A 269,220-nucleotide genomic window follows, 5' to 3' on the forward strand; every position below is an offset into this window, starting at 1 on the left:
CTCACAGATCTAAAAATCGGACAAAACATGCAAAGACAACAGCCGTGAGGTACCTCAAAGAATGGAGGTAGATTAGAAAGACAGAATTTTTCTTTTTTTTTCCTTTGCTTTCTTCTATATCTTCTGTTGTTTGGTTTTCTCCATGTTTGGGGGGAAGGGAGGGGGATTACTAGTAAATTGATATTGTATTTTAACCTCAAAAATGAAGTGAACTAAAATAATGTGTAAATATGTTGAAAATGACTGTTCTCTCAAATGTGATACTATGATTTGAAAGACAGAACAATAAAATTTTCAAAAAAAATGAAAGCTTTTGGTATCTTGGCCTTCACAAATCAAAGTATTGGGTATTGGAGTCAGGATGTGATGGAGAGGTTGTACAAGCTATTGGTGAGGTCAAATTTGGCCTATAATGTGCAGTTCTAGTCGCCAAACTACAGGAAGGATATCAGTAGGATTGAGAGAGTGCAGAGAAGATTTACTAGGATGTTGCTGGGTCTTCGGTAATTGAGTTACAGGGAAAGATTAAACAGGTTGGGACTTTATTCCTTGGAGTGTAGAAGAATGAGGGGAGATATGATAGAAATTTTTTAAATGATGAGGGGTGTAGACAGTTAATGCGAGTAGGCTCATTCCAGTTAAATTAGGAGGGATAAATATAAGAGGACACGGCATTAGGTGAAAGGGGAAAGGTTGAGGGGAACATTAGGGGGAGCTGCTTTACTCAGAGAGTGGTGGGAGTGTGGATCGAGTTGCCGCCTGACATGGGAAATGCAGACTCACTTTTAAGTTTTAAGAATAAATTGGATAGATACATGGATGGGAGAGGTCTGGAAGGGTCTGGAATGGGTCCTGGTCAGTGGAACTAGTGGAATGATGTTTTGGCACAGAATAGAAGGGCCAAAAGGACTGTTTTCCATGCTGTAACGTTCTATGGTTCTAGGTCAAATACTTTATACAGAAATGAAAAAGAGCCAACATTTCAGGCTTGAGCCTTAAAGTTTAAGGACCTTAAACTTACCACTGTTATAGGTTTCAAACAAGAAAGTCTGCAGATGCTCTGTCTGTAGTTAAATACTCAAAACTGTTGGAGAAACTCAGCAGATTCTTTACAGCTAAGATGTTTTGGGCCTGAGCTCTTCTTCAAGGTATGTTAAGCTCGTGTCTTTGATTTCAAGCATGACTGGAATGTTTTCTGTCACTCCCAACAATGCATCCAAGTGATAAGACTGGTTAGATTAGAAAAGTTTGCAGCAAACTGATAGTCACAAAGATTCTTTGACTCTTACAGCACAGAAACAGGTCATTCAGCCCATCACATCTGTATCGCCCCAGTTGTGTTGAAAGGTGTAGCGGGGATCTGAATGGACGATATATAATAGCACACTGTCAGATTTATTCAGAGGCTTGGACCCTTATGAACCTTTAGGCACCAAATGCAGATGATGAGTCATTTATACAAAATGTATTTCTTAAAATAGCTGGAGGACAAAATAATGTTTTAATTGGAGGAGACTTCAATATTTCTCTATACCCCATATTAGATAAATCTATGCAGACAGTGGCAAAGTGACAAAAGCTACACTAGTGTGTATGAAAGATCTAAATCTAATAGATAACTGGAGATGGTTACACCCCCAAATGAGAGACTATTCCTTTTACTCAAAACCCCATGATTCTTTCAACAGAATTGACTATTTTCTAATGTCGGCACAGTTGGAAAGCCGAATGGTCGAATCAAATTATTTGACCAGACTACTATTGAATCAAGCAACTTTGGTATTTTCTCTAATGGTGCCCTGGAAAACAGGCTTCAATGCATAGATGGCACCTGAATTCTATGCTGTTGAAAAGAGTGGACTTTTGTACAAGAGAAAAAAATTAACATATTTTGTGATCTTCCCATCTACTAATAACTTTTCCTGATATGGAACATGCTGAAGGCCTATTTCAGGGAGCAACTAATATCTTAGACCAAAAATTTTTTTAAAAAAAAGCATGGCAGAAATCAACAATATGGGAAAAGAAATTATGGCATTGGAGAAAGAATATCAAAAATCTGGTTCAAAAGACAAATACCAAACTTTAATAAATAAAAAAACTTAAATACAATACAAACATACAAAATGGAAAAAAAGCATTATGAGACTGAAGCAAAAATATTATGAATTGGGTGAGAGAGCGCAAAAAGTTTTCTCTTGGCAGTTAAAGGTAGAGGAAACCTCTAGGATGATTAATGCAGTTCAGCTAGGGCCAAACACGCTTCTGAGATGAAGTCAATAGTATTTCCTCTTCTTAAAAAAATCAAATAGAGCAATTAAACAACATGATCCTAATTTGCCTTCAAAATGGTTGATAAAGTTAGAAAATAGAAAAGTTTCCAAACTTTTCTAAACTAGGGCAAGCCCAAAACATATAGATCAATGAAATCTCAAAGCTTTTACATTTTATCACACAAAGGATCAATATCAGAATAGAAATGAGATAGCATTTGAAATATGTGCTCTCTGCATCACCTTGAATTGCAACAAACAATATCACACACAAAATGAGGATTCATTCAACAAATTTAGAGCAATTTAGGGGTAATAATTCACTCTTATGCAGATTTATTTTATAACCTGAGAAATTGTCCATATGGGCAAGTAAAGTTACTATATTTGGTATAGAAACATCTGGGTTTGAAATGAAAAGCAAAAGATCATCTGCATATAAAGAAACTTGGTGTTTAACACCATTCCTAATTAACCCTGAAAAAATCTCTACACTCCCATAAAGCTACACCAAGAGGTTCTAATACCAAGTCAAAAAGCAATGGGTTTAAAGGGCAAACTTGCCAAGTTCCCCAATAAAGCCTTAAAAATGTGACTACTGTAAGAATTGTGGCTGTGGGACATAAATATAGTAATTTAACCCATTTGATAAAATCTGGACAAAAATTAAACTTTTCTAAAATAGCCAACAGATAGTCCCATTCCACTTGATCAAAAACCTTCTCAGCATCTAATGAAAGAAAATATTCAAGAGCAGAATTAGAGGGTAAATATAAAATATTCAATAATCAATGTATATTATAATAAGAATAATGCATTTTGATAAAACTTGTTTAATCCAGATCAATAATTAATGGTAAAATATTCTCCAATCTATGGGCCAAAATTTTAGATAATATCTTCGTATCTACATTAAGTAATGAAATAGTCTGTATGAAATACATTCAACAGGATCTTTCCCTTTTTCAAAACAAGAGAAATACAAAGCTCATTAAAAGAGGATGGAAGCTTCCCATCTTTAAAAGAATCTTCAAACACCAAACTGTGGGATGTAAAATTCAACCTTTCAAAATGCATCACTTCACACTTATCCAGATTGAATTCCATCTGCCACTTCTCTGCCCAACTCTGCATCCTCGAACTTATGACAACCTTTTACACTATCCACACCACCTTCAACCTTCATGTTATTTGCATACTTACTAACTCATCCTTCCACTTCTTTGTCTGCGTCATTTCTAAAAATCACTAAGATCAGGGGTCCTAGAACAGATCCTTGTGGAACTCCACTTATCATTGACCTCCAGGCAGAATATTTTCCATTGACTCTTACCTTCTGCTTTCTGCAGGCGAGCTAATTCTGAATCCACGCAGCCATGTTTCCATGGGTCCATGGGGAACCTAACAAATGCCTCACTAAAATTCATATACTCCACATTTACCGCTCTACTTCATTCAATTTCTTTTGTCATATCCTCAAAACATTTAATCAGGTGCATGGGGCACGTTCTGCTCCTCACAAAGCCATATGCTGACTGTCCCTGAGAAGGGTATGCTTCTCTAAATTCTTGTAAATCCTGTTCCTAAGAGTCCTATCCAATCATTTGTGAGGCTCACTGGTCTATAATTCCCAGGATTCCCCCTATTACCTTTTATAAAACAAGGACATTTGCCATGCTCCAATCCTCTGGTACCTCTCATGAAATATTTCAATATTTTTATGCAACCAAGGAAATGAACAGCAGTGTCTAAAGTATGAACTGCAAGAGGTTCAAGTTCAGCTTCGTTTGGGGCAGATTGCAATGGAAATAACTTCTTGAATGCAGTGGACTTGAATTGGATAGAGCACTTCTGCAAGCACTGACATCCATACAGTGCCCATTTCCCATCATCCTGAGACCTTAATTGTGGAAGCTATTGTGAAATATCCTCAGTGCAATGAGGAGCATGATCGTTAAGTTTGTTGCTTTTAAGGGGATTCTCAGTGGGCACCTGGTGCAGTTTATATCTTCAGATGTGACTTCAGGTTGCTCATACACCTTCCTGAGATGCATTGAGCTTAATACCGGTAACAGGGAGGGATCTACTCCATCAGTGAGCTGGTGAGCTGCTCATCCCCTAGTTCCCTCAGTGGTGACGTGGCTGCCAGACCTCCATTAGTGGCCACAAATGACCACTCAGCATGGGGTGGGCACAACAGGCCAGGGTGCAAGGTCATGCCTATCAGAGAAGATCCTGCTCCCACACAGTTTTGGAGATACTGCATTCTTATCCAAACTTCAACAGATGGTTTCCCAAGGCTGTCATGGACATGATTCCAATGGAAGGACCTTCAAGTCAAGCTCTTATGCCCAACTGTTCTGTGACAGGAGATAAAGCTCTCAACTTCTCTACTTCCCCACCTCAGGATCAGTCCAAGTCATCCCGACAGATCTTCACCATGTCTACCAAATTACCATTACAGCAAATTATTTCTTCTACTTTGATTTCATTGAGGGACAGGTGGCATCTGTGAACTACCAAAACACTTCCCTTAATAGAACAATAGAACTGTAGAACATTGCTACACAGCAGCAGGCCCTTTAGCCCATCTAGTCCATGCCAAGCTACTGCTTTGCCCAGTACATTGACCTGCACCTGGACCAGAGCACTCCATATTCCAAATTTGTCTTAGATGTTGGAAATCAAGCCCACATCATCATTTCCTCTGGCATCCTGTTTCACACACTTGCCACCTTCTGACTGACAAAGTTCCCCTTCAAGTTCCCATTAAATATTTTACTTTTAACTCATTTGCTCTAGTTATTCTCTCACTTAGCCGCTGTAGAAAAAAGCCTGCTTGCATTTACCCTATCCCTTATAATTTTATATACCCCTATCAAATCTCCCTATTATTCTCTGATGCTTTCCCCATAATTCAGCTCCTCCTTGTAAATTTTCTCTGGACTAAATTAAATTTAAATTGAGACATACTGCATGGTTACAGGCCCTTTTGGTCCATGAGCTTGTGCCGCCCAATTTCACCCAATCAACCTACAACTCCCAGTGAAGGGTGGGGAGAAACTGGAGCCCCCCAGAGGAAATCAATTGAGACATGGGGAGAACGTATGTGAGCCCTGGTCCCAATCGCTGGCACTGTAAATGCGCTGTGTCTTTCAATCTTATTAATATCTTTCCTTGCAGGTCGGTGACCAAAACGAGAAACCATGGTTAATAACCCCGTGCAATACACAAACATGCAGGAGAAACCCTAAAGGTCATACAACATCTATAGAAAATAAAAATGGGGGATCTCCCACTGGCAACTCATTGGAATTCCCTACCCCATCGCCATGTTGACACTTCTGTCCATGGCCTCATGCTCTGCCAAACTGAGAACTGCAAATTGGAGAAACAAGACATTATAATCTACCTGGGCTCCCTTCAACTGGATGACATTATCATCGACTTCTCCGGGTTTTGTTAGCCCCCACCTTCATCCCATCTCTCCCTTTCCCTATCCCTTTCCGCCACCTCTGAATTCACAGAGCCACTCCTCCCTTGATCAATTCTCAGGTTTTCTCACCTGATTTACTATCCATATCCACTTATTACCTATTGGCTGTTGGATTGTGCTCCTCCTCCTGTCTCTTCTTCCCTCCTCTCCCTGTCTTTTTATTCAGACACCTTCTGCTTTTGCTCATACTTCGATGACGTGCTCAGGCCTGAAACGCTGGTTATAAATACCTTTGCCTCCTATGGACACTGGAGAACCTGCTGAGTTTCTCCAGCACTTTTGTGTATTTACCTCAATCAAAACATCTGCAGATTTCATTGCCTGCATCGGTCTGTGTGGGCTCTGCAATTCAGGTTAAGCAGATGCATGGCCTAACCAGACCAAGGTAGCATCCGGGGCAGGAGAGAGAGCAATCAGAAGATCCTTTAGCACCCAAGGTTCACAGGACAGAGGCTGAACAATGGCAGGTGCAAGGGCACCACAAGGATGAAGGCGTCCGCCAGGGTGATGTCTATGCTTTACATCCATAGACACGTTTCCCAGCTGAGTAGAGCAGGCAGGAGTTGGCCATATGGAGTAAAAAGATCATCACGACATGGGAAGAGTGAGATGGAGTGAGAGAGAGAGAGAGAGAGAGAGAGAGAGGGGGGAGAGTGAAAGTGAGATAAAGAAATAGGGAATGAGAAAAAGAGAGATACAGAGAGGGAAAGAGGGGAGAGTGAGAGAAGGAAAGAAAGAGAGAAACAGAGATGTTCAGAGTGAGAGAGAGAGAGAGAGATGTTGGGAGAGAGAGCGCAAAACTATAGAGCCAACTGCAAACAAAAAGACCTTCAACTATTGCTAACCATGCAATACATCAATAATTAGGCAGTAGAGCCCAAATGACTTACAAAGGGCCTCACAGCCTGCTCTGTACCTTCATTGACATTGATTGTAATATGGCTTAATTAGCACCTGCTTAATTCCTTGCTTGATTTCCCACAATTCCTCTGCATCGTCTGATGAGCAGCGACTGCGTAAAGAAATCAGACCTCTGCACAAAATATGCTTTCTTGTGAGGGTTGGCTCTCCATAGCTGATGTGCAAGTCATCATGACGTGAGAACATGAAATTCCTTTCCGCATTGCTTCTTTGGGTGGGGATTGCCATTGCTGGAGGACGTTAATGAAGACTCATGCCAGACTCTTCCTGTGGCACCCATAGTGAGTGACCTGGCCTCTCGTATTCACGGGGGCTTTCTCCTTCGCCTAGATTTATTGGATCTGGGCTTGTGTGAATAAAGGAGCTGCCTCCTTCTCCCTTGCATCCTCAGTGTGTGCTGCTGCCATCCAACTGCTGTGGGCACATGACCTTAAGGTGCCATTTTCTGGCGCAACACACAAATTGCTGGAGGAACTCAATGTGTCACACAGCATCCATGAAAGTCAATAGACAGTTAACGTTTCATGCTTAAACACTTCATTAAAATAAAATTAGGCATACAACATGGTAATAGGCCCTTCTGGCTCACGAACCTGAGCTGCACAAATACCCCTATTCACCCTACAACCTCCATATTGTTTTGAAAGGTGGAAAGAAACCAGAGCACCCAAAGAAACCCGGCGAGAAGGTACAACCTCCTTACAGACAGCGCAGTATTCGAACACTGTTCATTGGTGCTGTAACAGCGTTGCGCTAATTGCTATGTTAACAGTGCCGCCCCATTCATTGAGAATGCCATCTTCTGCTTCCTACCCTTTATATGAAATTGCATTGGGAATTACACAGATCATACTTCCGGGTGAACAATACTCCAATGCCATTAGCCTTTTTGCACAACTTTGCCAGAGATCCCACGTGATATTAGGGTTAAACACTGCTGCAAAACAACAAATTTTGCAACATGTTCCCGACAATGAAATCTGATTCTGACAGGCTTTTATCCACCAAAGATAGATCATGGTCAATTTCTAGGAATGTGTAACTGAAATCACCAAGATGGTTTGAAAGGAGGATTCAGGAAAATTTTATGATAAAAGTGTTTTGGCAAAGAACCAGGAATTGTTGACAGAGAGAGATAGAAAAAGAATGACTGCAACAATAACCGACGAATGGTGTACAATGACAAAGCACCTGCATAACTATTTCATCGGTTAGTCATAATAATGAGCTTGTCTCTGGATGCCAAGGACCTATTATGGTGAACCAGCTCTTGCTTGAACTCTTCCTCCTTGGCTGAGCATTGAATTTGGTTCAAGATAAACACCAAAACAACCATCAAGCAGATTAAAAACAGCGAAGACGTTAGACCTGTGCCCAAGATGGTGGCGCCTCTGCAGACAACGTACCATGAGGGGCTGCAGACTTTGGAGGAACAGTGGGCACCAGAAATGGGGAGAACACCCCCTGTTGAGAAGGAGAAGCCTGGGACGTGACCCTACAGGGAAGATGACCACAGCAGAGAGGGCCTCAGCGGCTGAAGGATCCCCTCTTTCCACCTCAATGAAAACTTTGTGACTTCCATTGAAACTAGTGTGTAGAAGCCACAAAATATTTTGAGCCATTTCACTTGACAGCTATTAGGCAAACTATCACACCCAATCACTTCAGGAATGACTTGACAGGAAAAGAAAAACAAAACTTTTGATGTTGAAAACCCAAAATAAAACAGAAAATACTGGAAACACTCAGCCGGTCAGGCAGCATTTGTGGAGAGAGAAAAACAGGATTAATATTCAGGTTGAACGCCCTTCGTCATAACTTAGAATGAGAGAAAGCAAGTTATTTTTAAGTTGCAGAATGGATGAAGGGGGGTGGGGATGGATAGATCAAAGAAAACAGCTCTGATAGGGTGAGACTTGTGTTGTCATGGGGATAAACTGCCAATAAAGTCATCTGATTGACCATTTAAATCGGAAAGTTAGAGAGAGAGAGATAAATTAGGATCATCAAATCTATGAGGTCTTTTCCAGTGTTGGCCGTTATGATTTAATCTGACCTTGATAGATAGTAGCAAGAAGGATAAACATTTTGTGAAAGATATTTGTTTTAAGGAGTATTCTAAAGGAAAGACACAATAGGAAACTGGAGGAGAGAGAAGGGCTTGAATGAATCATTAGATGGAGCGCTGCAAACTTCCTTAAGAACATGCCAGCATTTAACTGACTCAGAAGGTCACAAAAATGAAAACACTCGTTCAAGCAAAATCTCAAAATGTATTTGAAAGGATAAAATGCTTTGTTGCATAGAATAGTGACATGGGCACTTCAACTTGGATCTAGATACAATAATTGATGGCAGCATTCATTAGGAACTTAAGTAACTTTGGGGTGGGAAGAAGTACAGTGTGTAGGCATCACTTTCATATAAGACCCCAGAATCTGTAAAACCCCTGGTATTGGGGACTCAAGCAACCGGCCAAGAATTTGAGGAAAATTAAAAAATAAACAAATAAGAATAAAATAATAGGTATAAAATAGGCAAGTTTAAAATTGTAAAAGTAAATATTCTCTGAGATAACATAAATCTTTGGTGCAGAAGGGAGCAATGAGGTGCCTTGGCCGTGCTTTGCTTGTAGCAGCTGTTTCAATGAAGTTAGAATAAAGTTGTGTTTGAATAAAATGGCATCATCCAGGAGGAAGATCTGGTTGACGCCGCTCACCGCTCGCCATTGGGGTGACTCTCTTAAAATGGCTCCTTATCCCTGCTTAGTAAGAGTGGCCCTGGTCAGAGGCTTTATCTGTAAGTTTGGGGGAGGGGAGGTTAATTTTCTAATGCATAATCTATAATTTATTGGGCGGTTCCGTGGAGGGGAAGGAACTTGCAGATTCAGCGACGGTTAAATGTTTTCAAAGAATGTGACTGAAAATAAAGTAAAATGCTTTAAGGTTTATATATTCATGTAAGTGAGGTTTGTTCAGTGTAAATACAGTGTAGTATTTTTGTATTTTAAATGGTTTATTCTTAACGCAGGTGTATTAGTTAGACATTGTAAGGGTAAATCTCAAGCAACTGGAAAATACACTTATCCAGCATCTACCACAGGTACTGGATACCAGGTGTTTTATTGCACATATATCTCTTAATGCCCAATCTTGCTTTTGGATAGCCTTTACATTAAAAGCCTGAGAGGTCAATCTGGTTGATACATAGACACCACTGTGGCTTGAATATGACTGGAGTGAAGTATGCTTATCATGTATTTTTTTCATTCACTTATGCACCCTGTCCCAACCAGCGGGTCACATTGCAGAACTGTGAAAGATGTGGAACGGTCTGTAAAACCTGCTTTTCACCAAATCAACAGGGAGATCTCTGATTCTAATCAGACAGCTGTGCAGTCCCTGGCTGCTGGGTAGAGGAAAGCACAAGCTCAATCCCCACCCACCCACCGTCTGATCACTGACACACAAAAATCAGACGCTGGCGAAGACGTGGGGAGATGCAGCGGCACCTGTGATAGAGCTGCTGTCTCTCACATTCACCGTATGGGTTCAATCTTACCACCTGGCGCTGCCCAGTTGTTCATTGCACCCTCTCCCTGAGACTGTGTGGGTTTCCTACCATGCTGCAGTCTCCTCTAACATCCTAAACATGCAGTTTGGCAGGTTAGATGACCCCCAAGTGAGTAGGTGAATGGTAGACTTTGGGGGGAGTGTTTGCAAGACTGGGGAGAATAAAATAATATGAGTGATGGGCTAGTGACGATGGGCACTTGATGGTTCACTTGAACTCAGTAGCTGAGTTAGCATCGTAGAGTTTTACAGCAAACAACCAGCTGTTTGGAACAACTTGTCCAATCAACCTGAGATCATCCCATTTGCCTGCATTTAGCCCAAATTCCTCTGAACCTTTCTTACCCAAATTTCTTATCAAGTCAAACAAAAGTTTATTATCCAATTGTACAAATGCAACTTGACAATCAGGACCTTGGTACAAAAACATGAAAATACACATCCAGATGTAACACACATACATACAAACATACATATGTGGTACATATGTTCTATCAAACCAAGACCACCTGTAAATTGGAGGAACAACACCTAATTTTTCGTCCAGACTTCTCCAGCTGGATGGCAGTAACATTGACTTCTTCGGTTTCTGCATAGCTTCTCTCTGTCCCCTTTCCGTTAGCTCTCCACCCCCCCCTTTTCTCTTTCTATTCACCTAGACATCCCCCCTCCCCCTGCTTGCTGGTCTGACCTCCCTCCCTTCTCCAGCTATTACCTCCTATCTTTGTGACCATGCTTCTCCCCCCACTCTTTCCCCCTTACCTTTTTTGTTTGGAAGCCTGCCAACATCTTTATGTTCCTGTTAGGTTAAAAGGAGGGGCAAAAGGTTTGAGAGAGCCGTGGTTTTCAAGGAATATTGGAAACTTGGTTCGAAGAAAAAGGGAGGCATACATTAGATATAAGAAGCATGGAGTTAAGGGGATGTTTGAAAGATACATTGAATGTAAGAGGAATCTTAAGAGAGGAATTAGGAAAGCTAAAAGAAGGTACGAGGAAACTATGGCAAGCAGGGTGAAAACTAATCCAAAAGAGTTCTACAAATATGTTAATGGTAAAAGGAAAGCTAGAGACAAAATTGGTCCCTTAGAGAATCAGAGCGGAAAACTGTGTGTGGAGCCTAGAGAAATGGGGGAGATATTGAACAGTTTCTTTTCTTCGGTATTCACTAAGGAGAAGGATATTGGGAGATGTGAGATAAAAAAAAAAGCAAATTGGGTAAATATGGGGAATATAGAGATTACAAAAGGTGTAGTTTTAGGGCTTTTGAAGAATATAAAGGTGGATAAGTCTCTGGGACCAGACGGGATCTTCCCCAGGACATTGAGAGAAGTGAAGGAGGAAATAGCAGAGGCTCTGGCGGTAATTTTCCAAATGTCATTAGATATGGGGATAGTGCCGGAGGATTGGCGCATTGCGCATGTGGTTCCGTTATTTAAAAAGGGTTCAAGGAGGAAGCCTGGCAACTATCGGCCTGTAAGTTTGACGTCTGTGGTAGGTAAATTAATGGAGAAAATTCTTAGAGATAGTACTTATAAACATCTGGATAGACAAGGTCTGATCGGGAGCACTCAACATGGATTTGTGGGAGGAAGGTCATGTTTGACCAATCTGATTGAATTTTTTGAAGAGGTGACTAGGAATGTGGATGAGGGTAGCGCAGTGGATGTTGTCTATATGGACTTCAGTAAGGCCTTCGATAAGGTACCACATGGAAGGTTAGATAAGAAGGTGCAGTCCTTAGGTATAAATTTTGAGATAGTCAAATGGATTGAACATTGGCTGAAAGGGAGAGGCCAGAGAGTGGTAGTAGATAATTGTCTGTCAGGTTGGAGGCCGGTGACCAGTGGTGTGCCTCAAGGATCTGTATTGGGCCCATTGTTGTTCGTTATATACATTAATGATCTAGATGATGGGGTGGTAAATTGGATTAGTAAATATGCAGACGATACTAAGATAGGTGGAATAGTGGATAATGAAGAAGGTTTTCAAGGATTGCAGAGGGATTTGGGCTGCTTAGAAAAGTGGGCTGAAAAATGGCAGATGGAATTTAATGCTGATAAGTGTGAGGTGCTTCATTTTGGTAAGAAGAATCAGAACAGGACATACGTGGTAAATGGGAGAGCATTGATGAATACAGAAGAGCAGAAAGATTTAGGAGTAACGGTACATCGTTCCCTGAAGGTAGAAACTCACGTGAATAGGGTGGTGAAGAAGGCTTTTAGTATGCTGGCCTTTATCAATCATTGCATGGAATATAGGAGTTGGGAGGTGATGTTGAGACTGTATAAGACATTGGTGCGGCCTAATTTGGAGTTCTGTGTGCAGTTCTGGTCGCCTAATTATAGGAAGGATATAAACAGAGTGGAGAGAGTGCAGAGAAGGTTTACCAGAATGTTACCTGGGTTTAAGCATCTAGAGTATAGGGAGAAATTGGACAGATTAGGTCTTTATTCTTTGGAGCGTAGAAGGTTGAGAGGGGATTTGATAGAAGTATTTAAGATTATGAAAGGGATAGACAGAGTGGATGTGGATAGACTATTTCCGTTAAGAGGAGGAAAGATTAAAACAAGAGGACATGAGTTAAGAATTAAGGGGCAGAGGTTTAGAGGTAACATGAGGGGGAACTTCTTTACTCAGAGAGTGGTAGACGTGTGGAATGAGCTTCCGGGAGAAATAGTGGCGGCGGAGTCAATTGTATTATTTAAGAAAAGGTTGGACAGGTTTATGGATGAGAAGAAGATGGAGGGTTATGGGCATTGTGCAGGGAGGTGGGACTAGAGTGGGGTGTTTGGTTCAGTGCGGACTAGAAGGGCCTAATGGCCTGTTTCCGTGCTGTAAATTGTTATGTTATAAATTGTTATGTTATCTTTCCATACCTTGATGAAGGGCTCAAGCCTGAAACGTTGATCATGTATCTTTATCTTTGCTCTATGAAATACACTGTATGACCTGCTGAGTTTCTTCAGAATTGTGTTTTTACTTCAACCATGGTGCCTGCAGATTTTCGTGTTATACATAAAAAATATATATTAAAAAATACATTAAAAATACATATAAAAATAAATAAATATTGTTTAATGATTAGTAGAGATTCAGAAGGTCATGATGGTATCCACCTCTACCACTTCCTCCGAAATTCATTCCATACGCTCATATATGAAGGAAGTGACCCTCAAACCCCTTTTAAAACTTTCCCCTCTCACCTTAAATTTAGGTCCTTTAGTTTTAGATTTCCTTCCCCTGGGAGGAAGGCTACTTCTCTTATCTATGCCCCTCAGGATTTTATAAACCTTTGAATATTCCTACATACAATTCAAGGAGAAAAGATTGCAGCTCATCCAGTTTCTTCCTTTAATTGCAACCTTCACACCCCCATTCCTTTGTAACTTTTCTACACCCTTTCCAACTTAATGATACCTTTCCCATAGCTGAGTGACCAGAAGTTCCCATCATCAGGGGTGCAGTGTTACAAGATCTCACCGGAGCACCACTCCAGCACCTCAGGGGGCATGTCATGGGGCAGCTCTGGGACCTCCTTGTTGCTATTTTGGTGAGCTCCAGCACCTAAAAAATTAGCACTGCACCCCTGGCCAGCATATTCACCCAACGTCTTATACAGCTGTTACATAATGTCCTTGCTTGTGTCCTCAATACCATAATCAATGAAGACTAGCTTGCGGAAAGGCTTCTTCACCAGAGACACAAGAGACTGCTGATGCTTCCTTCGCCAAATCTGTCTAGCCACGCCACCACTTTCATGGAACGGCACATGTAACCCTGAGTCTGCCTGTTCCACAACACTCTCCAGAGACCTACCATACTCTGTGTAGGTCCTACCCTGGTTTTACCTACCAAAGTGCACTTGTCCAAATAAAATTCCATCTGCCATTCCTTGACCCACTTACCCAGTTCATCCGGATGTTGTCTTAACCTTAGATAACCTCTTCACGGTCCACTGCACCACCATCATGACATCATCAGGAATCAGGAGGAGGTCACTTTGCCCCTCATGCCTTTGCCACCATTCATTAAGATCATGGCTGATCTCCTTACCTCAGTTATTTTCCTGTCCCAAAGCCTGAGAATATAAGTTTTAAAGTAGTAACCAAAATAATATAGCAGAAAGTATTCCATGGCGGTTTGATGATTCAACAATGTTGAAGCTGGTTATGAAGAACAATAACAACTCCGTATTTGATAAAGGCTGTAAAAGACTACTCTCCTTTGGGTAAGGGACACAATCCTGATTAACGGATCACAAGAGAATTCTGTTTGAATATCCTAGAGGGTTGTGCAAATATGCAACCTGTGAGCAACTCTACTGGGATGAGGTAGTGCTTCTTGCTGTAACAGAGTTCTCGTGCTTTGCAAGGCCATAATAAAGTACGGTGCTTTGAACCATAGTGGCATTTGTTTGTTAATTTCAGCTCCACATTAACATATCCCTTCATTCTCTTAATATCCGAAACCCCTCAAGAGTTTCCAAGTGTGCGTGAGGTGTGATGCCTATGGTTTGTTTTGAGAATTGCGAGGACTGTAATCTGCAAATCATCGCAAATTAAAAACGAGCGTGCCCAGTTCGCCCGTCAGCCTGTCAAACACTGGCTGCTATCTCAACCTGGATTGTGTCAAAGCTTAAGATTCCTTTCATTCTGTGAGTGAATTAAATGTTCAGAGGAAGGACAGGGCTTATACTTCCTGTATCTCATTAAAGGTATCAATAATAACATATGTCCTTGCCCTCAGTGCACCCATCTGACCTCAGTACCATTTTCCCCCACTCTTTCCTCGATAACCAGTAATGAGAATGAGCTCAATGTTTGAGACTACACAGCACTCCATAACGTCCTTGTGTGGTGGCTCGCACAATGCTATTACAACACCAGCGACCTGGGTTAAAATCCCGTGCTGTCTGTAAGGAAATTGTACGTTCTCCCCTTGTCTGTGTGGGTTTCCTCCAGGTACTCCAGTTTCCTCCCATCTTTCAAAAACGTACATGGGTTGTAGATTCAGTGGGATATTTGCGCAGCACTGGCTCGTGGGCTTGAAGGGGCTGTTACCATGCTGTATGTCTAAATTTAAAAGAAATTTCATTAAAAAATTCACCACCCTCCGAGTGAAGAAATTTATCATCGTATCATTCCTAAACAGCTTACTGTTGCCTAAACGGAGTAATCTATAGTCACTAATTAACTTAACTTAATAGGCATTGCATCTTTCCCATGTGGGCTTCATTCATTTACAATAAAGTTCTGTTCTTCGTGAAAGGAGCCAAAATGCAAAAATGTCAACTGTCCATTCATCTTCATGCATGCTGCCTGACCCATTGAGTTCTTGCAACTTCTCTTAGTTATCCCAAAAACCTTGGTTCTGTTGTGAATCTGGCAACCATCTGATTACTTATTTGGCATATTTCTTCATTCATATTTTTGGTGGGGCAGGAATGAAACTATCTCTCACCATTGGCCTCCGTTTGCAAAATACCACACATGGTGAAAATCAGAAATTCAAGCAAAACATTGGAAATTTGTCTCTCAGCTGACATACTTGACTTCAGTGAAAGATTTCTCCCACAATAATAAGACTCAAGAATCTGTGGCTGTTTTTGCTTGGAGAAGGTCGAGAGGAGAACTGTGCGGTGTCTCCAGTATACAAAATTCACAGCTGGTATAGGTAGGATAAGTGGAGGAAACATGTTCATGTTCAATTTTAAGTTCATAAGCACGTGCAAGAGCATAAGATAACAGGAATGGAGGGAAATAAGTTCAAGTTTATTATCATATATCTGTACATATACAACTAGACAAAGAGCATTTGTCTGGACCACAGGGCACACATATACACATTACACAGCATATAATAATAACACACATACATAAAAGTTGGTTGTTTTTCCAGACTCTTTTGTGTAGTCTTCCAAAGGCGCGATTTGCCTTGGCGAGTCTGTTGTCTATCTCGTTGTCGATCCTTGCATCTGATGAAATGGTGCAGCCGAGATAGGTAAACTGGTTGACCGTTTTGAGTTTTGTGTGCCTGATGGAAATGTGGGGGGGCTGGTCGTCATGGTGGGGAGCTGGCTGATGGAGGACCTCAGTTTTCTTCAGGCTGACTTCCAGGTCAAACATTTTGGCAGTTTCCGCAAAACAGGACGTCAAGTGCTGAAGAGCTGGCTCTGAATGGGCAACTAGAGCGGCATCATCTGAAAAGAGTAGTTGATGGACAAGTTGCTCTTGTGTCTTGGTGTGAGCTTGCAGGGGCCTCAGACACAAAAGAGTCTGGAAAAACAACCAACTGAAAAACCTCACAAAGATTAGCATATACAGAGCCGTTGTCATACCCACACTCCTGTTTGGCTCCGAATCATGGGTCCTCTACTGGCATCACCTATGGCTCCTAGAACGCTTCCACCAGCGTTGTCTCCGCTCCATCCTCAACATTCATTGGAACGACTTCATCACCAACATCGAAGTACTCGAGGTGGCAGAGGCCGACAGCATCGAATCCACGCTGCTGGAGATCCAACTGCTCTGGGTAGGTCACGTCTCCAGAATGGAGGACCATCGCCTTCCCAAGATCGTGTTCTATGACGAGCTCTCCACTGGCCACCGAGACAGAGGTGCACCAAAGAAGAGGTACAAGGACTGCCTAAAGAAATCTCTTGGTTCCTGGCACATTGACCACCGCCAGTGGGCTGATATCGCCTCAAACCGTGCATCTTGGCACCTCACAGTTCGGCGGGCAGCAACATCCTTTGAAGAAGACCGCAGAGCCCACCTCACTGACAAAAGACAAAGGAGGAAAAACCCAACACCCAACCCCAACCAACCAATTTTCCCTTGCAACCACTGCAACCGTGTCTGCCTGTCCCGCATCGGACTTGTCAGTCATCAACGAGCCTGCAGCTGACGTGGACATTACTCCTCCATTAATCTTCGTCAGCGAAGCCAAGCCAAAGAAGAACATAAAAGTATAATATTAAATAAATATGTATAAATATTTTGAAATAATGTACTCAGTTTCATTTATAAGGCACCCAAGATTACTGGATACTGTGACAGAATATGTTGTGTTTTATAATGTATATAGATATGATTTTGGGAGATAAAGTGTGGCAGGTTTTTTTTCAGTGTAGGTCACATACAAACACTTCAAAACAGACCTCATTTAAAATACTGGAGCTCTTCTCAAGCTAGACTGGCCAGTTCTGAAGGCTTTTGCAAAAGCTTTGGGGAGTGCCCAATGCACTTCACTAATGGATTGTTGGTTTTGAAAAGCAACAGATGAAAGAACTCGGAGGATGAAAGGTTTGGAGCTGCAGGCTGTCTGGAAGTGCTGTTTGCTGTTCTAAGAGGGAGGCAAACAGGCTTTTTCTCTGAGAGAGAGAGAGGGAGATCAGTTCTGCAGTTTTACAGTCAGCAGCAGCTGAGACTGGAACAGGACAAGCTGGCAAGCTTGTGGAAAAACCCATTTGGAAGACGGGTTGGGAGTGCTTACTTCAGCCTGGTCAAAGCCCTTGTGGTTCATACAAGAGGAGAGGACTGGCTGCCTAATGTTTCACTTGAAATAAGAGAAACAAAAAAGGAACTCTGTGGTGACCTTAAAGAAAGAAAACCCTAATGGGGCAAATTTCTTCGGCAAGACACTGAAGTGGCTGATTAAAAAGGAATCAGTTGTGAGTGTCCAGCGAACAACAAATATCTCTCTGAAAACTGATGAGAACCCTCCTGAGCAGTAACCATTTACCTTTCTAGCACCAAAGCAGCTTTGCTGAGCATCAGGCTTTTCTTCTTGTTCTCTGCTTTTTCATCTCCTTGAGTATTGTCATGTGACTGGGTCTTTTTCGAGAAATCCACATGCATAGCTTAAGGTCTTTTTAATGTAAAAATGTGGCGTGTGTTTGCGATGAAAGGCGGAGGTTTAAGGGAGTAAAGCAGTGGGTGGGGGATTTTTTTTTTTGCACAAGGAGTGGTTGGTGCCTGGAATGGGCTCCCAGAGATGGTGCTGGATGCAGATACAATAGTAGCATTTAAGAGTGAAACACAAAAGTCTGCAGACAATGTGATAGAAACATGCCCCATCTTCTTCTCCCTGTCTCCTTCCCTTTAGCTCTGACTCTTTCTTCCTTTCCCCTCTGTCTCCTTTCACAACCTAAAATCAATTCTTCCCTTCTCTTTTATCATATCCAATTAACACTTTTTATCTGTTGGTCTGTGCTCCTGCCCCCTCTCCCATTCTTCCCCGTTTCATTCCCCAGTCTTAGGAACATAATAGGAGCAGGAAAAGGGCTTTGGCCTGTTGAGGCTGCTCCACCATCTTCTCCTATGTGCCTTTTCTCCATATCCCTTATTTCCCCAACTATGTAAAAATCTATCCAACCTTATCTTAAATATATTTACTGAGGAAGACACCACTGTTTCAATGGGCAGCAAATTCACTCTCTAGGGAAAGCAGTTCCTCCTTACCTCTGACCTAAATCTATTACCTGGAATTTAGAAACAACTTACCTACCTCTATCTTATCTATGCTTTTCATAATTTTATGTTTCTATAAGATCCCTCTCATTCTTCTAAATTCCAGGGAGTACAGTCTCAGATGACTCAATCTCTCCTCATAGGCTTACCCCTTCATCTCTGAAATCAACCTGCAGAATCTCCTCTACACCGCCTCTAAAGTCAGTCCATCCTTCCTCAAGTAGGGAGACCAGAACTGACTGCAGATGCAACCTCACCAGTACCTTGTATTGTTGCAGCATATCTTCCCTGCTCTTAAATTCCATCTGTCTAGCAAATGAAGGCCAACATTCCATTTGCCTTCTTGACAGCCTACTGCACCTGAAAACGTCTGTCTTTTTTCACTCATGCCTTGTGGAAGGGCTCAGGCCAGAAATGTTGGTAATATATCTTTATCTCCTATGGATGCTGGGAGACTGGGTGAGTTCCTCCAGCATTTCTGTGTTTTGAGTAGCATTCAGGAAGCTTCTAAATAAACACATGAATATGCAGAGATGGAAGGATGTGGATCATGTGCAAACGTCAACATGTTTAGGTTAATTTGGGTATCATGTTCAGCCTAAACACATCGGCTGAAGGGCTTGTTTCTGTTCCGCATTCCTTCTCAATGTTTCTTTTTTTCTTTTCTGGATTGCGTTGTCACTTCCCACATCAAGTTCATGCTCAAGTTCACATTTATTGTCACCTGTACCAAAATTTGTTTTGCAAACAGTCCAGAGTCGTCTCCCAGTTACTGATGGGGAAATCTAGAGTTACAGGATACCCTCAGCTGTGCTCCGATGGAATTTGCGGACTAACCTGCTGTTTTTAGGACGTGGGAGGAAACCAGATTACCCAAAGGAAACTGTAGAGTCACACAGGACATGGACAGTGTTGCAGGTCAAGATCGAATTCAGGACACTGGAGCTGGGAGTCAGCAGCCCTATTAGTTGTGCCACTCATTCCTTTCTTCAATTCAACATTGGGAACTTAGAATACCCTAACCACTGACTGTCCAATTACCATATAACCATTTACGGAGTGGAAGCAGGCCATGTTGGCCTTTCGAGTCCGCACTGGTTCATTAGAACAGCTCCACTAGCTCAAACCTCTCGCTCTATCTTGCATATGAGAGCAGAGCAGTGCTTAAGAGAGCAAATCAAACTCGATTATCACTAAATATTTCCAAGATATTGTCTATTATACCTTAAATATTTGTAATATGTTCTTAAAATTCATTTTTACACATACTGTTCATACTTTAATATTTCTCTAGCCTGGTTACTATGTCTAATTGTACAAAACTAATAAAGAGAATTGTAACCTAATGAATTGAGCGACTATTTCCATTTCTCATCCTGGTCATTCTTGGATTTGTTTTTTAGTATTTTTAATTTAATTTAGAGATACAGAATGGTAACAGGCCTTGCTGCCCAAATACACTTGTGACCAATGAACTTACTAACCCTGTATGTCTTTGTGGAAGGAAACCGGAGCACCCAGAGGAAACCCATGCAGCCACAGAGGGATTGTATAAACAGCTTGGATTTGAACCCAGGTTTTGGGCACTGTATTAGCATTATGCTAACTGCTACACTAACCATGTTGCTCTCTCATTATATCAGACTGTTCTTCCCTGCACTAAAATCCACACCAATAAAGCTCTACTTTCCAATATTCACATTCAAGGCAAATGATTCTAGAGCTAGTGGGCATATGTTTAAGGTGAGAGAGGAGAGATTTTACACTGGGAGCTTGGTCCGTCTCTGGAGTGAGGTGCCAAAAGAGACTATAGACACGAGATTAATTTTGATATTCAAAAGACATATGGACAGATATATGGAGGGGAAGAGCTTAGAGTGGGACGGTTCGCACAAGGCTATTAGAGCGCCAGTGATTGAGGTTCGAATCCAGCACTGTCTGTAAGGAGCTTGTACGTTTTTCCCGTGTCCTGCACAGATTTTTTTTCCAGGTGCTCCAGTTTCCTCCCATATTCCAAAGGCATAGGGGGTGAGACGGTTGATTGGTGACATGGGTGCTTTTGGGGTGGCCTTGTGAGCTGGAAGGGCCAGTCACCAAGGGCCAGGCTCCATTATTCTGTCACCCAAATGTCTCTGTTGAATGCAAGCTCTATTATTCTAATACCGTCCTCATTTCTTTCAATCCTTCTCTTCGGTGGCACAGGGCGAATTTACAGCGAGCCTAAGTGGTGGTGGTGGCGGGGGGGGGGGGGGGGGTTCGTCTGGTTATTTATTGCTTGGCATAAAAGCCTGACAGCGACTCAGATCAATAGGAACCAGGAAAGAGAAGAGGGCATGAATCAGAGGAGGGTGCAATGGATGGGCGGCTGTGGTGGTGAAACAGTAACAGGACGCAACTGGATGGGCAGCTTCCAAGATACAGGCAGGAATTCGCTCATCCCGAATTGTAAAAGTTTCTCTTCACCCTTCAGTGGGCCGACATAACCCATAACGCGTGAGATGATCTGATTTAATTTGATATGATTTGATTTAATTTTAGACTCGACAGCGATTGACAACAGAGGACACGAATAGTTTTGAATAAAAAGAGTCCTTTTAATGTTCCAAGTTGAATCATACCCAGTCTCACCCACGCACACACTCCAACAGGACACAGACTTCTCTCTCTCTCTCCCTTCAGCCCCTTGCATTGGCTGAGGGTCGGGAATGGGAATTAACATGCTTCGCTCCCACCCTGGTTTGTTGGAACCCAAGCTCTCTCACTCACTCACTGGCATCTCTAATGTTGAATGAATGTGACCCTGGTGGGCAAATTTACAATAAAGGGGTCATGGTTGAGGAGAAACCATTGCCCACGAAAGGCTCAGTAGTCACACGTCTCAGCAGGGGCTCGCCTTCCAAAGAATATTTCCCACCACGTCCTCATGTCCAATCTGGCTCGTGTCTCCCCCACCCCAACCCGCTGCAAATAGTTACATGGCAAAGTCTCCCGCGGTTCCCCCAAGCGTGGGTGCAAGGGAGTGTGTTCCTTACTGAGTGTGTGTATCCGTGGCATCAGTCGCAACCTGAAGACTTCCCCCTCGTCCCCTCCCTGGCCAGCTTCGGCAGTCAGACGTTCTCCGTGGACCCGGACTTACCCTCGCTGAGGGCGTCGGGGCTGGGTTCGAATCCGGTCGCGGCGCGATTTTCCACCACCAAACCTGGCGTGGGCTTCGAGCGGCTGAAGAGCGTTTTCTTCTTCTCTTTCTTCTTCTCGAAGAAGTCGAACGGGAGTCGGTTGATCGCTTTCTGCGTGCTGAAGTTGTCCAGCATCTTGAAGACCACCACGGCCCCGGCGAGCCCGAACACCAGCAAGATGTAGTAGATGGCATCGCCTTCACCCAGTCGAGAAGTCGTGCTGTTCCTCTCTTCGGAGTAAGGCACCGTCAGCTGCGAGCTGACCAGGGCGGGCAGCGTGGAACTTAAAGCAGACTCTTGCACTGCCATGGTCCCAAAAATGATGAGCTTCACTGGAGGGAGATAATATTACTTTTAAGTTCCGATCTCAAGTGAATTTTATTCATAACTAGTTTGAGAATAACAGGAGTTGAACACCAATGTCTGCAGACACTCAGCTGGAGAAACTCAGCAGGTCACACAGTGTCCTTTATATAACTTGGCTACATTTGTCCTGACTTGCCGAGTTTCTCCAACTTGGTGTTTTTAGTTTTAGCAGTAATTAGACGAGGAACACATTCCTAAACTCACTCACGGTACCTGTTAGACCAAAACGATGTCTCAGAGAATCTTTAAGCATTTCTTGAAATGGGATGGATGCAGTCCGTGATGAATAAATAACATTAAATAACACAAGAATACTGTTCCTCAAATGAGACATTCACATTGATGCGATTAGTCTAATTCATAGAAATTGTGTACCTCTGAGTGAGGCAAGAACTAGGAATTTTCCGTCTGGTGAGCAATTGATCAACTGCTTACTGGGTTCTTCTCGTTATAAATCTTTTAAAGTTACACGCAGGGGAAAGGGGAGGAGTTTGGTTTTTTTTTAAAATTACTAGAACAGGTCTTGCGTCCCAGAACCCAGAAACAGGTATCAAGTCCTTTTCCACACCTGCTATCGTATTACAGGCACCATGCAACACGACCAGGAGGGGAGAACGCTGTTCATGCTTTTAACGTGGGAAGTGGTGGATGGATGGGATGGATCTGGGCCACAGATAGTGGAACTCAGCCAGGATTCACTTTACTGACGGAAAGATCTCAAGGAGTTCCGTTGAAGGCAAACAAGAGAAATGGAATGCCCCTGATTTTGTTTTAATCTCGTTGCTTCTTCGAGATCTTCTTCGGTCAGGTGCTATGGGGCAGCTGGTTCCAGGAAATTTTTCTCCCCCCAGCCCCATACCAGAGGGAGTAGTGTACCCATGACTTTCCTCCTCTTCCAGCGCAGTACCTCTCTCAACCTGACAACTTCATCCCCATTGCAGGATAAAGTTCACCTCAAGTTAGAGCGTGGAAAGAACCAAAGACTTGTTGATCCAAACCAAGGCTTTTATTAACTAAAAGACTGGAGCATATCACAAGTAGGTCGACCAGACCAGAATGACCTGGTCTGGCTAGGAGCAATCCTTTAAGACCTGCCACTAGGTGGCAAGGCTTTTATTAACTAAAAGACTGGAGCATATCACAAGTAGGTCGACCAATCCAGAATGACCTGGTCTGGCGAGGAGCAATCCTTTAAGACCTGCCAGTAGGTGTGGCTACACTCTCAGCCAATCACAGTTATCCTACACTACCATCTGTACATCTACACATTGGTGATAGAATCTGTGCTATCACAGTGGGCAAGAAGGATCAGAAAGGATCTCCCATGTCTTAAGATGGGTTCTATGAAATGATGAGAATGAAACCAAATTCTGGTGTCCACCTCATGCCCCAACTTTCAGAATCACCAGCAGTTGGTCCTTCACCATAAGGTGATCCTAGCTGGACTGAGATTCCATCAGTCAGTTTAAGTTTACTTTTGTTTTATTCTCATGATGTGGTTGCAGTTGACAAAAAGCCATTGTCCATTGCCTCAAATGGTGTGTTGGACCATTTCAGAATTTAGTTCAGAATCAAACTGGAAGCACTGAAAGATCTATGCAGGGAGAGAAATCATTAACCTTTCCAGTTGAAGATGCATCGATCTAGTTCTGACAAAGAGTCTTTGATTCGAAACATGAAACTGTCCTCTTTCTGTTGCCACTGCTTGACCTGTTGACAATTTCCACCTTTTTCTGTTTTGGTTATTGATTTCTAACATCGGACAGTTAAGAATCGACCACATTAACAGGCCTGGAATCAGTAACAAAATGCCCAGAAGTAAAATACTAAAGTCTACAGACATCATGATTGAAGTAAAAACACAATGTTGGAGAAACTAAGCAGTGGACTTTATATAGCAAAGATAAAGATACAGAACCAATGTTTCAGGCCTGAGCTCTTCATCATATTTTGATGAATCTTTACCTTTGATGAAGTATCTTTACCTTTACTAATATAAAGTGCACTGTTTGATCAGCTGAATTTGTGCTTTTACAAAATGCCCAGAGTGGGTTGAGGGGGTCTGATTTTCTTTTCTAAGGACATCGGTGAAGCTCATGATATTCTCTGACTTAAATCTACCATGGTCATTGCTTACAATTGCTCAGCCCGTTACTACCTGGAGCAGATTTCCTCAGATAAGCCAGCTCCTTATCGGTCTATCATGTCTAAATGGCAAGCTCCCCCCCCCACCCCACCACCCCTCATATTTGCTTGGGCAGTGACCAAACCTGGTCCCAGGTTAACCGGCTGTAAAAGCTTTCGTATGACTTGAATATTCATGAATGTGTCTTGTTCATAAACCTTTAAAACCTATTAAAATACTAAGGATACATTGGAAAAAAATGTTAAACATTACGAAAAAATGAAACAAAAAACAGGCAGCAGAGCACAAAAACTTTAAATAAGTTAAAATTAACAATTAGCTCAAAATATATAAAATCTCTCTGCTCACTTCTCTCTTACATTAGAATGGTAGAGTTAACGTCATATCACTGCTATTCTGCAGTATGGAAATTTGGAGTTTCAGGATTTGCGAAATTTACCTGGGGGGATTCCCAAATCTTTGTCTAGTTATTGAGGAAAGTCCAAGTTTTTGACCTATTTAATTGTGAGAGTTTAAATTCTCTGGATTGAAACCCATGTCCCCGATCTATAGTTCAGACTTCAAGCTACCAGCCCACTACTGCACTATGGCCATTCAAGTCCATTTGAACTTACCAGTGAGGCAAGCACATTTACTTGCTACTGGCAGGCAGCACTAATAGGAATGTTGATGGCATTGCTTATGTTGTGGATTCATAGAATGCTGGAAGCTGCTCATATCATGCAGGCTCTTTGAAAGAGCGGAGCAATAATTCCACTACCCTGCTCTTTCTTCATGGTGCTGCATGTTTTTTTTTCCCTTCTGATATTTATCCCATTTCCATTGGAAGGAATGCATTTCAGATCATAACTTGGATACAAACTTTACCTTGTCTCACCTTTGATTCTTTTGCTAATTACATTATATCTGCACTCTGTGGTAACTGAACATTCTGCCATTTGAAAGAGTTTATCAAAACATCTTCATTAAATCTTTGCTTAATCTCCCCTGCTGTGACACACTGGCTTTACTGCAGTCTCCTTACAGCTGGTTCACCACCCATTTAGTACATTTAGTACACCTTCGGTAAGGTCCTGTTGTCAGTGGCGGATTAACCATTAGGGTGAGTTGAGTTAAGCCTAGGGACTTGGGTGGGGGGGGGGGGGGAGGGTGGTGCTAAGAGCAAATAAAAAATTAAATGAGTCTTTTGGATGACATTTCAGTACTTCTGTATATTTTTTTAATATCTGGAATATTACAAAATACTATTTTGTTTTCTGAATTAGGCTCCAAATGTATAAACATTTAGAAGTAACGCTTGTAGGACTTCCTACTGCAGCCGCAAGATTGTGTTTACCATGACGATGCTATTGTGTCATTAACATGCACGTATAGTGGTTAAAGACGGGGAAGAAACCCTGTTAGAACTTAAATGCCAGTATGGTGAAATCTCGAAAATATGACGGAAGACAGAAACGTTACTTTGGTAAGTCCACGTTTTACTGCTCTCTTACAAATGGCGGGTAAATCAGAAGTTGGCTGTGCTGTTCTCCAAGCACAGGTAAGGGATTCTGTTTTAACTGCAAACTGTTTTCAAGTGAAGACCATGCTGGATTACTCGACGATATCAATCAAAATGTGATTACATGAAATGGTTCTGGAAAGGGTTGTTGCTACAATTAAATTCCTTGCTTATAAATGTAGTACATTACACATAGTACAACGATATAAGTTATTTAACGCAACTTAACGTCACTTTATTCTATTCAAGGAGGGGTGGGGCAGAGAGGCAAGGTCAAGGAGAGCTCACCCTAGGGGCTTGGGTGGTAGTTAATCTGCCACTGTCTGTTGTAGGTGAGCAGCATATTCAGGATTATAAACGGGGTGTGAGAGAGAATAGGAGTCAACGATAACCTCAGATTCAATGTCACCAAAACCAAAGATTTGATTGTTGAATTCAGGAAGGGAAAGCCAGAAGTGTACAATCCAGTGATCATTGGGGGATCAGAGGTGGAGAGGGTAAGCAAATTTAAGTTCTTGGGAGTCAATATCTCGGAGGATCTTTCCTGGACCCAACACACTAATGGCATCGTGAAGAAAGCACGTCAGCGCCTCTGCTTCCTCAGGAGTTTGTGGAGGTTTGACACAACATTGAAAATCCTGGTAAATTTCTGCAGATGTGTGGTGGAATGTGTGCTGACTGACTGTATCAAGGTCTGGAATGGGGACACCAATATCCCTCAGTGCAAATCCTGGTAAAAGGCAGTGGACTCAACCATGACATCATAGGCAAAGCCTTCCCCACCAACACCTACAGAGAACGCTGCCATCAGAGAGCAGTTGCAATCAACAAGGATCCACACCACCCGGCACATGCTCTGTTCTTGTTGCCACCATCAAGAAAGAGGTACAGATGCCACAAGACTTGCACCACTAAGTTCAGGAAGAGCAACTACCCCTACACCATCAGACTCCTCAACAACAAATTCAATCAGGGGCACATTTAAGGACCCCTACTTTTGCACTTTATTGTTTTAGTTTTCGCTTTGTATTGCACAGTTTGTTTACATTTATTTATTTGTTTACATGTATGTTGTGTATGGTTATTTTTTTGCACTGCCAATAAGTGGTCATTCTGCCTCACCCACAGGAAAAAGAATCTCAGGGTTGTATGTGATGTCATTTTTGTACATGGGAAATAATTGGGGTGGATAGAATTATTCTAAGATTAAGCATGGGCTCAATGGGCAGAACAGTCTCCTTCTATGTCATAAGAAAATATGAAAAAAGAGCTGCCTGCCAATTCTGCCAACAGCAAAAAATGAGACTCTTTCACTCCAGAGTTTGTAAACTTCAGCACTGAAGGTAGGGCATCGATGCAATGAAGACCCAGTGGTACTTGATGGATGGTGAAGTAGTTATATCAATGAACCAAGCAACTTTGTTGTGCTTCTGTCCCTCTTTGGGGAGATGGAAGGAATAAAAGATTCTTCTTTCCAACATTTTTTTTGTTATTAATTTCAGAAGAAATAAATATTGAACTTGAAGAGCAGTTTAAGATGTCCTTTGACATGTCTTAAAATTCCCATAACCCCCCCCCCCCAAAAAAAGCCCAGAATTCTGCACGAAAATGCCAGCATTTACCTGCCAAAGCGTTAAAATATTTGGGTCTGATACATGAAACTCTGGGTAACTCATCACTGCTGTCAACTCCACTATGTTGAGTTTCTGGAATCCAGCAAAAGAATGCAAATATCTGCTCTAAGCTGCTGCAGGTATCATATCTCCGTTCGTTTTATTGGAGAAGAAAGGTCACGAAGGGGAGAAGTATAATCAGAATCGGGTTTGTTCTTATGGACGTGTCAGGAAATGTGTTTTGTGGCAGCAATATTGTGCATTACAGATGCAAAAATTGCTGTAAATTAATTTTCTGTAAATGCACCATTTAAAAATAAATAATTAGTGCAAAAGAAGTGAAAAAAGGTGTGGTTCATTGTCCATTCAGAAGTCTGATGGCAGAGGGGAAGAAGCTGTTTTTGTAACATTGGGTGTTCGTCTTCGGCTCCTGTACCTCCTTCCTGATGATAGCAGTGTAAAGAGGGCATGGCCCGGGCGGTGAGGATCCTTGATGATAGAGGCTGCTTTTTTGAGACACTGCCTCTTAAAGATGCCCTTAATGGAATGAAAACTAATGCCCATGATAAAGCTGGTGAGTACACAACTCTCTGTAGCTTTTTCCTTTCCCGTGGATTGGCACCTCCATACCTGACAGTGATGCAATCAGCTTCTTCATGATTGAATTGACATGGAGGCCCCAGGATAAGTCTTCAGAGATGTTGACACCCAGGAATTTGAAGTTCTTTACACTCTCTACTGCTGACCCCTTGATGTCGACTGGCTCGAGTTCTGATTTTCCCCTCTTTTTAAAAATTTTTTATTTATCACACTATGAACCATATCAAAGCAAAATATGTTCAGATGTTTCTCATTAAATATACACAGTGACATTTCCCCCCTTTTCTCCCCTTCCCTCCCTCCCCCCTTTCCCACCCCCCTCCAAAACCAATAAATATTAAACATATACAATAAAACTATAAAACAATGTCTTCACACAAAGGAAAAACAAACAAGAAAAATGGCATCTACTTTTACACACTAAATCTAATTGGTTTTTTTAATCTTGTCATTTTAGGAGATGGAGGTCTGAGGCAAGCTCTCTCTGTTATGTTCCATGTATGGTTCCCAAATTTGTTCAAACAATGTAACTTTAGTTTTTAAATTAAATGTTATTTTTTCCAATGGAATACACTTATTCAGTTCCATGTACCATTGCTGTATTCTCAGGCTCTCTTCCATTTTCCAAGTTGACATTATACATTTTTTTGCTACTGCTAAGGCTATCATAATGAATCTTTTTTGTGCTTTATCCAATTTGAGACCTAATTCTTTACTTCTTATGTTACTTAAAAGAAAAATTTCTGGATTTTTTGGTATGTTTTTTGTGATTTCATTTAATTTCTGCTGATTTTCCCCTCTTGAAGTCGGCAATTAGTTCATTGGTTTTGCTAACATTGAGTGCAAGGTTGTTTTGTGACACCATTCAACTAGCTGCTCTACCTCATTCCTGTACGCTTCCTCTTTGTCATCGGTGATACTGCCAACACTGCCGTGTCATCGACAAATTTGTAGATGCCATTTGAACAGTGCCTGGGTGTAGAGAGGGTTGAGCAGTGGGTTAAGCACGCATCCTTTGAGGGGCGCCTGTGTTGATTGTCAGTGAGGAGGAGACGTTGTTACCGATCCGCACTGACTGCTGTCTTCCGATGATTAAGTCAAAGATCTGGTTGCAGTGGGACATGCAGAGCCCCAGGTTTTGGAGTTTGCTGACCAGTACTGAGGGGATGATGGTGTTCAAAGCTGAGCTGTAATCGATGAAATGCAGCCTGATGTACGTGTTGCTGTTGACAGGTAATTTATTTCAATAGCGATTATTTAATTGCTTCAAACTTTTTCCAGTTTTTTAACTTTTTACTTTGCTTCTTTAAAGAATATAATTTTTTTCAATAATAATATGCTTAATTTTTAACAGTTTTTGAATATCATTGAAGCTAATTTGACAGAAAGTACAGTCTAAAAAAGAAAATGCATTGGCTGTGTGAGATTTTATTCAACTTTTTCATTACCTGAGAAACTGCATCTTCTTCCATGCAACTCCCGAGAAAGGACCAACAAAAGCAGCTTCAGCAATATTCTCACTGGCTCTGCCTTGTTCGAAGGATGAGACACCAATTAATTGGTGGAATTTATGATCATGTCACTCCATACAACTCAAAGCCATGTTGCTCAGATCATGGATGGTTTAGGAGATAAAGTGGCTCAGAAGTAGGTTCAGTGGGTAGGTAGTTAGCAAATCTCTGAAGAAATTCTGGGTCATCACCTGAATGATGCTCAAAGGATATAAAGTGAGATCACCTGATAATCTTTTATCCGTTGTCTTTCATCGATTCTTCATTGAAAGCATGAGCCTGTTCAATAGAAGGCAATATTTTGAAACAGACTCCACAATGAGACCAAAAGAGCAAAAGGGTCAGTGATGGCTGCACAGTGGGATAAACTAGTGATGTCACACTGCCCCTATTATGTTCCTTCATCTCCAAATCCCTTAAATAGAATTGACGTGCGGTTGAAGCTTTAAGGATAAACCTACAATCTGAAGGCTTCCTGATCCTTGGATTCACAGGAAAATATCCAGTGGGAAAATCAGACTGGCAGTCGTCCACTCGACTCCTCCAGAATCCCCATCATTTAATCTGATCAATCAGAACCACATCTCCTCCTTGGTGCTAGTTTCCCATATTCCTCAAATTACTGATCTCTCAAAAATGGATCTGCTTCCTCTTAGCTCTGATTTAGCTTCCACAATCGTGTGGGACAGAGAATTCCAGATGTACAAGATTCCTTGATTCAAGATTCCTCCTTTATTGTCATGTAATAGAACAAAATGTTTCTTTTTCTTTTTTTCTTTGGCTTGGCTTCGCGGACGAAGATTTATGGAGGGGTATGTCCACGACTGCTGCAGGCTCGTTGGTGACTGACAAGTCCGATGCGGGACAGGCAGACACGGTTGCAGCGGTTGCAAGGGAAAATTGGTGGGTTGGGGTTGGGTGTTGGGTTTTTCCTCCTTTGTCTTTTGTCAGTGAGGGGGGCTCTGCGGTCTTCTTCAAAGGAGGTTGCTGCCCGCCGAACTGTGAGGCACCAAGATGCACGGTTGGAGGCGTTATCAGCCCACTGGCGGTGGTCAATATGGCAGGCACCAAGAGATTTCTTTAAGCAGTCCTTGTACCTCATCTTTGGTGCACCTCTGTCTCGGTGGCCAGTGGAGAGCTCGCCATAGAACATGATCTTGGGAAGGCGATGGTCCTCCATTCTGGAGACGTGACCCACCCAGCGCAGTTGGGTCTCCAGCAGCGTGGATTCGATGCTTGTGGACTCTGCCACCTCGAGTACTTCGATGTTGGTGATGAAGTCATTCCAATGAATGTTGAGGATGGAGTGGAGAAAGTGCTGATGGAAGCGTTCTAGGCCGGTAGAGGACCCATGATTCAGAGCCGAACAAGAGCGTGGGTATGACAACGGCTCTGTACATGCTGATCTTTGTGTGTTTCTTCAGGTGGTTGTTTTTCCAGACTCTTTTGTGTAGTCTTCCAAAGGCGCTATTTGCCTTGGCGAACAAAATGTAATATTACACAAATTGCCTTCTGCCTGCCATAAGGCAGACGCTATTTGCCTTGGCGAACAAAATGCAATATTACACAAATTGCCTTCTGCCTGCCATAAGGCAGATGAAGAGTCGCCATGATTGCTGCTCGGTGCCCCTTACAGTAAGAGAGAAAGAGAAACACAAAAGAGTCCCTTCAGAGTCACTGAGTGTCCTTCGATTCGCCACCAGCTCTTCCACAGTCTCTGCAGCCACGCAGACTCCAGTTTGATCCATCAGCAGCCTGAGCTCCAGATCCAAACCTCTGAAACAATCAGGACATCTTCAGCAACTTCTCAAATCACGGCTCCGATACCTGGTTCCCACGTGGCAGTTTGCAGCACCCCACAGCCCATGCGGGTCCCCTGAGCACAAGTCACCTGCAACCTGTGCAGGTCCCTCAGTTGCTGTGCCCCTTGCTGGTCCACTGTCCTGTAGGATCGTCTTCTCTGCTTCTCCTTCACAATGGAAGGGGGTAGGGGGCACACCATGATTTTGGCAAGCACTTGGTTTAAATGAGAATCCCATAATCTTTCAACTGTCTCTCCTCACTTGAGGCACTTCCACTAATGGAAACATTTCTGTCATGCTCTTGCATGCTTTGATAAGATTCTCCCCTCATTCTTCCAAAACTTCTCTGAACTGATCCAAAATATTAAAAAAATGATCCAAATCTTGACTTGGCTTCGTAAATGAAGATTTAGGAAGGATCGAAGAGGTGAGCATGTCCCTCGAGTCTGCTTAATGGATTTTTAGGTGTAGTGCTATGTGTGCAGTACTGGCCCCCACCCTTTCCACCCGGGACTTAACTGCTATGCCCTAGCACTCTAAGACGGTGACAGCCAGGTCCTCAGGTCATAGGCGTTACGTCAGAGTTTTCCTTCTCTTAGGTTGGCTGCCAACCATGGCTGACGAGCCCAGCCTACCCATTCAGTTCTACGGCCGGACACTCAGTCATGCCATGACCGTAGCAAACTCAGTGAATACAGGGGACACCACTGAGAAGGTGTTACTGCAGATGCAGTAATGGAGGAGAGGCCATTTGGAGTGACCTCCTGTAAGCGATCACTACACTGAGAAAGAAGAGGTGATGTATTATGCATGCACTTTCCCTGTGTGAGTGGGACACACCAAGCCCAGACCTCACATGTGCCCCCCCCCCCCCACCCCCCAACCTGTAGTTTACAGTTTGGTGAAATGGATATGCAATAATTGATTAATTTTACAGAATGCCTTCGTAGTGGTCACTGATAAATTAAAACTTTGGTACTTTTTATGGAATTGCTCTCAAATATAAAACAATTCTCCAAAATAAGTCGAGCCATCTACGCAAACCAAATATGATGGGTTTGACCAGATTTGACACAGAATCTCAGGATGGTTGTAAGGTAGAAGGAAGCCATTCAGTCCATCGGGTATATGCTGATTCTAAGTAAGGACTACAGCCCATGCATTCTCTCTTCGTTATGCCCTAAATCCCCTCCCTCTAGAATTCATCTAGATCCAATTTGAATGTGACAATTGAACCATCCCAGGCCCTAATCCCTGACTGTGCAGAAAAACCCATCATTGTGTCAACTGGATTTTGTGACCAACCATTCTCATTCTGTGTTCCCTAGCTTTGACCAATGAGAACTGTCTTTCTCCATAACTCAATAACTCAAGCTCCTTTAAATTCTTACCTCCCACTCTGGTCCATGAGGAACAACCCCAGCCTCTGCAGTCCACCCACACAAGTATAATTTTCTAACCCTGGTGAACATCTTCTGTGGTTGCTTCCTTCCAACGTTCCCTAAACCGCAGTGAGCAGAACCAGTGCTTGCAATTGAAGTTGTTCTCTTAAGCCCTTTTAAGAATCCACAGGGGGGCCCCCAAACAGTTGATGGGACGAAATCAAAAGCCAAGGCCCACTTTCCATTTCCTGTTTAACGTTTGGGGTTTCAGTACCGGTAATGTGGAACAGCCGCCAGTGTGGGAAATAATGAATTGGTGTCTCATCCTTCGAACAAGGCAGAGCCAGTGAGAATATTGCTGAAGCTGCTTTTGTTGGTCCTTTCTCGGGAGTTGAATGGAAGAAGATGCAGTTTCTCACACAGCCAATGCATTTTCTTTTTTAGACTGTACTTTCTGCACGTCACATAAGCTTTGAGGGGAGGATGCCAAACTTTTAATTATGCGACGAATGACTTGTAATTTTATGAAATGTCTGCTGATTAGCACAGTATAATTATTACAGGATATACTTGTTTTTAACCTCTTAAGAGCCACACGATAATCTGGAAACACGTGGATCACATGGACTTCATTAGGACTGCGGCCAAATAAAGAACAATGCATAATGGAACGTAAATTGTCTAATCTCAGCCTGGAGGTAATGGGGATGAATCATTAAGTCACAGTGATTCGGTATGGAAACAGGCCCTTTGGCCCAACTTATCTGTGCTGATCAAGTTGCTCATCTAAACTAGTCTTACCTGGCCGCGTTTGACATACATCCCCCCAAATCCCTTCCTATCCATGTACTTGTCCAAATGATACGAGTTTAGATGGTCAACTTGATCAGTAAATTGGGCAAAATGGACTGTTTCCGTACTTTGTGTACTCAATTATTCAGCCCCACCGTCTCCAGGCTGAGATTGCCCCCACCTCGACGACTGGCTCTGGTAACTTGTTCCATATACTGTTAGGTCTGCTTTGTTCATGAATGAGTGAGTCAGACACCAGACTGAGTCGAAATCAAGGTTCTTTGTTCTTTATTACCCGATTGTAACACTTGCAACTAACAGTGTTAGTTGGAGAAGGCGCATTCTGCCGTTATCAGCAAGTGGTGTTTTTTTTATACCTCAGGATACGTACTTAGTAAATTATCATACCATTACATTGTCCAATGAATAAACTGTTGCTATCCTTCTCTGCTAGCTTGCTGCACACCAATTTGTCATTACCACTCTTATCTTGAGAGTACAAGGTCACAACTGCATCTTGTTACGGCCCAGCACTGGGTGACTCCTTCTTCATTCCCAGCTCATGATGTTTTTACCTAACAATACTCACATCCTTTTGCGTGAAAAAGTTGTCCTTTCTGAATTTTTCCCATCTCACTGTAAACCTCTGCTCTCTAGTTTTGGATCTTCCTGTGCTCATGAAAAGACTGTAATCAGTTATACTGTGGTCAACAAATTTTTTCAAAAGATTTGCTTCCTGATAAAGAATTGGGGACTATCTAGCTGAACACAAAGATAATTTCAGATTTGCACTACCGTGTAGGAAGTTGGAAAGTCATTAAATTAACTTTTATCGAATTTAGCACATTTAATGGTATTAGTTCAACTGACCTAAAAATGTTTTGCCGGTGATTTTTGCTTGTACTCAGCATCTGATGCCTCTCGTGTCTGTGTCCAACAGTAGTCGGCCAGCGTTGATGGATTCCAGCTGCCCTGATACTGCTTTTCCACGGTTGCAATGTCCTGGTGAATTCTTTTACCAGGTTCGCCACTGGCAGCACCAAGATTGGCAGGGAAGACGTGTAAGTGCGAATGCAGAAAATTAATTTTAAAAGACGTGCTGCACTTTATGGTTTTCATTGCTTGAGGTAGACTGAAAATATGACAGGAAATCACCAAAAAAAGGTTATATCTAAAAAAAATGATACATGATAAGAAAAATTAAAGGTGATTTTTGTGATCAGTAGCTCAAAACCCATAAAATGCACCCAGAAGTGTTCACAAAGTAAAATCTTCATTGTCCAGTGTTATCTGTGCTGCTCTTGATTTTGCACACCTCGATAAGGTCACCGCTCAGCTTCCTATATTGGGAGAGAAAAGTCTCTTCTTATCCAGCCTCTCTGTAATCCAAGCCCTGTAGTCCTGGTGACAACTTCTTGAATCTTTTTATGCACCCTAGAACTGCTCTCAGTATTCCAAATGCAGCCCTAACAACTTCCTGCACGACTGTAAGATGACATCTCAAGTCCAGTAGTCAATGCCCTGATCAATGAAGGAAGAGTCCCAAACTCCTTCACCACCCTGTCCACCCATGTTGCCACTTTCAGCGAATGATGTGCCCCTTGGTCCCTTTGTCCTACCACACTCTCTACGGCCTGTCCATTGACTAGAAGTCCTGCCCTCCTTTGACAGAACAAAATACAGTACTATCTAAGTCACATACCATCTGCCACTTGTTGTACCTTCGTTGTGCCCACATTCCACCAATTTTAATAACATCAACAAGCTAACTAACCATGCTGCTGATGTTCTTATCTAGACTGTTGGTATAGATGACACACAACAGTGGACCCATCCGCAAACCCTGCAGCACATAACAGGTCTCCCACAACCCTCCTCCACCCCCCTATGTCTCCTACTGTCAATTCTGTATCCATTTGGAAAGCTCGCCCTTGGATCCTGAGTGGGCTAACCTTCCAGACAAGCCTACCATGAGGAACCTTGTCAGAGGCCTTGCTGAAGTCCATGTAGAGGGCATGGGTTTGAGTCCGGCACTGATTGTAAGGAGTTTGTATGTTCTCCCCGGGTCTGTGTGGATTTTCTCCAGGACCTCCAGTTTCCTCCCACTGTTCAAAACTTTTGGGGGCTTGCAGGTTCATTGGGGTATTTGGATGCGACAGGCTCGTGAGCCAGAAGGGCCTGTTACTGTGCTGCATGTCTAAATATGTCTAAATTTAAAAAAAATTTAGACAACATCTACATCCTGCTGTAATCAATCTTCTTGATCATTTCTTTTCAAAAAACCAGTCAAATTCATGATACATATAAAATTCATGAGATAATTTCCCATGCATAAAGCAATGCTGATATCAGTCTTTCCTTGCTTTTTCCAATGCATTTACATCCTGTTTCTCAAAATTCCCCTCAATAGACATTAGGCTCACAAGTCTGTCACTTTGCATGTTTTCTCAAATAAAGGCTCAATATTAGCCACCCTCTAATCTTTTGGCAACTCATCGATGTCTAACGATGATTCAAGTATCTCTGCCAGGGCTCCTGCAGTTTTTTTCTCAAGTCAAGGCAACACTTTGAGTAATAAGCCATCTGTTGGAGGGACTCAATGCATTAAAAAGCAGCATTAGTGGGAGAAAAAGGGTCTGAGTTTTCATGGAGGAGCCAGCGGCCATTTTTTTTTCTCCCACTGGTGCCACCTGACACATTGAGCTCCGCTGGCTGAGTGTTTCTTTGCCACTGATTCCTGCATCTGCTGTTTCTTGGGTTTCCGAGGTAAAGCTCGATTTGCCGCTTATCGTGAAGACGTACTTAGACGATAAAGATGAACGGTTGAGGTAGTTTCTACCTCACAGTTACTGGAGACCTGGGTTCAGTCCTGACCTCTGCTGTTGTCTGTGTGGAATTTGTATGTTCTCCCTCCAACGTTAGCAGATTGCACTGGTTGCTCCAGTTTTCTTCCACATCACAAATATCAGTAGGTTGGTGAGTTACTTGGGCTGCTGCAAATGGATCCAAGTGTGAACAGTAGAATCTGAGGGGATTAGATGAGAATGTGGGCTGAACAACCTTGTCCCTACCTACCTGTCTGACTCATCTTTCTCCACTCACTCCTTGGCTTCTCTTTCACTCTCTCTTTCTGGCAATGACTAGTCATCTGCTTCTTTCCGTCATCCTTCACTTGTCCCTGGTCCACCAATCCCCCACTGGTCCTGACCCTACACCTCCCATCCTGACCACCTCTCTCCTCCACACTTTCAGTCCAGATAAAAGGCTCCTTTTCTCCTACTGATGCTGCTTTTCCCGCTGGAAGGATTGTGTTTAGCTTCAGATTTCAGCCTGCTGAAATCTTCCTGTGTGTCTTGGGAAGAGCAGAAAAAGGGATTGATGTAAATGGTTGGTGGGCGGTTATCATGGACTCATTGGTCCGAAGGGTCTGTATCTCCCTTTTACTCTATGACTCTGTGAAATGAACTGCATGGAATTTTGTGCAATTTCCACTGAAGTTTCATTATGGCAGATGTCAATGTCTACAAAATTGGTGTAAATGGGTAGTGGATGGTTGGCATGGACTCAATGGGCTGTTTCTGTGTCATGCAACTATTTGAACAGATATATCTACAAAATTGAATGTAGAGGCAATAAATGGAGTGGAGAGATTGAAACTGGAGACCACACACACTTAATGCCAATGCCATTATCTTTCCTTTCTCTCTTGTTTGGATATTTTAATTTTTTTTAAAATTTAGACATACAGCACGGTGACAGGCCATTTTGGCCCACGAGTCCATGCTATCCGACATGCCCCATTAACCTACACCTCCAGTAAATTTTTCAAGCGGTGGGAGGAAACCAAAGCCTCCAGAGGGTACCCATGCAGACACAGAGAAAACATACCAACTCCTTACAGAGAGCCCAGGACTCGAACCCCATTCCGATCCCAAAAGCTGGTGCTGTAACATGCCTAACCGCTACATCAACTGTGCCGCCCCCTAACCAACTCAGTTCCATGAATCCAAACAAGAGGCAATCATAACCCTTTTCACCCAATGCCCACCAATACCCACTGCTTCCATTTTGATTATCCCTGCAATAGATGGTCATTTTTTTTAACTAGTTTTTTTAACTACATTCAATTTTGTAGATATATCTGTTCAAATAGTTTTAAACACTGTTTTAAAACAATTAAAAAAAATGTTTGAAATATTAGTCTGAAATCTGTGCCATCTTCCCCTATAAGTAGGATTGAGGGCAGGGAATGGGTCAAAATGGATTATGCTTGCACAGTATGGATGGATCAAATGTGGATAGGGTGGCATGGTTAGCGTAGCGGTTAGTTCAACGCTGTTACAGTACCAGCTACCTGGGTTCGAATCCCGCACTGTCTGTAAGGAGCTTATATATTCTCCCTATTTTGCGTGGGTTTTCCTCAAGCACTTCAATTTCTTCTCACTTTTGAAAATGTACCATGGCTATAGAAAGGGAGGATGCTGCAGAGGGAGTGTCCACTGAGTCACTGTGTGTGTAAGTCAGAAATAGGAAGGGAGCAATCACTGTGCTGGATAGGCCCCCCAAATAGCCCACGGGACACTGAGGAGCAGATAAGCAGGCAGATTTTGGAATGGTATGGGAAATACAGGGTTGTAGTTAAGGGTGATTTCAACTTCCCTAATATTGTCTGGCACCTCCTGACTGCAAGAGGGATAGATGGGGCTGAATTTGTCAGGTGTGTTCAAGAAGGGTTCCTGACACAATATGTGGACCGGCCGACTAGAGGAGAACTCATATTGGATCTAGTTCTAGATAATGAACCTGGTCAAGTGGCAGACCTCTTGATGGGGGAGCATTTTGGTGAGAGTGACCACAACTCCCTGAGCTTAAGCATGACTATGGAAAAGGATAAAAACAGAATCTGCTGGGGCTTCTCACTTTGGAACATAGAAGAATGAAAAGAGACTTGTTTAGTACAAAGTTAAAGGAGGGAAGTTTAGAGGAGACATCAGGAGTAAGTTTTTTACAGAGAGTTGTGGCTGCTTGGAATCCCTTGCCAGGGATGGTGATTAGAGGCCGAAACATTGGGTGTATTTAAGAGATTCTTAGACAGGCACAATAGATGAAATAAAAATAGAAGGTTACAGGGCAGGGTTGGTTTAGTACTTTTTTTAAGGAATATATGGGTCAACACAACATTGAGGGCTGAAGGGCCTGTACTGTGCTGTAATGTTCTATGTTTTATGTTCTATGTACTGGGGTGTAGGTTAATTGAGTGTAATTGGGAGGCACAAGCTTGTGGGCCGAAAGGGCCTGTTACCGTGCTGTATGTCTATATTCTTCTTCTTTGGCTTGGCTTCGCGGACGAAGATTTATGGAGGGGGTAAATGTCCACGTCAGCTGCAGGCTCGTTTGTGGCTGACAAGTCCGATGCGGGACAGGCAGACACGGTTGCAGCGATTACAGGGGAAAATTGGTTGGTTGGGGTTGGGTATTGGGTTTTTCCTCATTTGCCTTTTGTCAGTAAGGTGGGCTATATATTATCTATATATTAAAAAATTAAATGGCCTCCTTTCTTGCTCTTATCTTTCTGTGTTTGAATGTTTTGCTGCAGGGTGCAGTGAGGTCTGGAATCAAGATTAAAGACTGGGTTAAAAATGCCGATGAGACCAGTACATCACAATGTCAAGCTGGTAATTAATGAAGGGAAAATATTGATGTTCAAAAACCAACATGGACCAAACTCTTGAAAGATTCCAGTTCCCGAATGGAGAAGCTTGAGGCCCAACTCGTCTTGGGCCAGGCATCATCCACTGAGCTCTGAATACCTTTGAGTGTTTCCAGTCAGCTCACTGAAGAGAGTCACTAACACTGAGTGACTGCTGTCTTGAGTGAGCCCTTGAAGAAGACCAGGCCATGGGCAAGAATGGAACAACAGGGCAGTGGTGCGTTGAGGTGAGGTTGAGAGGCAAGCAGGTGCAAATAAAGGTAGCAATGTATGGAAATAGAAGAGATTGTTCAGAATCATAGAATATAGGACCCATTGGCATCACTGTTCCCTCTGACTCTGGCCTTGGAGAGGTACTTTTAAGAAGCTCATCTTTCAGCTGCAAAGCACAGAGACTGCAGTTTGCTGAACAGAGTTGGCGCTTTCACATATTATCTCACTACAGACATATAGAATATCACAGAGCAGTCTCTAGATAGGTTTTAAGCCCAGGACACGAGGAACTGAATTACAGGGAAAGGTTAAACAGATTTGGACTTTATTCCCAAGAGTGTAAAAGAATGAGGGGAGATTTGATAGAGGTACACAAAAATTATTAGAGTTATAGATAGAGAGACTAAATACAAGCAGCCCTTTCCATCGAGGATAGGTGAAATGCAAACCAGAGGACATGACAGGGTCGACGTCAGAATGCCCTGCGAACGCCCCCCCCCCCCCCCCCGCCTACCCTTGGTGTCGGCCATGGGTTAAGGGTGAAATGGGAAATTTTTAGGGGGTACTTCTTCACACAGAGAGTGGTGGGAGCGTGGAATGAGCTGGCAGCTGGAGTGGCGAATGTGGGCTAAATTTTAACATTTAAGAAACATTTGAAGAGGTACATGGGAGGGATATGGACTGTGGGTCAGTAGGGCTAGGAACAAACAAGAAGAGCCGAAGGGCCTGTTTCTGTGCTGTAGTGTTCTATGGTTCGTAATTGCTAAACCATAAATAAGCCTCATACCTGCTCCAACTGGAGATTTATAGCTTTTTCAATCCACCCAGGGCTGAGGCAGGAAATGGCTACTTTCTTATGCTGCTGGCAAGGTTTGAAGGAATTTTACACTCTTTTCAAATCCAAAAGGAGGGGTGACTTAACTAGGTAAACCTGTCGTGAGCTTGACAAGAAAATAATTGGTTTTATGGAAATTATCTGCTCTGTCAAACGACATGGATGAAAATAAATGAAGTGTTGATCCATCATGGTTCATCTTTTGTCCTCATCTGTTGCCTTTGTACTGGTCCCAAACAGAGAAAGGCTTGTTACTGAAAGAGATATCCATGAACCTTTCGAACAAAGCTGATCCATTTCATCTATTGTTCTTTAACACCTTATCCTTGACAAAGCAATGCGTTGAAGAGAAACTATGTAAATCTCCCCGTGGATTTTATATCTTGTTTTTCTGGTGAAACTAAGATCAGATCAAAGTACATATGAAACTATTGCCCGAACAATCAAACGCTGAGGCTTTTGAAGATGAGAATGGAGGAAATCTGGCACATAGGCCTCTGTCCAAATGTAAAGCTGCTTGAGTTATAGTTATGATTCCATTTATTGTACACAAAATTGACAAAACTCTTTTTCCGTTGTGTGACAGAGGATATAGATATATATGAATATGTTTTTGGGAGATAAATTGGAAAGATTTGTTAGAGTAGGTCACATACTAACACTTTAAAACAGATCTTATTTAAAATGCTGGAGCTCTGCCTCATGGTAGACGTATCAGCTCCAGATCTTTTGCAAGAGCTTTTGAAGCGTGCTCAAGAGACTTCACTAAACCAGGTGACAGCAGCTGGGACTGCAACAGGACAAGCTGGCAAGTTTATGGAAAGCCCAGTTGTAAGACAGCCTGGTCAAAACCCTTGTGGTTCATGCAAGAAGAGAGGACTGGCTGTCCAATGTTTCACTTGGAATAAGTGAAACAAAAAGGAAATCTGTGGTGACTTAAAGAACGAGGTTATCATCTGGAAAATCCTGAAGGGGCAAGTTTCGTCAACAAGACACTGAAGTGGCTGGGGTGTCCAGCGTGCAACAAAGCTCTTTCTGAAAACTGACAAGAACCTTCCTGAGTGGTAACCATTTACCTTTCAAGCACCAAAGACTGGTGAATTTTATAAATGTTAAATTCTGTGCACAGTATAAGAATTGTCTGCAACCAGTGAACTTGGAGGAATGAGAAGTGAGATTGGACTGTGAACCAGAGAACCTTTCTGAACTTACACACACATATTACATACACGTGCACTTAGAATTAGAAGGGGGTTAAGTTAGGTTAAATAAGTCAATAGAGCTAAGTTAAAGTTGGATTCTACTTTCATGGTTAAAAATAATTAAAAACAACTTTTGTTTAAGTAACCATTTGTTGTGGTGAATATCTATTGCTGCTGGGTTTTGGGGTCCTCAGGGCTCGTAACAGTTGTTTGCCTTGTAAAGGTATGCATAGAGCTGTCACCAGTCCAGTATCAAGGCAAGAAAGAGAAAAGTTCATTCAGGGATATCAAGTATCTGCTGAATCAAGTTCAAGTTCATTTATCATCTGATTGCACAAGTACAACACAATGAAATAGTGTTTGCCAGTCCTCAGTGTGACACACTGCAAACCCACATATAGACAAAAAATATATATTCAGAGTACTTATTTCCAAATGTTAAAATAAATACATATTATTTTCTTATATAAATAGTTGAATCACGGAGGGCTTGTATGAGCAGCCGCTTTGATCCACTGAGAATGCACTGATCAGGTGACCAAGATCAACTAGCTTGAGGCATTGACCCCTTCTGTCATCCTAGGCAGGGCCTTTGGGTTGGCATTGACTTTCCTCCACTGCAGTTCCCTGGGTCCTTGATGGGATGACCAATATGAAATCCTCTACTTTTTAAGAAGACAAAGGAAATTCAGCACATCTGCTCTGTCCCTCAGTAGCTTCTCCAGGAGCGCTATCAAAAGCATATTTGCTGGATGTGTTACAGTGTGGTGTGAGAAAAGAAGACACCCAGGGCACCTGCTGGAATCTGAAGCTAAACACCATCTGCTAGAGCAGTGGCTTTCAAACCTTTCCTTTCCACCCACATACCACCTTAAGTAATCCCTCTGCCATAGGAGCTCTGATTTAGTAAGGGATTACTTAAGGTGGTATGTGAGTGGGAAGGGATGGTTGAGAACCATTGCTCTAGGTCCAATTGTTACTGAAATATTTTGCTTTAGAAAATTGTCATTGGCCCATTTCCTTTTGTAGTTATGAAACCGTGCACATAACGAGCCATTTAGGTACGATTGAAACAGTGGTTTTCAAACTTTTCTTTTCACTCACATCCCACCTGAAATCAATGAGTCAAGCAGCATCTCTGTGCTGATCCTGTCTGGTATGGGGACACCAATACCCCTGAGCATAAAGCCCTGCAAAAGGTAGTGGACACTGCCCAGGACATCACAGGCAAAACCCTCCCCATCATGAGAACACCTACAGGGAAAAAATGCCGTCGGAGAGCAGCAGCAATCATCAAGGATCCATTCCATCCAGCACACACTCTGTTCTTCTTGCTACCATCAGGAAAGGGGTCTAGGTGCCACAAGACTTGCACCACCAGGTTCAGGAACAGCTGCTATCCCTCCACCGACAGACTCCTCAACAACAAGCTCAATCAGGGACTCGTTTACGATTTTTACTTTTGCACTTTATTGATTTTTTTCCCTCCCTGTATTGCTGAGTTAATTTACATTTCTTTATTTTACATGTGTACATTGTGTACAGTCGGTTTTTATTTTGCACTACCAATAAATGGTAATTCTGCCTCGCCCCCAGGAAAAAGAATCTCAGGGTTGTATGTGATGTCATGTATGTGCTGTGACAATCAATCTGAACTTTGAACTTTGATCAGTGGAAGACAAAGAATGGTCTGTGTTTTGGGCTGAAATCCTTTATCGAGGTGGATGAGGCTCGGAAGCTACGTTGATCAAGTTTGGATGAGGTGATAGAAGGAGTGCAGCCCAGAACATTATACAAACTTCTCTCCCCTCCATGGACTCCATCTGCATCTCCTGCTGCCTAGCAAAGGCACCTTGTACATTGAAGGATCCATTACATTCCAGACACATTCTCTTCTCCCTCCTCTAGGGGAGAAGGTTTAAGAGTGTAAAAGTGTGCCACAGCAGGTTTAAAGAGAGTTTCTCCACACCCATCAAGTTCCTAAATAAACCCTATATCAGCAAACTCCCTTTGTCTAGTGCAAATTGATCATTCTTTCACTGTATTCCTACACTCTGTCAATTGTGCTCTTTACAAGGCTGTATGAATGTCAGCAATAACCAATTGGCTATTTGTCAAAGAAACCTCTCTACATTAGGTGTGCATGTGGCCTCTGTCAGTCGTGGTCGACCATGGGTACTGTGCCTCTGGTAGTCACTGGTAAAGAGAAGCTGGAGTGGCCTCTCCAGCGTGCAAGCCAAGGTAGAGTTGATATGGACATCCATCTGTTGCCCATGCAGTGGGATCCAATGGAACAATAAAAGTCAATACAGTTTGGTGTCAGCAGTATCTCAGGAGATGCCATGCCAGTGCTAGGCCAACAGTCAGCCGCCTTCGAGGTTTACTCCCAAAGCCTTGCCCATGAGCGGGTAGAGCCACAAGGCAGGGAAGGTTTGAAATTGGAGTTTTCCCTCTCCTAGATGAGTCACCACCTGTGGTAAACAAGCCCCATCTGCCCAGAGAAACTGCTTTCAAGGTGCCAGTGGGCTGCCTTTTCCCCTTCTCCCATCAGTGACAACAGCTCTGCCGGGCATAAGAACTATGTCACACACGTGATGGCCAGGAGTTGGACTTGGTTGTCAAAGGCTGTTAGAGACACATGCCATGAACAGCATTTGTGTAGCAGTGGGAGCTCGTCCCCACTACCACCCTTCGGCTATGACACTGCTTGAGCTCTGTACTAGGTATAATGAGACAAATAAACTTAAGCTGCGGTGGAGTTCAGAGTAGGTGCACTGGAACTGGTTGAATGTGCACCAAGGCTTCGGTGCTGACAATATTGGGATGCAAGAAGATGCTGACATTCCTTCTCATATTTCGTTACGATATAGGAGGTAATTCAGCCCATTGAGTCGATGCTAACCTGTCAATCCCAGTCCTGCTGTAATTTGTCCCATATTCGCTCCTGATTCTCCTGCCACCCACATTAGGGATAATCTTAAGATACCAATGAACTTAGCAACCAGCAAATCTTTGGATGTTGGAGGAAAGCAGAACACCAAAATGAAACCCACAGGGTCACAAGGAGCTCATACAAGCTCCACATGGACAAGGACAGCACGGTTAGCACAACGTCTTTACAGCGCCAGCGATCGGGACCAGGGTTCTAATCCTGCACAGGCTGGAAGGCGTTTGAACCGTTCTCCCTGTGTCTGTGTGGGTTTCCTCTGGGTGCTCCGGTTTCCTCCCACTGTTCAAAACGTACCAGAGTTTGTAGGTTAATTGGGTGTAATTGGGCGACACGGGCTCGTGGGCTGGAATGTCTAATTTTAAAATTTTAATTTATTTAAAATTTAACACTGGAGGGCAGAACCTGGGCTACTCAATCTATGACACAGCAGCACTAACTGCTCTGCCTTTGTGCCTGTAACTTTGGTGGATTTTGTTGAGGTGCAATATTAATACATTAAAATCATGTTTACTCCTTCTACCTGTGCTGAATTCCGTAAAGAAATGCGGTTTGGTGAGAAAAAGCTGCTGTGGACGCAGAGTTTGGCAGTTTCCCAGCTGGTTTCATTAATATGAGACAGTTGAGAGGATTCCATAGAAACTAATGAGGCTGACAGTCAGTGGATAATCACCAGCATAAAGAAGAATGGAGACTAGCCAAGAATTTCAGAAGATTCTTGCACAGATAGAGTGCAGACAGTACCATTGTGACTCCACTGTAAAAGGCTTTCTTCCCTCCACATGGGGGTCATCAGAAAGCATGCAACTATTTGGGAACCTGTTCTTCCATTCACACTTTTAAAGACCAAAGGGAGGGATTAGCATTTGTTGCATGGTTCTACAAAGACAGCAGCTCAAGATTTTGCCTGATAAGAATGCACATATCCTACGCCCAATTAATCCTTAAAAAACTTTGCCTGCTTGTGGGTTTGCAGCCAATTTCCTGCACTGGATTGCCATCCATCGAACAATTGTGGATCTCAGTATCACAACCAGTTCGGTAGGTAGAACCAGGATGAAGTTTATTGTCACAAACATATGCCATGAAAATTGCTGCTTTGAGGCCGCAGTATTGTACAAAATGTTTGGCCTGGAAGTCAGCCTGAAGAAAACTGAGGACCTCCATCAGCCAGCTCCCCACCATGACTACCAGCCCCCCCACATCTCCATCGGGCACACAAAACTCAAAACGGTCAACCAGTTTACCTATCCCGGCTGCACCATTTCATCAGATGCAAGGATCGACAATGAGATAGACAACAGACTCGCCAAGGCAAATAGCGCCTTTGGAAGACTACACAAAAGAGTCTGGAAAAACAACCAACTGAAAAACCTCACAAAGATAAGCGTATACAGAGCTGTTGTCATACCCACACTCCTGTTCGGCTCCGAATCATGGGTCCTCTACCGGCATCACCTACGGCTCCTAGAACGCTTCCACCAGCGTTGTCTCCGCTCCATCCTCAACATCCATTGGAGCGCTTACACCCCTAACGTCGAAGTACTCGAGATGGCAGAGGTCGACAGCATCGAGTCCACGCTGCTGAAGATCCAGCTGCGCTGGATGGGTCACGTCTCCAGAATGGAGGACCATCGCCTTCCCAAGATCGTATTATATGGCGAGCTCTCCACTGGCCACCGTGACAGAGGTGCACCAAAGAAAAGGTACAAGGACTGCCTAAAGAAATCTCTTGGTGCCTGCCACATTGACCACCGCCAGTGGGCTGATAACGCCTCAAACCGTGCATCTTGGCGCCTCACAGTTTGGCGGGCAGCAACCTCCTTTGAAGAAGACCGCAGAGCCCACCTCACTGACAAAAGGCAAAGGAGGAAAAACCCAACACCCAACCCCAACCAACCAATTTTCCCTTGCAACCGCTGCAATCGTGTCTGCCTGTCCCGCATCGGACTTGTCAGCCACAAACGAGCCTGCAGCTGACGTGGACTTTTTACCTCCTCCATAAATCTTCGTCCGCGAAGCCAAGCCAAAGATTGTACAGAACAAGGTGCAAAAGTACTTTTCAGTAAATTACAATTCTGTAAATACAAGATTTCAAAAAAATAATACTGGTGCAAAAAAAAGAGATAAAGTGAGGTAGTGTCTGTTGGCTTATTGTCCGTTCTGAAATCTGATGATGGAGGGGAATAAACTGTTTTGTAACATTGAAATGGGTCTTCAGGCTCCTGTACCTCCTTCCTGATGGTAGCAGTGAGAAAAGGGCGTGGCTTGGGTGGTGAGGGTCCTTGCTGATCGAGCTGCTTTCCTGAGCCACTGCCTCTTAAAGGTGGCCTAATGGAGGGAAGACTAAAGCTCATGATGGTGCTGGCCAAGTTTACAATCCTCTGGAGCCTGATCCTGTCCTGTGCATTGGCTCCTCCATATCAGGCAGTGAAGCAACCAGTAAGAATGTTCTCCACGGGACACGTAGAAATTTGCAAGAGTCTTTAGTGACATACCAAATCTCATCAAACTCCTAGCAAAATATAGCTGCTGGGGAGCCTTCTTCATCATTGCTTCAACATGATGGCCCCAGGATAGATCTTCAGAAATAGTGACAGCCAGGAATTTGAAGTTCCTTACCCTCTCCACTGCTGACCCATTGATTTGTGTTCTCCTGGTTTCCCCCTCCTGAAGTCCACAATGAATACCTTAGTTTTGCTAACGTTGAGGGCAAGGTTGATGTCTTGATACCACTCAACCAGCTGATCTATCTCATTCCTGTACACTTCCTCATTGCCATCTTCAATTCTGCCGACAAACCATGGTGCCATTGGCAAGTTTGTTGACAGCCTTTGAATTGTGCCTACCCACACAGTCATGGGTGTAGAGAGAGTAGAGAAGTGGGCTACGTACCCATCCTTGAGGCTCGCCTTTGTTGATTGTCAGTGAGGGGCGGATGTGGTTACTGATTTGCTCTGTTCTTTTTTTTAAAATTTTTTTATTTTTCACACCATAGTTCAATGCTTTCTTGGAGCTGAACAATTATTCTGCTTTGCAACAATGACAGGAAATTCAGAAGAGCTTCCTTGTTGCTGGACAATTGCATCTTGAAAACGGCAATCATGATTCAGTGTAAAAGTTGAGATGAAGATGAAGTTGGAATTTGCCTCAACACTTGTATTGCTCTTTATGAACGTGCATTCAAAGCAACAGAGTTTGAGGATCAGATGACAAACCAAAGACATCATTACCTGTCCTATTTAGAAGCCAAGGCTGTAGATAAAGGCATATACTCTCAAATATTTCAGAAAACCAATCCAGCTCGAATATAGGCAAAGTTTTCTGTGTCTCTATCAGCTTGCATGTGGTGTAGAGGTTAAATTGTAGGGTCATCAACATACTGGTACTAAAGACAAGTTCAAATCCCACCATAGTGGCTGAAATATTACATTTAAAATGAGGAGAGGGTGAGCAAATTTAAACTCTTGGAAGTCACTATCTTGGAGGATCTTTCCTTGACCCAACACACGAATGGCATCATGAAGAAAATTTGTCAGCACCTCTGCTTCCTCAGGAGTTTGTGGAGGCTTGGTATGACACTGGCAAATCTCTACTGAGGTGTGGTGGAAAGTATGCTGACCGGCTGCATCACAGTCTGGAATGGGGACACCAAATACCCTCAAGCTTAAAGCCCTGCAAATTGCAGTGGAGGCAGCCCAGGACTTCTCAGACCAAACCCTCCCACTATTGAGAACATCTACAGGGAATGCTGCTGACGGAGATCAGCAGCTCTCATCAAAGACCCTCACCACCCAGCACATAATCTGTTCTCGCTGCTGCCATCAGGAAAGAGGTATTGGTGTCACAAGACTCGCACCACCAGGTTCAGGTACAGCTGTTATCCCTCAATCATCACATTCCTTTCTTTTTAAAATATTTTTTAATTGAATTTTAATACAGAACTTATACAGATAATATAATTCAATAAAATGACATGGATAATTATATAAAATTAGTAAAACATTCAGTACAACTAAAACATACATAAGTTGTAAATCATGTCTATAATTTGCATTTGAAGTACTATATATAAAAAAACTAATAACAAAAAAAAGAACAAACAAAAAAAAGAAAAAATATATACTCCTCAACTATAAACTCAATCAGGGACTCTTATTTTTGCACTTTATTGTTTGTTTCCTCTCTGTATTGCACAGCTTGTTTACATTTCTTCATTTGTTTACACGTGTACACATTGTGTACATTTTTTTTGCACAACCAGTAAGTGGTAATTCTGCGTCACCCACAGAAAAAGAATCTCAGTGTTATATGTAATGTCATGTATGTACTCTGACAAGAGATCTGAAATCAGAAATCTGATATCTGATCTGAAATCTGATTAATGTAAACCTTATGAAATAACAGTGACTGTGGAGGTTCTGGATTACCATGAAATCTATCAGGTTCACCTGTTGTCCTTCAGGGGAGGAAATCCTCTGCCCTTATCTGATCTGACGTGTCCCTCCAGACCTACCAATACGTCTCTCGACCAGGAATCATCAAAAACTGCTAAGGATGTCCAAACATCCTGGGAATTAATAAACATGAAAATACTCTCTTCTGGGAACTGAGCAACTGGGCATTGGAGCAGAAGTGGACGATTTTGCTGCCCTGCATTCCGATGCCATTAAGGCTGATCCTCTATCTCAATGCTACATTTACGCATTCTCCGTGCACTCTTTGAAGAAATTTGTTCCCAGAAGTCTTGTTCTTAAACATATTTGGTGACATGGCTTCCACTGCGTCAGTGCTAAGAGAGGTTCATCACTCCAGAGAAGTTCCTCCTTATCTTACTTATGAGTATCCCTCTCCTAACCAGGGTAAACACTCTCCCTCCATTCAGCCCAGCATAGCCCAGGAATTTTGCAGAAAATTGAGAGGAATATTCATAGATGTATATTTTATATATATCGACGAAGACCAAGTTGTCCACCCGAATTGGTTCTTTTTGCCTGCATTCCTCCACTATCCCTCCAAATATTTCATATCCATGTACCTGTCTAAATTAGAACCATATCTATCACTTCCTCTGGGAGCTGGTTCCACATTCCCTCCACCTTCTGTGTGGAAAAGTTGCCCCTCAGGTTCCCTTTAAATCTTTCCCCTTTTACTTTCTATCAATGCCCTTTAGTTTTAGTTTGAGAAAAAGAATGCCAACATTCACTTTATGATTTTATACACCCCTATAAAATAACCCCTCAGTTGCCTACATTCCTATGATAAATGCCTGTCAATCCAGCCTTTCCTTAGAACTCAAGCCCTCCATTCCCAGTAAAATCCTAACGAATCTTTTCGACACCCCTTCCGACTTAACAGCATCCTTCCATCAAAATATGTCTCTTGTGTATATTACAATAAATGAAATCTTGAATCTAAAAGCTACGCAACCTGAACTGCACACGATAATGTATAGCGTCTCAACAACGCCCTGCACACTTGTAACACAGGGAATCTCAATTCCACTGCTCTTGGATTTGTGAAAAGTATGTGATAATGTGATGAAATTGCTTCTGTGACTTATTCCTGCAGACATATAAAGTGAACAAAAAATTGGCGTTGGGTTGACATTGAAACGTTTGTAAACATTTATTGTGTTAGTCAAACAGAAATATTTCTGTTGTTGTTCAGTTCCACAGAGAACGATAGGAGCAGATGGTGATATTGACTTTCAACCCTGATTCCATCTGATCTTTAATGTCTTTAATACTTGCCTGGGCTCTTTCTTTACATCTTCACAAAATTCAGATTTCAGATTTCAGTCAGAGTAAAGCCTAACATTCTTTTTCCTGCAGCCAAGGCAGAATTACCTTTTATAGTAGTTCAGAAAAACTGGCCTCAACAGACACATCCAAAAAAATGTAAGCAAACTGACTGTGCAATGCAGAGAGAGAGAGAAAAACATCAATAAAGAGTAAAAGAGTTCTTAAATGAGTCGTTGATTGAGTTTGTTGTTGAGGAGTCTGATGGGTGGAGGGGTAGTAGCTGTTCCTGAACCTGGTGGTGCGAGTCTTGTAGCACCTAGACCTCTTTCCTGATGGTAGCAGTGAGAACAGAGTGTGTGCTGGGTGGTGTGGATCCTGGTTGATTGCTGCTGCTCTCTGACAGCAGCATTCCATGTAGATGTTCTCGATGATGTGGGGGGGGGGGGGGGGGTGGGGTGCGGGAGGGTTTGCTTGTGATGTTCTGGACTGTGTCCACTATATTTGCAGGGCTTTATGCTCAGGGATATTGGTGTCCTCATACCACACCATGATCCAGCAAGTCAGCACACATTCCACCGCACAACTGTCGAAATTTGCTGGGGTTTCTAATGCCGTACCAAACCTCTGCAAACTCCTGAGAAAGTAGAGACACTGACACGTTTTCTTCACGGTGCCATTAGTGCGTTGGGTCCCGGAAAGTTCTTCCAAGATAGTGACGCATGAATTTGCAGCTGTGCATTAAAGTATATGAAGTGATATACAGGATGTCGGAATCTGGAGCAACAAACAATCATCTGGAGGAGTGAAACATAAAAACCTGATTGTAGTAAAAACATAGAAATGCTGGAGGAACTCAACATGTCTCGCAGCGTCCACAGGGGTAAAGATATATTACTGATGTTGGAACTCAGCATCAGTGAAAGAAAAAAGAGTGGTCAACCTTTTTGGATCGGAACCCTGTTGACACAAAATATTCTTTTTCTCTCACTGATGCTGCTCGACCCGCTGACTGTTGAAGGTAAATACGTATGGAGAGCTATTGTCTTTTTCCTTCCTGTCATCTTCTTAGGCAGTCCTTCAGGATCTTGGACGATTTCGTTCCACTCTGCTTCTGAGGTGACTGATGAGGCCACTGTGGGAACTGAGGACCCTGCCACGTTGTGAAAGGGGTACCTGATGGGAATGGATGGATGGCTACTCTGTCGGAGGTGGTCCTCCTCCGCTGTTCACACCAGGCTTCTGCGTGCTCCTCACTGTTCTCGAAAGCTCTTTCTGCACTTGGCGTAGTCAGGTGGAGGACAGAATCCGAATTTGTCATGAAATTAATTGATTCATGGTAGCATTACAGATGCTAATGTTGCTATAAATTAGACTTTAAAAAAATATTGATAGGCAGGGCCGGAAAACTGCCATATGATTCAGAAAAGGGGTGAAATGATAAAAGCAACATCTACACCAACCAGCTTAATCTTTGTGAGGGGCAAGGGTCTCAAATTCTAAATCAAGGACATAACCTTGGACATATGACATGGATGAGAGAAAACCTAGATTTGCTCCAGATAAATCATCTGATTACATTAATAGATTTTATTTTTCTGAAGGAACAGAGGATGATAAGGCAAATATAGTAGATGAGAGAGGTATGGACTCCAAAACAGCATTTTATAAAGTGCTACATTATGGGCTCCGTCAGACAGTGTTGCGGCACGGAAACAGGTTGTTTGGCCCAACATGTCCATGCTCACTGAGTCGTCTACCCAAGCTAGTCCCATTCACAAGGGTGCCAAACGTCTTCTTCCCCACTCTGTTTAGCTATGTCGCCACTCTCAAGGGAGTATATACTTGTTTTTCTGAAGTCTAAAGTGCAACGCCTCACACTTATCTGAGTTAAATTCCAAGGCTTACATAATCAAGACTTACGTCTGTAAGGAGTTGGTACGTTCTCTCTGTGTCTGCGTGGTTTTTCCCCAGGGGATCCAGTTTCCTCTCACCGTTCAAAATTGGGTGTAATTGGGCGGCACGGGCTTGTGGGCCAGAAGGGCCTGTTAAAGTGTTGATAGGCTAAATTTCAATTTAAATTTTAAAAATTTCTGACTTATACCCACAGCTTGAAAGGAGCTGCAACACATGGATAGAATCAGTGAGAGGAGACAGAGATTTTAGTAGTAGCGCATCATTGTTTCTTAAACTAGAGGGATAATGTACAATAATAGTTCCCTGGATATTGGCACCAGGACCATGTTATTTTGTAAAATGAGACAAACAGGACGGCAACAGGCCCTTTTGACTCACGAGCCTGTGCTACCCAATTACCCAATTTGCCTACAAACTGCGGAACACTTTGAACAGTGGAAGGAAACCGGAACAGCCAGAGGAAACCCCCGCAGACACAAGGAGAATGTGCAAAATCCTCAGAGACAACGCAGGATTCGAACCAAGGTCCTGGTCACTGGCATTGTAGCAGTGTTGCGCCGACCACTACACCAGGGCTTCCCAAACTTTTTAGCTTACGGAGCCTTTTTTAGGGAACATTTGGAAATCGCAGAACCCCAATTGTCTATTACAGTTTAAAAGACCTGGTATATACAGAAACATAGTAAGAAAGTAAATAAACTCACCATTCTGCACTTTGAAATCATTTGTTGCCTCTCATTTACATTCAATGGGATGAATGAAATTGTTTCTTGTCTTGACAGATCTTCTTAATGTTTGTGCACCTAGTGCCTCTTTATTTTCAGCTGAGGTGAATCCAAGTGACAAATTTGTCACATTTGTCATGTAACAACTTCCTCTGGTACATTGTAGTGGAAGATAGGCTTGGAATTAATTTACCAATGAAATTGATCATTCCCAGCACTCTCAATATACCATTTTTGTCAGTGGGTCTGCACATCTCTAGAATTGCTTTCACCTTGCTCTTGTCTGACTGCACACCTGCCTCCAACTGCTAATTCCCCAGAAAGGTGGTTTAGTTCACACCAAACTGGCATTTTGCTCGGTTTAGCTTTAATCCATATTTTGGATGCATTATAGCACTTTGATGAACCTCTCATTGCATTGTTCCTATGTGGATCCCCATGGGATCATGTCATCCTTGCATCCCATTTATGCTGTCTAAGATGTGCTCCGTGGTCCTGTGGAACACTCCAGGAGCTGAGGAAATTCCAAAAGCCATCCTCAGACAGGAGTATTGGTCAAATGTTGCAGTGAATGTGGAATATTTTGTGCTATCTTCATGCAGTTTTAATTGCTAGAAGCCCCAGGATGCATCCAATTTAGTGAACAACTTTGCACCACCCATCTCACTTGTAATTTCCTCCCTGGTTGGAATTTGATAATGCTCCCTCTTTATACAGTATTGGCATTCCAGTCTTTTGGGTCCATGCACACATGTAGGTCACGAATCTTCTTTCTGACGCATTGAAATCACCCATTCTGTGGGCTCCTCCACTTTCTTTATGACCTCTCCCCCCCCCCCCCCCCCCCCAGTGACATCATTCAATTGAGTTCTTGATTGAACTTGTCTTTAGTGGTGCTGGAACCCACTTTGGGTCATGCACTAGTGGCTGTGCATCCTCCTTTAACTGTATCTTCTAGGTGAATGGTAGAACACCAAACCCCATGAAGATGTCTGGAAATTGGTCCAGTATTTCCTCTATACTGTTCTGCACATTGTCACTGTTAATGCAATAAACCCTCTTAACAAGGCTTAAGTTTTCACATGCTTTGTTACCAAGCAGTGATTCATATTCATCTGGAATTAGTGCAAACATTAGGTGGTGCTCTTTACCTTTAACTTTCACCTTCAGTCAACATATGCCTTTTGTGTCCATTGTAGGCCTTGAGCTGAACAGATTTTGGATGGATGTATGGCTTTATCTTCATTGCTCTGATGTCATGCTCATGGATCAAATTGACCTTCCCTCTGTGTCCAGTTGAAAAGGAATATCTGTTCCAATTGCATGCAATGGCACTGTCCACTTGTTCTGCTCAACTCTGTTCACACTTGGCTGCTCAGTGTCTGTTGGTTTGAAACATTCCTGCACCACCACTGAAGAATGCATCACTGAGGACAGATTCTTCTCTAGTGTGCATGGTTTTACTTCTGCTTTGTTTCCCTTTGGAAAAACAATGCTTTGCATAGTGATTCTACCCATTGCACTTGTTACAAAGGTGGGGGATTGTTATGGTGCATGTTAAGTGCCACATCATTTACAATTGAATTTCTCCATCTTTTTGTTGTTTCCTATGTCTCGTTCATTGTTTATGTGTGTGTCCAGGAACTGTGACTACGCCTATGTCTTTATTTTGCATTCTCACTGAACTTTTTCACTTGCTGCAGAGCTAATTCACTGACATTGCATATATTCACAGCTCCAACTAAGGTAAGGTCCATCTCTCGCAGCAACCTCTCTCTCACTTCCTTATCAATAATTCCGAAAATGGTTTGATCACGGATCATTGAATCTTGCAGCATTTTAGTTTCAAGTATGTTAAGAAAGTATCGAAGATCTCTACTTGCAAATGCGTGCGCATGTTGAAATACATACTACTTGAATGTTTTATTTTTCTTTGGTGAGCAGTGTACATCAAACATCTTGATAACCTTTTCGAACTTGCCCTGGTCATCTGCCTCAACAAAAACAAATGTGTTGAAAAACTCTAGTGTGTGAGGTCCCACCACAATAAGTAGCAGTACAATCTTCTGAGCATCCTCTTTGCTATCAAGTCCAATGGCTTGCGAAAGGGCTACAAGTTTGCTTTTCATTATCCTGCAATTTTGAATGTTTTTTATGGAAATTTTCAATCTCAATTCTTTGAGAATGATCATGATGCTTTGGTTTTTGCTAATTCTTTGCCGGAACTGCGAAGCAATGGGCGTTCTCCCCCCGTTGTCTCTAAGAGGAGGGTAAATGGAAATGGGTATGGAAAGAATGGAAAGTATGGAAAAAATGGAAAGAGAGAAGAGTTGACACAAAGTCTTCTTGATGTTGAAGATCCGGAGCAGTCGTTGGGTTTGGAATCATTGGGTTGAATATATGGACTATATTTGATAGTGTTTAATTAAATAATAAATATCTATCTGGCTGGGGGCGGGGGGCGGGGGTGGATGACACTGAAAATTTTGATAGTCGTCTGCTGCTAGTGGGTTTACCACACCCAGATTTTTAGGGTATTACTACCTTTGGGTGGTTTTTTTTTGTGTGTTTTTGTGTTTTTTTTTTAATTGTTTTTTTTTTCCTTTGCCCTTTTTTTTGAAGAATTATAGAGGGGAGCATTATTTTATAGTATGCAAATATATTAGTAGTTAAAAAGATGTCTAAATTGAATTTTGCAACTTTTAATGTTCAGGGATTAAATAATCCAATTAAGAGAAAGCGAATATTGGCATATTAAAAAAAATGAAAATTGACACTTTTTTTTACAAGAAACTCATCTGACTGAAAAAGAACATTTGAAATTGAAAAGAGATTGGGTTGGTCATGCTTTTTCTTCTTTTAATTTTAAGGCAAGAGGAGTAGCAATTTTGATTCATAAAAATTTACCATTTGAACTGGAATCTTCAGAGGGGTATGGTGGCAAAGTATTCAGAGTGAACTGTAAAATTTTTGCTGCATCTTGGACTTTGCTGAATCTTTATGCCCCTAATATAGATGATGAATGGTTTATTTCAGAAGCTTTTTTACTGTTAACTCAAGCTCATGAAAATGTCTTAGTTGGTGGTGATTTTAATTGTGTACTGGACCCTTTATTGGACAGAAATCCAAAAAGTATAAGGAAATCAAAGATGGCAACACAAATTAATGCGTTAATGAAAGATTTAAATTTGGAGAAAAGTTAATCCTACAGAGAAAGATTTTTATTTTTACTCTTCACGACATGATTCGGTTTCTAGAATTGATTTATTTTTGGTATCATCACATTTAAAAGGTGGAGTATTATGAGCTGAATATAAAAGTAGAGTTATATCAGATCATTCATTATTACTTTTTTCTTGTGAAAGTTTGGAGGTAGTACATCTGTCGTTTAGATGGAGGTTTAACGCAATGTTATTGAAAAAAACAGAGTTTGTTACTTTTGTTAAAGAGCATATCTCTTTATTTTTGACTGAGAATGTTAATTCTGTGGATAGTCATTTTGTAATATGGGATGCTTTAAAAGCTTATTTGAGGGGGCAGATTATTAGTTATTCTATGAAAGTTAAGAAACAATATATGGCAGAAAGCTTAGAGTTAGAAAATCAGATTGCTGAGTTAGAGAAAGATTTTCAGAAAGGTGTAACAGAAGATTAAAAAAAAGCCACATTTGAGAGGTTGAAATTATGTTCTAATACTTTACAAACTTATCAGTTTGAGCGCTTAATTAATTGATCTAAACAACATTATTATGAGTTGGGGGAAAGAGCTCATAAGGTACTTGCTTGGCAATTGAAAGCTGAATAGGCATCTCGGACTATTAATGCTGTTAAGAAGAATTCAAAAGTTACTTATAAACCTCAGGAAATTAACAACCAGTTTTATTCATTTTATCTAAAATTATATACTTCTGAGGGGAAACGGGATAATGGTTCTATTGACTCTTACTTATCTAATTTAAAGTTACCGGTATTAGATGGGAATGATGTTCAGGAATGGGAATCTTCATTTATGGATTTTGAAATTAAGGAAGCTATTCAGGAAATGCCTAATGGATCCATTAAAAGTGTCTTCATATAGACCTATTTCTTTATTAAATGTAGATTATAAAATTATAGCAAAATTATTAGCTAATAGACTTGCTAAATATTTACCCAAATTAGTACATATTGATCAAACAGGTTTTATTAAGAATAGAAATGCATCAGACAATATATTTCGATTAATTACTTTGGTCAACGCATACCCAAAGCAACCTAAACACCATTAAATGCAGAAAAAGCTTTTGATAGGGTTGAGTGGGATTTTTTTATTTAAAGTGTTAGAGAAATTTAAATTTGGCCCTTTTTTATTGGTTGGGTTAAGGCTTTATATTTGAACCTGATTGCTCTTCTTTTTTCTTTGGCTTGGCTTCGCGGACGAAGATTTATGGAGGGGGTAAAAAGTCCACGTCAGCTGCAGGCTCGTTTGTGGCTGACCAGTCTGATGCGGGACAGGCAGACACGATTGCAGCGGTTGCAAGGGAAAATTGGTTGGTTGGGGTTGGATGTTGGGTTTTTCCTCCTTTGCCTTTTGTCAGTGAGGTGGGCTCTGCGGTCTTCTTCAAAGGAGGCTGCTGCCCGCCAAACTGTGAGGTGCCAAGATGCACGGTTTGAGGCGTTATCAGCCCACTGGCGGTGGTCAATGTGGCAGGCACCAAGAGATTTCTTTAGGCAGTCCTTGTACCTTTTCTTTGGTGCACCTCTGTCACGGTGGCCAGTGGAGAGCTCGCCATATAATACGATCTTGGGAAGGCGATGGTCCTCCATTCTGGAGACGTGACCCATCCAGCGCAGCTGGATCTTCAGCAGCGTGGACTCGATGCTGTCGACCTCTGCCATCTCGAGTACCTCGACGTTAGGGGTGTGAGCGCTCCAATGGATGTTGAGGATGGAGCGGAGACAACGCTGGTGGAAGCGTTCTAGGAGCCGTAGGTGGTGCCGGTAGAGGACCCATGATTCGGAGCCGAACAGGAGTGTGGGTATGACAACGGCTCTGTATACGCTTATCTTTGTGAGGTTTTTCAGTTGGTTGTTTTTCCAGACTCTTTTGTGTAGTCTTCCAAAGGCGCTATTTGCCTTGGCGAGTCTGTTGTCTATCTCATTGTCGATCCTTGCATCTGATGAAATGGTGCAGCCGAGATAGGTAAACTGGTTGACCGTTTTGAGTTTTGTGTGCCCGATGGAGATGTGGCCTGGTAGTCATGGTGGGGAGCTGGCTGATGGAGGACCTCAGTTTTCTTCAGGCTGACTTCCAGGCCAAACATTTTGGCAGTTTCCGCAAAGCAGGACGTCAAGCGCTGAAGAGCTGGCTCTGAATGGGCAACTAAAGCGGCATCATCTGCAAAGAGTAGTTCACGGACAAGTTTCTCTTGTGTCTTGGTGTGAGCTTGCAGGCGCCTCAGATTGAAGAGACTGCCATCCGTGCGGTACCGGATGTAAACAGCGTCTTCATTGTTGGGGTCTTTCATGGCTTGGTTCAGCATCATGCTGAAGAAGATTGAAAAGAGGGTTGGTGCGAGAACACAGCCTTGCTTCACGCCATTGTTAATGGAGAAGGGTTCAGAGAGCTCATTGCTGTATCTGACCCGACCTTGTTGGTTTTCGTGCAGTTGGATAATCATGTTGAGGAACTTTGGGGGACATCCGATGCGCTCTAGTATTTGCCAAAGCCCTTTCCTGCTCACGGTGTCGAAGGCTTTGGTGAGGTCAACAAAGGTGATGTAGAGTCCTTTGTTTTGTTCTCTGCACTTTTCTTGGAGCTGTCTGAGGGCAAAGACCATGTCAGTGGTTCCTCTGTTTGTGCGAAAGCCGCACTGTGATTCTGGGAGAATATTCTCGGCGACACTAGGTATTATTCTATTTAGTAGAATCCTAGCGAAGATTTTGCCTGCAATGGAGAGCAACGTGATTCCCCTGTAGTTTGAGCAGTCTGATTTCTCGCCTTTGTTTTTGTACAGGGTGATGATGGTGGCATCACGAAGATCCTGAGGCCGTTTACCTTGGTCCCAACAAAGCTTGAAAAACTCATGCAGTTTGGCATGCAGAGTTTTGCCGCCAGCCTTCCAGACTTCTGGGGGGATTCCATCCATACCTGCTGCTTTGCCACTTTTCAGTTGTTCGATTGCCTTATATGTCTCATCCAGGGTGGGAACCTCATCCAGCTCTAGCCTTAGGGGCTGTTGAGGGAGCTGGAGCAGGGCGGAATCTTGGACTGAGCGGTTGGTACTGAAAAGAGATTGGAAGTGTTCTGACCATCAGTTGAGGATGGAGATCTTGTCGCTGAGGAGGACTTTGCCGTCTGAGCTGCGCAGCGGGCTTTGGACTTGGGGTGAGGGGCCGTACACAGCCTTTAGAGCCTCGTAGAAACCCCTGAAGTCGCCAATGTCCGCGCTGAGCTGTGTTCGTTTGGCGAGGCTAGTCCACCACTCATTTTGGATCTCCCGGAGTTTGCGCTGAAGATGGCTGCATGCGCGACGGAAGGCTTGTTTTTTCTCTGGACAGGACGGCTTTGTAAGGTGAGCCTGGTGGGCAGCTCGCTTCTTTGCCAGCAGCTCCTGGATTTCCTGGCTGTTTTCGTCAAACCAGTCCTTGTTTTTCCTGGAGGAGAAGCCCAGTACCTCTTCAGTGGATTGCAGTATGGTAGTCTTCAACTGATCCCAGAGGGTTTCAGGGGACGGGTCCGTGAGGCGGGTTGCAACGTCGAGCTTTGCTTTGAGGTTTGCCTGGAAGTTTCCTCTCGCTTCGTCTGACTGCAGTTTTCCAACATTGAACCTCTTTCTGGGGGCTTTATTGTTCCTGGGCTTTGGCTTGAAGTGAAGGTTGAGCTTGCAGCGAACCAGCCGGTGGTCAGTGTGGCATTCCGCGCTAGGCATGACCCTGGTGTGGAGCACATCTTGTTTGTCACTTTCTCGCACCAGGATGTAGTCCAGGAGGTGCCAGTGTTTGGATCGGGGATGCATCCAGGTGGTCTTAAGGCTGTCCCTCTGCTGAAAAAGGGTGTTTGTAATGACAAGCCGCTGTTCTGCGCAGAGCTCCAACAGGAGGCGCCCATTGTCGTTGCACTTGCCGACGCCATGCTTGCCCAGGATTCCTGGCCAGGTTTCTGAGTCTTTGCCGACACGAGCGTTGAAGTCGCCCAGGATGACAACCTTGTCGGCTGTAGGGGTACGTTGGATGAGGTTGCGCAGGTCGGTGTAGAACTTGTTCTTTTCTGCTGGTTCCGCCTGGAGGGTTGGAGCATAGACACTGATGAGGGTGATGTGACACTTGTTTTGAAGTGGGAGTCGCATGGACATGATTCGGTCCGAGAGGCCTGTCGGAAGGTTTTCGAGTTTGGAGGCAATGAAGCTCTTGACCATGAAGCCTACACCAGATAGGCGTCGTTCATCCGAAGGCTTGCCAGACCAGTAGAGTGTGTAGCCCGCGCCGCGTTCTTGGAGGCTGCCTACATCTGCCAGGCGGACTTCACTGAGAGCGGCTATGTCGATGTCAAGTCTGAGGAGTTCATGTGCAATGAGGGCAGACCGACGTTCAGGTCGGTGGCTGTCAGTCTTGTCTAGCATGGTTCTGATGTTCCAGCATGCTAGCTTGAGTTTGTGAGCATCTTTTGAGGGGGAGGACGTGGAGGGGGAGGACGTTGAGGGGGAGGACGTGGACCTGTCCTCGGGCCTGCGCAAAGGAGCTTTTAGGTGGAGTGCAGTGCGCGCAGTACTGGCCCCACCCTTTACACCCATGGTTCGTGTGCCATGGCCAAGCAAGCTGGGACGTGGCAGCGAGGTCCTTGGGTCGTAGGTTTTATATCGGAGAGGCCTTCTCCTATGCAGGTTTCTTACCCGGGCTGGAGGGGTCTGCCTCCCCTCCTAGGTCGGTCCATACTGCCCGGACCGGGGCCGAGGCCGCCGCAGTTCACCCTGTGCCTGGACTGGGGCCACCGCCTCCCACTCCCTGCCCGGACCGGGGCCTCCGCCTGCCTCACTCGACCGAGGCCGGGGCCGCCGTCTCCCCCTTGCTCCTGCCCGTATCGGGGCCGCCGCCGTCTACCCTTCGCCCGGACCGGGGCCGGGGCCGCTGCTGCTCTCCCTGTGCCTGGACTGGGGCCGCCGCCTCCCACTCCCTGTCCGGACCGGGGCCTCCGCCTGCCTCACTCGACCGAGGCCGGGGCCGCCGTCTCCCCCTTGCTCCTGCCCGTATCGTGGCCGCCGCCGTCTACCATTCGCCCGGACCGGGGCCGGGGCCGCTGCTGCTCTCCCTGTGCCCGGACTGGGGCCGCCGTCTCCCCCTTGCTCCTGCCCGGATCGGGGCCGCCGCCGTCTACCCTTCGCCCGGACCGGGGCCGGGGCCGCTGCTGCTCTCCCTGTGCCTGGACTGGGGCCGCCGCCTCCCACTCCCTGTCCGGACCGGGGCCTCCGCCTGCCTCACTCAACCGAGGCCGGGGCCGCCGTCTCCCCCTTGCTCCTGCCCGTATCGTGGCCGCCGCCGTCTACCCTTCGCCCGGACCGGGGCCGGGGCCGCTGCTGCTCTCCCTGTGCCCGGACTGGGGCCGCCGTCTCCCCCTTGCTCCTGCCCGGATCGGGGCCGCCGCCGTCTACCCTTCGCCCGGACCGGGGCCGGGGCCGCTGCTGCTCTCCCTGTGCCCGGACTGTCCATTGTCACCAGCCTTATTTGCATTGGCTATTGAATCGTTAGCTCAGGCTATTAGACAAAATGAAGAAATTAGAGGGATGAGAGTTAAGAATGAAGAATATAAAATTAACTTATTTGCGGACAATGTGTTGGTATACTTGACGGAACTGGAACGATCGTTGAAACAATTGCAAGAGAGTTTGTTGAAATTTGGAGAATTATCGGGATATAAAGTTAATTGGGATAAAAGTGAAATTTTATCATTTGGAGTGGGAGATTATTCTGAATTTAAAACTATTATAAAATTAAGGTGGACATGTAAAATTAAATATTTAGGTGTGTTTATGGATACTAATTATCAATCATTATATCAATTAAATTATCTGCCTATATTAAGATGGATTAAAGCAGATTTGATTAAGTGAAAAGATCTTCCATTAACTTTGATTGGTCGGGTTAAATGTATTAAAATGAATATTTTTCCTCGAATTTGATATTTATTTCAGTCAATACCTTGTTTACTTCCAAAGGGGTTTTTTCAAGATTTGAATAAAGCAGTGTGAGAGTTTTTATGGAAAGGTAAATTAGCTCAAGTGGCGTTGCAGCGACTAACATGTAAGTACGCATTGGGCAGACTACAGTTACCACATTTTCAAAATTATTATGAAGCGGCCCAGTTGAATTTTGTTAGTAGATTGATGGATTTAGATCAGCATCCTAGCTGGGCAAAAGTGGAGATGGAGTGTATTTTTAGGGTTGAGATACATGAATTTATAATTCATTGGAATTTGATTTTATCACAGCAATATGATATGCCAATATTGAAACATTTGTTAAAGATTTGGATTTAAAAAAACAGGGTGTTAGGGTTGAAAGATAAATTATCAATTCTAACTATTGTATAATAATGAGCTTATTCATTTTTCAATGTTTAATAATCATTTAAAGATTTGGGACTCTAAGGTATAAAGACAATACAAGATTGTTTTGAAGAGCAGCAATTTTTTTTCTTTTAATCAATTGAGAGAAAGATTTGATATACCTGTAAATTCTTTGTTTGTATATTATCAACTTCGTGCTTTGATAAAAGATAATTATGGTAGAGAAATGATTTTACCTACTTTGGCGAGATTTGAATCTTTGATTTCCTCTATATCAAAAAAGCGTTATACTTCAGTTATGTATAATTTGTTACAAGATAGTATGGATAAGTCAGATTGGGAGAAATCTAAACTTAAATGGGAGAGTGATTTAGTATTTATTTTTCCCAAAGATGATTGGGCGACTATGTATCAGGACAATGTAATTATATTGACTAATGTAAGATATGGAATGGTTAATTATAATTTTTTACATCAATTATATTTGACACCGGAAAAACTAAAAAAAATATGGGTTTAGTAATTCGGATTCTTGTTTTAGATGTGGGTCATGTATTGGAACTTTTCTACATGCCGTTTGGACTTGTATTGATGTTCAATCATTTTGGCAAGGAATTAAAGTTTTAGGAAAAATTATATAATTTTATATTACCATTAGATCCAACTATTTTTTTGTTGGGAAATTTATACTCGTTAAGGGGAATGGGATTGGACAAAATTCAAATTGCTTTTGTATGTTTGGTGTTATCAGTAGCGCATAAATGTGTTGCTCGTACTTGGAAAGATGATACTGAGATTAATATATTACGCTGGCTCAATGAGTTGAAACTATGTACTGTCATGGAAAAAAATACTTATATTCTTTTTTGGATTTTTAAAATTATATTTTTGTTATTTGTTTTGTTTTTTATATATATATATCTTTGTAAAATCTTTTTTTAATTATTACTATACTGTAATACTGTCATGCTTTTTAAAAATCTTTTAAATAAAGTTTGAAAAAAATAGTTCAATGGCTTGCAGAGACACAATGAATCATTGTTTGAAAAACCATCACTCATGGTCAACCTTCCCAGTTCAATTCACAGCATCAGGATCGTTTACACTCTCCATGTTTCCTGGTGATGCGAACTGATACCCCACTCCTGGTACCATGTTATGTTATGTTTCCTTTAAGTAATAAGTTATATTAACAACATTTTATTAACAACTCACAACCTCATGGTTCAGCCATTTTTTGAATCTAACCCGAGGTGCAGCATTCAACTCTTCCTCCCTCTAGTGGTCAGCAGTATCACTAGCACACACCCCTTGACACAGTTGATATCTTCCCTTCCCACATTAGTCCCGATAAACGGAGCCGATCTGAAATGCTGGCCGACTACTTCTACCCAAAGATGCTGCTCGATCTGTTGAGCTCCTCCAGCAGCTCTTTGCTTGCTCAAGATTCCAGAATCTGCAGATTTTTGTGTTTCTCAGCCTGTGGAGGGAAAGGAATGGTCAACATTTTGGGGTGATACCCTGCATCAGGATTTAACGGTTTTTAAAGTTTCTTATCAGTGCTCTTCCTCATGTTGTTCCTGGGTTAAATCCAAGTGGGTTTTCATATCTGGGTGGATTTCAGATTTCAGATTTATTGTCAGAGTACACACATGACATCACATACAATCCTGAGATTCTTTTTCCTGTGGCTGAGGGAGAATCACCACTTATTGGTAGTGCAAAACAAACTATACACAAAGTACACATGTAAACAAATAAAGAAATGTAAACAAACTGACTGTGCAATTCCGAGAGAGAAAAAAAAGTCAAAAGTAAAAATCCTTAAATGAGTTCCTGATTGAGTTTGGTGTTGAGGAATCTGATGGTGGAACGAGGTGGTGTGAGTCTTTTGGCACCTAGACCTCTTTCCTGCTGGTAGCAGCAAGAACAGAGCGCGTGGTGGGTGGTGTGTCTCCTCGATGATTGCTGCTGCTCTCCAGTGGTAATATTCCCTATAGATGTTCTCAATGATGGGGACGGTTTTACCTGTGATGTTCTTGGCTGTGTCCACTATGGCTCAGTGTGGATAGTGGTTACAGCACCATTGATTGGGTCTGGGATCCCTCACTGTTTGTAAGGAGCTTGTACATTCTCCCCCTGTCTGCATGGGTTTCCCCCGGGTGTTCCAGTTTCCTCCCACCATTCAAAACGTACTGGGGTATAGGTCAATCGGCTGTAATTGGGCAGCAGCTAAATGATCTGTTACCGTGCTGTATTTATGTCTAAATCTACCTTCTGCAGGACATTACACCCAGTCGTATCAGTGTCCCAATACCATAATGCAATGCAGCTGGTCAGCACACTTTCATGGGACTTAATGGGATTACATGTACATTCTATCAAGCTCATTGAAGAGGGGCCCCTGATTAGTTAGAAGGTGATGTCTCCTCAGTTGGGAAGTCCTCTGTTCCCAGTGAGACATTGCAATTGTAAAAACACAGAAAATCCAGTGCAAGTCAGTTGGTCCCGAAACGTTGGTTACGTATCTTTACCTCCTATGGACGCTGTCAGACCTGCTCTGTTCTTCCAACATCTCTGAGTTTTTGTACTGTCCTCTGTTCATAAACAGACATGGACTTCTAACGATTTCTGTTGGTCTTTGCGGCAAGTAACAAAAAAGGAGGAAGTTTTTTTGCACAGAGATTGGTTGATACCTGGAAATTATCACTGGAGGAGGTAGAGAAATCAGCTCCAATCATTATGCATTTAGACGGGCTCAGAAGGATAGAGGTCTAATGGGGATAGGGTCGATGGGAAAAAAGGTCAGCATTGACATTGAGGTATTTAAAATTATTAAGGGGAGAGTCAGAGTAGATGGAAACAGTTCACATTGGTAGAAGGATCAAAAACGAAGAGACAAAGAATCAAGATTTCTGGCAAAAGAACTCCAGATTTTAGTCATGTAAAAAAGTTGGTTTTATATCAGAGTGAGTTCAGCTTAACTGGTCAATGCTGGTAGCTATGTCTGCATAACTTCCTTCATTCCACTGTGTTAGTGTGTCCTCCTGCCATTTGCCCTAAGTTACTTAACAGAATATTTATCTAGGACTGTCCGGCCCATCTCAGAAACATAGAAAATAGGTATAGGAGTAGGCCATTTGGCCCTTCAAGCCTACACCACCATTCATTTTGATCATGGCTGATCATCTACTCAGTACCCAGTACCTGCCTTCTTCCTATACCCCCGATCCTCTTAGCCACAAGGGCCAAATCTAACTCTCTCTTAAATATAGATAAGGAACCGGCTTCAACCACTTCCTGTGGCAAAGAATTCCACAGATTCACCACTCTCTGAGAGAATTTTTTTTTCTCATCTAAGTCCTTAAACTGTGACCCCTGTTTCTGGTTTCCCCCAACATCGGGAGCAACCTTCCTGCATCTAGCCTGTCCAATCCTTTAAGAATTTTAAATGTTTCTATAAGATCCCCCATCAATCTTCTAAATTCCAGCAAGTATAAACCTAGCCTATCCAGCCTTTCTTCATATGCAAATCCTGCCATCCCTTGTATCAATCTAGTGAACCACTCCCTCTATGGCAAAGAGGCCTTTCCTCAGATAAGGAGACCAAAACTGCACACAATACTCTAGGTGTGGTTTCACCAAGGCCTGTACAGCTGCAGTAGAATCTCTCTGCTCCTGTACTCAAATCTTCTTGCTATGAATGCCACAAGCCATTCATTTTCCTCACTGCCTTTATGCCCACTTTCAATGACTGGTGCACAGCGACCCCCAGCTCTCATTGCATTTCTCCTTTTCATAATCGGACACCATCCTGTTCTTGCCTCCAAAGTGGATAGCCTCACATTTATCCACATTATATTGCATCTGCCATGCCTTGGCCCACACACCCAACTTGTCCAAGTCATCCTGCATCCTCTGAGCATCCTCTACACAGCTAACCCTGCCACCCAGCTTCGTGCCGTCTGCAAATTTGGAGATGCTGCTTTCTATTCCCTTATCCAAGTCATTGATATATATTGTAAACAACTGTGGACCCAGCACAGAATCCTGCAGTACTCCACTAGTCACTGGCTGCCATTCCGAAAGAACTCGTTTATTCCTACTCTTTGCTTCCTGTCTGTCAACCAATTCTCTATCCACCTTAATACCATACCTCCTATACCGTGTGCTTTAAGTTTATACACTAATCACACTGTGTATATTCAAGAGGGAAATGTTTATGTGTATTTTGGTCAATATGGTTCTGTAGAGCTCGTCGAAAGAACCAAAGACTTGTTGATCCAAACCAAGGCTTTTATTAGCAAAAGACTGGAGCTCTTCACAGGTGGCCGACCAGTCCGGAATGATCCGACCTGGCTAGGGACACAACCCTTTAAGGCCCAGACAATAGGTGTGGCTTAGCTCTCAGCCAATCGCTGTAAGCACAGTCTAGATACAGTAACTATATACACTATGTACATTGGTGATAGATCTGTACTATCACATTCACCCCTTCTTGGAGAATTGACCCTGGGAAAAAAAACAAAAACGAGGGAGAGAATGAAAGGAAGGGGTAGGTCAAGGACTGTAGCGGTCAGGGGGTCTGACCATCCAGCGTGACCGCCGTGGTGCCGGGATTGGGGTCGCTGGAGTGGTGTCGCCAGCGGGCTCGTCAGGTGCGACTGCTCCGTCGCTCAATTCCCCAGTCGTGTTGTCGGCAGGGTGGCCCGGGTCATTGGGGTGCTGTTGGTCCTTCTGTTGCGGCACGGGGCCTGGAGAATAAGGAGTTGGGGAAGGTTGGGTTGGGGGGTTTGCACTGAAACAGTGTCCTCCCGCCCGTCTGGGAACTCAACGTAGGCGTAATGTGGGTTCGCGTGGAGTAGAGTCACTCGGTCGACCAAGGGGTCGTTCTTTGAGTGCCGGACGTGGCATCGCAAAAGGACGGGGCCAGGGACGGTGAGCCATGCCGGTACAGTGGTTCCTGATTCGGATTTCCTCGGGAAAAGGAACATCCTTTCGTGGGGGGTGGCATTTGTTGCAGTACATAGGAGGGAGCGGATGGAGTGTAAGGCACTAGTGAGAACCTCCTGCCAGTGAGAGGTGGGGAGACCTTTAGACCGGAGAGCCAGTGTAACCGCTCTCCATATGGTGGCATTCTCCCTCTTGACCTGGCCGTTACCGCGTGGGCCTTTTTAAGGCACTTCTGGCACTTGGTTTTTCTTGCTGGGCACTGGGACCTGCTGTGCTTGTCCCTCCCGCAGAAATAACATTTTGGGTTCGCACGGGGCAGTGTAGCAGCATCCGACAGGCCGTCAGTATCTCGGGGGGTGGTAGGGTAGAAGGGCACTCTACTCACATCAGAACGAGGGGTCCAGTCCCTAGAGAGCTCGGTGGACTTTAAGGCTGCATCCTCCATTGTGATTGCAATCCGGGCCACGTCCTCTAGTTTTTCTACCCCTTGTTCAAGCAAGCGCAGCCTCACTTCATTCGATCTGAGCCTGGCCACATAGGCATCCCGGACGAGATCATTTGTGATCTCGGCAGCAGTTTTGTCCACACAGTTACAGTCCTTGCCCAATGCCTTTAATACTTGTAAATATGCCCTGCTGGAATCGCCGGGCTGTTGCTTCCTTGACGCAAGCACGAGCCGGGCATGAACTCTGTTCACCGGTTGATCATACAGTCCTTTCAGTACCTTTATGGCTGTGGTGTAAGTGGCCTCATCCTGGATGTTCTCGTAGACTCTCAAGGACACCATAGACAGCAATGCTGTTAGACGCTGGTTATCCTCCTCTACCTGAATGAATCTCAGGAAGTTTTCAAAGTTCAGCAGCCAGAAGTTAAAGGCTTTGAAGGCTGTAGCTGACTGTGGGTCGATATCAAGTTTTTCTGGCCAAGTTAAACCCTCCATCCCTTTCAAAAAAAATTATTTTGCTAATAAAATTGTAGAGCTCGTCGAAAGAACCAAAGACTTGTTGATCCAAACCAAAGCTTTTATCAGCAAAAGACCGGAGCTCTTCACAGGTGGCCGACCAGTCTGGAATGATCCGACCTGGCTAGGGACACAACCCTTTAAGGCCCAGACAATAGGTGTGGCTTAGCTCTCAGCCAATCGCTGTAAGCACAGTCTAGATACAGTAACTATATACACTATGTACATTGGTGATAGATCTGTACTATCACAGGCTCATAGTGTGAAAAATAAAAAAAATAAAAAAATAAAAGTTTGTACACTAATCTCCTGTGCGGGACCTTATCAAAAAGCCTTCTGAAAGTTCAGATATACCACATTCACTAGTTCTCCCTTATCCACTCTATTAGCTACATCCTCAAAAAACTCTATTAGATGCGTCAGACATAATTTTCCTTTCACAAAACCATGCTAACTCTGTCCTATGATATCACAACTTTCCAAATGTGCCGCAATCGCTTCTTTAATAACTGACTCAAGCATTTTCCCCACTACCGATGTCAGGCTAACTGGTCTAACCTTCTGAAACAATCTCGGTGGAATAGCAGTTACAAAAGTAAAGAAATGAGTCAGTCATCATTGCCTGCTGAATATCAGTAGAAATGATCAGTGATGGTCCTGTCATTGTGACGACAGGCTGCAGTTCTGTGTCAAACACTACCTTGATTGGTACTAACCCAGTCTGCTTTCCTCTCATCAAATTTATATTGACATTGCTGTCCTTGTCACTCTTGAGATCCAGATTTAGATGTTTATCGAGTGAGCAGATTTCAAAATTTTTCTTTTATCCAATTCATTAATTCAGGAAAAAGTCAAGATTATTAGCAGGCAAACAGAGGTGAAACTTCTATTGGATGGTCTTACGGTATTTGGAGTTTATAAACAATTCTTGCAATAGGTTGTCCGTATTCATCAGCCATTTTCATGAGTTAGTAAAGGTCATCATCTCTTCTCAAGATTTAGTTCAAAATGGTTCAAGTGTAGGGTGTAGTGTCATCGTGATTCAAGACTGTATGGTATTGTGCTACTCAGACAGGGTCTAACTCCCAGTGACAACCCATTTCAATTCGCCACCCCACATCTGTCCATGGTCTCATGCAGTGCCAAACTGAGACCACCTATAAATTGGAAGAATAATGCCTCATATTCTGTCTGGTACCAGATGGCATTACCATCAACTTCTCCAGTTTCTATTAGGCTCCCTTCTCTCTATTCTCATGTCCCCTTCCTTTGCCTCTCTCTCTCTCTCTCTCTCTCTCTCTCTCTCTCCCTCTAACTCCTTTCCTCTAGCTCTGCATTTACAGAGCTACACCTCTGCCCCCAATCACCTCTCCTGCCCTCCTGTCTGTGTCCTACCTATGGCCTCTTGCTTGTTGGCCTGTGTCCTCCCATGGTCCCTCCTTCCTTCCTCCCCCTGCCTTTTTTATTCAGGCACTTTCCTGCTTTGTGCTCATGCTTTGATGAAGGGCTCAGGGCCCAAACGTTAACTATCTATCTTTGCCTCCTATGGACGCAGTGGGACCTGCTAAGTTCCTCCAGCACTCATGTAGATCTAAAGATTTGTGTTTTCAAGTTCATGTATCTCATATGCAATGGAAGGGGGGAGAAGAGAGTGTGACCAGGGAAGGAATGGGTCTTTTAATAATGTAACAATGACTACTTTCCTGAGACAGAGAGAGAGAGAGAGATAGATGCAGTGGATGGAGGGCAGATTGGTCTGGATGATGTCCTGAGCTATGCTCATAACTCTCTCCAGTTTCTTGGGAGCTTGGGAGGAGGAGATCCCATACCAAACCGTAATGAACCAGGACAGGATATTTTCTCCGGTGTATCTGAAGCAATTGGTAAGAGACAGGGGATCTGATGAATTTCCTTTGGTTTCTACCTGCTTTTGATTCATTTGTTTATGACAATATAAATAGGAGTGACCACAACCAATCCTTGTTGAGACAAACGGTCTTCAATCCAAGGCCACACTTGGCCAAATGTGGTCTATAAGACCACCATCTGTAGCAGCAGAGACGAACAATTACAATCTGTAATCTCATGACCTCTAATTCCAGTCATGTTATGGAACCATCCTAGCCTAATGAAGTGTGCTGGGACCAGCACCAAGTGTAGCTGAAAATTAGATCTCAATTTGGAGAAGCGGAGAAACAGGACTGCAGCTTCGCTAAAATGCAAACAGGACATTGGAATAGTTAGAGATGAGCAATCCACAAACTGCTATTGTGCTATATCTTTTATGAATGACTGTGGACAATTGAAAGGCTCATGGTAGAAGGGGGCTCCACGAACTTCTCCATCCTCAATAGTGGCGGGCTTCAGGCCAGAAACTTCCCACAGTAGGAGACCCTGTGTTTAGGAGGCGATGTGCAGGTGACACAGACAAAGGAAATGGATATGATGTGAGAAAACAGAGATAGCACAGCAAAATCCTACCCAAAGAATAGCAAGAAGAAAGGTTTAAATGATAAGCTTGCGGCCTAAGAACACTATGCTTGTGGATGCTGCATTGACACAATACAATATAAAAAAAACATATCTCTGTTGTAACTTTTCCCCATCATGCATGGACACTGGAAACCTTGATCTTGACCATAAGACTGTAAGTCACAGGAGCAGGAATAGGCTCTTCAGCCCGTTGAGCTGGCCCTAAGATTTTCAGTGAGATGTGGATTTGGTATTAGACCTGACAACAAGTTCATTCATTGCTAATCACTGTCCCCTTTTTCAAATTGGAAAATAATTATAGGGTATTGTCAGAATCTCTACAAATGTTTGTTTGAAAGGCAATATGAATGAAAGCTATTGTGTGGAAACAAGTTTAGCTTGGCTTAGTGCATGGTTAGTAATCTAAGTCATCTAAACGGATCAGGGCATTTCTTTCAACAGCTTTCATTTTATCTCATTTCACTCTGCTTTTTTTTATTATTAATCAGTAATGCTTCATCAACTGTGGTATGAATTAATTTTATGTAAGTTTGCGCACTGTATGTACATATGTGACAGGGGAGAGAGAGAGAGAGAGAGAGAGAGAGAGAGAGAGAGAGAGAGAGAGAGCAGACAGGCAACTGGAAACTCCCAGGTTCAAAAAAATACTTTTGCTGATTGTTCTATCTTGTTCTTCTTAAACTTCTATCTGGTTAAAAACAAATAATTTGTCATATTTGTTTGTAAAGGGATTGTACATCAACTCACTGAATAGTGGAATTCAGGAAAGGATGGTGTTACAGTGGAATCTTCCTATTGAAATGAAACTCAACCCATGCAGTTTTATCTAGGTCTTGCAATAAGCTGTTCATTATGGGGAGGTGATATTTCTACTCCTTAGCAAGTAGGAAGGTGAAAGGTTTCCTCAGAGATCTAACTTAACAACCAAATGACAAAACTTTGCATTCTATCTTTTGAATAAAGCATTTTAAAAATCATTATAGTTTATCAAAATACTTGCTTAAACATTACCTTTGTTTATTAATTTGAAATTCCTAAAGTTCTTAGAATTTGATTCATATTTACAATATATACAGATAACCTTGTTTAGAGGGAGGGAGAAGATTAGTAGGGTGCAATTTTTCCTTTTTATTATTAAGACAAATAAGTAAAGGGGGGGGGGGGTTTAACTACAGATCACAGATCAAATCACAGAGCAATCTGAACGTTAGAAGTTTATTCCTTGGAGTGTCGAAGAATGAGGGGAGGCTTGATAAAGGTTTACAAAATTATGAGGGGTATAGACAGAGTAAATGTGATCCTAGGGATCAGTGCTGGGACCATTGTTATTTGTTATCTCTTTCGATGATCTGGATGATAATGTGGTAAATTGGATCAACAAGTTTGCTGATAGCACTAAGATTGGAGGCATTGTGGACCAACTGGTAAAATGGACCAGAAAATGGCAGATAGAGTTTAATGCAGACAAGTGTGAGGTGCTGCATTTTGGAAGGACAAAACAAGATACACAGTAAATGAGAAGTGCAGAGGAACAAAGGGATCTGGGAATATAGATACATAATTCCCTGAAAGTGGCAACACATGTAGACAGGGTTGTAAAGAAAGCTTTTGGATTCTTGGCCTTCGTAAATCAAAGTACAGTAAAACCTCATTAGAACACGGTAGTTGGGGTCCAAGGTTTCATAACGCATTACAGCCGAGTCGCGGAACAGATGCATATATGTCAGAGTGCCCTCGGATTATCAAACCCAAATATTATCAGTTTTCGAAGGATCCGCTATCTAGAACTAACAATTTCAAAGAAAGAAAGCAAGGGCATTGTTTTAATATGGGTATTCTGATTTTTAATCAACTTATTTTACAGAAAAATTGAGTTTTTCCCAAGTAAATCGACTTGTGATAATGGAGGTAATTTATGCAGATTAACACCTTCAAAGAAACTAAATTCAAGCTGTAAATATACAAAATGTCAGTCAAACACATCTATTAAAAATAAGTTAAGTATTTAATTTATAATTTCAGTCGGTTTCCTTTGTCAGCTTGATCAAAGAAACGGATTTTGAGGGCAAAACACATATCAATAATCTGTCAACCCATGCTTTTTTCCATCCATCTTTCAAAATTTGCAAAGTTTGGGGTCCACAGACACCCACGCTATAAGTGATTCCGTGGATTAACCAATCGCATTCTAATGAGGTTTCAGTGTATTGAGTATAGAAGTTGGGATGTTATGGCACAGTTGTATAAGACATTGGTGAAGCCAAATTTGAAGTATTATGTGCAGTTCTGGTCACCAAACTATAGTAAGGATATCAACAAGATTGAAAGAGTGCAGAGAAGGTTTACTAGGATGTTGCCGGGTCTTCAGGAGTTGAGTTACAGGTAAACACGTTAGAAGTTTATTCCTTGGAGTGTAGAAGAATGAGGGGAGGCGTTATAGAGGTTTACAAAATTATGGGGGGTATAGACAGAGGAAATGTGAGCAGGCTCTTTCAACTTAGATTAGGAGAGATAAATATGAGAGGACATGGCTTTAGGGTGAAAGAGGAAAGATTTAGGGGGAACATTAGGAGGAACCTTCACGCAGAGAATGGTGGGAGTGTGGGCTCACTCATAAGTTTTAAGAATAAATTGGATAGATACAGTACATGGATAAGAGAAATCTGGAGGGTTATGGAATGGGTTCTGGTCAGTGGGACTAGTGGAATGATGTTTTGGCACAGACTAGAAGGGCCTAATGGCTTGTTTTCTTTGAGGTAGTGTTTTATGGTTCTGTGATAAGATATTTCTTTCTTTGGCTTGGCTTCGCGGACGAAGATTTATGGAGGGGGTAAAAAGTCCACGTCAGCTGCAGGCTCGTTTGTGGCTGACAAGTCCGATGCGGGACAGGCAGACATGATTGCAGCGGTTGCAAGGGAAAATTGGTTGGTTGGGGTTGGGTGTTGGGTTTTTCCTCCTTTGCCTTTTGTCAGTGAGGTGGGCTCTGCGGTCTTCTTCAAAGGAGGTTGCTGCCCGCCAAACTGTGAGGCGCCAAGATGCACGGTTTGAGGCGTTATCAGCCCACTGGCGGTGGTCAATGTGGCAGGCACCAAGAGATTTCTTTAGGCAGTCCTTGTACCTCTTCTTTGGTGCACCTCTGTCACGGTGGCCAGTGGAGAGCTCGCCATATAACACGATCTTGGGAAGGCGATGGTCCTCCATTCTGGAGACATGACCCATCCAGCGCAGCTGGATCTTCAGCAGCGTGGACTCGATGCTGTCGACCTCTGCCATCTCGAGTACTTCGACGTTAGGGGTGTAAGCGCTCCAATGGATGTTGAGGATGGAGCGGAGACAACGCTGGTGGAAGCGTTCTAGGAGCCGTAGGTGGTGCCGGTAGAGGACCCATGATTCGGAGCCGAACAGGAGTGTGGGTATGACAACGGCTCTGTATACGCTTATCTTTGTGAGGTTTTTCAGTTGGTTGTTTTTCCAGACTCTTTTGTGTAGTCTTCCAAAGGCGCTATTTGCCTTGGCGAGTCTGTTGTCTATCTCATTGTCGATCCTTGCATCTGATGAAATGGTGCAGCCGAGATAGGTAAACTGGTTGACCGTTTTGAGTTTTGTGTGCCCGATGGAGATGTGGGGGGGCTGGTAGTCATGGTGGGGAGCTGGCTGATGGAGGACCTCAGTTTTCTTCAGGCTGACTTCCAGGCCAAACATTTTGGCAGTTTCCGCAAAGCAGGACGTCAAGCGCTGAAGAGCTGGCTCTGAATACCTAAATATAACCTAAAAACAGTAACAGATTTGGAGGCGCTTGAAGGTGGGGTGGTTAGAAACTAGCTGTGAGAAGAGAAAATGGAGCACAATTGTCAGAAAAATTGCGACAGCTGAAACATTGCCATAGAATTTCCCTGAGTTGGTGGGGTCGGGGGTGGAGTGTTGTGGTGTGGGGGGGGGGGGTTAGTAGTAAGTTGAGTGGCAATTCCATTGGCAAAATATAGGAGAGTTTGGTCATGAATGACAATTTAAATTTAAATTTATACATACAGCACAGTAACAGGCCCTTTCAGCCCATGAGCATGTGCCACCCAATTAACCTACAACCCTGGTATGTTTTGATGATGAGTTTATTGTCATAAACTCTACAATGTAAATGTGCACTGAATTTTTTCTTGCTGCAGCTGAACAGGCATGTCATAAATAAGATGCAATGTGAACATTAAATAAAATTGAAACAAAATTATACATTCAAAGTAGGATATGATGCCTAAGATCATCAGGTAATGCTGCTCAATGCTCATTCCATATTCTTCAGACGAGGAGATTGTGGCCCACTTGTAATTGACCAGCATTAAAATAGTGTTGGGGTCAAAAGGTGCTGATCTGGGCAAGTTACTGGATACGTACCAGCATCTGTAGATGGATAACCCATCAGACACCAGCAGCTTGAGGTTCAAAGGCATTCAGTGAAATCAACAGGTACAGAACAAAAAAAAATGATAATAAAAAATACAAAGGCTGGAAATCTGAAATGGAGAACATGAAATGTTGGAAACACTCAGAAGGTCAGGCAGTATCTGTGGGCAGAGAAACGGAAACAAAGAACATGAGGGGGAAAAAAAAAATCTCAATTTCATTCAACTTCATTTAGCAAGGTTAATTTCCGAAAGTAAAACAGCACAACTCTGTGGAATATATAGGTGGGGATCAACAGCACTTTCTTTCACGCGATTGTAGCAGGTGCTTTTTGTTGGTTTTGAAACTTCTCCAAAGGTCAAGTTATCATTGTGGAAAAAAAAATCACACTGAGGTCATACCAGAGCCTGTAATTTACAAACAAAAGTCTTCTTGTTAGATCTTTGCTGCCTCAACATATTGTTTCATTAGCTCAAGTCAAGTTTATTGACATCTAATTGCATGAATACAACTCGATGAAACAGTGCTCTCCAGTTCTCATGCAAAAAGCGCAGACACACAACCAAACAATACATATGCAGTATTCATATATAATAATAAATATTGTTTTTTTTAAATATTTAAGTCTTGGATGCTTAGTGTGAGCAGCTCCTTTGGTTGTTCTCACTGCCTGTGGGAAGAAGCTGTTCCTCAGCCTGGTGGTACTGGCTCTGATACTCCTGAATCTCTTTCCTGACGGGAGCCACTGAAAGATGCCGTGTGCATGGTGGAGGGGGTCCTCAATGATTTTGCACGCCCTCTTCAGACAATGATCCCGGTAGATCACGTCAATGGTGGCCGGGGGGTGGTGGGGAGGGAGACCCCAGTGATCCTCTCTTGTGGTAAAGTTCCATCACGTCTGTATCTCAACGTGGAAGGATTTCCCGTCAACATTCCTCTGCCAATTCCACGTCCATATAATGTTTCAACTCACCTTAATCAGCATGAAGGAAGGTGGGTGAGGCAAAGAGAAAGTAACACTGCTAGAATTTCCACAACTCTTCAGTATTACCAACCCTCAGTTACCAAACAGGCTGCATGGTGTACCATCAAGGTATGGTTTTCATGTGTTCAGTCCTTCCCCAATAATTCCCAATGAATATTTGATGGAGAAAATCTTTGCCAGGTTTCTGTTCTGTTTTCTTGCTACCTGACTGCTCAAGATTTTAAGTTTCACCCAGGGCAAAAGTTGGTCTGTATCCTTGTAGGTTCTGTGGCCATTTTTTCTTATTCACTTTCTGGGCATTGGTAAGACTTGTATGGTTTGCATCTAACAATGGTCATGCCCTTGAGGCAGGCAAAAGCCACTGCCTAGATCCTTTGTGAAGAAAGTACACTTAGACATGCTCTGATTGGGTTCCAGCTATGATCACAGGTAAACAATATATTTTCTTAATACAGCAGAATATAGTGGATGGGACCATGCAGAGAGTTTTGCGGGAGAAGCTGTAAGGTTTATCCAGGTAACGGCGTCTAGGGGAGCAGTCAGGATTGGGGTTCAAATCCAGCGCTGTCTGTAAGGAGTTTGTATGTTCTCTCTGTGATGGTTTTCCTCAGGGGCTCTGGTTTCTTCCCATCGTTCGAAACGTAACAGGGTGTAGGTTAATTGGGCGTAAATTAGGCGGCACGGACTCATGGGCCAAAATGGCCTGCTACCGTGCTGTATGTCTAAATTAAATTAAAATTTAGAATGGGGTAGCTACGGCGGAGATCGAGAGGAGAGGGTTTGGTGGAGGAAGCTGATGCGAATGTGGAGATCCTGGTGACAGGTAAAAAGAGGACCAGATCGGAGACTGGACAGGTGCAGGACTGTGACTGGAGTGAAGGCTGCTGTTATATTTAAGTTTGCCTGTTTTGTAAAGTTAAATACTATCTGGTTACCATTTTCTATGAATAGTAAAACATGAAAGCCTGCAGACACCATGGTTAAAGCAAAAACACAATGGTGGAGAAACTCAGCGGGTTTATACGGTATTCCAAAGATAAAGATACATAACCAATGTTTCAGACTTGAGAGCTTCATCAAGGTAAGGTACTGACAGCAATAGTGACCCCCGGGTTCGAATCCAGCACTGTTCTCCCTGTGTTTGCATGGGTTTCCTCTTGGCACATTAGTTTCCTCCCACCCTAGTTAATTGAGTGTAATTGGGAGGCACGAGCTCCTTGGCCAGAAGGGGCAGTTATCGTGGTGTATGTTTAAATTCAATTCATTAAATTATAAGGGGACCAGCTAATGGCAGGGTTCACAGGGTTTGTGTTGTTAGGTGGCCGAGGTCATGAGTTTCCTTGTTCCTGTTGAAGAAGGTTTAATGGGCTGCAGTGAGGTTTTTAATGATCTTGCAGTGTCCATGGGAATGATGGGAATTAATATTTATCAGGATTCAATGCCAATCAAGAAGGCTGCTTTGCCTGGATGGTGTTGAATTTGCAGGGTGTTGGAACTGCACTCATCCAGGCAGACATACACAGGGGCTTTTGTAGATGATGGAAAGGCTTTGGAATATCACCACTGAATAGGGGCAATATGGTAGCATTGTAATGGCACTGATTTACCACAGCTTACAAAGAAAGAATACACTCACTCGTTTCTTTCAGTAGCACACCATGAAGTCGACTTTCTTTATTTTCTGCAGACACACCATTGCGTTCTTCAATTCCCCAAACACCTCCCAGCCAAGCCCCACTGACCTTATTGGCTCATTGCCACACGGGTGATCCTGACACTCTCATTCTTCTGCTCCTGTATCAGAGATCCATCACCTGCACTCCGACCCTTAACACACCCACACATGCGCATCATTACTCACGCCTGTAACTTCGCTTACATCACCAGCGGTGACTGGCACCGCTCCCGACATAGGAAAGTATACAACCCCAACAGCCCCCACTCAGCCTCTGAGGCAATGCAAAGAGGCGACTGATTGGAACTGTCCTGCTGCTTAACGGAGGGCTGACGGTTCAGTCTGACCTCATACGATACTGCAGGACAGGTGATACACAGTCCGACTGGCAAAAGTGGGACTGGTCTGCTGACTCGGGCCCTGATGTGTTTCGAACATACAGCCTTCTGATCTGCAGTCTGTCCCCAAATCTTGCACGTGGACGAATTGTGATTTTGTGATTTATGATCGAGCAACACTGTTGTAGCACCAGCAACTGGGGTTCAAACCCACCACTGTCTGTAAAGAGTTCACATTCTCCCTGTGACTGCGTGGGTTTCCTCCCACCCTTCAAAAATGTACAGGGGTTGTAGCTTGTTTGATTCCTTCAGGCTGATTAGGCTACATGAGCTCATGGGCCGGAAAGGCCTGTTATCCTAATGAATCGCTATATGAAAAAAAATCTGACCTCTGGCCTGCACATGTGAATGGTCCAATTTTTCATGATTCCATGCTAAAAAATCAAAATATGTCCCAAATACTTGGAAACTAAGAACCCAATAAGCAAAATAAATTATGAACAAAATAAAATAAGAAAAGGTTCCAAAGCGACAGACAACAAATCCCCTGGATTTGATTCTGCACATATAAGAGCTGGTATTAGAGATAATGACTACACTTTCTGGAATTGACTCAGAAGATTGAAAGGGAACAATTGGAATAAAACTATTAAAAAAATGGATGGGGAGAGAAAATTACCAAGCCGACAAGTTATTGGTTGCTGTTAAAATCATGGGAATCTATTATTAAGGATGTGGTACCAGCACACTTAGGCAATCAAATGATTCGACATACTCAATGTGATACTATGAAAAATAAATAGTAGAATAAATCTAATTGTGCCTTTCGAAGATACACCTCTCACATGGTGGGTAAATGAGGGATCAGTGGACATAATAGGATGGTTAGAACACTGTAACAGTGCCAGCGACCCAGGTTCCAATCTGACACAGTCTGAAAGGGGTTTATACATTCTCCCCCATGTCTGCGTGGGTTTCCTCCTGCCCTTCAAAACTTTTGGGAGTTGAAGGTTGATTGGGGTATTTTGGCAGCACGGACTCATGGGCTGGAAGGCTAACTGGCCATGGTAAATCGCTCCTAGTTGTTGATCAGTGGTAGTTTCTGGGGTGAGCTAATGAGACTGCATGCAGAAGAAAATGGGACTAATGCAAGATGAATGTGGATGGTTCCTTGATGCTCAGTGAAGGCCGAGTGGGCTGAAGGGGTTGTCTCCATGGAGTATGACTCCATGATAAAGAGTTGACGAGGAGGTGGCTGAAGAAATTTAATATGGGAAAATGTAATGTGGGCTTATTAACTTCAACAGGAAGAGAATACAGAATAGCTTGAAACGGTCAATGAACAATAAATGCTGGTTCTCAGGTGATATGCTGGCATAGAAATTTTTTAACAGGTTCTTCTGGCACACGATCCTGTGCCACCTAATTATACTCAATGAACCTCCAGCCCCTCTACGTTTTGAAGGATGGGAGGAAAATGGAACTCCCAGCAGAAACCCATACAGACACGGGGAGAACATAAAAATTCCTTATAGGCAGCTCCAGATAAAATTCCACAGACCGACATCATTTTTGCAGTGAATCTCCATTCAGTTTTCAGTCACTTCCTATTGAATTCGCAATCCGTAAACTAGTCTGCCTTTGTCTTTTCTCATTGAGATTTTTCAGCTCCAGGAAATGGATCCATCTTCTAACAGTGCTCTGGACTGAATATCGCATTCAACTACTTCAGACAATCAGTCTCACATCTCGTATTTCCAGCATTCAGGGTTGTTTCTGCTCTTCTGATAATTTCATAATTCATTAACCTCTTTTTAATAAAACTGCTCTCCCAGGCAAACTTACAAGTTATTCAGTTCATTAACCCTTTCACCCACCTCTATCAAACCTGATGTTATTCAGTCTCTCCTTATCTCAACTCAGTCACAGAATCTCCTCGTTTTCTCTGCTCCTCGTCCACTTTGAAATTTCAGTCATACAGGTTTTGCAGCAGGCCCTTCGGCCTAAATCATCTATGCTGTCCAACCTAGCCCCATTTGCCTGCTTTCAGTCCATATCCCTCGAAACTTACCACGTACCTGCCTATATATATATTTTTTCAATCTAACAGTTGTGCCTGGCACTACCACTTCCCCCAAGCAGCTTGTTCCAAACACCTGCCACCCTGAGTAAAGGTGCCCATCAGATCCCTTTTAAATCTCTCCCCTTTCACCATCCAGTTTTAGATTCACATACTATGGGTAAAAGGTTGATAATTTACCTTATCTATACTCCTCTAAGGTTTCCCCTTTGCCTCCTGCACTCCATAAAGTTCCAGCCGATCTAACCTCTGCTTATAATTCAAGCCAGTCCAGAGAACATTCTAATCAATCTTTTCTGTGCCCTTTCCAACTTAATATCTTCCCTTTTGCTAGGTAACCAAAATTGCACACTATACTCCCAAGTGCGGTCTCACCAGTATCTTGTAAAGTAGGAATATGACATCTCTGCTTCTACACTTAATGTCAACCAATGAAGGCAAGCATGCCATACACCTTCACCATCCAGTCTCCTTGTGTCACCACTTTCAAGGAACTATGTAGCTATGCCCCAAAGTCTCTCCATTTCTTGGCCCACTTTCCCATCCAGATATTTTAATCTTAGATAACCTTCAGCATCCATGATATCACTAATTTGTCTCATCCACAAACTTTCTTGGCCCATTTTCCCATCCAGATATTTTAATCTTAGATAACCTTCAGCATCCATGATATCACTAATTTGTCTCATCCACAAACTTTCTTGGCCCACTTTCCCATCCAGATATTTTAATCTTAGATAACCTTCAGCATCCATGATACCCACTAATTTGTCTCATCCACAAACTTACTGACCATGATTATATTATCATCCAATACATTATAGATGACGAACAGCAGTGGACCTAGCTCAGATCCCAGCAGCCAATCTGAGTAACAACCCACCACTATCCTCCCTCGGTCTCCTACCATAAGCCAATTCTGTATCCAATAAGCCAGTTCATCCTGCATCTCATACGATCTGACTTCCAACTTTCCTCTGTTCTGATGGAAAGCCATCAGCCTATTTCTCCCTCCACAGAACTGAGATTTTGTCAACTTGACCCATTCTTGCAAGTCAGGTCATTAGAGGATTAGTACCTTTAGGTTCCTGTGGGTCCATGTATCAAAAGATCTCCCCTGGAGCCAGCGTATCGAGGCAACAATGAAGGCACACCAATGCCTCTCCTTTCTAAGAAGTAGGAGGTCATTTGGTATATTGTCAAATACTCTCCAACACCTCTACAGGTGGAATAAATACTGACTGGCTGCATTACAGCCTGGTCTTGTAATTTGAGTGTCTGGGAATCCAGAAGTCTACAGAAAGTAGCAAACTTGGAATAATTGTGGAAGAGGAATAGCCAAATACAAAGTGTACCTTCAGCAGGTTTCAGCAACTAGTGATGTCAATGTCCACCTTGCGTTCCCTGCCACAACTTCTCTACCTCAATTTCAATAGATACGCTGATAAGAGTCCACTACAAATCCCACAGCTACTCCGGCCATGATTTAATTTTAGTAATACAGCATGGTAGAAGGCCCTTCTGGCCCATGAAACCTACGCTACCCAATTAACCTACTGACCCCACATGATTGGGAAGCTTGGAGGAAACAGGAGCAACCAGAGAAAATCCATACAGATCAAGGGAACAACGTGCCCTCTCAGTGCCAGATTTGAACCAGGTCAGTGGTGGTTTAATAATGTTATGCTAACCCCACTTCCCTGTGCTCCATTCTTCTATTTTCTCAGTGCATCAGTTCTAATACTGACTCTCCAGTGCTTTTGATACATTTCTTTGTGCTCAACTATAATTTTTCCCTCAATAACTGACAGGATTCTCAACTCTGCCTATTCAATTTCCCTCATGCCTGATCTTGTCTTCTCCTCCCACTGGAAAAAGGAAAGGGATTCACTTGTCTTCCCCTTCCACTCCTCCAGTCTCGATACTAAAGTGGGGGGGGGGGGGGGAGAAAGAGGGGGTCAATTGTCATAATTTACAATACCTACACCACATAAATAGCTTGACGAAGGGCCCAAGCCCAAAACGTCAGTTCTGTATCTTTATCTTTGCTATATAGAGGACACTGATCTGCTTAGTTTCTCCAGTATTGTGCTTATACTTCAATCACGGTGTCTGCAGACTTTCATGTTTTACTTTCAGATAAATCCCTTTCAGCTTTTCCTGAGATAGTGGATTGAATGGCTTTGCAGCCAAGTTTGTAGCTGATACAAAGACAGGTAGAGGAGCAGGTAGTGTTGAAGAAGCAGGGAAGCTGCAAGAGGACATGCATTAGGAGAATAGGCAAAAAGTGTTAAATGAAATGCAACGATGCAAAGTACATTATTAATTCGACCAAAGTGTAATGACAAACTGGCAGACTATTTTCTAAAAGGGGAGAAAATTGAAAGTTCCCAGATGTAGAGACTATGGAATTCTTGAGCAGGATATTCTGAAGGAAAACTTGTAGGTTGAGTCAGTGGTGAAGAAAGCAAATGCAATGCTGACATTCATTTCCAGAGGAATATACGAGCAGGGATGTGATGCTGAGGCTTTATAAGGCAAAGGTGAGGTAATTTTAGGCTCCTCTTTTAAAAAAAGGATGAGTTCACATTATAGAGGTTTCAGAGCTTCAAAAAGAATGATAGGTTCGTATGAGGAATGTTTTACTCATATTCATTAGAAATATTTCAAATATTGAAAGCCATGGATGGAGATGTAGATAATTTGTTTCCCAAGGTGGGAAGAGTCCAAGGCAATAGGGCACAACTTCAGAATTGAAGGGAGTCCATTTTTAACAAAGTTCTTTAACCAGAGAGTGGTGAATCTGTGGAACTTGTTGATACCAGCAGTTGTGGAGGCCAGGTCATTGGGTGTATTTAATGCAGAGATTGATAGGCTCTTGATTAGCTAGGACATCAATGGTTATGGGGAGAAGGCCAAGGGAGAATGGATCAGCTCATGATTAAATGGCAGGGCAGACTGGATGGACTGAATAACCAATTTCTACTCCTGTGTCATAAAACCAATTCTTTTGGGATGCACTAGTTTTAGCACCATCAACACCTTTTCTCCCCACAGCGTCATTCAGTGTAACCTGAAAACTAAGTTTGTGTCCAGTGGAATAATTCAATAAAAATTGCAAATGATATCACATTGTAAACATGGTCAGATATTCTACACAGAAATATAGCGATGGATTAATTTCAAGCTACGGAGGGCTATGGTCCTGGTGTAGGTCGAAGGGATACAGTAACTATTTGGCACAGACTAGATGGGCTGAATTACTATGCAGAGCATCTTCATATTTAGTTCCATGACTGAACTTCTCCAACTTCCAGCTTGATGTGCTGCCTGCAGATAAAGCACAACTGCTAAGGCAACTGCGATTTAAAACCATACAAAAAAAATGTAGCAAAAAGGAATTGGGATTTGTATACAGTACAATTCAGTTGTGTCAATACAGTGATTTCAAAACATTTATACAACAGCAGCCTATTGGGCAAGGAACCAAACTTGAAATGGACCCCGATGAAGACTGGCAATGGATTTTATACTGTTCAATCTTTCATTTTGTACAAATAAAATAAAACTATTTAAAGCAAATGTATTTATTTGTAAACATCCCATCTGCCCAATTATTCCAATCTGTACAAATCTGAACAATATGTACAGCACAGATAATAATTTAATATTTTACTGATATTACACTTCAAGGAACAGTTTGAAATATTCTAACATTACACAGGATGAATACACTCCAACAAGACGTCTTAAATCAGTCATTTGGTACTTTCCATACTCAAGGTAATTTAACACAAATAATGATTCATAATGAAGCAAATGATGAGTCAGTTAATTTAGAGAACCAAGAGCACTTGTTCCCATACAATATTGTGTTATACAACATGCAATTAGTTTTAGTGCATGGATATAGGTAGCTATGTTGCAGAAAATAGGCAGAAAGATAAAGTGCAAGCGAAACTCAATTATCTTCATAACCATCAGGATACAGTTTGACAAAAGATACTTACAGAATGTCGCGATACTGATAAAAGATTCAAAGTTAAAAGCTGATCTTGATAAGTGGTTGAATTAATCTATCAAACAGCTACTGTTTGCAATCAAAATTAGCTCCCTGCTCGTCTCGAATGTGTCCCAATTCTATACAAGCTGGCACTGCTAAAAGGGACTAACATAAATATCGTAGCAGGCCACTCTAAACACCACAAATAGCTACAGTTTGCAACAACATGCAAATGAAGTCTCACAGCAAGAAAATGATAGAGACAAAACATTAAGATAGATAACCAAAACATGTTCAGTGCCAAACACAGACTCTATATTATCACACGTGCCATTATAAACTGCTGCTCATTCAGCTGGGCCTTCGTGTCCCCCAATCAACACCTTTGCAGTTTTTAAAAGGACAGGCTTACAGCAGAAAATAACGCAAAAGCATCGATACAGTAAGTTTCCCCACATTCTTTCTGCCTATCAGTACACACACAGTGTTATGCATTTGGGAACTTAATCTTTTGCACTAATTATGCTGCAGTCCAGTATCCCCATTATAACTCAGTAGTGTGGTCATTCTCTGTCTGAAGAATACATCGCAAAGTGGGCAAGTTCACTTTCACTTAGAATGGCTCGCTGCGTAGTCTGGCCGTCTTGTTTGAATTATTTTTGGTTTGGGTCGATTTTTTCCTTCCTCGTCCTCTTGTTCTTGCTCCAGTTCTGGGTCACTTTCACAGACATGAACAACAACACTGGGAGTGGTGTCAGTCCCAGCATGCAATTCATATTTCTCACCTATACAGAATATATAAAGAGGGGATATTAAAAAACAAAAAAGTACCTCTATTTCTGATACAACATGATTTACTTTAGATTACATCCACTAAGTTCAATATCACAAATGCAATGCTCTGGGTGACAGAAGGAAGTGTCAAATGCTAAGAATTGCAAAATTACTTTGTGATTACCTGGTCCCAGCTTGGAAATTGCATACAACAAATCATAATTGATGACAGGAGTGGCGTCTTCTGCTTGTTTCCATCCAACAGGTGGAGACGCTGGTGGGGAAATGAGGAACTGTTTTTCTGGGTGGGGTGGAGCTAGGTGTGGGCTTCCTTTACTGAGAGATTTGCTCTGGATCTGAAAAACATTTAAAATTCTTTTTTTTGGAGAGGAAAAGGTTCTACTCATCTTAAAAATTGTGATAATTTGGAGCTCCAATTGAAGAAGCACAAGCCATTGGAGCAGAATTGGGCCATTCAGCCCATTGAGTCTGCTTCACCAGGCTGATGCATTTTTCTTTACAACCCCCCTTTTCTTGCCTTCTCTCCATAATCTTTGACACCCTTCCCTCGTAAAGAACATATCAAGTCTGCTTTAAATCTATCCAATGGCTTGGCCTCCACAGCTGTGTGGCAAAGTTATTTCACAGATTCACCACCCTCTGGCTGAAGAAAATTCTCCTCATTCAGTTCTAAAGAGACATTCTTTTATTCTAAGGCTGTGCCCTCTGGTTCTAGAAGCACTCGTGCTTAAAACTATATTTCTATGGCAGTTATAGTCCACCAAGATAAAATGGATATTATTAATTGCTTATGTCCAACATGTCATGATGAATTCCCATCGCCATACCATTTACCCGACCAATTTTCAAACACAACCACAATAAGATGCAAATAGCAGTGATAGAACGGTACAGCCTTTCAGCCCAACTAACCAATGCCGACCAATGTTTTTGTTATTGGTCAAAAAAAACACTGAGCACAGCGAAGGGTTCTTCTGAAAATGAACTAACAAGTTATCTCTAACATTCCTACAGTCCTTGTAAAGAACATACATTTCAAAATATAGGGTTACAATGAAAAAGATCAATTACCACCAAAGGCAACAAGGTAGTAACTGTCATGGGGTTCATTTATAAGCCCTGATGACTTGGCAGAAAGAAAACCTGGTTTTAAGTCTGTTGGTGTGCACTTTCACACTCAGGTCTTCTCCCCAAGGGCAGGAGGGAGGAGAGTGTGTCTGGGATGTGATGGGTCCTTCAGTATGTTTACTGCCTTTTCTTGGTAGGAGATGGAGTTCATCATGGAGTGGGGGAAGTTTGTGTGAGCCGCTTTCTCTCCCTTGTCACTTTCCATCTTTTCAAAGAATTAAAAAAGTGTTTCACACTATGAACCACATTAACCAAATTACACACAAACATTTCCCTCTTGAATAAACAGTGTCATTTTATCCCCTTTTTCGCTTCTTTCCATCTTGAGTAAAGCAGCTCCCATACCATGCTGCAATGCACCCAGCATGCTTAACTGAGTGAATCCTGTTTATGTGCACTGGCCAAATTCCTTTTGACTATTCCTATCCACGTAACTGTCCAAGTTACTTTTAAACATTCTAAATGTACCCGCCTCTTGCATAACCTCTGACAGCCTAACCTACATGCCCAGCATGCTTTGAAAAATCTGCTCACCTTAAATATTTGCATTCTAGATTTATACTCCCTTACTCTACAAACACGTCCAACCGTTCCTCTTATGCATGCCTCTCAATTTTATATAGCTCTATAAAGGTAATCTCTATCCTCTTTTCCTCCAATCTCATCTCACAACTCAGAAAATTGCAAAAGGTTCGCTTGCAGGTGGAGCAGGCTATCAAGAAGGCAAATGGAATGTTGGCCTTCATTGCTTGGGGGACTGAATTTTGGAGGAGGGAGGTTATGTTGCAACTGTGCAAGGTACTGGTGAGGCCGCATCTGGAGTACTAGGTGCAGTTCTGGTCTCCTTACTTGAGGAAGGATGCACTGCTTTGGAGGCTGTGCAGAAGAGAATCACCAGGTCGATTCCCGAGGGGGTTAACATATGAGGACAGATTGAGTCACCTAGGACTGTACTTCCTAGAATTTAGTAGTAGAGGGGATCTAATAAAATTATGAAAGGTATACACAAGATAGAGGAAGGCAAGTAGTTTCCATTGATGGGCAGACTGGAACTAGGAGACATAGCCTCAAGACTCAAGGTAGTAGATCTATGGAATTCATTGTCTATTGGAGGCTATCTTAGAGACAAAATTGGATAGATTTTTACATAGTAGGGGAATTAAGAGTTATAGGGAAAAAGGCAGGTTGGTGGAGATGAACCATGATCTCAATGAATGGCAGAGCAGGCTTGACGAGTCAGATGGCTTACCCATGCTCTTATGTTCTAATGGTCAAGTCTTCCAGTGTTTCTTCTATCTGGTTCATTACTTCCAGGAGAAGAGGAATTAATAACTCTTTAAATTTTTATAGAATTCTATTGGGAGTCCATCCTCTCCAGCCGTTTTATTGTTCAGTAGCTTTTTTAATATATCCTGTATTTCCTCTATTTCAAATGGTTTTATCAATTTGTTTTGCTCCTCTTCTTGCAATTTCAGTAGTTCAATTTTAGCTAAAAACTCATCTATTTTGTCCTCTTTCCCTTCGTTCTCAGTTCGGTATAATTGTTCATAGAATTCCTTAAAGTTTTCATTGATCTGTGTTGGGTTATATATAATTTGTTTGTTCTTTTTCCTTGATGCCAATACAGTTCTTTTAGCTTGTTCTGTTTTAAGTTGCCAGGCTCGTATTTTGTGCATTTTTTCCTCCTAGCTCGTAAAACTTCTGCTTTATTTTCATTATGTTCTTCTCCACTTTATACTTTTGTAAAGTTTCTTATTTTATTTTTTGTCCACCAATTCTCTTCTTTTTGTTGTATCTTCCCTTGTTGCTAGTTCTTTTTCTGTACTTAATATTTCCCTTTCCAACTGTTCTATTTCCTGATTGTAGTCCTTATTAGTTACATAACTTATTACCTGCCCTTTAATGAGGCTTTCATTGCATCCCATAATATAAATTTGTCTTTCACTGATTCCATATTTATTTCAAAGTACATTTTAATTTGGCTTTCAATAAATTCTCTAAATTCCTGTCTTTTAAGTAGCATGGAGTTTAATCTCCATCTATATGTTCTTGGTGGGATGTCCTCCAGTTCTATTGCTAATAACAGGGGTGAATGATCAAATAACAATCTATCGGATTACACAGTTTAAAAAAGAATCACCATTTAAATAGCAAACACAAGCAATTCGATACCTAGGTATTAGATTAGATAATAATTTAGGATTACAGGATGACTTAGAACATTGGAAAGAATTGCCACTAACACTGATAGGGAGGGTAAATTACATTAAAATGAACATCTTCCCAAGGATACAATACCTATTTCAATCATTACCAATTCCCTTAACAGAGAAATTTTTCAATGAACTAAATAATAAGGAAATTCTTATGGAAAGGGGGGGAAACCGAGGATAGCGCTAGATAAATCAACAGAATGGTACAAGCAAGGTGGTTTGCAGCTACCAAACTTTAAATATTATTATAGAGCAGCACAATTAACGTATTTATTAGATTTTTATCAAACAAGGGAAAAACCAGATTGGACCAAGATAGAGCTAGATAAAATAGGGGAGAAGGTACCAGAACATATACTTTATAAGTGGGATGAAAAACTGGTGCAATATAGAAGTTCACCAGTACTGCACCATCTACTCAACATATGGAAGATGATTCACATAGAAAGGAAAAAAAACAAATCGCCAACTACCAAAATTATTATTGACGCAAAATCAGCTAATCCCTTTCACAATAGATAACCTTTCCTTTAGAGAATGGGAGAGAAAAGGGATCAAAAGAATAGAAAATTGTTTTTTGGGAAATAATTTATTATCATTTGAACAAATGAAGTACAAATATGGAATAACACATGGTACAATGTTTGCATACCACCAGCTGAAAACCTACCTAAAGGACAAATTGGGAAGCAGACTGAGATTACCAGAAGAAAGCAGCTTTGAATATGTGATTCGAGAAACAATGATAATAAAAAGATTTATAACAAACATGTACATCAAGCTGGAAGAGAAAGAAAATGATGAAATAAGGTATAAACCCAAACAAAAGTGGGAAAAAGATCTAAACAAAGATAAAAAATGAAATATGGGAAAAGTTATGCTCCGGAACTATGAGAAATATAATAAATACGGGGTTACGCATGATACAATATAATTGGTTACACAGGCTATATATCACGCCCCAAAAGTTAAATAAATGGGACCCAACAGCATCAGATAGATGTTTTCACTGTAAGAAGGAAACGGGAACAACAGTACCTGCAATTTGGGCATGTGAGAAAGTGAAAACGTTTTGGGAAGATCTAAATCAGGTATTAAATAAAATCACAAAAAGCAACATACCAAAAAATCCAGAGATCTTTCTTCTAAGTAATACAAGTAGTAAAGAATTAGGCCTCAAACTGGATGAAGCACAAAAAAGATTTATTATGATAGCCTTAGCTGTAGCAAAACAAATGTATAATGTCAACCTGGAAATCAGAAGAGAGCCTGAGAGTACAGCAATGGTACATGGAAATGAATAAATGTATTCCATTGGAAAAAATAACGTATAATTTAAAAAATAAAGTCACATTATTTGAACAAATTTGGGAACCGTACATGGAACACAAGAGAGAGGGCTCTACCGTGGACCTCCACCCCCTAAAATGATAGAATGAGAAGACAAAATGACCTGATCCAGTGTGTAAAAGTAGAGGACACAAGTTTCTTGTTTATTTTCGTTGTGTGATGACATTGTTTAATGGGTTTATTGTATATGTTGAACGTTTAATGGGTTTGGAGGGGGCTAGGAAGGAGGGAGGGGGAAATAAAGGGGAGAAAATGCCACTGTGTATATTCAAGAGGGAAATGTTTATATGTATTTTGATTAATATGGTTCATAGTGTGAAAAATAAAAAATTTAAAAGACTAAAGATACATATGTACCAAAGAATAATGCATTAAATTACCATGATTTACTGTGGGCCTGTTAACTATCCTTGTCTGAAATTCTTGGTTGGCAGGACTCCCAGAAATCTCTCTAAACAATATTAACCTCAAATATTACTGCATCAAAAAACATTCATACCAATCACCACACAGGTGCAATAAATTGCAAATTGTGTTCAAAGGTTCTATCACCAGAATTTAGGACAGGGTTCTCACAAAAGCATTGTTCAATGCATTTCATCAATTATTTTGTTTAAATGTTACACATGCAGAAATAAGTACCTGTGCAAAGTAGAGTTTCATTTTCTTCCCATTAAATTCAGTTTCATGAAGTTGAATTCTGGCCTCAGTTGCTGCAATAGGGTTGCTGAAGTTGATTCGAACTCGCCTGAAGCTCTTAAAAAACTGGAAGGTCACATTCTTGTCGTAAACCCTGAATAAAGTCTCAAAGTCATCCTGCAGAAAGATTTAATAAAAATGAGAACTGTCAGAGTTCAAGCACTTCGTTCCAACTTTTAAAGTGAAATAGAGTAAAAACCCCCAGTAACTGGCACCTATGTGGATTGGTAGATGCCGGATAAGTGAATTTTCCAGTTGCTTGAGAATGTGTGGTGATTGGTGAAGTAACTGCCTGGGGCTGCAAATTTTAAACTTTAGTACTTTTTAAAACCTATTTATTTTCTGCGATTTTTTTTGGCCAGTTGCTCAAGGCTGATGTTTGCTTTCATTCTGGATCATGGAGATTTTACTGTGCAAGCTACACAGTTAGCCACCAAGTTACCCTCTGGGGAAACGTGAAGTCAGTGAAGTACTTTCCAAAGCATCACTCAGGTGTAAGACCAACTGAATTTGTGTTTTTTTTTAAAAAACAGTTTTCATATGACCAAACCTTCCCACTGTCCCTGCTTCCTCCCGAAAATATTCAGTACAACGTTTGCTGGCCTGTTGCTTCCAAAATGACCATGCAGATTTCACAGGTTTCAGAGAAAAAAAGGGACAATGGGCTAACTCTGCTAAAGATATTGGTGTGGCATCGCAGGTAGTTACTCAGAATAGAATAGGATACATCAAGTTCAGCACACTTAGTTTGGAACAAATGCTTGCCAGATTCTGTGCAAATTTAGCTGGGATCCCTCTTTGCTGGGGAGGAGAAGTTGGGCCAAGGCTATATAGACTCTGATGGCATCCAATGTGCATGAACAAAATCAAGGCTCAACTGAGAGGTTATTATTAAGCATGGCATCCAAAATTAAGAAGGGGAAATACAAGAGTGAGGCTGGAGGGCAAAGGCAATGATTGTGGGACTGAAGTGGTTAATTAAAAACAAGTTTGCCCAGTATGTGTCAAAGGTCTCACTATTTCACATCTTAGTACCTTGATAATAGCAAGTTTGGAACCAGGTGATGCACACACCCAATATTAAACTATGTTGCATCTTTATTGAATTATAACAATATGGAAGTCAGAGTTGTACAGCATGGAACAGGCCCTTTGGCCCAACTTGTCCATGTTGATGTCCTGGGCTAGTATCATTTGCCTGCATTTGGTCCAGATACTTCTAAACCAGGAGTGACCAAACTGTTTTTCCTTTGGTTATGGGCCACGTACAGAAAAATATAAGGAGTCACAGTATTAAACAGTATTAAGCCTGGCAGTTTTCAATCAGTTGCAATGCAAGAAAAATGAGATTGCTTCTATTTATTTATGCAGCGGCACCTTGTGGTGAAACTAAGAAGTGCAATTACACAAACAGTACAATTATTTTTAGAGAGGATGTTCAAACAGGCCACTTAAAATGGGCAAAGGGCCTCAGTTTGGTCACCCTGGTTCTAAACTCTTCATACTCGTCTTTTTTTCCCTCTCCCTTAATCAAGATTCAAAAGAAATTTCATCCAAACACATTAAGGACCACATTCAAAAGTTTTATCCAGAAATTTGTTGAAACAAATCTTGACAGCAATAATATTTTAGTACATTAATCATGCAAAGGTTGATGCCAATTCTGTAACAGGGCTGACTCAGCCCAAAATGAAACTACCTTGATAAGATTCATAATGTGCATCTTGATCCAAATTTAACACAAGTATAGGAATGTGCACCCTGCCAAATGGTAGTACAATAAATTCAACAATCCACCACATACATTCCACTACTCGACATCCTGGTATGAAACATTTTTTTTCACCACGAGGCCACAAGAGTGACCCTAGTGCTCAATGCCAACAATTAAAGCAATACTTTTAACCTTGTATCCTACATTACACAACAACGTCATTGACCCAGGTGCTTTCCTGGTGCAAGAGTTGCAGCTTGTGAATCACTTACCAGAAATCCTTCATATATTATTCCTATGAATTTTCCACATTCATTTCCTTCAACCTTCGCATTTAATAAATTAGATCAGAAGTGACGTATGACAAATATCAGGAGAAATTTAAATATTTGGAGAGGGACCAATGGCTTGATGAAAAAGAAACCAATTGTTCATCCAAATTGTAAATCCACTCACAGGCTTTAGTGGAATTTTCCTCTCTGGCTCAGAATCTAAATTTAGGCCACTTCCTTAAGAGTTTATTTCCCATCAAAATCAGCAGCTTGCGAGAAGTTGGGGTGAAACAAACAGCACCATGTCAAAATAATTTAAACCCTCAATTTTCTGAATCTAATCTGGCAACAGAAAATTTTGCATTTGCACTGTAACTCAATTTATTCAGGACAAATTCTTTCCAGTAGAATCTGCAGTAAAAGGCTAATTGCTGGAGGAACTCCGTCCGATCAGGCAGTATCCGTGGAAGGATGATGACAGTTGACATTTCGGGTAAAATCCCTGCTGTCTCAGGACTGAGAAAGGGGAGGGAAGACCAGCAGTATTAAAGAGGGGGGAGCACGGGTTTGTTGATAAGTGAACCAAGGGAGGGAGAGGATGAATGTACAAACTCAGCCAGATGGGGGGACAGGAGTTGGAGGTGGGAGCAGGAGAGGGACCGGTAGAGGCAAAGAAGGAAGAAAGAGGAAAGACAAATGGAGCCACGATAGGGCGGGGAGTATGATAGTAGAGATGTCTGCTGATTGAAGGAGATTGAGGTCAGTGGGCGAATGGGACCACCTTCAAAACGGTAAAGTGTTATCCAGAAATTTTGAAACAAATCTTTCCTCTGCCTCCTCCATTGACAGGGTGAGGCCAAAGACCGATCCTATTCCACCTGGGTAGTTAATAACCCAATGGTGTAATCCACTCCCACTTGGCCCCTTTTCCCTCTCCTTCTCATCCATCTCAGATTTCAGATTCAGATTTCATATTTATTGTCTGACATCACATACTTCCCTGCGATTCCTTTTTCCTGCCGGCACAGCAGAATGATCACTAATTGGTAGTGCAAAAATAAACTGCATGGAGCATAAAGATCTAAACAAATGAAAGAACTGCAAAGAGATAGATGTAAACAAACTGACTGTGCAACACAGAGAGAACAAAAGAAAATCAATAAAGTGCACAAGTGTCCACAGCCATTGAGAGTCCATTTCAAACCACTGGCAATCTGAGCTGCAGATCCGAACCTCAGACATGGTCAAGAACCCTTCAGCACCTTCTCACATCCCAGTTCTGATACCTGGTACTGCCGCCCACCCCCCCCCCCACCCCGCCCGCCCCCAGCAGTCAAAAGCCCAGCGAGCATGCACTGATGCCATCTTCCAACCAGGCAGCCATTTATCGATTACAAATTCAGCAGCTGGCTATACATGGTACGTCTATACAGACGGGCAATCCATCTCCGCTCTGAGGTGGTATGCCTACTCGAAGTTTAAAAAAAATTCTACCCACCAATCGGCCTGTGTACGGGTAGATAACCTGCCAAAATGGCAGGATGAATTCAGGTTACTATCCAATTTGTAAACCCTAACTGATTGTGGTCTGGACGTGAGGAAATCCATGATCCAATTACACAGTGGGGCCTTAACTCCCAAGTCTTGGAGTTTGCTGATCAGTTTTAAGGGGATGATGGTGTTAAGTGCCGAACTGTAGTCAACAAAGAGCATCCTGATATATACATATTTGCTGTCCAGGTGTTCAAGTCAAGGGTTTTGTGTAGAGTCACTGAGATAGCATCTGCCGTGGACCTGTTACTACGATAGGTGAACTGGAATGAATCCATGTTACCACTCAGCCAGGATCTGATACGCTTCATCACCAGCCTTTTAAAACATTTCACTGTTGATGTAAGTGCTACTGGTTGATAGTTATTAAGGCAGGTTACTGCATTCTTTCTGGGCACCAGTATGATTGATGCCTGTTTGAATCGGGTTGGTATCATGCCCTGCTGGAGTGAGATAATGAAGTCATCTGTGAATACCTTGGTAAAATTGGTCAGCACAGATCTTTAATACTCCATCTGGCCGGATGCTTTCCTCGAATCTGATACTAAGCCCTCTCACACATTACCTTCTTCAAGCCTTGATACCCAGGTCTCTCCACCTTTTTGTCCTATACCCTTTCACCTCAGCCCCTCCCTCAGGTTCTTTCCTTTACATTTAGTCTTGATAAAGGATCCAGACCCAAAATACAGACTTCTATTCATGAATGCTATCTGACCTGCTGAGTTCCTCCAGCAATTCTTTGTTTGCTCCTATTTTTCTGAAGTTAAATGGTTGAAAGCACAACTGCCATTTTCAGTACAAGGCTCCACAAAGAGCACAGTGATAAGGGGGCAATTATCAACCATTCACATTCAGGAGATGGTCTTGTCCAAATAACCTTTCTCTAAGGGTACCACTCTATCGCATATTGAAGGAAGCAGATTCAAACAAAAAGCCACAAGGGTTTTGCACTTGTGAACAAAGGTGACTCAGATTATTACAAATCTAGTCTACCACAAACCAGCAGTTTAGGGATGCCTTCAACAGAAAAGGTTGCAATCTGTTTTCCCGATTGTTGACAGCACACTGGGGCTATCGGAATGGCATTAAATCCTAAAAACCCAGGTTATTTCATCTGTTACTCAGTCCCAGTTAATAAAGATGTAAACATTTTGCCAATATAAATGCAAAGTTTCTTTATACTGTCCATGCACACGAGTGGGCAACTTTGTCTATATTAAAAAAAGACACAACCTTGGGATGAATCAACGTCAATGGGAATAACAAAAAGAGCATTATCAAAATAGCAAGGCCAGAATAGCAATTGGTGAACTTTCTACAGCCTAGATATTATAATTCTGTTCTAATGAGCCCGTAAAGACAATATAAAAAAAAAAGGTTATCCACTTTGGTTAGAAATAAGTACTCTATTTGTTTTTAAATAGTGGGAGAACGAAAGTTGTTGTTCAGGGTGAACAGAGCACCCACTTATGCAAATAACCAAAAGTTAATATACAGGTGGAACAAGAAATTAGGGAGGCAAATGGTCTGCTGTCCTTTATTTCAGCAGGGCCTAAAAGCAAAGTTGTCCAACCAAATTTGAATGAGGCACAGGTGAGACTCCAGAAAGAATAGAATGAACAGGTCTATTCTCATAAGAACACAGGATATCAAACAGACCTACAAGGACAATGCCATTCAGTTCCTCTCATCAAGTCCACCATTTAAGATCTCAGTTAATTTATTACCTCAATGCTACTTTGCTCCATTACTATATCCTTAGATTCTGTTTGAATATCCAAAAATCTATCACACCCAGAGCTCACTCCGTAACTGAACTTCCCCAAATCCCAAAGATTCTCTGCCCTGCAAGTAAAAAATTCCTCTTATTTCAGTCCTGAAGGCTGGATCCTTCTTGTGATACCAGGACATTTGTCTTCATATACCTTGGCCAGGAAAAATACCACCTCAAGGAGAAATACCACCCCATTGCCTCAATGAAAATCCACAAGAATATTGTACATTGCAAGGGGGACACCTCTCATTCTTCCAAGCTAGAAAGAATGGGCCTAGTCTGGTTAATATTTGTTCAAAGGACAGGGTGCCAAAGAACAAAATCTTGTAAATGGTGTTTTCATTCTTTAAATGTTACTCATTTATTGTTTGCCCTTGCATTTTTTATTGTAGCTTCTTCATCTACCAAAAGCAACTGGTTTCTCATACCTCCCTAATTTGGTTAGTTTCAATGCAGGAAACTAGTATTTGATGGAATTAAGATGCATAATCTTGATAGAAGAATTTTATATATTTTGATTATCCTATCCAAAAGTTCCATAACCCGATTATTAAATTTTTCTCACTGCAATCCACTAGTTTCCTTGTAGGTTCTGTGCACTGATCTAGAAAAGAAACACCCTTGATGCACTTCATGAATGCTTTCCATAATTATGAATTTGGTTTGCCTACTCTTAAGTAAGGTGCCTTTAGCTAATGCCTGCTAATATTTTCTGCACTTTGCTGTTTCTTACCTCCACCCAAACAATTCAATTTCTTGATTTCGCATTTTGTTATCCCTTCTGAAATACAAGCATACTCGCAATAACACGGAAGTAGCCCGTTTAAATTAATTTTAAAAATTTAGACATACAACATTGTAACAGGATAATTCGGCCCTACAAGTCCATGCCGCCCCAGTTACACATCATTAACCTTACACCCCAGTGTGTTTTTTTTGGAAGGGTTGGGTTCACTGAATTTACACTGACCACCATCCTGTTTTTCCACATAGATTATCCCACCCAACTACACACCAGGGACAATTTAGTGGTCAATCAACCCCCCCCCCCCAACCCATATGGAACATGGAGGAAAAGTAGAGCAAGAGGAAATCCACTCAATCACAGTGAATGTGCAGATTCCACAATCACTTGAGTTCTGAAGCAAAAGCTCTCTGAAATCCACCAACATGTCTTGTTTAACCTTGAACAATAGACCTCCTGACCATGACCTCATACTGCATTGCCATCAGATGTTATCCACTTATTTGTGTTTTTTGCCCATCTATTTTGTTAGAATTGTGCTGTGTCTTCAATTAATACCTTCAGCTGGTGTTTGCACCATTTCCCCCCACCCCCAAACTCAGACTCCAATTGGAGGTATGCTGTAATGTCTGTTCTGACCCCTGACAACCTCTAGTTACTGTTACCCATTTCATTACCATACATTGTCAACTCCTCTTTATCTTTCTAAAATACCCCTCAAGTGAACCTCTCCCTCCCCTCCACATTCAGCTGGATAAAAGTCAAACAATAGTCACCTCTAACCCCAATTTTGGCCCCAAGAACAGAAACTGGTTTCTTCCACACTAATCTTTGAGCTAAGCATACAAATCTGTCATTGTGCTAACTTCCCAGTGGCTTAAAAAGGTGGCACGGTTAGTAGAACACTGTTACAACATTAGTGACTAGGTTGTCTGTAAGGAGTTTGTATGTTCTCCCTTTGTCTCTGTGGGTTTCCTTGGGTGCTCTGGTGGGGCTTGTCGGTTCATTTGGGTGTAATTGGGTGGTGCAGGTTTAAATGGTTGGAATCAGCTTCTACTATGCTGTAAGCAAAAAGTTAAAAAAACAATTTAAAATTGTTAATTGTGGAAAATAGACCTTTCTCGTGACAAAAGCCAGTGATGTCCTGGTACCAGGCAGACAACACAATCCTTTTGATTAGCCTAACTATACAGTTCTCTTATCACTGGATTCATTTGCATTCCTCCAATTTGACTGGTTCCCTGCGCAATGGTGTGATAGCCAATTTGCAACCCCTGCTGTCTATTTAGCCTGCAAGAACTTTGCATCTGCTGGACAAGTGTAATGCTACTTTTCAGATCCCCATTTCATTCATTCGGTCATATTGAATGATGTGGGGATAAACCCAAGCCACAGTGAATCAACTCCTACCATCCTGACTGGCCAATTCTACAGCACTTAATCAAAAGATTACGCCTGGCTCCAGCAAAACATTCTCCTTCCCCACTGCATTAGTGTTTGAATTTCAGACTCTGGCTCATCAACACTGAGGTGATGTAACTGAAGTTGCAGATACTCATTTGAATTACGATTGGATGAACCACAATGGTTTCCATCAGCTCCTTGACACCATAGCTGGAACACCTCACCTGACAGTCTTAAGTCCCTTTCACACTTGCCAGAGATTCCAGGAATCTAATACCAATCGGCCCTTAAAGTGGCAAGTGTGAAACGGGCAGGAACATAGCAGGCACTTCCGATTAAAGGTAGAACAAACTAAATGCCAGGGATAAACCCTTACAAGAGTGAAAGCGTTCAGTGTCTCGGCTAGGAGTGGTCTAGTGTGAAAGGCCAAACTCCCATTCCTATCCTGGGATACTGAGCAGCTGATTTATTGGGATGCAAGTGTGAAAGGGCCTTTAGTCCTTCAAATATCTAGCCAGCCTGTTGTTCCCTTCTCACATAAACTCTTTACCCAACAAATACACATTCTGTATAATTGCATGTTCTGACTCTACTCAAGGATGTATTGTGCTAGAGGGCATGCATAGGTTTAACAGATTGATGCCTAGGAGGTCTGCAATTGAATTGAGGGGAGGGAGTGCTTGCCCGATGAGGAGAGGCTGGGTCAGGACTCAAGTTCATAGGAATGAGGCCATCTTATAGAAACACCAACTTCTCTGGAGACTTGAAAGGGTAACTGCAAAGATGATTTCTTTCCCCTTGTTGGTGGTCCTGAAGTCATAGAGATGGGAAGAAATATCTTCACCCAATTGATAGCAAATCCTTGGAATTTTCTATCCAAAAGTGTTGTGTAGTCTCTGAGTACATAGAAGAGAGTGAGTGATAGATTATTGGATATTGAGAATTAAAGGATATAGGATTAGTGCACCAAAATGACACTGAATAGTCTTTCTTTGGCTTGGCTTCGCGGACGAAGATTTATGGAGGGGGTAAAAAGTCCACGTCAGCTGCAGGCTCGTTTGTGGCTGACAAGTCCGATGCGGGACAGGCAGACACGATTGCAGCGGTTGCAGGGGAAAATTGGTTGGTTGGGGTTGGGTGTTGGGTTTTTCCTCCTTTGCCTTTTGTCAGTGAGGTGGGCTCTGTGGTCTTCTTCAAAGGAGGTTGCTGCCCGCCAAACTGTGAGGCGCCAAGATGCACGGTTTGAGGCGTTATCAGCCCACTGGCGGTGGTCAATGTGGCAGGCACCAAGAGATTTCTTTAGGCAGTCCTTGTACCTTTTCTTTGGTGCACCTCTGTCACGGTGGCCAGTGGAGAGCTCGCCATATAACACGATCTTGGGAAGGCGATGGTCCTCCATTTTGGAGACGTGACCCATCCAGCGCAGCTGGATCTTCAGCAGCGTGGACTCGAAATGACACTGAATAGTAGTTCAAGTGCAAAGACCCAATGGCATAACATTTTTAAGGTTCTAATGTTATATTCCCCACCTTCACTTTACCCTGTACAGGCACAAGAATTTTTTTTTGGCTATTTCCTATCATACATTTTGGCCTTGAGTGCCCAAACGCTAAGCCAAAACATCAAAATTTAGTCATGGGAAATTATTTATTTGCAAATGTAAGATGTTCATTTCATAAATACCAAGATAAAAAAATAACTTCACATTTATGTTATAGGAAAGAACTCTAAATCAACAAAACACACACTTAACACAAAAAATAGGGCATTATGTGTAATTAAAAATCATCAGGCAATAGAAGTGTTCAAATATTAACAAGTTTATGCCAACCCAGGGGTTATTTTCAACTTGTTTATGGCATTGTACTGTAAATCTTCAAGTTACTTTGTTTGAGAAATCCATTTATAAATTTCTACCAGTACACATACTCCTCAGATATTTCGCAACATGTACATTGTGCTGTTTTAATAGTTGTATATAGTTCGATCAGTTAATAAAGGCAAGCTTCTTCCTGGTAAGTGTCTCAAGATGCAGCTACCGTCTTCTGGGATATTCCAATATTCAAAAGTTTAGGAAGATATTCCCGGTTTTCCTTTACCTATTCGCTAATAAAATGTTTGGAAAATAATTATCCTGCACTTGTAGTGTTGGCTCATTCCCCTGAAAATGAGCTGAAGGTTGGAAAATATATTCATTTGTTTACTGCACATGGCCACAAAATACCTTCATTTCAGAAAGCAGAACTTGCTTTCAATAAAGCATCCTCCTCCACCTTCGCAAAAGTCGATAGTTTGTGCATAACTTCTACCAAAATGCAAGCCATGTACTGATTTCACAGGAACACTTGAAAATAACTTTTCGACATCGGATCAAAATGTGCATTCAAGGTTTCGTTCGACAGAGTATCAAGAAATTAATGGAAGATATTCACACAGAAGTACACTAAATTAACACGCGCCGCACAAATGCCAAACAGTCTTCTTCTGTTTTCAGCAGGTCAGTGAAACGTGATCGAGACAACAAATTGAAACTAGACGATGAATCTTTCTGAAAAAAAAAACAAACTAATTCCTTACCCGTAAGATACTGTTGGTGAAGACTTCATTGTCAGGTAAACAAGCTATCAGAATAACATTGCACTCAAGGCTATGCAAATGCATGGTTTCTCAGTGAGATGACTAGTTTGAGTAACTGCAAAATAGTTTTAAGGCTGCCGATCCATAATCGCTGGTTAGGAATTAAAGCTGGCGTGGACTACTTCCACTTATATAGAATCGAGAGATTGTCCTCAGGAGAGTTCCAGCGTGAGACAGTAAACCAGCAAGTTCCAACCAGGACAAAATGAACTTCGAATGGAAAGTAGTGACATCAGCACTCAGTCAAGATATCTCTGCTAATCAGCTGGGCTTTGCACTGGAAGATGGAAAAAACAGCTGAGGTTGTCCAGCAGCTGTGTTATGATTGGTTCTGCACATACTTTCCATCAGCAGTAATTCCATTCAACACCCACAATATGCACCCGATTTGAATGGCTGACTTGAGATGGAAAATTTTACACTGTGAAAAGAACTGTTAAATAGTAACAGGAATGAATCATTAAACTGTGTGTGAAGATATTAGGAGGGAATCGAACAAAGCACTCTTTAACTTCCTCAGCTGTGAAAAGAACTGTTAAATAGTAACAGGAATGAATCATTAAACTGTGTGTGAAGATATTAGGAGGGAATGGAACAAAGCACTCTTTAACTTCCTCAGCCCTCTTTCCTTTCACAGCACCACTTAAATTTAACTACCTCCATTAAAACCAAGAATAAGAAGCTGCCACCAATATTGCAAGTTCCATTTATAAATTTCACAGAGTTTGTTGGAAAGTGTCCAATCGGCTGAAAATCATGTAAAGGCACTATTACTGTTAGAGGATAGCAAAAGGCTATCTGCTGAATATAATGCATGACAGCATATCTCCGCCAATTCCAAGTCACATTTCAGCCAAGGAATACTGAACTCAAGACCAAATTTTAGCACAAGAGAACAACATCAGAGCTTGGAAAAGTTATCAATACAGACAGAAGAGACTGCAGATGCTGCAGTCAGGAGCAAGAAAAAGAAACTGCTGGAGACACTTTGCAGGTCAGACAGCACCTGTGGAGGCAAAGGAACGGGTAATGCTTTGGTTCGACTGAATGTACAGAGGAGAGATTGTCAGTAGTGCATGGGAAGGTTGGTGGGGTGGGGGGATGGGGATAAAGAAACAGGGGCAGGTTGGAGATTGGTGGAACCATGCGAGGAGGGGGGGATGACAGGTAGATGGAACCAGGTAGGGGGTGGGGAAGACGAGACTGGAAGGTGAGAAGTGGAACCAGATGCAGCAGTGACAATCAAAAGATGGAACCGGATGGGGAAAGGAATAGGAAGGCAGGTGAAACAATATGGGAAAGAGTATTGAATATAGGCAATTTTGGTGGGTAGAAGGAGGTGGGAGAAAGAAAGAAAAGGAAAAAGTGATTAAAGGGAGAACCCATGTGTACTTGTAGGAATGGGAAAGGAGCACTGGGTGTTTGATTTACCTCAAATTGGAAAATGCACCATTTATAACAAGGCATGCAAGGTACCCAAACAATATATGCTGTTGTACTCATGTGTTTGGTCTTCCCATGGCAGCAGAAAAGGTATCTGGGAAGGGGAGTTGAAATGAACGCAAACAGAACCATTGATAACCAGTTTTAAGATGACAAAAATGTCGAAGAGGAGGGTGTGTGTCTTTAATAGGTTGGAGGAGAAATCTTAAGTGAGGAAGGTCAAGATGAAAGTGTGGCAACATGACAGGAAGCACTGAACAGAAAAGTACAAGAAATGCTGGGAACATATGACAGAAAACCACTGAGAATACTCCAAACCTGGCAGCAAAAATGGAAAGAGAATTGAGAAATATTAGAAATAAGAGTGGTTGTGCTACAGATGAAACAGTTTGGGGGAGGGAGGAAATGAACAGAAACTTGGACCAATAGGCCATTTCATGTCAGACCTCTGCATGGATGCTGGCTACAGGAACGGATCAAAAACTAACAACTTACCCTACAGACAGCAGCCCTAAAAGGCTGCTCCAGTGTCCCATTCATATAGAGAGGCGCCTTGTAATGCCCTCCAGAACCAATGGAGGCTGGGCGACTGGTGTCCTATATCCAGCCGTCAAATATGCGGCAGAGCAATGTCAGTCTTCACTACCCACAATCCCCCACGCAGCTGGAACCACTCTGTAGTTCCCAGAACAGTTCCAGCTGCATAGGGGATTATTCTAACTAGAGTCCACTCTCCCACCACTGGATCTGATTTCTTTAGTTGTTTGTGATAGGACAAGTCCCTCACCCTAGGAATTGGGATTACCCTTGGATTGCTTTCAATATACCACATGTCTTTCTAGTCACTTGCTGCACTATTTTGCCCTTTATGCACAAGAACACTCCAATCCCTCCATCTTCTCTCATCCTCAATCCTTCTGCTGTGAAATTCAAAAGTGCCATATTGTGAATGTTGAAAATATTAAACAACCAAAAAAGATTGTGTTTAGGTCTGTTACCATGCTGCATCTCGAAATTAAAATTAAACACAAGAACAAGACCAGCTTGGGCCAAGCAAAATTTAAAGCACCGAGACATGATATGTAATTGCAACAGCTTAGAAACTCCAAAGTTAATTATCCAGGATGCAATATCTGGGATAGAAAAATAATTGGACATGCAGGAAACAAGCATGTGCCACTTTAATGAAGGCAATGGTGTCAATAATAATGGTTGGCAAGATTTGAAGGAACTAAATGCACAATTACACTGGTATGCAAAATGTGATTATACACATATTGTACTTGTGTGGGGAAAAACCTGGAAATTTTTGTCACTTTTCACAAAGGAGGAAATAAAAATGCATGAGACACAAAATCCAAAAAATTATGCAAGACCATGCCAAATTTTTTCTCTGATTCAATTCAAAAGAATTGTCTTTTAGTTTTCCCAAATAATACGAGAAGGAAGTTTGAGGACCTTTATCCATTAACATACTGAGGCAGTTCAAGCAACAAATGGCTGTTTCATGGGATTCACTAGCTTTCATGTCAGACTCCACGTTGAAACTACTAGAAATAACCACCCAGTAATGTTTTCCAATTAAATTCTGCAAATTTCTGATCATTAACACATCACTGTGGAAAAATTGGCTGCTCCATTTGTGACAGATTATGTTATATTTTATATTGTATATAGATAGGTTTTAAAGGAGATAAATTGTGTGGGGTTTTAGTTAGGTCACACACAGATACAAATATTTCAAAACAGATCTCATTTGAAATGCTGGAGCTCTGCTCAAGCCAGACAGTCCAGGTTCCGGGTGCCTTTGCAAAAACTTTGAAGAATGCCTATAGAGACTTCACAAGTAGGTGTTAATTGGATGTGCTATGGAGTAATGGATTACTGTCTTGGAAAGCAACAGATGAACAAACTCAGAAGATGGGTCCAGTGCCACAGTTTGCTGTTCTAAGAAGGTCATGTGTTTTTTTTTTAGTTCTACAGTTCAGCAGCAGGGACTGGAACATGTCAAACTGGTAACCCATTTTGAAGACAGGTTGGGAGTTCTTAGTTCAGCCTGGTCAAAGCCCTTGTGGTCCAGACAAGAGGAGATGGCTGGTTGTATAATGTTTCACTTGAAAGAAGGGAAACAAAAAAGTGAACTCTGTGGTGATCTGAAAGAAAGAGGCCATCATTTGAGAAACCTCGATGCGGCAAATTTCTTTGGCAAGACACTGAAGTGGCTGATCAGAAGGAATGAATTGTGGGTGTCCAACGAGCAACAAATCTCTCTGAAAACTGACAAGAACCTTTCTGAGCAGAAACCATTCACCTTTCAAGCACCAAAGCCCAGTGAAATTCATAAATGTTAAATTCTGCGCACAGTATAAGAATTGCCTGATACCAGTTAACTTGGAGAAGTGAGATTGGACTGTGAATCAAAGGACTTTTCTGAACTTGCATATACATTACATAAACGTGCACGGAGAATTAAAAAGGGGAGGTTAAGTGAATAGTAATAAGTTAAAGTTTGATCCTGTTTTCATGTTTAAATATAATTAAAAATAACTTTAGTTTAAGTAACCATTTGCCTTGGTGAATTTCTATTGTTGCTGGGTTTTGAAGTCCTCTGGGTCCATAACAATTTCTAGTATTACATTATACATTCTTAGAAATTCTTGACTGTTAAGCATTTTGGAATGGCTTGAACAGGATATGACAATAAACTTTTACTGCAAAATGGAATTTGACCCAAGCAGAGCATCATCAAATTTAAGTTGTGAAACAAAAGGAATAAAGTTTCCAATGCAGATTGTAATACAAAGCTGAACATTTACAGGAAAGGTGGACATTCAGCAATGTCAATATTTACATGAACTTTTACTGTAATTTGTCTGACTAAAGTACAGTTGATAGTTTAATGATCCACGCCATTTCTCCTCTTTAAATTAAAAATCCTTAAATTGAAATTTCCTCAATTTCAGATCGTAAACATCTTGAAACCAATAAGGCAGAGAATGAATTAAATCAGCGCTTGAAGCAAACTCACCACAAAAAAGGGCAAGGCTCTTTTTGGAAAGCTTCAAAGTATGAATTGATAACATTCATAGAAATATATCCTGAAACATAAATTGACAATTGGTATGCAACGAATGACTAAATCAGAGTGGCTGTGAGTTAGTTTAGCCGACATTCAAGAGCTTACTCAGAAATGATACCAGCATTGCCTGTTAATACACGGATCATAGCAGAGGAAAAGGCTCCTGGCCCATATACCTGCATTAAACCTTATGTCCATGTTAAACTAAAACTCTGCTGCTTGCACATCCATATTCAAGTGTCTACCAAGAAGCCTCTTTAAAGTTCAGATTTATTGTCAGAGTACATAAATGACAGCAGCATGGATTCGATTCTTGTGGACACTGCCAGCTCGAGTACTTCGATGTTGGTGATGAAGTCATTCCAATGAATGTTGAGGATGGAGCGGAGACAGCGCTGATGGAAGCGTTCTAGGAGCCGTAGGTGATGCCAGTAGAGGACCCATGATTCGGAGCTGAACAGGAGCGTGGGTATGACAACGGCTCTGTACACGCTGATCTTTGTGTGTTTCTTCAGGTGGTTGTTTTTCCAGGACTCTTTTGTGTCGTCTTCCAAAGGCGCTATTTCTCTTGGTGAGTCTGTTGTCCATCTCTTTGTCGATCCTTGCATCAGATGAAATGGTGCAGCCGAGGTAGGCAAACTGGTTGACCGTTTTGAGTTTTGTGATGTGGGGGGGCTGGAGATGGTGGGGAGCTGGCTGATGGAGGACCTCAGTTTTCTTCAGGCCGACTTCCAGGCCAAACATTTTGGCAGTTTCTGCAAAACAGGACGTCATGCGCTGGAGAGCTGGCTCTGAATGGGCAACTAAAGCGGTCCATGCTGCTGCTGAAGACCCAACTGCGCTGGGTGGGTCACGTCTCCAGAATGGAGGACCATCGCTTTCCCAAGATCATGTTCTATGGCGAGCTCTCCACTGGCCACCGAGACAGAGGTTCACCAAAGAGGTACAAGGACTGCTTAAAGAAATCTCTTGGTGTCTGCCACATTGACCACCGCCAGTGGGCTGATCTCACCTCCAAACGTGCATCTTGGCGCCTCACAGTTCGGTGGGCAGCAACCTCCTTGGAAGAAGACCACAGAGCCCACCTCACTGACAAAAGACAAAGGAGGAAAAGCCCAACACCCAACCCCAACCAACCAATTTTCCCTTGCAACCGTGCCTGCCTGTCCTGCATCAGACTTGTCAGTCACCAACGAGCCTGCAGCAGACGTGGACATACCCCTCCATAATTCTTCGTCCGCAAAGCCAAGCCAAAGAACATAAATGACATCACATTCAACCCAGAGAATCTTTTGCATGTGGGTCAGACAGTATTTCTAACCACCTGTTGTGCAAAAAAATTTGTACTCATGAAGAAATGTGTATACTACTCAACACCACCATTATATCGACTTCCACCATTACTCCTGGCACCAACCACTTTGTGGCATGATCCTCTGGACAAAATTTTTTAATTGGAGGCTGGGTGGCACAGTAACATTATAGCTTCAGAACGCAAGGGAAGCCTTCAATTCTGACCTGCGCTTTCACTATTCACGTTCTCCCTTTTAACGAATGGGTTTCTCTTGAAATTTAAACATACAGCACATTAACAGGCCATTTTGGCCCATGAGTCCATGCTGCCCAATTTAAACCCCATTAACCTACCTACACCCCCGATATGGTTTTGAACCTTGTGACAAAACCCGACCCCACAGAATAAAAAATCCATGCAGACATGGGAGAACGTACAAACTCCTTACTGACAATGTTGGATTCAAACCCGACTAGTCCTGATCGCCAGTGCTGTAAAGGTGTTGCACTAACTGCTACACCAACCGTGCCACACAGATTTAACCCTCATCCCAAAGATGTGATGCTTAGTAGGTTAACTGGTTGCAGTAGATTGAAGATAAGAGAATCAGATTAACCAGCAAACTCAGGAGGTCAAGCAGCTAGGAATGGTGGATGCTTCAAGTCAAGATTCTGCATCAGAACCGAGTAGAGGGGGAGATTGTCAGTATAAAAAAAGTGTAGAGAGAGGGGTGAGACAACTGGTTGGTAGGTGAAAGGTGGAATCAAATGGGGGGGGTAGGGGAATAAATCAACAGATGGAAGAGGGAAATTGTTGAGACAGATGCTAGTACTTGATGGGTGGAACAAGGGAAGGAAGGTGGCAAATTAAACCAGTTGGGGCGGGGGATGGGGGGGGGTCAGGAAAAATGGATCAAGAATGAAGCCTGGGTCATTCATGGGCAAATGGACCCAGGTGCGAAGTAGAATGCCTGTTATGGGGGTGGGTAGCACATTGGGCAATGATACAGATCGATACGAGAAATGGAAGGGGAGCATTCAACTGTTTAAGATAGCAGTTGCAGGCAGAGCACAGGTGTATACACTTGGTCTTTCCAAGAAGGCTATATCACGAGCAAACACAACAGACCAATGGGAGGAGGTGCACATGAATCTCTGAAAAGGCTGTCTAGGTCCATGAAACTTGCCAAGGGAGGCAAATAGACAAGTGTAACACCTCCTATGACCAGGGCTAAACTCATTGGAGTTTAGGAAAATAAAAGTTGTAGAAAGTGGTGGCAGTGCATCAGTAATGCTGCTGTGAACCTAGGAGAGTGGAGAGTGCAGACACAGCAATCTTCTGCAGGGTTCTTCTGCTTTGCGAAGGGCCCATTGCAGGGTTTAAATGGGCTTGTAGAATAGGGCTGGTGGTTTTAAAAAAAAATCAATAAAAAAGCATCTTTGAACCCATGGAGGCTTGTGCCCAAGAGTAAGGCATTTAATCTGAGCAGGCTCCTGGGGATGAGTGGACCAGTGCAGGGTACCAAAGTGGCACAACAGAACATCATCCCTCCAAGAAGATGCCTTGGAGAGGAACCTATAAGGAAGAAGATCACAGAAGCTGACCAGCAAGGGGTTTGGAGGCCAAATGATTCACAGCAGGCTGCAGGAGACTGCCTTGTATGTAAACAGCTTCCTAATTGCATTGGTGGCTTGTAACCAAGAGGTCAAGTTGAATGCTGGGATGAATAGGAAGCAGTGCAGCTGCAGAGGTCACAGGAACGAGGAGCAGGAGGAGAATCCATGGACATTTGGTGTCTCTGAAGGGACTCTCTTTTGGCATTTCCTTGTGTGCCTTTACGGCAAGCAAAAGTTCCATTTGGTGAACTTTTGCACTATGCAATTATAATGCAAAAAAATAATTATTAAAACAAAAGAAACGAAGTACTGTATATAAAATTCTGACAGGACTGGACAGGTTTGATACAGAATGAATGTTTTTGATGTCGTGGAAGTCCGGAACAAGGGGGTTCAGAGTCTAAGCAGGAAGCCATTTTGGGATGAGATGAGCAGAAGCTTTTTCACTCAGAGATGTGATCTAGTACAACTCCTTACCACAGATGGTGGAGGGTAGTTCCTCAGATATAATTGAGAAAGGAGTCGTATATTGCCCTTGTAGCTGAAAGAATCGAAGGGTATAAAGAGAAAGCAGGAATAGGGTACTGAAGTTGCATGATTAGCCATAACCATATTACATGGTGGTGCAAAATTGAGGGACGAATGCTCTTATGATTAGAAGGATCTGAGTGGGTGGGAATGGATGAGGGAGCCAAAAAGAGCATTTCCTGTGGAAAGTAGGAGTGAGGGATATGACTGGCAGTGGTATGTGACTAAGTATGCATACAAGAAAAGTCATTGGAGAATGTGAAGGAAAGATTGCTCTGATGGGATCAAATAGCTTCCCTTACATTGCGACAAATACACAAAAAAAATATTTCCCAACACCACCAGCTCCCTCTCAAATTAGCCTGGACTTGAATCTAGTTTTGCCAAGACATTACAACCCACAATAAAGAGCATAACATCTGCAATGGATATGTTATCACAGTTCCTTGGAAACCTAGAGCATCTATTCCCATTTCTCCATTAAGTGTTCCAAATCAGTTTTTTTTTTACAATGTGGAAAAGCTTGAGAACAAAAAGACAATTTTTAAAAACAGTCTTCCTGTGAAAAATACAATTAGCTATGAATCATTCAAACCAAATGGTTACAAGAATAGAAAGCACATTTCATACAATTGCTCAACTCACAAAATTAACCAATTGCATGAATTGTTTCGACAAAAAAAGTCATGCTGAGTGGAGGAAATTGAGTCACACACCAAGTTTTTTCTTTTCAAAGATTGCTTCACTAATCAAAGCTGCACCAAGTTAGAATCACAAAGAACAGTCATTCAATTACACAACCACCATTTCTGCATCTGCAGAGGTCATATCTCACAATTTACACTGGATATCTGATAGTATAATCATTGCAGTTATTACAGTATGTGTAAAACTGAGATACTAAGCCTGCAGGATGGAACACAGTGTTCTGCATCAAGACCTCCTCCAACAAATACTCAAGAGATTTTTGACCAGAGTAAAAAAAAATGAGAGGCTGGAGGGATTGGTCATCCATGGAGAGAAATGAACAGTCAACATTCAGATCAGGACTCTAGAAACTGAAGTGGAAAGAGTATATAGCCAGTGCAAAGAGGGGAAGAGAAGCACTGGGAAAGCATGAGGGAGTCCTTGTATTTCTCCTCAACATCAAAGGGCAACATTCAACTAAAATCAAAGGAACAGAGTCCCCATTTGCCCGTTTTCTAGCCATTTCCTCAAAACAATAGAATAGCGCATTAAGACAAGGCTTCTTTTAACAAAAAGAGATGCAGCATGGTAAAAGACCCTTCAGGCCCATGACCCCACACTGCCCAAATATACCTGATAGACCTACCAATCCTGTACGTCTTTAGAACGTGGGTGGAAACTGTAGTACCCACCCGGAGGAAACCCAGTCACAGGGAGAACACAAACCCCTTATAAATTGTGGTGGAATTGAATCCGGGCCACTGGGGCTGCAATACCTTTGTGCTAACTATTCTACCATGCCTTTCTTTGCGGGGGAAAAACCCTTGGACTTTGCCCATCCTTGTTGCTAGGACCACTTTTACTCTCTGGACAACTGATTGATTTATTTATGGCTCAAAACAAATTAATATTTAAATGCTGAAGCCAGATAATTTGCTTCCAGGCTGTAGCAGTGTGACAAATCCTTTCACACATACAGATTGCACCCATGGATGTGTGCTCCAGAGTCTGTCCCTGATCAACATGGTCACACACTAAGCTTCCTTAATTTCCATTTGTAAATTAATTTCATTTGGTAGCCTTCCTGCAGGTTCCATTCAGCTTCCTCAGGCTGAAATTGCCTCTTTTCACCCAATCCACAAACCTACTGCAAGACCTCCCACGTGACAAAACCAGTGGCAGCTGTTACAATGGTCATGATACATTAAAAAACTTAAAGTGACCACAACAATAAAGAACTTGCAATGCCTCCTGGCAGACGGAAATCACCACAAAAATGAATGGGGTAAGGAATCATGAAGTGTTAATGAGCACCTTGATGAGGTAAATTTCTGCTCCATCACTGGACTAGGTATGGTGTCTGCCCAGTGTGTATTAATAGTTTAAAAAAAAGCGGTTAGCAAGTTTGAGATTGCCACATTTGATGGTACATAAACCAACTCCCAGACTTTAATTTACAGCATGGAAGCAGGCCTTTTGCCCCTACCGAGTCCACTGCAAATAAGGACACCCATTTATACCAGTCCTCCCCTAATCTCAGCTCCTTCAGCAGGTCTACATCCTGCAGCAGATGGTGCTCAGTTTCAGTATCTGCAATATCCCGTGCATCTCTGCTAATTGCTTTTTATTCTCCCAAGTTCCATCAAAACCCAGAGAATCTACAATTAGGCCATTTTACATTGTTCATTTATTCCATTAAAAATGCATGTTTTTGGGATGTGAGAGGAAACCAGAGCATTCCAGACTGAGATAGCACCAGGTTTCCTGATTGAACCCAGGTCACTGAGGCAATAGCTCTGCTGTACAACTATTTTGCCAACTTTTACAACAATAATTTTACCACCAAGATTCACTAATATCTGGGCTGGTACTCCTAGAATCAAGGTACAGCCAATTCCAAAATACCTGTCCCTTATGGATTCAGGGTACAAACAGACACCAATTTAAAAAGTAGCACCAACACAAGATAAAAAGGTCTCCCTCCCAAATTAACAATCAGAACTATGCCACTCAAGATAGTTTATCAGCTGTGAAGTACTTCAGAAGATCCAGGGTCATGAAAGATGTTAAACAAATGCAATCTCTCTCTTCCTTCATTATCTTCAAGGAATTAAGGTTTTTTTTAAAATTATGCTCATTGCATCTATAAAACTATTAGCTCAGGTTGACAGAGGAGGAAGAGAGGGAGGAGGCTTGTGCAGACCATGATACCCAGCATAGATGGAATGGCCAAATAGTGCCTCCTGTATTGTAAAAATGTGCAATTTCTATACAACCGCTTCCTGATAATGCTCTCCTTAGATGATGAGCAACTCAGTGAGTTGCAGCTTCATTTAAAAAAAAATGAAAATAGACAAAAAGCCCAGAATATATTAAAATAACAAGACTTCTTAACTGAATCCAGTGGTCATCAGATTCAGGAGCAATTAATTCACTGCATCATTAGTGAAGGAAATTAAATCTGAACGCAAACTAGAAGAGACAACTCTGCTGCCAAGTGTAGATGAAAGTAGGAGAGAAATTATGAGTTTTTTTAAAATAAAGACTTACAACATGGTAACAGAGCCTTCTGGCCGATTAGCCTGTGCCGCTCAATTACACCCCATTAACCTACAACCCAACCATACGTTTTGAAGGATGGGAGGAAACTGGAGCACCCGAAGGAAACCCACACAGATATGGGAGTAATTATAGACAACACCAGATTCATAACCTGGTTCCTGGTGCTCTAATAACTGCTACACTACACCCCTAAGCCATCCATCCCACCCAGAGAAACCAGTTCCCATCATTTACAAACAACAATCATCTTCAGAATCATTATACTATGGGGGGGGGGGGGGGGGAAATCAAATCTGCTCACAATTTCCACTCAAGAACCACACAGCCAAATCTTAGAATGAAATGTTGTATGCACTTGTCCGCTTTCATTAGAATTTTGGAGAGGGTATCAATTGACAAAAGGTAGTTATTTTTTAGACTTTGCTTCCATGGTATGGAAGAGCAGGTAAGAGCTCGGGAGTGGTGATAAAGAACTAAACTGATCTGCGATATGCACCTCAGCACTCGCATTGAATAATACAATCTGTTACGGATGGTACAAAGACCATACTTTTAATGTTTGGCTTTTTACCAGATTAATACAAAATCATGTTTTCCAACTCTTGGCCTGAGTAGCACGAAAAATCCGCACAAAATAATAGCTCATTAAAAAAATCCGATGCCAGTGATGTAATTATGGCACGGAAACTACATGTGGAAAGAGTTGATATTTTTAAAACATAATGAGATCCTCATTTTAAAATTAATTGTTTGGTTTTTAAATATAGTATAATACACAAGTAAATCTTCCTTTATGGTATCAGATATCCATTGAAAAATAATATTTATTACCAAGTGACAATATCTGGGTGATTTATGGAAAGAGTGAAATCATAATTACAGCCTCGAGTGTTAAGATTATATTCCACTGATAGCAATGCACAACTGAGAAAAATGGAAAATTTATTTGAGGCCCATAACAAAGGAGATATGAGGGAGAACTAGCAAAGCTTTCAATTATAAACTTAATTTGGTGACGTTGTGTGCCAGTTGGTTCCAGTTTCCCATATCAAATAGAGACAAGAGCACGAAACATTTTAAACCTCATGATGGTACAATAGTGAAAACATTGATAATAACTCGAGTTCTCCCCCTCCCCCAAATAATTCAGATGAAACACTGCATCTCTCCCTATAGATGCTTCCTGAGTGACCTGTTGAGCATTTCCAGTATTTTATGTTTTCCTTTCTCAAACCATTATGGATTAACACCATAAAAAAGTGACAAGTCTCAGATTGCTCTGGAAAAAAGTGGCAAGAACTGCCGACCACTGTGCACCATGAAGTTACCCCACAGAACCGCAAGCTGGTATTTCAAGATTTGGATTCAGAAAATACATCAGCAATGTACTCCTGCGGAGGATGGAACACAAGAGTGAATATTTTTGGTGACATTGGAAGGCATAGAACCTCCTGAGCGCTGGATACAATTGCTATCACTGAATTATCCAGAAGGCTTAAAATTCCCTCCAGATGTTGAAGAGCACAACTTGGCTAAGGCAGTGCTGCATTGTCAAAGATACAAGTTTTCAATTGATACACCCTCTTGTGTGTCCTGGCAATGTTTATCCATTGGTTTTGCAGCTTGTGAAATCACATCAGGTTCTGTATATTTCAACAGCATGATGTTACAAAGCATGTTCATTAGTTTAAAGTACTCAAGGATACTGTAGTCATAAAGTTATTTAAAATAAGAAAGTGTATGAATACTTGTATAGCCTGTGTTTATTTGTCTCACTTCTATTTGAAGAAGGCATCAAGATGAATGGGCATGTACCATCACTGGACACCCACATATGGCTGCAATGTGCATTGGTGAAAAGAAAAGGTTTGATAGAATGCAGTCATCCTATGTCAGCCTCTCCATGATGTGCATGGTCAGGGCAGGAGTTTGCAATGTGGCACTAGCTGAAGCTCAATGTGCAACTTGATGACCCTTACAAAAAGGTCAAGACATTCCAAGCTCCAGAAGTTTGACGAACTCCAAATATGGAGAAAGTGACATTTTGCAATGACAGTCAAGGAATGAAGCAGAGTCAACAGGAGATGGAACAAATTAGATTGGAGCTAGTATAGGAATGCTGATTCGCACACTTACAACAGTGCTATTTGCACAAGCAATGCCTTGGTGATTTTTGTATTCTACATGTGAAATGATGATCGGAGGGCACAACAAACCTCAGAACATACGAGAAAAAACTTGTCCACTTACGTAAATTAAAAAAAACCTTCCCTGTTAAAAAAATGAATTCAGTAGTATTTGTGGGGTTAAATTCACTTAAAACAAAGTGCATCATATGAAGCCATGTATTCAAATCAACAAATACACCAATTTGTTTCAAGGGCATGGAACAGCAAGTCAACACTGTTTAAATTTGGAGTTCAAAATAACTCATTGATGAGGCTATATTTAGAAATGTGTGCACGCAACCCAGGGCATCTTACATTAAATACATGGTTCACAGAAGGTAGTTCCAGGGAAGAACATTACTCAGGTCAATAAACAGTACATTACTCAGGTCAATAAACACTACAAGGCTTGAATTTCATAGGCCATATGTAGGTTTATAATCGGACTGACAGTATGAAACCTGTGAACAAAAAAATACATCAAGGGCGAGCTACAAACAAGGCTGAAACACTTCTCTATACCTTTTCCTACAAGATCTGTACCACTAATAGCACAGAAATAATATCTGCCTTGGAAACTGTTATTAAAAAGTTTTACTCTATATTAGAGGTACTTGTATACAATTCAAGAGGGTCAGGGTGAATGATTATTTTAATTTTCCCAGGAAAAAATGGTAAAGTGAGAGGTCAAAGATTTTAGAGACCCAAGGAACAACATTTTCCCTAAACAGGTGGTGAGACAAGCTGTATGCACAGATAACGTTTGGAGGGATATGGGCTAAACAGGAAAATGGGGCTAACTCATAGATAGCTTGATCAACATGGATGAGTTGAGTCAAAGAGCCAGTTTTTGAGCTGCGTAACCATGCCTATTAATTATGCCATTCAATTTCAATCTGGTTGCCAATCCAAAATAAATGCAAATACCACATTCAAAAAGGTGGTGTTGAGGAAGCGGAAATGAGATGTAAACAAAGTATGAGATGGCCATGTTGAACTATATGACTATAAATATTAATAGAATACATAACCAAATCAAACGGAAGAGGCTATTAAATTTAATGAAAAAAGAAAAAAGATATAGCATTCTTGCAGGAAATGCATCTAACTGAAGTGGAACACAAGAAATTAAGGAGAGACTGGGTAGGGCACGTAACAGCAGCATCATATAATTCAAAATCCAGAGGTGTAGCTATATTAATCAATAAAAATGTACCAATCCAAATAGAGGAGGAAATAATAGATACAGCAGGAAGATACGTAATGTTAAAATGTCAGATATATTCAGAACTCTGGAATTTGGTCAATATATATGCACCTAATGAAGAGGATCAAAAGTTGATGCAAGATATTTTTCTGAAGATTGTAGATACGCAGGGGAATATATAGATAGGAGGGGACTTTAACCTTAATTTGGATTCAAAGATGGATAAAACTGGACAAAAGACTAGCAGAAAGAACAAAGTAGCCAAATTTATGGTTAAACCAATGCAGGAAATGCAACTTTTGGATATATGGAAGAGACAACACCCAAAGGAGAAGGAATACTCATTTTATTCGAGTAGACATAAAACATACTCAAGGATTGACCTGTTCCTGTTGTCAGCCCATATCCAAGGGAGAATTGGGAAAATGGAATATAAAGCTAGATTGTTATCTGATCACTCACCCATGTTATTAGAAATAGAACTGGAGGACATCCCACCAAGAACATAAATGGCGATTAAACTCCATGCTACTTAAAAGACAGGATATACAGCAATGAGCTCTCTGAACCCTTCTCCATTAACAATGCCGTGAAGCAAGGCTGTGTTCTCGCACCAACCCTCTTTTCAATCTTCTTCAGCATGATGCTGAACCAAGCCATGAAAGACCCCAACAATGAAGACGCTGTTTACATCCGGTACCGCACGGATGGCAGTCTCTTCAATCTGAGGCGCCTGCAAGCTCACACCAAGACACAAGAGAAACTTGTCCGTGAACTACTCTTTGCAGACGATGCCGCTTTAGTTGCCCATTCAGAGCCAGCTCTTCAGCGCTTGACGTCCTGCTTTGCGGAAACTGCCAAAATGTTTGGCCTGGAAGTCAGCCTGAAGAAAACTGAGGTCCTCCATCAGCCAGCTCCCCACCATGACTACCAGCCCCCCCACATCTCCATCGGGCACACAAAACTCAAAACGGTCAACCAGTTTACCTATCTCGGCTGCACCATTTCATCAGATGCAAGGATCGACAATGAGATAGACAACAGACTCGCCAAGGCAAATAGCGCCTTTGGAAGACTACACAAAAGAGTCTGGAAAAACACCCAACCTCATAACCAAGATGAAAAAGGACTACAATCGGGAAATAAAACCGTTGGAAAGAGAAATAGTAAGTACAGAAAAAGAACTAGCAACAAGGGAAGATACAACAAAAAGAAGAGAATTGGTGGACAAAAAAAACCGAAACACTACAAATGTATAAGGCAGAGAAGAACATAATGAAAATAAAGCAGAAGTATTACGAGCTAGGAGAAAAAACCGCACAAAATACCGGCTTGGCGGCTTAAAACAGAACAAGCTAAAAGAACGGTATTGGCATCAAGGAAAAAGGACAAAAAAATTACATATAACCCAACAGAGATCAATGAAAACTTTAAGGAATTCTACGAGCAATTATACCGAACTGAGAACGAAGGGAAAGAAGACAAAACAGATGAGTTTCTAGCTAAAATTGAACTACCAAAATTGCAAGAAGAGGAGCAAAACAAATTGATAAAACCATTTGAAATAGAGGAAATACAGGATATATTAAAAAAGTTACTGAACAATAAAACACCTGGAGAGGACGGACTCCCAATAGAATTCTATAAAGCATTTAAAGAGTTACTAATTCCTCTTCTCCTGGAAGTAATGAACCAGATAGAAGAAACACAAAACATGCCAGATTCAAGAAAAACAGCAATAATTACAGTAATACCAAAGACGGGAAAAGATCCACCAACACCAGCATCGTATGACCAATATCTCTACTTAACTCAGATTATAAGATAATAACAAAACTATTAGCAAACAGATTGGCCGACTGTGTACCAAAAATAGTAAAACTAGATCAAACTGGATTTATTAAGAAAAGACAAACAACGGACAATGTCTAAGTTCATTAACTTAAACCATGCAGTACAAGGAAATAAGACACCAACAGTGGCTGTTGCTTTAGATGCAGAGAAAGCCTTTGACAGGGTAGAATGCAAGACTAGCAAAGTATTACAGAGGTTTAACCTACCAGAAAAATATATTAATTGAATTAAAGCATTATATAAGGGACCATTGGCGAAGGTGACAGTAAATGGATATATATTGAACCAACTTAAATTAAGTAGGTCAACTAGGCAGGGATGTCCACTATCTCCCTCTCTGTTCGCTTTACCTATAGAACCCTTGGCAGAACTGATAAGAACAGAAAAGGGATAAAAATAAGAGAAGGAATATAAAATCAGTCTATTTTCAGATGATATCATAGTATACTTAACAGAACCAGAATTATCAATAAAAGAATTACATAAGTAATTGAAGAAATATGGAGAAATATCGGGGTACAAGATCAACGGAAATAAAAGTGAAGCGATGCCAATGAATAATGCGGATTTCACAAAGTTTAAAAAAGAATCACCATTTAAATGGCAAACACATGCAATCCGATACCTAGGTATTAGACTAGATAATAATCTAGGCCATCTATACAAATTAAATTATCAGCCATTAATGAAGAAATTACAATATGACTTAGAACAATGGAAAGATTTACCACTAACACTGATAGGAATGGTAAATTGCATTAAAATGAACATCTTGCCAAAGATATAATACCCATTTCAATCGTTACCAATTCCCTTAACAGAGAAATTCTTCAATGAGCTAAAGAAAATAACAAGGAAATTCTTATGGAAAGTGTGGAAACCGAGGATAGGGCTAGATAAATTAACAGAATGGTACAAACAAGGTGGTTTGCAGTTACCAAACTTTAAGATATTAAGATATCTATCAGATTTTTATCAAACAAGGGAAAAACTAGATTGGACCAAGATAGAGCTAGATAAAATAGGGGAAAGGTACCAGAACATATACCAGAACCCAACAGTATCAGATAGATGTTTTTGCTGTAAGAAGGAAACGGGAACAACAGTACATGCAATTTGGGCATGTGAGAAAGTGAAAAAGTTTTGGGACCATCTAAATCAGGTATTAAATAAAATCACAAAAAGCAACATACCAAAAAATCCAGAGATCTTTCTTCTAAGTAATACAAGAACCATATAAACCATATAACCACTTACAGCACAGAACAGGCCAGTTCGGCCCTACTAGTCCATGCCGTAGCAAATCCCCACCCTCCTAGTCCCACTGACCAGTACCCGGTCCATACCCCTCTAGTCCCATCCTATCCATGTAACGATCCAGTCTTTCCTTAAATGTAACCAATGATCCCGCCTCGACCACGTCTGCCGGAAGCTAATTCCACATCCCCACCACCCTCTGCGTAAAGAAATTTCCCCTCATGTTCCCCTTATAATTTTCCCCCTTCAATCTTAAACCATGTCCTCTAGTTTGAATCTCTCCCTTTCTTAATTGAAAAAGCCTATCCACATTTACTCTGTCTGTCCCTTTTAAAATCTTAAACACCTCTATCAAGTCCCCTCTCAATCTTCTACGCTCCAGAGAAAAAAGCCCCAGTCTGCACAACCTTTCCCTGTAACTCAGACCCTGAAATCCTGTCAACATTCTCGTGAACCTTCTCTGCACTCTCTCTATTTTGTTTATATCTTTCCTATAATTTGGTGACCAAAACTGTACACAGTACTCCAAATTTGGCCTCACCAATGCCTTGTACAATTTCATCATAACCTCCCTACTCTTGAATTCAATACTCCGATTTATGAAGGCCAACATTCCAAATGCCTTCTTCACCACACCATCTACCTGAGTATCAGCCTTGAGGGTACTATTTACCATAACTCCTCAATCCCTTTGTTGCTCTGCACTCCTCAATTGTCTACCATTCAATGTATATGACCTATTTAAATTTGCCTTTCCAAAATGCAGCACCTCACATTTCTCTGTATTAAATTCCATCAGCCATTTCTCAGCCCACACCTCCAGCCTTCCTAAATCACCTTTTAATCTACGGTAATCTACCTCACTGTCCACAACCAATCTTTGTGTCATCCCGCAAACTTGCTTATCCAATTTTCTACCCCTACATCCAGATCGTTAATATATATATAACAAATAATAGTGGACCCAGGACCGAACCCTGAGGAACTCCACTAGTCACCGGCCTCCAATTGGACAAACAATTTTCTACCATTACTCTCTGACACCTTCCATCCAACCACTGCTGAATCCATTTCACTACCTCCTTATTTATACCTAATGCTTCCACCTTTTTTCCTAACCTCCTGTGGGGAACTTTGTCAAAAGCTTTACTAAAGTCCAAATAGACAACATCCACAGCTTTCCCTTCATCAACCTTTTTTGTAACCCTCTCGAAGAACTCAATCAGGTTTGTCAAGCATGATCTACCCCTGACAAAACCATGATGATTACTCCCTATCAATCCTTGTACCTCCAAAAATTTGTAAATAGCATCCCTCAGAACACTTTCCATCAACTTGCCCACCACAGACGTCAGACTTACAGGCCTATAATTCCCAGGTTTGCATTTGGACCCTTTCTTAAACAGAGGAACTACATGCGCCACCCTCCAATCCTTTGGTACCACCCCCGTGGCCAGTGACATCCTAAATATCTCTGTTAATGGCCCCACTAACTGTCCACTAGCCTCCCTGAGTGTCCTAGGGAATATTTTGTCCGGTCCGGGAGATTTATCCACCTTTATCTTTTTTAACACAGCCATCACTACCTCCTTGGTTATCCTTATATGCTTCATGACCTCCCCACTATTTTTCTTTACTTCAACTGGTTCAACATTTTTTTCCCTAGTGAATACCGAGGCAAAGAAATCATTCAAAATTTCCTCCATTTCCTCAGACTTCTCACTCAGCCTACCCTCGCTATCTACAAGGGGTCCAATTTTATCTCTCACTAATCTTTTACTTTTAATGTACTTATAGAAACCCTTTGGATTTATTTCTACTCTGTCAGCCAAAGCCTCTTCATGCCTTTTTTTGGCCTTTCTAATTTCTTTCTTAAGATTCCTTCTACACTCCTTGTAGTCCTCCTTCAACTTCTCAGCTCCCTGCTCTTTATACCTCTTGTACACCTCCCTTTTTCTCCTAACCAAATTTCCAATGTTCCTCGAAAACCAAGCCTCCCTATGACTTCCAGCCTTTCCTTTGATCCAGACTGGGACATAACTACTCTGTACCCTCAAAATTTCTTTTTTGAATACCCTGCATTTTTCATTAACATCCTTACCTGAAAATATCCTGTCCCACTCAATACTCCCCAAATCCCTTCTTATTCCTACGAAATTTGCTCTTTTCCAATTCAGAACCTCAACTTTAGGCCTCTCCTTGCTCTTCCTTAAAACTACCCCAAAACTAACAGAATTATGGTCACTAGACCCAATTGGTTCTCCAACATTAATGTCCGCTACCTGATCTAGCTCGTTCCCTAACAGGAGATCCAGTATTACACCACCCCGAGTCAGCTCTTCTACTGACTGATTTAGAAAACAATCCTGAACACATTTAACGAACTCCAGCCCATCCAGCCCTCTAACCGTATGGGTATCCCAATCAATGTGTGGGAAATTAAAATCTCCCATGATCATTACCCTATGATTTTTACACATATACGCTATCTCCCTACAAATTTGTTCCTCTAATTCCCTTGGGCCATTTGGTGGTCTGTAATACACCCCTATTAGCACCCTCTTGCCTCCTCCACCCCTCAATTCCACCCAAACAGCCTCACTGGTCGATCCCTCCATACCATCCTGCCACCTCACGGCAGTAATGTCCTCCCTAACAAGCAGAGCAACTCCTCCTCCTTTTTTACCCCCTGATCTATCACATCTAAAACAAATGTATCCCGGAACATTAAGTTGCCAGTCCTGCCCCTCCTGTAGCCAGGTCTCACTAATTGCCACAATATCGTGACCCCAAGTATCTATCCATGCTCTCAGCTCATCTACCTTGTTCACTATGCTTCTTGCATTAAAATATATGCATCTCAGAGAATGACCCTCACATATATTCTCTTTTTTACCTTCTACCCTAATCTCCATCCTACCTTTCTTATCTTTTTTATTCCTAGCTAGGTGGCCATACTCCCTGGATACTGCTCTAACCCTCTGTTCCCCACCCCCCTGCCAAACTAGTTTAAAGAATTAGGCCTCAAACTCGATGAAGCGCAAAAAAGATTTATGATGGCCTTAGTTGTAGCAAAAAATTGTATAATGTCAACTTGGAAATCAGAAGAGAGCCTGAGAGTACAGCAGTGGTACATAGAAATGAATAAATGTATTCCATTGGAAAAAAATAACAATTTAAAAAATAAAGTCACAGTATTTGAACAAATTTTGGAACTGTACATGGAACACAACAGAGAGGGCTCTACTGCGGACCTCTACCCCCTAAAATGATGGAATGAGAAGACTACGAAATGAACTGACCCAGTGTGTAAAAGTAGATGACACAATTTTCTTGTTTATTTTCATTGTGTGATATCATTGTTTAATTGGTTGATTGTACATGTTGAACATTTGATGGGTTTGGAGGGGGTTGGGAAGGAGGGAGGTGGGAAAGGGGAGAAAGTGACACTGTGTATATTCAAGAGGGAAATGTTTGTGCACATTTTGGTTAATATGGTTCATAGTGTGAAAAATAAAAAAATACCACATTCAAGAAATATTTGGCTAAAACAAATCAATGACTATTCTAAGAACTGTTCATTCCCTAATCCTTAGTATTTTCACCTATCAAATCCATAACAATACTGGAATAATGTGCTCATTGCTGAGATTTCTTGAATTAGCAATTAAAAGCAAAGCCAATAAAATTTCTGCTGACCATCTTATATTTCCTCCTAAGGAAATGTCTTCTAGTTCTACTGCAGGGCGGCAGTAAAGCAAACCGCCCATCCAATGCCCAACCTTTTCATTCATGTCCTCTTTCCACAAAATTGCCATGGAGGGTAGGTTTATGGCTCCAACCAGCATTTTTACTTGTATGAGAGCTGATCATCAAATAAATGCAATGCACAGTTGCTCTGAAATTCTTACTTGCTTCAGCCACACAGTATGTAAGCGGCACCAACAATCTTTGGCTTGGCTTCGCGGACGAAGATTTATGGAGGGGGTAAAAGTCCACATCAGCTGCTGCCTCGTTTGTGGCTGACCAGTCCGATGCGGGACAGGCAGACATGGTTGCAGCGGAAAATTGGTTGGTTGTGGTTGGGTGTTGGGTTTTTCCTCCTTTGCCTTTTGTCAGTGAGGTGGGCTCTGCGGTCTTCTTCAAAGGAGGTTGCTGCCCGCCAAACTGTGAGGCGCCAAGATGCACGGTTTGAGGCGAGATCAGCCCACTGGCGGGGGTCAATGTGGCAGGCACCAAGAGATTTCTTTAGGCAGTCCTTGTACCTTTTCTTTGGTGCACCTCTGTCACGGTGGCCAGTGGAGAGCTCGCCCTATAACACGAGCTTGGGAAGGCGATGATCCTCCATTCTGGAGACGTGACCCACCCAGCGCAGCTGGATCTTCAGCAGCGTGGACTCGATGCTGTACGTTATATTAATATAGTACGTTAAATTACCATGGTATGCCACGAGACGGAAAATAAGGATAACACAGATAAATATTCACAATTGGCAGTCAAGTGGGAAAAATAGCTGTTTGTCAGTGGTGAAGACAGATAATTAGATGGTCCCGGAATAGTTTCTAGAATAGTGCAGAGAAATTCAAGAGCTGATAGACGTTGGAGGAAAAAAGCTCTTGAACAGAAAGGTGCCAACCTTCAGGCTTCTGTACCTTCTGCCTAAAGGTTGTGACCAGGATGATGGGGGTCCTTTATGATGTTCGCTGCCTTCTTGAGGCAGTACCTTACGTAGAGGTTTTCAGTGCACAGGAGAACAGAGTCCGCGATGGAATTAGCTAGGTTTGCAGCTTTCTCCACTCCTGAGCACACAAGTTTCCAAACCAGGTTGTGTTGCAACCACACAGTATAATTTCCATAGTCCACATGGGTATTCAATGACATGCCAAATTTCTTCTCAGTCTTCTTAAATAGTAGAGGCATTGGCATGTCTTTTTCATGGTTGCTTTGATGTTCTGGCTCCAGGAGAGGTCCTCTGATATGTAAATTCCCAGAACTTCAAGGTATTAACCCTCTCCACCTTTGTCTCACCAGTGAACACAGTCAGTGGCTTCACAGCATGGGAATTCCTCAACTTACTAGAAAGGTTAGAATAAAATTCCACAAATGTATTAAGCTCAAAAAAAGTGAAAGCTATGAATTTTCAAAGTAAAAATGATTGCAGAGATCCAGATAAAAAGGTCTAGAATGTAAAACAAGGTGTATAATGACCTTTGCCTGCAGAACACAAGTTGAGCTGCATGCTTAAGGGATTGCTGATTTAAGGATAGAGTCAAAGGTTTTTTTTTATAAACGAGTTGATGTTTCTTCAAATAATTACTCCTGTTCACTGGTGCTACTGGCTACATATGGTACCTTATAAGATTACACAAATTTCAGTCTGTGCATGTCTTGAGCCATCAGCATTATAAGTGATCTAATGGGGTGGTGGTTGGGGGGGGCGGGGGGTCCAGGTTCTCTATTGTAAACAGCAAGTCGGAGAATAAAGTGGTTTTATGGTGTTAACAGTGGTTTCCATTCACAAAAATAGACTGATAAATACCTCTGCAGCTGAAAAACTGATTTCAGCTCTACAAAGACTTTTTTTCTGCTTCTCAATTTCTGTAGGGACACTATGATCACAAACACTGTGGACAATTTAGCACATACACATTGTTGAATATGAGCGACCTAATGTTTCTTAAATTACCTGCATACTGAGGGGAAAAAAAATAACTTCAATGAAGGGATTTTATTCCTGCTGGATTCATACAGCACAGAAACAGGTCCTTCAGTTGACAAAGTCTGTGCCAACCCATTTACGCCAATCTATTAAACCCATTTTTATCCTCTCCACATTCTCATCCACGCTCCCCAAATTTATCTCTCATCTCCACACCTGGGGGCTGTTAACCCGCATGTCTTTGGAATACTGGAGGAAACCAGAGGGAGAAGGTGCATAGAGGACAGAGCCCAAGGTCAGGATTAAACTCTGGTCTTTGGTGGCTCTTCCTGCTGTGCCAATGTTCTTCCATTCTTCAAAGCCAAAGCCCCGACACTTCTATTTCATTCAATACCCAATGCAGCAAAACAATACAGTTGAATCATTAGATTCGTAATCCAAAGACATATACAATTCTAGAGCATCGTGCAATAAACCCTTGATTGCTGTCTGATGTGGTGAACAAGATGAAACAGGACAACTAATGATCAGCAATAAATAATACCTTGCAACAATACATTCTGAGAATAGGTAATACATGAACAACTTAATTCGGTGGTGGTTTTTGACATGAGGCATCTCAGTTTCTTTTTCTCGATGCTGCCTGACCTGTTAAGCTTCAGCAGCATTTTTTATTTTTATTTTAGATTTTAACTCTTTCTAGTAATATAGTGTTAAAATGGGAGATGTGTGTGTTATCCAGCCCAAAGGCATTTTTCTCAGCTCTATTGGATTTGTACTAGCACTCAATGTTAGGTCTGCACATGCTTGTAATGGGTTGAAATGAAATCAAATGAAATGCTTAGTTTTCTTTGACTCTACCATGTGCTGTGAAGTCTGGGTGATGAGGTTGTATGGTTTGGTTTACTGGAACTTGTTGAGCAGTCCAGAATATATACATAAAAAAGGGGAGAAGCAAAATAAAAAGTGGGGAGGAGGTAGACAGCAATGGGAACCATAAATAGCCAGTCCCAATAGAAACAAAAAACAAAAAGACCATAAAAGCTTCAGATGCTGAAATCGCTAGAGGAACTCGGTTTCAGATTTATTGTCAGAATATGTACATGACATCACATACAACCCTGAGATTCTTTTTCCTGCAGGTGAGGCAGAATTATCACTTATTGATAGTGCAACAAAAAAAAAACTGTCCTCAACATACACATGTAAACAAACTGACTGGAATAGAAGAAAAAAAGTATACAAGTAAGAGATCTTAAACGAGTTCCTGATTGAGTTTGCTGTTGAGGAGTTTGATGGTAGAGGGACAGTTGCTCCCAAACCTGGTGGTGAGAGTCTAGTGGCACTTATACCTTTGATGACAGCAGCGAGAACAGAGCACGTGCAGGGTGATGTGGATCCATGATGATTGCAGTGCTTGCTGTAGATGTTCTCGACGGTGGGGAATGTTTTTGCTGTGATGTCTTGGACTGTGCCCACTCAGCAGCTCAAACAGTATCAGTGGAGAAGAAATGGTCAGTCAACATTTCAGGCCTGGACCCTTTATCAAAGCTACAGGGAAGGGGGTGATATTACATACAAGAAGAAAGAAGCAGGGGAGGAGTCCAGAGATAATAGGGAAGAAGTGGGGAGATAGGCAGAGGGAAGACCACAAGGAAAGTATGAGATAGGAAAACAAAATCCAAGAGTAGATGAAGGGGGGGGGGGGAATCAATGGAAGCAGTTTTTTTTTTGGGGGGGGGGGATGGGAGAGGTGGGAGTTACCAAAATGAGATTCATGCTGTTACGTTCAAGGTTGTCCATGAGTAAAATGACATGTTATTCCTCAAGTTAATGATTGCCCTCACCCCAAAAGTGGACAAGTCCCAGAACATGCATGCCATTGTAGAAATGGTTGGGCAGGGCTGGGGGAGGGGAAAGACTTAAAATAGTTGGCTGCAGAAAGTTCAAGTTCTGACATTCAAACAGAGGATGGGTGATCAAATCAAAAACTTCAAGTCTTGATTGCATCAAGTTTTAAAGAAAGGTTCTAACCTGAAAGATCCATCATTCATGCCACTTCGTCCCTCAAGTTCGTCCAGTAGAAAGTTATTTTTTTGCTTCAGATTCCAGTATTTTCAGTTCTGCATCTCCAGAAAAATGAGTAATACTGCAGACTTGCTTTAAAGTGGACTGGAGAAAAAACCCAAAATGTTGTTTATGTACCTTTATCTTTGCTATATAAAATACACTGTTCGACCTGTTGAGTTTCTCCAGCCTTGTGCTTTTATTTGGAGTGATTGGATTATAAACTTCTGCTGGGTGAGAGACAAAAGGAAGAGCTAAAACTATCCATAGTGTAGCAGCAGCAGCAGTCCTGAAAGAACACAACCAGACGGGTTGACCTTGGTGAGCAAACTACTTTATTGCAGGCTGCTGGGCTGTACTTGTACTCCCAGCCTGGACCTGGCTGAGAACCGCACTGGAGGGCGCTGATGTCACCCGGCCGTCACGTGGTCCCCCAGCGCGGGCTTCTGATTCCCGTGCTAGGAGGAAAGGAAAACCCGACGGCGTCATTTTTGCCGGCTGCCCCGCCGCGAGGCTTACAAGTGGGGCTGGTTCGCCTGCCTAGTGGTGAGCTGCCACACAGGCCCCCCCCACCTCAGAACCGGCGCCAATGTCCTTTTTCACCGGGCGTCCTCGCTTCTTGGGCTACGACCATGGGCTCAGTGGGATCAAGGTGCGCTGGCTTCAGCCTGTCCAGAGTAAACAGCTCCCGCCTACCGCCAAAGTCCAGCGTGAACATTGAGCCAGAACATTGTACAACCCTGTATGGCCCCTCGTACAGTCGGTGCAGAAGTGCTGTGGTTGGACCCTGCCAAACGAAAACGTACTCTGTGGAAAGCAGTTCGCCGGGTGGGTGCCATGCCTGGGCAGCGGTGGGGGTTAAAATAAGTCCGAGCATGCTCTGAGATGAGGAAGTAGTTCGCTTGGCGACCGCTGGGGATTGTGAGGTGCGTTGACGAACTCACCAGGTAGTGCCAGCGGCCCACCGTAGACCAGCTCAGCAGATGACGCCTGCAGATCTTCCTTGGGAGTGGAGCGCATGCCCAGGAGCATCCAAGGCAGTTCATCCGCCCAGTCGGGACTGGTGAGGCAGGCCATGAGCGCAGACTTAAGGTGTGGCGGTGGAGATTTTCGACCAGTCCATTGGTCTGCGGATGGTTGGCCGTGGTGCAGTGTAGCTGGATTCCCAATCTGTTGGCGAGCTGTGCCCAGAGCACAGATGTGAACTGGGTGCCCCAATCGCTGGTGAGGTGACCCGGCATGCCGAACTGGATGACCCAACCATGCAACAGTGCTCAGGAACAGGAGTCAGTGGAGGCGTCTGGCAATGGAATCGCCTTGGGCCAGCGAGTAGTGCGGTCCACCATTGTAAAAAGGTAATGGTTGCCCCGGGAAATGGGTAAGGGCCCGACGATGTCCACGTTAATGTGGCTGAACCGTTCCCGGACATGCTCGAACTCCTGTACGGGCGCCCTGGTGTGCCTGTGCACCTTGGATGTCTAGCAATGGGTGCATACTCTGGCCCAGCTTGCAATCTGCTTCTGCAGCCCATGTCATATGAACCGTTCTGCTACCATCTGGACCGTGGACCTGATGGATGGATGTGAAAGGTCGTGAATATGATGGAAGACCTGCCTGTGCCACTGCTGGGGAACCACTGGTCACGGGATGCCTATGGAGATATCGCACAGGATGGTGCCTTCGCCACTCAGAGTCGGGAGGTCTCGGAACCGCAGGTCCGTGATGATGGTCTTGAAGGCCCTCGTCCTCAGACTTCTGGTCCTGAGCGAGCTGGTCGAAGAGGCTGGGTGTCAGCGCGTAGATAGCTGGTCGCGAGAGTGCATCGGCAACCACATTGTCCTTCCCCGCCTCGTGCCGAATGTCGGTGGTAAACTCCGACACGAAGGAGAGGTGATGCTGCAGGTGGGCCGACCAGGGATCCTTTGCCATCGCGAGCGCCTGGCTGAGGGGTTGGTGGTCGGTGAAAATGGTAAAAGTCCTCCCCTTCAAAAAGTAGCGGAAATGCCGCACTGTCAGGTACATGCCCATTAACTCGCGGTCGAAGACACTATACTTGCATTCCAGCGGGTGGAGCAGGTGGCTGAAGAATTCCAACGGCTTCCAATGTCCATTCACCTGCTGCTCCAGGACGGCACCGACGGCTGTGCCAGAGGCATCAACCGAGAGTGCCATATGCAGGTCGGTGTGTGGGTTGGCGAGCATGGTGGCCTTCATGAGGGCATCCTTGCTGGCCTAGAATGCGGTGCAAGCTTCTGGGTTCCAAGCGAGCATTTTGTGCTTGGCTGCAATGAGGGCGAATAGCGGCTGGATGATGCACGCAATTCCCGGGATGAAGCAATTGTAAAAGTTGACTATACCTGCGAACTCCTGCAGGCCCTTGAGGTTGTCCGGACGTGGGAACTCCCTGATAACGACGACCTTCGTAGGGGTGGGCGTGGCTCCTTTGGCTGTGATGGTATGGCTCAGGAACTGCATGGACTCATTCCTGAACTGGCACTTGGCTGGGTTGATGGGAAGGCCGAAATCGGCCAGCCGGGAGAAAAGGGCGCAGAGGTGGGCCTTGTGTTGCGCCCGGTCCTTGCTGGCGATGAGGATATCGTCCAAATAAATAAAGATGAAATCCAAGTCCCTGCCCACAGAGTCCATGAGGCGCTGGAAGGTCTGAGCAGCATTCTTGAGCTCAAATGGCATGCGCAGGAATTCAAACAAGCCAAAGGGGGTGATGGCCATCTTGGGTATGTCCTCAGGGTGCAACGAGATTTGGTGATATCCGCGCACCAGGTCAACCTTGAAGAAAACCCTCACACCGTGAAGGTTGGCCGTAAAGTCTTGGATGTGAGGGATGGGGTAACGGTCAGGAACTGTTGCCTCATTGAGCTGTTGATAGTCTCTGCAGGGACGCCAGCCGCCGGAGGCTTTCGGGACCAGGTGGACCAGCGAGTCCCATGGGCTGCTGGACCGCTGAATGATCGCCAGTTCCAAAAGGTGTGAAAACTCCTCCTTCGCCACCTGGAACTTGTCACGCGGGAGCTGGCGAGCCTTAGCGTGAACCGGTGGGCCCTGGGTGGTGATGTGGTGGAACACCCCGTGGCACAGCAAGGCAGCGGAGAACTGTGGCTTGAGGAGTGTCGGGAACTCGTCCAGGATTCACTGGAACTAGTCTCTGGGCGTGCTGATCGTGGCCATCTGCGGTTGCTCCGAGCGGGAGGCATAAAGGCGAACGGCCTGGAAGATACGGGCATCCACCAGGCGCCTACCTCGAATGTCCACCAGAAACCAGTGTGCGAGGAGGAAGTCTGCACCCACGATGGTGGTCGGGAGGGACGAGACGGTGAACCTCCATGCGAAATTTCGTTGGCTGATCTGGAAGTGGACTGTTTTGCCTCCATACGTCCGGATTTCTGCTGCATTGGCTGCACGGAAGGGAGGTCCACGAGGTCGGTTCCTGGACTCGACAGCCGTGGGCGGGATGATGCTGATCTGGGCTCCTGTGTCAACGAGGAACCACAGGTAGAGGAGGCTGTGTCCTTGGTCAGCCACCGCAGCCATTAACAGTGGCCGGCCTGGTCGTTTTCCTGGAAAGAGCAAGGTTGACGACACTTCAGAGCCTTGGCTTCCCAGAATTGGTGGTAGAAGCAGAGGCCTGGAGGGATAATGTAGCCTTGGTTATGCTCTTGGGGTGCCCCTGCAGGGGCCACATTCTCTACAGCAACACCAGGGGCGGGCTTGGCGTGGTCGTGCCCGTGCCTTGTGACTTGCTGGACCACTGAGCCCTCTGGAAATCATGCGAGCCATAGCTCTTGGGCCTTCTGGGCGACCTTCCTCGGGTCAGTGAAGCTCTCCTGGACCAGCAACGGCCGGATGTCCCCGGGCATATGGTCGAGGAAAATGCGCTTGAAGAGTGAGCAGTTGGTGTGTTCACCCATTAGCGCGAGCATCTTGTCCATTAGCTCCATCGGGGACCTGTCCCCCAGGGCATCGAGGTGTAGCATCTGAGTGGCACGCTGGTGTCTGGATAGTCCGAGGGATCCAGTAAGTACTCGCTTGATGGTCTTGTATTTGTCTACAGCGGGTGGGTGCTGAACGAGGTGCAGCATGCATCTGGCGGTGGCCTGGTCCAGGGCAGAGACAACATGGTAAAATTTGGTCATGTCGGACAAAATCTGGCGGAGGTGAAACCGAGCCTCCGCGTGGCCGAACCAGGTCTCCGGCTCCTGAACCCAGAATTCAGGTAGTTTCATGGCCATAGCGCTGATCCCAGGCTCGCTCATGATGGGTTCAAAGACGTTTGAACCAGTCGGGGTCACCAATTGTAGCAGCAGCTGCACTACTTCTGAAAGAACACACACAACCAGACGGGTTGAGCTCAGTGAGCAGACTAGTTTATTGCAGGCTGCTGGGCTGTATTTATACTCCCAGTCCGGACCTGGCTGAGAACCGCGCTGGAGGGCGCTGACGTCACCCAGGACGTCACGTAGTCTCCCAGCCGGGCTTCTGAGCCCCATGCTGGGAAGAAGGGAAAACCCCTGACAGCACCATTTTGGCCGGCTGCCCCGCCAGGTGGCTTACAAGCGGGGCCGGTTCGCCTGCCTAGTGGTGAGCCTCCACAGTGGCTTTATATTATCTAGGTGGAAACCATTTGTCAAAGGTGGTGGTAATATTTTTTCCAAAAATAGTCCTTCCACTAGATAAGAGTTGTGGGGGAGTTAGGAAGGGGAAATAATTCACTCACTATTATTAGAAACTGTAAAAGTGGGGAACTCTCAGGAGGTCAGAAAACAGTTACAGAAAGAGAAATGAATGACATTTCAGATCAAAGACCCCTTTAAGTTCCAAGGAAAGGTCTTCAACCCGAAACCTTAACCCAATTTCTCTTTCCATGGATGGTGCTGACTCAGTCTGAAGTTTCTTTGCCAATTATTCAATTTCTACGAAGATTCTAGTTAATGAGGAATCCTGGAAGAATAATTAAGAATAGCCAAGAACTTACCATACGTTACTAATCTCCTTAACCTTTTATGATCACCAATAAACCTTTAATCTTTGTTTCCACCCACAACAGCAGGCCTGCCTCTGGATAAGAGCTGCAATTGCCAGCTGTCTAAACTTACATTTGCTTAAAATTATGACAGGTTTTTAAATCTAGAGGAGCCCAGGACTGAAATCTCTGACAGAAATTCAGTCATTCTGACCACACAGAGTTAACCTTTGGAACCAGTCAATGGAAAGATCACGATCTGCTCAAGACATCACTTGCAGAAGATTCTGAATGACAGCTTCAAACATCTGTTAACAAGAAGTGGAAACTTTGACCAATCTGTAGGTCATGTCTGAAATCTGCTCTTCTCCCAGGACAGAATTTAGCCTCAGGACAGGTTGCTCAAAAAGCAACAGACCCAACTGTGTGCAGTCCGATAACAGCAGAATATTTCCCAGGAGAATGACGTGGTAAATGTAGCTTCTCTTGGACAGTAGGTTTCACTTGTACATTTTAATAAAGAGTGCATTTAATCTCAACTTTCAGACACCCTCTTCCAAAAGCAACCTCAAAGTCTTTTGTCCAGTAGAATGAGTGGAAATGTCAGAGAGGCAGTGCTTGGAATGCTACAAACCTTTCCTAGTCATGCCTACATTTCCTGAAATATGGAAAAGGAAACACTACATGGAATATAAAACATGATCAAATTTGATTCAGGTTTATTGTACTGCCACATCAAGAGAAAATTTATTCCCTTTGAAGTGTCGACAACTCACAGACCAGGTTGCCATGCTGCTTTATAATCCCCATTACAAAGTTTGCACAATGAATTGTTTAATACCACACCAAAGGATTGAAACAATCCAAATATTCCAATGATCTCATACCGTACTAATGTACCGTTGTGAAGCACATGGAATTTTCAAACAGCAAGTACAAATGAAAGCTTTGTCTCTTCCACAAGAGCACCCAGATAGCTTTGCAAGCTTTTCTGCACACGACCTTTGACCAAGTATTTCACTGGGGGGCACGAGAGAAAAAATGTCCACTGATGGCTTCAGCAGTTGGGATGTTTTCTAAAGAATGAGTGCTAACTGAATCAACTCGAAAGGGGACATTACATAAAGTGCTCTGACTGGTTGAGTTCCAATGACATACTGTAATTTAGCTTGACTCGACTGATAAATTTTGATTCCCCCTCCTCCACCCCAATATTTTTCTCCAGACAGAGCTCAACGATGTAAGTAGCACCAACCAGGCTATACCACAAGAAAACACACTTTACTCCCCATTCATGTTTAATAAGAACATTTAATTAAAAAGAGAATTAGGGTAACAGAATGTTAAAAGTTAAACAACTAAATAACTAATAAATTATAGCCCATTATCCTGTAATTAAAATTATCTTTGAGTCATACAGCACAGAAACAGGCTCTTCGGCACAACTTATCCATGTTGACCACGGTGCCTTCCTGACCAGGTCCCATTTACCCACATCCCTCTCAACCTTTGCTTTCCGCTCACTGGTCTAATGTTCCAGTAAGCAAAAGGCCCTTATACTTCTACAGTTAGAATGATTCGCATCTTCGTTGATTCCAGTAGCAGAAGCCACCAATTATCATTTACCATTCTAAAGCATCCCTGGGAAAAATAAGGACTTGGTAATCCCAATAACTGCCAACAGTTGATATGCCTTTGATGGGGAGGTGGTGGATATGGCTTCCCTTAGTACCTGTTCAAGGTGAAATTGTCACTAACAGGAGGAACATTCAACAAAAGTGAGCTTACTCTGGAGAAAAATAAAAAGCTGATAATCAGGGAATAATAACCTCTAATTCTTACTGCAAGAACCTTGCAGAGGAACAGAGGGCTATGTGAGTCTTCACCACATCTTGTACTGATAGAGAATGAAGCAAATCTGAAAATGCAAGGGGGTGACTATTCAAAAGAAAACTCTCAATGGCAAGGATATTGTGGAATGGATTATAGAGGAATGGACCAGAATTGGGATTTAATTTATGGCTTCTGGTGCTTTAATTTCCAAAAATCGATGACATCCATTGAAACTGAAGGGTTTCAATATCTTGGTGGTGAAACGTAATGCTTCAAAATTTCTCCAACACTAATGCCTCATGCAATTTCTCGCTTTTTGTCTTTTGTACAAATCAACTGTGATGTTTGATTCAGGTAGTGATCTGCTCTCTCAAGGCCCTTTTACACTGCCCATGAATGACAGTAATTAATAACCTTTTTACCATTTCACTTACCTGTGTGAACATGAGCAAAAGAGTCTCAGTACTTACTCACCAAGGTAGGTAGTATCAGAGCTGAAGTGCTTTGCATTGGCTCCAGTGTAAAAGGCTCATCCGCCTTTACGAGACGCCAATGCTGTAATGCTACAGGTCCCGCCTCCTTTTGCACTGGGATGCTGGTCCCTTTGTAAAAGTTGCACTGAACCAGCTTTTCTTGGTTTAGTGTGAACGCCCCGATCTGACCCAGCTTTAAACATGGGTTGTTGAAACACCAATCTATTGGGATCCACATAAAAGGGGTATTTAACGTTTCTTTATCTTTGCTATATAAAGTACACTTTTTAACCTGCTGATTTTCTCCAGCATTGTGTTTTTACTTCAACCACTGTGTCTGCAGACTTTTGTTTTGCCCCTTTTAGAATTACTTCCTGTCCACCCTTCCTTTCCCATCCACCCTGTTAGGTACCCTGCAGTAACTGCAAAAAGTCCCTGTATCTCCCCTCTCATTTCCATCTAGGGGCCACAAACAGACCTTCCAGGTGAGGCAGAGCTTCACCTGAACATCATCCAACCTACCCTACTGCATTCAGTGCATCAGGAGTAGCCTTCTCCATTTTGAAGAGACCAAACACAGATTGGATGACCACTTCACTGAACACCTATACTCAGTTTGCGAGTCTACACTTTATTTCCTGTACCCAACAATTTAAACTTCCCCACCCACTCCTACAGATAAATCTGCTCTGCCTCATCTGTTGTCAGGGTGAGGCAAAATACAAACTTGAACAGCACATCATATTCCTCCCAGACATTCTCAACCTAACATAACGAACATAGATTTTCTTAATTTTAGATAATCCCCCTCCACCATCTGCTTCCACTATTTCCATCTCCTTTACCCACTCTTTTACTTATTTCTTACACCCTCCCCCCAACATCTCTTCCCTCCCTCTCCTTGTGATCTTTCCATTCTTAACTTTCAGTCTCCATTTGTCCCTCCCTCAGCTTCTTTCTTCCTTTATATTACTCCTTCCCTTTACTCTTGATCAAAGGTCCTGACACTGAATGCCGAATCCCTTGAGCTATTCTTTGTTCACAACCTTTGAAACCCTGTTTGATCAAAGTTGGCTATAATCGACTAAAAAATTAAACTGAACCCTTCACATATTAAAAAAAGTATTTTTTTTGGCGAGGGACAATGCCACCATACAAGAAATTATGTCTTCTGAGGTTTTAAAACTTGAGATGACTTGATTTTGGTCAATAATGAAAAATCAAGTCAGCAGAAACATCACCAATTTATGCTTAAGATGGAAATTCCCATTCATCGTTCCCATGAGGTATTCAGTCCTCTTGCATTTCTGCATTCTGTATGGTATCATATTAACCAGCAAGCCACTGTTAACTTGTGACAAGAGTTTCAATGAGGGTGCAGTGAAACTTGGTTGCCTGGAGGAATAGACCCTTAATGGTGGAGCAAATATAGCATGGGTACAAAATCCGGCTGTCACTTGCTCAGAGTGGAGAAAGAGGGCACCAAGATACAGAGGGGAAGGTGATGGGAGGATTTTAAACAGAAAGAATAATTGATTTACTGTGGGGGAAATATTTTCAAAGCACCAACCAATTTGCTCTCTTCTTCGTACAAATTTCAGATTTTTAGTATGTGAAGCTGTAAAGCAATGTACATCGATTCCCAAGAGACAATAATAATGATTGCTAATAAAAATTAGTGTAAATGTCTTCTAAAATTTAAACTACCAGATGTAGAAACAGCAAGCAAAAATGTTATTACACCTAGAAAGATTGGTATGCCAAAGATAGGCAAGATTGTTATCTATTGACCAAGAAAGGAAACTACTGTACTTAAATACTTGACAATATTATATCATTAAATTATCCTGATGGAAATTTCTTGGTTGAGTTACACAATGAGGATTAAGACCATAAAAGAGTCATTAAGATAATAGTTTGGAAATTGTACATCATCCAGTTAAGTTTTGAAATGGAAAAAGGGTGTGCACCTTTCATCACCATACAAGGGGTTTTGATCACATACTTGAAAAAATTCACAAAATTATCGTAAATTGAGGTAATCAAAACTTTAAACACTACTTCACGCCATCACTGCATTAAAGTTGAAATTATTAAAAGCTAAAAAAGAAAAGGGACTGAATAAATTAATTAAGACATACTATTATAACCTGTCATCTTTCAAATTTAAACCAACTTAGTCAACTACTTCTGGAGCTATAAATGCACAGTGCATTTGGGAAGACTATTTTCAGCTCCTGTATGCATGCTTACAATTGATTGACCAGACAGAACACTTTTGGAGGTCCACAAGAAGTAATTCCATAAAGTTTCAATGCTGATTCCTAGCCCAAGGCAAGTATACTTTTGGATTTGTTTTCTTGCCAGATATTGCTTAAAGTATCGTGGCCAATGACTCAATCCCTCAAACAATCACTTTATAAAAGCTGCCTTCTATATTTCACATTGAACAGAAGTACTAGCAATGAAGAGGATGTGAAAGGTGATCTCAGAGCACCCTGCGCAAATTATTTACCAACTTACATTGGGTGGGAAATGGGAGTTCAACAAATAATGTAATTGCTTTATCAGTTCTAATTAAAAAAAATCAGTATTGGAATATTATAGCAATGTACATTTACAATGTGAATGCTGCAGTACAGGTTTGTGCTCAGTGACATACCAGAGGAATACAAATCAGGTATTCTGTGAAAAAAAATTGCATCAGAGAAAAAGGTTAGGTGAGGAGTCTCAGGCTTTTCTTCTCCAATGATTGATAACAAGCTACCACACTTTTGAATTACACAGCACTGGATAGTTTGCTCATATTCAGCCCCTTCCTTCCACTCAAGTGTGCTTTTAGATGCTTATTTATGTACCAATTGAATCTCCATCCATCAGCCCATTGTAGACCATGAAACAAATTGCTCTCCATTTTCCTCTGCTTCTAATGTTAATTAGAACAAACCTCTAATCTCTGGTTATTCAACATTGAGTGTTGGAAACATTCTCTCCTTATTCCCATCACAAACATTTAATAATTTAATAACCTATTCAATCTCTGAAAACCTCTGCTTTGCCATGAACAAAACTAATCACTAGACTGCAGGATAAAGAAATTCCTTCATAAGGATTTCATTGTCTCCAAAGCTTCTGGGAGATCATGAGAAGAGTTTCTGTTTTGCGAGGTCAGGCAGGAGCACAACTTTATCTAAAGGTTGACTTTTCACATTCTATTTGAACAGATGATGCAGCTCAAAATGTGTGCCAAAAACTATGAATTCGCTATTTCATTAACACTACTAATACCTTTCAATGTTAGTCTTCTGACATTATCATCTATCAACTAAACAAGTGGAATTCACAAGAATTATTTTTAAATTAAAAACCATGAAAGATAATTGGAGCCCACAGGAGATTTCAATCTACCTGCCTCCTTCATTCCTGCATTCTATAGAAATTGCATTCACCTACTCCTTGAAGGATAAGAGCATAGATTAAAACAAAAAGATCAGTTGCTGGTGGTCTCAAATAAACACTTAATATTGGAAGCATCCAGCAGGTCAGGCAGCATTTGGGGAAAGAATAGCAGGGATTTCAAGTCAAAGACCCTTTGTCAGACTGATGAATTGCATGTCACCTTGACCAAGGGACCAAGGGCTCAGGCCAGAAGTGTTGGCTACATATCTTTGCTATACTGTACAGAATGCTGCATGTCTTGCTGGCTTTCTCCTGCAGTTTTTGTGTATTGAACTACAATCCACAGTGTTTGCAGACTTTCTTCTTGACCGCTTCTTTCCACAGATATTCTTCAATATGTAGAATGTTTTCACCATTTTCTGATTTATGACAAGGTAGCTTCTGCAAGGTAGTTTCCATTGACTCTTGTTTTGAATTATACACAAGATAGTTAGGAATCTTATACGATTCTTTGAAACTTTTTAAACATGGATAGCTCCAATAGACTGGTAAAGTGAAAATTCATATGTGCATGGCATAATCATGCTCCCATTCTTTGTATTTGCAGGAATCAATTTAAAATGTATTTAGGTCATGGCAAAAGGCCCTTCTGGCCCATGAAACCTCTGCCAATTAACCTACCAACCCTATATGCTTTTGGAGGGTGGGAGGAAACCAGAACACATGGGGAAAACCCGCACAGGTCATAGGGAGAGTGTACAACTCTCTGCAGACAGCGGCAGATTCAATCCTTATTTCTTCTTTGGCTTGGCTTCGCGGACGAAGATTTATGGAGGGGTATGTCCACATCTGCTGCAGGCTCGTTGGTGACTGACAAGTCCGATGCGGGACAGGCAGGCACGGTTGCAAGGGAAAATTGGTGGGTTGGGGTTGGGTGTTGGGTTTTTCCTCCTTTGTCTTTTGTCAGTGAGGTGGGCTCTGCGGTCTTCTTCAAAGGAGGTTGCAGCCCGTCGAACTGTGAGGCGCCAAGATGCACGGTTGGAGGCGATATCAGCCCACTGGTAGTGGTCAATGTGGCAGGCACCAAGAGATTTCCTTAAGCAGTCCTTGTACCTCTTCTTTGGTGAACCTCTGTCTCGGTGGCCAGTGGAGAGCTCGCCATAGAACACGATCTTGGGAAGGCGATGGTCCTCCATTCTGGAGACGTGACCCACCCAGCGCAGTTGGGTCTTCAGCAGCGTGGATTCGATGTTTGCGGACTCTGCCAGCTCGAGTACTTCGATGTTGGTCATGAAGTCATTCCAATGAATGTTGAGGATGGAGCGGAGACAGCGCTGATGGAAGCGTTCTAGGAGCCGTAGGTGATGCCGGTAGAGGACCCATGATTCGGAGCCGAACAGGAGCGTGGGCATGACAACGGCTCTGTACACGCTGATCTTTCTGTGTTTCTTCAGGTGATTGTTTTTCCAGACTCTTGTGTAATCTTCCAAAGGCGCTATTTGCCTTGGCAAGTCTGTTGTCTATCTCTTTGTCGATCCTTGCATCAGATGAAATGGTGCAGCCTTATTTACTGGTGCTGTAATAGCATTGTGGTAACCACTACACTAACTGTGCATCCAAGTAAATAGAATAAATTGCAGAATTCATGAGGAAGCATCCATTTTTTGGCAAGTTTTATGGGATATCTTGTGAAATTGGTTTCCTCAAATTCAGGAAATTTGAAATTAAAAATTTTCCAGTTTTTGAATACCACAGCAGGATCCAAGACCCATGCATTAATTTCACTCAGAAATTAGGAAACACAGGTAGAGAAATGGTACAGTGGTTGTTATGTTTCTGGAGTAGATAATTCAGCCGGGACAAATAATCCATGATTCTAATCACTCCGTGGCAGATGCTGAACTTAAATGAAATTACTACTAGTTATTAGCAATGACCATAACCTGCTCAATCAACAAAAACATCTCCTTCAATAATTTTTTTTTAAGGAAGAAATCTTCCATCCTTATTTGTTCTGCGCTTTAACTCCAGACCAACCAATATGACCCAATATTACATGTTCTTTAAAGTATCCCAATTAACCATCTTACTTAGATCCACTGTATTGAAACAATATTTAAAATTGACCCAGGCACAAATCTTGACACAGCAAAAAGCACTGAGTCAATTTGGCAAAGTTCTCTTCAGAGACCTCTGGAGATAGGTGCCTAAATTGGGACACCCATCCCATATTAATCATGCAACAGTTTAAATTCACTATCTTCAGAGTCTTATTGAATAGGCAACGTACCAGATTCAATATAATCCCTGGGTATGCCCACCAGCAGCAGGACCCACCAAGAGAAGTGCTAGAGTGGCACACAGTCAGGAACTAGCATCCCTGGAAGTCAACAGACCCCAAGAAGTCAAGCACAGAAAGGGAAATCTCCTCCTGATTACCATCTCCTGTCCTCCAAGTGATGTATCAGCGCTCATGTTGAGCAACAGTGCAATTCAGCAATATACTTCAGGCAAGGGGTTTCAATGCAACCCATTATTGATGGGGCCCCATAGGACTCAGCTACCACTTTGGGTCTGCAACAAGTACAAAGTGAACTCAATTCAAGGAATAAACTAACTTGATGCTATCCTCAAAAATATTGCAAAAGATGCACAAAAGCAGTTGGCTGTGTAATCCAGACAGCACCCTGGGTAAAGTACGAAGAATTAGCTGCAGCATGAAAGAAAAGTGAATCCAACCTGTGGCAAGTAATATTGTGCCATATATCACAAAAAATGGTCAAATGATATCCAGTGCCAAGAACATATATAACTATTTGGAATTTCCTGATGGGATTAAATCCGATTTAACATTTTGAATTGCTGGAGGTGGCAGGAAGGCAAGGAGGGTATTCACGTTGGATAGAAACTTTCAACCAGCCATGTCAACCAGAGGCCAAGGATAATCCTGATGGAGGTATACAAAATGGAGAGGCTTAGACATGGGAGAGGAGACTGAAACTGAAGGGACAAGTTTAGGTTAAGAGATTTAGAGAAGATAAAGGATGGTTTTTTTTTTCCATCTGGAGGATTGTTGGAATCTGGAACAGTGCCTGAGTTGATGGTGGTGGAAGTCTTACAACATTTTAGTATCTATAGGTTTGGCTACAGACAGCAAGCTGATACATGGGATTAGGATAGTGGTTACTACTCAGCATGGATAGAAACAGGTTCCCTGGCCAACCAGGCTGCACGGCTCCATGAAAAAGCCAGAAGCTGAGTGACGAAGTAAGTGACACTTTGCTAGACACCCCAGTTTTTCTAGCATCTACAACATTCAAAACAGAATGTGACAGAATACTCCCTTAATACCATAATGAATGCATTTTCAACAAATTAACTAAGCTCCACTCTATTCAGATGATGCAATCCATCACCCAAACATTAACAGAGGGCAAATAATTGTTTCAAAACACACTCGCCGCATCCATTGGAGATAGATGTTTCAGGCCTGAGCTCTTCAAGGAAGAAGAGCAAAGAACAGGAAGGCATCAGAATAAATACTGTAGACTGTCAGAGGGCCAGGCCAGTTCCTATGTCCATGCTGAATAGAACCCTCTACACTAATCCCATGTATCAGCCTGCAGTCAGTAGCCTAACCTCTAAATACTAAAATGTGAGAGTTCCTCCACCATCACCTTGGGCAGTGTTCCAGATTCCAACAACCCTCTAGGTGAGAGGAGCAAAAAAATTCTCTTCTCTTAACTTTATCTTGTGGTTTCAATTTCCAGACCACCAAAAGGTGCAAATTGGATAAGAGGGGAGGTGAGAATCAATTTTAGCTCTGTGGAAGGAGAGAAAAGGAAAAAGGGGGAGAGAGACAGACAGCCAGGGGAAGGCAACAAGGGGGAAAAAAGTGGAGTTAGTTTAATGGAAACCAGAGAAGTCTATGTTCATGACATCTGGTTGGAGGGAGCCTAGATGGCAGAGGAGGTGTTGTTCCTCCAATTTGCAGGTGGTCTTAGTCTACCAGTACATGAAACCATGGACAGACATGTCAGCAAGGGAATGGAATGAGGAACTGGAATGGAATGGGGAAATGAAATAGGTACCCACTGAGAGATTCAGGCTATTGCAACAGACAGAATCGAGCAGCTCAACAAAGCGATCTCCCAGTCTGTACCAGTCTCTCCGATGCAGGGGAGACCACAACGGAAGCACGGGATGCAGTAGATATCCCCTGCAGATTCAGAAGTTAAATGTGTATTCCCTTTTAGTACAATACCCAGACTTGGAACTGGAATTAAATCTAGGAACCTCTTAACCAGCACTGTGAGAGTACTTTCACCAGAAAGTTTGCAACAATTCATTACCACCTTCTGAAAAACAATTAGCAATTACAATAAATGCTGGCCTTGCAAGAGTTGTTAGATCGCCTCCCCACCAAAAAAAAAGATAAAATCACAAGTTTTTAAATATTAGGATTATATTTCAAATTTTCCAATATACTGATCATTCAACCTGCAGGTGTGTAATGAAATATTTTCCTGTGCCCAAGGCAATTACACACTTGAATGCCAGACTTTTTTGTGATATAAACATAACCAAATCATTTGTAAAATTAGTCATCAATTCTTCAGTATCCTCTTTCATCAAGAAAATTATTCAAAATTAATGTACAATCAATTAATTTTGGTCTTTAAAAATCTGTTTTTTTTTTACCTGCAGATTTTTAAAATTCCATGACCATCACTATACATCTTTCCAAAAAATGCAAAGATTTTATATTTATAATAGAAGATTAAAAATTTTCCCAAAGTCTCCGACGTATGCACCGATAAATCCATCTCCATTGGTGCTCAAATGGCAGCAATTTTATAAAAAACTTCACATTCAGCTGAATAGGAGTTAAAAATAGCAACATCATTAATGGAAGGTAGCTTCTCAATTTCACCTGACATTTACAAATACAAAATATTGAGTTATTCCACTAAATGAGTAATGAGATTTCCGCTATTCTATTTTTGCATGATTCCAACTGATGGAAAAATCTTGAATGATAGACATACATGGTTCATTAAAGAAGGCAAAATCAGATTTAATCCCACTCTAAATAAATATAATTTAACTCTGATGGAAAAATGCCCTCACTGTCTGCAATGGAAAAGCATACATGTGGATAACACAGCTAGCAGCCTCACACTCTGGGATCAATCTTAACCTCGCGTGCTGTCTACATGGAGTCTTCACATTCTCCCTGGGACCATAGGGGCTTTCTATCACATCTCAAGGACACGTCAGCTGGCAAGTTACTTGGCCACTCAAGTGCTGGCGTGTTAGAAAACAAAATGGGGTTAATGGAGGATTGCTACATGTGGTGCTTGATAGTCAATTTGGACTTTACAGGCTGAAATGGCCTGTTCCCATGCTGCATATCTCTACAACTCAAACTCTAAAACCTCAGGAAGAACTGTGAATTTGGCCTTGTACAAATGGTTAGAGAAGTGGAAACTCTGAACTATAGCATGTTATGTACAACAGCATTTTAAAAGCTCACGTGTGATCATTTCCATCTGAAGCTTCCATTGTTACAAAGACAACACCACCACCATATTGAAGAGGGGCCTCTTTAGGCTCTTACTTCAATTATTATCTTTATTGCTGTGTTGCCTAATCTATAGGTTACCAAAGAGATGTTTTAAAAAAAAATTACTAAAACCTCTGGCACAAATGAAGAAACACCTATGTAATTTTGCTCAAAGATGGAAAGGAAGGAATGTTTTGGAACATAGAACAGTCTTCAGAGTTACCGTAACAAATGCTGTGGAATACCATCCTTTTCCAGGATATTCAGTATTGTTAATGCAGAATTTTCATTCATTATGACTTAACGAATCTAATAGAATACATATTTTATGTTACTTCTAATCAATGTTAAAATTAAAACTGATTCTAGAAAACAATTATTGTCCATCAACACAATCATGGCTCAATTAGAGTGATTTCTGCTATATTTAAATATACATTTCTTATGAAGTGCCCATCTCATGGGGGAACAGCTTGTCATAAATCTTCAAGCAACAACCACAGCTCCTGAAAGGAGGATGACATCTGGTGGCTAAATCAGTGAACACACACACAAAAGTATTGGCTGAGCAATGAGAGCTGAAGAAACACAGTGACTCGGGCAGCATCAAGGACAGAAAAATGGTCAGTCAATGCCAGGACTCTGAGATCAAACCTAGAGGAGGTGACATCAAATATAATCAAGGGGTTTAAAAAAAAAGAAAAGCTGGGTATTGGAAAGGTGCTGAGAATGTTGGGTGGGGAGAAATGAGAGAGAAGAGTAGGTAAAGAAGAGACAGAATTAATGGAAACAGTTGGGGGTGTAAAAGGGCAAGAAAAATAAAAATTGGTGTTGGAGCTGTTGGATTTAATTTTAATTTATAATTTAGACATACAGCATGGTCATAGGCCCTTCTGGGCCACAAGTCTGTGCCACCAAATACCCCAATTAACCTACCACCTCAAGAATGCTTTTTGGAGGGTGTGAGGAAACTGGAGCACCCAGAGGAAACTCACAGAGACACAGGGAGAATATACAAGCTCTTTGCAGATAGCACTGGATTTTAACCCAGGTCGCTGGGTGTAATAGCATTCTGCTAACTACCATGCTAACCTTGCTGCCCTTTAAGGCTGTCCAGGAGGCAATGTGGAGATAAACAAGAAGCCAGGAGATGCAATACTAGAATAAATACTGGAAGAACTCAGCAGGTCACTCAGCATCCATGGAAAGAAAGACAGTCAACATTTCAGGTCTGACCCCTTCTTCATGAAGACCAAGAATTGGGCAGAGGCTCAAATAAAAGGGTTGGGGGAGGGGGCAGGTGATGCAAAACACTAACTGACCATTGCTTCCCATGGATGCTGCCTGACTCACCTAGTTCTTCCAGCAGCTCGTTGTTTTTTCAAGATTCCAACAGATCTGCAGTTCTTGTGTTTGGAAAATGTGATAGTTTCCTGGAAATGAAATAGAGTTAACATTCAGGCACCACTAAAGTTTAATCAAAGATCTAATTCAAAGTAAATCACTACATTAGCCTTCAGCCCTGCAACATTGGTTCTATGAGAAGAGGGGATCAAGTATTGGACTTGCTGAGCCACTTTCTCAAAAAAGAATCAAGAATGTTTGGTATTATCGATGCAAAACGCATCTTTACGATGCTGACAACTCATTAGGATCTTATTTTGAAAGAAGTTTTGATGATTTTACAAGCAGATGATAGTAAATAAATAGCCAATAATGTGATTTGCATTCTCCTGCTTTACAAAAGGGTAGCACAGTGCTATTAGAGTGCCAGCAACCTCGGTTTGAATTCAGCACTATTTGTAAGAAGCTTGCATATTTTCGCTGTGTTTCCTCCCACCCTCCAAAAACGTACAGGGTTTGAGGGTTAATGGTATATGCATGGCACAGGCTTGTGGGTAAAAAGGCCTGATAACAAATTAAATTAAAACTATATACCAACCACCAAGTTAACCCAAATGGGGATTGGAGTCCTTCAGATGGAATAATGTTTTGTTCTATGCCTTGTTGAAATTCACATATACACTATAGCTCTGTCCCCAAACATTTGTGGTAAAATTTAAAAGATGAGACATTATCTCCCACTTCCTAACCAGCCCAGCCCTTATCCACCCAAGTGCATGTACATCTTCTACCTCAGAAGACTACCTAGTAACTTAGAAAGTGGTTTCAGATACTCCAAGTACTTTCTTTTTCCAAGAGGCAAATGGAGAGCATTCAGAGCAGCAGTTCCCTGAAAGATGAGAGTTGGATGACAGGACCAATAAGTAATGGTGGGAACTGTGCAAGAGGCCAAAGAGAGATCAGAATGTGTGCAGGATGGAGAAAATTATCAACAAGGTCTGGGTTATCATTAAGAATTTAAACGCAGATACACTGCAAAACAACCACCCAATCTGTATTTGGTTTTTCCATTGTAGAGATCACATCACCGACACTAAATTAGATACACTACATTAGAAGTTTATGAATTACTTCTCCACCGAGAAGGACTGTTTCGATATCTCGATGAAAAAAAGAGCCAAAAGCTGTTAAGGTGATTCAAGAACATGTGTTGAGAAGGAATACATTGTTAGAGATGGAAGAGCAAGCCAAGAAATCACAAGATAAACAGCTTTGTAATATTGAAAGGGGAGATGAAAATCAGTTTGGTGCTCAGATCCCAAGTCTTGAAGCAGGTTTTTCCACACCAACCATTGTATTAATCCCATGATTTTATCAACTTATCCCCCCACCCCTGACCACTTCCCATCTACCTTTTACTTATACACCAGGGGCAATTTGCAGTGGTGACGAACTTGCCAACCCTGGAGCGAAACACGAAAGTCTGCACACGTGACTGTAGTTAAAAAAACCCACAGAATTGCTGGAAAAACTCAGTAGGTCTCGTAGTGTCCATAGGAGGTAAAGATACATAACCAATGTTTCGGACACGAGCCTTTCTTCAAGATACAAGCAAAAGCCAGGCAAGAACCTAAATTAAAAGGCTAGGGAGAAGGAAAGAAAGAGCATAGGGAAGAGTATAGACTAACAGACAAAAGGTGATAATTGGACATGGAAAGGACAGGAGAGGAAAGGTGAGAATTGATCTGAGAGGGGTGGGTCTGTGATTGCAGAGCTGGAGGAGACAGAGGAAAAAGGAAATAGAGGGAGCGCTAGAGGAAAAGAGAAATAGAGATAGACTGGGGAGGGGTGGAAAACGAAAAACAGGAGAAATTGTTGCCACTTTGTGACAATACGGGAAGCAGAAATGGATTTCCTCAGGCAAATCTAGACAAGCAGGTGGGAGAAACTCAAAGTAAACAATGATTATAGCCCAAACGTACAGACATCCAGCCAATTGTGCCCGCAAGTTGGAAAATACACAAGAATCATTCAATATGGTAACTGCACCTCCACAGCATTTTAGTATCAAACCTGACAAGAGAAAACAATGACCGAAAGCGGAAAGAGCGGAAAACGGTTCTGTAGATTGTAAGAATAATTGTATACATGGATGTGGTGAAACAAATCTTAATACCTTGGATTTAAGAATGTTATGGGAGCTAGTTAGGATGTAAAGGTGTCCACAAGTGGAGTATTCCCAGGCCGTACTTGCCCCCTCCATTTATAACTCCATTTTCTGTTCCTGAGAGTGCTTGAGTGGAGTTTCTGGCTATTCATTATAGAACACTATTGGGATCTATAGTTCTTTCTAATTATATTCTATTCACACCCAGAATTAGGACCACTATCTAAAACTAGTTCAAACCTTTTACCATTGGGAAAAAGGCAACAGATCCATGATGAGAATGTTTGATTATGTGATATTACATTAGTCATGTCAACTCTGGGCCCCAGCCTGAAACACTGACTGACTGACCATTTCTTCCCCCGATGTTGCCTGACCTGTTTAGTTCCTTCAGCAGCTAGATCCTTTTGCTCAGGTCAAGTCTCATGCTCATTGAGCCTTGAAAATGCTCCTCCAAACAACTTGGCTTTCCCTCTACCACAATCAACTCAGCACTCACCCACATATCCTCCATTACCTGCACATCTGCCTTGGCCCCTTCCACCCCCACAATTCCACCACCTACTATGTGATCCCACCATTAGACACATGTTCCCTTCTCCTCCTTCTGCAAGGACTTGCTCCTTCCATGACTCCCTTGTCCACTCTTTCCTCCACACCAATCTTCCCCATGGGACCTACCCTATGACTACAAGAAATGCTCCACTTGCCCACACTGCCTCCCACGCACCATTTGGAGCCACAAACAGCCCTTCGGAGTGAAGCAACACTTCATTTGTCAATCTGCAGGGATCATCTATTGCATCTAATGCTTCCACTGTGGTCTCCTCTACATCAGAGAAACTGGACACAGACTGGGAGATCTCTTTGTTGAGCACCTCAGCTGTGTCTACCACAATAGCATTGATCTCCCAGTGGCTACCCATTTCAATTCCCCACCCTATTCCCTTGCTGACCATGTCTGTCCATGGTCTCATGCACTGAGACCACCCATAAAATGGAGGAGGAACACATCCAACTGGATGGCATTGATATCAACTTGTCTGGCTTTTGTTAACCCCCCCCCCCCACCTCCTTTCACACTAACATAACTCCCACATAATCCATTATCACTGTCAATCACCATCTTTTGTTGGTCTGGATTCCTCCCCCATTGTTTGAATTCTGAGTCTTTGATACATCCAGCACCTGCTTTTTCCTTGAAGAAGGGCTCAGGACCGAAATGTCAGTAACATATCTTTGTCTCCTTTAGATGCTAAAAAAGACTGGCTGAGTTCCTCCAGCATTTCAATGTGTTTACTCCAATCACAGAATCTGCAGCCTATCGTGTTTCATTCTTTTGAAAAATGTGTAGCTTGTTGCTATCTGTAAAATGGGTACCTCCATGTACACAACTGAAAGGCAGTCAGAACAAGATACAAGAACATAACCTAACCAGCAATGAAACTGGTTTTTCTTTGCAATATGGACATATCAACCACTTCAGGTCTGAACAGACTTTGTCCGACCTTCAGGCAAAGACAACTGTAGCAGGACATTTCCAAACAGTGTTGTCATCAGGTTTATTTCGCGCATTTAGAAAAAGTTTTAAGTCAACTGCCTTTGATGTTGAGCTTCTTATATAATAGTTTTAATTCATTTCATATTGCAAGTGTTGCCAGCAGCACATTGTCACCACCGGCATTCACATCTCATTGCCAGCGCATGATTTCATGTCTACAGATACCAGAAATTCTTCACAAAATTCTCTCATTACTAACCAGGTCAGTTCAGTGTAAATTCTGAAAGCATTGATTGATGGCAAAACCAACCATTTGCTGGACTGGAAATTCAAAAGCATTTGTCTTTTGAAAACAAATCTGAATGGATTCCAGGTCAATTATAATTTCAATTTACGTGGTTTGTAAAACCAATTAAATATATTGTTTGACATTACTTGTAAAAACGAAGAAGAAAAACAGTGGTAGCCACAGAGCCTTGTAGTACATCCTCACCACTTACAGGATCCTCTAATCACTGGTTTCCAGGGTTAAAGGGGAGCTCCGATTTACATAACTGAATGAGATAGGTGGCCGTACAGAAGATCCAGGAACAGCTAACATGAGGCAACATTAAGGGATGCAAATGGAATGTTGACTTTCATTTCAAGATGGTTGAAGTTCTGCTACTGACACCAAAGACTTCAGCAATTCTGGTTCTGGAGTACCAATTTGTATCTGAGGAGGTAGGATGCATATGCCACAAAAGGTGGTGTAGCAAAGGATCACTTTTTAAAAATTCTGAGAGAAGGGAAATATTCATTAGATTTAACCTACGCTCTTGGATCATTCGAGGCAGTGCTGTTATGGAAATGAAACAAAATTCTGAGGGAGTTTGATAGGAGAGATACCACAAGGATGTTCCCACCAGTTGGGGAATCTTTAAACAAAGGGCACAGCCTCAAGATAAAGGAGTCTCTTAGAGATCTGTCATTTAGAACATTCCTGCAATATTTAGGAATTCAGGCTATTCAAGACAGGCAGGAAGGTGGTTGATGACAAGATCAGCCATGATCTTAATGAAGGGCAGAGTTGACCTGAGGGGCTCATGACTCACTCCGTTCACAATTGTGAAAAAATAGTTTTCTCTGTTCCCTCAAGACTGATTTTGTGAAACATTAATTTTATTTAGAAAGCTGGTTCAGCAATTTATTTTCTTCACGTTATTGTACCGACAGGTGTTTAAAGCCAATACGATCAAGTGACCACTGACATCTAGGGCACGATAATCAGTAATTTCTACTTGTGTCAGAGAGACCATTCTTAATATTTTTGTTCCGTCTTTCAGCTAACAAACACCAGTGTGCCTTATGTATTGAAGTATCATTAACCCTTTTGACTCTGAAGATTTTTAACCTTTCATAATATACTGTGGATTGGGTCCATGGGTAAAGTGAAGATAGTTGATCTGTTCAGTCACTGTTCTGTTCATACTCTACATAGTCACAGATACTCAAACAACAATTTTGTATGTTCCTACCTTTACTTCTGGTACTTTTTATTGTTAAGGAAATTGGTGAAGCTGCTGCTTTGTAAACCCTAACCTTTGCAAAGATACAATTTACAATATGAACACCAGTACGAACCAGTTGGCGGTGGTTGGGTATAAAGTCGGTCCCAGAAAAACAGGACATGGAGTATGTGCTTGTTGGTGACTTTCTTAAAGTGTCTCCTTAACCTTGTTTAGTAAGAATCTTTATTACCATATTGTTAATTAGTAAGGCTTTATCTGTAAATGGGGAGGGGAGGTTTAATTATCTATAATGTTATTGTTTGTCTTTCTTGTGGCTCCATGGGAGGGGGAGGAATCTGCAGCCAACAGTTACATGTTTTCAAAGAACATGTCTGAAAATATATACATTTTCAGACAAGTTTTATATATTCATACAAGTTGATTCAGTGCAAGTATAGCATAGTATTCTTGTATTTTTAACTGTTTATTCTCAATGCAGGTGTATTAGCGAAGAAGAAGAGTAAGAGGGAGTCTCAAGCCACCAGAAAACTATCCAGCATCTACCAATCACCAAGAGACCAGGGTTTTATTTACTGTATTTGGACATCAAAAAAATCATCCAGTAAGAATAAAGCACAAAATATAATCACCAGGTAGTCACAACCAGGTAACCGGAAAAAAAAAATCCTAATGGCATTTGAGAACACTATATATTTCTGGCTATCACCAATGTATTTTGAATTCTCCAAAGCATTTGAAACCAAATCACTTTATTCCAGCAAAGGCCGATTTCATCTCTGGCTCTAAAGGTAAAAGCAGTGACCAATTCAGCAGGTCAAACAGCCTCCATGGGTCTGATTCATGCCTGGTTCCTCCAGCTCTTTTTTTTCCCCTCAAGATTCCAGCATTTGCATCTTCACTTAATTAAAATGAAGGAATTTCATGCATGCAGTCAGAACTATCCTGTCTTTACTGGTCTCACACACATCTTCATGCTTATGCCAATTAATGCCTCATGCACAGGGCAAATACTGCAATGACATTTGTAGATTTTGTGAGAAAGTGTACGAATTGGCAAAAGCTCTCGTTCCACATGTTTAGCTACAAATGACCATAGAATTTAATCCTATGAATAAGCTTCAGATTCAAGGGCAAACCAATGATCAAAACAGAACTCAAAAAATAAACCAATTTCACATAAAAAAAAACAGAATTAGAACACTAAAGCACAAGATTTAAAACACAACGCTAGAGAAACTCAGCAGATGAAACTATACTTTATAGAATAAAAATGCATCAAGATAGTGTAATTGTGGGTGGGCAAGTTGCATTTATCCTCCGAGAAATGAGCTGGATTGAATGACGCACGTTCTGATGGACAACTGCAGCGTCCTGAGCAGAGACGCAACCTTTGACCCACATATGGAATCATAGTTAAAAAAAGTCATCAAAACAAAAACAGAGCCATCAACTCCTTGGGCAGGTCCATCTATTCAAAGAGAACAGCCAATCAGTATCATAAACCCTATCGAGCTGCCCAAGATCGACATCAATTGATGGTTCAACCAAGAAAAAAATGCCCGTTAGCAGAATTTTTTTTGATGGGGAGTAGACAGATTGTTTCGATACACATTCTTCTTTCATCTTTCCTTCGTTATATTACTCATATTGAAAATCTATTACATCACCCTTTAAAATAATGAGTGTGGAATACAATCATCCTCTACTTAGAGCTGTTATATTAAACTCCCCTAGCCCTCAATTCCATTTTGGTGAATGGCGGCTGCATAAATTAAAAAACCTCACAATTTCATCTTATTCAAATGTTGATTATCTGATCAATCTGTAACAATTAGCAGGTTCAGATTCACAGCAACCAATTCTCAAAATCACCCCACCGTTATCTTCCATTAGGCACAAGCACAAGGTGAACAGAGTTTCTCCTAGTCATAGGATCATTCTCTCGCTGCTCGCTCTGCAGGAGCAGTTCCTCCAGTGCCCTCTTCCTTCTCCTTATCACGCAGCCTGGACTGTGTCAGTTCCAGGTTCCCCTGGTCTGGGTTCAGGGATTTGGAGCGCCTCAGAGCAACTTCAGGAGCACTGGTATCTCCTCCAGCAGAATATTTGTATCAGTCGCACATTACGACAAAGAGCTGCACGTGGTTTGCAAGTCAGAGTTTGGCAAGCAGTGCATGCCAGAGAAGGATTCTCCTCACTCCAGCCAGGCCACACCACAGTGCCACCAACATGGGGTGTGCTGTGGGGTCAGGCAAAACTGAAGGTCCTCTGCAGAGGTCCTGGCTGGGCCAGGAGAGCTCCAAGGAATCACGGCCTGCCTCAAAGACGAGGTGCCTCTCCAGGTACTCTGACAGTTGGGAAGCATGATGATGGAGAGGGTGAGGAGATGCTGGAGGACGACCCCAATGAGGACCTCATTCAGGTGCCAAACTAGGATAGAGTTAGAGGTGGCAGTAGCAAAGGACCTGCGAGTAGCCATGGGCAAGTCCTGGCAGCACCAGGCAGCGCAAAGGTTAAGCTGCTCCATACCCCAGCCTTTGCTCTCAGCAGCCACTCCCGCCTCCCTCCTATCCTGCCGGAGACCAGGAAGAGGGAAGTAGAGGTGGCTTGAGGAAGGACAGAGCTGTGGGACCCTGAGCTTCGCCCTGCCACAGGAGGCAGCTTTGTATTGGGTCACTTCCCACATCATGCGCTCTGCTGTGGATGCTGCAGAACCAGTGATTCAGCAGGTAGCATATCAGATCATCCAGCCCTTCGAGCCTGCTCCTGCTTTCAGTGAGATTACAGCTGATCTTGCCATGGACCCAGCTCTGCCTTTCTCCCACAATGCTCAATTCCCCTATAGTGCAAAAATTTATCTCATTGTATCTCAAATAAATTTAACGAGGCAGCCCCTACTGCTTCGTTGGGCAGATTTCCACAGAAAAATAGTTGGTATATGTGTACATTTTGATTATCAAAAGTAACACAAATCAGCAGTTTAAAAGCAACATATGAATAAATACTGACATTCATACATTTCTTCATATTTATATAACATTTTTGTAACAAAATGTGCATGCAAGAGTATAAACGTGCATATTTTTTTCTCTCAAACATCTGAAGTTTAGCGCATCTGTGTTATGTGGAGGAGGCGTGGCCTCCCTGCCTTTTGCTGGTGGTCATGTGGCCTCCCCATCTGAAACTCATTCAAAAGGCACATCACCTGTTAGTACATGGTGTGCTTTTTGTATCACTCAGTTACAAAGTTGCGTTTTGCAGGTGGAGTGACAGTTAAGATTGGGCTCAGTCCACAGCTCATCATTGGTTGGTTCAAATCACCCAGCATCCTTATTGGCTAGAGCCCTGTATTTAGCACCAGCAGAGGCCATTTGCTGTCCCTGCCTTGTGGTGATAGCCTCAGACAGTGTTCCATGCCAGGTCACTAGAGCAGACGTCACTTGGAATGGTTGCAGGTAAGGGGCTCGCTGCACTGAAGCTGAGCCTTGGTACTGCTATCACTCAAATTGCTATCGATCAATACTGGCAATAGAGTCGCCACTTTCAACCGATCGGGGTCCAAGAGTGTGCGTATACCACTGCGGGTACAGTGGTACCCAATCCACTTACTCTCATTCAGGGATGTGGGGGAATGACCCCTGCTTGTTCTATTTAAAGTTCTCCCCTCGGTTTCCCATCACAAATTTTCCCACGTTCTTTATTAATTGTGTGCATGTTTTATGCCCATTACGACTCCCCCCACACTCCCTTATTAATTGAATATTTAATCACGTTTGATGGCAAACCCTTGTGTCCAGACTCTACTCTGACCTCACCAAACTTGACACTTTCTCAACAAAACAGTGCGGCTTTTATGTTAAGCAGGTTTGGCCACTCTTGTGCTATAACATTCCTCAGGCAAAGACTTGAGCATTCTGTTGCTTCCCTCAGGAACCTAGGGCAACTGAATGTAGTTGTCATGCATCTTCAAAGAAGGATATTGCGGTCTTTCACTAATTCACAAAGCTGCAAACAAAAGCCTCCATTCTGGGGTTGCAAAACATATGATGGTGCTCTGCCTAGAATGTTCAGTTAATCTCTTTTCTGTAAATGTTAGTAAAGCAGCATTAGTTCTATTTGAGGTAATAAAGTCAGGGTCACAAAACCAAATTAGAATCCAATTGCCATTTGTTCCATTAAAGTAGCAGCCACAACAAAACAGAGTCGGATTTGTATGTACAAAATAAAAAATTCAATCTTCACAATTACAGCGCTGGAGGGAAACTGGCAAAAATTACATTGATACAGTGTCCCATTTCAAGTTACTCCTCCAAGATTGGTAGATTGTTGCACAGGGATAAGGAATGGAATGCTACTCAACTCAGGATGGACTGGTTGAATCAGATTTCAAACCCCTTGTGTATTCCAAAATGCTTCACAGACATTATTTCTGTGGAGACAGTGTTGCATTATTATGAAAGCATTCAATGTCTATTCCGAAACATCCCACTACCAGCAAGGAGATGCATGACCAGATCATCTGTTTTTGATAATGCCATTTGATGGACAAATGCTAACAAGTATCCTGGGAGAAGTTGCCAACCTCAACAAAGGGTTCAATAATTCTCTCAATCTTTAATGTCTCAGCTAAATGTGCAGCAACTTGTGCAATTTGTGCAACAATTCATCCAAATCCAGTGGAAAAGATATTCTCTCTTTGGCTTGGCTTCGCGGACGAAGATTTATGGAGGGGGTAAATGTCCACGTCAGCTGCAGGCTCGTTTGTGGCTGACAAGTCCGATGCGGGACAGGCAGACACGGTTGCAGTGGAAAATTGGTTGGTTGGGGTTAATGCATCTTCAAATCACCAAAACAAAACTTTGCCCTTCATGGCAAGGCAGATACCAAAAAAAACCCAACAAACTGAGAACCCCCATACTCTGGATCATGCCATTTGCTCTGATCAATAAGTCATGGAAAAAAAGCATGTGCCACAGCCTTTGAGGGATGTGGCCCACGAGCCATACTTTGCTTTAATGATTCCAGAGATGTTCTCCATTCTTGTTAAAAGTAGATTCCAGGTGCCAGTAGAACCTCTTGGCTTCAATCCTAAATTCCATTTAAAAAAAAAACAGCTTTTATGACTCCACTTAGTTTCGAGCACTGTTCTAAAAAAAACTTTTATCAGGCAGTGTTGGAATTGCTAATACTCCTCTAATTCTCTAGAAACAAGCTGGCTCTCTGGTATTGTTTCAGTTCATCAAGCACAGGAACACATTTATGTGTTATTCCCCATAAATACATTTTTCAAGAATATTTTACTGTATCTAAGCTTTTAGGTATGCATTTCTGTGGAGACCACTGAAACATTACAGAATCTCACATTTATTACTTAAAATTGGAACTGGTTTTGGATGCTGGGATAAAGAATTCTACAATTTAGGTTTCTTTATGGATTAATCAACCATATAATTAATTATGTGATTATAAACAATAAAGTGAGAAAATGTGACTAAAAAACTGAATTTTTCAAATATTTGGAATCAAACAATTATAGTAATTATCCAACTATTCCAAGATTCAAAATAGGTGTAATATTACACAAAATTTACTTTAGTCTGCCATAGGGCAGACAGATTTACCAGCAGCAGAAACTGCCAGACACCTCTCAGGCAGGGAAAGAAGCAAAAGAGAGCCAAACCCCCACCTCCTTTCTCCGTAGGTGTTGGTGGATTCACCTCCCACAGCCACAAAGACTCCAGTCAGCAACCCAAGTTCCATATCCAAACCTCTGACAGTCAGGAAGCTTTCAGCACCCTCTCACGTCCCAGTTCCAATACCCGACACCCCTTCAACCAGTCTCGAATCCGTCGCCAGCAGTCTGCACCCTGGCTTTTGATATTAGATAACCAAGCATTTCCTTAAAGCAGCTCAGGAATGCATTGCTCAGATTCTGCGCTCTGATTTTACAATTCTTTACTATTTGTGCTTGAAAGTTCATCAAAGACTTGTTGATTTGACCTGCAAACCACCAAGTCTAATAAAGCTCTCCTATTCTCTTTCAATTTTATTCCAGCTGATTTCAAGACATTCATTCAACACTAGTAGTCTTCAACAAGTAATCACAGAAAATTCAGAGCACTTTTAAGTCTGTTTCAAAAGTTCCTGCATAGCCTTCATCAGACACCAAATGGAATGCTGCATTCCCCTGCATCAAGGGGAATCACTTTGAAGTGGATACAGCACAGTGGTATAGGGCTTCGAAGGCCTGCCACATTGACCACCGCCAGTGGGCTGATATCGCCTCAAACCGTGCATCTTGGCGCCTCACAGTTCGGCGGGCAGCAACCTCCTTTGAAGAAGACCACAGAGCCCACCTCACTGTCAAAAGACAAAGGAGGAAAAACCCAACACCCAACCCCAACTAACCAATTTTCCCCTGCAACCGCTGCAACCGTGTCTGCCTGTCCCGCATCGGACTTGTCAGCCACAAACAAGCCTGCAGCTGACGTGGACATTACCCCTCCATAAACCTTCGTCCGCGAAGCCAAGCCAAAGAAGGTGCACAATGTTGGCATGTATTCCTCAGGCTTAAACAGTGGAGGGAAGATACAATTGATTTGAGTTGGTTAAGGGATCTGACATGGAGAGAAAATGATTGTTAAACAGGAAAGACAGCATATGCTGTGAGTGCAGTGCAATACAGTACACAAAACTGCTGGATAAACTGAGTTTATCCAGTGTCCATAGGAAACAAATGAACACAATCAACATTTTGGGACCGAGCCTTTCGTCATAGTACGAGCAGAAGGCAGGCAGGCACCCGAATAAAATGTTTTCTGCTCATACTTTGAGAAGGGCTCAGGCCTGAAATATTGGTTATACCTTTGCTTCCTCTGGATACTGTGTGACCTGCTGAGTTTCTCCAGCATTTTTGTGATATGGAGAGAGCCTATTTCCACTCGAGAGAAAAATAGGAGCAAAATCCTGTCTTTAAAAAAAAAAAGAAATCACAGCAAGGCTGCTTAAGAACAAAAACAAGAAACACTTTCACATTTAGGAGACTGAAGATTTATATCACACTGTTCTAAAAGTTTATTGAGGTTCATTCAATTAAAGTGATTGCACTCAAGGGCAAAAGGGTTGTAATAGCATGCTTCATGGGACCGTTGAAAATTAATTTCTGGGTATTGCTGGCAAAGCCAATGTTTAGTTCCCAATTCTAGTTGTACAGTAGAAGTCCTAGAATCAGTAATACTCCGGGATTGGGTCAGTCTGTTTTTCGGATTTTCCAGATTTTCAGGCAGTAATCTGTGGTGCTTACTCAATGCACGCACGCAAAAGCAGGGAGATTGAGAAGTCAGGATTCTCGGGTGGTCCAGATTTCAGGCGAATTTGCAAAAGTCTGGATTCTCGGGTGGCCTGGATTTCCAGCATCCATATTTTTGGAGTTTTAATGTACTTGAAAAGATGGTAACTAGCCACCTCATTGAATGGCTGCATTCCTTCTAATGAAGGTACTCCCATGATGCAGTTAGGAGGCAGTCCACAATGTAGAACTAGTGGTTAAGGTCTGGTTTTATACAGGTATCTCCATATCCATGTAGCATGCAAATTATCAGGGAAGTTCCAAATGCATTTCCCGTACACTTGTTCCCAATTTCCTTCCTGGCAACAGAGGCAAATGTTTGAGAGGTGCCATCCACGTACGTTAGGCAGATAAATCACAGAGCACATTGAAGGTGGTTCACCCTACATCCACTGTAAGCCAGTAGTGGAGGCAGTGAATGTTTAGGCTGCTTGACAATGTGCTAGCCATGGGGACTATTCAGTTCTAAATGACAGTTATCGGCATTGGAAATGGAGACCCTTCCACCATGTTCCTTACTTGTGCCCTGTCGATATGACAAAGGTCTCAGAGTGTCAGGTGAGCACTTCCATAGAAGACTGAGCTGCTAACGACCATCCCCCAATAACACTAACTTCTACTTTTGATGACATACTTTTTTGAGAGACTCGTCATGGCAAGAATTAATACATACCTACGCAAGGATCTGAAGTCTATCACAATCGCTCCAAAGCGGATGCGCTATCACTGGCTTTCCACTCAGCTCTGGATCACCTCAAATGGCAATTCATACATATGGCTGCTCTTCATCGACTCCAGCTCAGCATTCAATACCATTAATCCCTCAGTGGTAGTCAGGAAGTTACAAACTCTGGGCCTCTGTACCCCACTCTGCCACTGAATCTGTGACTTTTTCATCTGAAGACCATAGAAAATTGGATAAAAATGTCTCCTCCTCACTGATTATCAACACAGATACACCTCAAGGATGCGCGCTTAGTCCACTGCTCTGCTCAATATACACCCACGTCTGTGGCCAGGCACACAATTCCAATGCTATCTACAAATTTGCCGAGGACTCTACAGTTGTCAGCAGAATCACAAAAGGGCAATGAGGGAGTTCGGGCAGCTCTGAGTGGTATCACACCAACAACCTTGTGCTCAACATCAGTAAACCCAAGGACATTATTGTGGACTTCAGGAAGAAGTCAGGGGAACACAACCCAATCCTCATTGAGGGCTCAGTAGTGGAGAGGGTCAAGAACTTCAAATTCCTGGGTGTCAACATCTCTAAGTATCTGTCCTGGAGCCTCCAAGTTGATGCAATCACAAGGAAGGCTCAGCAGCGGCTATTCTTTGTGAGGTGCTTGAGAAGATTTGATAGGTCACCAAAGACTCTCAAATTTCTACAGGTGTACTGTAGAGAGCATTCTGGCTGGTTGCCTCACTGTCTGGTATGGAGGCACTAAACCTCAGGATAAGAAAAAAATCTCCAGAGAGTCGTTGACTTGGCCTGCGACATCACAGGCACTAGACTTCACTCCATCGAGGACTTCTACATGAAGTGGTGTCTTTTTTTAAAAAAAAAAGCAGCCTCTATCCTCAAGGACCCCCGCCACTTAGGCCATGCCCTCTTCACTCTGCTACCATTGGAAGAAAGGTATAGGAACCGAAAGACAAGTGCTCAGCGGCACAAGGACAGCTTCTTCCCCGCTGTCATCAGATTCCTGAATAATCAATGAACCAAAGACACTGCCTTACTTATTGTTAATTTTTTAAATATTTATTGTTGCAAGATGATTTGTAAAATGAATGTCTGCTTTTGAAAAACATCAAATTCAGTGACTTGTTCATGACAATAAATTCTGACTCAGCTCTTGTACTTTTGGATTAACATGTTTGGTTAATGTTGATCATCATTATATTGATGGAGGGGAAACCGTCACTCGTAATGCCACTGAATGAATGCACAGGGTAGATAATGAGACGATCTTGTTGGAGACTGTGACTAGCTGACACTTCTTTCACATGAATGTCAGTTGCCACTTATCAATACATGCCTGAATGCTGTCCTGGTCTTGGGGTGCTTAATTTGTTGTGCAACTGCAATGGTATTGAACAGTGAACTTCCACAATTCTTACCTTGGGCATGGAACACCACTAATGAAGTCATCAATGATGAATGGGTTTCTGTGGTAACACGAGGTTAATCTCGGTCAAATACAAACATCCTTCAATCAAAGTACACTTTTCTGCTGGTTGCCTTCAGTTTGTTGGGACACGTTGATACTTCACTGAGTCAGATAAATGGACGAATTTCTCTTCAGCTACAACCTCACTTAACTTTGGCAGATAAGTGAGTCACTTGTAAACAATGAGCACAGTACATTTCAAGGTCAAAATTTCCACTGGAGATTGACCTCCACCTTTACTAGTTTATTTGTCACGGTACACCAAGTTCAGTAAGAAGGGATCCTTTGTAAGCAGCCCAACAGGTTAACTCTACCATTCACACAGCTGTGCAAGTGGAGTATCGAGTCACAATTAAAAGATCAATTAGCACCAAGCAAGATCAGTGTGGGGTTCATTCAAGAGCCAGATGGCTATGGGGAAGAAGCTGTCTTTAAGCTTTTACACTCGAGGGCCTTCTTTCCAATGGAAGGAAAGAGAAAAAGGTGTGATGGTACTTCAGTGGTTTTCAAACCTGATTTGTCCGCTTCTCTTCACATCTGCAAATTGACTTTGATTTCAGCGTAAATAAATATTAGAAAGAGTTTCAACATTGTGGATATCCTTTATACATGTACAGCCAATTTTCCTCATTTCAATATCTGACCCAATCCCACTTTGTTTCCCTACTCCCCATCCCAAATTATTACTTATTAAAGCACTATCATTTAGTTTTGGAAGGAAAGTTACACAAGGTCAGAGTTTAACTCCATCTATATGAAGCAGGCATCATCATTTCATGGAACAGGTGTACCCTTTTCCAATTCTAAATTAATCACAATACACAAAAATAGGCCCTTTGGCCCATCAAATCCATGTTGATGATCAAATGTTTTTCATACACAAATCCTATTTATCAGCACATTTTCTTTAGTCTTTGATGCCTTGGTAATTCAAGAGTTCATGAAGATTATTTTTAAATGTCAGAGTTACTACCTCCCCCACCTTCTCAGACAATACCTTCCAGATTGCAACCACACACTGGGTGAACAAAAAAATTCCTTTGATCACCTCCAACTCTTCAGCTTAAATGACTGTTATACTCTCTGGTTTGAGATGGCTTCATTAAGGGGAAATGTTTCTCACTATCCACCTCATCTACGTCCCTCAAAATTTTGAATGCATTTACTAGCCTATCTCAGCCTGATCCAAAACACAAACCCAGATGAATTAACAATTCCTCACAACTTAGCAGTTACATCCCAGGCAATAAATTGGTGAATCAACTTTGCACCTCCTCCAGCACAATTATGTTCTTTCTACATTCTGAAAACCACAGTTGCACACAATACTCGAGGTGTGGCCTGACCAAAGTTTTAACATGTTACTGTGACCTCCACGCACTTACATTCTGTATCTCAGCTAATAAAGGCCAGCATCTCATATGCTTTCTGCGCAACCTCCTCGACATGTGCTACCACCTTTAATGATCCGTAGCCTGGTACGCCAGGTTCATTGATGTTTACCATTACCCAACACCCAAACCCAACCAACAAATTTTCCCCTGCAACCGTGTCTGCCTGTCCCGCATCGGACTTGTCAGCCACAAACGAGCCTGCAGCTGACGTGGACATTTACCCCTCCATAAATCTTCGTCCGCGAAGCCAAGCCAAAGAAGACGGAGTCTAATCCAACTCAGTCAGTTAGTATTCAATGTCTTATTTCCCCAAAGTAAAGCTCTGAATAATCAAGTTATAATCCTTATCTTTTGCTTATATATCTCTATTTGTAGCACACTTTAATCTGAAGGTTCACACATACACTGCATATTAATCAATGCAACAACAAAATACTCAAGCAAGAAAACTTAACATTTCCTAAAGGGCCCTTGACCTGAAACATTAAACTTTGCTTTTACTGAGTGGTTCCTTTATTTTCAGTCTTTTTTTTGATTATTTCTTACAAGTTGGCAACAATTGGAAAATGGAAAGCAATTGTCCATAGATACAAAAGTGAGGCAGTGCATTCCATCTTTACAGAGTGGGGCGAGAGGATTGGAAAGAGGCACACTGAATACACACAGCTAGTGTAATCATTACAAAATTAACCACATTGGCTCATCAATAACCTTTTTTGACGACGGCTGCAGCACAATGGCCGACAAACTTTCCACCATTAAAATTTAACCAGCACTGAAGACATCAGTGGTTCGAGCTTTACAAATTCCTACTTGTATCTCTGGGTATAGATTTGCTCTGTCACATGGAAAGGTGTACTTATGACACAATGTCTGCCTAGCACCTACAATTCTTTTCAAGCATGTGCAAGTCTGAAACTTGTGTTACAATATTCAACTAATTAAAAAAAACATTAATCAAAATTGTTAACTTTTGCAAAGGCAGTGTGGCAACAACTTTGTGGCAGTTACAGAGGTGAATGAATAAACACAATTAAAAGTCACCCAATCTTGTAATTCTATTTCAACCTTAAATCAGCCATGAATACCAAACAGATTAAATAACTACACTACAAAATTGCAAGATTCAACCCATAGCAGCTATAAACTTCCAAAATTAAATTTGGAAGAATAAAGTGGAAATAAAAATAAGTCATTTGGTGGCATTTGTAATGGGAACAAATGAGGCTTATTAATTGCAATACACTAGCCAAGGCACAATTTTAAATATAATTCATAAAAAGTTCCATCTAGGAAAGAAAATTTGCCTTTTAAAAAAAGACCAACCCTGTGGATTGGTAAATAACAGCTAAAAGTAGAAGCCAAGATCGTGCTACATTTTAAATACACTAAGAAATTAGGAACTCATACTTTTATTCACCCTTTGATTATTCCTTGAAGAAGAGCACAGTCCCGAAATATCTTTATCTCTTATGGACGCAACAAGACCGGATGAGTTCCTCCAGCATTTCTGTGTTTTTACTACAAATCATAGTGTTTGCAGACTTTTGTATTTCCCCCATACTTTTACACATTTCCCAGGAATTAACCAATTAAGGGTCCAGTGGAAAAGGAAAAAAAAAAATCAGCCAGGGATTGATGACCTCTACTCCTACTAGAAAAAAAAGGACAACTTCCATCCATTCCATTTGAAGGTAAACTCTCTGATCCCCAGGGATGGGTTGTGTTCAGTGGAAAAGTAGTCAGTGTCCCAGTGGAAACAGAACAGCTTCCTACACTGGGACACTGCCCGGCCAATTAACTGATGCCAGTGGAAAAAAGGCTAATGAAGAACATTTCAGAGAAAATGACCAAAACATGTGCAAACCAATGTACGCATTAAATACACACCAATTCTGTAGCTCCTAAAGCTGATATTCTGGACAAAAAATAAACAGCTACCACAGTACTAATTTTTTTTATATAAAGAAACAAGAATCCTGTAGGATCTGAAAAAGAACTTTGACTTGAAAGGTTTTCAAAGATGAAAACTAATTGGCACCATTAATCTGGACAGAAAAATAAATTATTTACCAATGGATGCACATATCATTTTGCTATTACTAGTTTCAGTTTAAAAATATTGACTATTATTATTGATAAACAACCCCTAGATGGCTATTTCCATGATAAGTACAATGCAACTAAGAATCTACAATTATCTCCCAGTTAGACAGCTGCAGCCTTTGTTAAAAATATTGGATTTAAACAAAAGGGCCAAGATTCTACACCTTTGTGACTTGCAGGAGTAGAGAGAAAAAAAAAAATCACTGACCTACACAAAGTAATTAAGTTTTTAAAAAAATCCCAAATATTATTATTTGTTGTAAATCAAGAGGTAAAAAACAAAAATCTGAAGTAAAAATACAACACTGGAGAAACTCAGCTGGTCAAACAGTGTCCTTCACAAAGCAAAGGATTAAAAAAAACATAACCGACGTTTTAGGCTTGAGCCCATCTTTAGTTTCTTTACTTGCTGAATCAAGATCTTGCAGCAGGGCAGTTTGTCCACTTCAAGCAGTGATGTTTGAATTCTTCTTAGTTAAAATAGCAATGATATTTGGATTTTTAAACCTACATAGGCTAGTGATGCTTTCTTCTTGTGTAATACACGCAAGTGCTGGAGAAATTCAACGCTCTTGGTGGTTAACTCCAATGTTTTTTCTCTCTCTCATCGTTTAACAAAGACTGCAACTAGAAAGTCATCGTAGTTTCTTTTAAAGTAAAAACTGAATGCTGGAGAAACCCAGCAGGTCAAACAGTGTACGCGATGTAGCAAAGATAAAGAGCCAACGTTTCGGGCTTTAGCCCTTCATCAAGGCATGAACGACGAGGGCGCCTGCACATACCTTGAAGGGCTCAAGCCCGAAAGGTTGGTTCCGTATCTTTATCTTTGCTGTATAAAGGACACTGTTTGACCTGCTGAGTTTCTCCAGCATTGTGTTTTTAACCACAATCACGGTGTCTACAGACTTTCGTGCTTTACTCTTATCGTAGTTTCAATTGTACTGTCAAAAAAATATGGGCATGTGAGGGTCATTAACTGAATGAGGAATTAAAACATCATAATGTTATTTCAGATTAAATCAAACAACTTGGTTTAATATAAAAAGGATTTGAATTTTTTTTAAAAAAGGATAAGCACTTGAAGGATGAGGGAAATAAAGGGGATGGCAAATTTCAAAATAAAGGGTGATAGTGTTTGAGGGGGGAGGGGGAGGAGGGGAGGGTGGGGGGGGAGGGTGGGGGGGGAGGGTGGGGGGGGGAGGGTGGGGGGGGAGGGTGGGGAGGGGAGGGGGGGGAGGAGGGGAGGTGGGGGGGGGAGGGGAGGGGAGGGGAGGGGAGGAGAAGAGAGAGAAGCCAGGAAGGAAGCCGGCCTCCCCGGGGCCTGGTGTCCGCCACCGCCGCACCGGCACCCTCCAGCGCACGGCCCACAAGGTGAAGGAGCTTACTCGGTACAGGGCGTCCACGAACACCCGCTCGTCCACGTTGCAGGCGATGGTGGAGGTGGGCAAGTCGTCCAGCTGCGAGCCCAGCTGCTGCTGCTGGTGGCGGCGGCGGCCCCCCTCCTCGGGCTCGGTGTCCGCCTGCAGCCCGCCGCCGCTGCATTCGCCGTCCGCCCTCTCGCTCTCCATGTCGTCGGCGTTAACCAGGCTGCTCTTCTCGCTCTCGCCGTTGTTCGCCACCGTCATTATCTTCCCGGCCGGAGGATGAGCTTGGCGAACGGTTCGGGCGCACTTCCCGATGCTACCAAGACCCTTCAGGCCGCCTGGGGACTTTGTTGCCAGGACACGACGCAGCTTGCGCCCGCTTCTGACGTCAGCGCCGGCAACACCATCAGACGGGCTGCCGCCTTTGACGTCAGCGCCGGCAACACCATCAGGCGGGCTGCCGCCTTTGACGTCAGCGCCGGCAACACTACACATGCGTCCCCATCTCCATCTGGCCAGGAGGAGTCAGCGGACGGCAATTCAGCCCCTCAACAGCCAAGTCACCCCCTGAAACCACAGAAGGGGGGAGTCTCCACAAGGTACGACGGTTTTGGAAATACAGAGTATAGTGGTGTACATGATACTAAGGGTGCGAAGAGACATAGAAGTGTTTTCTTTATTGTAAATAATTTATCATGAATAGTCTATTTTGGGATTCAACTGCACCACAGCCTCAATTGCACCCTGTCCTGCTTCCCTGATTGAATTGTGTAGTGAGACGTGGTAAAATGCTGTTTTACATGCTGACCAGGCATAGAACACTGCATCAGAGAACAGGCCCTTCAGCCCATCTAGTCAATGCCAAACTGTTATTCTGCTGAGTCCCAATGATCCCAGACCATAGCCCTCCATATCTCTCCCGTCCATGTCCCTATTCTTAAACGTCAAAATTGAGCCCGCATTCACCATTTCAGTTGGCAGCTCGTTCCACACTCATCACTCCTGCATAAAGTTCTCCCCCAGTGTTTCCTTTAAACATTTCACCTTTCATCCATGTCCTCTCATTCTTGTCTCACCTCACCTCAGTGGGAAAATTCTGCTTGCATTTTCTGATTTTACCCCTCACAATTTTTTTGTAGGCAATTCATAATTCATCTACAGTACCAAGAGCACCCACCACTAATCAAGTAAAGTCAAGTCTATTGTCACTTGATTGCATAAGTACAACCCAACAAAACAGTGTTCTCTGGTCCTCTGTCCAAAATGTACAGACACACAATATATATGTAGGATAAGTATTCACATATATGCAAATCTATAAATATTGTTTTGTACTAATGAGAGTCTCAGATAGTTAGTCTGACCAGTTCCTTTGGTCGTTCACCATTCTCACTGCCCGTGGAAAGAAGCTGCTCCTCAGCCTGGTGGTGCTGGCTCTGATCCTCCTATCTTTTTCCTGATAGGAGCAACTGAAATGTACTCTCTGCTGGGTGGAAGGGGTCTCAATGATTTTGCACCCCCTCTTCAGACAACGATCCCGGTAGATCACGTCGATGGTGATGGGATAAGGGAGACTCTCGGCCACTCTCTGGTACTGTAGATTGACCTCCGATCCATTTCTCTACAGCAACCATACTGCACTGTGATGCATGCAGCCAGCCAGGACACTCTCGATAGAACTCCTATAGAAGGTTGACATAATGATGACAAGTAACTTTGCTTGCTTCTGTCTTCTCAGCAAGGGCAGCCACTGTTGCGCCTTCCTGTCAAGTGAGGAGATGTTGAGTGTCCATGATAGGTCACTCGTTAAGTGAATGCCAAGGAACTTGGTGCTCTCCACTCTCTCTCCTGGTCCTCCTGAAGTCCATGATCATCTCCTTTGTTTTGACAATGTGGAGACTCAGGCTGCTACTTCGGCACCATATCACAAGGTTTTCCACCTCTTCTCTGCAGTGCGACTCAGTGCTGATGAGGCTGACGACTGTTGTGTTACCTGCAAACTTGATGACACAGCACCTGCAACTCTCTGGGACAAGCTTTCTTGTCTCTGACTTGCTGACCCTTTACCTCTCATCTATTCTAATTTTAGATTCCACCACCACTAGGTGTGCTCTCTCTGAGAATATCAAGCACCCACATTTGGAAAGGGATTTGGGTGGAAAGAGGGTGGTTGTCCAAAAGGGCAGGGAGAATAGGAATCTTTAAGGCACAACAAGACAGAAAAAACTGCATCTGCTGAAACCTGGAGCAAAGAAAATGAGCAACTGGAGAAACTCAGCGGGTCAGGCAGCATCAAAAAGAGAGCCGAAGATCCAGGTGGAGACCCTGCATCAGACTCTACTACCCTCTCCTGCTCCATGATTCCCCTTTCAGTACAGAAAGATCCCAGCCTTAAAGTTACAGCATCCATAACCCTCTAGGAGCGTAGTTTTCAAACATTTTCTTTCCACTTACATACCACCTTAAGTAATCCTTATGCCATAGGTGCTCTGTGATTAGTAAGGAATTGCTTAAGGTGATATGCGAGTGCATAGAAAAAGTTTGAAAACCACTGATCTAGGACAAGACCTCTGAGGTTATAAATCCCCCTCATCTCCAATTTCTCAAACCCTTGCCCTGCAACTGTCTTAATTCTAGATTCCCCACCATAATGTTTGGAATATATATTGATTTGACAGCACAAGGAATATAAAGAAAAATGTGCACTGATTGTATTGTTTTTCCTCTATACATTTTTAATGAATTAAGTATATTTTTAAAATGATAAGCATGCTCAGGATCACAGGGAACCTGCTGTCACTAGCCACCAAAGGTCCAACTCTGTGTAAAATTCTTTAAGAGTGAAACATAAGTGGGACTGATGGATTGTAAGACAATGTATTGATATGACTGTGAAATTAACATAGTAAAAAGTGTAGGTGATGAGTCCCAATATAGGTTCCCAACCCGAAATGTTTTCTGACCATTTCTCTCCATTGCTACTCCATGGATCCCTGTTATGGAGACACCAATATCACTAAGCATAAAGCACTCCCAAAGGTAGTGCCAAGGACATCACAGATAAAACCCTCCCTGCTATCGAGAACATCTTTAGGGTACGCTGCCGTCATATAGCAGCAATAATCATCAAGGATCCACACCATCCAGCAGACGATCTGTTCTCGCTGCTACCATCAGGAAGGAGGTGTAGATGCTACAAGACTCACACTAGCAGGTTTGGGAACAGCTGCCACCCCTTCACCATCAGACTCTTCAACAACAAACTTAATCAGATACTCTTTTAAGGACTCTTACTTTTGCACTTTATTGAATTTTTTTCTCTCTCTGCATTGCACAGTTTGTTTACATTTTTAAATTTGTTTTAATTTCTTCATTTGTTTACATGAGTACATTGTGTACAGTTTTTTTGCACTACCAATAAGTGATAATTTTGCCATGCCCGCAAGAAAAAGAATCTCGGGGTCGTATGTGAAGTCATGTATGTACTCTGATAATAAATCTGAAATCTAACCCTCTGAGCTCCTCCAGTTTCTCAATGCTCACAGTAGAGGAAGGTACATCTTGATTGTATTTAGTATGTCTGATTATACATATACCTGATAACATATTTTATAATAAGATACGAGTTATATTGTATACCAGGCCCAAAACGTTGGTTATTCTTTACTTTCCATGTATGTTGTGTGACCTGTTGAGTTTCTCCAGCACATTTGTGTACTGCAGTCCAGAAGGAATAGCCTAGTGTAAAATTGTACGTTATTAAAGGGATTTAATAGACAGGAGGCTCTGCAAGGGTGTCTGCAGTCTGGGACATGAGTCTCACAAGTGGTGTTACTTTCCTCACACCAAAGTAAATTATTTGAGTGAATTTTGCAAGAGGAAAATAATTCTTAAAATTTAGTAGTCTTAGTCCACCCTAATCAAATTTCCACATTAATATTTGGAAGGACAAACCAGAAGGATGTATACAGGGTTAATGGTCAGTTACTTGTGGATGAACAGAGGGAACTTGGAGTTCAAATCCATAGATCCCTTAAGGTCACCGCAAAGGTAGACAGGACAGTTAAGAAGACCAATAGGATATTGGGCTTTATTAATAGGGGGATTGAGTTCAGGAGTAGAGAGGTCATGTTACAACTCATCAAATCTTTGTTAAGGTCACATATAGCCTATTGCGTTCAGTTGTCTGGATTGGGAAACAAGTCTTATGAGGCAAGGTTAGCAGAGCTGGGATCTTTCTCTTTGGAGCATAGAAGGATGAGAGGAGACTTGATAGAGGTCTACAAGATTATGAGAGGCACGTGCTATTTTATTCAAACTTTGAACAAAGGATTCTGGTACATAAATGGGCAATGATTGAAATAACTATTTGCATTCTTGGAAAAATATTCATTTTAATACAATTCACTCATCCTATTAATGTTATTGGTAAATCTTTCCATCTTTTCAAATTCAATTTTAAGAATTATTTTAAAGCAGCTCAATTGAGATTTTTACCCTCCTGTTATCAAAAGGGTGAAAAACCAGCTTGGGTTCAAATAGAAATGAATAAAACTGGTGAAACTATTCTGGAGAAAATTTTGTATAAATGGAATAGTGAGTTGATTAAAGAAACTAAAGATTTATCAGCAGTATTAAAGCATATATTAAAAATATGGAACAGAATTCATATTGAGAGAGGAAATAAAAATGATCAATGATCAAAAATGTCATTAAAATAAAATCAACTTCTTTGTTTTACTTTGAATAATTCTTTATTTGACAATTGTTAAAGGTATACAGAGAATAAAAGATTTTTTTAGGATCTTTTTAAAAAACTTTCTATCAATTGAAAGATAAATATAATATACATAATTATACAATTTTTGCATATTATCAATTAAAAATGTATTTAAAAAAGAAATTGGGAGCAGATTTGAGACTTCCTAAACAAAGTCAATTTGAATATGTAATAACAGATAATGTGTTGTTAAGAAATTTATTAATAACATGTATATAAAATTACAAGAAACTACAAAGATAAAAGATTTATATAAATCAAAAATGCGATGGGAGAAAGATTTAAATAAACAAATTCAGGAAGAAATTTAGTTAAAATTATGTCAATAAAGTGTTAAGAATACAGTAACTTTAGATACCAAATGATTCAATATAATTTTCTTCATCAGTTATATTATACTCCATACAAGTTAAATGGACTTGATTCCAATTACTCAAAATAAGTGTTTTCGATGTATGAAAGAAATAGGGAGTTTTTTTTGCTTTCAGTATGGTCTTGTGAAAAGGTGGAAAGGTTTTGGAATAAACTGTTTATTACTAAGACAAATTATGAAGATAAAGATCCAAAAGTATCCAAGAATATTTTTACTTGGGGATATATATGAAAAGGATACAAAATTGAAATTGGATAAATATCAAGAAATTTTTTTAGGTATTGCAATAGGAACTGCAAAGAAATGTATAGCGATATCATGGAAGTGTTACTAAGTAGATGTTATAGTGAGATGCAATTTTTTTTACCTTTGGAAAAAATGACATATAGTTTAAGGAATCGAGTTGAAAATTTTTATAGTATTTGGAAACAATATATGAATTTTATGAATAATTTTCCATCCACCTCTTCGACGTTATCCACTCCTCCTAATCAGAAATTGTAATAATAATTAATGATTGTATATGCTAGTATTGTTGTATATTAAATAGTAGGTGTTTTTTCTTTTTTTTTTATGATTGGTTGGGGAGAAAAGTATTTTTCTGTATCATTGGATATGGCTATTTGATTAATGTTTTGTTCATAGTTTTTTTCTGTAATGACACAAGTAACTAAATAAAATCTTCCAAAAAAAAAGTTTTGCAGGAGGAGCAGAGAAACTCAGAAGATTGGGGACACATCAGTGCTAATGCAATGAGATCCTTCAGAAAAATTTGGTGACATTGTGTGCGAGGTTGTTGTTGGTGCACCATTCAGTCAAGTTTTTAATCTCCCTCCTGTGTACTGACTCATTGCCCCATTTTATACCACCCATTTCCATGGTATTGTCAGCGAACTTATAGATGGTGTTGCTGTCATACTGAGCCACACAGTCATTGATGTAAAGTGAGTGGAAGAGGGGGGGCTAATGACACAGCTTTGTGGTGGTCTAGGACTGATGGAGATTGTGGATGAAATGTTCTTACCAATCCTCACTGATTGTGGTCTGGAGATGAAGAAATCCATGATCCAATTACACATTGGGGTGTTAACTCGCAGGTCTCAGAGTTTGTTGATCAGTTTTAAGGGGATGATGGTGTTAAATGCTAAACTGTAATTGATAAAGGTCATCGTAATGTATGCATATTTGTTGTTTTGGTGTTCTAGGGCTTTGGGGAGAGCCAGTGATATGGCATCAGCCCTAGACTTGCTGCTGTGATAAGTGAATTGGAACGGATCCATGTCGCCACTCAGACAGAAGCTGATATGTTTCAACACCAGTCTTTCAAAACACTTCATCACTGTTGATGTGAGTGCAACACATGTGTGATAGTCATTAAGCAGGTTACCACATTCTTCTTTGGCATCAATACAATAGATGCTTGTTTGAAACAGTTGGGTACCACACTCTGCTGGAGTGAGATGTTGAAGATGCTCATGAATACATTGGCAAGTTGGTCAGCACAGATTGTTAATATTTGGCCGGGTACTTCATCTGGACCCAATGCTTTCCTCCAATTCACTCTCCTGAAGTCAGTGTGGATATAATTCTGGATTACGGAGAGGAGATGATCATCAGGGGACATGGGAATAAACAGTATCAGTTCTTCCTTGTTCTTATGGTTGAGTTGAACATACAAGGCATTGGGTTCTTCTGGGAGAGAAGCTTCACTGTCTACTGCACTGGATTTGGGTCAGTGTAGGTTATATCATTTAGACCCTGCGACATAGAAACGCCACATCACCTGGGGGATGGTTTTCCGAAGGTCATACCTGCACCTTCTGTATTGATCTGGATACTGGACTTAAATACTTGTGATCTGGCTCTCAGCAGATTCCAGATTTAATTGTTCACCCAGGGCTTCCCTGAATGATTTGGTGGGGACACACCCATCCATAGCTCTTTTGATGAAGTCTGTGACAACCCTGGTGTAATCGTTCAGATTTTCACCTGAGTCCTTGAACACTGCCCATTCGACTGACTTGAGGAAGTTTTCTAACCATTTTTCAGCCTCCTGTGACCACCTTATAGCTGTCCTGATCTCTGGAGCTTCTTTTTTTTAGGCTTGGTTTATATGAAGGGAGAAAGAGCACAGCCAGGTGATTTAACTTGTGGTCTGGGGAAAGAATGGTAGGCCTTTCTTATCCTGATGTAACAGGATTGAGTGTGCTGGGATCTCTGGAGAAGCAAAAAATGTCAACAATCTCAGCAGAAATTCTCTTGCTGAAAAAATGTTGCCAACATCAGTAAATGGCACAGTAATTTAGTGCAATTCAGGTTAGAATATTTTATAAATACTATTGTACTTCCTTTCATGTTTAAATGTATATTATACCCCTATCTTTTCAATAAGATACTCTGTCAAGATGGTTATAAAATTCTGCCATCACTTTGGTCAATAGGTATTCATCCCTTGACAACTATCAGAAAGATTGCATGGTTATCATGACCTGGGACTTCAGCACTTAATGGGTAGCTGTGGTCTCCTTCACTTGAGTTAACCCTAGCCCTATTTACCTGTTCTATGTTTAATTCAGCACAGTTATCTGACACATTATTAAATCGGGTCAAAACAGATTTTCTGGTTCCTTATCTCTTAGGACAGCTTGTTGTGGAGAAATCGTTGCCATATTTGGCTAGTACTGGGAATCACTTCAAAACAATTACTGATGCAAAGTACTTCAGAAAGTACTGAGAGTGGGAAATCCTTATTTAATTATTGTAAGTTTCCTTTCTCGGATTCTCCATAGTTCAGGTTTTAAGAACATAAGAAATAAGAGGAGGCCTTCAGGCCTGTCGAGCCTGATCAGATGATCGGCTCATTTCCACCTACCAGCTTGCTCCCCATATCTCTTAATTCCTTTACGATGTAAAAATCTATCCAACCTTGTCTTATTTTACTGTAGTCGCCACCACTGTTTCAAAGGGCATCGGTTTCCACAGATTCACCACCCTCTTGGAAAATCAGTTCCTCTTCATCTCTGTCTTAAATCTACTACTCCGAATCTTGAGGCTATGTCCCCTAGTTCTGGTCTCCCGTACTAATGTAAACAGCCCACCTACCTTAATCTTATCAATCCTTTTAATCATTTAATGTGTTTCTATAAGATCCCCTCTCATTTGTCTAAATTCCAGTGAGTACAGTCCAGACAACTCAATCTCTCCTTGCTTTCTTTCTCATTAATACATCACTTTGATATTTCTCTTCTGATTAAGAATTATGATTTTCTGATAGTTGTTAAGTTGTATCAAATAAAATAAAATTGCAAAACATTTTTAAAAATCTTCTTAACGGATGTGATATTTCTTCATTCTAAACCAACTTATTTCTTAAGGTCACAAAGTGATCGAGGTAGGACATCCAGTTATAATTAGTTCATTCTTCTTGATGCATGTAAACTCCCCTCAATTTATCCCCAAGAGCTCTCCAAATTTAAATTCCACCATTCCCCTGGGTAGTCCATTCTATGCTGATCAATCCACATGACAAAATCCTTCCTAAAATAATTTGTTTCTTATTCTCATCTGACACTTGGAATTGAAAAGCTGGAAAGCTATTCACAAGGTCACAAAATAGAGGAGTAGAAGTAAAGCTATTGGCACAATGAGTCTGCTCCACCATTCTAATCATGAGCTGATCACTCAACCCCACTCAACTTTCTCCCCGTAACCCTCGATGTCCTGACTAATCAAATGCCTGTCAATCTCAGCCTTAAATACATCAAATGACCTTGCTTCCACAGCCGCCTGTGGCAACAAGTTCCACAGACTCAAGTCCCTCTGACTAAAGACATTTTTACGCACCTCTCTATTTAATTGACACCCTTTTGTCCTGAAATTATGCCTTCTTGTCTTGGAGTCCCCTACCATGAGAAAAATCCTTGCCTCATCTACTCTGCCCAGGCCTTTCTGCATTCAAAATGCCTCTATGAGGCCCTCTTCATCCTTCTGTACTCCAACGAGTACAGTCTACGAACCCATAGTCGTTTCTCATATACTAATCCTTTTATTCCTGGTATCATTCCAGTAAATCTACTCTGAAACCTCTCCAACACCAGCAAATATTGTTTCTTGTCTTTGGTCAATATGTCAGAGCTCTTTTTCTCTTGAAATGCCAGTCTTTTTGGTTTATGGCTCACCATGATGACAGAGTTGTGACATTTTGCTTTCCTGATTGCTATGAGGCACTTCACTGGAGCAGCATTACAAATGTACTTAACACCCCTCTCTGCAACTGGATCCTGGAGTTTTTGAGTGAAAGAACAGTCCTGGTTGGAAACAAAATCTCAAGTCCCTTCCCGCTGAACACTGGCACACCTCAGGGCTATATGCTCACCCAGCTACTGTTCACACCGCTGACTCACCACTGCATTGCCAGATTCAGTTCAAACAGAATCATTACGTGTGCAGATGATACAACAGTAGTTGGTCTCATCGGCAACAACGATGAAGTCAGTTTACTGAGGGGAGGATGGAAAGCTCATGAAAGAACATTGTAGTGGATTGAGGCTGGCTGAGAGGCTGGAGTTAATGTGAGCCATGGCTGTCCTCCTAATGATGGGTGTCAGAGCTCCTGGGTGATAATTGTGAGGCATGTTGTCTTTTTTGTTGGTTCTGGGATAATAGTGGAATTCTTAAAGCAGCAGGGAACTTTGGCTTGTTGCAGGGAGTGGTTAACGATGACAGTGAACACTCCTGCTAGCTGGTTTGTGTATGTTCTCAGGACATGACCAGGGACTCCATCTAGACCAAATGCATTTCCCAGCGTCACTCTCAGGGGACTGTATGATGTTGATGACACAGGTTTTCCAAGAATAGTTCCTTGACGTGAAAATATTTTCTCAAATTCACCAAAGTTGCAGAGGAGGTTCCTGTTATGTGCAGACTTTGATGGATTTTATCTATTTTGTGGTGACTCTACTTCCCAAAGGCTTTTCTTTGACCAATTCAACACCATTTTTTATCTTCTATGACAGATTTCTTAAAGGACTGGGAGATAAAAGAATTGCATCTAAAAATAATTGCAAACACATCTGTCTTCTCTGTAAAACCACCAAGCTTGGATTCAATCTGCTCTTGAAACTGATTAGATAAACATAGCAAATTTCTATTTAAGCATTCTAAAAGAGAAATCAGTCGGAAGTTTGAGATGATAAACAAACTTTTATTTTAAGAGGAAATGTGCCTTATCTAAGTGGTGTCTGCCTCGTTGAACATTGACAAGTCACATTTGTCCAAAAGTATATCTTTCCAGTCTCAGCCCAACCCGAGCGAAGAGTTGATGAGAAGTTGAGGGGGGGGGGGCGGGGAAGAGGGGTGTTGTGTGGGGGAAGGACAGGTAACTTTAATCAGGATTCCTGATTTTACAGACATCACTGTTTCTGGAATTGGGATAATTTTAAGATACTTTGAAATAATAGAATTGAACAATTTGACCAAACTAGGGCCTTTTTTGTTCTGATGATGCTTATATTTGACAGTTCAGCTCCTTTAAGGATTATGGTACAGTGATTTCTAAGTTTGGATTAGATGGAGCAATTGAAGATGTTTAATGGCAGAAACATGAAATTGCACAACAGTTAGGAAATGACTCTTCCCAGCAATTGTAGTTGAATTTGAGAATAGACAGTGCAGTGCTGTTACAGCGCCTGCGATCAGGAATGGGGTTCGAATCCCGCTCTGTCTGTAAGGAGTTTGTATGTTCTTCCAGTGTCTGTGTGTGTTTCCTCCCACCGTTCAAAATGTACCGGATGTAATCGGACGACACAGGCTCATGGGCCGAAACCAATTCTGGCCATTGAAACCCATGCTGCCAAATTATACACAATTAATCTGCAGGAACAAATAAATTGCAGACAAGTTCACTTGTCAGTAGGTACTTTACAGAGTAGGATGCAAACCCTAACATTATTAACATCAAAGAAGAGGTGATGATTCTTTAACTTCTGTTTGTTTTTCCAATCTCTGAGAACATTGCCTATGTCTATGCCACTCGGCCCTTTTGTTTTGCTCTACCATTCAACATGAGCGTGGCTGATCACTCTGGTCCAGCTTTCTCCCATATCCCTTGATCCTTTCGCCCTCAGAACTATATCTAATTGCTCCTTGAATCAACTTAGAGATTTAATGGTTTGTATCCAACTCCTTTCTGTGGTAGGGAATTGTGCACATTCACCATTCTTTGTGGGAAACCTCATCTTCGTTTTCAATGGCTTATCACTTAACTTTGGACTCTGAGCCTGGAATTCCACTGAAATCTGGAACATCCTGCAGCTAATCCGTCGAAAGACTTCTTGATGGATGTATTTTCAAAGTACATGAAAATCAATTGTACACATATATAATTGGGTATTTTTACCACCCAGCTAATCTTAAAGATTTCCTGACCTTATTGTTCTTAATCTGGTTGAACAACAGGTTGCATTAATTTTCTCATGAATTCACCTGAAACATTAACTCTGATTCATTTTCTTAGGATACCAATTGGCCTGCATACCATACCGTTTTTATTTCAGATTTCCATAATCTTCAGTATTTTATTTTGAGATTTTTTTTCATTAATCTTTCCACACTATCACCCAGCTCAGGAAGTTCATTGTTTCTTTACACAAGTATCTTTCATATCAAAAAGTAAAGTGTGCATTCTATCAGTACAGGTCAGAATCGCTTAGTTGCTGCAGTATACAAGGAAATTTGACTTAATTCTTAAAACTCTCCACTATGTCCAGCGAACATCAAAACAAGAAGTGGATTGTTTGGCAGAGAATTTTTTTTATTCAAGGCACCTATCCAAACTCAAAGTATATGAACCAAACTCGATAAACCAAGAAGTGAGTGCAACGCTTTTACAGTGCCAGCGATAGGGACTGGACCTGGGTTTAAATCCCACGCTGTCTGCAAGGAATTTGTACGTTCTCCCATGTTTGTGTGGGCTTTCTCTGGGGGCTTCGGTTTCCTCCCACCCTTCAAAAATGTACCAGGGTGTACTCTAATGGGGTGTAAATTGGGCGGCACACACTCATAGGTCCATTACAGTGTTGTATGTCTAAATTTAAATTTTAAGAAAACATATTTTAAAAATTAAATTGTTGGAATACAGTTGATGATAGTCTGTACAAGAACCATAAGATATAAAAGCAGAAGTTGGCCACTGGCCCACTGAGTCCACTCTGCCATTCCATCATGAGCTGATCCATTCTCCCACTCAGCCCTACACCCCTGCCTTCTCCCCATAAACTTTGAAACCCTGACATGTGTGCTGCCTGGAACTTTTCTCTGACTGTCAAGTTCAGGAGGCTGACCACTGGCCTAAGGCAAGATTCAGGAGGTTAGCCAAAGGTCAAAGGCTGGGTTCAGGAGGTTGGTCAAAGGCCAGATTCAGGAGAATGACCACAGGTCAAAGGCTGGAGTTAAGGAGGATGAATACAGGCCAAAGGCTAGGTTCAGGAAGTTGACCATAGGCCAAAGGGTAGATTCAGATACCTGTAGTCAACCTTTTGAAACCAGCCTCCTGGGCATGCCTGTCAAAGGGATGAAGCGTACAAGGCTACTGGCCACCATTATGCCAACCTTCTATAGGAGCTCTATCGAGAGAGTCCTGGTTGGCTGCATCATTGTGTGGTACAGCTGCTGCAGAGAAATGGATCAGAGGTCAATGCACAGGACCATAAGAGTGGCAGAGAGGATCACTGGAGTCTCCCACCCCTGCCCAATGACATAATCAACCGGGATTGTTGACCCCTTCCACCCTGCACATAGCAAACTAGATGTTGAATCAGGATCATCTGGCAGTGATTCAGAGGGACAAAAGGATGAAGATCAAGTCAAAGAGAAGGAAGAAAAAGCATATGAAGAATTGGAGGGAGCAGGAGATCTACCAGGACCAATGCCTGAAGAGGGCGCACAAAATCAGTGAACCGGTGCGGACTCGAAAGGCCAAGATGTCCTGTTTCCGCTCCGTAAATAGTTATATGGTTATCTTTCAGCTGCTCCTGTTGGGGAAGATAAACAGGAGGATCAGAGCCAACACCACCAGGCTGAGGAACAGCTACTTCCCACAGGCAGTGAGAACGCTGAACGACGAAAGGAACCGCTCACACTGACCATTCAAGACTGTTATTGGTACAAAACTATATTTATTTATTTTTACAGATAAAATATTTGTCCTGCTTATATTATTTGTCTGTATGTGTGTTATATCTGGTTGTGTGTCCGCATGTTTGGCACTGAAAACTGGAGAACGCTTTTTCGGTAGGTTGTACTTGTGCAATCAGATGACAGTAAACTTGACTCTAAATTACCAGAGTGAGGCAAACCCATCTGTAAAAGCTTATAGCATTTCATTCCAGAAAAATTGATTTTCAATTGCATAATTCAGAAAAAGCCCAGATTTATGCAATTTAATTACTCAGCATTCATATCATCATTTAATTTTATTTTTATCTTGTTGGCTATGCCCTCTTTCATTTTGTCATTGGAAGCTTCCTTTACCTTGTGGAAGATAGCAGCAAACATCCATTCCATACCTGACTCTGGAAACTGTTCTACTATATAGATATTTATATATATGTGTATATAGAGATTTAATTAAAAAAAGCACATTTCCATTTGTTGTTCACTGAATTACTGTTACCGCTTGATTTATTGCATGTCTGTCCATTCTGGTTCTTGTGTCAGCTTGTTGAATTAAAAATACATCATCTTTCACTTGTCTCCTCTTTTACTTCAGAGTCAGAATTAGTATTTATAGTCATTAAAATGGCACAAAATTTGTTGTTTTGTGGCAGCATCACACAATGCAAACATTGAAATAAATGAGGGTGCCAGTAAAAGTCAGACTAAGGCAGTTTTCGTTGTTTGAGACACGAGAGTCTGCAGAAAGCTGTGATTGTAGTGCCCCATTGACCACCGCCAGTGGGCTGATAACGCCTCAAACCGTGCATCTTGGCGCCTCACAGTTTGGCGGGCAGCAACCTCCTTTGAAGAAGACCGCAGAGCCCACCTCACTGACAAAAGGCAAAGGAGGAAAAACCCAACACCCAACCCCAACCCACCAATTTTCCCCTGCAACCGCTGCAACCGTGTCTGCCTGTCCCGCATCGGACTTGTCAGCCACAAACGAGCCTGCAGCTGACGTGGACTTTTTACCCCCTCCATAAATCTTCGTCCGCGAAGCTAAGCCAAAGAGTACAAACACGGGAAAATGCCGGAGGAACTCAGCATCTACAAAAAATACAGATATATTGCAGATGTTAGTGTCATCTAATTGTACATGTACAACCTGGTGAAACAGTGCTCTCCGCGGTCCTTGGTGCAAAACACACAGACACACAACCAGACATAACACACACAGAGGCAAACAATACATATGCAGGAAAAAATATTCATATCTAAAAATAAATAAATAATATTGTTTTTTTACAAATGAGAGTCTCAGGTGGTCAGTGTGAGCAGATCCTTTGGTCGTTCAACATTCTCACTGCCCGAGGGAAGAAGCTGTTCCTCAGCCGGGTGGTGTCGGCTCTGCTGCTCCTTGTATCTCTTCCCTGATGGGAGCAGCTGAAAGATGTGTGCAGGGTGGAAGGGGTCCTCAATGATTCTGTGTGGCCTCTTCAGACAACATGCCCCGGTAGATCACATCAATAGGTGGGGAGGGTGACTCCAGTGATTCTCTTTGCCACTCTTATGGTCCTGTGGATTGACCTCCGATCCATTTCTCTGCAGCAACCGTCCGCACTGTGATGCAGCCAACCAGGACTCTATTGAAAGAGTTCCTATAGAAGGTTGACATAATGGTGGCCAGTAGCCTCGCCTGCTTCAGCCTTCTCAGGAAGTGCAGTTGCTGTTGCGCCTTTCTGACAAGTGAAGAGATGTTGAGTGTCCATGATAGGTCACTAGCTAAGTGAACTCCAATCCAATAGAACTATTGTTCTATGTTCTTGCTGAACTTTAATATGTTTTAAAAAAACATATTTACAGCATGGTAGAAGCCAATTCTGGCCATTTAGACCCATATGGCCCAATTACACCCAAATTAACCTATAACCCCATATGTTGTGGAGGATGGGAGGAAACCAGAGCACCCAGGGAAAACCCATGCAGACACAGGGAGAATGTACAAACTCTTTATAGACAGCAGAAGATTCATTCTCAGGTTGCTAGCACTGTAATAGCGTCACGCTAATCACTATACTAACCGTACTGGTTAGCACAACAAGATGTGGATACATTGAAGAGAATGCAGAGGTGATTCATCAGCCCAGATTCAAGGACTTCAGTCATAGGGAGAGATTGGAAAGGCTTTTTTTTGCTTTCCTTAGAGGCTGAATGGTGACTTGATAAGAGGAGTAGATGGGGGCAGATTGTCAGAACCTTTATTCCTGAGGATAAGGGTATCAAAGTCGAGAGAGTTTAGATATAAGATGAGAGGAAGGACGATCTGAGAGGTAAGTTTTCTTTAAACACAGGGAGAGGTTGATCCCTGTAACGCATGAGAAGAGGAGATGGTAGAATCAAATGTGATCACTACATTTAGCTGGGAATGGTGGGCTTCAGGCCCATTTCTGCACTAATTAAAACCTGGCCCACACTAGCATACCTCTGGGTAATATAGTGTGTTGACCTAAATTACTGTGTTACTATCCCCATTTGATTTATGTTCTGCCAAGCTAATCAACAGCTTTAAGTTTAAATGAGACAGGATCTCAAGGCTTTCAGGCAAACCAAGATGCGTGACCTTTTGTGGTTGGTGCATTCTTTGCAAACCAAATGTGAAAATCGACAATTGCAGCTGAGATAGGGGCTGCACACTGAAGCACAGAAATCCATGCACCTGTTGCAACCTTATTTTTAACAAATCCAACACCATGTCAAGGTATTCATTAATATTTGATGTTATGCAGTCTGATTTATTAGCTGAAGCCCTCTGAGCAAATAAAGTGAGTATAGTGTGTCTTTTTGGCTAAAAAAGAAATTTGACTTTTGATGATGGGATGGCATTTGGTTCATATTCACCCAAGGTGATGATATCAGCAATTAACACTGCCAAATCATTGCTCTTTCAAAATCATTTGAAAACTATTTTGAAGTTCAAGCTAAAAATATGGCAAAAATGCTCCATGCTTTCTTCTATATCTAAGTAAGTGAAAGAGAGCATAAAACAGTGTAGCCCAGGAACAGGCCATGTGTCTGCCCTGAACATGATGCCCAAATTAAACAAAAACTCTGCTGCTTGCATGGAGTACGTTTCCCTCTAATTTCTCTGCATGTTCATGTGTCTATCTGCAAGCCTTTTAAATGCTAATATGGTATCTGCTTCCACCATTACCCCTGACAGCCTGTTCCAGGCAGCTACAGAACTGAAATCTGAAAATACTGAAAACACTCAGGCAGTCTTCTGTCGAAAGAAAGTTAAATGATTCAGGTCAGAATTGAGGAAACTGGAGCATCTGGTCACAGAGAGAACTCACAGATTCATTACAGACAGTGCCAGATTCCAACCTGGATTGCTGGTACTGTAATAGGATTTCACTAACCCTAATGTGCTCTAGTATTTCCTCCTCCCCATCCTTTTCCCTGGTGAAAACTCTCAGAACCATTTGTTTGGGATCTCACACATATTCTCTGACTCCACACATGGATCAGTCCCTCAGGGGCCTATATTTTTTCCATTTTGCTTCAATATAAAAAGATCACTTCCTGGCCCCTTTTTGCCATCCTAATTTCTTTAAGTGTTCTCCTAAATGGTCTGTAAGCCTCAAGTGACTCCTTTGATACCATTTCCTGCAGATGTCCTACAATTCCATCTTTTTCCAAGATCAAACCATTTTGCCTGTTACCCTTCCAGCAACAATATTGGTTCTGAGCTCCTGCTAACTCACTTTTAAACACCTCCCACTTTATCAGATAGAGAATTGCCATCCCTCTGTCCTCCCTTCCCCAACAACTCCTTCCAAACTGCCCCTATCTAACACATCTTCCATCTTGCCTCATTGCAGCTCTCCTGCCTCAACACTGAATTCAACATTTTCAGATAACCATCCTTTCCTGTTTGTGCCTGACCCAGGGTTACCTGCCTGATGTAAGGTTAACAGATTTTCCTCTCCACAGATACTGCCTGACAAAATTTTCTGGACACCAAATATCTCTTCCAAATGTCCACTGCCAGATGAACCAAAAATAGATAATTGCAGGAACCCAATTGAAACTTCAGTGAAATCATTCAGGGCCATTGTTTTAAATTCCCATTAATTACCCTTGCATACCTATTTCTTGCCACTTGCCTTAATCCTCTTGCCATTTGCCTTAATCCTCTTCCCAACCATTGGGAAGAGGGTGTGGAAAGCATGTGCAGTGATTATTCGCGGGCTGTTAATCCGGACCTTCGACAGGAGTCACCCGTCCCGTTCCACCCCAGAACAGCGGCTGACCCGGTGAAGGGGAAGGACGGTGGGGCAAGGCGCAGCCGAACATTGACTGCCAATCCCCCCAACGCAGGCAGAGATCGGGGGACGGGAAGAATATCCAGCGAATGCTCGCAATGGAAGCGGAAAAGCAGGAATTTCTGGAAAGCAGTGCGACAGCGCAAGGATCAAGTTATCCCGCAATCTTTTAGAAGAACCAGAGCATGAAATCTCTTTGGAAATGTACCTTCACAAACAGTGAAAAGCCAATTAACTTTAATACTTAATCCTTCAATTTCACATGCCACCTAGATAGAAGGCATGCTTAACCCTGCAGGAAGCTTTGCAACAATAATTCCACGAATTAAAGGGACATTTTCCAATCCACCTGAGAATTTAAAACAAAATTTTTTTTTTTCGTTTTGCACAGAGTATCAAATTCAATTGTGTCCAACACCTTGTGCCCTTGCGCCTTTTTGTAATATTCCGGTTTGCAAAAAGGGTGTCTCGATTCTTCTGTTAGCTTCACCGGCTTGTGTTTACATTTACAATTGACTTCATTTGCACTTAGCAAAGTCGTCTGTTTTCTGCTTCTGTTTGAAACCTACAGCCTCTCCCCATCACATAGGTGGCCCCAGTGCAGACAAATGGGCCAAATTAAAAGGTCACCAGGCAATTGGAAAATTTGTGTCAGTGACAAACGTGGTTTCTTGCAGCGTCCACAAGTTGCAGAAGCAATAGAAAACATCATAGAGCATAACCGCACAGTTCAGGCCATTCGGTCCATGATGTGCCGACCAGGAAAAACCTGCTCAACAATCCAAACTTTCCTTATGTTACACACATAACCCTCTATTTTTCTGGCATCTTTGGGCCTGTCTCAGAGTCTTTCAAGTGGACCAGCCTCCAGCACCACCCCTGGCAATGCATTCCAGGAACCCACCACTTTTAAAGAAACTCATCCCTAACCTTCCTCCTCTCATCTTTTGCAGATGTTGCCCCAGGAAAAAGGTGATGGGTGCCTATCCTATTGTGGTTAACTCCAAAATATTAGTTGGAACAGAGATTAAAAAAGATAAGGCTGTGCGGTATTTTTCACTGGTGGCATCCTGATCATCTCTGATTACCATGCTTGCTGCACTCCCTTGCTGCCTTCATTGGGGCTTGACTCCTGTATTCCTTTGCAACTTGCTTTGCTCGCTGGAAAAGTTGTCAAACATCAACTATTAATATTTTAGCATCCTACCTTTTTTAAAAGAAAAAGTGCCAGTGCATCAAGAGAAATAACATCAAATAGCCTGGAAGAGCTGCCAGTCTCGTACCACCTGTCCTGAGGGACACACTGGAATGAATGGCTCACGTCAAAAATGTTGGTTACCCTTTACTTCCTATATAGATGCTGCGTGATCTGCTGAGTTCTTAGAGTACTTTTGCTTATAACTTCCTGATGCAATTCCACGATTTTTGTTTGTAAATGTTGTCTTCTTTCCGACTGGAAAGATGTGAGTGCTGCAAGGAGTGTGAGTGGTCTTCCTTAATGATAGGGTATCCATGTCATGGTATTATAGAGATGGCTAGATTCTGCAGCTGGATTATAGATTGAATGAATGGGTGAAAATGTAATGTTTCTATTGCAGGAAAGGGTAGGTTCCTGCATTTTGGAAGGACGAATCAAAAGGCATACTATGATCCAGGGGCTTAGCCAGGTTCTAAAGTTTGGGGGCAGCGAGCAAATAAAAAAGGCGCCACAACACAAGCATAGACGACACTTTCCTTATTTTAATATATCCTAATTTCACAGTATCACCTTCCAAAGGCATGAGCTATGATATTCCAAATTTCGATCTTTTTAATCCTATAAATCCAACTCTGTGACTGTTGCTTTATGCAGTTTTAATTTGTTGATAAATCAGACAAACATTTTGCATAGCTTTGCATTAAGACTTTCATAATGATGAATAACAAAGCATTTACTATATTTTAGAGATATAAAACACTTATAAAGAAGTTCAAACTTTAAAGTGATACATAAAGGCATTTAAAGAGACAAAAAAATTCAAAGAACAATTTCTTGTGGTCAAGCTTCCTCTCTTTAGCTTGGCTTCGCGGACGAAGATTTATGGAGGGGGTAAAAAGTCCACGTCAGCTGCAGGCTCGTTTGTGGCTGACAAGTCCGATGCGGGACAGGCAGACACGATTGCAGCGGTTGCAGGGGAAAATTGGTGGGTTGGGGTTGGGTGTTGGGTTTTTCCTCCTTTGCCTTTTGTCAGTGAGGTGGGCTCTGCGGTCTTCATCAAAGGAGGTTGCTGCCCGCCAAACTGTGAGGCGCCAAGATGCACGGTTTGAGGCGTTATCAGCCCACTGGCGGTGGTCAATGTGGCAGGGACCAAGAGATTTCTTTAGGCAGTCCTTGTACCTTTTCTTTGGTGCACCTCTGTCACGGTGGCCAGTGGAGAGCTCGCCATATAACACGATCTTGGGAAGGCGATGGTCCTCCATTCTGGAGACGTGACCCATCCAGCGCAGCTGGATCTTCAGCAGCGTGGACTCGATGCTGTCGACCTCTGCCATCTCGAGTACTTCGACGTTAGGGTGTAAGCGCTCCAATGGATGTTGAGGATGGAGGGAGACAACGCTGGTGGAAGCGTTCTAGGAGCCGTAGGTGGTGCCGGTAGAGGACCCATGATTTGGAGCCGAACAGGAGTGTGGGTATGACAACGGCTCTGTATACGCTTATCTTTGTGAGGTTTTTCAGTTGGTTGTTTTTCCAGACTCTTTTGTGTAGTCTTCCAAAGGCACTATTTGCCTTGGCGAGTCTGTTGTCTATCTCATTGTCGATCCTTGCATCTGATGAAATGGTGCAGCCGAGATAGGTAAACTGGTTGACCGTTTTGAGTTTTGTGTGCCCGATGGAGATGTGGGGGGGCTGGTAGTCATGGTGGGGAGCTGGCTGATGGAGGACCTCAGTTTTCTTCAGGCTGACTTCCAGGCCAAACATTTTGGCAGTTTCCGCAAATGCCAAACATTTTGGCAGTTTCCGCAAATGCCAAACATTTTGGCAGTTTCCGCAAATGCCAAACATTTTGGCAGCTTCCTCTACATCGTAGAATAATAGGCAAGCTTTTTGCGTGGATATTATGACATATTACATCATAGTCACTATGGTAACACTACAAACAATAGTTCTCTTAAAGAGACAGGCACAAAATTAAGAGTTTAAAAACACAAGGTTTTAACCTTTACAACAAGTAAGCATCCAATCTCTGACATCTTGACAGTTCTTTTTCTTGATTTGCAATTTCTTTCATCTTCTTCTGTCCCACCCAGATAGTTTCTTTTTCGTAGTGTTTTTCTCCACAGCATTCCTTATCAGGAAAAAAAAAGTCTACGACTACAGTACCAAAAGTTGACAGAATGATGATTGCACCCACGGTAGGAGAGCAAGAAAAGTGCATTGACTAGGCTCAGGTGCCAAAGTGTTTTGGCTTCTAAACGCATGCTTATTTCTCTTACATTATGCAAAATATTTCATTACCTCGCTATAATATTTCATTATTAGTGGATTATGTATGAAACTTGCATATATCTGGGGCTGTAACTTGTGACATGAAAACGATGAAGTTCCGTGGGATCATCCAGCATCAGATGATGTCACGGTTTATTTTGGTTTCCCCAGATGCCAGGCTGCCAGCGGCCACCAGTGCATCACTGGAGACTGAGCACACAGTTCAAAACATCAGGAGGTTGGTCGAGTAAAGTAATGAGTGAATCCAGAAAGTTCTTCCAAGGCCATGCGATAAAGTAAAAAAAAATACCAATTATTACAAGCTCTTGTTTCATTTATCACTTTAAGGGCTAGTACAGGCTGCAACTATTCATTGTGGAGAGACTGGATGGAAACAACTAGTACAGGATGTTCCAAAGTTTGGAGAGAAGAAAGGAAAAATGTGTTGCTTTTCTAGGGCCACAGGTGGTGAGAGAGTTGTGTGAGTAGAACACTGAAGGAAACAGCATTCATGAACACTGAGCTGTAATGACTCTGTGATAATGGATAGTTTGGCTGATTTTCCCTGTCAGGGGAATTATTGAACCCCACTGTGACTAAAGGAAAGATTACTTTGATTGACCCATACCTGAGTTTTGCTGCATCGGATCGTGACCATTGTAATGGTCATTTCGATTGACCTATACATGGGTTTTGTAAGCATCAAGGAAGTCATACATTTTGTTTTCCCCTACCTAAGAAAAAGGAGAGTTGTGACAACCATTCACACAAAATGATATTTCTCTGGAAGCAACTAGTCAAGGATTCATGTATTTTTGGTGTCACTCAATCACTTCCCTCCTCCTTTGTTATTTCCTCTGTGCATTAGTTTAAAAGCTAGCATTTCAACAAGGTATTTGGAATGACTTCCAGAATTGTACGTACACACACACACACACACACACACACACACACACACACACACACACACACACACACACACACACACACACACACACACACACACACACACACACACACACACACACACTCTCTCTCTCTGTGTTGGGTTTGATTTGACTAATTAATAAAATAGTGTTTTAAAAGAAAAATATAACGTTGCCTTGGTGATTTTTCCATTGCTGCTGGTCTGCCACGCAACACACAAAAAAAAGAGTTTCGACTTTTATTGCACAAAGGAATTTAAAGAGTTTTTAAAAAAATTGTTGAAAAGGTGCCACTTTTGAGGAATGTGCTCAGGGGGAGTGACTGCTCCCCCTCAAGCTACATCATGGCGATCATCTATTTGGAGAGAAAATACAAATAAGTGAAGAACAGATCTAAGTTCTTGTGAAACCCAACATTAATGGGCAGGTGCAACTGGTTATTAAGAGGGCAAATGGTGCATTGGCCTATATTACTGGGAGGTTGGACCAAAAATAGAAAAGTGTTTTTAGAATTTCACAAGTTGGTTATGATTGGAGGACTGGGCAGAGCATTAGTCTCCTCATTTCAGAAAGGATATTTCAGCATTGGAGACCTTTGTGTTTCAATGTGATTGTAGTAAAAATACACAGGAATGGTGGCGGAACTCAGCTGGTCTCGCAGCATCCGTAGGAGGTAAAGATGAATTACCAGTGCTGCTTCAAGGACCTTGAAGAAGGGCTCAGGCTCGAAATGTCTGGAATATATCTACCTCCTGTGGACATTGAGACTGGCTGTTTCTCCAGCATTTCTGTGTTTTTACATAATTGGAGCTAGTCCAGAAGAGATACACTAGACTAAATTCTGAGATGAACAGGTTGTCCAATCATGAATGGCTAAAGAAGAAGGAGATCTATGTACTTTGCAGTTTTGAAGTGTAGGATATAATCTTAGTGAAGCATAGATAAAGTAAATCTTGAAATGGTTCCATGAGTGGGAGAGTCTTGAATGAGGAAATGTAGTTACAAGAGTCATTAAGATGGGTAGAGCATTGGCAGATGGAATTTAATTGTGAAAAATGTAGGGCTGAGTATTTTGGGAGGACGTAAAGAGCAAGGATGTACACAGTGAGTGGACGCACCCAGTGAGTAGTACCTCTTGAAAATACTGAGGAACAGAGGAACTTACCCAAGAATCTCTGAAGGCACGAGCAGAGCCACATATAGTGGTTAGAAGGCTTATAGGGTATGCTACTAATAACAGTGCTATAAAATAACAGAACAGGGAGGGAATGGTGAAACTTTATGAAACGTGATATTGTGAGAAGCATGGATAAAACGCTTTCTCAGGGTAGATGATTCTAGGATTAGAGGACATTGATTTTGGGGGAGATATAAGAGAGAGCTTTGGGGTGATCTTTTCACTCAGAGGGTGGTCATTATCTGGAATGAGCAACCAGAGGAAGCTATAGAGGTGGAAGAGTATTAAAGATATGTGCTGACCAACTTACAAAGGTATTCACAGATAACTTCATTATCTCACTCCAGCAGGGTGTGGTACCAACCTGTTTCAAACAGGTGTCAGTCATATCAGTGCCCAAGAAGAGTGTAGTAACTCGTCTTGATGACTATTGGTCAGTAGCACTTTCATCAACAGTGAAGTATTGTGAAAGGCTGGTGTTGAAGCATATCAGCTCCTGTCTGAACAGTGACATGGTTCTGTTCCAATTTGACTATCGTAGCATCAGACCTAAGGCGAATGCCATCTCACTGGATCGACACAAAGCCCTGGAACACCTCGTCAGTAAAGATGCATTCATCAGAATGCAATTTATCAACCACAATTCGGCATTTAACACCATCACCCCCTCAAAACTGATAGCAAACTCCAAGACCTGGGAGTTAACACCCGATTTTGTAATTGGATCATGGATTTCCTCACTTCCAGACCACAAACAGTGAGGATTGGTAAGAATGCTGAAGTGATTGGACACAGTAGATGTGAATGGACAGAGTAGATGTGAATATTTCTCTTGGGGGGTGAATCCAGCACAAGAGGACACAGTCTTAAAATTGCCACAGTCAGTATGAATTGGAAGTGATGTTGGCTCCTCGATGATTATCAACACTGGCATGCCCAAGGATGCATGCTTAGACCACTGCTCTACTCGTTATACACCCATGACTGTGCGGCCAAGCACAATTCCAAAGCTATCTACAAGTTTGCCAATGACACCACAATTGTCGACGGAACACGAACGGCAATGAAGAATCGTACAGGAGGGAGATAGAGCAGTTCTTTGAGTGGTGAAACAACAACAACCACCTTGCATCCAATGTTAGCAAAAACAAATCAAGGAGATGGTTTTGGACTTCAGGAGGGAGTCAGTTGGGGTGGGGGGGGGGGGGAACCACACGACCGAGTCCTTATTGACGGCTCAGGAGTGGAGAGGGTCAAGAACTTCAAATTCCTGAATGTCAACATCTCCGAGGATCTGTCGTGTAGCCTTCATGTTTTGTATACATTTCTGATCACTTGTATTTGGTGCATATATATTTAACAAAGTCCATTCCTCAAAAAAATTTGATAATTTACCACTACATATTTACTGCCGGATCTGTAATTACAATTTGAATTTTAACTGGTACATTTTTCTTAAATAAAATTGCTACTCCTCCAGCTTAAGAAATAAAAGGAGAAAACAACTTCCTGACCTACTTAATCTCTCTTTAATTTCAAATGTACTTTTTCAATTAAATGAATCTCTTGTTTTTTTTTTAAAAAGCAATTTCTCCTCCCAATAGGACGATTTTCTTTTTTACTGGTCTATTAATCCCATTAATATTAAGACTCAAAATCTTAACTGCTTTATTTATTTTCATTATCTATACATTAAAAAAAATACTTTCCATCACTCCTATTCAGGAATTAATTTGGTCCTGAATGTCAACATCTGAAATCCAAAAACTTCAAATTTTTTTCAGAGTAAATGCATCTTAAATGGCTATTATTTTAAAAAAAGAAAAAATAAAACAAAAACCCACCTCCAAAATGCTAGAAATACAGCATTGCCAACCCTCCATTTTATGGGTCATGGTGAAACGACCAAAACACCTGTAGCTCTCAGAAATCAACAAACACACCCTACCCCTGCGGTGGGGAGGGGGGAGGGTGAGGGGAAGACTTTTCTGTTTTACCAACAATTCTTCCCCATATGGAATTTTTTCATCAATCAAGAAGAAAAAGAAAAAAATAAGGAAAAATGGGGGAATGACACCCTCTCTTTTAATCATCAGGTTTATTGCAACAAATCAGTATCTTTCGTCACTTGAATTTTGGACAAGCTCTCTGCATACTCTTCAGCCAGTACATGATTTATAAAAAAACATATTCTGCTGATCTGCAAAAGTGCTTTCAGAGTGGGTGGACAATGGAGAACAAATCTATAACCTTTATCATATAAAACCTTAACTGGGTTTAAAATCTCTTCAAAGGAGTTTGACTCAAATCTGGATTTTAAAAAAATCTTCTCTTTCATAATTCAAAGCTCCATGTTCTCTAGCTCTTCTCATTGCTCAACCAAGAATCCTTTCTATCCAGGTAGTTTAAAAATCTAATCAGGATAGATTGAGGTCTCTGGTTAGGACCCGGCTTTGATCTCAAGGCTCAATTAAAAGCTTATCCTCAAAATGTTGGTCTCCAAATATTTTCGGTATCCATTCTTGAAAATATCGGATCACATCTTGACCTTCTTTGTTCTCCACAATTTTAAGATTGTTTCTTCTCCTATAATTTTCCAAATTGTCAACTTTCTCAAACAGTTTTTCATTCATAGAAATCAAACCAGTCATTGTATCTTCATTTATATTTGTCCTTTCTTCAATACATTGCACTTCTTCATGCACATTTTGGATTTTATCCTACACTTTATCAACTCTTTGTGAAATATTATTCATCAATTTAGTCATATCTGTTCTGACTTCCTTCAATTCTGCAGTTAAACGTTTAAAATTGCTCTCCAATGCATTAGAATGTCTTACTATTTTAGCTTCAATTTTATTCATTAAAAAAAAATCTTTTTCTTGTGTTTGGATCTTCTTTTGAGCTTTACATTACATCTTCACCTTCATAGTCCTCTGAGTCCTTTTCCATAGGAGAAGTCTCCCCCTCCTGTTCAGCAGTGGAAACGCCGGAGTGGCCCTTTAAAAGACAAACCTTTTTTCAATTTTTTTTCCCTCTGAAGCATGCGTTCTTGACTTCTGGCGCATGCGCGAAGCATTCTTAACTTTACCACTGGTGCCATCTTTAAGGGGTGCCGCGAAAAGAGCTCTGGAGGAAGGTCCCTCCATTGGGTCCTCACTGGTGGATCCAGAACCAACTTCAGTGACCTGCTTCATCGACAAGGTAGGCCCGAGTTCTTTTTCAATTTTTTTTGTAACTTTTTTTGACGACGTCTTTTTTCTTCTATTAATCACTTTAAAATAGTTTTTATAAAATTAACTTTGCTCAATATGTACTTTTTTTCAGTTAACCCCATGGGAGTCGGTAGGTTGCTATGAGGAGCACCACGTGACCTCCCCCACCTCCATGTTGACGCAATCAAGAAGAAAGCCTGCTATCGGCTCTACTTTGTGAGGTGCTTCAGGAGATTTGGAATGTCACCGAAGAGTCTTGAAAACCATTACATTTGCACCTTGGAGAGCGTCCCTGTCTGGTATGGAGATGCCAAATCTCAAGACAAGGGGAAAAACTCCAGAGGGTTGTTGACTCGGCCTGTGACATTGTAGGCACCAGGCTCCACTCCATGAGAACATCTACGTGAGGCGGTCTTTTTTTAAAAAAATGCAGCCTCTATCCTCAAAGTCCCCCACCACCCAGACCGTGCTCTCTTCACTCTGCGACCATCGGGGGGTAAGGGGGAAGGTACAGGAGCCTTAAGACAAGCACTCAACAGCACAAGGACAGCTTCTTCCCCTCTGCCATCAGATTCCTGAATAATCAATGAACAAAAAGACACTGCCTTGCTTTTCATGCAGTTATTTTTTAACAGTAATGTTGTGAGATGGTTATAATATGAATGTTTGCTCCATGATGCTGCCACAAAACACTGAATTACGTGACTTGTTCATGACAATTCTGATTCTGACAATAGACTTATTTGCTCGATATTCCAGCATCAGAAGTTTTTTTTCTCCCAGTTTATTGGTCATTTTGCAATGCAGTAAAGCTTGAAGTTTGCGTTATATGTTATTTCAAGAGAGAAAGGAAGAAATCAGTCAAAGATTGATTCCTTTTAACCTGAATATATTCCTCCACTTTCCTTTATTTTTTGTTCTCCACATTGGACTAAAGATCTGCATTGTGTTCACAGAACTAGTGAGCAATATTTTCTGAAAAAGAAATGGATCCAACAGTTAAATGTGGAAGAAAAGTGCGAGGTCGCGGTATCATTTCTTCAGATGCTATTTGTGCTAAAGGCGAGGTACTTAAAAGCATTTATTTTCATGATTTGTAACATTCATTGTTACAGAAACAATGATGGATCTGTTTCTGTGTGTGGGAAGAGAGCCTGATCTTCTTCCAAGACTAAATATCTGAAAGAAAATGCAAAATGAGCTACTTTAATTGAAATAAATAACACTGGCAGTAAATCATAAATTTTTCTTGCATTGAAGGAAAATAACATGAACGTATTCGAGCCTGAGCATTGGAAATCATATTCACAACTTGTGTTTGTTCTTTGTTTGGTTTGACCTTTGAATTCTTTGTTCAAACCAAAAGTGCATTGTGAAATAGAATGCCTTGTAGATGAATTAACTGAATAATTGAGGGTGGATTCTCTTTTTTTCTTTAAGGTATAAGTGCATGCTAAATATTTAACAATGTAGACAATATCAGTTGACAATGGGGGCAAAAGCTGGGGAGCATCAATTTAATGGTGAAAGTGAATGTTTGACTTGGATGCTGTATCTGACCACTCAGCCCTTGATCTTTCTCTGTCATTTAACAGGTTTACAGATAATCAGATTATAACCCCCAATCCTGTTCTCTTGTCTACCTTTGCTTCTGGAGTATCGACCATGTAGTTAAATATTTGAAGACTCTGCATCCATTGCCTTTTGTGGTCCAAAGACCCTCAATCTCTGAAAGGGTCAGCTTTCTCTCATCTCAGCCCCAAACTCCCCTTGTGTTCAGCCCCAATAGTGGCTTATTTGCAGTCAGGTTCAGATTTGGGCAGTTGAGAGAAAGTAGGGAATCTAATGTAAAACTTGCACATCTGCATCTTTTTGTGTCAGTTTAGCTGAAGACTGACTGATCGCGCCATCCCAGCCAACCCAACTCGTGACCTTGTGCCCACGCACAGCCATGCATTTATTGGCAAGTTTACTTCAATGCTTTCTAATGAACGCTGCGCAGTGGGACTCCTAAGGTGTCAGGAAGTACAATGGGACCGCCAGCTCCATATTCATTTGTGTGGGGAGGGGAATAGAAGTGAAGGGAGCAGGAATTAATTTTGAGTGATGTTGATCGCTTTTTGCGCAAAAAGAGGCTGAGATTTTCTGTTTGATTAGCTACGCTGGTTTATTTAATCACCGTTTGTCAGTACTATGGCTACATCAAACTCAACAGCAACTGAATACACATATCCAGACATTGAATTGTTTGTTAAGGTAAGTCCTTGTTGACAAAAGCAATGGAAAGTTGTTAGTTTATGTGGACACTACAATCTATGGAAGTCTTGCGAATATTACTCCTGGTGCAATAAATAACGAGTTTTGTGTAAATGCCTTTCAGCCAATGTCACATTAGTTATGCCTTTCTTTACATTCCCCAAAGGCAAGCCATTTCTGAATGTTGCTCAGTACTTGAGTTGGTGGAGGCAGTGACTTTCGAGAAGGCAAACAGATTATCTTGAGCAACATTTAATTAAGTCTCAGCCTAATGTTTTTTTTATCCTCCAAAAGAAAAGCAGCTAGCAAGGGCTTGCTTGGTGACTGTCTCTGCATTTGAGCTTGTAATATCTCATTGGTATTGCTTGTGATTCCCTTTTAATTTAATCCTTTTGTTGTGAGCGTTCTCTGTGAGAAAAGCTAACTTGCTTTCAGAATTGCTCGAGGGTTTTAAAATAAGTTCTAAAATCAAATTCGAATAGAGCACACTTTTAAAAGCAAAAAATATGGATATGCTGACTACGGAATTTGCTGACGGTAAACAATATTTTAATGGGGATATAAGGCAATGCAGATGCTGAAATCCAGACTGAAAAAAAGCAACCGCTGGAGGAACTTGGCAGATCAGGCAGCATTTGTCGAGGTCAATGCACAGTCAGTGTTTCGGGTGAAAGCCCTGCTTCAGGACTAAGAAAGAGGTGGGGGGGGGGGGGGTGGGGGAGGGGGGGGAAAGAACTCCCCACCTCCCACCTGGTTCTTTTTGTCGTCCTTGATCCCTTAGTCCACCTGACATCCACTAACCCCCTTCCTCTCTCTTTAGTATTCCCCCTCCTTTCTCAGTGTTGAAGCAGGGTTTCAGCTTGAAAAGTCGACAGTTGATTTCCTTCCACAGATGCTGTCTGACCTACTCAGTTCCTCTAGCAGTTTGCTTTAAATCACATTTTAGTGTGTTTACGAACTGCATTAAATAAGGGCAGCAGATGGGCACTGGTGAACTAGGTTTACAATGACAAACGTGTTATCTGTAAACTATTAACCAGAGTGCACTACAACAGTACACTGATGTGAGTCATACTTTAACACCATATAACAGGCCCCTTTGCCTCAGCTTGTCTGTGCTGACAAGATGCCTGCACCACTTATCCCATTTACCTGTTTTGTCCACATCCCTGAGTAACATTTCCTATCCACGACCCTGGCCAAATATCTTTCAAACACTAATTATACCCACCTCTACCACTTCGTTGGCAGCTTATACCATAGACTTACCACCCTCTGTGGGAATAAATTTGCTCTTTAAATCTTCTCTCCCTCTTCCTCCCCCACCCTCCCCCCCCAATCTTCCCAACCACACTGTAGATCTTTTCTCTCTTGTTTTATACTCCCCTATCCTGGGGGCATATATGTGCCCACATGCAGCCATATATTTATTGGCAAAGTTACTTCTAGGATTGCCCAGTAAATGCTGCCTAGGAAATCCCTGAGCTGTGGGTCGCCTGAGGTATCATCGAAGTATGATCTCTTACCTCTGCCCCTCCTTGATTTTATTTGTATATCTTTGTCAGATAGAAATAAAAATCAAGGAGGGGCAGAGGTTCCGACCATTTTGTTCGGGCGTCTGCTGACATTTCGCTCATACCTTGATGAAGGGCTCAAGTCTGAAATATTGGCTATGTATCTTTATCTTTGTTATATAAAGTACGCTCTTTGACCTCCTGAGTTTCTTCAACATTGCGTTTTTACAAACTTGGGGTTGTTTTCTCTGGGGCTTGGAGGTGAGGGAAGACAGGTCAGAAGTGCACCAAATTATGAGAGGCAGAAACAGGGTGGATGGTCTAAAACCAGGGAGCATAAGGTTGAAGATGAGAGAAGAAAGTTTGAAAGATGTGCAGATTTTTTGGCACAGAGTGTGGTGAGTGTCTTGAAGGAGATGGCGGAGGCATTCAAGAGTCAAGATTCCTTTAATGTCATGTAATAAAATAGGTGCAATATTACACAAAATTGACTTTAGTCTGCTGTCAGTAGAAATTGCCTGGCACCCCTTATAGTCAGAGAACGAGAAGCAAAAATGTGTCCCTCCAGAGACACTGAGTGTCTGTGGATTCACCTCCAGTGCTCCTGTACCCTCCGCAGCTACACAAATTCCAGTCAAAACCATGGGAAACCTGAGCTCCTGATCCAAACATCCGACACTCAACGCATCCTCTTGTATCCTGGTTCCAATACCTGCAACCCCTGCAGCCTGTCTCGAGCCAGAGGCAGACACAGGAACCAGCAGGGATTGGAGCAATGTGTAGTCAGATGTGCAGTTTAAATTAGAATCCTGGTCAGTAAATATGTTGTGGGCTGAAGGGCCTCTTGCTGTGCTGCACTGATTGATGCTCGAACTGCGCCAATTTACAGGAGAGATCTATTGGCCACAAGCGTGTCTCTCTCCTGCAGGTGGAGCGCGCGTGCACTCAGTGTCAATGGATGCATAATGTCCAAATGTTAACTGGAAATTCCTGCCTGGAATAATGTTTACAAAGATTCCCGGACCACCAGTTTATTCTTCATTTACTCCTTAAAAGTTTTATTTTGAGGTTGCAAGACTTCATTTCAGAGTCGGATAATTGTTAGAAATATTTCTATTGACTGCGATTGTCCAACCCATTCAGTATCTGCCAGCTTCCAACGTCATTGTACTCCCATTTCTACCCATGTAACCTGTGGCTACCCATCTGTATCAGGGATACTTTATAGCAACCACTTCCCCCATCTTTGGCATGTGGGAGAAAACCGGTGTGCCAGGAGGAAAAAAACATGCAAACTGCATGCGCATATCACCAGAGGTCAGGATTGAAGCTGGGTCTCTGGAGCTGTAAGGCTGCAGCTCTGTACTTTTTGCAACCAACGCACAAAGGAAATTGACGCATGCACATAAGGTGAGTTACCTAAAATAATGCAGTAATTAATAATTATACCTATTGAAATTAATCTCTTTGCTAACTGTTTCTGTTAACTACTTTTAGTTGACTATTCTGTTAACTGTTCATTAACCATGAGAGAGAGAGAGGCTGTGCCAAAATTATCTTAGAACTATTTCAAGTTTACATTTGCACAAGCCTTCAGTGCACAAATACTTCTGTCACAGGAAAAAAAATTGGCACAATGTGAGATTTTTGTACACACTGACTACTTAAAAATGAGAGGGAACATTGGTTGTGATGCTGTGATTTCTTAAGAAATTAGAGCTATAGAGTGTGGAAAAGGGCCCTTTGGCCCAACCTACCTATGCCAACCCAAATGTGCCACCCACAGTAGTCTCGCCTTCCTTCCTGCATTTGGCTCATATCTGTCTAAACCCATATTATCCCTATATCTCACCAAATATTTCTTCAATGTTGCAATAGTACCTGTCTCAACGACCTCCTCCAGCAGCCTTGATGTAAAAAAAAGTTAGCCCTCTGGTTGCTTTTAAATCTCTCACCCTGCCCCCCCCCCCCCCCCAACCTTTGCAATTATTAAGCTCACCAGTACGCTCTTTCTTTTTGATGATATTCCGAACTGTTGATTTTGGTAAGTCCTCGGTTTTGGGCTATGTCTTTTACTATTTTATTCTTGTTTTTTTCAGTCTCATAATGGTTTCTTTGAAGGTCATTAGCACAACTCTGGTCCTCATGTTGAAAATTGGCAACGACAGACTCCAAAGGTGATCAAAAGTTTCGAAGCAAGCCCAGCTCTCTTATTCCAGCAATTAAACATACCCGAGTACTGATAAACACCTGTAAAGCCAAATGTCCCGAACATTAAGGTGCCCTGAAACGAGGGGACTATGTATAAAAAGTGCTGTGATTTCTACATGGTCAAACCAAAATGTATACGAATAACCTTGAATAAAATCTGGAAGGGGCATTTTAATTCCATGTGAATTGTTTGATGAGAAATTAAAAACTGTGGAGTTTACGAATGCAAGAACAGAGAGGCCATTCCCAAACAGTATGCCAGATACTTAGACTGTAGCTGAAGGACTGTGTGGCTTTTGGTCACTCTGCCACAATGTGGACATCTGCCCTAGAGAGAGCAAGATCTGAGATGTCACCATCGCCAGCTAAGTATTGCTATGAGCAGAGGTTGACTCAATTGCAGCAAACGTTTGAATGGAGTTGTAATGACGAGTGAAATTGTAAAGCCCAGACAGGAAAACATGAAGGAACTATTCACCTTGGTAGGAAGTTCAGTAATAATGGAGAATTGCTTTCATAGAAGGGTGGGAAGAGATTATTTGCACACTGAACAAGTGTGAAGGGTAGTGGTGGGATGTGGTGCCCACTACCTGCAAGGGTGCAGGAATCAGAAGCCCTTGCTACATTTCCAAAATTCCAGTCTGACCACTTGCAGAACTATAACCTGTAAGAACAAGTACTGGGAAGTGGGACTGTCCTCTTTTATTTGCTTCATGTTGGGCTATATGGCCTCTGCACTATGAATTCATTAAATAAATAACTGGCAAATGATATTGCACTTGGTGAAGCCTTTAGGATGATTACAGAAGTGATAGTCACCAAAATGTTACCCCTCTCTGCAAGTTTAGACAGATTACCAAACTCCTCATCCAAGGAGTAATGAGAATGAGTGGCTTAAAGAAAGTAGAAATGAATTAATTAAAAAAGGCATCTGGAGTAATGAAGGCATGGGTATCATTAGTAGGGTGATGGAAACCAGGACTGGGAATTTGGCAGGGACAGGGATGGTTGGTGAAAACACTAGACAGGTACTTGAACAGGAATGAATGAGAGGGATGTAGATCAAACTGAAGCAAGTGAAACTGGCTTTGAGACTAAGTTGCCACAGATAAATTGGGCTGAAGGGCCTGATTCTATGCTGTAAAACTGAGGCGTGTTATGTTGCAGACTGAAGCAATTCTGAATTCTTTATGTCTGCGTGGCCAACCCAATAGCATATAGATATGATATGGTTATTATTGCAATGTAAGGATGGGGTGCTACAATGTACAGCAATCTGGCCAAAGCAGTAATTAAAATAAGGAATGAATGTATTAGTGATGCCATTTGAGGAAATTCATGTAGAAGCTGAGCTGAACTTCTCGGGGCACGATAATGTGAGTTATAATGAAGGGTTCCCAATGCCCTTTTCTATTTCTACGTTCCTCAATTCACGCCGTTCACTATTCACCTATAGAAACATTACAGCACCACATTGTGAGCCAATGTGCGCACATTGTGAGCCAATGTCAACCTATTCCACAGCAAACTAGTCCAGCCATTCTTGAACATTTTTCGGTTATGCCCCTTCTTAGACTCTGCTCAAAGTTTATGTGAAGCAGTCAAGTTTCGGTTTCTTTCGTACTTCTACCAACTACACACACACACAAAAATTATGTTTTGCGAGGTGAAAAGAAAACCAGGCTTTTATTTAAATGTGCTGCAGCCCCCAGTGGGGTCATATGACTCCCGTTAAGAATGGCCGATCTTGTCTATAAATAGCTGCCTTCGGAGTGGTGCAAGGTCTATATTTTGTTTTGGAAGAAGTATATGTGTTGCTCAAAATGGTTCTGGTTGGTGAACATTTTAGCCACTTTGTGGTTTCACTGTGGGGTTGAATGCTCTCCATTTACTCATCTAGCTGACAAACGTGGAGAAAAACAGTTATGGAATGTGCCTGACCTGTTTTGTGTTGTGTTGTACAGGCTGGTGGAGATGGAGAAAGCATTGGAAACTGCCCATTCTCTCAGCGGCTCTTTATGATCCTTTGGCTAAAAGGCGTGATATTTAACGTCACCACAGTTGATCTGAAGAGGTAAATGTTTTACAAACTTTGGACTTCTTCCAGTAAATGGCACTTAAATTCGAACAGCCTAGTTGCAGTTTAAAATCAAAAGATCCCTTCTTATGAGAACGTGTTTCACTGATTTGCTGTTTAATTATCAAGATTGCTGCTCGGATAACACCAGGAGTGCAGCTGACTGCATGGAGTAGATCTATGTTTCATAGTGTAAATCAGTTCCATGTTTAGTATGGTGTGCAATTCTTTATACTTTTGACTTTCTGTGATAGTACAGATCTATCACCAATGTACATAGTGTATATAGTTACTGTATCTAGACTGTGCTTACAGCGATTGGCTGAGAGCTAAGCCACACCTATTGTCTGGGCCTTAAAGGGTTGTGTCCCTAGCCAGGTCGGATCATTCCGGACTGGTCGGCCACCTGTGAAGAGCTCCTGTCTTTTGCTAATAAAAGCCTTGGTTTGGATCAACAAGTCTTTGGTTCTTTCGACGAGCTCTACACTTTCAAACCTCTTCAGCATTCGTTTTTGCCATGTCCTGGACAGATGTAGGTAGTGGATTGAGACAGATGATTATAACTTGTCAGGAACTAGCTGAAGGCAAACTTAATGTATAATGTTCCCTTTATTATCTCGCTGTTCGTACAATGCTCGAAGATATGGTTCTCTGATTCTGTCTTGCAGATGAGATTGATCTCTCAGTGAGCAATTGGTCATACTGGTATACTGATGAGACTCTCAGCACGAACTGTGAAGTCTAGTGTATTTAAAGAGCTAGGCTCCCAATTTTAAAAGCAGAACGGCAGCAATCAAGCACTTTCCACCTTCTCCTCAAAGCCCAGAGATACTCGTCTTGGGAGCATCTCTAGTTTAATTCTTACTTTATTCACTAAGAAATGGGGTTGATCCTCAAGTGTTTTTGAGTGAAGCAGGATGCTCCCTTGAAGATGGCAAAGAGAAAGAACTGATCACACTTGGCACCCTTTATAGGGTTGGGGCAGCCAGCCCAGGTAATTTACAGAGAGACAATGGCTCAGTGCCAGCAAGGTCTAGTCAATTACAAAGACCAATGGCCCAAGGCCAAGTATAAAGGTACTTAAAGGGGCCAATGGTCAGGTGTGGGGTGGGGCCATACTTGATTGGCAGGTGATGTGTCTTCTGACCAGATAGTGGGCAGTGTTGTCCCAGCACTGCCAGGCCGAGACCGCTCATAACTTGGAGGAACAATGTCTCATCTTCCGTCTGGTCATTCTCCAACCAGATGGCATTAACAGTAACTTCTCCAGTTTCCATTAAATCCCTCCCACTCCCTTAATCCCCGTCTCCTTTCCTTGAGAGCTCGTGCTCTCGTGCACTCTCTCTCTTTCACCCCCCTTTTTTTGCCTCCTTTCACAGAGCCAAAATCAATTCTAACTTTTCCTCTTATCATATCCAGTTAACATCTTTTGTCTGTTGGTCTAGTCTCCTCACCCTCCTATTCCCCCCCTTTCTCTCCCCAGTCTTTGTTCAGACACCTGCCTGCTTTTTGGCTCAGGCCCGAAACGTCAGCAGTATCTATTTACCTCCTATGGATGCTGTGAGACCAGCAGAGTTCTTCCTACATTTGTGCTTTTACTACAATCACAGCATCTGCAGACTTCTGTGTTTCCCTGCTTTCCATTACAACTTGTTCACAAAGGACAATAGCGACACCTGGTGTCAGTAAATGGGGATTACTTCAGAAAGCTTTCTGCCGGTTTCTCAATGTCTGCACAGGAATTCTAACTCCTTTTACCCCCACACTCTTCATTCACGCTTTGCGTTCACTACTGTTCTCTAACAGCGAGGCCACTGACCAATCAATCAAACAAGAATGGTGTTAACAAAGCAATTCTCTATACTCCAAGCACTGTTACGTTAGAAAAAATTCTTAGATTTGTCAGCGGCCTCGATGTTAGAGAAAAGTAACACATTAGATGCAAGAAAAATAGAGGGCTATGTGTGAAGGAGGGAAAGATTGGATTGTTGTGGAGTAGATTTACAAAGGTCGGCACAACATTGTGGGTCGACGGGTCTGTACTATGTGGTAATGCTCTATTTTCTATGCATTAAGCACAGTACAGGTACTTAAGCTAATGATGTACAAGAGACAAAGGTGCTGGAGAAACTCAGCAGGTCATGCAGCATCCACAGGAAGTGGGTGGGGTGGGGGGGGGGGAAACTAACGATTTGGGCCTAACCCATTCTTCAAGGTGTGAGCAAAATGTAGGTAGGTGTCTGAATCCATTTCCTCTCTATTCAGAGAGCTGCCCTCTCCCCTGCATCACCTCAACTTTTCTCTTGTCTTCCCTTCCACTTATGACCTCTTACCTGTTCACCTGAGCTCCTCCCCCTGCCTCTTCCTCCCACCTCTCCTCCCCCTACCTTTTTATTTGGGCCTGCATTTTGCTCATACCTTGACAAAGGGCTCATGCCCAAAACCCTCTACTTCCTATGAATTCTGAGTGACCTGCTGAGTTTCTTCATTGTGTATTGAACAGTACAGGCCCTTCTGTGGCAAGCTAATTTTTCCCTATATCACACCCAGAAACCCTCTTTTTCTTACATCCTTGAGCCTAACTAAGAATTTTGTGAATGTCCCTAATGTTCCAGCCTCTGCCATGACCCCCAGCAATGCTTTCCAGGCACCTGCCACTCTCTGTTGCAATGCTTATGTTTTCATGTACTTAATAATGATATAGGATTTCATTTTGAGGCATACAAATGCTGTTCATTGGCTTTCATTGATCTTTTTATCAGAGATCCTTACAGACAGGGTCAAAAAATGTATCTGCTCTCGAATTTATTTTGTTCTCAATTTAAGGGAAAGTGTGTGTTAAAACTAATGCTGAATTACACATGGCTTCCAAAAATGAAACCATATGGGTAGCACGGTTGGTGTAGCAGTTGGTGCAATGCTCTTACAGCGTCCGTGATTGGGACTTGGGTTCGAATCCAGTGCTATCTGTAAGGAGTTTGTACGTTCTCCCTGTGTCTGCGTGGGTTTTCTCTGGGGATGTCGGCTAAGTGGGTGTAAATTGGGCAGCACGGACTCGTGGGCTGAAATGGCCTGTTATCATGCTCAATGTCCAAATAAATAGGTCAATAAATATTAGTTATTAAAATTTTTTGGTGGTTTTATTGAGAAATAATTGTGTATATGCATTGATCTTTGTAGTTATTGGATAACAATAGGTCAATAAATTAACAAAAAAAAATCTGCTCAATGAACTCAGTGGATCAGTATCAATGGGAGAAAAAGAAAGAGAAATGTTCCAGGTCTGAATCCTTCATCAGATGCTCTCAGTGATGCTGTTTGACCCTCTGAGATCCTCCTTTTACTCCAGATTCCAACATCTGCAGTCCAATAAATTAACATCGACAACTTGTGGATTTGTAATGTTAAATTAGCACAACATTTGGAAGCTCTGAAGCAAATATGAGGCAGTGTGTGGCATTGGTGAGGGTTTTAGAGACAAAAGTGGCTGCAGGCACAGGAATCTGGAGCAAAGATCAAACTACTGGAGGAAGTCAGTGGGTTAGGCAGCGTCTATGAGTGTAGGAGCACTATCGAATGTCACTAAACACTCACCGTTAAAGAATACCATCAGAAAATATCAACATTTTTCCCAAGAGATTTTGTGGACAGAATTCCACACACAAAAGTGGGAGGTGGAGTCCATTTTTGCTCCTTTTGCCCACCTATTTTCCATCTGCCTCTGCGAAGCAGTGAAGGATATTTCTGCATGTTGAAGAAGCCTTTTCTATTCACTGATCACTGTTCCCAGTGAGACAGGTTGAGCAAACGACAATGCCTTTGGTCAATAAAACTGTTTGTTTCAATGTGCCTCTTCAGGAAGCCCACCGACTTGCAAAATCTCGCGCCTGGAACCAATCCCCCCTTTTTGATCTTCAATGGAGAGGTTAAAACGGATGTTAACAAGATAGAAGAATTCTTAGAAGAAAAGCTGGCGCCACCCAGGTCAGTTTTCATGAATTGCGGATAATTATTTTGATTTTGTCTTACTGGTGGTAAAGCTTTCACTGTAATACTGGATCAATTCAAGAAAGATCTTGGTGCCTTTTGAGTGAATGGCAGGTAGCAAAACCATTGTCGAGAGGTGAAACACTGGGTGGGTGCAGCTAGCAGGGCAGATGTGGCGAGGTCCAGGAACTCCTGGTTCAATCTGACCTCCGGAAGTTGTGCGTTTTCCCTGTGACCGTATGGTTTTCCACTGGACGCTCTGGTTTCCTCCCAAATCCTAAACATGTGCAGATTAGTAGGTTGATTGGCCAATGTAAGTTAATCCCAGTGGTACAATCAGAGAGAATGTGGAGAGAACAACATGGGATTAGTATTGATCTGGTGGTCCGATGACCCACACAGAACATAGAACATTACAGCACAGTACAGGCTCTTCACCGCACGATATGGTGCTGACCTATGTAAGGGATAGCGAATTGGTTGAGGGACAGGAACCAAAGAGTAGGAATAAATAGGTTCTTTACAGAATGGCAACCAGTGACTAGTTGGGTATCGCAGGGCTCAGTGCTGGACCGCCGTTGTTTACGATATAGATCAACGACTTAGATGTAGGAATAGATAGCAGTATCTCGAAATTTGCAGACGATACATAGTTGGGTGGCAGGGTTAGCTGTGTGGAGGATGCTAAGAGAGTGCAAGGTGATTTGGATTAGTTAGGCGAGTGGGCCAGGACGTGGCAGATGCAGTGTAATGTGGATAAATGCAAGGTTATCCACTTTGGGGGTAAGAACAGGAAAGAGGACTATTATTTAAATGGTATCGGTTTAGGAAGAGGGGAGATGCAGCGAGACCTGGGTTTAGCTGTGCATCAGTCGTTGAAAGTGGGCGTGCAGGTGCAGCAGGCGGTGAGGAGGGCGAATGGTATGTTGGTGATCATAGCGAGAGGATTTGAGTCCAGGAGTAGAGAGATCCTGCTGCAGCTGTACAGGGCCTTGGTGAGACCACACCTGGAGTACTGCGTGCAGTTTTGGTCCCCTTATCTGAGGAAGGATATCCTGGCCTGGGAGGGGATGCAGAGAAGGTTGACTGCGCTGATACCGGGGATGGAGGGGCTTGCATATGAAGAAAGGTTGGATAGTCTAGGGTTGTATTCTCTGGAATTTAGTGTGGGGGGGGGATCTTATAGAAACTTACAAAATTCTTAAGGGTTTAGACAGACTAGACGTAGGAAGGTTGTTTCCAATGCTGGGAAAAACCAAAACCAGGGGCCATAGTTTAAGGATAAGGGGGAATTATTTTAGGACTGAAATGAGGAAAAATTTCTTCTCTCAGAGAGTGGTAAATGTGTGGAATTCTTTGTCTCAGGAAGTAGTTGAGGCCGGTTCCCTATCAATATTTAAGTGTAGGTTAGATTTGGCCCATGTGGCCAAGGGATTTAGTGGGTATAGGGAGAAGGCAGGAACCGGGTACTGATCACCCATAATCATAATGAATGGCGGTGTAGGCTTGAAGGGCCAAATGGCCTACTCCTACACCTATTTTCTATGTTTCTATGTAATCCTATTCCACAACAGTCTAATCCTACCTGACTTCACACCCGTAATCATCTATTTTTCTTGCATCCATGTGGCTATCTAAGAGTGTTTTAAATGTCTTTATTGTACTAGCCTCCACCTCCAGTCCTGTGAAGCAACTTACCCCTGACATCTACCTTAAACATTTCCTCCACTCACCTTAAAGAGATGTGCTCTGGTATTTGATATTGTCACCCTGGGAAAAGGGTGCTAGCTATCCACCCTGTCCTAGCCCCTCATAATCTACAATGCCTCTATTCAGTCATCTCTTGTCTTTTGTCGCTCCAAAAATAAAGCCCTAGTTTTGTCAATTTTGCTTCAGTTAATGTTCGTCAATCCAGGCCACAGGCTGGAAAATCTCCTCCGTGCTGTCGACTCGACTCCCCTTGAAAGCTTGGCTCAAAAAGGATTTCTTGGGGCATTCTTTGTCAGTTAGTCCAACCTGCACACATTCTCACTGTTGCAGAGGAGTGCAGTAGTACCAAGGGATCTGGAAATTCAGATACACGATTCCCTGAGAGTGGTGTCACAGATAGATAGGGTCGTAAAGAGAACATAGTATTGAGTACAACAGTTAAGATGTTATGGTGAAATTGTATAAAGCATTAGTCAGGGCATATTTGGAGTATATGTATACAGTTTTGGTTACCTACTGTATATAGGCATCCAATAGTCAAATTTTGTGGAGCAATTTTTGGGGTAAAAATTTAGGGCATTGACTTACACGCATTCTACTTTTAACCTACGTCATTTGGGCCTTGGGAGCTCAGACAGCTGGGACCAGGTGGTAAGTTCATGTTCCAGGCTTTGGGAGCTTAGATGGACAGGTGGCTGGCCAAGAATGGGTAGCAAGTCCATGGTTGGGAGCTTGAATGGATGGGTGGCCTCGACAAGAGTCCGCAGTTGAGGCATCAGGAGCTCTAATGGGTGGGCAGCTGGGTGAGTGATGGTAGTCAGAGCATCGGGAGGTCTGGTGGGCAGGTGGTCTGGGTGAGAGTTCACAGTTGAGGCATCAGGAACTCCAATCAGCAGGTGGCCGGGGCCAAAACTAAGGGGGGAGGGGTCAACTTTAACATGGCATTGACTATTACACACGTGTATACGATAACTACGGGGAAGATATCAATAAGATTGGAAAAAGTGCAAATAAGATTTACAAAGATGTTGCTAGGATTTGAGTTAAACATTCGGCCCATTGTACCCATTCCATTGAATGAGGCCACAACTGAATGCCACCTCCTTGCACTATCTGACATCCAGAAATGCATTTTGGCTCCAAGGTCACTGATAACCTCTCAAGTTTTTTTTTTCTACGTTTCCTCAATAACTGCGAGAGAAGGTTAATTAATTGTCATTCAGGTGCTGAAAGAAAAATAAAGTGAATAAAAGAATACATTAAAAAATGCGGCCTTACTGGAGCTGCTGTAACAGCAAGGCTGGTGCTCCCCTACGGGGCCCTACCACCAAGTCCTCCTGACGAGGGCTCAGTTCAGGTTCTAAATGGCCTGTTAAAGGAGCCAACAGTGTTTTATTTTAAAATCCAGTGACCGCAGGGTCTGGGCCCAAGATGACATCGCCCATGATTGGCAGCGGCCACGAGGGTTTGCAGACTCCGGGGGAGCAGTGGACTGGTGCAGGCCTCCAGTAATGGGGAGAACACCTCCTTTTGAGAAAGAGAAGCAGAGGATTCAACCTTACGGGGTGGTGACTACAGTGGTGGGCCAATAAGGGGTTCTGTGGCGGAAGAACACACGGGGCAGACCTTTGGTGACTTGAGCTAGGGAAGAAGCACAGGCTGCGGGGAACTTGTGGTTAAAGGACTCGCACCAGGGTGTGGGCTGCTGGAGATTGCCTTGTGAGAACCAGGTCTCGGAATCAAGATTCAAGAAGATGCTGAGGGAAAGAAGGGCTCCCGAAAGGACCTTGGTGCTGAAGGCTTTCTCATTGTGTTGGAGGTTTGGAGGGTGGCTGCGGGACCTCATGAGATGAATCCACAGATCCTCGGTGACTGGAGGAGCTCTCTTTTGCTTCTCTTTCTCTGTAAGGTGCTAAAGGCAAATCTTTGCCTTATGGAAGACTAAAGGCAACTTTATATAATATCTGTTTTATTACATGACAGTAAACAGTATCTGTGAATAAAAAAAGGAAAAAATGGAGAATAAAAGTAATTTTCTGAGAGCATTTTAGGACATGCAGAATTGAAATTCTGCACTTTAAGTTGCACACGTTATAATGAGAGGTTGATTTATCGATGCATTAATAATTGTGGTTTCACTTAAGGTATAATAAAGCCTTGACCTTAACTGTCTTTGAATTTAACACCAATTGTGCAAATCAACAAATTCCTGAAATCTTAAACTAAAACACCACAGATGCTATAAGTCTGAAATAACAACAGAAATTGTTCACCTGTTTGGAGAGAGAAGCAAAGTCAGTTTTTCCAGTCGAGAAAGATTACTGACTTGAAAAGTGGACTTTTGTATGTCTCTTCACAGATACGGTTAGCGTATTGGGGCTGTACGGTCAGCGTAGAGGTTAGTGCAGTGCTGTTACACTGTGTGAATCCCACACTGTCTGCAAGGAGTTTGTCTGTTCTCTTCGTGTCTGTGTGGGTTTTCCTCAGGGGCTCCGGTTTCCTCCTACCACTCAAAAGCGTACTGGAAGAGTATGTCTTGGGCAGCACGGGCCAAAAGGGCCTGTTACTGTGCTGCATGTCTAAATTTAATATTTAAGATCCTGCATGTCTGATAAGTATTCTCAGATTTTTCTTTAAAGCTCCCAAAATGTACCTGGTTGGTTAAGGTGTGTGTCAAAAACTTTGCAACTGAGATTGGTGAAATCCAGCGATCTCCTTGGTGTCGAACTGACACCCTGTCAAGGCTCTGGTCATCTCTAATTACCGTTTAGGTCCAAGGATTCTGCCTGAAGGCTACAAAGGGTTTGTGGATGACTAATGCTTCTGGATCTTGGGTGAAATGGTTTCTCTTGACAGTGTAGTATCTCTGTACAGTAAAGGTCCAAAAATCTGGATGCCAGAAATCCAGACCACCTGAGAATCCAGACTTTTTAAACTCTCAGACTTTTTAAATGTAGCAGGCTTTTGCGTGTGTGATCAAGTGCCACAGATGTGGAACTAAACATTTTTTTGTGCTCTGCATTTTATATGAAAAATGTTTTGTTAATAAACTAACAAAATTTATCTGTTTATCTCTTCTTTATTCTTCCTTAAATTTGAATTTTAAAAGTACTGCCCAGGAATCCGTAAAATCCGGACCGGCCCAATCCCCGAGCAGTCCAGATTTTAGGACTTCTACTGTATAGATGTGTGAATGGCAGGGCATATAACAAGAATGTATTTCCTAGGTATCCAAAGCTTTCGGCCAGGCATCTGGAGACTAATTCTGCAGGAGATGATGTTTTTGCCAAGTTCTCAGCATACATTAAGAACACCAGGAAAGATATAAACGACTGTAAGTGTTGTTGGTACAACGGGGAGGGCTAACAATGTAATGCACAGCAGGCCAGCCAGCATCTTCAAGGCAAAGGTTTTATTGACAGTATTAATTCTTTGGCAAATGCACTGACTCGAACTGCACTTGGTGAATAAAGCTGTGGGTTAGCAAGAGTACCCTGAGCGAAATTTCCTTCTGATTTGGATTCTCGCTCTCCCTGAATCCAGAAGAGCCATTTGGCTTTTCCTGCCTGTTTCTTTGTTTAGGGCTTTGAAGAAAGAACCTCTTTGCTGGATGGTGATTTGGGAAAGGTCTTGGGGTGGAACCAATGAGTGGAGATGATTGTTAGAGGCCTCAAACTGGGTTGGGGGAAGGAGCTGCTCAGGAGACCAGGAGAGGATTACTTGCACCCGTGAAAGTTCATTCCCAATGGCTCTATTGCAAAATATGGGCAGAGATCGTTTATTTCTGAAAGCCCAGCAATTCAGTCAAATGGCCTCATGGAGCCCTGCATGTCCTCCAGTGGAAGGAAGCATCCAAATTTCACAAGAAATCCTTCACAAAACGCATTTAAATTATTTTTTTTTAACCTGGCAGTGTCCAGTCTATGCATATAAATGCTGATTGAAAATGGAGACAAGTAAAGTTGATTTCATCTCTTTTATGTTGAATAATTGACAAGAAATTGAAATCCTTTGGGGTCAAGATGATTCATTGATCAAGCTTTCCAATTTTCAGTGGATTTAAAGACTTTGCTTTGGGACATTGTCACCAGATGGTTATAGGCAATGACAACCTACCATCTGTGGCCACAGTGTTTCCTACCTGTTTATGAAATGTGGCAGCACAGTACAGGCCTTTAGGTCCATGATGTCCTGATCTATTTAAACCTACTCCACTAATTTTTCCCTGCCTCACACCCATAACCCTGTCTCTCTGAGTGTGAACCCTTTGGCATGATGGCTGACCACTTTGTCAACCACCCTCATTCACAGCCAGAATATTACGTGGTTCCATTGTCTTCAAACAGGCAGAAAAGTCCAATCGTAGACCAGTGAAGCCTGCACTTGTATGGAATATTACTGCCTGATATGGGAGAAGTCTTGTGAAGACACGACAGCAAACTAATCAAATAGAACGATGGTTCAAGAACACAAGGCAAATGGAGCAGCTTAAAAGAAAACTGAAAGATTAAAGGCCAATCTAAAATTAATTGATTTCCCTCTCGCTACTTATTTTGTACTGGTTTTTCTGATGAGTCACTTTTCTTATACTTCAGGTTTGGAAAAGGCCTTGCTGAAAGCTCTGAAGAAATTGGATGATTATTTAAACACACCTTTACCCGAAGAGATTAACTCCAACAGCGGAGAGGAAGAATATTGTTCGAACAGAAAATACCTTGATGGAGATGACTTGACGCTGGCAGATTGTAGCCTTCTTCCAAAGCTACACATTATTAAGGTTTGATTTATTTTTAGGACTGGCAGCTGGGAGGGGCGGGGGTTGGGGAGGAGCTGTGTGGATTAGAAATTATTCTAATTTTGTGTAATGTAAGTGCCTCTTTAATTTTACCACCCTGTTCAAGGAACATCTGCACAGATTTCTGCCCATCTCTGGTGCAATGGGGCTCATAGGTTTCTCCAGTACCTCCCGCACTGTGTTATGACATGGTGCTAGTGCAGTGGTACTCAGCAATTCAGACACAAAAATTCATAACTCCCGTCTTAGGAAGCTGTGCATTTCCCAATTAGTTCATTTTTAAAAATTATTTTCTTTAAAAAATTTAGACATACAGCACTGTAACAGGCCAATTCGGCCCTATGAGTCCGTGCCACCCAGTTTACACCCCATTGACCTGGAACCCCCGGAGCAAACTCACGGAGACACAGAGAAAATGTACAAACTCCTTACAGCTTGGGATTGGAACCCAGATCCAGTCCTAATCGCTGGCACTGTAAAGGCATTATGTTAACCTAGATGACTGCAAAGCTGCAGGGTCGTTGTTAAAACATGTCTTATTCACCATTGTCCAGAGGAGGAAATCTGTTTGCTGCCTGGACCTTGTCTTTAGTCTCTCTGTGACTCTAGATCTTCAATAGAACAATAGAGCCATAGAACATAGCAGCACGAACAGGCCAGACTCTTCTGCCTAGACCCACTAACCTGCACCTGGACTATCTCTCTCCTTACCCTTCCCATTTACCAGCCCATATTTTCCTTAACTGTCCAATTGAGCCTGCATTTACCAATTCAGAAGGCAGCTTATTCCACAATCCCAGCACTCTCTGTGTTAAGTTCCCCCCTAATGTTCCCTTGAGCTTTTCCCCTTTCACCCTTACCCCATGTTCTTCAGTTTTATCTCACCTAACCTCAGTGGAAAAGCCTGCTTGCATTTACCCTATCCATACCCATGATAATTTTATTTACCTCTATCAAATCTCCCTCATTCTTCTGCACTCCAGGGAATAAAGCCGTAACCTATTTAACCTTTCTCTGTAACTCAGTTCTTCAACTCCTGGAAATATTCTTGTAAATCTCATCGGATTTAAATTTGCCAGTATTAGGGGAAGATGATGTGAGGAAATTGGATTCTCCCTTTACTGATTTAGAGATAAAGGATGTTATTCAACAAATGTCTAATGGGAAGTCTCCAGGAGATGATGGATTTACTGTTGAATTTTATAAAGCTTTTTATGATGATTTGTCTCCTCTATTTATGGACGTTCTTTAGCAGGTGACACAGGAACAAAAAATATTTTTTAAAAAAGAGAAAAATACTCCAAATATGGCCTCACCAATGTCTTGTATAACTTCACCATAACATCCTAATTCCTATAAAGCTCTGTTTACGGCCCTATCTCCATGCAATGCCACTTTCAAGGAATTGTCTATCTGAATTCCCAGATCCCTCTATTCTATGAGACTCCTCAGTGCCCGACCGTTTACACTGTATGTCCTACCTTGGTTTGACCTTCCAAGGTACAACACCTCAAATTTGTCTACATTAAATTTCATCTGCCATTTTTCAGCCCAGTTTTCCAGTTGGCCAAATCTCTCTGCAAGTTTTGAAACCTTTCTCACTATACCTCCAATCTTTGTCTCATCTGCAAATTTTAAATTTGGACATAATGCATGGTAACAGGCTCTTTTGGCCCTTGACCCTGTGCCCCCCTCTCTAATTAACCTACAACCCACGTATGTTTTGAAGGGGTGGGAGGAAATCGGAGTACAAATAGGAAACCCAGGGATGGGAGAATTCCTTATAATCAGTGCCAGATTTGAACCAGGGTCGCTGGTGATGTAATAGCATTGTGACCACTAGTGAAGTTGACATTTAATCCACCTCTGAGATGGCCCAGCATTCTGTCATGGTCATTTAGGAATGGTATTCATTCCGACACAGACATTCCTAATTCTCTCGCCTCTTTTCCTCCCTCCCTCCATTTTCTGTATCTTAAAACCTGCTCACTGTTCCCCTTTGGCCCAATTTGCCCATCCCAATCAAAATATCCCATCCACACTAGTCCCACCACCTGTGTTTGGCTCATAACCAAAATATCCCATCCACAATATCCCATCACCCTCATATCCCTCCAAATCCATCCTATCCATGTATCTGTTCAATTTTATTCTTAGGCTTTGCATTAGTGCCTGCCTCAACCTCCTCTTCCGGCATCTTGTTTCATATCCTCATCATCCATTTTTTTAAAATGGTTACCCCAAGTTCCTATTAAATCTCTCTTTCTCCTCCACAAATCATATTAAACCTATGTCTTCTGGTTATGGATTCCCCAACTCGCCTGTTCAACTTCTCCCTATAGCTCAGACCTTGAGTCCTGCAACATCCTTGTAAATCTTCTCTTTACCTTCTCCAGCTTGACGGCATCTTTTCTATAGCTCGGTGGCCAAAACTGAACACAATGCTCCAAATAGGATCTCAATAACATCTTGTTAAACTGCAACAACTTGGGAGATTTGATAGAGGTACACAAAATTACAAGGGGTAACTGCAAGTAGGCTTCTACTACCGAGGTTCGACATGGTCAGGGATGAAAGATGAAATGTTTAAGAGGAAGATTAGGGAAAACTTCTTCACTCAGAGGGTGGTGAGAATGCCAGTGGAGATAGTGGATGCCAGTTCGATTTTGACATGCAGGAGAAGATTGGGTAGGTCCATAGATGGGAGGGGTATGGAGGGCTATGGTCTGGGTGCAGATCGAAGGACTGGATTGGAATAAATAGATTGGTATAGACTAGATGGGCTGAAAAGCCTGTTCCTATGCTTTAGTCTTCTCTGGTTCCATGGTTCCTTCCAGCAGCCAAACCTGTGAACCTCTATAAATGATTAAATGTGCGAACCTCTTATGCCCTTGATATTGAGCCAACTGCTTTGAACTGCAGCCAAACATGTTTCGTGTTGAAGCTTTGTAGCCGCAGGGAGTTTATTTCTTCAGAACGGAGTTGAAAGGTCAGCATGCACAATCCAATCCTCGTGTTGTTTATATTTTGACAGAAATGTGGTTTGTGTTCTTGCGGGGGTAAAATTAATCTTTTCTTTCTTTCATTTAGATTGTAGCAATGAAATACCGAAATTTTGAGATCCCAAAGGAAATGACTGGAATTTGCAGATATCTACAAAACGCTTATGAGAGGGAGGAGTTCATAAATACATGTCCTGCTAATCGGGAGATTCAAATTGCGTACTTGGATGTTGCAAAGAGAATGAAATAAATTAATTTATAAAGCTTGGAATGTATATTTGAAAAGTTGCTTGCACTTCAAGGGAAGGAATCAAAAACCCCTCATTTCAAAAATGGATGACAAAGGGGCAAACCTTTTCACTCTTTCTCCTTTGATATTTGTTTGCTTATTGCATTTTAACAGACCAGCATCATGCATTAGGTTGCTGTAAGGTTGACCATTTTATTTTGTTGGGGGCACATTGGTACCTGGGCTGAGTGAAAATTGCAAGTGGATAAGAAATGTGATGTTGGCAGATGGACAGCTTGGAACTCAGGTTGAATGACCTGTTCTTGCCCATAATTGGGTTTGGTTTGAATGAGATTACAAAACTCATTTATATTCATGCAAAAAAAAAACACACAGTTGTGGTAAATCTGAAAAGAAAACAATAACTTGTGGGAATCCTCAGCAGGTCAGGCAACATCTGTACAGAGAGAAACTGTTTGTCCTGAACTGTTAACCCCTCTTTTCTCTCTCCGCAGATTCAGACTGACACACTGAGGATTTTTAAGCATTTTCTGTTTTTATTTCGCCCTTGTGTGCAAGCTCTTGTCAAAAAAAGAGCTTGGGTTTATTTCCCTCCAACATCTTTGTTCCAAAGTAAATAAACCCAACCTCTCAGGTTTCCACAAGCGTGATATGAAAGTCATATTGCATTTGTCAGCAAGGATGAATGCTCACAAGCAGAACAATGTCGATTGATTGCTGAGACACTGCACCTGTTTGTCCTGCTTTTACAATATCTGCTAGTAGTGAAATTCAGCATTATTTACTGCTCACCATGTTTATGCATAAACCCTTTCCTGATGCTGGCAATGCGAGTTGATTTGAATTCTCCTTTTTTCTTTTGAGAGACTGATTGAATTCCGCCCCCCCCCCCCCCCCACCTGCCGTTATCAGCTGTCGAGTATCCATCCATGTAACACAGTAGTGACCATCGGAAGCAGAGAGACTGACACAAAGCGGTGGATTCTCCATTTTTCAGGGTGCCACTTGCTCTGCCCTCTTAGAATGCAAATTCTAACTCGAATGGAATAGAAACAGGCCATTCAGCCCATTGATATTGAACTGACCATCAAACATCTATTTACACATCCCATTTTATGTTAAGCTGGAAAGCTGCAATTTCTTAGAGACACTCAGCGCAGAACATGCCCTTCGGCCCAATGTGTCCTTGCTGAGCAGGTTGGTGTCCTGGGTTGCATTTAGTTCACCTCCTCCTATCCAAATATCTGTGTCTTTTGAACACGATAATTGTACTTTGCTTCAATAGCTTCCTCATGTACGTGCATATTGTTTGCTCCCAGCTTAACCTCGATTTCCGAATCACAGAACATTTAAATTTAATTTTTTGGATTAAAATGCAAATATTTGTAAGTTTAATGTTCGTTACTTTCATTAGACCTTTGCACCTTTTAAATTGCATGCCGACTACATGGGAGGAATAAGTAGGACAGCTCCTACAACAGCTGCTTCTCTGCTTCCATCCTAACCTCTTCTCTGGTGATGTCTCTGTGGGATTAGCATGCTTTTCCTGCGATGTGTGGGTTTAGTAACAGCACAGTAACAGATCATTTCTGCCTGTGCAGCCCAATTTACACCCAATTAACCTACAACCCTGTAGGCTTTGAACAGTGGGAGGAAACCGGAGCCTCTGGGGAAAACCCACGCAGACATGGGGAGAATGTAGAAAGTCCTTGCAGACAGCGTGGGATTCGAACCCCGGTCCCGATTGCTGGCACTCTAAAGGTGTTGCACTAACCACTACGCCAAATGTGCCACTCCAACCCTTTCTCCTGGGTGCTCCAGTTTCCTCCTCCATGCAAAAAGCATGCAAGTTGGTAGGTTAAAGGCAACTTTAAATTGGTAGGTGTGTGGGAATCAAGTGGAGTCGATGGGGATTTGGGAAATATAAAATGGGATGAGTGTAAATAGCTGCTTGATGGGCAGTTCAATATTGATGGACTGAATGGCCTCTTTCTGTTGCCGATGACTAACTTCAAGTTAGAATTTGAATTCTTTCTTTAAAAAAAAATGCAGCTATTTTCAAAAAGGGTGGAGGAGGAGGTTGGGTTTGGGAGTTGAAGGATTATGTACAGCAGTTCTTCCTTCTGTCCCAATAACCGTCAGCATCCACAAGATGTGGGCTTCATTGGCAGGACAGGCATTGATGAACCTTTCCCTCTTTGCCTACTGGTGATTTCAGAAAGGTTCCTCTGGGACTGGAGTCACCAGAGCAAGTAAGAACGGTAAATTTTCTCCCCTGGAGGAGATTTTAAGATGATCGGTGGGTTTCAGAATGAGCGTTACTGAACATTTTCTTTCCAAATTTATTTACTGAGAATGCTGAGAGGCTTTGCACCAGGCCTCAGCGAGATTCTGCAAAATTATTTCTACAGGCTGGCATTGGACAAAATTTACAGTAGCTTTCATGGACAGGCATGGATAGGAGGTAAAGATATATTACCAATGTTTCAGGCCTGAGCCCTTCTTCAAGGTATTGCCTCCTTTTGGATGCTGCGAGACCAGCTGATTTCCTCCAGTATTTTCCTACAATCGTAGCGTCTTCAGACCTTCATGTTTCACTCTAAGAAATGGAAGCAAGTCTTTGCACGCTTCTTTAGAAGCCATTTCTTTACATAAGCTGCTGGTTAGAGTGAAGGAAGAAAATGACATAAAGCACCCCGCCCTGCTCAACAATATTCTCCTGTTGTGCACTGGCTGATTTGGATTAGCTGCATATCTGCTCTCCCTATGATTTTATGTCAACTTACAGTGCCCTATGAACCTTTAACAGGTTTATGTCCTAGTGCTTTGATCTCTTATGTTATCCTGCAAAATGTTGGGTCCAGGTCTCCCGAACTCTTTATTTCCCCGCATCCTGCAAAGTATCCTCTCTCTCGCAACTCCAGCAACTCCCCTTTGGTTTGGTTTCCCATTGACCGATACAAAACCTATGTTTGTGCTACCCCTACCACAGGAAAAAAATATTCTGCCTATATACTCGACCACATCCATGCTTTTCGTAATCTTGCATTTATCACTTTGCACCTTCAACCATTGTTGTTCCATAGAAAACAAGGCAAGCCCATCCAACTCTCCCCATAATTAAAGTCCTCCAATGCAGGACACATCTGGGTGAATCTCCTCTGGATTCTACACTCCAATCACATCCATCTTACAGTATGGCAACCAGAACTATGTACAATACCTCATGGAGGTCCTTTACAAAGCCGGAGTTTTGCAGTCATTCTCAATCTATCATTATGAAGATGTAATGTAATATTTAGGGCTTCTACACTCCAATCACATCCATCTTACAGTGTGGCAACCAGAACTATGTACAATACCTCATGGAGGTCCTTTACAAAGCCGGAGTTTTGCAGTCATTCTCAATCTATCATTATGAAGATGTAATGTAATATTTAGGGCTTGTGTTTTGTATAATAATCAAATAAACAGTCCCAAATGCCTCTGGTGGGGGGGGGGGGGGGAAATGTTTGCTCCATATTGGAAATAAATGCTGCCCAAGCAGAATCTTACACATGATTAGAACAGTTGATCATAAAGATTGAGCCATTGTTTGTGGAATAGTAGATGGAGGCGAGCTTTCACATTAATGTGACTTTGTGCATTGTCCATTTCAATCTGGAGACCCAAGTTGCAGGGTCTTCTGACTGAAGTTATTTTAAAAACTGTGAAAATGCAATGTTGCCAAGAAGAGGAACAGAACCAAAATTAAAACCCCAAAATAATCTCGCCCTAATTATCTTTGGACGTCAGAGTAATAAAGCAGAACAAATTGATGCGTTTGCAACGACGAGGTAAACTTGTACTGTCTTCTACGAAAATTTTTTTAATGGTTTACTTTTATTTTCTGCTACCGATGTACATTTTACTTTTTGATTTGCACATATCTTCCTTGCTGTGAGATTGATGCATTACAGGGCACATAATGGCATATCTGCCCAAGGAGAGACTGTGGAGTTTCCGAGGAGGATGAATGGGAAGCCAAATTATTTCGATCACCTTTCTGAAAATCCACGAAGCAGGTTTTTTTTTAACCTTCCTGTCCCTTCATTCAGGATGGAGCAGTGCAAATGAAAGGGCGAGGGGTGGAAAAGAAGTGACGTTGTAATACAGGAGCATCTCAGCAGGTCACGCAGCATCCGTGGGAAGCGAGAGGTAATCAATGTCTGGCGCCTGAGCCCTTTGTCAGGTACAAAGAGGAACAGGTAAACCATGGTAGGGGGAGGGGAGGGGAGGAGAGGAGGAAGGAAAGGGCAGGTGGAGGAACACTGGGTAACAGGTAAGAGGTCAGGTGGGAGGGTTGAAGAGAAAGAAGCGGAGAAGTGATGGGGAAAATGCAGAGGGCCAAGAAAGGTAGCTCTCTGATGGGATAGGGTGTGGGGATGGAGGAAGGGAGACAGGGATAGAGAAAGAAAGATGAGGAGGGGATTCATGGAAACTGGAGGTTGATATTAAGGCCATTTGGTTGGAGACTGCCCAGGCATCATATAAGATTGTTCAGTGGGTTGGTCTCAATTTGGCAATACATGAGACTGTTAACAGACATGTCGGTGTTTCAATGGTGTGTGGAATTTAAATGGTTGGCCTTTGGGAGATCCTTGCTTTTTCAATGGACAGAGTGAAAGTGCTGAATGAAACATACAACCATAGTACATTACAGCATAGAAAACAGGCCCTTCTAGTTTGTGCTGAACTTGTATTCTGCCTAGTCCCACTGGCCTGCACCCATTCCATATCCCTCCATACCCTTCCCATCCACGTATCTGTCCAAATTTTTCTTAAATGTTAAATTTCACCACTTCAGCTGGCAGCTCATTCCATACTCCCACTACACTGCCCTTTCACCCTTAACTCATGTTGTCTAGTTTTTATCTCACCAAACCTTAGTGGAAAAAGTTTACCTGCATTTACTGTATCTACACCCATCATAATTTTGTAAACCTCCATTAAATCTCCCCTCATTCTTCTGCACTCTAAGAGATAAAGCCCTAATCTGTTTAACCTTTCCCTGTAACTCAAAAAAAAAGTTCCCATTTCATGTCCAGCCTCCCTGATCAAGAGGAGGACTCTTTGGGAGCACTGGGGATGCAGTAAGTGACTTCTGCAGATTGTTGCTTCACTTCTGGAAGGACTGTTTCGGGCCCCAAAATAATGGCGAGGAAGGAGGTGCAAGAGTAATTGAAGCACTGCTAAATTTGGCAGATCTATCACTGACAAGACAAAGGTTGAGTTTCAGCTGTATTTTACCTATCAGCAATTGGTTTCTATGGCAATGAATTGATAATGATATATCCCTTAGACAACCCTGCACAAGGCTTTGTACAGAGAGCTTTATAGTTTCTGGAAGACTGTGTCCTGGTGTTGAGGAGATGTGTCTTCATGATTGCTGTCCAGCTTGGTTTTCATCTAAACGCTTACATTTCAGTGCCTAAGTAAATGTAAGTGTTTTAGGCAGTATTCACAGAAGAATTCTTACAATATTAAAAGTAAATGTCAGGATCTGGTACCAAGGAGACAATCGTAGAATTCAAAAGACTGCCGCATCTCAGGGCTCTGTGCTCAGCCCCCTCCTGTTCACACGACTGCAAGGCCAGATCCAGCTCCATCAGTGTCATCAAGTGACACAACAGTAGTCGGCCTCATCAACAACAACGATGTGTTGCTCTACAGAGAAGAGGTGGAAAATCTCATGTGCGAGTAACAACCTGAGTCTCAAAGTGGACAAGATGTAGGAGATGATTGTGGACTTCAGGAGGACTAGGAACAACCACCCTCCACTACATATCAACAACTCTGTAGTCAAGAGAGTAGAGAACACCGTGTTCTTTGGAGTTCATTGTGGACACTCAACATCTCCTCACTTGTCAGGAAGGTGCAACAGTGTCTACACTTCCTGAGAAAGAAGCAGACGAGGCTACCAGCCACTATAATCTCAACCTACTATAGGAGCTCTGTCGATATTATCCTGGAAGAGTGCATCACAGTGTGGTATGTTTGCTGCAGGGAAACGGATCGGAGGTCAAACCTCAGGACCATAAGAGGGGCAGAGAGGATCAAGGAAGTCTCCATCTCCCAACACCCCTCCCCCCATCATTGTCTGAAAAGGGTGTGCAAAATCATTGAGGACCCCTTCCATCCTGCACGCAGCATCTTTCAGCTGCTCCCCACAGGAAAGAGATACAGGAGGATCAGAGCCAGCACCACCAGGCCGAGGAACACCTTCCCACGGGCAGTAAGAATGCTGACACTAAACATCCAAGATGCTCATGAAACAAAATCTATTTATTTGTATATAAATATATTATTTATACATATGCAGGGCAAGTGTGTGAATGAAGAGTTGGCAAAAGCAAAATGGTTAATGAAAAGTAAACTTTTATTTCAATAAGATACTATACATTTAACTATCTTCTTCCAGTAACATTTTTACACGAGGCAAAAATAAATCTGATTAGATTTCTATTGTCATTTGAAGTATAATGTTGAAAGTTTAAATAGTGAAACTTTCAGTCAAAGGTTTTAAGTTTTCTAATTTGCTGAGAGGGTCTTCTTAAAGGTGACTAATCTTCTGTCCTCAGTTGCAATACTTCCAAAAACAAGCTGTAAAGTAAGAAGAAAGCTTTTGAATAACCTGAGGTGATGGTTTTTTTTTTAAACAACTTGATGCTATTACTTTTTAAAATTATACAAATTTATAAACTTCCGATGAAAGACTCAAGCCCGAAATGTCAATTGGATTTCATTTCAAATGCATGCAGTGCGATCTGCTGAGTTTCTCCAGAACTCTTGTGTAGTGCACAAATTATTCATAGTATTCCCTACTTGCTTTTAAAAAATAAAGTGAAAAAATACTTTATAACTGAGACCTCTGTCAACAAGAAGGACAAGCATAGAAGAATGATGAAAATTCCATATTCTCAGGCTGCTGGGGGAAGAACAGCAGCTTGAGTAACAGCAGTAAAGGGAAGGGAATTGCTCACGTTTCGGGTCAAGACCCTGCACCTCAAGTTGGAGTCCTGTTGCTAGCCCTCCGTTGTTACAAGGCCCAAGTCATTGTCTCTCGAGTCAACAGTAGGTTTACATGGGTTGGCCTAACATCATGGGCTGAAGGGCCAATACTGTGCTGCAGTGTTGGTAGCCAGAGTTAAAAAGATTCAAGACAGCTCCCCACACACATTCTCTAGGACTTTAAGAGATAGACCATAAATAGCACTGACACAAGATTTGGTGGGGGAGGGGGGGGGGTGGAGTCAAAAAGGGCATGAAAAATCATTGAAGATCCCTTCCACCCTACGCACAGCACCTTTCAGCTGCTCCCATCAGGAAAGAGATACAGGAGTATTGGAGCCAGCACCACCAGTCTGGGAAAAAGCTTCTTGCCGCAGGAAGTGAGAACGCTGAACGACTGAAGAAACTGCTCACACTAACCATCCGAGGCTCTTATATTTACAAAACATTATTTATCCATTTTATATTTGTCCCAGGAATGTATTGTTTGTCTGTATGTGTGTTATGTCTGGTTGTGTGCCTGCATGGTTTACACTGAGAACTGGAGAACGCTGTTTCATCGGGTTGTATTTGGGCAATCAAATTAATTTCAACTTGAACTTGAAGAACCTCAAAACACAAATAAGGAATATAGACATCCCAGGGGCTTTGTTGAATAGAGAAAAATGGTCAAAGGAGGAATGATGAAAGCAATTTTATTTGTACAGAGCCTAAATACCCCATGAAAATATTCAGCGGAAATCACAAAATAATCTTTAGTTCCAGTGATCTAATGATAAAAGGGAACAAGTTCATAGTGTGTACAATACTAAAATGGTATCTTAAAAACCACATAGTTATCAAGTTTATTTCAAATTTAATAAAAAGGCACAGTAGCCAAGTGGATGCAACTGATTGTTGATCTTGTTGAATTTGTCTCATTTGTTTAACAGGTTTTGTTCGTGTTTTGCAGCCAAGCCGGAGGGCTAATAACACTGCCATCTATCTGAAATACACCTTGCAGTGAATGCTGGAAATACTCAGAGAGAGAGGGGACAGAATCAATGTTTCGGACTAATGGTCATTGATCTGAAACTTTAAGTCTGTATCCCTTCACACATGCATCTCTGCCACCCATTTATAATTCTTAGTTACCTCCTCAAATTCCTTAGAGTGGACAAAAGGCAACAGGCTGTGATTCTCTTGCTGACATATTGAGCATGACTTGGTTGTGTGGTTTGACAGCCTGCCCACTCACGTTGATTGATTGTGTGGCAGTTGTGAGACTGTAAAAAAGTTGTTTAAACAAAAAAAGTTGCCCCAAAAGTCTGCATGTTCCACAAACCTCTCTGGTTTGATTTCCTCCCAGGTTGCTTCTTTGTTTTCTTGGGATCTTTCTCTTTCAGTGGACTTGGAGCAATTGGTCTATCTTTCGTTTCCTTTTCCTTGCCAGCAGGAAAAGGACGATCTGTAAATTCTTCCATAACTTCCTACGAAACAAACAAACCAAGGAACACTATAAATGTACAGAAGGCTTCGATTTAGTCATTTAACTTTGGGAGGATCGATTAATCTATGATCAGTACCTATTTGTGAACATGGATTTACGAGGAATCTGGTTTGTTCATTCTATCCTTCACCTGCAAATTCCATAAATTATGGCATAACATTTAAGAACCAAACAAAAGTTTTCAAATTGAGGTGTCATGGGACTTGTTAGACTGGACAATGAAGATTTTACTTCCTGAACACTTTTGGGTGTATTTTATGGATTTTAGGCTGATGATCATGAAAATCTGAAAATTTTCCCATCACATAATGAGTTTTTAGATGTAACCTTTTTTTTGTGATTTCCTATCACATTTTAAGTCTACTTCAAGCATACAAAACTGTGAAGTGCAACATTTCATTGAAAAATCATTTTCTGCATTCACACTTGGACTTCTTCTCTCCTGATCTTGGTGCAGTCAGTGACGAATATGGAAAGGTTTCACCAGAACATTGTGACGAAGGATAAACGTTATCAGGGCAATTAGAATCCATCAATGCTGGCTGACTATTCTTGGACACTGACGTGAGAGGCATCAGATGTTGAGTACAAATGAAAATCAGTGACAAAATATTTTTAGGTCAGTTGAGCTAACTCAATGTGTCAACATAATTATGCGATTAAACATGCTAAATTCAATAAAATTTAACAATGTTTCTCTAACTTCCTACATAATAGAGAAAATCTGAAATTATCTTTGTGTTCCGTTTGAGGTTGTCTATCATAATCTCCAAGTTTCTTTTAGGAAGCAAATGTTCTGGGAAAAAAATTGTTGTGTAGTGTTATTTTCAATTCAATGGTTTATGAGCTCATTCTTGTCTCGTGATGAGTGTCCTATATTCATTTTCAGTGACCTCTGGCACAAGCCAATGAAGTGAAAAGAAGAAAATGAAAGTAAAATGGAGGATGTGAATTGGGAGTAGCTTCATATCACAAGGTTCGTGGGTGTGCGACAATGACCAATGCATGAAACAAATGGTAGTTGGATACTAGGTTACAATTGGGATGAGTTTAGGAAGATATTAGTGGGAGATACCAACGGTGTTCAAAGGGACAGAAATGGAGACATTCCTGATGATGCTGAGGTATAGAGGATGGAATGAGGTGGAGGGGCATGGGTGACTGAGAGTGGTCCTACATGAGACTAAGAACAGATGGGACTAATGGGATGATTGCAAGACTTGAGGAGGTAATGGAGAATGCAGGTCAATTATTGAGGATTGAGGAAGGCTGTTTGATTTGTCGTAACTCATCCATTGGTGGGGGGGGGGGGGAATGAGAGTTCTCACTCAACTTGGCCTCTTCCTTGTATGGGAAGGGGGAAGCATCAAATTTAGGTGAGTGATAGTGAACTTGCTGGAGGATAATGAGGCATTCCAAAAGAGCAATAGCAGAAATTACCTTAAGTAACTTGTCAAAGTCAGCACAAAGCAGACTGGGCCAACGATAGAGGAATTCAAGTTAGCAATGTAGCAAGTGGCAATCCAGGTTTTGCTGGTTAAATTTACACCTTTAAACGTGTCTAAGAAGCATCCTTAAACGTGTCTCAGAGGGCTATTTTAATTTTGACCATATACTTTATTCACTGAATCATTTTGTTAACTCCTCTATATTTGGTAACTAAGAAGGTCTACCCCACCCTGCTCCTTGGCTTCACATTTAAATATCACCGCACCATTCAAGAATCCTTTTGTGATGTTATAATTGCATTAGATGTTATTTTCAGTTGTACTTCAGGGGCTGCATGGTTAGCTTGGGACGGTACAGTTAGTGACGCGGTTAGCATGACACTGTTACAGCACCTGTGATTGGGATTCGAATCTGGCACTGTCTGTAAAGATTTTGTACATTCTTCCCACATCTGTGTGGGTTTTCTCCCACCCTGCAAAACATACTAGAATTGTAGGTCATTTGGGTGTAATTGGGTGGCAAGGGCTCATGGGCCTGTGCTGTATGTCTAAATGTAAAAGTTACTGTGCATCTGGCTCTCCAGGAAAAGTACCATGGTGCTCCTCTGCTATGGTTGGCTATTAATGTTAAGGTGTAATGGCCCACGCACAGAGACACGGACTGGCCCACAAAATGGCTGATGAATGCGCGGACTTGGGGGTAACGCCGGCTGTCGTCCTAGGTGACCTCCGCACGGCGGGAAGACAAGCAACTGGTGGGAATGCCGGCCAACCTGAGGCCGGTGCTCAGATGACGCGGGACCCTGATGTCACCGCCAGAGGCCCGTATAAACAGAGCTGCCAGTGCAATATATCAGCCTTCAACTTTGACTTCTAGTGTGTGTGTCTTCCATCCACCCTCATTGTAGTGTGCACACGACAAAGGAATATAATTCTGCTTATCTCAGCATTCATACAATGGGGCCACTAATCCTACCATCAACGCTGAATGTGATGCTCTGGGTCACTTTCAATCAAGTTTTATGTCCTGTTTTAATCACAAAGCAGGTGTAAAATTTAAAAGTACTGAAGAACTTGAAACTGGAAAACTCAGTTGGACATGATGAATCGTTTCTGTCACTGTTTTACAGGCGAGGTGGTATGTGAAGTTACTTCTTGTTATCCTGGTTTTGGACGCTGCCTGAATTTGGTCAGAACCCATGCCATCATCAGAGATCCACAAAAGCAACCAAGCTTCAGTGCGAGGAGGCACCTATCAGAGGTTTGCTCACATTAATCCAAATTGTTGCTTAATGTCTTACCGTGTCAACGTTTTTGTCAGCTCTCTTCCCGTTGGCTGCAATAAACCAAAGATAGAAAAATCACAAAATAAGTAACACTGAAGGCTCTTTGATATCTTCTTGGTTCACGGCGGCATCACCTTGGACCACTGAAGAACCCCCTTTCAGATTTCTTCACACTAGATTTTTAAAATCATCGATTACGTCACATCCATTTCTTGCTGCATTATGTCTCAGTTCTCCATTCTGAGCATTCTAATCGACCTCAGATGGTGTTTCTCTCCACAGAAGCAGACTCTTACTGTTACGATGGTATCACCACCATAGCCCGTTTAAATTATTTGTGCTGATTACATTCTCAATGGGAGCCACAGCACATTTAAGTAAAGGTCTTGTTGACTTACCACGACTCAAAGCATAAATTTTTTAATCCATTTTATGTAGTTGGTAGGAGAGAAGTATGGAAGAAACCAAATAAACTTGACTGCTTCACAGGGAAGGGGGCTCATCAACTTTGAGCAGAATCCCAAGGGGATCATAGCCAAAAAAAGGGGCGAGAATGGCTGGTCTACCATGTTAATAATTTCTGCTCACTTTCACTAATTTTACTAATAGACTCCTTTAAAATTATGAAAGACTTTGAGGGAATGAATTCAGTGAGAATGTGTAGCTTGTGTAGAAGAGTGTAACTCAAAGCAATCCTTGTAATGGATCACCAGGAAGTCCAACAAAGACGTTGGAAGAAATGTCTAAAACCCAAGGAGCAGTGAGAATGTGGTTGCTATTCGCAGCCACAGGGGGTTGTCGACATGAATAGTTCATGCATTTAGGGGGATGCTGGATGAACGTATGAGGGGCAAGGGAATAAAGGATTAATTTGTCAGATTTGAGGGAGGAAAGCTTGGAAGAAGACTCAAGCCAACTCAGATTGCCCAGGTTAAATAATTTGTTATTCTGTGAATGCTCATAAAAGAATAGTTTACCCTGTTATGAATCAAACCACATTCCAGTGGCCATGCAGTAAGTCTCTTAATGGTTTAACCCTTGTAAAACGGTGCCCTTCAGTATCATGTCCCTTTCAATTTCCACGCTGGATCTATTCAAATTCCTTCTTTTTCGTGGCCCTGTTCCATGGCAACGGAGTTATTTCAAGCACTTAAACCAAATTTTAGCCAATATTTACTTATTCCTAATGAGCTGTCAATCAGAGGAGCAGCAGTGGGCAGTCACTGCACATAGGGGGCTTAATAGAGTCAATTCCAGGTCAAATCTGGAAATGGAGCAAGATTAAAGAAAGTTGCAAAGGAGTAAAACAAAAAAGGAAAATGGGATTGCATGATAAAACTGGACAGAAATGTAAAAAAATTGACAGAATTAGGACTGAAAATTTTAGAAGGAAAAACAAGGAAATGAAGGATGACGATGAATCTTGAACAGGGTCTTGTGGTCAGTGATGGTAAATGAGATACAGGAAAGTCTTTTTGCATTTCTAGTATCTTTTCAAATGGATTCCATCACAGTGCAATATTAGATTAGTCCTATAATTTTTTATGTCATTTTGTTGCCACTTCTGGTAAAGATGCTACTTGCCGATGACTCTGGCAACCTCAGAAGTCTGTACCCAGGATGGCGGTCCCCGTGCTGGGGGCTGCATACCACGAGGGGTTGCAGACTCCGGGGGTGCAGCGGACTGGCACAGAGGACCAGAAACAGGGAGAACGCCACCCTCTTGAGAAGGAGAAGCCTGAAAGACGACCCTGCAGGATGGTGACCATGGCACCAGACCAGCAAGGGGCTCAGTGGCTGAAGGGCACACGCACAGGCTGAAGGCAGTTGGTGACGTGGTCGGGGAACCTACACAGGGTGCTGGCGACATGGTTGAAGGACCCATACTCATGGGAACTGGGATCGAGAGGGAGCTGAAGGCAAGGGCAACTGAAAGGCCACTGGTGCTGAAGGCTTCTTGATCATATTGGTGGTTTGGATCTGGAGGTCGGGGTGCCGAAGGTTTCAATCGAAAACTTTGGCTGCTGGAATGCTGTAGGTGAACGCACAGACACTCATTTGTCTGTGAATGGACTCTCTTGCTTCTCTTTCTCCTATTGGGGGCACCAGGCAATGCCCATGGCTACTCTTTGTTTACCTTATGGCAGACAACAATTGAAGCATATCATGCATATTGCATTTTTAATATATTATTACTTAAAAACGACTACAGATGTACTGTGAAGAGCCTTCAGGCTAGTTGCATCAGTCTGGTATGGAGGTGCCAACACTCAGAACAAGAGAAAAAAAAACTCCAGAAGGCTGTTAACTTGACCTGCAACCTCACGGGCACCAGACTTCATCCCATCAGGGACATCTGCATGAGGCGGTGTCTTCAGAAAGCAGCCTCTATCCACCGCCCATGTCCTCTTCACTCTGCTACCATTGGGAAAAAGGTACAGGAGCCTGAAGACGAGCACTCAGCGGCATAAGGAAAGCTTCTTTCCCTCTGCTATGATCGATGAACTAAAGGCACTGCCTTACTTTGACTTTTCGTGCGCTATTTTTATTGATTTTTGTAAGGTGGTTTATATGAATATTTTGCTGCCACAAAACAACTCGTTTCATGACTTGTTCATGACAATAAATTCTGATTCATTACCTTGAATCTTGGGGGAAAAAAAATCTCCAAGAAAATTAAATGGAGACAATTTCCCTCTTCCTCTTGCTCTCAGCCTTCGTTTTCATCAATTGATATATTTTGGGTGTCTCTGCATTTGATACTTTTCAAACGTTTACATGATCTCTGTGTCCTGCAAGCTCTTCAAAGACATCTCTTGAATCATTGGATTATACAGCAAGGAAGCAGACCATTTAGCCCAACTCATCTGCACCGACTAGAGGGGATCCTTTGATATTAATCCTGTCTCCCAGCATTTGCACTATAACTGTCTATGCCTTAATGTTTCAAGTGTTCACCTGGATGCCTTTTAAATGGTGTCAGTGACTCAGCTTCAACCACTCTCCCTGGCTGTCCATTCCAGGCACTTACCATACTCTGAATGAAGAAAACCCTCTCAGATCCCCTCTAAATATTTCTCCCCCCCCCCCTAAACCAATTAAAAAAAAATTAGTCATACAACATGGTAACAGGCCCTTTTGGTTCATGAATCCGTGCTGCTCAATTACATCAAATTGACCAACACACCCAGTATGCTTTTGAAGGGTGGGAAGAAACTGGAACACCTCGAGGAAGCCCATGCAGACAGGGGGAAAACGAGCAAACTGCTTACTGACAGCGTGTGATTCAAAACTAGTCACTGGTGCTGTAACAGTGTTGCACTAACCGCCATGCTAACTGTGCTGCCCAAGATGTGCTCTACTGTTATCTACCTCTGTTATGGGGTAAAGTTTCCTGGTCTACCCTATCTGTACCCCTCATAGACTTCTCTTCATCTCATCTGCTAAAAGGCAAACAGACCAAAACTCTCAAGACTGAATTGCTCCTCCCCAGACCTTGCCCTCTGCATCCCGTATAGCTTTGGAACATCCTTCCCATAGCATGGTGACCAGAACTGCATGGTGTACTCCAGTAAAGGTCTGACCTGGGTCTCATAAAGTTAGAGCATAACCTCCCTATTCCTGTATTCAAATCCCTGATAAGGGAAGGCTGTATCCCACGTCTCCCTCATCACGCTATCTCCCGGTACTGCTGCCTTCAAGGATCAATGGACTTCCACTCCAGGTTCCCCCTGTTTCTCAATACTCCCCGAAACCATGGTGGATGTTCTCACCTCATTAGTCCCCTGGATTAAACACCATCTGATATTTTTCAGAATCAGAATTTATTGTCAGAAACAAGTCATGAAATTCAGTGTATTGCAGCAGTACTATAGAGAAAAACATTCATATTATAACCATCTTACAACTTTCTTACCGCAGACCATTTCATCAACATATCAATTACACTCTGCACCTGAGTCTATCTTCCCCAATGTCAACGACTCCACCAATCTTCATGTTATCCATGAACTTAGTGATCTTGCCTTCCACATCCAAGTCGTTTATAAACATTACAAATAACAAGGGTCCCAGCAAAGATCCTTGCATCCAATCTCAAAAAGAATCCTTGACCATTCTATTGTCAATTTTGAATCCAATTCACCATGTTCCCCTTGTTCCTCACCTTTTGAACCAATTTCACACATGGGACCTTGTCAAAGGGTTTAATTAATGTCCAAGTAAGTCACATCTACTACCCTCCCCTCATTGGTACACTTTGTCCCTCCAAATGTTGTCTCTCTCTGCTTAGATCCTGCCTTTCTAGGTCATCACTAATCCTCTCCCTCGCCACACTTTCTAGTATCTACTCAACCGCTGATGCTGGACTGGGAGATCTATAATTACCAGGGTTTGCCCTGCTGCCTTTCTTGAAAAAGGAGACTACATTTGCTGGCCTCCAGTCATCAGGTGCCTCGTGTCCTGTAAGGATGTAAAAATCTCAGCTGATGTCTAAGCAATCTCTTACCTCATCTCCTGCAGCAGCCTGGATAAATCCCAGCTGATCCCGGGGATCACTTTTAAGTTAGCTAAGACATTTGAATTCCTCCCTTCTCTTTATGGAGACTTGCACCAGACTTTAACCTACTCCCTTCCCTGAGTTCTCATCGAAGAACCATTGGGAGAGTGTCCCTTTCTTCCTTGCTCTGCCATCAACAAGATAGGCAGGTTGTCCCTCTCACTCATTCTACCCCTTTGCGATGTTGACCCACTCTTCACATCCTGCCACACTATATTCTCCACTCCCTCCCACACACTTCCTCAATTACAGCCACTGAACACTACAGTCCCTTCGAGCCTGTGCCCAACTAGTATTCTGCCTAGTCGCACTGACCTGCACCTGGACCACATCCCTCTATGGCCTTTTCCCATTCATGTATCTGTCCAAATTCTTATACGTCAAAATTGAACCAGCATTTACCAATTCAGCTGGCAGCTCCTTCCTCACCCCTATTACTTTCTGCATGAATAAGTTCCCACTAATGTTCCCTTTAAACTTTTCCCTTTCACTCCAACCCATCTCCTCTAGTTTTTATATCACCTAACCTCAGTGGAAAAAAAGCCTGCTTGCTCTATCTATAACCATTATCTTTCCAGCCTCTCCTCTATACTGTAAACATAGTTTTACAAAGAGAAGCTGGCTGCTATTTAAAGTGGAGTAATAACATCAGACAGAGAGACAAGCAATTTTACAGATTGCCTTGTAGCTTCAGAGAGACATCAACCATCTCTTTGGGATATTGCAAGGAAGCAAATCTACTTTTATGATGTCTACCCATGCGACATATCAATGATAGATCCCTTTATGCTTCCCTCCCTCTACGTACCTTTAGCTCGTGCAACCTCGGATCGAATTCTTCCTTTCGCACTCCTCCGTGCCTGGTCAAGAGCAGTCAAGAAGCTCATAACATTCTCGCGTCCTTCCGAGCTGGGCTCATCTCTCGAAGACGGCCTTGTAATCTCTTTCAAACACAAGAGCACCCAAGGTTAGCTATTCTGGACTCTTACCAATGGTTGCAGGTGCCCCGTAGAAAGTTCTCTGTTTGGGTGCATCACCAAGATGGCAAGAAACTGCAGGGAGTCGGAAAAGCAGCTCAGGCCATCACAAAGACCCACCCCGGCCATCAGCTCTGCTATACCCCTTGTGGTCTTGGGAGAGCTGTGAAAATATTACAGGTCACATCCTATCATTCTCCCCCCCCACTTCTCACTGGGGTTAAATGCATGCACTTAAATCATGAACCTTCATGATTTCCTGCTGCCATCAGACTCTTGAATGGAATTTTCATCGGGGTGGGGGAACCAAATGATGCCTCCACCTTGTTTTTCCACCTTCTGCAAACACTGCACTATTTGACTGTTGGTGACACGACTTCCTATCACTGCACTAGGTTCTCTCTGAGCTGACTTGGCTGGGTAGCATGCAGAATTAAACAATTCAATTAAATACAAGAAAAAAAGTCCCACCCCCGCCCTGTTCCCTCTGTAATTGTCAAAGTCTCCAAGTGCAGTCGAGGATCCTCTAATTCTGCCCCCTCCGTCACAGCACAGGGACAGACCCTTCGGCCCACGGGTCTGCCCCCAAATTCCACAGAGGCTGCACAGCCCCTCCATCCCCATCCCCCCCCCCCCCCCCTGTCTATCTGGGAGCCTCCACCATATCTGCTCCCCACGGTACCCTGCCCTTCTGTGCAGGGGAGAAACCGAACCCTTGCCCTGAAAGGTGGATTTGAAACCCTTTCTAAGTGTCAAGGCAGCGAAGCAGGACTTACCCTGGCGCCGGGCTGCTTGGTGGAGCGGCGCGGGGTGGCACTCACAGTGAACAAGGACATCAGCCACGACGAGGAGGCTCAGTATGACAGCCCGTCTCATCTTGCACCTAAAGCTCCGCTTAACCTCTAATGCTCTGAGCTTTCAAGGATTGTCAATGCCCCGCACTCCTTTGACTTAGCGGAGTCCTCATATTTAAACCCTTGGCGGGGGAGTAGAGGGGGGTTAAAACTCAATCCCCCCCCCCCCCCCCCTCCCCACTGCAGATCTGTACCTTGACATTTGGCGAGGAGATCTTTTTTCCTATTCCGTGGCTGGCTCGGCAAGTCCAGCTCCTCGCGTCACCCCTCCTGCCCGACAGGAGAGCAAACACATTAAAGTTGCCTGATCGCTGCTGGGACAGGGCGAGCTCACAAATACCTCTCCATCATGCGCCGGAGGAAAGATTCACAATGTCTGAGCCCCCCTCCCCCGACTCTGTCCACGTTAATGACCCAAATTGATTCACCCACCACCCCAAAGTTTGTTGGGTGACGTTAGTAGTTGGCATGGAAAATATAGAGGGCAAAACAGAGTAAATAGCAAAGCTCAACGGGGGGATTCTAGTCACCATACCAAAATTAAACTGGAATTGTAGTAAATATCAAACGTTACCAGAGTTCATGGTCAATGGCCACTGTGGAGATTTCAAGGCAGCTTTCCTGTTCACAGGGCACCAAATCACAGCCGGAGCAAAGGTAGATTTGAGAATGTTGGCTGTATTCTTCTTACACAACGAGGAGACTGGTCAAGTACAACCCAGCAAAATACCCCAGGCACACACCTAGATATTAAACACATTCAGACAAATGGTACATAGGCAGTGCTGGTATCTACAAATAAATGAGTGTTGTCTGGTAAATATGGTTAATGTAAGCAAAGTCTTTGGTCATCTCACTGCCCTTGGGAAGAAGCTGTTCCTCAGCCTGGTGGTTCTACTCCTGGATCTCTTACCTGATGGATTTAGGTAAAGCTTCCATTGATACTACATTTGGATGTGACATACATGCAATTCTTTGTCTACAGTAAGGAGGACAGAGAGTCGCCACTTTGTCCATCACCCTTCATAGAATTGAGGCCCCAGCAAGCAATGAACTTGCGACCCCCTGGTTTATAAGACCATGCTCTAACCACTGAGCTATTGCTTTATTATGATGTCAAATCACCTTTATTTATTCAAACCATGCATTGCACGGTAAAGACAAGATAACGTTTCTTCAGGACCACGGAGCAGATTTACATAAATATAAGTTAAAATATTAAGACATATAGAATGAAAGTCCACCGTACACTATCCACATCTGTTCTGGAAAAACTGTTGCCTGATCTGGATGCAAGGGCCTGAGTGCTACGGTACCTCTTACCAGATGGGAGAAGGGAGAAACGTTTACCTTGTTTTCCGCATGCACTGTGTGTTGTAGATGTCCGTCATGGGAGGAAGAGCGCCCCCAATGATCTTTTATCCTGACTTCACTATCAGTCTTGTGGGTATGTGAGAGTATGGTCACAATATTCTTGATGGCCAAATCTTCAAGATTCTTTCACTTGTCTCAGGCTTCTTAATTCAAACTAAACACAAAGAATAAATGAGGGAGGAGGCCATTCAATCTCCTGTCCCTATTCTGCATGACTAATCTTTTTCCTCAGTGCCATACTGTGATGGTAGCACTGGGATGTCCCATATTCCATAATTTCCCCCATCTTCAAATTTTATGATTTCTGCTTTGAATGCACTCAGCAGTTGAGGCCCTGTGGCTCTCTCAGGTAGAAAGTCCCACAGATTCGTGGCCCCGTGAGTGAAAAAAATTTCTTCACAACTGTCCTGAACAAATGGCCTCTCATTTTGATATGTTGACGCTTGATCTCCTCGGCCTGGGTGAGGGAACCATAATTCCACAGTGAGGTGATCTGATTCAGCTAAACACTGGAAACTATTGAGTAAATGGGAGACTGCAGACACTGGGAAAAAAAAATCAATCAGCTCGCGGAACACAGTGGGCCAAAGAGGGTTACGGCCCGAAACATTGACCATTCTGGTCGACCCACTGAATTCTTCCCCCAGATGTTTTTTTTCGCTTTGGAAACAATAGGCCTGGTACAATGAAATCTCTTCAAAATATTATTCCTTTCAACAACCCAGCAATCACGTGGATGAACTTCTAATTCTGGTGTGCAGGAAGTGATAAATACACTTAATGCCTTCCCTTCTTCACACATCTATCCTTCCTTGGATTGAAAGACTAAACCTGTGTACATGTTGTTTCACCAGGTGCCTATATAATTGCAGTAAAAGGTCTTTGCAAGTCCTCTGGAAATAAAGGTGAACATACCCATGAATGTACTTAATTCTTCTTTTTACATGGATGTTATCTTTCTGTGACCCGTGACCAAAAACACTCAGATCCTACAGAATATCCCATTCTCACCATTTAAACATTTCTGTATTTTCTATCAAAGTAGAAAACCTCACTTTTTTTCACATTATATTCCATTTTCTTGTCCAATCTCTTAACCATATTATATCCCCATGAGTTCCCTCTCTTTCCTCATATTTTCCTCTGGGTGCCCTGGTTTCTTCCTACATCATGAATACGCTTGAGTGATCTATTAATTGGCCACTGTAAATTCAGGTTCAGATTTCAGATTTATTGTCAGAGAACATACAGGACATCACATACAATCCTGAGAATCCATTGTCCCTCCCTCTATGTCCAAGAACTTTATCTGTTTCCACCCATGTGTCTAACTCCCTTTTGATTCTTTTTCTCACTCGTGCAAGGGGTAATTTACAGCCAATCTTCCCAGGTGAATGTCTTTTGGAACAGGGGAGAAAATCAGAGCGCTCGGGAGAAATCCACGTGGTCACAAGGAGAAAGTGGACCTTAGGCACCGACAGGGCCCAAGGTTAAGGTCGAGTCCCGTATCTGTGAGGTAGCAGCAGTATCTGCTGCAGCACGGTGTCCGCTGCAGAACTTTCCAAAATGCTCCTCAATGCTGAGGTTAAGCATCTGGTCTGTAGCTTCTGGGTTTATCTTCACACTATTTTTCAAACAAGAAGGGTACCTTTGTGATTTTCTCATCCTCCAACAACGCCCCTGATTCAGGGTTTGGAAGATTATTTTATTTCCTCTCTACCTCAAACTGATTGCAATATTTAAAGAAGGTGATGCATTTCTCTCCTCTAAGGGTTAGTACAATTTATTATAAAATCTAGATTTATACAAACAGGAAATGATTTTGCTTCTTTCAGGAATATTATTATGCTAAATACAATATTTAGCAGGACATCATCAATTTTTTTTAGTTCCAAACATCCTGTCAGGTATTTGCAAGGCTGTTACATGGGGCTCAACTCTCAGTGCCCAGTGGAATCACAACCCGAGGAAGTGGTCTTACCTCCTTTATGGTGGCTGCACTGAGCCTCAGTGTGTCCTTCAGTGCACACACCTGCTCCTGCAATGTGGCAGATGGAAGTACCTGGCTGTGGATGTTTACTTGTACTGGAAGGCCAAGAGGTTTTGGGCAGACCAAAGTAAGCCCATCACTAAATTGATGGTGCACCAACAGCAGTTGACATTAGTCTCAGTGTGAGTCCCTGCGTCCAAAAAGTTCCGTGTTCTCAACCTACTTCATACAAAACTCCACAGAGACCAATTAATCCCTTTTGTGATCTTCTTGACCATCACACAGTTCACCTAGAGGGCGACAACCATCTCATCTACACTGCAGACAACTGGAAAGTTGTGTTGTGGAGGACTGATTCTCCAGACCTGAAGGGAGACGCTTGTTACCACCAACCAAGCAAAGTTTTGCCTCTTGTTTGATAGTTCTGATGGTGAGATGTTCTGCCAAATAACCTTGACCGTGTGCTCAGGGCACCATCTGACAGGGCCTACTGTCTCCCTCTCCAAGGACTGCTTGATGGACTTTTGATCAAAGGTGTTCTCTGCAGAAACCTTCCTTTGAGATTTAACCTTAAATGCCTGTTCTCAAGCTCCCTCCCTTGGTAAAAGATTCCGATTGCAACAAGACCAGGTCAATCCTTTACTGCACCAGCAACAGGTATAAATAACATCAGTATGTAGTAACGCTTGGAGTTGACATACCCAGACTATAAACGGAACTTCATGCAGCTGTACATAATGGTACCCATGAGATCGAAGGCCACATTGATTATAATCGTCCTCTAGATATGATACAGTTTGGATTTCTGAGTAAATTGGAACCCAGCTTGGGTGACAGAGGAAGTGCCAGAGTGAACTCTGGGCCACATGTCTGCCACGGAGAGCAGCAGTGGATTGCTGGCCTCGACAATGAAACACACCAGAGTGTGCATCATTTGGCTCCTCAGATGTTTCCGTCTGGTCCTTCTCAGGGCATGAAGCCGAAGATGGAGAGATAGCTAGGCCCACTAGCCTGCTGACAAGAGACTTCTTTCTGTTTTACGATGACTTTATAGAACATAGTACAGCACTGGAACAGGCCCTTCTGCCGACATATATGTTGAACATGATGCCCAATTTAAACTAAAACTTTGTTGCAGGAACCTGATACATATTCCTTTATTCCCTGCATATTCAAGTGTCCATCTAGAAGCCTCTTAAAATGTTTCTATTGCACCTGCTTCCAGAACTACTCCTGGCAGCCTATTCCAGGCACCCACCACTGAAAAAAACATTTGCCCTGCACATCTCCTTAAGGGGGCAGCATGGTTTGCATAATGGTCTGTGTGACACTGTTACCAGCACCGGCGACCTGAGTTCGAATCTGATGCTGTCTGTGAGGAGTTCGTGCGTTGTTCCCGTGCTATGTGTGGGTTTCCTCCGGACACTCTGGTTTCCTCCCACCCTTCAAAATGTATGAGGTTGTAGGTCAATTGGGTGTAATTGGGCAGCATGGGCTTGTAAGCTGAAAGGGCCTGCCTAAATATGAAAATAAATAGCATTAAAAAAAAATTAAATTGGGAGATAAAATGTTCTTTCGCTCAGAAGTATGATACTTATTCATCTTCATTTAACCAGTCACACATTCTGAAACATAAATTACAGAGCAATTTTGCAGTGAATACTGTATTTGCGAATATTTCATGATTTGCAATTTATTTAACATAAGGAAGTAAGAAAGAGAAGCATATTCCTCATTTTGAGTTTTATGGTTTTTATTGTGAAAAGTTAGAAATCCCTTAACGAAAGAGAAACCTTTCAACATCTGCATGAAAACAGGTTTTTGCCACGCAACCATGGAATGACTGGATTGCAATGATGTCAAAATGGCGTCATTATCTTTGTTGATTCATTCTTCAGTAATGGATGGTAAATAGACATCCGGAAGGGAGACCATTGTGTCTGGCAAGTCGGCAATAGATTAAAACAATGAAACCATTTGCAAACAGTCAAAACCAACGTAAGGGGCATAATTCAGGACAAGGAGAACGTTCGCTTAAACAAGATTATGGGTTAAATAGAGAGCGTGTGATCTCACAGTGGACTTTGTTGGGCAAGCTTTCTCAGTGAATGTGCCTGGCACTGAGCACAAAATCTTAATGACTCCAAAGCAAATGGCAACAAATACTTGGAATCTGAAAGCAGTCTGGAGTGATTAAGTGACAAAATGGATGTTAGTTCAAGTTGAAAGAAGTGTTAGGGAAGTTAAAGTAGGAAGTGTCATTTTCTCATTTCATAGCAAGGTTACTATATAATTTTGTGGAATCTTCAATTTCAAGACCTCTCATTCACTTACTGAGCCAAACACAGGAATGCCAAGTAAGAATATTGCAGGATACAAGTTAAGCTCATTTAACTAGTGACCTATCATGGACACTCATCTCCTGACTTGTCAGGAAGGCACAACAGTGACTGCACTTCCTGAGAAGACTGAAGTGGGCAAGACTACCAGCCGCCACCATGTCACTGTTCTACAGGAGCTCTATCGAGAGTGTCCTGGCTGGCTGCATCACAGAGTGGTACGGTTGCTGCAGAGAAATGGATTGGAGGTCATTCCACAGGAGTGGCAGAGAAGAGGATCACTCTTCCCCACTGACATGATCTACCAGGATTGTTGTCTGAAGAGGGCATGTAAAATCATTGAGAACCCTTTCTACCCCGTATGCAGCATTTTTCAGCTGCTCCCATCGGGGAAGAGATACAGGAGGATTAGAGCCAGCACCACCAGGCTGAGGAACAGCTTCTTCCCACAGGCAGTGAGAACGTTGAAGGACCAAAGGAACTGCTCACACTAACCATCTGAGACTCTCATATTTAAGAAACAACATTCATTTATGTATATGAATACTTGTCCTGCATATTTATCATTTGTCCGTATGTGTATTATGTCTGGTTGTGTTTCTGCATGTTTTGCCCTGAGGACCGGAGAGCTCTTTCCTCATGTTGTATTTGTGGAATCAGATGATTTGAAATTTGACTTGACATTACCAGAGTACTTGAAGCACGCCTAGACATCTTAATCCAGAAAGGACTTAATGAGATCAGAAGGCGCAGAAGAGATTTACAATAGCTGGGGCTGGAGGATTATCGTTCGGAGGAGAAACTAGCTAGTCTGGTGAAATTTTGCTTCATACCTAAATGATCCTGGAGAAACTTAATGGATGTGTATAAAATTCTAAGAATAGCGTAAGCAAACTGGACCCGAGCAGGGTGCTCTGCAGGCAAGGTGCATAGATTTTAGTTAATTGGCAAAAAGATCAGATGGGAATTGAGAAGAAAATATCTAATTCAATAAGTAGGCTCTAGCTGAATAAGAAATAGAACAGGATCTCTTACCAACTAAATAACCATCACCTTCAGGGCTCTGGTCTAAGAACTGGGAAGTGGGGTTGATCCATTTTTTGCCACTATGGACATGGGGTGAATGGCCTCATCTGTGCCATTACATTCAATTTTTCAACAGCAAGTCACCACCGTTGCCTATCCCTAACTTCTCTTGAGAGGTGATGAGTTATCTTGAACTGCTGATTTCTTTCTGGTGAAGATTTTCCCTCAGCGTTGTTGGCCAGCAAGGTCCAGGATTTTATATCATCATTGATAAACAACATAGTTGCAAGGATGGTGTGGGACTTGGAGGAGATCCTTGATTTGATAGTTTTCCTTGTGTCTAACACCTTTGTTCCTGTTTGGTGGTGGTTGGGCTTAGAGGTACTGTTGAGGGAATGATATGTAACTCTAGAGTATTTTGTGAATGGTGCACATTATAGCTGTTCAGGGAATGAATTAGTAGGACAATGTCACATCAACCAATCATTGAGCACTGGTCTATTATTCATAGTTATGGACTGCTTTGTTTTCTGAATTGAACTCTGCACAATCCAGGGTGCACAGTTAGCATAGCGGTAAGCGCAATGCTGTCACTGCGCCAGTGACTGGGGTTTGAATCTGCCACTGTCGTTGGGAGTTTATATGTGTGGGTTTCCTCCAGCTACTCCAGATTATTTCCACCTTCCAAAAACGTTCAGGAGTTGTAGGTGAATTGGGTGTAATTGGGCGGCAAGGCCTCATGGGCCAAAAGGGCAGTGTTACAGTGCTGTATGTCTAAATTAAAAAAAAATCTTTCGTGAATGACCCCACTTCTGACCTAATGATGCAAGGAAGGTCTTTGATGAGGCAGCTGAAGATCGGTGAGACCTGGATACTAATCTGGAGAACTTCCAGAGAAATGTCTTGGGATTATTGATCTCCAGCAACCACCATTTTCTTCTTTGTTCAAGCTGTAACTTTAGCTTGTGGAGAGTTACCCCTCCCTTATGCTGAGAGATACACATGGTCAAGTACAGCTTGACAAGACCTGGCAGGTTAGCGTAGCGGTTAGTGCATTGCTATGACAGCACGACTGACCCAGGTTCGAATCCGACGTTGTCTGAAAGGAGTTGGACATTCTCCCTGTGTCTGTGAGGGTTTCCTCTGGTTCTCTGGTTACCTCCCACCCTTCAAAAATATATGAGGATGTTGGTTAATTGGTGTATTTTGGAGGCACGGGCTCATGGGCCAGAAGGGTCTGTTCCTGTGCTGAATGTCCAAATTTAAATTTAAAAGGCCAGGTACACTCACCTCTGGAATTCAGATTATTGATCCAGGCTTTGGGGCAGGAGTGAAATGGATCTGGCAGAATTTAAACTAGGAATTGAACAAGTTACTGATGAGTAAATGCTACTTTATAGCAAAGTTAATGGTATCTTTGATAATCATCATTTTTAACAATACAAATCCAACCTGGCTAATTACTGTCCAATCAGCCTATCAGTTATGAGTAGGCTGACTGGATTGCAACTGGCCAGGTTGGATTTGTCTAGCTTTTCATGAACAAGACAGACCTGGGCAATTTTCCACATTGTCAGGTAGATGTCAGTGTTGTAACTCTTCTAAAACAACTTGGCGAGGTGCATGGCTAGTTCTCGAGGGCAAGGCTTCACTTCTAGTTGGATGCTCTCTGGTTCACGGCCTTATCCCGTGCTGAAAGAGACTGACAGCGTAGAAGCATGCCCTCGGCACTACCTGTCCATGTTAGTCAAGATGTCTTCTTGAGCTGGTCTTTTTTGCTTGGATTTGGGCCATTTCCCTCTGAACCTTTCCCACACAAGATTCTGTCGGAATGTTTTTAAGCATTGTGACTGTGTTCAGCTCCACATGGAGGTAAATGCCACATGGCCACCACCTTCTGTGTGAAAAGATTGGCCTCAATTCTTTCCCTCTTACCTTAAACCTATGCTCTCTCTGCTGGGGAAAGGACTGTGACCATTCACCTTATCTATGGCCCTTATATGACCTCTATAAGGTTATTCCTTAACTCACTAAGCTCCAGGAAGCGAGATCCCAGCCTCTCCATATAACTCTAGCCCTTCAATCCCTTAATATCCTACTGAATCATTTTCACATCCTTTCTATTTAATTGACATCCTTCCTACAGCAGGGTAATCGGACAGTCAATGACCCTGAAGGGACTCTCTTTTGCTTCTTTTTCTCTCGTACAGTAAGCAGCACAGGGCAATACTAATGGCAACTCTTTATCTGCCAAATGGCAGGCAAAAGTTCAAGTATATCATGTCTTTTACATTTTTAATGTAAAAATGACAATAAAAGGAACCTTGAATCCTGAAAACTGCACAAATACTCCCTACCATCTTTCTGTATGGTTGGAACGTTACATCCCACCTCTCAATGGCCTGGCTGATGATGGCAAGCATGCCAGATGCCTTCTTCACCACCCAGTCCACCCTGTTTACCTGGTTCATTGTAAAAATACACAGAAATGCTGAAGGAACTCATCTGGTATTGCAGCATCTTGAGGGAAAGGTATGTTGATGATGTTTGGGGCCTGAGCCCTTCAGGGTATAAGCAAAGAACCTTATAACTCTCCTTTACTCTCTGGTTCATTGGTTCTGGGATCATTTAGCCTTGCAAAAAGAAACATGCCCCTTAGTGCCTTCTCTATTATTATGGCTGATCTTTGACTTCAGTCCATCTCATGTCCCTTTGCTGTTGAGCAGGTGTTGGTTCTGAGTTGCATCTTCACTAGGTTAGCACCTGATTTTCCCATGTTCCTTGTACGCCCTTTGGTACACTTCATTGGACCAGAGTTATTTCTCCTGCTTGATGGTAATGTGAGACTGAGAGACTGGGTGGTACTGTAGCTGATGGGACAGAAGGCTTTATGTAAGCTGTGCTATAAGCATTTATTGTCAATCTATCTCATTTAGCACCACTTTGATGCTGGTCTGAAGTCATTTATAGATTAGACCAAATGAATGCAGCAGATTTCCTTTCAAAAGACAGTCACGAGCCAAGGTCCCATTTGCATTTTATGATCACTCACCAAATTATTTATTGTTGATTTGATTCACCTAATCGTTTTGGAGGAAGAACCACCAACAAAGGGAAAGGAGTGAAACAAGAAAACCTGCCCATGGTGTGACTGGAAACTCAGCAGGTCCCACAGCAACCGTAGGGCGCAAAGATCCATAACCAATAGATCTTTGTGCAGGCAGGCATCTGCATAAAAAGGTGTGGGAAGGAGGAAAGGGGGAGGAGAGGAGAGAGGGTGGTGTTAGTAAAGGAATAAAAACAAGCAATTGTGAGAGAGGTCATGAGCTTAGAAAATCAATGCAGACTCACCAAGGGGCGGAAAGCATTGCTGGGGATGGCCTTTCTAACAGCAATGGTAATGTAGGAGATGCCATGAAACACAAAATTCATATTGCATGTTAAAAGGCTACATTGGAAACACTGAACTACCTTTGGGCTTGCCGAAAGCATGTAAACAATAATATTGTGCAGGTTGAAATCTTGAATTGTTGTTTCAGGCCAATACATGAGGAACCAATGGGTGAACATACAGTCCCAGGTTTGGTATTGTGCAATGAGAAAGGGCTAGTCAACAATAATTTTATTATGCGGGGTTTTTTATGGAAAAGTGACCGTGAAATTCTTTATCAATGTCGAGAGTAAAGCAAATCCAACTGAAACTACAGCCCTAAATTGAATCAAAGATAACCACAAAGCTAAGAGGAGTGAGCTGGCTATGAGACGCTCTTTTTACCCGTCTCTGGAAGCGGCTTGGTTGTTCACACAGAGCAAAAGAAAAGCTGGGTCAGTGAGTCCTTTTACACAGCAAGCCAGCTTCCTGAGCTAAAGATGTGTAAGGGAAGCCCTGCTTCACCTCTGACACTACCTACCTTGGCAGATAAAATCCGGGTGAGTTCAGACCCCCAAATCTGCTTTCGATGCATTCATACATGTAGACGAAGTGCTTAAAAGGTGGATAATACCTGCCTAAAGAAGAGGTTTTGGTGCTTCATCAAAAGGCATAATGATGGGGTGGTTATAGTTCACATTACTGGACAAAGAGTAACAAGGAATCATTAAATCTTGCAGCATGGAATTGAGGCCCTTTGGCCCACCACAACCATGCTATCCCTTTGTCTACTTCACTAATCATATTTGCCTGTATTAGGTTTGTAACCTTCCATGCCTTATTTATTTAATGTCTGTCTTAATGTCTCTTAAATGTAATGATTATATCTGACAAAACGTTCCCCTCAAATACCCTTTAAATATCCTTCCTTAAACTTTAAAACTCTCTTCAAGCTGTGACCTCCTATTACTTTTTCTGTTGCAAATGAGGTGCATGATTTGTCCCTCCCTCTCATTCTCTCCCCTTTCGCAAACTTACTTGATCTCCACTCTGAGTTCCATAGAGGATCTCAACCCAAAATGCTAACTGACCATTTCTACCCATGGATGCTCCCTGACCTGTTGAGTCTATTCCTTATGAATCAAATAGCTTCTGAAATACCTCAATTCAATTTTCATGGAAGAAGACTCAAATAAGTTCCCAAATACCCCAGGGAACCCAGGGTACAATGAAAAGGAGGTGTTGGATGGATAGTACTAACCAAATGTTGTTGTATAAATTAATGAGCGATCTCCTCAGGGATCTGCATCCTAGAATACTCAGAGAGGCAGCTGTGAAAATATTGAATGCATTGGTTATCTCTTTCCAAAATTTGATAGATTATGAAACTATGTGTAGATTGGAAGGTGATAAATGTATCTCATTCTTTAAAAAAAATAGAGAGTAGAGAGCTTCAGAGTTAGGCTGATAGCAGCAATAAGGAAAATACTCATGTCTGTGATAAAGACTTTGATAAAAGGACACTAAGAAATTGTCAATGAGATCAGTCAAATGGATTTATGAAAGGGAAATTCTGTCTGACAAACATCTTAGAGTTTCAGAGGGCCTTTGATAAAGACCAACATGTAATTAAAGGTTGTGGGATTGAGGGTAATATACTTCATTGGACTTTGGGTTTCCTGGGGTATTCTGGGAACTTATTTGAGGGTAATATACCAGCTTGGGTTTGAAAATTGGTTTACACATAGGGTGGAGAGTTGGACTCATTAGAACTTGCTCAGGGTTGTGCTCACCCATCCCCTCCCCCACACCTACACGAGCGTGTGCGCGCGCGCGCACACACACACACACACACACACACACACACACACACACACACACACACACACACACACACACACACACATGACCCTTCCATCCAACTGCTCAACATCAGAGATCATTGCAGAGAAAGAACAGTCATTGCAACTCAGATGAAACACCTTATTCATAAATATGAGAAGCTCTTGTTGACTTCACTCTGTAGTGCACAGGCTGTTCTGCCTTGCACTCATTTCCAGCTCTGTTTCAAATGACATTTTGAGATTTAGATCTATGGCTTACAATGTGTTTATTTTCAGATACAGGTCATGTGCTGGCAAGAGATGCAATATGTGATTTCCACACAGAATGTAGAGAAATAGTGAGTAATACAGTATGTGGGAATAATATAATACTGGCTTTATCAAAATAGATCCCAAGACTCCACTGCAATAACAAAATACCTTTCTAGTTTAAAGAATGTTTTGATGTTGTTTTCTCAGAAGTTTTAATGTCATGACTTTACAACAAATTCCCATTGCCTAGGAAAGGCAGCCAACATGCTGAAGGGCCCGTCGTATCCTGCACACGAACTCTGCTCACTCCTCTCATCGAGGAGAAGGTTTAAGGGTGTCAAAGCATGCACCAACAAACTTAAAGACAGTTTCATCCCCCCCCAAGTGTCAGGCTCTTGAATGAGCCGCACCACAGTGGTCTCGTGCTGTCCTTGCTTGGTACTAATTGATCTCTCTTTCATTGCAATCGGACGCTTTGCAAATTGTGCTCTTGACACAGCTGTATGAATGTTCGAGATAACCTGTTAGTCTGCTCACAAGCGAAACCTTCTCTCTGCTTGAGTATTTTGTGGCAAATAAACTTAAACCATAATTCTGTGTTACAACTGTAAAGGCAGGGAGTGGCTTAGTTGGTGCGATGTAGGTTGGGCTTGGAAGCCACCAACCCTTGTCATGATGAGCCGGTGTGTTACCTTGTTGCACAAGTTGCAACAATGTTGGACCTGCTACTGCGAAGCACCTGTTTTGGCACAGGTTGGAGAGGGATTCATTTTGGTTTCATTTTCTGGGTCTTGATAGTATGAACCAATAACTATAACTGGGTCATCTACTGCATCCAGGGCTCCCATTGTGGCCTTCCCTACATCGGGGAGACTGGACAGAGACTGGGATATTGCTTCACTGAGCATCTTCGCTTTGTCCGCATCAATGATGGGGATCTCTAGGGGGCCAACCATTTCAGTCCTGTGCCCCACTCCCACACTGACATGCCTGCCCATGGCCACATGAATTTCCATGTTGGAGGAGCAACACCTAATATTACGTCTGGGCACTTGCCAATGGGATGGCATTAACATGGACCTCCATTTATGCTAGCCAACTCCTGTTCTCCCTCTTTTCCCCATCCCTCTGTCCCCTTTCCTTCAGCTCTCCACCCCTTTCCCTCTCCATTCACAGAACCATCCCTTGTTTGCTGGTGTTCCCTCCCTCCCTTATCCACCTATTACCTTCTGCATGTGGGACTGAACTCCTTCTTCCCACCATTCTGTTTGGGCACCTACCTACATTTTGCTCATACCTTGATGAAGGACTCAAGCCTGAACCGTTGGTTATGTATCTCTTTTTTCAGCTATAATAAAGTACCTACTGATACCTGCTGAGTTTCTCTATCATTGTGCTTTGACCTCAGTCATGGCGTCGGCAGACTTTCATGCTTTACAACTGTAACTGGGCTCCAGAATTTCATTTCAGGGTGTACATTCAGCCATGGAGACAGACATTACAGAATCTCAATGTTGACAATTAAGTACTAATCCCATTTGAACTAGGGACATAGCCTCAGGATTCATGCAGTAGAATTAGGATGGAGATGAGGAAGAACAGCTCTTCCCAGAAGGTGGTGAATGTGTGGAGTTTGCTGCCCATTGAAGCAGAACAAGAGAACTCAGTAAATATATTGAAGACAAAGATGGATAAATTTCTACATTGTAGGGGATTTAAGGGATATGGGGAAGAGGCAGATAGGTGGAGATCAGCCTATCATCAGATCAAGCATGGCCACATTGAATGGCTTGTCGGGCCGAATAGCTCCTATATCTTATGTTCTTATTTACCAGTGCTTGGCTCATAGACTTCAGAACCTTGGTGATTCAAATGCTTATTTGGATACTTCTTAAATGTTGTGTGAATATCTGTCTCCATCAGCCACTCAGGCAGTCCATTCCAGATTCCAGCCAACTTCATAACCCTGTGAAATCTCTTGGCCCTTACCCTAAACCTATGTCCTCTCGTTTGAGATATCTCAGCTCTGGGACTCTATCTCCACTTTGAGCAAGGAAAGACTCAGCACCATTGTTGCGGTGTTACTCTTCTTTCAGTTATACATCAGTCAGAGGTTTGCTTTTCTCTCCTAGTCTCGTGGACGACGCATTTTGTTTACCAGAGCTGTCTTACAATTCTGATGGTCAGTAACTTGAATGCTATCACTGTGTGAAGAACGTAACTTGACATGGCAATAAATTAAAGTTATGGTCTGCAATTGATTAGGCTCCTCTTGACCTCTGGATATCTGTCTGTGAACCATATAATCTACTTTGCTAGTATCGGGATGAGGTTACAACTCACAGCACTCTTGCAAATGCTCTCTGTTCTGTCAAGATGAATTGGGTTCCATTGCCACACACCGATTTCTCAGGAATCCTTTGTTCTGCCAGCAGGATTCAAAGTGCCTTGGTAACTGTTGTGACAATCACGCCTTTTATCCTTCTGATGTATGGAAACTTGGAGCAGTTTACTACTGGGATCGCATTCTCGGCTGTGTGTGAACAAATCAGCTCACACAGTATGCCATGGTCACGTCTCTGTTATGTATTTATGTACTTCTGACATACACAACAAGTTGACACCATTCTCTCTGTACCTTTTTGTATGTCAGTTCAATATACAGCTGTTCCGGTTCTTGGCTCACATTTCTCTGCACCCATCTGGCCTTTGTGTGTCTTCTGGAGTTATAACCCTTGCATCTGTTCGGGGCCTGATGATTCTGCATCCAACCAGAATACTCCATCTTTCCTAGACAGAGCTAAACAGCAGTGAAGCAGCGCGCTCTGCCTAATTTGCCTACCTGAGCGAGTGCCATTTATCTGTGTTTAGCCCACGTCCTCTAAACCTTCCTGAGCCGTGTCTCTGTCCAAATGTCTTTTATTAGTTGTAAATGCACCACCCTCTGTGTGAAAATAGTCATCCCTTTAAATCAGGGTTTCCCAACCGGGGGGGGGGGTGGCTCGCTATTCCAGATAGCATTCCAGGGGGTGCGAGATAACATTTCATTTTTTTTGGTTTATATTAAGGATACTGTCCTATATACTCAAGATAAAAATATCGATTTAAAAAAAAATCCAAATTAAAGATGGGGATGTCCTTTTTTTTCTCTATTCAATAGAATGAGATTCTCTATGAATTTTAGTGTGTTTCAACGCGCTGTTTCCTTTTAAATGGCATCGCCCTATAACTTTTTTTTTTAATCGGGACATTTAAAATGGGGGCCAAACGTTGTTTCGTGTTTTGTAGTGAATTACATTCGATTTTTATTTCTTATTATTTATTTGTGTTATGTAAATTATTAATGAACCCTTCATTATGTCAAAGAAAAGGAAATGGAATTATGATTATGTGCAGTTTGGTTTCACTTGCACCGGAACAACTGAGGATCTGCAAAAACCCCAGTGCACGCTTTGTGACGCTATCTTTTCAAACACAAATTTGAAGCCATCTAAGCTGCAGGAACACTTCAACAACCGGCAGGGTGGAGCAGATGTTGCAGGCCATGATGTTGAATCATTGAAAGGTAAAAGGGCCCGCTTTGATTCTCGAGCAACCCTTCCAAAATTAGGTTTTATATCTGCTGACAAACTACTGCTGATGGCTTCATACCACATGGCGTATAAAGTAGTCAAATCCAAGAAGCCCTATATAATTGCAGAAGAGGTGATAAAACTGTGTGCATTAGAAATGGCAACAATTGTTCTGGGAAAAGAAGCCTCAACCAAGCTTAAATTAGTGCCGTTATCAAATAATGTTATTCAGAGCCGAATTGGTGATTTGGGTTTGGACATTTTGGACCAAGTTATCACAGATATCAGGGCTAGTCCCTTGAAATTCTCTCGCCAGTTGGACGAAACAACTGATGTTGCAAATTGCAGTCAACTCATCGCATTAGTGAGGTATGTCCATGATGGTGTCATAATGGAAGATTTCCTGTTCTGTGAAGATCTGAAAACAACCACAAAAGGAAAATATGTTTTCCAGTGTGTGAAGGACTTTGCGAAATATGACTTAGATATCCAAATTATTGGTTCTGTGCCCCTGCTATACTAGGAAATAAATCAGGATTTTTTGCACTGATGAAACAAGAGATTCCACACTTGCAAGGTACCCACTGTTTTCTTCATCGACATGCTTTGGCATCAAAAACATTGCCTCCAAAGTTGAAAAATGTCCTTGACACTTCTGTGACCATCAACTGGATTAGGGGTCGTGCTCTGAACCTCCGCCTCTTCAAGTCGCTTTGTGAAGATTTTGGAAGTGAGCATTCAGTTTTGGGTTTCCACATGGAAGTCCGCTGGCTGTCACGTGGGAGAGCTTTAATGCGCTTCTTCGACATGCGAGAAGAAGTCAAAACTTTTCTGAAGAAACGTGACTATGATCTGCCCGGAGAAATGGAATCACAAGAATTCAACCAAATGCTAGCCTATTTGAGTGATATTTTCACTCGTATGAATGACCTGAGTGTATCTATTCAAGGGAAAAACATAAACATATTGAAATGCTGCAAAAAGTTAAATGCTTTCAAAGAAAAGTTAGATCTTTGGTGTCGATGAGTTAAAAGAGGGAATCTTCCAAATTTTCCATCACTCACAGAAATGGTTGATGACGATGAGTCCCTAATTCCAAGTGGGTGTGAAGAAATTGTGGATCATTTGGAAATACTATCAAAGTCATTTGATGGATATTTTGGAGGAGGAGAACTGAAAACTTCTGAAGAATGGATTATAAATCCATACTCCTTCAATTTGGATAATGTGTCGGATGTTGAAGAGCTGAAGGAAGATCTTATTGAACTGCACGCAAATCGTGTTCTTGAAATGCAGTTTGAAAGCAAAACTTTGGAACAATATTGGTGTTCGGCAATGGACATGTTTCCAAGACTTTGTGAAAAAGCACCAACTGTGCTCATCCCCTTTGCGACGACCTACTTCTGCGAGTCTGGATTTAGGGCCCTTTTGTCAATCAAGACAAAATGTAGAAATCGCTTGGGTGCACAGGCAGACGCACAAACTGCTTTCAGCAACAAGGTGCCACGGTTTGAAAAACTCTTAAGCAATAAACAGGAACAAAAGAGTCATTAAATTTAAATTGGCTTATGAACATTTGAACATTAGTGCTTTAATTTTTTAAAGAAATTTCATGCATGGATGAAAAATTAATTTTTTTGTAGAGTTTATGCAACTTTTAATTTGTTGTAATATTTTTTCTTTTCCATATGTTTCATTTTTGTTTATATATTATTAAAAATTGATTATACAAATTTGTTTTGGTCACCTTCACCTTTATTCTTAAATAAATTATTACTTTAAGGGGTGTGAGAACATATTAAAATTTTTTAGGGATGCAGGGCATGAAAAAGGTTGAGAACCACTGCTTTAAATCTTTCCCCTCTCTCCTTGAATCTATGCCTTCAGGCTTTGGATTTCCCTGCCCTTGGCCAAAAAGACTGTGGCGATGGTGGCATGGTTAGTGTAGCGGTTAGCACAATGATATTACAGTACCAGAGATCCAGGTTCGACTCCGCCGCTGCCTGCAGGGAGCTTGTACATTCTCCCTGTGACCCCATGGGTTTCTTCCAGGTGCTTTGGTTTCCTCCCACATTCCAAAGATGTATGGGGTTAGAAGGTTAATTGGTCACATGGGTGAATTTGGATGGCAGATGCTGGAAGGGGCTGTTACTGCACTGCATCTCCTTTTATTTTTCAATCTTTTTATTGGTTTATATAATAAATGCAGTACAATGAAGAAAAGGGAACAAATCCAAAAATACAATATCACATATGTGTATGTGTATATATTACAGTATAAACACAGTCCCCCCCTCCACTGCACTGGATGAAGACAGAAAAGATATCAAAAATATTTTATATTTACATTAGTCGCACTAGGCACACAGCGAGCGAAAGAACCACACAGAGTCGAAAGTGAGTTGAACCAACTGACTTGAATAGAACTCTCGCACGTGCTTAAATCCCTCGGAACCCAATGACGCTTGTGACTCCCGGGATCTTTATGACATCAGCCGCCAAGGCTGTGGGCTTGCCCTGCACTGGAGCTCTCACAGTCAGATCTGCCGCGGACTTGCCCGTGACGACTTCATGAGCAGGTTCACCTGGGCGAGCCACTGTGTGTGCGTGTGCGTGTGCGTGTGTGTGCGTGTGTGTGTTTGTGTGTGTGTGTGTGTGTGTGTGTGTGTGTGTGTGTGTGTGTGTGTGTGTAAATAAAAATAAGTCCTTAGTTTTGCAATCCATCAGAAGTTGAAGTGATAAAAGAAATCTAATGAGAGGTTTCTGAAGTCAAACATTCACATTGTTTCTCTTCCCTCAAATTTGGCCTGACTTGCATTTATTGAGCTGGTAGTCTGTGTTCATATCAGCCATCCTCCAGACATTTAGTCCACACCATCACCTCTGATTAGTCATGGACGTTTCTCTGAGAATTCCACATTTATAGCATGTGGAATGTCATCATTACATTATACCTCATCTCCAGAAAACTGTTGTTAAATTATATACTAAGACTTAAATCCTTAGATTACATTGAGTTTATTTTCAGATTACAGGTTGGAGGTTACTGAGGTACAACATATGATTTCTATTCATTGAGTGATGCAGGAGAAGAAGTACAAATATATACTTGTAACAATTTCTTCTCTTTCTTGGAATGATATAACAGGCAAGGAATAACTCTTCAGAAACATAAAGGAAGTCTATGTTTTCAGTAATAGAAACAATGAATTATTGAGCTCAGCTCAGTCTCCAAAGGAGACTCTGAGCTACTAGAATTCAATCATTTTCATTCTCTAGCTCACCTCTTACTTCTCCATCTCTGGCCCTCTATGGCATTTTGACAAATTTCAATATCAATAGGAGGAACGGCATCTTCTCTTCCACCCAGACACATTACAACCTTCATGGCTTAGCACTGACTCCAACAAATGTCAGATATGCAGCCATTCCAGTCGTCCTATCTGGTAAATAATCAAAACAGAGAGTGCTGGAAACTCTCAACAGGTCAAGCTGCATCTGTGGGAAGCGAAACAAACACAAGCATTTCGAATCGTTTGTGTCCTGGTCAATGTTTCCGGCATTTTCTGAAATTATCACCAATTACCAACATCTACAGTGTTATGGTTTCTTCTTTTCAAATGCTTTGTTTTCTTGCAAGTTTCAAAATGCCTGCCACAGGTCCATGTGCTGCATCTTTCGCATCTGAGTCCATCTGAAGAATTTCTGAGAGAAAAAAATAAGGCAAGCCACAAATATCATCGAACCTCAGACCATAGAACAATGCAGCTTAGAAACAGGACAGTTAGTGCAGCGGTTAGCGCATTGCTATTACGGCGCCAGCAACCCGGGTTCGAATTTGGCGCTGTCGGTAAGGAGTTTGTATGTTCTCCCCCTTTCTGTGTAAGTTTCCCCCGGGTGTTCTGGTTTCCTCCCACCCTTCAAAATGTATTTGGGGTATTTGGGTGGCTTGGGTTTGTGGGCCAGAAGGGCCCGTTACCGTGCTATTATGTCTAAATTGAAAATAAAAAATTAAAATTAAAAGCAGACCTTTCAGCCCATCTAGTCCATGTCAAACTATTATTTTGCCTAGTCCTATCAACCTGCACGCAAACCAGAGCTCTCCATTCCACTCCCGTTCATGTAGCTGTCCAAATATTTCTTAAATATCAAAATTGAGCCTGCATTCACCACTTCATCCGGCAATTCGTTCCATTCTCTCACCACTCTCTACATGAAGAAATTCCCCCTAATGTTTTCTTTAAATATTTCACCTTTCACCCTTAACCCATGTCCTCCAGACCTTGTCTCACCTAATCTTAATGGAAAAAAGCCTGTTTGCATTTAATCTATCTACCCCCCCTTGCAATTTTGTATCCCTCGATCAAATCTCCCCTCATTCTCCAACACTCCAGGGAATAAAGTCCAAACCTGTATGATCTTTCCCAATAACTCGGTTCCTCAAGTCATTGCAATATCCTTGTAAATCTTCTCTGCCTTCTTTCTTCGGTCTTATTGATATCCTTCCTGTCGTTAGGTAACCTAAACTGCACTCATTATTAAACTGCACCATAACATCCCAACTCTGATACTTAATGCTTTGATTTATGAAGGTCAATGTGTCCAAAGTTCGTTTTACAACCCCATCATCACCAAGTAATACCTGAGTGTCTACTCAGCTCTTTATTTGTTACATGGTAAGATGTAAATCTGTGGCTTACGCTCAGGTGTTTGAGAGACATGTGATAGGATTTCTACACAGAATATAATGAGGCTGAGATTGATAATGTTCAAAAGTTCAAAACTATCCTTGTACCAACATCAATATATATCTCTATTTCTTTCTAGATGCCAACAATGAACTGACATCTTAGGTAAAGCATGAATATAATGGAAACTAGGACGACTGATTCTGTTTCCAAGATATACACATTGAATTACTAGCCTGAGCACTTGTAAAAATCCCTGGGCATCAGTCAATAAATGCATCACTGGCTCAGTCACATTAAACCAGTGACCCAGAATGTTGAATAAAATTTAACGGTGTATTTCCCCTGTGAACTTGCAAAGGAGCTGTATTGAGGGATTTCAGACCGTGTTTCTGAACCTAGTAATTTTGCCAATCCATTGGTTTCAAAGCACAGGATAACCAGACATGTGAGCAGGAGTAACAATTATGTCTATGTATTCCCAGATCCCTCTGTTCTACCGTGCTCCTCTATAGCATCCACTCACCAGCTGCGTCCTTTGTGGCGTGACAGATTTCTCAGATCACTGTTAATGAGGGACTTGTGGAATACGGGGTGGGGCTGGACGTAGGGGTCATTTTACATTTGGGAGACAGGGTCCAGTGCATGAGGTCACATGAGCTGCATTGTAGTCAATGAGAATTGGAGGAGCAAGTCTGTAGAGGGATAGCGGACAGCTGCAGGAAACATAAGTTTGCGATAGTAGGAAATTTTAATTTTCCACATATTGACTGGGACTCAATATTATAAAAGAGCTGGATGGCTTGGAGCTTGTCAAATGTGTTCAGGGAAGTTTTCTAAATCAATATACAGAGGTACCAACCAGAGAGAGTACAATACTGGATCTCCTATTAGGAAACGAGGCAGGACAGGTGACAGAAGTAGGGGTGAGGGAACATTTTGGATCCAGTGATCACATTGCCATTAGTTTCAAGTTAATTATGGAGAAGGATAGGTCTGGGCCTTGGGTTGAGATTCTAAATAGGAGAAAGGCCAATTTCTAGGAAATGAGAAAGGATCTAGAATGTGTGGATTTGGGATAAATTGTTTTGGAGCAAGGTGGTGCAAAGGAAGTGGAGGACCTTGAAAGGTGAAATTTTGAGAGGACCGAGTTTGTACGTTCCTGTTAGAATCAAAGGCAAGGTCAGAAGGCCATATAGAACCTTGGTTTTCTAGGGATATTGGAGATCTGATTTGGAAGAAGAGAGGGGTGTATAACAGTTATAGGCAACATGGAGCAATGAGGTACTTGAGCATAAGAATTGCAAGAAAAACCTCAAAAAATAAATCAGGAAGGGTAAAAGAAGACATGAGTTGCTCTGGCAGACAATGTGAAGGAAAATCCTAAGGGTTTCTACAGGTATATTAAGAGCAAAAGGATAGTAAGGGACAAAATTGGTCCCCTTGAAGATCAGAATGTTCAGCTTTGTATGGAGCCAAAAGAGATGGGAGAGGTCTTAAATGATTTTTTTTTTCTATCAGTATTCACTCAAGAAAAGGGCACAGAGTTGTTGGAAGGAAGGGAAACAAGCAGTGAGGTCATGGAACCTATACAGATTAAAAAGGAGGAAGTGCTTGCTGTCCTAAAGCAAATAAGGGTGGATAAATCTACAGGGCCTGACAAGATATTCCCTTGGAATTTGAGGGAGGCTAGTGTAGAAATTTCAAGGGCTCTGGCAGAAATATCTAAAATGTTCTTAACCATGGGTGTGGTGCCAGAGGATTAGAGGGTAGCTCTCGTTGTATGGTTGTTTATAAAAGGCTCCAAAAGTAACCCTGGAAATTATAGGCTGGTGAGCCTGATGTCAGTAGTAGGTAAATTATTGGAAGGTGTTCTAAGAGATCGAAAATATGATTATTTGGATAGCCATGGACCATTAGGAATAGTCAATGTGGCTTTGTGCATGGTAGGTCATTTTTAACCAATCTTATAGAGTCTTTCGAGGAGGTTACTATTGATGAAGGAAAGACTGTGGATGTTGTCTCTATGGCCTTTACTAAGCCCTTTGATAAGGTCCGACATGGGAAGTTAGTCTGGAAAGTTCAGACACTAGGTACTCATGGTGAAGTAGTGAACTGGATTTGAAAATGGCTGGTCATGAGAAGCCAGATAATAGTGGTGGATGATTGCTTCTCAAACTGGAGACCTATGACTAGTGGTGTGCCTGAGGGATCAGTGCTGGGACCATTGTGTGTCATCTATATCAATGATCTGGATGATAATGTGGCAAATTAGATCAGCAAAGGCACTGAGGAGTTTGCTAGAACAGAGGGATCTGAGAATACAGATACATAATTCGCTGAAAGTGGCATCACAGGTGGATAGTGTTGTAAAGAGAGCTTTTAACATACTGACCTTCATAAATCAAAGTATTGAGTACAGGAGTTGGGATGTTACGTTAAAGTTGTATAAGACATTGATGAGATCAAATTTGAAGTTTTATGTGCAGGTTTGGTCACTGAACTACAGGAAAGATTTAGAGTGCAAAGAAGATTTACTAGAATGTTGCTGAACTTCAGGAACTGAGTTACAAGGAGAGGTTAAACGGGTCAAGATTTTATTCCCTGGAGTGTAGAATGAGGGGAGACTTGACAGAGGTATTTAAAATTATGAGGGGGATAGGCAGAGTAAATATAGGTAGGCTTTTTCTACTGAGGGTAGGTGAGGTACAAACCAGAGAACATGAATTAAGAGTGAAAGGGGAAAGGTTTAGGGGGAACTTCACACAGAGAGTGGTGGGGGTGTGAACTGCGCTTCCAGCTGAAGTGGTGAACGAGGAACTTGGACAGGTATATGGATGGGAGAGGTATGGAGGGCTATGGACTAGGTGCAGGTCAGTGGGACTAGGCAAAAAATAAAGTTCAGCACAGACTAGAAGGGCTGAAGAGGCCTCTCTTTCTGTGCTGAAATGTTCTATGGTTCTATGGTTTAAGGTGAGGGGGAGAGATATAACAGGAATCTGAAGGGTAAACTTTTTACACAGAGGGGGCTGGCTGTGTGGAATGGGCTGCCAGAGGAAGTACTTGAGGCAGGTACTAATGCAACATTTAACAAAATATTGGACAAATACATGGATTAGATAAGTTTAGAGCAGAGATTCTCAATCTTTTTCTTTCCACTCACATGCTACCTTAAGTAATCCCTTACTAACCACAGAGCACTTATGGAATCCTACACCATCAGTGCCATTTGGGTAGCAAGAGATTAGTTAAAGTGATATGTGAATGGAAAAAAAAAGGTTGAGAACCACTCATTAGGTCCAACGCAAACAGATGGGACTCATGTAGGTGGGACATTTTGGTTGGAGTGGGCAAGCTGCATCAGTGTCTGTTCCCATGCTCTATGACTCTATGGGTTTAAACGAACAGCTAAAACAGTGCAAGGGCATCATCTTTTACCAAAGAGATGTCCATAAGTAACCCCACTGAATGCAAATGTTCAGTTGAGCAGTTCTGTTGACCATCTGAACTTGCTCCACCATGGGTCAGATGTCTGCACCTTTCCCTGAGTGCACTAAGGCCCTAGTTACCTGTCAATGGGGTCTTTTCAGGGCTGTGTTGCACTGTGGGAAATTGTTCCTGCCATGAACTATTGCTTTAGTTTTGAATTTCTCACAATTCCTCCCTCACTGGGACCAAATGAGACATTAAAAATAGGAAACGTTTCATCCCTTTTTCTATGAATTGGAAAACAAACAAATGCAGGAAACACTGATATTATTCACCAACAATCAGCAAATTTCATTCGTGTCTATTTGGCCACATATCGTCCACCATGCCCATTTTTAAAATCTCCACTGAAATAAATGAAAAAGTAGATGAGCGTGGTCATACCTTTCTCATTCCTCAGCTCCGGCTATATAGTCTCAGTAGATGAATCCTCTGTCCTGCCTGAGCACAGATATTTTCCCCGATGAGCAATCCCACTCCTCCCCCTTTCATCCCCCGTTCTATTGTGTCAAAAGCAACAGAACCCCCAAAACAATGAGCTACCAGTCCTGCCCCTCCTGCAACCAAGTTTCACTAATGGCCATGATGTCATAATTCCAAATGCCAATTCATGCTCTAAGATCATCTGCCTTTACTACAATACTCCTTGCGTTGAATAGATGCCCCTGGAACATTTCCACTATATTCAACCCATTGACTTCTAACGGTGCATTCAATTTTAACATAATCTTTTCTCTCCTCCACTCTTCTATCTGCTCTGTCACTCTGGTTCCCCTCCCCCTGCAAATATAGTTTAACCAACTGGAGCAACACTAGCAAACCTTCTGGCAAAGATATTAGTCCCCTTCCAGTTCAGATGGAAACTGACCCATCAGAATAGGTCCCACCTTCCCTGGAAGCGCCCAATAACCCAAGAACCTGAAGCCCTCCCTCATACACCATGTCTTTAGCCTCATACACCATGTCTTTAGCCAAGTGTTAAATTGATATTGCAGTGTACCTTTCTAACCTCACAAGCACATGGCACAGGTAGGAATCCTGAGATCCCTACCCTCTAGGTCCTGTCCTTCAACCAAGTGCCTAACTCTCTGAATCTCCTTGCAGGACCTCCTCACCCTTCCAACCCAAATCATTGGTCCCTACATGGACCACAACATCTGGCTGCTCACACTCCCTCCTGAGGATGCCGTGAACTCAATCTGAGATATCTCGGTCCCTGGCACTAGGGAGGCAACATCTCAACTGGGATTCTCGATCTCTTCCTCAGAATCTCTTATCTGTCCCCCTAACTATGGAATCCCCTGTCACTACAGCTCGCCTCTTCTCCTCCTTTCCCTTTTTTGCAGCATTCCCCTGCCTCGGCTGCCATTATCACTGTCTATGACTAGATGAACAAACTATATCTAAAAAACCTGCCCTTACTTGTGCCTACCTGTTGAATCCTTTTTGTTCCTTTTTGGCCCTTTCTGATTTCATCTCTGACTATTCCTCGCCTCTTACCTGTTCTCACCGAAGCCTGTTGAGCCAAAGCCTTACCTCACTGACTCAGCCCACTCCAACATTGACTGTTCCCTCCTTTAACCATATAACCATATAACCGTTTACAGCACGGAAACAGGCCATGTCGGCCCTTCAAGTCCGTACCAGTTCACTTGAACAACTCTACTAGCTCCTCCGCAAACTCCTGAGGAAGTAGAGGCTTTCTTCATGATGCCATTGGTGTGTTGGTTCCAGGAAAGATCTTCCGAGATAATGAACTACAGGAAAGATATCAATAAGATTGAAAGAGTGCAGAGTTGACAACTGCTCCCTCCTTTGTCCTACATTGTCTGGTTACTGACACCCCTACTCTGGGCAAATTTGTCGCCTGGATTTTGTCCTTGTAACATGGTACCCTGCTCTCTTTGATTTTATTGTAACTCTACGCCCTGCAGCTTTGTTTTTTTTTAAATCATACTTCCTTCTGTACTTAAATGTGGGTTGACTTGATTGGATGACGTGCAAAACAAATATTTTCATTCTATCTAGGGACATGTGATAATAGACAATTTGATTCAACATGGAATCAGAATCAGATTTAAATTTTATTGTCCTAAACATCTCATGAAAAGTTGCAGCCAGTATCACATTGCAATAAATTACATTAAAAAAAAATATATATTTGTGCAAAAAGAAGAGAAAGAGAGGCAGTTAGAAAATACAACAGTCTGCTGTAGTCACCCTTGTTGAAGCAATAACACAACAGAGAAACGCAGCAGGTCAGTGCCCTTTATGTGGTAAAGATAAAGATACATAACCAAGATTTCTGACCTGGTCCCTTCATCAAGGTAATCAAGGTGAAGTGAAATAGTGATGGTGGTTCACTGTACATTCAGAAATCTGAAGGCAGGGGAAAAAGCTGTTACTGTGCTGTTGGATGTTTGTCTTCAGGCTCCTGAATTTCCTTCCTGATGGTAGCAGAGAAAAGAGGGCTTGACCTGTGTGGTTGGGTCCTTGAGGATAGAGGCTGCTTTCTTGAGATACCCGCTCTTGTATATGTTCTCAATGGAATGAAGACTGATGCCCATGATGGCACTGGCTGAGTTCACCACTCTCTGTAGTCGTTTCCTGTCCTGTCCTGTCCAGACGGTGATGCACCTGGCCAGAATACTCTCCATGGTACACTTGTAGAAATTTGCAAGAGTCTTTGTTGACATACCAAATCTACTCAAACTCCTCATGAAGTATAGCCTCTGGCGAGCCTTGTTTGTGATTGAATTGGTATGGAGGCCTTCAGAGACGTTGACACCCAGGAATCTGAAGCTCTTAATTCTTTCCACTGCTGACCCCTCGACGAGGACTTTTTCGTGTCATCCTGACTTCCCCCTGTTGAAGTCAATAACCAGTTCCTCAGTTTTGCTAACATTGCATACAAGGTTGTTGCTGTGACACCACTCAACCAGCTGATCTATCTCACTCCTGTACGTTTCCGTATTGCCATCTGTGATTTTTTTCCGATGACCATGGTATCATCGGCAAACTTGTAGGTGGCATTTGGATTGTGCCTGGCCACACAGTCATGGAGTGAGTAGAGCAGTGGGCTAAGCACGCATGCTTGAGGAGCACCGGTGTTGATTATCAGTAAGTAGGAGACTATTCAAGACTAAGATGGCAGATGACTATGGTGAACCTGTTGGAATACTGAGATTTCTAGGATGAGACGAAACAAAAAAATCTGATCTGTGGTGGGTGAGAGACATACTGAATGACACAAGATGTGGTGATGTCAGCTGGAGCAGGGAGGTTGAGGTATGTTTTAGAGAAATATGTTTTAGAGAAGAAAGACGAACTCTGAAATACCAGAAGAAGAAAAAGTGAAGCCTGAAACCAGGAAATGAGAGATTAAAAAAAATACAGATCCTGGAAATCTGAAATAAAATCAGAAAATGAAGATTGGCCAGCGTCAGTGGAGAGAGAGGAAGAGGTAACGAGTCAGGTGGAAGACCCATTGTCTCCTTCCTCAAATCCTTGAAATCCAATCAATAGACGAAGAGGGATTGTAGGGAAAGCCACTCTAAAATCCCACAATGCTCCTTTGGACTCAAACAGGAGACGAGCTGCACACACCTTGTCACTGGTTTAAGGAAACCAAGTCAGTGATGTGTTTATTGACTGATATCCTGAGATTTTACAAGTGGTCAGGGCCACAATTCAATGTTTATATCCTGAAAACAGAATCCGCTGTCCTACTTTCTATGATAAACTCTTTATCTAAAATGTTAATTCATTGTTGGCTTCAAGTTCAAGTTTATTACCACCTAACTGTACATATACATCCAGGTGAAACAGCATTTCTCTGGACCACGCTGCACGCAAAATGCACAGCTCCCAATAATCATATATAAAAATATAATTTTAAATAAATATATCTGAATATTTCGGTATTATTTTCTTGGTCACAGGATACTGTTCATCAGATTTCAGATTTATTGTCAGAGTACATACATGACGTCACATGCAACCCTGAGATTCATTTTTTTCCCGTGGGCACGGCAGAATTGCCACTAATTGGTAATGCACAAAATAAACTGCACACAGCATGAACTTGTAAACAATCAAAAGAACCATAAATGGATAACGAATGTAAACAAACTCAGGGAGAGCAAAGAAAATCAATGAAGTGCACGAGTCAATGAGTTTGTCGTTGAGGAGTCTGATGGTGGAGGGGTAGCCTGGCAGTCCTGACTTTGATACTGCTGTACCTTCTTCTTGATGGTTTTTGTCAAAGATACTGTGTGCTGGATGGAAAGTGTCCTCAATAATTCTGGAGTCCTAGTTAAACAACACTCCTGGTAAATGCCGTGATAGATTCCAAATTATTCCAAAAAGGAAGAGAGGTATATATTGATATAGGCACAAGGATACATTTAAACTTATTGTACTTTATCACTCACAATCTCATTATAGTCTGTGTAGAAATCCCATCACGTGTCCTTCATAAGCTCATGTCCCATATCCTGAGTGTAAGGTACAGATTTTCATCATAAACAGTGAGGCTTAACATGATGGTGATAATTATGGACATTTATGAACTGCCTTAAATTCTTCTCCTTAGGAATGCGTAAGATGAGCCCCCATGAGAAGGATAGAGGTTCACCATTGGGACCTGTGGCAGGCATGGTGAACCCAGCAAAATGTCTAGAGCTTGCAGATAACACAAAATGTCTAGAGCTTGCAAAACTTTAGCAAGCAGGCAAACGTGATCGAGTCAGTTGGACAGAAATGTACCAAATGGAATGTAATCTGCAGGGTGTATTTGTGGAAGTGTGGCCTGGCAGGCGAATAGAAAACAAATTGGATGATGTGCAGGAACAAAAATTCATGTCACAAGAACACAGGAAGACAAGAATATAGGAGCAGGAGGAGGTCACCAGGCCTGTCATTCATTATGAACTTGGCCGATCTACCCCAGCCCTCAATCCTTTTCTGTACCATTCCTCAGAACACTCAACTCCCTGACCATTTAAAATATTATACACCTGCACTTAAAAGTATTTGTATGGTCTAGCCTGGGGAGGAGAATTCCTGAGATTCTCTGCATACGTTATTCAGAGTGGAGAGATGAGCCAACCCTATGGTAGAAGAAGCGTATGGACAGGTGCCCTTTGTGCTTGTAACTGCTGGTTTTCAGGAGGATGGGATGGGACTGGATTGAATCATATCAGATCCTGAGGGATCTTGACGTGGTGAATGTGGAGAGAATGGAGACAGATGCAGGGTTCTGATGACCACTGCTTCTCTCTCACTGATGCTGCTCGACCCCACTGAGTTCAGAAACAGAATCATGATCAGGTTTATTGTCATGAATGTGTGTCACAAAATTTGTTGTTTTGTGGCAGCAGTATTGTACATTACAGGTGCAAAAATGACAATTCCATAAATACAAGTTAAAAAACAAACAAGCAGTGTAAAAAAAAGAGAAAATTGAACTACTGTCTATGGGTTAATTGTCTGTTCAGAAATCTGAAGGCAGAGTGAAAGAAGCTGTTTTTTTGAAACAATGAGTCTTCAGGCTCCAGTACTTCCTTCCCAATGGTCGCAGTGAGTAAAGGGCAAGACCTGGGTGGTGAGGGTCCTTGATGACGGAGCCTGCTTTCTTGAGGCCCCGTCTCTTAAAGATTCACCAGAAGATAATTTTTTGTTTGCTCCAAACTCCAGCATCTGTATTCTCTTGTGGGTCTTATAAAAATGTTGCCGGACAGAAGATTTGGAGCCAAGAGGAAAGATGGAGTCTGCAGGGGTTCCTTTATTTGGAGCTGAGGGGCGAATACAAGTGCAAGAAGTGCAGAGAATCAGAGCAGGAGCAAGGCCCCCAGTGCCTTTAAGCCTGCCCCTCCATTCAGTCTGACCAAGGCTGATCAATGCAACTCCACTTCTGTGCCAGTTCTACATTGCGGCAGGGTTTGCATAGCAGTAAATCCAACGTATTACAGTGTCAGCGACCCAGTCCGGCGCTGTCTGTAAGGAATTTGTATGTTCTCTCCATGTCTGCGTGGGTTTTCCCCAGGTGCTCTGGTTTCCTCCCACCCTTCAAAATGTATGAGATTTTAGGTTAATTAGATGTAAGTGGGCAGAATGGGTGTAAATGGCCAGAATCGGCTTCTACCATGCTGTGAATAAAATTGAAATTTAACTCTCAATTCATCAATTTTTCAAACAGTTATCAATCTCCACCTTAAATACATTTCATGATTACAGTTTCACAGTCTTCCATAATAGCACAAAGAGTCACTGAGATCGGGTTAGTGCCCTGGTATCCATTGTCTGAACTACCTAACTTGAATTTCAATTCGATTGTGGCATGGGAGGAATTTAAATTGAAATAATTACATCAAAATAGAAGGAAATACAGGGATGCACGCTTAATGTCCACAAAACGTTCTATGAAATTGGGCATTATGGACATTGTGCAAACACCAAATTATATACTTAGCAAAGCTATATGGGATACTGTAGTGTTCAGGTAAACTTTTTATTTGTAAGTAGGGATCAGTGTGGGGACTGACATGGGGCTGTGGGGAGAGAGCGGGTTAGTGGAATCAGTGTGGGGACTGACACAGGGCTGTGGGGAGAGAATGGGCCAGTGGGAACATGTGGGGACTGGTACAGGGCTGAGGGAGAGAACGGGGCAGTGGAAACATGTGGGGACTGATGCAGGGCTTGGGGAGAGAGTGGGGCAGTGGGATCAGTGTGGGGTGTGACATGGGGCTGTGGGAGAGAATGGGTCAGTGGGAACATGTGGGGACTTATATAGGGCTGAGGGAGAGAACGGGGCAGTGAGAACATGTGGGGACTGATGTAGGGCTTGGGGAGAGAGCGGGGCAGTTGGATCACTGTGGGGAGAGCGCGGAGCCCTGGGATTAGTTGGGACTGATACAGGGCTGTGAGGAGAGAGTGGGGCTATGGGGAGAGAATGGGGCAGTCGGATCAGTTTGTATATACTCTACAGTGTATAATTTCCTATAGCTAGCAACCTCTTTTTCTAAATTGCTGTGGACCTGCTGGTGGTAGCTGAATAATTATGGGAACATGGACGTATATGCGGTCGCACTGATCCACTTCTTTACAATCTTCAAAGGAAGGAAATCTTCTCATCTCCTCTGGCCTGGCCTGGACATGTCTTCTCTGGTCTGACCTGGGCATCACCCCCCACCCCCCCACCCCCAGTCTGGGCTGGAAATAACCACTCTGGTCTGGCCTTGACATCACTCCCCTGGATGGCCTGGACATGACTGTACCTTTTGGGTGACCATCAGTTCTGGAGAATAAGGGATGGACAATAAATGCCATCATTCGCAATGACTTCCACCTTCTACCAATTAATCTGCCAATGGAGGTGGGGGAGAATGCAGCAGGGAGGAGTGGGGGTCAGCTATTGGACAACAGATTCTCTTGAAGTTGCCAGGACGAAGGAGCTTTATCTAATGGATTAACACAATTATGGGAATTTAAATGATTTTAATAATGAGTATGGAATTTGAATTTTGGGCAAAATATTTAATGATGAGTAATTATTGCAGGTTAGTGTTAGCCAATGCTCAATTTTTATTACCTCTGTAGAGCAATTTGAAAAGAATGTTAAGAACGTATTGTAGCTATAAAAACCTACATGCCAGAATCACTTGACCAGGGAGTGGAAATAGTGCATTCCATTTAACTAACATCCTGAAGTTATAGTATAACCTGGGGCAGGTAATTCCTTGTATAATGGCTGGCAAGATATTGCAGCTCAGAATGTGGGGCAGTGATAAAAATCTGTCACCATCCTCTCAATTCGGATCATATTTAAACGAATGTTACCAGGGGTTGTCAAGTCAATGAGTTGCGCAGTTAATTTCGCAAGAATTATAATTTTTCATTAACGCTGTGACTGGGAACATTCCTGGTAGAAGTGGAGACCAGGTTTATATAAATACATTTTATTGAAAGCAGCCATTGTGAGGACATCAGGTTAGAGTGTGGTATGGAGTAGATGTTTCTATCACAGTTCCATACTTTTAGTATACTTTTTTTCTCCCTGGTTACACCACCTAAAATGACAGAAGGAGAAGACAATGAAATGAACTGACTCAGTATATAAAAGTAAAAGATAAAAATTTCTTGTTTATTTTATTAAGTGACGACATTGTTTAACGGATTTAATGCATCTTATAGATTGAATTTTGAATAAATGGGAAGGGGGGAGAGGGAGGGAGTGAAGGGACGGGAGAAAAAGGGGAGAAAATGAAACTGTATATATTCAAGAGAAAAATGTCTGTATGTAGTTTGGTCAGTATGGTTTATTGTGTGAAAAATAAAAAGATTAAAAAAAAACTTTCAAAGTGGTTTTCAATTTCATATTTTGTGTTTGAAATGGCTACAAGTGGAAAGATCAAGAAAAGTGGAAAGAAACAAGAAACTCGGTCTGATCCACAGCCAAACCCGATTACTGAGGACTTCTCCAAAGCACGTGAAGAAATCAAGAGTGTATATTGCTGCAGAACTTAAATGTCTAGAAGATAATCTTTTGGTACTGGAGAATTGACTTGCACAGGGCTGTCATCCTACTGAAGAACAGGGTGAGTGTTTAATGTCAGTAGCATTTATTTTAAAGGATTTGAAAGACCGGGTCAGCCACCTGGAAGATAACGAGAGACTAACGGCGAGAGTTGTTGATCTGGAAAGTCGAAGTAGAAGGTAGAATCTTTGTATTGTGGGCTTGGCTGAAGATACTGAAACTGGTGTGCTTTACCAAATTTTTTTCTGAGTTTTTGATAATGGTGCTTGGGGACAATATGTTTCTGACACCACCGGAGCTTGACAGAGCACACTGCTCACTACTGCCCAAGCCTAAACCAGGGCAAAAACTTTGTTCAGTGGTTACACTGATTCGTGAAGCCCTTAGGAAAGGTACACTGCAATATCAAGGCAAGCAATTTAGAATTGTTGAAGATTATTCTCCTGAAGTTATGAAGAAAGCGGGCCATCTACAGGTAAGTTATATCTGAGCTGTATAAACGTGCTTGTAAGCCTTCGCTGCTGTTTCCAAATGGGAGCAAGAAATGGTTGGTTCATTGGAGAAAGATCAGGAGTATACTCATAATCTTTTTGCTCCAATTATTAAATGATTCTCTCTATTTTTTTTTCTGTTGAATGGCTGTTTTGAACCAATGATTGAATTTTAAAGGTTCATTCATTTGTTTTTAAAAGGATTTCACAGGGAAGGCAAGGGTTATTGGGAATTGATTGAATTTGGACTGGTTGAATAAAAACTGAGACCTTTCATATTTATCTCCTCCAAACTAAGTGGAAAAAGCCTACTTGCATCCAATCTGTCTTTTCCTCTCTTAATCTTGTTAACCTCTATCAGATTTCCCCTTGTTTTTTTTTCCGCTCCAAGGAATAAAGACCTAACCTGTTTAATCTTTCCCTGTAACTCAACTCCTGAAGACCCAGCAACATCCTAGTAAATCTTCTCTGCATTCTCTTAATCTTATTGATATCCTTCCTGTAGTTAGGTGCCCAGACCTGCACACAATATTCCAAATTTGGCCTCACCAATGTTTAAAACAACATCAACATTACATCTCAACACCTATGGTCAATACTTTAATTTTTAGAGGCTAAAATGCCAAAATTTTCTTTACAACCCTGTCCACATTTGATGCCACCTTCAGAGAACAATGTATCTGCAGTCCCAGATCTCTCTGCTCCCCTGCACTCCTCAGCACCCTATCATTTACTGTGGTTATTTTGGTTTGCCCTTCCAAAATGCATCACCTCACATTTGTTTGTATTAAGCTCCATCTACCATTTTTTGACCCATTCTTCCAGTTGGTCCAGACCCCTCTACAAGCTTTGAAAATATGTTCTTTGCTGTCCATAAAGCCTCCTATTGTTGTGTCATCAGGAAACTTGCTGATCCAATTTACCTCATTATCATCCAGATCATTGATATAGACAACAAACAACAATGGTCCCAACACAGATCCCTGAGGCACACCATGAGACAAAGGCCTCCAGTGTGAGAAGCAACCATGCACTACCACTCTCTGTTTTCTCCCACACAGTCAATTATGAATCCAGTTTACAATGCCAATCCATTCTTCCTAGATTGTTTCTAGTTTCCACAAAATTTGCCTTCCTCCAATTTAGAATCCCAACATGAGGACCAGCTTATCCTTTTACATAATTAGCTTGAAGCTAATGACATTATGGTCACTGGACCCAAAATGTTCCCCCGCACATACATCTGTCATTTGACCTGTCTCGTTCCCTAATAGGAGATCAAGTATTGCATCCTTTCTTGTTGGTATATTGATTTAGAAAACTTTCCTGAACACATTTGACAAACTTCAAGCCATCCAACCCTTTTACAGTATGGAAGTTGCAGTCAATATTTGGGAAGTTAAAATCTCTTGCTATCATAACGTTCTGCTTCTTACATCAGTCTGCTATCTCTCTACAGATTTGCTCCTCAAATTCTCTCTCACTATTGAGTGGTCTATAATACAACCTATCAATGTGTTCACAACTTTTCCGCACTTCAACTCCACCCATATGGCCTCTAAAGACAAGTCCTCCTGTCTGTCCTGACTTCAGACAACTGAGATATTTTCCCTGACGAGCAATGCAACTCCTCCCCCTTTCATTCCACTCCCTCTATCACGTCTGAAGCAACGGAACCCTGGAACATTAAGATGTCAGTCCTGCCCCTCCTGATGCCATGGTAGAAAGGGCAGCAATATAATTCTTGCTTTCAAGCTAAATGGAGAGGTGTATCTATTCTCATTAATCAGAATATTCCTTTTAGTATACAATATGTGTTTTGGATTCTAATAGTCCTTTGTTATTGTTTCAGGGAAAATAGATGATAATTTTGTGGTTTTTGCAAATCTTTATACTCCCAATGTTGATTACCTTGGGTTTTTTGAAAATTGTTTTACTTCCTTGCCGGATTTAAGTTATTCTCGGTGGAGATTTCAACCATCCTGGATCGTTCTTCTTCTAACCCGGCTACATTAAACAAATCTGCCTTATTAATACATTCTTTTCTACTGGATTATGGCATTTCAGATGTCTGGTGTTTTAAAAAAAATCCTACTAATAGAGAGTATTTTTTTCTTTTCCAAGTTTATCACATATTGATTACTTTTTTATTGATAATCATTTAATTCCACTAATTCATTCATGGAAATACTACAGTATTGTAATATCTGATCACCTCCCTGTAACAATGTTGTGGTGTTATGTAATTACACCACTAGGTCACCAGGGGTCATCCTGGTGACCTTGTATATAAACCAGTCCAGAGCTACAGTCTAGCCTTCCAGGTTTGTCTTGCAGAGAGACAAGACCTCTTTGTGTACATATTAGTTTATTTAATTATACTCACACTGCTGGTGTGGTTATAGTCAGTACAAATGTCACTGACTCCACCTAATTTTCCTGAAGATAAAAGACACTGGCACTTTAATTCGGTCTTATAATCAGAGAAGGACTCTTAAATTTATGGAAGAACAGATAGTTTTCTTTTTTTATACTAATCTCTCCTAGGAGACCTCTTCTCTATGAGATACCTTGAAGGCTTTTTCTTAGTGGGCAATTCATTTCATATACTGTTAATAAAAAACAAGACTAATAAAGAAAGATATGAGTTAATTGAACAAATTAAACAGTTAGAACAGAGGTTTTCAAACTTAAGCAATCCCTATGCTTTAAGTGCTCTGCGATTAGTAAGGAATTGCTTAAGGTAGTATGTGAGTGGAAAGAAAAAGTTTGAAACCACTGTTTCAATCTAATTGACTAGTTATGTGCACGGTTTGATAACTCCAAAGGAAATGGGCTAATGACAATTTTTCTCAAGCAAAGTATTTCAGTAACAATTCAGAGCAGTGATTCCCAACCTTTTTCTTTCCACTCACATCCCACTTTAAGTCATCCCTATGCCATTGGTGCCATGTGATTTGTAAGGGATTGCTTAAGGTGGGATGTGAGTGGACAGAAAAAGTTTGAAAATCACTGTTTTAATTGCCCTGAATTGGCTCGTAATGAGGACGGTTTAGTGAGGGGTGCAGTAAATAAAGCACAACAGAAGTTGTCTGTGAGCTGAACCAACAGAACTGCTTAATGGAATCTTCACAGGTGTTTAAATAATTGCAGTTGCCGCGCTATCACAATCACCTGACCTCTGAAGTCACGCACCTCCCAGAGTTCTTTGTGCCCTCTGGCCACTGGGAACTCCTGATTCTGCAGGGACCTGCAACTACGGATGCTGGATGGAGTGGCATGGTTCTCCACAATGGTTTCATAACTCTAAAAGAACTGGGCCAATGACAGTTTTTCCTCAAGCAAAATACTTTTAAAAGATGATACGGAGAGGGTATTCAAAGTTTAAAGAATCTGCTCATTCATGGATATTTTGCATCATGTGAGCAGCTTTCTGGTAAATTTAACCTGCTTATATCTCATTTTTTTTTGATATTTAAAGTCCAGCATTTTCTTGAATCGTTACAACTATCTGATTTTGTAAGAGAGTCTGAATCAAATTTTGTAGATGAATTTTTTAGTTTAACACCTTCTCATAAAGGTTTAAATATCTATTATTTATGAGAAATTATTATGTTTAAGTCAGGCTTCGTTCGTTAGAATTAAAAATGCCTGGGAACAGGATTTAAATTTCACTCTATCAGATGTGGATTGGGATATAATTCTTAAGTTGGTTAATAGCTCTTCACAATGTCATTGAATATGACAATTTGAAGTGGTACACAGAGCACACATGTCTAAAGCTAAATTACGTCATTTCTATTCTGATATGAGTTCTTGTTGTGACAGGTGTAAGAGTGGAGAAGTATTATTAATTCATATGTTCTGGACGTGTCCTAGTCTAGAAAAATACTGGAGAGATGTTTTCCATACTTTGTCTAAAACTTTTAGCGTAGGTGTAATACTGAATCCTTTCGTGGCCCTTAGTGCACAATTCTTCTGTGTCTCTGGTTCAGTTGTGCTATCTCTTTTGTCTCTCTTTTGGCGAGGCATGTGGCTTCACTTCAATAGAAGGATGCTGCCCCGCCTACTCATGATCAGTGGTTGCGTGACATCATGTCTTGTTTCAACATGAAAAAGATTCATTATTCAGTTAATAATTCAGATATAAGATTTCAGATGCAATTTTAATAAATTATTGTAAATATTACAATAAACCGTTATGGGAAGGATTCAAATGAAAACAATTATCAATCAAATCAGGTTGAGGTGATATAGGAAAGTCAGGTAATATTCAAATACTTCTAACTTGGAAATATCTAAAAAAAAGTCTCTTCTCTCAGAGGAACTTCGGGAAAAGATTTTTAGAATGGTTAATAGCTCTTCATTATTATGTGCTCAGTTTAAAGTGGTCCATCAGGTTCATATGTCAAAAGATAAATTGGCCCTAATTTTTTTTCTAATGTTAGCCCTATGTGTGATAGATGTAAATCACAAGTGGCCACACTAATGCATATGTTTTGGTCTTGTTCTGTATTGGAGAGGTATTGGACAGATATTTTCAAGACTTTATTAATTATACCGGGTATTAGATTGCAACCTATTTTTGGAATTATAGTTCAGAGATGGGCTGAGTTTCCACTCCTGCACATCGGGAGATAGCCTTTACTGCACTGTTGGCCAGAAGAGCCATTTTATTTAAATGGAAAGATCCTAATTCACCCACTTTGATGCAATAGTTCTCTCAAGTAATGTCAAGTTCCAAAATAATAGAAATTGCACTTTTGATACCTCTGTTAAGTTTGAAGACTCTGGTATCCTTTTATAAACTATTTTTGTATGAGTTAATTTACCTTGCAGACTGTTTTGGATTTTTTATCGGCAAGGACCAGATAAATAGTTTGTACTGATCTGTTGTAGTGGACTCTCCGTTTCGGCTGCCCAGGCTTTTTAGTTTGTTGTAGTTTTAAAAATTTATATTGTTGGATTAATGGGGTTTTAACAATAATTTTTTTTGAATATTTCAAATTAAGAAGAAAGGGACAATATTGTTCAATATGTTATAAGTGATGTTTCTGTTTTTACTTATTCGATTGCATATTCTATTCCCTTCATGTATTTTTTTTCCATTATATGTTTAATGAAAAAGATTGTAAAAGGAAGAAAGAAGTAAAACACAATGCTGGAGAAATTCAGCAGGTCAAACAGGCGCCTGTTGATGAAGGGCTCAAGCCCGAAACATTGGTTTATCTTTGCAATATAAAGTACACTGTTTGAACTGCTATGGTTATTACTATATTATTACTGTGGAGGATTGCAGTGGACGACTCCTGACTGAATGCACCACCAGAGGTGGTAGTCAGTTCAAGGTTTTTTATGTTGCCACGTAACAATACATGACTTGCTTCTGTCTGCCATTAAGTATTGCCCTGCGCCCCTTCCACTACAAGAGAAAGAGAAGGAAAACAGAGTCACAGAATGTACGTAGATTCATCTCTAGTAGATGTAGAGTCAATTGTAGCATTCAGAAAGAATAACAACTGAACATTCAATGTGCAGGGCTATGACAGAGGTCAGGGGATCGTTTTTGCACGGAGTTAATGTAGACAGGATAGGCTGAATGGCCTTCACCTGTGCTGCAATGTTCCTGCGACTCCGCAAGCTGGTCTGATGAGTGAAAGGCTTCCCCGTGATTAAATGCAGTGGCCTCCTAATGGATAAGTATCCTGGAACTGGATAGTGTGTACCCTGAACCTTGACACAATAACGATAAGTTGTGGTCAGGATGGATATGGATAAGGCATCAGGTCCCTGATTTCATGAACCCAGCCAGATTGGAGACTAAGCTGTTTCTAACTGAGAATATCAACAAACATCAACTGTGACCAATTTATTCATTGGATATGAATATAACACATGCAATTTAGGGTTATATTTTTTTACTTGGAGGTTCTTTTGGATGAATGCTTTTGACAGCATAAGGTTTTATTCAGTGGCATTAATATTGAAAAGAAATATAATGGATTGAACCAAAAAAACTGGTTGAATGCAAAATGTTGGGGGGTTATTTGCCTGCATTATCCTCAAAGCCCACTAAATGTCACAGAGCACAGGTTTACCTCTTCCTATTGCCAGGGCGGCACAGTTAACGTGGCAGTCAGCGCAATGCTGTAACAGCACCATTGACCGGGTTAGAATTTCGCGTTGGCTGTGAAGAGTTTGTATGTTCTCCCTGTGTCTGAGTGGTTCTAGTTTCTTTCCATCCTTCAAAACGTACTGGGTTTGTAGGTTAATTAGTGTAATTGGGTGGCACGGGGCTCATGGACTGGTAGGGCCTGTTACTGTGCTGCATGTCTAAATTTAAAATATTAAATGCCTTCTGTTCCAGGATGATATAAAGTAAGATACTATCTGTCCCTTTCGTGGTTGAGGAGCCAACCAAAGTATGGATATATAGAGGCATGGAGTATTGAAGTCATGGAGCTTACAGCACGGGGACGTGCTGAACAAGATGACCACTCAAGTTAGTCCCACTTGCCTGCATGCAGCCTATATCCCTCAAAATCTTTCCTAACCAGTCTAAATATCATTTAGACATCACAATTGTCCCTACCTCTTTCTCTTCCTCTGGCAGCTTGATCAATATGCCCACTACCCGCTGTGTGAAAGAGACCATAAGGCCATAAGACATAGGACCAGAAATAGGCTATTCAGCCCATTGAGTCTGCCCCACCATTCAGTCATTTTCCCACTCAGCCCCACTGCCCGGCCTTCTCCCCATAACCTTCGATGCCCTGGCTAATCAAGAACCTATCAATATCAGCCTTAAATACACCCAATGACTTAGCCACCACAACTGCCTGTGGCAACAAATTCCACAGATTTATCAACTTCCGGCTAAAGAAATTCTCCATCTCTGTTCGAAGTGGATGCTCTTCAATCCTGAGGTTGTGCCCTCTGTTCTTTGACTCTCTCACCATCTCCTCTGTCCATGCCTTTCAACATTCATAAAATTTTAATGAGATCCCACCTCATTCTCTTAAATTCCAATGAATATAAACCAAGCGCTGTCAAATGCTTCTCATATGATAACCCTTTCATTCCCAGAATCATCCTTGTGAAGAAGTGCCTCTCAGATCAATTTTAAATCTTTCTCATTTTACCTTTGATCTATGCCTTTGTTTTTGATCTCCATA

General features: G+C 42.1%; 3 protein-coding genes and 1 long non-coding RNA gene across 11 annotated transcripts; 2 read left to right on the plus strand and 2 right to left on the minus strand.

The window, feature by feature from the left end:
* Window positions 1-83,907: 83,907 nt before the first annotated feature.
* Window positions 83,908-163,705, minus strand: LOC138738558 (calcipressin-1-like). Of its 6 annotated transcripts, none has more exons than XM_069888997.1 (5): window positions 163,216-163,472; window positions 133,328-133,548; window positions 90,468-90,641; window positions 85,298-85,469; window positions 83,908-85,124 (listed from the first exon to the last, which is right to left on the minus strand). In XM_069888997.1, exons 1-5 carry the CDS (start codon window positions 163,370-163,372, stop codon window positions 84,949-84,951), a joined length of 900 nt encoding a protein of 299 aa, XP_069745098.1. In that variant the 5' UTR covers window positions 163,373-163,472; the 3' UTR covers window positions 83,908-84,948. The 6 variants fall into 6 exon arrangements, with proteins under 6 accessions (XP_069745098.1, XP_069745100.1, XP_069745097.1 ...); XM_069888999.1 differs by lacking the exon at window positions 163,216-163,472 and adding an exon at window positions 158,281-158,326; XM_069888996.1 differs by lacking the exon at window positions 133,328-133,548 and having other exon boundaries at window positions 163,216-163,705.
* LOC138738560 (uncharacterized) lies at window positions 101,118-104,622 on the plus strand. Its single transcript, XR_011341599.1, has 2 exons — window positions 101,118-101,647; window positions 104,040-104,622. It is a non-coding gene; the product is annotated as an uncharacterized lncRNA (long non-coding RNA).
* LOC138738559 (chloride intracellular channel protein 5-like) lies at window positions 163,679-211,433 on the plus strand. Of its 3 annotated transcripts, none has more exons than XM_069889005.1 (6): window positions 163,679-163,793; window positions 197,556-197,665; window positions 201,527-201,652; window positions 206,593-206,699; window positions 207,961-208,142; window positions 211,251-211,433. In XM_069889005.1, exons 2-6 carry the CDS (start codon window positions 197,610-197,612, stop codon window positions 211,410-211,412), a joined length of 633 nt encoding a protein of 210 aa, XP_069745106.1. In that variant the 5' UTR covers window positions 163,679-163,793; window positions 197,556-197,609; the 3' UTR covers window positions 211,413-211,433. The 3 variants fall into 3 exon arrangements, with proteins under 3 accessions (XP_069745106.1, XP_069745104.1, XP_069745105.1); XM_069889003.1 differs by lacking the exon at window positions 163,679-163,793 and adding an exon at window positions 191,624-191,866; XM_069889004.1 differs by lacking the exon at window positions 163,679-163,793 and adding an exon at window positions 195,484-195,557.
* Window positions 211,434-217,868: 6,435 nt separating this feature from the next.
* urp2 (urotensin II-related peptide) lies at window positions 217,869-247,264 on the minus strand. The gene is made up of 7 exons (XM_069892355.1): window positions 247,189-247,264; window positions 230,425-230,602; window positions 229,649-229,817; window positions 228,052-228,186; window positions 222,701-222,735; window positions 219,787-219,931; window positions 217,869-218,054 (listed from the first exon to the last, which is right to left on the minus strand). The coding sequence occupies exons 3-7, from the start codon at window positions 229,656-229,658 to the stop codon at window positions 218,029-218,031; spliced, it is 351 nt and encodes a 116-aa protein (XP_069748456.1). The 5' UTR covers window positions 229,659-229,817; window positions 230,425-230,602; window positions 247,189-247,264; the 3' UTR covers window positions 217,869-218,028.
* Window positions 247,265-269,220: the final 21,956 nt, after the last annotated feature.

Source organism: Narcine bancroftii, chromosome 7, assembly GCF_036971445.1.
Source record: "Narcine bancroftii isolate sNarBan1 chromosome 7, sNarBan1.hap1, whole genome shotgun sequence".
Lineage (NCBI taxonomy): Eukaryota > Metazoa > Chordata > Chondrichthyes > Torpediniformes > Narcinidae > Narcine > Narcine bancroftii.

Bases quoted from the DNA above. Each gene is read 5' to 3' on its own strand.
- LOC138738558 (XM_069888996.1), bottom strand. From the start codon at position 163,689: ATGTGTAGTGTTGCCGGCGCTGACGTCAAAGGCGGCAGCCCGCCTGAT. The intron at 85,470-90,467 runs GTACTTATTTCT...AATGTTTTTCAG, and splicing joins TGAAACTCTACTTTGCACAG to ATCCAGAGCAAATCTCTCAG. The intron at 85,125-85,297 runs GTAATCACAAAG...TATTCTGTATAG, and splicing joins AATTTCCAAGCTGGGACCAG to GTGAGAAATATGAATTGCAT.
- LOC138738559 (XM_069889003.1), top strand. From the start codon at position 191,804: ATGGCTACATCAAACTCAACAGCAACTGAATACACATATCCAGACATT. The intron at 201,653-206,592 runs GTCAGTTTTCAT...TGTATTTCCTAG, and splicing joins GAAAAGCTGGCGCCACCCAG to GTATCCAAAGCTTTCGGCCA. The intron at 206,700-207,960 runs GTAAGTGTTGTT...CTTATACTTCAG, and splicing joins CAGGAAAGATATAAACGACT to GTTTGGAAAAGGCCTTGCTG.
- urp2 (XM_069892355.1), bottom strand. The intron at 222,736-228,051 runs GTACGTAGAGGG...GGTTTATTGCAG, and splicing joins CGAGGTTGCACGAGCTAAAG to CCAACGGGAAGAGAGCTGAC. The intron at 218,055-219,786 runs GTTTGTGGAACA...CTTACTTTACAG, and splicing joins GAGGAAATCAAACCAGAGAG to CTTGTTTTTGGAAGTATTGC.